Source organism: Erinaceus europaeus, chromosome 4 (assembly GCF_950295315.1).
Source record: "Erinaceus europaeus chromosome 4, mEriEur2.1, whole genome shotgun sequence".
Lineage (NCBI taxonomy): Eukaryota > Metazoa > Chordata > Mammalia > Eulipotyphla > Erinaceidae > Erinaceus > Erinaceus europaeus.
The window spans coordinates 129,606,805-129,895,162 of NC_080165.1; the positions used below are offsets into that span (position 1 = coordinate 129,606,805).

General features: G+C 37.3%; 3 long non-coding RNA genes and 1 pseudogene across 3 annotated transcripts; 3 read left to right on the forward strand and 1 right to left on the reverse strand.

Annotated features, from left to right (window-relative positions):
- Positions 1-48,395: 48,395 nt before the first annotated feature.
- Positions 48,396-168,960, forward strand: LOC132538319 (uncharacterized). The gene is made up of 3 exons (XR_009549713.1): positions 48,396-48,563; positions 145,010-145,095; positions 168,880-168,960. It is a non-coding gene; the product is annotated as an uncharacterized LOC132538319 (long non-coding RNA).
- Positions 123,262-124,881, reverse strand: LOC103111959 (large ribosomal subunit protein uL23-like; annotated as a pseudogene).
- A 13,489-nt stretch (positions 168,961-182,449) lies between the features above and the next one.
- On the forward strand, positions 182,450-194,046 carry LOC132538320 (uncharacterized). Its single transcript, XR_009549714.1, has 3 exons — positions 182,450-182,494; positions 189,557-189,650; positions 193,914-194,046. It is a non-coding gene; the product is annotated as an uncharacterized LOC132538320 (long non-coding RNA).
- Positions 194,047-200,349: 6,303 nt separating this feature from the next.
- On the forward strand, positions 200,350-219,442 carry LOC132538321 (uncharacterized). Its single transcript, XR_009549715.1, has 2 exons — positions 200,350-200,435; positions 219,105-219,442. It is a non-coding gene; the product is annotated as an uncharacterized LOC132538321 (long non-coding RNA).
- Positions 219,443-288,358: the final 68,916 nt, after the last annotated feature.

Here is a 288,358-nt window from a genome sequence, read left to right on the forward strand (position 1 = left end):
GTTTGGGAATCTCAGGACTCCCCTATGAGGGCTCCGGCTGATGGGGTGGCCTGATAGTGACTAAAAAGTCATTGTTAAAGTATGCCAGTCTCTTGCCCTTATTCAGCTTTTGCAGTCCTTGCTTTGATAAGATTAGCTTAGGTGCGAGTGAGGGAAGTGTAATAGGAAATAGATGAGGAGGGTATCTAAGTCTAAGTAGACATTATTTCCTTATGAACTTTATACTAACTCACTGCAGACTATTGTGTACTTTTGCTTTCAGGTATATATTTTGTCATAATTTATGGATACATGTGAACATATGCTCTATCTTATGGGACCTGTTATATATCTAGGTTTAAGGACTTTGTTAGGAAGTGAACCACCTGGAATGGAATTAGAGAATCCTATGAAAGGAAAGGTCTCACCTGAGTAATGAGGGTGAAGGTTTGACATTTCATGCCTGACGTCTCTGGGCACAGTCTGAAGTGAAGCATGCTGAGGTGGTACTTATTGTGTTGATTAGGTTGGGATCAGCAGATGCAATATCATTTGGTATGACTTATGACTTGAGAGAAGCATGTAGGAAAGTGAGCCCCAACCCAGAGTTTCCAGGACTGGGGAAATATATGCTCTATAAAGGAAGTGGGAGGTTGCTGCTGTCTTAGGTTTTAAGATTACAGAATTACATGTCGACAGGAGTTTGAATACACACCATTCCCACTACCAGAGTTCTGAATCTTCACTCTCCCCACTGAAATCCACCACAGTTCCCCTAAGGTTGTAGACATGGACCAACCATCTTCTCTACAACTATCTATCCAAATTTATACATAGTTTCCCCTTCTTTTTCTGATTCAATCCCCTCTTCCCCTCTAAGCCACTCATAATATTGTAGCCACCTCCATATACCCTTCTCCTTTTCTTTCTCTCTCACTGGGTGCTGATTGAGCTGGACTGCTTATCTTCGTCCTATCACTTCTCCCCCACTGGGGATATGTATCAAAGTTGTTTATGGGGAGCAGAAAGTAGGAGTTCTGGCTTCTGTGGTTGCTTCTCCGCTGAGCATGGGTGTTGACAGGTCAATCCATACCCTCAGCCTGTTTCTATCTTTCCCTAGTGGACCAGAGCTCTGGAGATGTGAGGGTTCAGGACACATTGGTGAGGTCATCTGCCCAGAGAAGTCAGGGTGGAGTCATGGTAGCATTTGTAACTTGGTGTCTGGAAGGTGGTTTGACCTAAGTTGAGACAAGTTGGTTAATGAGCAGGAACCAAAAAGTAGGATCAGAGCAGATGAGATTAGGGATTTTAGGGTAGAAGAAAGCTAGGAGAATCATTTTAGGCATGTTCCTTGGGGCATACAACTATATATTGTCTGAGATAATGGTGTCAGAGTGGATGGAGAAAAGGGCTAGAAAGTTGGATTAGGGCAGGGGGTAGCTCCCATTCTTATATATAAAAAAATTATATGGTTAAAATTAACTATTTATCTCCATCCACCTGCTCCAGGGCCCATATTCAAATACATATTTATATTTAGTGGCAGAGCCTATATAACCTCTAGGTTCCTATTGGTCTGAGCTTATAGCTCATGGTCACATTTGAAGCACATTGCAGGCTGCATGACCTTTCAACATTATGCTGAATAGTAACAGTAATATTGGGCATCCAGGTCTAGTACCTGATCTGAAGAGGGAAAATTTTCAGTTTTCACTGTTCAGTATGATGTTGGCTGTCAATTTGCTGTATATGAATTTCACTGGGTTAAAGAATTTTCCACCTACTGCCATTTTTGTAATGTTTTGATTATGAAGGGATATTGGATTTTGTTAAAGGTGTTTTTTAAATATTTATTTATTTCCTTTTGTTGCCCTTTTTTAAAAAATTGTTGCAGTTATTATGGATGTTGTTATTGATGTCATCATTGTTGGATAGGACAGAGATAAATGGAGAGAGGAGGAGAAGACAGAGAAGGGGAGAGACTTGTGAAGTGACTCCCCTGCAGGTGGGGAGCCAGGGGCTTGAACTGGGCACTTTAGCCTTGTGCTTCATGTCACGTGCACTTAACCCACTGTGCTACTGCCTGACTCCCTTGTAAAAGGTTTTCTATGCCTCTATTGATATAATCTTGGTATTTTTTGTTTTAGTTTTACTACTATGGTGGATCACATTGATTTATGTAATTTCACTTGTCATGGTGTATAATCTTTTTAATAAACTGCTAGAATTTCGTTCAATATTTTAGCATCTATGTTCATCAGACATACTGCTCTGTAGTTTTTATTTTTGTTTTGTCCCTCTCTGCTTTTGGTATCAGAGTGATACCAAAAGGGACATGAAAGAATCTACTGGACACAATCGCTGAATAGATAATATGAACAAGAGTAAATTGTAAATTAAATAGGTGATCTGGGCATAGGGTGGTGTAGGAAGTCGGAATTTAGAGAAAATTTTAGAGAAATTTAGCTAAGGGATGAGGGGTATATTATTTTGTTTTAGACATTATTAATTAAATGAGTAAATATTACTTGATTGTTGACCACATGTGGATACCATATACCTGTTTTTATATATCATGATTCCTGGTTTTTACACAAAGACACTGACAATAATTAAATATTTTGAGAAGGTACTTAATAGGAAGAAAATGAAGTTGTCATGAAGTAAACCATATGTGAGAGGGGCCAGGCGGTGGCGCACTTGGTGAAGCGCACATATTACAATGTGCAAGGACCTGGGTTGGAGCCCCCAGTCCCTACCTGTAGGGGGAAAGCTTTGCCAGTGGTGAAGCTGTGTTGCAGGTGTTTCTCTGTTTCTCTCATTATTTTTCATCACCTTCTCTCTTGATTTCTGGCTGTCTCAATCTAATAAATAAAGATTTTTAAAAAAACAAAAACACCATATATGAGAAACTAGAGGCAGACCTGGGTTATAGCTCTGACTTCACTTGAGTGTAACTTTTTTACTTTGGGCAATGCTTAACTTCTACCCCTAGCTTCCTTTTTTTTTTTTTCCTATAACAGAAGTAATAATAGCATTTTTTTCAAAGAACTTACATAGAATAAAATAGTATGTATTCTCAGAATATGTCACTATTTTAATTATTATTTTTATACAATTATAATTAAGACTGCATGACTTTTATAAGTGTTTAAATCCTCTCCTACTTCTTTCTCCTGAATCCTTTCTGGCTGTATTCACTTAGCCACTTTACTGCCTTCCAAAGTGTTTTTGACATTTCCAGAAAAGGTTTTAATTGCTTATCAAGCCAAGTGAGAACAGGTGCAGATACAGAAAGACCAGAGTGACTCTTAGAAAAAAGCTTGCTGTGATTACTGGGGAGAAAAGGAAGAATATTCATGAAGACACCTAAAAAAAAAGCTTGCTATAATTATCAGGAAGAAAAGAAAGGACATTCACCATGACACCCCTTACGGAATCATGGTTATGGGAAAGGTTAAAAAACATCAGATGAAAAGAGATAAGAAACTGTACATATGTAGCAAGTATCTTATAAATAATTATCTCCTAAAAGAAAGAAACCTAAAGAAGAATAAGGAGCAAGAGTAGGATTTCAAAATATCTTTGGGCTAAGAAACTGGGTGTTTGGGAACTTAAAATATTTGTAAACCGTTAGGAAGAGAAGAAAAAGAATATACTGAGCTGTGTGGACAATGTATTTAGATCTTTTCAAATATTTTGATGAATATATTCAAGAGGTACATTCTGCTGTGTGTTGTGTGCTACAGCTGGTGCTGCCAACAAGAAAACAGTAATTGCTGAAGAACTTCTTCCAGGTTCTTTCACTTGTGTGCTATTAATTGAAAACACACGCCTGGGATAATATGTCCTAGATGCGTGGCTATAAAATAAATTAGTGATATTAGGCAGATTCCTTTAGACTTCTCACGGCCCACCCCCTCCTCAATTCCAAAATACAATGTTCAGCATTAACCATAAAGCTTTTCTTTTTTTTTAAATTTTTAAAACATATTTACTTATTTCCTTTTGTTGTCCTTGTTGTTTTATTGTTGTTTTTATTGATGTCATTGTTGTTGGATATGACAGAGAGAAATGGAGAGAGGAGGGGAAGATAGAGGGGGGAGAGAGATAGACACCTGCAGACCTGCTTCACCACCTGTGAAGCTACTCCCCTGCAGGTGGGGAGCTGGGGGCTCGAACAGACATAACTAAATTATCTATATTCTTGCCTTTAAAAATGTGTCCAAGAAAAAAATTATTAGAGTGCCACTAGTTATTGGAGCACCTTATTCAGCCAATCTGGAGAATAGATCCATTTCAATCTCTTAAAATAGAGACTCCACACAAACATATGAGCTCCCAAATATGCTGCTGAATCCCTTCAGAAAAGGAGTTTAGATGGAGACAGTTTTATCCACTCAGATTTTTGTGATTGTTGTCTGTGATTATAACTGATTCATATTTACAATGAGTGAAAGGAAAGCCTGAAATGTCTTCTAGCCAGAGGTAAGTTTAGCATATCCCATGAACAAATTGGGGAAGGTATGCATCCAGGTACTTTGTAATTTTCCCAGATTGGATAGTTACTGTGATGGTAATGTTGGGTCATGGGTCTCATTTGAGATACTTTTCTTCTCCTGTCTATATGTAGTTAAATCCTTTTAATCTCCAAGTTTACTTTTGAGTCTTGTGTGTCTGACATTCTATGACTTAATAAATAAGAACTTATCTAGTGGTAGATTAAGAAAAAAATCTTGTGGTTAGGCTTTTCTAGCATGTATCTTTTTTTTCCTTTTAAATCTGACTTGGGTAGCCTAAGACACCTACTGCTAGGAATGTTTGCAGCTAGTCCTTATCAGAGAATCACTGTCAATTGATACCTGAACTGAAGTTTCTTTCAATAAACTTTTCGCATGTTTCTGAAATCTATGCCCCAGGGCCAGTTCTTTAAGACAGTGTATTTAATTTTTAAAGGTTATAGGTTTTCGGTAACATGATTTCTTCCCACATATTTTTATCTAGATATAGGATATTTGTCTTGGACTGGGTGGTGGTGTCCCTGGTTGAGCACACATGTTACCATAGACAAGGACCCAAGTTCAAGCCCCTGGTCCTTACTTTCAGAGGGGAAGCTTTTTTTTTTTTAATAAAATTTATTATGTCTATTTATTGGCTAGAGACAGCCAGAAATTGAGAGGGGAGGTTGAGATAGAGGGGGAGAGATGCAGAGAGACAGCTGCAGCACTGCTTCACCACTTGTGAAGCTTTCCTCCTTGTAGATGGGGCTTGAACTTGGATCCTTGCACATTGTGACATGTCCACACAGCCAGGTGTGGCACCACCTGGCCCCTGAGGGGAAGCTTCATGAGCAGTAAATCAGTGCTGTGGGTCTCTCTCTCTTTCTCCTTCTATCTCAGATTCTCTGTTTCTATACAGTTAATTAATTAATTAAATTAGGAGAAAAGATATTTGTCTCCAGTTTCAGTGCTCTCTAAAGTTCTATTACAATTTCGGTTGACTTTTTAACTTTACTTGTCTTCACTTTTTTTTTTTTAAAATATTTATTTTATTTATTTATTTATTCCCTTTTGTTGCCCTTGTTGTTTTATTGTTGTAGTTATTATTGTTGTTGTTGTTGTTGTTGGATAGGACAGAGAGAAATGGAGAGAGGGAGGGGAAGACAGAGAGGAAGAGAGAAAGACAGACACCTGCAGACCTGCTTCACCGCCTGTGAAGCGACTCCCCTGCAGGTGGGGAGCCGGGGTTCGAACAGGGATCCTTATGCCGGTCCTTGTGCTTTGCGCCACCTGCGCTTAGCCCGCTGCGCTACCGCCCGACTCCCTTGTCTTCACTTTTTAAAAATATTTATTTATTTATTCCTTTTTGCTGCCCTTGTTTTATTGTTGTAGTTATTATTGTTGTTTTTATTGATGTCGTCATTGCTGGATGGGACAGAGAGAAATGGAGAGAAGAGAGGAAGACAGAAAGGGGAGAGAAAGACACCTATAGACCTGCTTCACCGCCTGTGAACCGACTCCCCTGTAGGTAGAGAGCCGGGGGCTCAAACTGGGTTCCTTATGCTGGTCCTTGCACTTTGCACTACGTGCACTTAACCCGCTGTGCTACCACCCTACTCCCACTTGTCTTTACTTTTAAGAGTTTAGCCACTTCCTTTCCTTTCTTTCCTTTAGTACTGTTTGCTTGATCTATTCATTATTTTTTATGCTTTAATTTTCCTTTGTATTTCTTCTCTATTCCTTCATGTCATGTGCAAATGCTGAAACATTTGCTTTCAGATACCTTTTACTTAGCTTGTACTTTTTGAGTTGTAAAATCACACCACCAGTTATCTTTCCACTAAGCCAATGTTCAGTATGCTTTTGTCCTGCCTAGTTTGGTTTTAATGTGCCCCGTCTTTCTTTTGCCAACCCTTAGAATCTGACATTCACTCACATTTGTCCTATGTACCTTAGGTCAGGGCTATGTGTTGCTCTTAAACTTGTGTAACTATTCCTGCAGAGTTTTACTAGGATGTTATTGATTTTTTTTCCTTCAATCAATGCATAGTTTTATTTTCTTTGACAACTTGACCATTGCTTTGTGAACTGTATGGATTGTCCTCAAACCACATTTACAATACACTCTATTTGTGGAAGAAGGAGACATTTCCCTCAATAATACTTTATTGAAAGAATGTTGACTAAGAAGTCATATCCAGGATTTGTGAAAAAGTTCACTTAGGTGGTATGCTGCTTTGTTATATACATGACCCAGGTTAGAGCCTGGCTGTTACCTCAGTGAAGGAAATTTTAGGGCTGTGATCTCTGCCTCTCTGTCTCAATCTAAAATATACAAGTAAATAAACTACATCTTAACAACTTCCAAGATCTTGACCTCTTTCGGGGAATCATCCTTTTCTGTGTTTTTCTCTATTTTTTAAATGCCTCTTTATGTCCCTATTACATTTATTGTGTACCAGTCACTGCTTACAAAAAGTTTTTTGTAAAACTTTTTAAAAATTGTAAAAGTTTTTTGTAAATCTCATAGCTGCTCAACAGACTTTAAAATAATGCAAAATTTACTTCTTTAATTAAATTTCTCTCTCTTTTCTCCTTTCTTTCTTTCTTTCTTTCTTTCTTTCTTTCTTTCTTTCTTTCTTTCTTTCTCTTTCCCTTCCCCTTCCTTCCTTCCTTCCTTCCTTCCTTCCTTCCTTCCTTCCTTCCTTCCTTTCTTTTTCTCTCTGTGGTTTCCAGGGTTATCACTAGGGCTTGGTGCCAGCACTATAAGCCCACTGATCCTGGTTTTGGATAAGACAGAGAGAAGTTGAGAGAGGAGAGAGAAAGAGAAAGACACTTGCAGACCTGTTTCACTGCTTGTGAAGCATGCTACTTGCAGGTGGGGAGCTGTGGGCTCAAACCTGGATCTTTGAGCAGGTCCTTGAACTTAGTACTAGGTCAATTTAAGTAGGTGGGTCACCGCCTGCCCCCCTTAAATATATTTCTTTATGAGTTAATTTAGCTTATTGTGTCACTATCTACTATTCCCTTTCTTTCTTTCTTTATTTCATTCAGATTTTATTTATGTATTAATGAGAAAGATAGGAGGAGAGAGAAACAACCAGACATCACTCTGGTACATGTGCTGCAGGGAATTAAACTTAGGGCCTCATGCTTGAAAGTCCAGTGCCTTGTTCACTGTGCCACTTTCAGGCCACCTGTTCTCTTTCTGTTTTGGTGAGATTTTACCTTTTTCTTCCTTTTGAGAACTTGTTGGACCACAAAACTAGAAGATAGTTCTTCTTTTCCTCATGTTTTCTTTAATAGGAACAATTTTGGATGAAGTAATTTCTCCTATTATACATGTATTTGTTCTGACATTCAGAATCTCATTTTCTTCAAATGTAACTGATTTTCTTGTGAAGTCTTTCTTTCTCCATTTTAAATGCTCCCTTTCTTTGTTAGTGTCTTGTTTCCTTCTTGAAGTGGTTGAGAAGGCAAATCTGGGACTGGGGAGACAGTATATGATTATGCAAAAAAGGCTTATACCTGAGGCTCAAAAAATTCTAGGTTCAATCCCTGGCACCACCATAAAACAGAGCTGAGCAATATTTCTCTCTCTCTTTCCCTCCCTCCCTCTCTCTTGCTCCCTCCCTCCCTCCTTCTCTCTGTCCTTCATTAAAAATAAATAAATGAAAAGGCAAATTTGAGTTAGCTTATAGAAGTCCTTAATTGTAGAATCCATCCTATAGATTATTTTACTGTGCTGGTATAGCAGAATTTACTTGGGGGACTTAAAAATGTCAAATCTAGGGTTTGCTTTTAAAGATTATGAATTAATTGGTATTATAGAGACTGGGCAATTATGTTTCTCCATGTTTATCTAACTCACATTTTATTTTTGTTATCATTTGATTGGGGGGGTTAATGATTAACAGTATAGTTGCTGACACATGGGAATAATTTCTCAGTAACTCACATTTTCTAATTCTCAAGAACTGTAAAAAGTCTGAAATTTTATTAGTTTATTAGCTAAAATGGTCAGATACAGTTTCAAAGTTATAGTATAAAATATGAGAGTCATTATATATGAGGGGCAGTTTATTACTCATAGAGGTATCAGAAGTCAGACTATCAGTACTTATATTTGTTGCCTGATTTTGTCCCAGTTCCAACAGAGTGATATCAAGGAGGCAAGATGACATCATTAGTTCTCCCTATAGTCAGGGAAACTAAATATTTTTGCTACTAGAAATAACATGCTTATCATTTGCTTCAAATGGAGAGAAACTATCTGTATTTTCTATATTAATGTCCTTGAAAATATAATCTAAAACTTAGGCAGCACTTCGTTTCATAAGGTCAGAAAAATGTATCTCAGTAGAAAACTGACTCACAACACAGCTAAACTGTATTTGTATACAAAAAGAACCCTTAAATTCATTTCAACAGATAGCTAAAGAAGGGCTTAAATGATAGGTGTTTTACCAGAAAAGAATGAAAGCAGAATTACATCTTGGAAGCTATTATCCATTTTCAAATGGAAGTTGCAGAAGGCTCTGTTACAGGGGAGGTGCATGATTTACAGCTATGTCATGGAATTGGATTCCCAGTATCAGCTAGCTACACTGGAATGGTGCATTGGTTTCCCTGTCATCAAGTAAATAAATAAATCTCAACATTTTATTTATTTATTTATTTACACCAGAGCACTGCTCAACTCTGGTTTATGGTGGTGCAGGGGATTGAACCTGGGACTTTGCAGCCTCAGGCACGAGAGTTTCTTTGCATAACCATTATGCTGTTTACCCCTGACCAAATCCTAAAATTTATTAAGGAGCAGCAAAAGGCTTTGGTTGGGTAACAGAAGAGTGGAATTGACACAGTGATTTAATTTTTAATAAGGAAATGATTAATGAGATTATTATTGTCACATGGGTACAGCTTCATATTTCTCCAATGAATGTTTAACAGCTACTCACCGCTAAATTTTCATCTCCCTCCACCTCCCATTTAAACCTCCCTCTCATGAACCCTTGGAATCCTGGAATCTGTTGCAGTATATCACAGTTTATTTATTTATTTTTATTTCTTTTTCTAAAATTGATTAGTAATTTAATATTGATTTACAAAATTTCTAAGATAACAGGGGTATAATTACACATCATTCATACCACCAGAATTCTGTATCCGTCTTTCTTCCATTGGAAGCTACAGAGATTCTCCCAAGGATGAAGATATGGGTTAACTATTATTTCTATATCTATCTGTCTATATTTGTATATATTTGTCCATTTTTTTCCCCCTGGTACCATCTTCTTTTCCTTTCCAAGTCACACCTACACTTATTACTATGTCTGAATGTCCCTTCCTTTTTCCTCTTCTCTCGCTGGGACCTGATGGAATTGGAGTTCAGAGCCCTCTGGTCATCTTCCTCATATCATTTCTGCCCTGATGAAAATATGGACCAAAATTATTTTGGGGGTGCAGAATGTGGGAGTTCTGGCTCTGTAATTGCTTATCTGCTAGGGATGGGTGTTTTCAGGTTGATCCATACCCCCCCCCCCCCCTCAGCCTGTTTCTATCTTTCCCTAGTGGGATAGGGCTCTGGAGAGGTGAGATCCTGGGTTATATTGGTAAGGTAATCTGCTCAGGGAAGTCAGGATGGAATCCTGATAGCATCTACAACTTTTAGTGGCTGAAAGGTGGTAAGATATAAAGTAGGGCAAAATTATTAATGAACAGAAGCCAAAAAGTAAGAATAGAGTAGGTAAGAGTAGTAATTTTAGGGTAGAAAGTAGTGAGGAAGTCTATTTTAGGTTCCTAGGGACCTATCATAGTTTTTGCTTGAGTTTGATAGCTAACATGGAGTTGGACAAAAATATTGTCTGTGAAGATGATGTCAGAGTTGAGAATAGGGCTAGAAAGCAGGATTAGGGCAGAAAGTAGATTCCAATCTTGAAGAAAATCTATGAATATAATTAGCCATCTACCCCATCCACTTGGCCCAGGGCATATATATATATATATATATATATATATATATATATATATATATATATATATATTTAGCAGAGGAGCCTGTGTAACCTCTGAGTCCCTGTCAGTCTGAGCTCATAGTTCATAGTCACAGCTGGAAACACTCTAGGCTGTACTCATTTCAGGACCAGTATTCCTCTCATGACAGAGTAAGATGATCCAGCCTCCCCTTGGATAGTGGGACAGTCCCTACCATTGCTACTTTATAGTGAGGGCAAGGTCCTGGAGAGGCCCATAAGAGGGCTTAAGCTGATGTTCCTAATGGAAGTGATCAGTGATGGTGGTGAGAGGGATATATTAGAGGTCTAGGTCATTCTTTGTGGGAATCCAAGGATTTAGAAAGGTAATAAATGCTAAATTCCTGACACATAATATATATTTATGAAATAATATCTTTATCATCATTATGTATACTTTTTGCATATAAGTGAACTTTTTCTTATTTTAATTTACTAGTTTCCAGTTATGTTGGAAAATTTCCTTGGCAATATACACATTTTTATGGGCTACACAGTGGTGCACATGGTTGAGTGTACATGTTATAATGTGCAAGGACCCAAGTTCAAGCCCCCGGCTTTCACCTGCAGGAGAGGAAGTTCCACAAGTGATGAAGCTGTGCTTCAGGTATCTCTTTCCTTCTCTCCCTATTTTTTCCCTTTCCTCTTGATTTATTTTGGGTCTATCCAATGAAAAAAATAAAAAAGGATTTCTTTTTTTTTTTAAAGTGTATTTAAAAAAAGTGTTTTTTGAGAGAGATGCAGAGAGAGAGACACACAGAGAAACACCAGAGCACTGCTCAGCTCTGGCTTATGGTGGTGCGGGGGATTGAACCTGGGACTTAGGAGCCTCAGGCATGAGAGTCTGTTTGCATAACCATTATGCTGTCACCCCCGCCCAAAAGGATTTCTTTTTAATATGTATTTTTTTTTTTATTACTCATTGAAAATGTTTTGAGCTACTAAAGCAGATAACTCATGTATCTGGTGAAAATTGGTGATTACATTTCTTTACCAATTCTCCATGGAGGATATTTTTCTTCTTATTCTATGAGGGAGTCCTATCCATTTTTTTTTTAATTTTTTATTTAAGAAAGGATTAGTGAACAAAAGCATAAGGTAGGAGGGGTACAACTCCACACAATTCCCAACACCCAATCCCCATAACCCACCCCCTCCCATGGTAGCTTTCCCATTCTCTATCCCTCTGGGAGCATGGACCCAGGGTCGTTGAGGGTTGCAGAAGGTAGAAGGTCTGGCTTCTGTAATTGCTTCCCCGCTGAACATGGGCGTTGACTGGTCGGTCCATACCCCCAGTCTGCCTCTCTCTTTCCCTAGTAGGGTGTGACTCTGGGGAAGCTGAGCTCCAGGACACATTGGTGGGGTCTTCAATCCAGGGAAGCCTAGCCAGCAACCTGGTGGCATCTGGAACCTGGTGATTGAAAAGAGAGTTAACATATGAAGCCAAACAATTTGTTGAGCAATCATGGATCCCAAGCTTGGAATAGTGGAGAGGAAGTGTTAGGGAGGTACTCACTGCAAACTCTAGTGTAGTCCTGTTTTCAGGTATATATTTTGCAGTAGTTTATGGATACGTGTGCACATAAGCTCTCTCTCACAGAAACTGGTGTATATCTAGGTTATGGGACTTTGTTGGAAAGTGAACTACCTGAGATGAAATTAGAGTGTACTATTAAAGGAAAGGTCTCACCCGAGTAATGAAGCTGAAGGGTTGTCATTCCACACGTGAAGTCTCTGGATACATTCTGAGGTGAAGCATGTTGAGGTAGCAATCGTTGCTTTGGTTAGGTTGTGATCGGCAGATGCAATGTTATTTGGTTTGGATTGGGAGATGCATACGGGAAAGTGGGCCCTATCCAAGGGTTCCAGGACTGGGGGAAGTAGGGGCTCTATAGTGAAGATGTGAGGTTCCTGCTGTCTTAGGGTTCAAAAAGACAATCAATAGTTAATATTATCATCACATTATTTGTTAATTGGGTTAACTTTGAAAAGTCCCTTTGTTATGGTTTGCTGGACAGTACCCAGTATCTTGTATATAGCTGTGCTATTGGAAGCTTCTAATCTACTTGGTCTAGGCTTTTGAGAGAGTCCGCATATCAAATACATAGCCTATATATTAAAAAGATTCAGTTTGTCTTTTGAGAAACTTTGAGACATACAATTGATTTCCCCCTCTCATATTAATTAGCTACTGATTTATATCCATTTTTTTTTTTTATAGTCCTACTGCAAATGTGACACCACCCTTCCCATCTTTAAAGCAATATTGTTACATGGGACTTTGACAATGTTCTTGGTGTTCCCAGATAATTTACAGAGTAGAGTAGCCAGAAACCTGGCGCAAACCATAGACTTTGTTATTAAGTTTAGAGAATTTCATACATGGTTTCAGTATTATGATGTATTTTAAAGTAAAGTTTGATGTGAACATGAGGACAAGGCACAGAAAGCATTTAGCATGTAGTAGAATTATTATTAGTCTACATTAATTTCTTTTTTAAAATAGCGATGAAAACCAAACAGAATACTTTCCAGTTGATTTATAAAGTTCTTGTGAATCACTCTGCTCATGGTCTTGCAGCAACTAACAGGGATATGATCTATGCAAACCACTTAGAAATGTGCAGTCTAGCAGGCTGCCATACTTAAGTAATCTAGCTTTGTTATTTCGCACAGCAGTGATGTGACTTTGAGGGAGGTGAGCCTACTGCCAAATATTACTTTGTAAAGTAAAACAAGGCTTAGCTTTTAACAGAGTGTGTAGCTCATTGAAGAGGCTTCTAATTATTGAATATGGATTTTTACTGTTTCAGTATGATGTAAAAACAACCAACACTTTTTTTTTCTTTTATTGTCAATGAGAATGATTTTGGATTGAGAGTAGATTTTAAACTTTTTTTAGAAGCTTCATGCTGAGCTGAGTTTTTGGTAACTGAATATATAATGCTATTTGGAACAAATATACACAACTAATTCTTGGGGCTTTCAATGGGGCTACCAAGAGTTTATATATTATTCAGACAATTCATATACAGATGAATTTTAATGAGGACAATATGACTTGGTTCTCCCTATGGTTGTTAGTGTCATGTGGATACACACAGGCTTTTAAACATAGGTGGTCTGTGGTTAACCATTTCTTACATACTTATTCAAAACTGAAGGCTGGATTAACGCATTCACTAGTAGAATTCAACTTGATATTGTACTAGTGATAGTTCCTTGGACAATTTATCTGTTTAATCAGCTTATTACTAGGTGTTTGGGGAAAATAAGAAAATAAATACATGTTCAGAAATATGAATACATTTTTCTAAATTAGATATAAAACATATTAATTGTATTACATCTGTGATATTTTAATAACAGTCATAGCATTTTCATAAGACAGCCTAATAATTGTTAAAATAATTAAGTTTTCTCTGTAGCTATCAGAAATGCTATCAAATGAGCCTATAAGACACTTCTAGTAATGCAATAAGTATTGTGTAGTTAACATATTTGTCTAATCACCTTCATTTGCTAGAGGTATCACAGGGCTAGGCAGAGAGAAGGGGTTTTGAAGTTAGAAAGAAATTGAGCTATTTTCTCACAATCTGAACTATGCTAGTCTCTTCATCAAAAGAAGGTCAGAGTACCTGTTTCTTAAAATTACTGTAAATATGGAATTTAATTAAAAAATTATATCAAAACAGGAATAGAGTAGTTTCTCACTAAGTTAGGCCAGCTTTCCTCTTGAGATTTTCAAAACTGTAACAAGGGGTATTGACTTGTACCTTTGTTTTATGTCTATGCATATTTGCAAGATTACAACTACTAGAATAAGGATCTTCCATACAACTATAAGTAAGTAGAAAAAAATATATATAACAATGATATAGTAATTTTTAAAATATTTTTTTTACCATTTTATTAGGGAAATGATTTATTGGACATGTGTTTCCACATGAGTACAGTTTCTTATCTCCCTATGAATGATGTCTGCACACCAATCCCACTACTAACTTAAGTCCTCCTCTTCCGTTGTGGGCTGGGTCCCAATACCCACTCAACTTACGTTCCCTTGCATCCAGTCCTCTTGCCCACCCCCTCCCCCCCCATCCCCAGCAAGAGTCCTTGACTTTGCTGCAATAGGCCACACCTAGTGCAAATTTCACCCTGTGTTTTCCCTAAGTTCCAGCTATAGGTGAGATGATTTGGTATTCATCTTATTCCTCTGGCTTATCTCACTTTACTGTCTAATGTTGAGTATACATTTGAATTATCTTTTTACCTTGTCATTAGTTCATAAATCTGTATCTACTTAAAGCTAAAAAAAAACTGGAAAGTCTTTTTTTTTTTAAAAAAATTAACTCAATTTTGTTAATTTACAAAGGCACCTCATAAGAAAATCATCTTCTACTTTTTTCTGTCTCTTGCTTTTATTATTCAGGTAGTTTTGAATTTTGTTGATTCTCCATCTAAAATGTACATTAATATAAATTATTTTTTCATGTCTTTATATCTTAATTAGCTTATTTCCAACATTTATTAGTAGCTTACATTATCCTCATTATATTCTAATTCAGGGGTCAAGTCCATATACACCTTTATTCATTTTCTTGCTCTAAATTTTATGGGTTGAAAAGTTCTAATGGTTAAATAAACTATATTTATAACCTAGTATGGTACTTAAATATTTTGCCTTTATCTTATAAATGTCATTTACACTTCACTTATCTACCCCCATGAAACTTTCAAAGGAGAGTTTATTTCCCTATTTCCCATAAGGGTCCTATATTTCAGTTTACCATGACTAAACACTATTCTGTTTTCTTTGCTAGTCTGGCTGATCACTTGGCCCATACATGTAATCTTGTACTGATGACAGACTTTTAGGCATAATCATGTTATGATAGCATATTTTTAGACTTTATTAGCTGTTATTTCTCAAATGGATTTTAGAACCCAAACAGCCGTATTTCCTATCCTAGTCATGTTCCTTGTACTTTAAGGTCTTCCACTCTTGCTAATTTTATTTTATTTATATTTATTTATTTTTGCCTTCAGGGTTATCCCTGGGTCTGCCTGTACTACAAATCCACTGCTCCTGGAGGCTATTTTTTCCTTTTGTTGCCCTTGTTTATTGTTGTTGTTATTACTATTATTGTTATTGCTGTCACCATTGTTGGATAGGACAGAGAGAAATAAAAAGAGGAGGGAAAGACAGGGAGAGAGAAAGACAAGACACTTGCAGACCTGTTTCACAGCTTGTGAGGCGACTCCCCTACAGATGGGAAACTGGTCACTTTGCGCCATGTGCTCTTAACCCTCTGAGCTACCACCCGACCCCCTCTTGCTAATTTTATAACCTAGATGCTGGCTACTTTACAAGGATCTCTGGATATGATGTCAAAATGAAGACAGGGATTTCAGAAGCCAGAGTCCAGAATAGGGAATCTTCATTTGGGATAAGAAGCAGAAAAAAAAGCAATGGGCAAAGCTTTTGGTGTATTCTGGTTTGCATTTAAACCAAATCATTCGTCCTTGAGAAATAGATTGTTTAGAGAAGCACAATTTCTTCTAATAGTGTATGCCCATATTGTTCCAACTAGTCCATTGTGTTTTTATGAGATGTATCATGTAGCAGCACATTCCGACTAGATATGATTTCAGACTTGATGTATACTTAAAATCTAACTCAGCACCTTGTGCACTCAGTGCCCAATAAAGTTTTCTGCAAGGTCCTCATAACTGGATGGGCTATAGGCAAAGGCACTCAGGACAAAAAATCTCCTACATAGCTGACTCCTATAGAGATGTGGAGAATTAGTAACGTACTGAGACAGTGGTCATTCAGATGCTAAGTTTAGATTTAGAATGTTTATAGATTTAATTGCATCCCTCTAAACCCTAAAGATATTTACCCATATACCACTGTTTATTCTGCTTCCTGCTGAATCAACTCCTTTGAGACTTGGAACTCATGATGCATAATAAAACCTGATAATAAATAGGAATCCATTGCTCATTCCCCCTTCCGTAGGGGTTCACAGTCAACAGAGACATCTCTAGGTCTGTCTTAGAGCAGGCAACTTATATCTTTCTGAGTGCATCTTTGGGATCCTATGTCACCAGCGCTACAGTTAACACAACCCTATTAGTGGGACATCTTGGTTAGGCTGTCATGAAAAATGGGTTATGAGAAGAGAATAAATAGTTTGGGAATTAATTGGGAGAAGCTGGAAAAAAGCAGCCATGGAGATTCAAAAGGGTCCGTGGTTCATCAGCATTGGCATCACTTGAGCGCTTCTCAGAAATATTTTACTCAGGTCTCAAGAAATGCTAAGGACATTAGCTTCATATTAGTGAGATCCATAGGTGATTCCTCTAAGAAGCAGTGACCTATATTATCCATTTGTCTTTTTTTTTAAATTTAATTTTGTTTATAAGAAGGAAACACTGACAGACCATAGGATAAGAGGGGTATAACTCCACACAATTCCCACCACCAGAACTCCGTATCCCCCCCTTCCCATAGCTTTCCTATTCTTTAACCCTCTGGGAGTATGGAAACAAGGTCATTGTGGGGTGCAGAAGGTGGAAGGTCTGGCTTCTGTAATTGCTTCCCCCCTGAACATGGGTGTTGATAGGTTGATCCATATTCCCAGCATACCTTTCTCTTTTCCTGGTGGGGCAGGGTTCTGGGGAATCAGAGCTCCAGGACACGATGGGGTTTACAGTCAACAATATTTACACACCTTTCCCATATTTGGGGGCTACTCTCTTCCCTGAATCAGCTTTCTGGTCCTTTTTCTAGCCATGACATCATCTCCCCAGACAATATCTTGGATCCACCTGCATATCAGACTTCAGGCTTGGGAGGGTGGGGCAAGGGGGGAGAAAGAAAGAAACAAACTAGTATAGCCACAGGCCCTTTGGAATATAACTAAAATATGCCTTCATCTGCACTATTCCAGCCTTTAGGCTCATGATTGGTCAACAATTTGTTTGGCTTTTTATGTTAACTCGGTTTTCAGCCACCAGGTTCCAGATGCCAGCATGATGCCAACCAGACTTCCCTGGACAGACAATCCCACCAATGTGTCTTGGAGCTCCGATTCCCCAGAACATTGTATTTTTTCAAAAATTTCTTTATAGTGATTAATGGTTTATATTCAACAATAAAATACAATAGTTTGTACATATGTAACATTTCTCAGTTTTCCACATAATGATTCAGCTCTCATTAGGTACTCCTCAACCATCATGTTCCGGAAGCTGAACCCTCTCCCCCACTCCAGAGTCTTACTTTGGTCCAATACACTAACTCCAGTCCCAGTTCTGCTCCATTTGTCTTTCCTACAGGTTTTTATAATTGCTCTGGAGCTAGGTGAACAAGTAGATATCTCTGAGTTGAATACTGAAGAGTGATACTCAAGTTACCAACAAAAAGATGAACTGTTTAAATTCTGGGTTGAACAACTTTCATTTCTACACTAGTTATTAAATCTTCAAATGGGTGTAGCAATTGTACAGACTTTCACAAAGGTGAGGATGGATGATATTTGAGATCTACATGTGTTATAATGTTTTTCAGATAAAATTGTGGTTTAATAAGAGTTGGATGTAGAATAACAGAAATAATCTAATTATGAATGAACCAGAATTTTCAAGTGTCTGTTCTTGTCATTTGTATCTGTAAGCTTTCTTCTCCCTCTTCAGATACTTTTGTTCATGCCAGTTTTAAGTGCTTCAGGACAGGAAAACAGTTGACCATCTGGTTTTACTAAACACTTTCTCACATACATAGTTGGAGCAGTAAGGAAGTGCACTGTTGGAAGCATTCAGGACACTTCTTTTTTTTATTTAAGAAAGGATTAATTAACAAAACCACAAGGTAGGAGGGGTACAACTCCACACAATTCCCACCACCCAATCTCCATAACCCACCCCCTCCCCTGATAGCTTTCCCATTCTCTATCCCTCTGGGAGCATGGACCCAGGGTCATTGAGGGTTGCAGAAGGTCGAAGGTCTGGCTTCTGTAATTGCTTCCCCGCTGAACATGGGCGTTGACTGGTCGGTCCATACTCCCAGTCTGCCTCTCTCTTTCCCTAGTAGGGTGTGTTTCTGGGGAAGTGGAGCTCCAGGACACATTGGTGGGGTCTTCAATCCAGGGAAGCCTGGCCAGCATCCTGGTGGCATCTGGAACCCGAGTAATGAAGCTGAAGGGTTGTCATCCCACACGTGAAGTCTCTGGACACAGTCTGAGGTGAAGCTTGTTGAGGTGGCAATCGTTGCGTTGGTTAGGTTGTGATCGGCGGATGCAATATTATTTGGTATGGATTGGGAGAGGCATACGGGAAAGTGGGCCTTATCCAAGGGTTCCAGGACTGGGGGAAGTAGGGGCTCTATAGTGGAGATATGAGGTTCCTGCTGTAATTTGATCAGGTCCTGCTTTTAGTTTCCCTTTCAGATCTTCTTACTCAACTTCTGTTGATGAGTGGGATCATCCCATACTCATCTTTATCTTTCTGACTTAGTTCACTTAACATAATTCCTTCTAGCTCTGTATAAGATGGGTGAGAGAAGGTGGGTTCATTGTTCTTGATAGCTGCATAGTATTCCATTGTGTATATATACCACAGCTTTCTCAGCCACTCATCTGTTGTTGGGCTCCTGGGTTGCTTCCAGGTTTTAGCTATTATGAATTGTGCTGCTATGAACATAGGAGTACACACCTCTTTTTGTTTGGGTGTTATGGAGTCCTTGGGGTATAACCCCAGGAGAGGAATTACTGGATCATATGGAAGGTCCATGTCTAGCCTTCTGAGAGTTGTCCAGACTGCTCTCCACAGAGGCTGGACCAATTTACATTCCCACCAGCAATGTAAAAGGGTTCCTCTGTCCCCACATCCTCTCCAGCATTTGTTGCTGCTGTCCTTTTTGATGTATGCCATTTTTACAGGAGTGAGATGGTATCTTAGTGTTGTATTAATTTGCAATTCTCTGACAATCAGTGACCTAGAGCAGTTTTTCATATGTTTGTTAGCCTTTTGGATCTCCTCTGTAGTGAATGTTTTGTTCATATCCTCTGCCCATTTTTGGATGGGGTCATTTGCTTTTTTGGTGTTAAGTTTGCTGAGCTCTTTATATATTTTGGTGATTAGTTTCTTGTCTGATGTTTGGCATGTGAAGATCTTCTTCCATTCTGTGAGGAGTCTCTCTGTTTGTTTAATAGTTTCTTTGGATGTGCAGAAGCTTTTCAATTTGATGTAGTCCCATTGGTTTGTTTCTGCTTTGGTCTTACTTGCAGTTGGGTTTGATTCATCAAAGATGTCCTTGAGGTGTAGGTGGGAAACTGTTTTACCAATGTTTTCCTCTAAGTATTTGATTGTTTCTGGTCTGACATCTAGGGCTTTGATCCATTTGGAGTTGATTTTTGTTTCTGGTGAGATAAAGTGGTTCAATTTCATTCTTCTGCATGTTACAACCCAGTTTTCCCAGCACCATTTATTGAAGAGAACCTCCTTTTTCCATTTAATCCTTTGGGCCCCCTTATCAAAGATTAGATGTCCATAGGTGTTGGGATTTATTTCTGGGCTTTCAATTCTGTTCCACTGGTCTGTGTGCCTATTTTTGTTCCAGTACCATGCTGTTTTGATGATGATGGCTTTATAATATAGTTTAAGGTCTGGGAGTGTGATGCCTCCATTTCTGTTTCTTTTCCTCAAGATGGTTTTGGCAATTCTAGGTGTTTTCAGGTTCCAGATAAATGATTGTAGTGTTTGTTCTATTCTCTTAAAGAAGCTTGGTGGAACTTTGATGGGTATTGCATTAAATTTGTATATGGCTCTGGGGAGAATATTCATTTTAATGATATTTATTCTTCCAATCCATGAGCATGGGATATCTTTCCATTTCTTGGTATCAGTTTCTATTTCCTTGAGTAGTGACTCATAGTTTTCAGCATACAAGTCTTTCACTTCTTTGGTCAACTTTATTCCTAGGTATTTGATTGATTTTGCTGAAACAGTAAATGGGAGTGATTTCTGGATGTCTTCTTCAGATTTAGTGTTTGCATAAAGAAGTGCCACTGATTTTTGTACATTGATTTTGTAGCCTGATACCTTGCTATATTGCCTAATAACTTCCAGTAATTTTCTGCTGGATTCTAGGTCTTTCTATGTATACTATCATATCATCTGCAAATAGTGAGAGTTTGACTTCTTCCCTTCCAATCTGTATTCCTTTGATTTCTTTCTCTTGCCTGATTGCTATGGCAAGATCTTCCAATACTATGTTGAAGAGTAATGGTGACAGTGGACAGCCCTGTCTAGTCCCCGATCTGAGGGGGAATGCTTTCAGCTTCTGTTCAGGACACTTCTCTATATAAACTATTCCTCAAGGAGGATGACCTTGGCCTGAATAAAAAAAAAACATTAAAGGAATTTCTGTTGGGAGTATTTTTGATTCTTCCATTATATGCTGCATTTTTTTTTTTCTGTATAAGAGGTTATGGTAGAGATGGTATTTCTTGCTATAGATAGCCTAGATAGCCACTAACCTTTTTTTTCCTTAATGGAATAGAATGGAACACATTTCCATCAAAAATCTTTGTTAAGTGAATTGCTTTATTTTTCTTGTTTTAGTATTATTCACTTGGCTAGTTGAGATTGTGTTACTTAATAAAATATGAGATAAAATATTGAAAAAATAACAATAAACTAACCATTTATTCCTCCCTTTCTCTTTCTTTCTTTCTTTCTTTCTTTCCTTTTTTCTATTTTTCCTTCTTTCCTTCCTCCCTTCCTTCTTTTTATTACCAAAACATGGTTCTGCTCTGGATTAAAAAATTGTTTTTGTCCACAGCATAGCTCAACTGTGGCTTTTGCAAGTGCTGGTGGTTGAACCTGAGACCTCAGAGTCTCAGGCATGAAAATATTTTTTATAAGCATTATGCTATCTCCCAGACTTTATACATTTCTGATAGATCATTATACTACTTTGTAGAAAAAAGGTGACATATACTAATAGAAAATAACAGTTACACTATGTATTTTGTGCTGAACATACTATTTTTACTTCAATTATAGATATGCAGACATATGACAGCATTTTTATATCATTGATTTTACTTTTAAAATAAATGGTTTTCTCCATAATTTGATCTCATTAGTATGTAGTAGCCATTGCTGTTTGTTTTTACAATGATATATCTGCAATTTGACATAGGATATGCTAATCATGTTTGACAGTAATATAAGATATAACATCAAAATTGCCAATTTATAACTAAGAGGATAGAAGTCATAGGCAAGCTTACTCAGTAAATAGTAGATTGTGTTTCTTTCTCTTTATATTTTATCCAATTATTTGTCTAACTATTTAGAATAGTGGGGATATCATACAGGCATTTATCAAAACATTGACTACCTGGTAATTTAATGGAAAGAGTAGTATATTTACAAACTAGGGAATTAAGAGAAGTGACAAAGTGGAGACAATGGTTTCAAACTTAGTAAGACTGGGGAAAATGTATAGAAAACTCATAAATTCAGGGACTCCTTGTATGTGTAAATCTCTTAAGACATTTTATTTTCAGTCAAGAATAATGAAACAGTCAAATAAGCAACAAAATTTGAAATAGGTTATTGTTAGAGCATAGTCTTTGCATGCCTGAGGGCCCATGAATACCAGGCTCAATTATAGGCACTACTGTATTCCAGAGTTGAGCAGTATTCTGGTCTTTCTTTCCTAAAATACCTTTAATAAAAATTTATAAAATGATACACCTTCTCGCATACAGTCTAGGTTTTCTGTAGAGTGACATCACAGGCACACTTACCTCATCTTATATCCTTTTCTGTTCAATTTGTTCATTCTCCCAACTTCTTCAGAGGCTATTTGTCATGGGCCAGACAGTTTGAAAGGGGCCATGTAAGATAAGAGATATGCATTCCTTGTGTAATGATATTCCAGGGAGAGAGAATAGTCTCAGCAAAGGTACAGAGAGAGAAATTTTTTTTTTTTTTTTGCTGAAGGATGTATGGATATTAGTGACTATACCCATTAGAGATGCAAAAAGTTAAGAGGATGGGTGATGGTGCACTTTGTTAAGCACACATGTTACAATGTGCAAGAGCCCAGGTTCAAGCCCCTGGTTCCCAACTGCAGGGGCAAAGCTTCACAAGTGGTGAAGCAGGGCTGCAGGTGTCTCTCTATCTCTCTCCCTCACTATCTCCCCATTTGATTTCTGGCTGTTTCTATTCAATAAACAAACAAACAAACAAACAAACAAATAAATAAATAAACTTAAAAAACAAAACAAAGAGATGCAAAAAAAGTTAATATGAAATTGCTGAATGTTGGGGCCAGTCAGTGGTCCACCCAGTAAAGAACACATGTTACCATGTACAAGAATTCAAGTTCAATCCCCCAGTCTCCACATGCAGGGGGAAAGCTTCCATGAGTGGTGAAACAGTGTTCTCTCTTCATATCGATCTCCCACTTCCCTCTCAATTTCTGTTTCCATTAAAAAAAAACAAAAAGTGGTCCAGGAGGTGGCGCAGTGGATAAAACATTGGACTCTCAAGCATGAAGTCCTGAGATCAATTCTTGGCAGCACATGTACCAGAGTGAATGTCTAGTTCTTTCTCTCTCTCTCTCTCCTCCTATATTTCTCATTAATAAATAAATAAAATCTTTTTAATAAATAAGAAAAAAGAAGAAGAAAGAGAGAAAGGAAATAGAAAATGGCCACTAAGTCGAATCTTTTTGCAGGCACAGAGCCCCAGTAACCTTGATGACAAAAAAAGAAAATCAAAAAAGAATAATAAACAAACAAAAAATTATGTAATGTCCAATGGAATACTACTCAGGTTTAAAACTGGTGATTTCACTTTCTTTACCTCATCTTCGTTGGAGCTTGAAGGAGTCATGCTAAGTGATATAAGTCATAAAGAAAAGGATGGATATGGGATAATCTCACTCATATACAGAAATTGAAAAATAAAAACATAAGAGAAAACACAAAGCAGAACTTGAACTGGGTTTGGTATATTGCTCCATAGTAAGACTTTGGGGTGGACAGGGGGAGGGTGTAGGTTCTGGAACATGATGCCAGAGGAAGACCTAGAGAAGGTTGAATTGTTATGTAGAAAACTGAGAAACGGGGTGGGGGTAGATAGCATAATGGTGATGCAAAGAGACTTTCATGTCTGAGGCTCCTAAGTCCCAGGTTCAATCCCCTGCACCACCATAAACCAGAGCTAAGCAGTGCTCTGGTTTAAAAAGAAAAAAAAAAAAACTTGAGAAATGTTACACATGTACAAACTACTGTATTTTACTGTTGACTTTAAACCATTAATACCCTCAGTAAAGAAAAATTTAAAAAAGCTCACAACACACACACAAAAGATAAAGTTGGGGAGAGGGGAAATAGCAGAACTGAGCAGTGCTCTGGTCTCTCTCTGTATCTTTCTCTCTCTCATTAAAATAAAATAAATAAAATAAATTTTTAAATTTTTAAGAAGCACAAAAATGTGTATTGTCAGGCTGAAAGATTTAACTACTTTTCCAGGTGGTAGGGGGCATGGAAATTACAGTGAAATGACTTAGACGACTTACTTCCCACTTTGCCTGAGACAGTTCAGGTTTGCAGCACCCTCCAGGTACAATTGTAATAATTATCAGTGCTTCTCACTTCTCAAGGTTTGAATAATAAAGTATATAGTGTGCATACACATCATGGAACTAACATTTCACTCGAATAAGATTAGAACAGTGGTATATAGTTTGGCATAGAAGGGAGACTTGTGCAGGTTAATTACTAAGACAGCATATTTGTCTGGTTTGGATCTGCTGATTACTTGTTAGTAAACATTTTACAGTAGTTATACATCACGTCTTGACCTTATAACACATCAACAAATTAAATACCATGCCATATTATAAATGCAGATATTTATTTATTTATTTATTTATAAAAAGGAAACACTGACAAAACCATAGGATAAGAGGGGTATAACTTATGGTAAATTCTCACCATAAGAATTCCGTATTCCATCCCCTCCCCTGATAGCTTTCCGATTCTTTAACCCTCTGGGAGTATGGATCCAAGGTCACTGTGGGATGCAGAAGGTGGAAGGTCTGGCTTCTGTAATTGCTTCGCTGCTAAACATGGGCATTGACAGGTTGATCCATACTTCCAGCCTGCCTCTCTCTTTCCCTAGTGGGGTGGGGTTTTGGGGAATCGGAGCTCCAGGACACATTGGTGGGGTTGTCTGTCCAGGGAAATCTGGTTGACATCATGGTAGCATCTGGAACCTGGTGGCTGAAAAGAGAGTTAACATACAAAGTCAAACAAGTTGCTGACTAAAAGTTGTATCAGGGAAGAGAGTAGCTCCCAAATATGGGAAAGGGGTATGAATACTGTTGACTGTAAATCCCATCCATTTGATCTGATCTGGGGCCCATATTCAGCTTAGGAGCTTATGTGACCTTTGCATCCCTGTAGCAGTTTTTTTTTTTAACTATTAGATTTTATAAACATAGCATTTGGAGTGAGGAAATTAATAAAAGAATATGTGGACATTCCCACTGAATTATAATCTATTTAGAACTGTTAAAAATTGAGATTTAGGGAGCCGGGCGGTAGCGCAGCGGGTTAAGCGCAGGTGGCGCTAAGCGCAAGGACCGGCATGAGGATCCCGGTTCGAGCCCCCGGCTCCCCACCTGCAGGGGAGTCGCTTCACAGGCGGTGAAGCAGGTCTGCAGGTGTCTATCTTTATCTCCTCCTCTCTGTCTTCCCCTCCTCTCTCCATTTCTCTCTGTCCTATCCAACAACGACGACATCAACCACAACAACAATAAAAAGATAAAAAGACAACAAGGGCAACACAAGGGAAGATAAAATAAAAAAAAAAAATTGAGATTTAGTTTGGGTGGAAAAGTGAATATAGTAACAAGTATGAGAAAATAATTTAGATGTAAGATAGGATTTTAGATGGAGAATTAACTCATTTAGAAACTACTTGACTCAAAAGATAAGCTAAAGGAAAAATACAGGATGATTTTTGATTTTTAAATTCATATCTGGGCCGGGGAGATAGCATGATGACTATGCAAAAGGCTTTTATGCTTGAGGCGCTGAGATCCCAGGTTCAGTCTTCTGTCCCATCATAAGCCAGAGCTAAGTAGTGCTCTTCTCTCTCTCTGAACCTTGCTCTGTCTGTTTCTCTATGTATATCTCTCACTGAAAAACAGTTTATGGGCTTGGGCGGTAGCGCACCTGGTTAAGTGTACATGTCACCACGAGCAAGGACCTGTGTTCAAGCCCCCACTCTTCACCTGCAGAAGGAAGCTTCATGAGTGGTGAAGTAGGTCTGCAGGTGTTTATCTTTCTCTCCCCCTATCTTCCCTACCCTCTCAATTTCTCTTTGTCATGTCAAATGAAAATAAAAATAAAGAAAAAAAAAAGAAAAAAGGAAAGAAAGAAAGAAAGAAATGACTATTAGCAACAATGGATTCATAATGAGTGCACCAGGCCCCAGAGATAACCCTGCTGGGAAAAAAAAAATCCATAAATGAATGAAATAAGAATTACAAGACAATTGTACAACATAGGAAAGAAGTGTTCAGGAGTCAAGTTGATAACATGATATTCAAACTGACATATCCAATGGGTATCTTGATAATTATTATTATTTTTTGCCCAGCAATTATCTTTCTCTTTAAATTTTTACATATTGTCCTATATATAGTGTTTACTATCTCTTGTATACCTTTAGATTCAGAAAAAAAGAAAACTCAGTATGAGTGAATTCATTCTTGGGTAATGTGTCATACTCTGTCATGTGTGAGACCCAAGATTAGATGCAGTACCCACTGTATGGAGGAAGCTTTTGGTATTGTGTCTTTTCCTTCCTTCTTTCCTTCCTTCCTTCCTTCCTTCCTTCCTTCCTTCCTTCCTTCCTTCCTTCTTTCCTTCTTTCCTTTTTTCTTTTCTTGTACAAATGTTACAAATAGTAATATTTGTACTGGTGATTTGATACCAGAAGGTAGGAGTTCTGGCTTCTGTAATTCCTTCTCCACTGGATTTGGGTGTTGGCACGTTGATCCATATTCCCAGATTATTTTTATCTTTCCCTAGGAGGGTAGGGCTCTGGGGAGGTGGGGTTCCAGAACAAATTGGTGAGGTAGTCTTCCCAGAGAAGTCAGGGTGGAATCATAGTAGCATCTGCAACTTGGTGTTTGGAAGGTAGCAGGACATAAAGTGAGACAAAATGGTTAATGAAGAGAAACCAAAAAAATAGGAACAGAACAGATGAGATTGGAGATTTTAGGCTGGAAGAAAGTTCAGAAGTCCATTGAAATCATGTTTCTAGGGGGCCACGACTATGGTAGTTTTTGCTTGAGTTTGATAGCTAGCATGAAGTTGGATAAAAATGTTGTCTGAGATAATGTCAGAGTAGAGAAAAGGGCTAGAAAGTTGGAATAGGGCAGATATTAGCTTTGGTGTCAGCTTAAGTTATGCTTAACATTGTTACCTTAGATATCAAACCATGTCCAACTGAATGATATATGCCACTTAAAGCAACTTTCATTAAAGACTATAAATTAAAAAGAAATCTGGTTTGATTTATATATATATATAAGGGTTAATCTATCTTCTTTATTGAAGTTCAGTTCACATTAGCAACATATTTTTTATTTTACTCTCTTCTTTCAATCCCTCAGGTGGATATAGTTGGCGTTTCTTATTTCTGAGACAGGAAATGTGAAGGGATTGTGTGAGGCAATGTTTTATCTCAACTATTAGTTTTCTTGGCTTTAATGTCTTAAATCTAGCCTCTTATTTCCTTTCCATGAACATATTTTTGCCAGTCCCCTAAATCCAAACTGTTCAGACTCTGAACTCTTTGGCCTGCCTCCTTTAGTCAGATGTTACCTCCTAAGTCTTACTAGTTTATAAAGACAACAATGAGATACCACATCACTCCTGTGAGAATGTCATACATCAGAAAAAGTAATAGCAGCAAATGCTGGAGAGGTTGTGGGGTCAAAGAAACCCTCCTGCCCTGCTGGTGGGAATGTCAATTGATCCAACCTCTGTGGAGAACAATCTGGAGAACTCTCAGAAGCCTAGAAATGGACCTACCCTTTGATCTTGCAATTCCTCTCCTGGGGATATATCCTAAAGAACCCAATACACGCATCCAAAAAGATTTGTGTACAATATGTTCCTTGAAGCACAATTTGTAATAGCCAAAACCTGGAAGCAACCCAGGTGTCCAACAACAGATGAGTGGCTGAGCAAGTTGTGTACATAATGGAATACTACTCAGCTATAAAAAATGGTGACTTCACAGTTTTCAGCCGATCTTGGATGGGCCTTGAAAAATTCACATTAAGTGAAATAAGTCAGAAACAGAAGGATGAATATGGGATGACCTCACTCTCAGGCAGAAGTTGAAAAACAAGATCAGAAGAGAAAACACAAGTAGAACCTGAACTGGAATTGGCATATTGCACCAAAGTAAGACTCTGGGGTGGGTAGTTGAGTGGGAGAATACAGGTCCTTCAGAGGACCTAGTGGGGGTTATATTGTTATATGGAAAACTGAAAAATGTTATTCAGGTACAAACTATTGTATTTACTGTCGAATGTAAAACATTAATTCTCTAATAAAGAAATTTTTTAAAAAAGAAATGCACCTTGTCTTTTGTTTTTCACCCTAATTTCTATTATCATTGCAAAAAATCTTTTTTTATTTAAATATTTTTGGGCTCCTTATCATCGGAGAGTCTGATAATATTTGTATTCAACCCAAATCACAATGTTCAAGTAGGAAAAAAAATCTTGTGAATACACAATATTTTAAATGAGGAAAATGAGCCTAGAGAGAATAGTTAGAATCTTACAGTAAATTTGCAGTTTTAATATTAGACAGCAACTGTTGTACTTTCTCTTCCACTACTTTTGTTACCATAAAAATCTCCATTATTCTTTAGCCGTAGTGTCTGTGTTGAGATAAAATTTAACAATGATTATTTTTTGGTCTTTAGCATAAACATAATCTTACCATTTCTATCTCTGTATTAGGCTTCCAATTTTTACTAAGCTTCATTTACAAATTACAGGCTATTCATTTTCACCTTAACATTTGATCTATTACAAGAGTGAAATACAATACCTACTGAAGCGATTCACAGAGAAACAAATTAAATTGAAGCTACAGAGAAATACTAAACCATCAATTTGAAAGATCACAGGGACTAAAATGATGCCGAGGAACTACCCAATGAAAAAATAGATACAGCACAAATACTCTAATATTGAGTTCCCTTAGTAATGCTCTTGGAAAATGACTGTCATCAGGGATAATTTCTATAGGTTTTTTGTTTTTTGTAGAAATTAGAACTTGAAGATTTCCCAAGAGCACAGAAGTAATTAGTTGGTAAGTTGATTTAGCAATCTTTCAAAGGAATTATTCCATATATTAAATACCCACCACTGATGCTTCAACAAGATAAAAGTTAATTTCATGTACTAACTTCAATCCCTTTTAAAAGCTAAATTAAACAAACAATAGCACAGATGCTATATCCTAATCATGATAGTTGTTGTATAAAAAAGTTCAAAACAAAACAAAGAAAAAGGAAGATTTAAAAAAAAAAAATAGTAGAATCCCAGAAGCTCAAATGCACATCTTGTCCCAACAAAAACCCACATTAATTTTCTCCTTCCCTATTGAAAACCAAAACACTATTTAAGTGCTTTACAGTTAGTCTGGTTTTGCGCAAAGCCCTTATTGAATACTTGACAAGGAAATAAATCAAGAGTTGGTGAAAAATGTTTTGTACAAAAGAGTGAGAATTCAAAATCTAGGTCAATAAATTATTCTTTTTCTCCTCCTTTTGTCTTTTTCATAGCAAACCCCAAGGAGGGAAGATTAGTCATAAATAATGAGAGAGAAAGAGTAAAAATATGATCATCTGATATCCCAGCCTGTTGTTGTGCGCGGGCCGCGGAGAAGAGAGAGAGGGGGTCCAGAGCGAAGAGGAAACACAAATCTTTATTTGCACTGGCACCTCAGAGTTGGGTGCTAGAGAGGCAGGTTGGGCCACATGGAGGTAGCAAAAATGGCTGCCTCACGCAGTAACCTTTCCTGCGTCTGAACACCGGAGTGAAGCGCTGGCAAGAGAGCAAGGTGCGGAAGAAGAAGGGCTTTTATAGGAGTAGCTTTCGCGAGAATGGGAAGGGGGAGGAGTAATCATAGCACTCCAGGATAGGATAATAACTCTTGTGAGAATGGGAGGGGGGAGGAGTAACCAAAGCACTCCAAATATCGCGGGGATATAGACAATGCCCTGAGGGCACAACATGGCTGAACAAGCACTCCGAGAATGTCCCAACTCTCGCGGGAACTAGCAGTAGCCTGAGGGGACAACATGGCAGATGTGACTGCATCGGCACAATTTCCCAGCATCTCCCCCTTTCCTTTTATCTAATGCCCACCCAGGGCAACAGTGTGTAAAGTCTATGAACTACTCAGGGTCAGTCTATGAACTACTCAGGGTCAGTCTATGAAAAACCAGCAACGTGAAGAGAAGGAAGCTGCTGTAAAATTGTCTGAAGTATCCAAAGGGTATACCAGCAAGTCCGATAGAAGTCTCAGTCCAAAGTAGGCAACTAGGGGGAGAAATGGCAGGGGATGAAATGCTGCATGAGGAAGGTCAGCCTCTGGAATTCCGCTTTTCTGTAGATTGTGAGCTGGAACCGCCAAAACATGACAGGCAAAGCAGAAGCAGGAAAGGCAGACAGACAGTAAAAAAGTTCTGTCCTTGGAGTCTGTGAATCAGGTTCTTCAGATCGCGTCAGGTGACATCTAGGGTTTTTGGGGGGTATGCCACTGTAGTCGTGCCATCTAGTGGGTGATGTCAGGGTGTGCAAGGGTCCAGATGTTTTTTTCTGGGATTCCTGTGGAAGAAACACAAACAATCTGCTTCTCGTGGTTAGCAGGGTATCTGATTTGAATGCTTTATAGAAAAAGAGGTTTGGTGCCTTAGCCAACTGAGTATTGGGGGATGTATCTTTCCTATTCATTTATTATTATATATTCATGGGGAAAAAGAACTTATCTTTAACAAAGACTCTAAGGTGTAGGGAAGCGGGATCCTTTTTTTTTTTTGGTATCTTGCCTTTTGTTGCCCTAGTTGTTTTATTGTTGTAATTATATTGTTGTTATTGCTGATATTGTGGTTGTTGGATAGAACAGAGAGAAATGGAGAGAGGAGGGGAAGACAGGGGGAGAGAAAGACACCTGTAGACCTGCTTCACCACCCGTGAAGTGATTCTTCTGCAGGTGAGGAGCCGGGGACTCAAACTGGGATCCTCAAGCCAGTTCTTGCACTTAACGCCACCTGCGCTAAACCCACTGTGCCACCGCCCGATTCCCAGGAACTATCTTTTAACATAAACTCTATGGCCATGCCAATAGCAACCTTGAGGGCACATGTGGCTCCCCACATGTCCCCCTGTCTTATATCATGTTTTGATGTTTGGCAGACTTTGTTTTGTGGCAGGGTGGACTGTGCCTGTCTTAGGTTGGGGATCAGCCTTCCGTCTTACCCGTCATTGGAACACCTGGTCATTTTTGCCCAGTAGTACCAGGTGCCCTGTCTTAGGTTGACTGGATAGCGCTAGTTTCCTCTTACCCGTCATTGGCTAGCCAGCCCTCTACATGGTGGAGGTTCTGATGGAGGGGGCAAATCCTCCACAGCAACTCAATATTCTGCCATGTCCAGCCTATGATAGTGAGTTTGTATAGGTTGCATCTTTATGGCATCAATCTATTGCTACAAAAAGGCCATGAGCTTGTTAAGAATTATAGGACCGTGGTCTGGGAGGTGTCACAGTGGATAAGGAGTTAGACTTTCAAGCATGAGGTCCCAAGTTTGATCCCTGGCAGCACATGTACCAGAAAGATATCTGGTTCTTTCTCTTTCCTCCTCTCTTTCTCATTAATAAATAAATTAAAATGTTGAAAAAAAGAACTATAGGACTTATTGTGAGCAGAAGAAGTAAAACAAGCTAGGGTCCCACAACGAAGGGTAGACAGGTAAGGAAGGGGGAATGTATCAATTGGTATGAAGAGGTGGGATCATATCTTAAGTCTAGGGGAAGCAGTCAGTGGATGTGATGTCCAGGGGAACAGCCATTTGTCTTTGGGGGTAGTAAAGGATGTCCGTGGCATGGGTGATGTTATAAAGGGAAACATCTTTAAATTGTTGGCTGACAAAGGCAGGGCTATGGTGGCAAGACAAGATGCACCAGTTAAGTGTACAAGAATATGTGAATGTTGTTAATTCACATAGGTTGGATATGGAGGAACTTCTTACAGTTTAATACCATATGAACAAATGATTCCTCATATGAAGGCTTGATAGCTGTAATCACTTACTTGTGAAAAAAAATAAAACTTGTAACAAGTTAGAGGTTTACTATAATTGACTTTGGACTATAAACAGACTCAGGTTACTTATAGAGTTAACACATGTTAGTGACAATGGTTTTAACATTTAGAGTACTTTGAGCAGATGGGTCATACAAAAATTTTTAGTCATTCAACACACCCACTCACAAAACACAACTGGCCAGTCATAACATAAGACATTCAGGGAAGAGGTAGGAGAGAGGGCTCTGTGAGCCAACTTTTGTAGGTTCTGCCATGTCATATTATGGATCCTGGGATGTATCCTGTGGCTAGTCCTCTTGTATTTCTTGTTCTTGAGGGATAACAGTGCCATCATGAGGGTATTGTCGGACATGGTGGGCAGGAACCCAGACAGGTTTAGAGTAATTATGTGGGAAAATGCATGCAAAACCTCTTCCCATGGTCAATAGAGGGTCAGTCCTTTCCAAATTTTATCAAGTGGGTCTTTCCATTTGACCTTAATAGATGGGAGAGTAGATGGTGTTTGCCAGTGAAGAATAATAGGAGGTAACTCTGAGTTATTGTTAATATTAAAGAGATTTAATGTAGTTAAGGCTTTTGCTAGCTGGATATTGGGGGGGTACATTCCTCCTTTATCTTTATTTAATTGAGCCTTAAGGGTTTGATGGGACCTCTCGACAATGCCTTGTCCATGTGGATTATAAGGAATGTCTGTGGTATGAGTAATGTTCCAGAGGGAACAAAAATCTTTAAATTGTTTGCTGGTAAACACATGTCCCTTGTCAGTTTTCAGTTGAAGAGGTAAGCCCATCGCAGCAAAACAGGAGAGCATATGGCTTATAAGCTTTTTAGAGCTTTCTCCTGTCTGAGCTGTTGCCCACATAAATTTAGAAAAGGTATCAATTGAGACAAACACATATTTTTGTTTGCCAAAGTTTGGTATGTGGGTGACATCAATTTGCCAAATAGCATTAGCTTTTAAGCCTTGGGGGTTAACACCAAGAGTCTGAATAGCAGGTGTTTTTATGAGACTTGCACAGGAAGAGCATGTAGCTAGGATATGTTTTAACTGTGGTAAAGGAACATCAGGAAATCGAGCTTGAAGGCCTTTAAGATTAACATGGGTTAGAGAATGGAAATCAGCAGGATCAGAGACAGAGACTAGGAGAGCTCCTGTGGAGGCAAGGTGGTCAGCTGCAGCATTCCCTTTGGACAGGGAACCAGGAAGAGGGCTGTGTGAACGAAGGTGCTGAATATATAGTGGTTGGGTTCGAGAAGAGAGCATAGAGGCGATTTGAATCAAGAGAGGGGAAAGTGGGTTGTCATCAATTTTCACATAAGAACGAGCAAGCCATGGAAGTAAGTTAACAGTATGCACACTGTCAGAAAAAAGGTTGAAGGATTCTGGCACAGCTTTTAATGCAAGGAAAACAGCATAAAGTTCTTTGTACTGAGGGGAATTTTCAGGAAGCTCAGTAAAGAGAGGTTTAGGGGGTTGTTTGTCCGGGTAATATATGAGGGCAGCAGTTCCCTTTTTTCCACCATCAGTGAAGACTGTAGTTGCAGAAGGAATGGGATCTCTAGAGAAAAGTTTAGGTGCTTGTAGAGGCAAAAGAGGTAAAGAAGCTATCAATTTATTAGAAGGAAAATGGTTATCTATTTGTCCTGGAAACCCCATGAAGCTTATGGCAAAGTGCCACCTCCTGGACAACTTCTTTTTAGATGTTTAATATCAATCTCATATCAGATCTGTGATGTGCTAATAACTTCTTCCAGTTGCTCTGTTGCCATTTTATCTTTGTGGATGTTTTTTTCCAAAATAACAAAATCTTTTTCATTTTGATGTAGTCTTGAGTACTTAATTTTGTTTTAGTTTCACTTGCCCATGAGGTTGAATCTCCAAATATATCTTTGATGTTAAGGTCTGAATGTGTTTCACAGATGTTTTCTTCTAAAAGTCATTATTTTAAAATAATCACTATGTAAATTCCTATGTAAACACAATGACAGCGTTGAACTACAGTAAATTTATATAGATCAAATTGAGAAAAGCTGCAAAGTGATAACATGGTAAATTGAAATTTACTGTACTGAGAATACAAACATGAGCAAAATAGTCCACAATTGATAAGGAGACAAAAAAAGTACTGTAGAATACCATAAGGTATATTCAATGAAGTTGTGTATGCTAGACCCAGGAAGTCATAGAAATTGATTCTTACATCTTGAAAATTAATTTAGAGTTTTGCAGATGGAGATAGATGGAAATTCAAATAAGAAGAAAGATCATAAGTCTGGTTACTGTAAGAAAGATTCATCAGAAATTAATAAGTTTATTACTCTGAAGTCTTCATATATGCATATGTATTGCATGTATTATACATCATTTAGAAATTCTTTATACTTTGTTGGAATTTACAAATGTGCACATATTATAATTTAATTATAAAAGCAATTCACATCTTCCTCTTCCAAGAGGAATTTTGTGACTAGCAGTCATTCACTAATCGCTGATGGAATGGACTTCCCTTGATAATGAAGCAGTTTTATCACTGGTGGCTGAGTAGCTTGCTTTGAGATGCTGGAGAGATCAGATTTCGTGGCATGTAAGTATTCCATAAAGAAACTTCTGATTGAGGCTGGGTGGTGGCACATCAGGTTAAGTGCACATAGCATGAAGTGCAAGGCCCTGTGCAAGAATCTCAGTTTGAGATCCTGCAGGGGCTTATTTCATAAGTGGTGAAGCAAGTCTGCAGGTGTCTGTCTTTCTCTCTCCCTCTGTCTTCCCCTCCTTTCTCAATTTTGTTCTGTCTTATCCAAAAAATTAAAAAATTTGCCACAGGAGCAGTATATTTGTAGTGCAGGTACTGACCCCCCAGTGATAACCCTAGGTTTTTCAAAAAAATCTATTACTCTCTTCAGAAAATATTAACTTCATATTTTTTACTCTTTATGGAGTTAATGTCTCTTTAATTTGATGCTATAAATTTGATTGATCAAAATGATAGAACATGAGGGGAAAAGACTCTAAGGAAATGGAAGATATAGAACTCTTGTCGTTTAGTAGTTTCAGAAATTTCTGGTCAATCCCCAGTTGCTAAATTGTTATGTAATCCTATTATGACTTGTCTCCTGCAGTGAATACGTGTTTTAGAGGTTCTAACAATACAAAATTTTCTGCATGGATCCTTAGTTCCTACAAATGATAATAGAATACATTTAAGAATAATTAAAAAAAAGATAGAAGACGTAGCCCTCTCTCCAAATATGTGGAAAAGTAACTTACCTTTGAAATAAAAACATAATATTTTAATTTCATAGATTGTTGGCATTAGTTGTTACTTAAGGATATGTTTTAGTTGATGTCACATGATATTGCAAACATTACCTTTAGCATAGAATCATTTCCTACAGTAGGTAAATGGATTTTAAATGGCAACTAATGCCAAAATCTCTTGAAAGAATATTGGAAATGTCACTATCAAGGTTTTTAAAGTACATTGCAACATACCATGGTCTTTAATGACTTTCTTATTAAATTCTACTGTGTTATAACCCGAAAATAGAAAGTCTGGAAAATTTCTGTTTCACAAATATACCTTCAAACTACATAGAAAAGCTAAATAAAAACACTTGAATTAATGTTTGTCATAACTTTCCTCTCCTACTTGTCCCTGATAAATCTGAGGACAAAAACCAATGTTCTGGTTAGACAAAGGGGTTGTTCAGGACATGACAATATGAAGTAAAAGATCTCTTGTTTAATTCTTTCCATATGCTGAACAAACTAAGTTTATTGTTCAGAGTACTTTGATGGGGCAAAAAAAAAAAAGTAAAAACAATTAATGGATCCAGTAACTTCATTATGCTGAATCCACTGTTGTATGTTACAAGTTGTTATTACAATGTCATTATCTAGGAAAGAGCCTGTAACTCATGTAATGTATAACTATAGCCAGTTAATTTTTTAAAAAAGATTTCTTTCTTTTAGATTTTATTTTTATTTATTTATTTTGGGTAGAGCTAGAGAGAAATTGAGAGGGGAGGGAGAGATAGAGGGCAAAGAGAAAAGCCACCTGCAATATTATTTCACTGCTTGTGAAGTTTAAACCTAGATCCTTGCACACTATAACAATCAGATGTACCACCATCTGGCCCAGTTAATTAATTAATAACTTATTTTTTAAACACGTTACAATATTTTTACATTTTTAGAGTAATAGCTTAAAATATTATTTATTTATTATTTTGTTATTGGATAGATACAAAGAGAAATTAAAAGAGGAGTGGGGGCAGAGAGAGAGAGAAAGAGAGAGAGAGAGAGAGAAAGACACCTAAAGCACTGCTTCATAACCCTACAGGTGGAAACCAGGGCCTTGAATCTGTGTCCTTTGTCCAGGTGTGCCATTTCCTGGCCCTTCAACATTTCTTTCATTACTCTCCTCTCAGTCTTTGTGAGCCATTATAATTCCATTCGGATTCTATCATAAGTGCTAGGGACTTTATTGTACAAAATTATATCATTATGAAAATAACAATGCACTCTACCAACTTGGCATTTCACATCTACAACTACAGAAGCCAGATCTCCCACCTTCTGCATCACATAAAGATCTTTGGTCCATACTCCCAGTGGGATAAAGAATAGGAAAGCTTCCAATAGAGGGGATAAGATACAGAACAATGGAGGTAAGAATTGTATGGAATTATACCCTTCTTATCCCATAGTCTTGTTGATCATTATTAAGTCACTAATAAAATAAATTAAAAATAGGGGTACATAGCAGATAAGAGTCAGAAAATAAGAGATTAAAAGAAAATAGAGGTCATTATGTAAGGACCATGATATGGTACACCAAATGAGGTTGCTTCCTTACTAAGCTGTCACAATGCAGTGTGATTTAAATTTGAGGTAAAAATATGAGTCTTTTCTAATTATAGAACTTTCATCTAAAGGAGTCAAAGTCAAATTATCAGTAGTAACACTTTCCATATCTTGATTTCAGTTCATCAAGCACTTACTATGAATTAGTCAGATACTGTGTTTGAGGATGGAGACAGGTTTCATTATACAAAACATAGACTTTTATCTTTCAATAACCCTTAGACTTTAGCACCTACCAGGAATATTTTTGGGAACCTGTTAAAAATGTATATTCCTATATTTTCCTAGTCCTTTTACTGAGAGATACTAATCTAAAAGGACTGGACCAGGCTCTGGGGTTCATATATATCTTTAAATTTCTTTATTGGGGAATTAATGTTTTACATTCCACAGTAAATACAATAGTTTGTACATGCATAACATTTCCCAGTTTTCCATATAACAATACAACCCCCACTAGGTCCTCTGTCATCCTTCTTGGATCTGTATTCTCCCCACCCTCCCACCCCAGAATCTTTTACTTTGGTGCAATATGCCGATTCCTGTTCAGGTTCTACTTGTGTTTTCTTTTCTAATCTTGTTTTTCAGCTTCTGCCTGAGAGTGAGATCATCCCATATTCATCCTTCTCTTTCTGACTTATTTCATTTAACATGATTTCTTCAAGCTCCATCCAAGATGGGCTGAAAATGGTGAAGTCACCATTTTTTATAGCTGAGTAATATATATATATATATCACGACTTGCTCAGCCACTCATCTGTTGGACACCTAGGTTGCTTCCAGGTTTTGGCTATTACAAATTGTGCTGCCAAGAACATATGTGTACACAGATCTTTTTGGATGGGTGTTTTGGTTTCCTTAGGATATATCCCCAGGAGAGGAATTGCAGGATCAAAGGGTAGGCCCATTTCTAGCCTTCTGAGAGTTCTCCAGACTGTTCTCCACAGAGGTTGGACCAATTGACATTCCCACCAGCAGGGCAGGAGGGTTCCTTAAACCCCACAACCTCTCCAGCATTTGCTGCTATTACCTTTTCTGATGTTATGACATTCTGACAGGAGTGAAGTGATCTCTCATTGTTGTCTTTATTTGCATTTATCTGATAATCAGAGACATGGAGCATTTTTTCATGTGTTTCTCTGCCTTTTGGATCTCATCTGTGGTGAATATCCTGTCCATGTCCTCCCCCCATTTTTGGATAGGGTTATTTGTTGTCTTATTGTTGAGATTTGCAAGTTCTTTATATATTCTGGTTATTAGCCTCTTGTTTGATGTGTGGCATGTAAAGTTCTTCTCCCATTCTATGAGGGGTCTCTTGGTTTGGGTAGTAGTTTCTTTAGCTGTGCAGAAGCTTTTTAATTTTATGTAGTCCCATAGGTTTATGCTTGTATTAGTCTTCTTTGTAACTGGATTTGTTTCATTGAAGATGTCTTTAAAATTTATGCGGAAAAGAGTTTTGCCAATATTTTCCTCTAAGTATCTGATAGCTTGTGGTCTAACATCCAAGTCCTTGATCCACTTGGAATTTACTTTTGTGTTTGGTGAAATATAGTGTTTCAGTTTCATTCTTCTGCATGTTTCAACCCATTGTTTCCAACACCATTTGTTGAAGAGACTCTGCTTTCCCCATTTAATAGTCTGGGCACCTTTGTCAAAGATTAGATGTCCATAGGTGGGGTTCATATTTTTATCAAGATATTCCAGATAATTTTGGTGCTGATAGTTCTCAGCCATTACCTGTTAACTACTGAAGGAAGGACACAGACATTAGGATCAGATTGACAGGTACTGGCTCCCCACACAGGATCACAGGATTTCTTATTTGTAAAATTATCATCTCACAGAATTATTATGGATATTGGATGGCAAATACATAACAAAATCCTTGTCAAAGAGACTCATCTAAAGCACAAACCCATTAAGTAGTGCCTTTGTTAGTTTAAAAAACAAATCTGGACTAACTTTACTACTTTTGTGCAATCCAATTGAAAGAAATTCAAAGTAGGAGTCTGGGCATAATTTGAAGAGTCTAGGGGGAATTGACTTATGATGAAAAGCAGAAATGATTCAGTATTTATAGCTGCATAAACTTAAAAGGTTTGGAATGGTCCTGGGATGAGACGGAGCTACAGGCCATAAAGAAGGCACTGCTGACCAGAAAGCAGAATAAGATGATTAGAGTATTTGATGCAACTAGAAAAAGGAAAGAGAAATTGCAACAGTCTTCTTAATAAATGCCAGAAAGGATTACTGGTCACCCTGACATGTTGGAAGGAACACAAGTAATAACATTACTAAAATACCATTTTAATAAGAGAGCAGAGAGGCAGTTCACTGACCCATTATTGACAAATTGAAAAATGGTGAAAGGATCATGAATTTTAATCCTAACTGCAAAGAAACAAAATTTTAATGATTTTGTAATAGAGATAAATAGATTAGAGATGCAGATCTTGGTGCTTTTATTTTTTCAAATGCTATACACTTGGAATTAAAAATGATGGTTTGTATCTGTTTTTCTTAGCATTTTAGTGGTCTCACTCATTTATAATATTATTAAGTGAATACTTATACTATGGGGATATTTTTAATGGAACATCATATGCAACATTTCTATAATGTGTTTTATTAAAGAATATTTGAACAGAGGAAATCATTATATTTGGAAATGCTTATATAATATGGGGGTACACGAAGCCATAAATGCTTATATAATATGGGGGTACACGAAGCCATAAAGTGAATTTACATAAAATAGTTTATTTTTATGACTTATTCAAAACTTGAATCTTAAAGCAGAGGGCCATATACTTTTAATTGAAACTGGAAAATTTATATGGCCCTAACAGGTCTGGATATTATTAACCAATCTAAGACTGCCTAAGCCAACCTTCTAGAACAAAAAAACAACTTCTTCCTACATTACTAACTTCTATTTTTTTTTTTTTGCTTTTTACCTGTGGGGTTATAGCTGGGACTCGGTGTCAGCACTGTGAATCCACTGCTTCTGGAGGCTATTTCCCCCCCCATTTTTGTTTCCCTTGTTGCTTTTGTTGTTATCATTACCATTGTTGTTATTGATGCTGTTGTTTTTGGATAGGACAGAGAGAAATGGAGAGAGGAGGGAAGACAGAGAGGGGGAGAGAAAGGTAGACACCTGCAGACCTGCTTCACCACCAGTAAAACTACCTCAGTGCAGGTGGGGAGCCGGGAGCTCGAACCAGGATCCTAATTCCAGTCCTTGTGTTTTGTGCCACCTGTGCTTAACCCGCTGCGCTACCACCAGACCCCCACTAACTTCTATTTTTAACAGAAAAAAAAATCTCACTTTAACAGAACACTGACCAATTCAAATCTTTATTTTCTGACACTGGAGCCTTACACATTTTCAATTTAACTACTCCTGGGATGATATATATGTATTACAGGGGTGTCACTTTTCTTGGACACATTTTTAAGAGAAAGAGAGAGAGAGAGGGAGACAGAGAGAGAGAGATGTGCCAGGTACTTCCAGGTGGTATACAAGGGGACTCAAAACTGGGTTGTGAGCATGGCAAAATAGACACACTTCCAGGTAAGCTATCTCTAGTACCCATTCTTTCAAAATTTTAGATGTATACACACGTGCGTGCACACACTCACACACGGGGAGACAGAGAATGAGAGAGAGAGAGAGAGAGATAAGATAGCACAACTCCAAAGCTCCCCCCCCCCCGTGCCAGGGAAATTATAAAACTATAAATTGTAAATGTCCATTCCTTTGTGGTGCTGGAGCTAGGCCATACAGGGTGAGCTATCTTCTGGATCAATTCAAGAATTTCTTCAGATGTTCTCCTTTTATTTGGATGGGATACAGAGTTCTTGTGGTGGGAATTGTGTGGAGTTGTACCCCTCTTATCCTATGCTTTTGTCAATGTTTCATTTTTATAAACAAAATAAAATAAAATATGCCTACTAGCTATCTATATATATCTCAAATATATTGATGTTAGGAGAGAAATATGGAGCCAGTGAGAGGACTGAAAAGTGGCTATTGAATTGGCATGTAAAGAAATCTCATGTTGGGAAAGGTGATTTTTTCTTTTCATACTCAGAGAATGCAGTATTTGTTTGTTTATTTATTTATTGGCAGCAATATACTCATCCCAAACAACCCCCCAAAGAGTCCTTTGAAGATAGCAGTGGTCATATAACCTAACTGTGGTCAATGATTTGTAAGTAAAAATGAAGCTTCTGGGAAAGCTCCTTACAGAAGGAACTAGAGTTTGAGGCTGTATATATTTTTTGCTATACTTTCTAACTGAGATGTTGAGTGGATTCCAGATATGAATGGTCTGTCTTACGACTGCAAGACAAAATCCACCCCAAAGGTAAAGTCAAAAGGAATGCAAGAACTTCAGTCCCAATATCCTTGAGATATTGAGCCAGAACCACCAACCACTTAATGCTAACCATACCATGTTGTTACAGTGTGAATTTTTACTTTAAAATTTTAGTTATTCAAGTTACTTTTAATTTGTATTCCAGTTAACTCTAAATATTTGTGAAAAATAACTTTGAAGACATGACTTTTTCTTAGAGTCAAGGACTTACAATACACAATTTTACTGCACCAGGGAGAGAGAGAGAGAGAGAGAGAGAGAGAACCAGAACTTCTCTCAAGACTGTGATATTCTTATGTGGTACTGTGGATTATGTTTGATAAGACAGAAATCCTATGACGACCTATTTTCTCTCAGGAGCCTGAACAAATAATCTTTGTTCTCCACCAACAATTATAATGTCTTTCTTTTCTTTTCTTTTCTTTTCTTTTCTTTTCTTTTCTTTTCTTTTCTTTTCTTTTCTTTTCTTTTCTTTTCTTTTCTTTCCTTTCCTTTTCTTTTCTTTTCTTTTCTTTTTTTCTTTCCTTTTCTCTCCTCTCCCCTCCCCTCCCCTCCTTTCTCTTCTCTTCTCTTCTCTTCTCTTCTCTTCTCTTCTCTTCTCTTCTCTTCTCTTCTCTTCTCTTCTTTTCTTTTCTTTTATTTAACCAAAGCAGCACTACTCAGTTAAGCTAATGGTGGTGTTGGTCATTGAACCTGGGCCCTCAGAGTCTCAAAGAGGAGAGTCTTTTGCATAATCATTATGTTATATCCCCTGCTAGATTATAATGTTTTATATGATGTGTAAATTGTCAGGACTGCTGTTTCCCTCCCAAAAAGTAATATTTAGCTCATGTGGGACATTTCAACACTTGAATTCTAATTCAGTAACATAGAGTTGAGATCTAAGATGGTATATTTCTAATAAACTCCCACACACCACTATCTATGAAGTAGCCAGGGTCTAGAGCTGTGGTTCAGTTTTATTTTTCTCAAATATTTTATTTGTTTTGAGAGAGAGAGAGAGAGAGAGAGAGAGAGAACAGTGCCCTGCTCAGTCCTGACTTATGGTGGTACTGAGGATTGAACCTGAGACCTTGGAGCCTCAGGCATGAAAGTCTTTTGCATAACCATTATTATGTCTTCCCTGCCTGTGCTGTGATTCTCAACATCGGCTCATGTTTGAAAAACCCTACTTTTCTGGCCACACCGAACAATAAGTCAGAATCTTTGGTGCTATGACCCAGGCTTTAGTGTTTCTTTTTTTTTTTTTTAATATCTCCCTAAGGATATACCAAAGCACAGCTATGCTTGAGAAACCACTGATCAGAAGATTATTGTCCCTTTTTATTGGCAAGAACTGATGGATTCACTCCAAAGGTACTTTAGAATCACTCCATAAACTGAAAGTCAAATTACTCTATTACAATATACTGCAGCTGTGAAAACAAAACGTGCACCACATTATTTAAATAATAAGCCAGCACACATAGGATATGTTTGGCTTCACAGATCCTCAGAAATGTTATTATTTCTGGTCTTGCATAATTTTGCTATGGAGTTCCTGTAAAAAATTACATCTTGGGAATAGTGGTTGAAATACAAAAAATTAGCCATCGAGTTTCTCCCGAAGTGAGCCTGGCATTATTAGAAGGTGACATCTCCTTCTCAGGGATGGCATGTTTTAGGGCACAGTCTTGACTGTTGATTCTATTATATCCCAGCTTCTTCTCAATAAAGTAACAATTTTCCCTCTGGCATAGTCCTTCAAATAGCTAGTATTATTTCCGTTTCTCAAACACAAAGGGAAGTATTAATTTTAGATTGATCAGTAGTTCTTAAAATTTCCCTCCTTCGCTCAGAGGAAGGACATCAGTTGCAATTAATTTCGAGTAGCTGAAAAATTCTGAGCGGATTAAATAGAAAAGGTTTGATTATATGGGTAATGGGGAAATTCATATGACATTTGGAGACCTGAAGTACCAGATTCAAGACAAATGTGGAGGAACGATGTCCAAAGCACACTATAGAAGTTTTGAAGGGAAACTGCTGTTGCAGTTAGAATTGTCCTTATTGACATTTGTGCATCAGAAACACAATATTGCTGTCCCCTTGTGACTGAAAACTGGACACAATCCCACCACCATCCTCACCAGAGAACAAAATCAGCATCCTTCTTCATATTGCTTATGAAGTTCTCTTCCTAGAAAGGCTAATTTGAGTTTCAGAATCACTTCTAACTTCAGAGGCATTTTCTGCTTTGGCAAGTCAGGTCTCTTTTTATTTTTTAGTTATCTTTTATTTATTGGATAGAGACAGCTAGAAATTGAGAGGAAGGGGAGAGATAGATCGATAGACAGATAGATAGAGATCTGCAGTACTGTTTCACCACTTATGAAGCTTCTGCTCTGCAGGTGGGGACTGGGGACTTGAACCTGGATCCTTGAGCATTGTAATATATGCGCTCAACCAGGTGAGTTACCACCTGCTCCCAGCAAGTCAGGTCTTAAATGATAGGAAATTCCTCAAAGTTATGAAGGGTATTTCAAACATTTTGAAATAAAATGTGACAAAGTCTCTATTACCATTCCTAATCCTGCTTTTGCACTTTAACTTAGTATAAGCAACATCAATTTTATTTCACTTTAATAGGAACTATTCAAGATGTAAATAAAATGAAGATTAATTTGTGGATAAGTACTTTCAATTTGGAAAAGTTTTACATGGATTGTTTCAATATAGTGTCTCAAAATGCAGTGGATCAGCATATATACAGGGAACTTTAGTGCAGAGTGGAAAGTAGGAGAAAAAAAATTCTTTTAGAACTCATGTCTTTTAAATTAAATTATTTTTTAATGTAAAACTGGGCTATAAAACTGTAAATGCTTAGGGGCATAATTTCATCTCTCATCAGATTGTGTATTACCATGCTATCCTGCCACCAAAATGCTAATATCCTTCTCTCACTGAGGATTTGGGTTCCCCACCTACTTTGGTGATAGAAGTTCTTTGTCAGAATCACATGGCTTGTTTTTGTTTGGCTTTCTTTCTTTGTTTTTTTATTTCCTTTATATTTCACATATGAATAACATCATCTAGGGTTGGTGTTTTCTTTCTGACTTATTTCACTTGGTGTTGTCACCTCCAACTCCATCCATGAGTTAGCAAGAGATGATGCTTTCCTAATAGCCGAGCTATTCCATTTGGTACATGATATATATTTCAACTAGGGCATCCCACAGCTCTGGCTTATGGTGGTGCAAGTGACTGAACTTGGGACTTTGAAACCTCAAGCATGAAAGTTATTTGGAAAACCATTATGCTATCTGTCATGCTGTACGACCTCTTATTTTCTACTCATTGGTTGGTGGGCACTTTGTTTTGTAATCTTGGCGATTGCATATAATGCTGTGATAAAAAATAGGCATACATAAATCATTTTGGGTAATTGTTTTCTGTGTTCTTTGATGAGAAGCCCAGGAGAGGAATTCCCAGTTGGTATGGTGGGACTATTTTTAATATTTTGAGAAATACCCAAAGTGTTTTCCAAAGGGGATGGACCAATTTATATACCCACTAACAGTGTATTAGGGTTCCTTTTTCACCATATACTTACCACAAACTTGTTTCTTTGATTTTTCATATATGAAATTTTCACAGGTATGAGGTTTTTATCTTATTGTCTTGATTTGCATTTATTTGATCATCAGTAAAGATCAAAACTTCTGAATTTCTCTTTATCTTCTACCAGCATTTTATTGTATTTGTTTGCAGATAATAAATAAAGGACAGAAAGATGAGAAGAGACACCACAGCACTCATGTGCCACTTGTGAGGCTTCCCTTTGGCATGACACTCTTCCATAATGGCCAGAACTTCAAACCTGGGTCCTTGGGCATGAAAAATAGATACTCTACTGGCTAAGCTATCACCTGACTCCTTTTCTCATATCCTTATTGACCATATGAATATCTTCTCTGGTGAATTGTCTTTAGATCTCACCACTTAAAAAAAGAAATTTTAATTTTTTCTGTATGAGACACACAGAAAGAGAGAGGAAGGAGAATAGATTTGTGTTTCACATGAGACAGGAGATGAAAACAAGCCAGAGCACCGTCCTGGTACAGGTGGTGCCCAACCAGAAAGCTGAAGTGTGCAACTTTGATAGCCTACCAGTGGAACTGCTTCCTTGGTTGGCCACACCTCCATTTTTTGATGCAGGCTTTAGTTGTTGAAGTTTTGTGAGTTACTCATTTATCTTGGTTATCTTTCTTTCTTTCTTTCTTTCTTTCTTTCTTTCTTTCTTTCTTTCTTTCTTATTTTTTGTGTTTTTTATTTATTTAAAAAAAGGAGATATTAACAAAATAATAGGATAAGAGGGGTACAACTCCACACAATTCCCACCACCAGATCTCCATATCCCATCCCCTCCTCTGATAGCTTTCCTATTCTTTATCCCTCTGGGAGTATGGACCCAGGGTCATTGTGGGTTGCAGAAGGTGGAAGGTCTGGCTTCTGTAATTGCTTTTCTGCTGAACATGGTCATTGACTGGTCAATTCATACTCCCAGCCTGCCTCTCTCTTTCCCTAGTAGGGTGGGGCTCTGGGGAAGTGGAACTCCAGGACATATTGGTGGGGTCGTCTGTCCAGGGAAGTCTGGTGGGCGTCATGCTAGCATTTAGAACCTGGTGGCTGAAAAGAGAGTTAACATACAAAGCCAAACAAATTGTTGAACAGTCATGGACCTAAAGGCTGGAATAGTGCAGATGAAATGTTTGGGAGTCCTTTATTTTACAGATAGCTACTAGGCATATTTTATTTATATTTCAAAGACTTGTAGCTATAATAGTTTTTTTTTCCCTCTGAGTCTGAAATCTGATATGCAGGTGGATCCAAGTTATTGTCAGGGGAGGTGATGTCTATCTTGGTTATTAATACTGTATCATTCATATTTGTATTGTTATACTTATTTTGATTACATTGGTATAAGAATAGCCTCTCCTATTCAGTAGGGTCATTTTTGTCTTCATAGTGGTTCCTCTTGATGTGCCAAATCCATTATGATAAAAGTAACCTACTGATTTATTTATTTATTATTTTTTATATTACCTTTTTAATTTATTGAATAGAGACAGTGAGAAATAGAGGGAAGGGGGAGATAAAGAGGCAGTGAGAAAGAAAGACACTTGCAGCCCTGCTTTACCACTTGCAAAGATTTCCCTCAGCAGGTGGGGACCAGGGGCTTGAACCTGGATCCTTGTGCATTGTAACATGTGTGCTCAACTAGATGTGCCACCACTCAACCCCCTGATTCATTTTTTATTTTGTTTTCTTTGCAACATATATGTTCATGCTCATACAAAATGTAACTAATTATAATTTTTATATATTTTTTTCTAATTGAACAGCTTGACAGGTAAATTAATACAATTGTTTTTTTTTTTTTTTTTGCCTCCAGGGTTATTGCTGGGGCTCTGTGCCTGCACCATGAACCCACTGTTCCTGGAGGCCATTTTCCCCCCTTTTGTTGCCCTTGTTGTAGCTTTGCTGTGATTATTATTTTTGTTGATGTCGTTCATTGTAGGGTAAGACAGAGAGAAATGGAGAGAGGAGGGGAAGACAGAGAGCGGAGGAGAGAAAGAGACCTGCAGACCTGTTTCACCGCCTGTGAAGCGACTCCACTGCAGGTGGGGAGCTGGTCCTTGTGCTTTGTGCCACGTGCGCTTAACCCGCTGCACTACCGCCTGCCCCCACAATTGCTTATTTGCAAGATGTTGCAAGGTTTTATTAAACTTTATTTACCTTTCCTATTTTTTGTGTTATCTTTATTTATTTATTGGATAGAGACAGCCAGAAATTGAGAGGGAAATGGGTGATAGAAGAGAGACAGAGGGGTACCTGCAACACTGCATCACCACCCACAAAGCTTTTCTCATGGACATAGGGACTGGGTGCTCTAACCCAATTTCTTGTGCATTGTAACATGTGCGCTCAGCCAGGTGCATCACCACCCTGCCTCTATTCAATGTTTTCTCTATTATCAATAATAAATGTTCATAATAAATATTCAGTCATTATGAATTCAAATAGTCTTTTTTTTTCTGCCTCCGGGTTTATTGCTGGAGCTCATTGCCTGCACCACAAATGCACTGCTCCTGTAGTCTATTTTTTTTCTCCTTTTGTTGCCCTTGTTGTTTTATTGTTGCTGTGGTTATTATTATTCTTGTCACTGATGTCATTGTTGTTGGATAGGACAGAGAGAAATGGAGAGAGGAATGGGAGAAAAAGATAGACACCTGCAGACCTGCTTCACCGCCTGTGAAACGACAACCTGCAGGTGGGGAGCCAGGGTCTAGAACTGGAATCCTTAAGCTGGTCCTTGCGCTTGGCGCCACTTGCGCTTAACCCACAGGGCTAATTGTCCAGCTGCCCTAATAGTTTTTTTTTTTTATATAATTAAAAAGTTTTAGTCTCCATAGGTACATATTTCATATCTTATTTTTAAAAAAGTAATATTATTGCTTGTGCAGATTTTCTGTTGTTAACAATTACTTAACAATTCCCTCCACATGGTCATAAGGGAATTGGTTCATTTCTGAGTCTTCAGACTGATGACCTTCGTATCTCAACAGCAATATTGGCTCTTTCCTGTTTTTCATTCTGGCAGCCCACCCCCAAAATTTTAGATATTATATAATTGCACAAAGAACTTTTTTAAACAGATCTTTTTCCCCTTATAAATGTAGAGTGAAGTTTCATTACGCTTTGGGTTTCAGATATTCCCAGCAATGGCCTGTTAACTCATTATTATGGATGCTAGGGAAACTGATCATTTATCTCAATATTTTTCCTCATTTATATGATTTGAGCAATTCTTGTATTTGCCTTTTTTTGTCTGAACTTTATCTTAGGCTGAACCTGTCTGCCTGGACTTTGGGAATGGGGCCTTGTCAGTATTCCAGTGGCAGTCACACTATATCTTATATACCTTTGGGGAGTTTTGGGCGGCATAGTTTTCTTTCTCTTTCCTACTGAAAGCAGACTATTGTATCAGTCTATAGTCTTGAACTAGGATTCTTTGTTCCTTTGTCACATAAACCAAATTCTTGTTGTTTGTTTCTGTTTTTCCTCAAAGCATTCTTCCTTTGCCTCCCCACCCCAAAGGTTCCTATGACCTCTCAACATCTGTGTTTGAGCTGCTGTAGCAAGGATTTTACTAGGTTTTTTTTTTTTTCTTTCCCTCTTTCTTCTTGTAGGTGCACAAAAGCAGCAGCGCTTTGAATCTGTACCTCAGTGGCAGCTTATCACTGCCTCTCATTGAAGGAGTTCACTCTCCCCAGTTTCTTACCCTGCCTAGAATTTTCTTTGTAAGTACCACGTAAAGATATGCCCACGGGAAAAAAAAATTTGGATTAGCCCTCTATCTGAAATTCTAAATCATTCTTAACTGTTCACAATTGGCCTTTAGGGAATTGTTAAAAGTTTCAGCTGATTTATTCTTCCATATATTTTTTTGGCAGTCACCTCTTCCTCCTGTGTTGTGCCAAAAATGAAAGTTAATGTTTCCAATCTCTTTCCAGAGGGACTTGTCACACTTTGAAATTCTGTTCAGTTGGTTACCTTGTTACATGAGATTTCTAACAAGCTTAATATGTTTCTTTCCTTTCCTTCCTTTTTTTTTTTTTGTAGATTAGCTGCATTTTCTTGTTATTATCAAAGAAGTGTTTTCTCTTGCATATTTTTATACCGTATATTTGATTTAAACAGTTCTTTGTCTTTTAAAGTAATGAGAAAAATTCACACTTTAAATGTTTCTATATTTTTCATTCAGTACTTATTCTTTTTACTGTTTATATTTTCACTGGGTGATTTTTTTTTGTTTCACTCAAATATTTCTTAAATATGCTGATAACAAGCTTTGTCAAATTTTATGTGTCTAAAATGAGCTTTTTTTGCTTTTTGTTTAGAACTATTTCATTAGATACAGAAACCTATGTTGACAACTAGTTTTCCTTTCTAGGCTGTTAGTTGATCTATCTTTTGACTTCAATTATTACTTTTTTCCTCTAGAATTTACTCTCCTACATGTTTTTTTGTCTGTAAATAATGCATCTTTTCCTTTGGCTTCTAGTATTACAATAATTATCATTAATTATTATTAGCACCAGAGTCTTAAGCACACATGATCTCACTGTTCATGGGCCTGCTTTTTTATTTGTTTTATTTTGTATATATGAAGAGAAAAACAGAGGAGAGAAATCTTTATTAAAATTTTTAAATTATCTTTATTGATTTATTGGATAAAGACAGGCAGAAATCAAGAGGGAAGGGTGGGGGGGGAGGGTGGAGAGGAAGAGAGACAGAGAGAGACCTGCAGGTGGGGACCGAGGACTTGAATCTGGGTCCTTATGCATTGTAACATGTGCCCTCAACTAGGTGCACCACTACCTGGCCCCTGAGGAGAAAAATCTTAGCAGTAGAGCTTGTGATGCTGGAGTGTGAACCTGGTCAGGCATGTACCCTACTAGATATCTTCATTCTTCTAATATTATTCTTTTTATCTTTGTAGAAAAACAAATATCCAGTAGTTTTCCATCCTGTTAATATTGTTTTTATTCCCTCTTACCATGTAAAAACTATTTTTCTTTTTATTTACTCTGCATGAAGTTTACCAAACTTAAAGAATCTATGTGTTTTCTTTTTTCAAGTAGGAAAAACATGCTCATTATACCTTCAAATACTATTTGTCAATTTCTATCTCTGAAACTTTAATAGCATTTATGTAATTTAATATAGTTTATTGATTCAGTGTTTGCTACTCATGACTATCTTACTGGTATACTTTTACATTCAGTATTTTTCAGAGTACAATGTAATATTAATCAAGTTATCTTTTATTTTATTACTATTATTATTTTAAATTTTATTCATTTATTTTGGGTTAAGACAGAGTGAAATAGAGATGGAAACTGTGGGAATCAGGCTGTAGCGCAGCGAGTTAAGCGCAAGTGGCACAAAGTGCAATGACTGGCATAAGGATCCCGGTTCGAGCCCCCGGCTCCCCACCTGCAGGGGAGTCGCTTCACAAGTGGAGAAGCAAGTCTGCAGGTGTCTATCTTTCTTGCCCTCCTCTGTCTTTCCCTCCTCTCTCCATTTCTCTCTGTCCTATCCAACAATGACAACGACAATAATACTGCAACAATGAAACAATAAGTGTAACAAAAGGGAATAAATAAATAAATATTAAAAACTTAAAAAAAGAGAGAAGGAAACTGCTAGTAAAGCTTCCCCTTGCAGGTGGAGACTGGGGGCTTGAACATGGGTCCTGTGTTCTGTGATGTGTGTTCTTAACCAGGTGTGCCAATGTTTGGCTCCTCAAATAATCTTTTAAATACATACACTTTCAACTCTAGAATTTTAATTTTTTTTTTTGTTAGAGTTTAAAAATGATTCTTGAAATTCTTCATTACTTTGGTCACTGCATACCTCTTTTCCTATCATTTCCTTAACGTATATGTTGTACAAAATTCACATAGACTAATATACCTTAAAAAGACTTCCCAGGGGAGTCAGGCTGTAGCGCAGCGGGTTAAGTTCAGGTGGCGCAAAGCACAAGGACCGGCATAAGGATTCTGGTTCGAACCCGGGCTCCCCACCTGCAGGGGAGTCGCTTCACGGGCGGTGAAGCAGGTCTGCAGGTGTCTTTCTCTCCTCCTCTCTGTCTTCCCCTCCTCTCTCCATTTCTTTCTGTCCTATCCAACAATGACGACAACAACAATAATAACTACAACAATAAAACAAGGGCAACAAAAGGGAATAAATAAATAAAATAAAATAAAATAAAATAAAATAAAATAAAATAAAAAGACTTCCTAGGTATGGATTGACCAGTCAATGCCCGTGTTCAATGGGGAAGCAGTTACAGAAGCCAGACCTTCTACCTTCTGCATCCCACAGTGACCTTGGATCCATACTCCCAGAGGGATAAAGTAAAGCTATCAGGGGAGGGGATGGGATACGGAGATTTGGTGGTGGGAATTGTGTGGAGTTGTACCCCTCTTATCCTACGGTGTTTTAATGTCTCCTTTTTTAAATAAATAAAAAAATTTTTAAAAAGAAATTAAAAGGGGGGGGGAAAGAAGACTTCCCAGCTTCTTCTCATATGAAGACCCCTAGTTTAATTTGCCCTTTTCCCAGATTTGGGTGCCTATTTATTGAACAATTTGCTTTATATCATACCGCTTTTCAGCCACCAACTTGCAGGTGCTACTATGATGCCATTCTGACCTCCCTGGACAGACATCCTCATCAATGTGTCCTGGAGCCTCACTTCTCTGGAGCCCTAGGGAAAGATAGAAACAGGCTGGGAGTATGGATCCATCTGTTAATGTCCATGTTCAGTGGAGAAGCAATTACAAAAGTCAGACCTTCCATCTTTTGCATCCCATGGGGAAATTTGGTCTATACTTCCAGAGAGAGATAAAGAATAGGGACGCTTTCAACTACTTATTTGTACTGCTTTCTTCACAGCTTCTATGAATACAAGGTTTTGTCTGAACTTTGAAAGTTTGCAGTGACTTCCCTTTACTTGATTTTATATACTCCGCATATTGAACATTTTATGTTTCATTGTTCACTTTTGCTTTTTTGCTTACTCTATTTCAGACATTATAAGTAACTTCTTTTTTTAAAATTTATTTATTCCCTTTTGTTGTCTTTGTTGCTTTATTGTTGTAATTATTATTGTTGTCATCATTGTTGGATAGGACAGAGAGAAATGGAGAGAGGAGGGGAAGACTGAAAGGGTGAGAGAAAGATAGACACCTACAGACCTACTTCACCTCTTGTGAAGCGACTCCCCTGTAGGTGGAGAGCCGAGGGCTTGAACTGGGATCCTTATGCCGGTCCTTGCACTTTTTGCCACATGTGCTTAGACCTTTGCACTACCTACTGCCCGACTCCCTATAAGTAACTTCTTTTTTTCTTCTAATCTTCATGGATGTCTCATGAACAATATTCTCATTTATATATGAACAATATTCTCATTTATATATGAACAATATTCTCATTTATATATGAACAATATTCTCATTTATATATGAGAAATATATATATATATAAATATATATATATATATATATATATTCTAATGAAATATCATGTAATTTTCAGCATTATAAAAATCTGTTAGAATCAGTATGCAAATCTTGATTTCTGTGATTCCAAAGCTAATACCTGCAAACATTCATTATTTATAAATTAAATAACTTGCTCAGTGTTTTTATTACTAAATTTCTTATAGTACAAAGATTATTTTCTGCTACAGAAAATGATATTTACCCTGAAATCTACAAAATTGCAGAATAATGATACTAACTCTAGTGCCATAAATTTATTGGGTTATGCATATCACCTTAACTCATTTGTGGTTTAACAGCGCACCTTTTATTTAAAGTATTTTTGTTAGTTTCAGTATCAAAATTGAGAGACAAGACTATTGGTATTAAATGCAGAATAATTTAGAAGAAATAAGAGTGGCAATACCTAAATGATAACTGCTCAGCTGAAGGTGATTCAAATTACAGCTTAGGTGTTTTTCCACCATCATGCACCAGGGCCTCAAATGCCCTCCAGCTGCCTCCCTCCTGCTCCTTTCCCAGAGTCCTTTGCTTTGCTGCTAGTTTCTCTTTGTGTTTCTCCTTTCTGCTCTTGTTTCCTAAGTCCCACCTATAAGTCAGATCATGCCTCTCTTTTTGGTCTATCTCAACTTAACATAGTTCCTTCAAGTTCTAAGATGAGGCAAAGTATATGACCTCATAAATTTTTAACATCTGAGTAGTATTCATTGTGTATATAATCACAAATTTCTTAGCTACTGTCATTGGGCATCTGGGTTGAATAAATGTCATTGCTATCATATTCAAATGGTATTCAGGACCATTTAGAAAAGAAAATTCATTCATAATGTCCAGAAGTTAACTTGTTTTATTTTCTCTTCATGCCATAATCTATAAATCTACAGATACTGTCAAACAATTTTAGAGCAGGGGACAGTTGGTGGTTCTACCCATTAGTGTGCACACATTACCATGAACCAGGATCCAGGTTAAAGCTCCTGGGCCCCTCCTGCAGGAGGGGAAACTTAAGAAATATAATTTAAGAAACAAGAATAGAAAGGGGAAATATAAAGTAAAACCTTGGACTGGTTGAATGCACTGCATTCAAAGGATTTGGGGGAAGGAGGACAGAAGAAGGGTGAGGGTCGGGCTTTCAGGTCCTGATACAGAATAATGGACATAATTTGTGGGTGAGGGTTTTGCAGACGCCTTACTTTCTGTGATGAGAAATGGCACTCGGGTGCCAACAACTGTACTACAAGCCACTAACTGCCCAATAAATAATAAAGAAAAACTTAAAAATACTAATAAATATTAAAATAATTTTTAATAAGTAGGTGTTAGAATGAGGATGATTATCCAAATATTTTCATCAATTCTTTTATGTTATGAAAGCTCGGAGTAGCTAATACATAACAACGGTTCTTTCATATATTGTGAAGGTACTGATTAGCAAAAAAACAAACCAGAAAAACCTAGATTCTATTATTATTCAATTCTATCATTTGAGGGCGTAGATTACCTTATTTTTTCTTTTTTTTTTCCTTTTTCAGAAATTAAAAAAAAATTTTTCCTTTTGTTGTCTTTTTTTTATTGTTGTAGCTATTATTGTTGTTGTTATTGATGTCGCTATTGTTGGGTAGGACAGAGAGATATGGAGAGAGGAGGGGAAGACAGAGAGGGGGAGAGAAAGATAGACACCTGCAGACCTGCTTCACCGCCTGTGAAGCGACTTCCCTGCAGGTGGGGAACTGGGGGCTCGATTCCGGATCCTTACGCCGGTCCTTGCGCTTTGTGCCACATGTGCTTAACCCGCTGCTCTACTGCCCGACTCCCTTCCTTGTTATTTTTTAAGTAAATGTTTTTATTGTCTTTATTTACTTATTGGATAGAGACAGGGCAGTCAGATATCTAGAGGTATGTTTAGGGGATGAGAGACAGAGAATGCCTGCAGGGCTACTTCACCACTCACAAAGTGCTTCCCCCTTTAGGTATGGACGGGGGCTCCAATCCAGGTCTTTGTGCATTATAATATGTGGACCACCGCCCAGCTCCAGGGAGTTGACTTCAAATCAAAGTACTTTCAATAAATTTTTTATAATGCAAAGTCATAGATCATGTTATAGTATAAAACAAAAGTACATGATATACTGCATGATATCAGACAGGACTTCCCTTTTTTGTTATTTTTATTTATTGGATAGAGACAGAGAGAAATTGAGAAGGGAGGGGGAGATAGAGAGGGAAAGAGAGAGACACCCACAGTCCTGCTTCGCCACCAGTGAAGTTGCCCCCTTGCAGGCGGGAACTAGGGACTTGAACTCAGGTCCTTGTGCACTGTGATGCACCACCACCTGGCCCCCATTTCCTTTTCTATACAAAAAGGAAATGTTTAAGTGGTCCTTAGAAGAGTCTACATACAGGAAAAGAAGAAAGCTCTGAAGAAACCAAAAGAAAACTTCATGGAGTTTCTTGAAAAATGAGGTTGGAGTGAGAAATTGAGTATGAATTGGCAAGGGTTTATATACTTTATTTTGGTCACAGGCATAAGGAAAGTGGGAAATGAATCAAAGATTTTCACCAAAGAATGACAAAGAGACAGAAAAATACTCTTAACTGCATCATGAGATTTGGAGAGGAATAAGAATGGACAGTAGCACAAACTCGGATTACATTAGTTCAGATCTACTAGGAAATGAATGTCAGTAGGGTGTTAGAAGTGACACAGGCTTCTGTAATACATATGAATAGACATGGGCCCTAGGCCAGGTCGATGGAGTTTACAGTTATTGGTATTTATATACTTTCCCCATATTTGAAAACTACTCTCTGCCCTGATCCAGCATTCTAGTCCTTTTCCCAATTCTGACACAATCTTCCCACACAATATTTTTATCTTACATACGTGTTAGCTGTTGGGCTCAGGCAAAAATTAGTAAAGTCATGGCCCCCTTGGAATATATGTAAAATGGACTGCCTAGCTTCTTTCAACATGAAGACCCCAAATCTCATCTGCTATTTTCTTACCTTTAGGTTCCTGATTATTAAACAATTTGTTCTGCTTTATATCTTAATGCTTTTCTACCACTAAGTTGCAGATGCTACCATGACATCAACCTGACTTACTTGGGCAGAAAACCTCTCCAGTGTGTCCTGGAATCCCACCTCCCAGAGCCCTACCTCACTAGGGAAAAATAGAAACAGGCTGGGGGTATGGATCGACCTGTCAACACCCACATACAGTGGAGTATCAACTACAGACACAGATCTTCCACCTTCTGCACCCCATAAAGATCTTTGGTCCATATTCCCAGAAGGATAAAGAAAAGGGAGGCTTCCAATAGAGGTTATGGGATGTGGAACACTGGTGGTGGGAATTGTATGGAATTGTACTCCTCTTATCACACAAACTTATCCATCATTATTAAATCTATAATAAAATAAAAGTGTATAAATAAATTTAAAAAACAACAACAAAAATTAAGAAATGCAATATATTTATTGATGGTGGTGCTTCTGGAAGATACAGAAAGAGAAGCTGAAATGCCTAGGAAATGATTTCAGTCTATAATGCAAGTCCATAACCTCTGAAAGAGAGGTGTCAGGAGGACCATTGAGTAGAAAGAGTTATAATTTGCTAAGCATCTTTGATAAAGTCTAAGTCAGTTCCATGAAGAGTTGTAGTGCAATTATTATTATTTTTTCTCCAGGGTTATTGCTAAGGCTCAGTACCTGCTCAATGAATCCACCACTCCCAGTGTCAATTTTCTTTTCTTTGATAGGAGAGAAATGGAGAAGGAAGGGGGAAAATAGAGAAGGAGAGAGAAAGAAACACCTGCAATATTGCTTCATCCCTTATGAAGCTTTCCTCCTTCAGGAAGGTACCAGGGTCTTGAAACCAGGTCCTTTTTCATAGTGATGTGTGTGTGTGTGTGTGTGTCTGTGTGTTTTGCTTGGCAAACCACAGCTCAGCCCCTTCTGAACCAGGTCCTTTTTTATAGTGGTGTGTGTGTTCTATTTGGCAAACCACAGATCAGCCCCTCCAGAACAATGATTTCTCACAGAGAAGTTCCACTTCGTCTTGCAAGACCAAATCATCAATAGAAGCTTCTATGATAACAATTTCTGACCTCGGGTTAAAAGGTAAAGCAAGCCTGGAAACAGCAGCCTCTAACTATAGTCTTTATGGCTGATTCTCTCTTCCTTCAGGAAAAGTGCCTCCAAGGCTGAGGAGATAGCATAATTATGGAAAATACAAAATGGCGGAGGTTATGGAAAATACAAAATGGCTGAGGCTCTGACAAAACTAGGCTCAATCTCCAGCACTACCATAAGCCATAGCTGAGCAGTGCTCTGGTAAAGAAAAAAACGCAAGAGAATAAATCGGAGGAAAAAAGTGTCTCTGTTACAGAAAGAAAGAAGTTTAAAGATTCAGGGAAGAAATGAAGTAAGAAGCTGTAAAGATATAGATGAAACAAAAGGCCGGCATAAAATTGCTCACCTTGGTAATGTGCTATATTGCCATATGTGTGACCCAGTTTTGAGCCCAGGCCTCACTACATTTAAACAAGTTTCAGTGCTGTGGTCTCTCTGCCTCTGCCTCTTTGTTTCTCTGTCTCTAAATGAAATGGAGGGGGGGAGAAGGAAAGATAATAGAATCAAGAGATATTTAGGAAGAATAGAAACAATAAAAGGACAACATGAAGACCTTGGCTTGCATAAATGCAGTTCTCTGAGACACAGAGCTCTGAATTTGGTCTAGGTGTCTGTAGTTGTTCCAATCAGTCAGTCAGTCAGTCAGTCAGTCAGTCAGTCAGTCAGTCAGTCAGTCACTCACTCACTCACTCACTCACTCACTCACTCACTCATTCACTTAGTCACTGGTTAAGTAGCTTGTTAACCAATCTTGGTGGAGACTTGAAGAGAAAATCATGAATTTCATTTTAAACATCTTAAAATGAGAGGCATTCAACAAAAATACTTGACATATTAAGTTATAGTCAGTCAGGAGGTTTCATATTGTCAGAGTGAAAATAAGGAAGAAGCTAAAATTAAACCTTAATGAAGTTTCCAAATGAATAGACAAAGAAACATAGAAAAAAGAGGAACAGTGAGATAAATATGTGTGATTACTATGTGTTGGAATTGTTTAAAGAACTATATAATTAGGGATATAAACAGGAGAAAATCGTAAAGAAACACCTATTAGTAAGGAAAAATAGAAATCCCTTCATTTTTTTACACAATGTTGTTTAAACTGAAAGAAAAACAACTTCAAGAAAAATTGTTAAAACTAACAGTGCCTTCTGTTGGAGCTTAAGTGTCTTAAAATCCGCAGAGAATCATATTCACTATATATAAAGAAGAGGATTTCAAGTTCCCAACAACAACTTGCCATCTAGGTGCCCTAAAGCAAAATGTCTCGCTAAGGAACTCTTAATGGGTCGATATGATGAGAAAAGCTGTATAGAGGCACCAAGGTCATCCTCAAACCAAAGCTGGAGACCTAGAAATCTTGGTAGCAAGTTAGGGTAAAATACATGTCCTAAAGCTAGGGAAAGGTAACTCAAAGCTTCCAAAATTTGAGGCAAATTTTGTTTTGAAGAGGAAAATAAAATTTAATGCATACTCTTTGAAGAAACTCTGGTGGGCCAATAGCAATATAGTGTGCTGATCAGTAGATGTCATATATGCTTTTTAAAAATTTTATTTATTTCCCTTTTGTTGCCCTTTTTATTGCTGTTGTAGTTGTTGTTGTTACTGATGTCATCATTGTTAGACAGGACAGAGAGAAATGAAGAGAGGAGGGGAAAGCAGAAAGGGGGAGAGAAAGAGAGACACCTGCAGACCTGCTTCACCGCTTGTAACACCCTTTCCCCCTGCAGGTGAGGAGCCTGGGCTTGAACTCGCATCCTTACACTGGTCCTTGAGCTTAGCGCCATGTGCGCTTAACCTGCTGGGCTACCGCCCAACTCCCGCTTTTTTTTTTTCCTTAGTTATATTATATATAAAATGACACTGATGAAGGATTTTCAACTGATAGTTTAATATGTCAGTGAGAAAGTATTAATTGATTGATTTTCCTGCAATAGATTTTCTGTGTTGGTAAACATATTTTTCTTTCAAAAGTGCTTATCTCTGTTGTCTAGGAAGCATAATAATGGATATTATATTATTATTATTATATTATATAGCAATATAGTATGCTTATCAGTAGATGTCATATATGCTTTTTAAAAATTTTACTTATTTTTACTTTTGTTGTCCTTTTTTATAGTTGTTGTAGTTATTATTGTTGTTGTTATTGATATTGTCATTGCTAGATAGGACAGAGAGAAATGGAGAGAGGAGGGGAAGACAGAGAGGGGGAGAGAAAGATAGACACCTGCAGACCTGCTTCACTGCTTGTGAAGCGACTCCCCTGCAGGTGGGGAGCCGGGGGCTCGAATCGGGATCCTTACATTGGTCCTTGGGCTTTGCACCACGTGTGCTTTACTCGCTGTGCTACGACTCCCCTTTTGCCCATTTTTAAAATTCATTTCTATGGCTCTGCCATTCCTTCCTTTTTTATTTATTTTTATTTTTTAATCTTTATTTGTTGGATAGAGACAGTCAGAACTTGAAAGGGAAGGGGGTGACAGGGAGGGAGAGAGACAGAGAGACACCTGCAGCACTACTTCACCACTTGTGAAGCTTTACCCTTGCAGGTAGGGACCAGGGGCTCGAACCTGGGTCCTTGCACACTGTAATATGTGCGCTCAACCAGGTGTGCCACCACCTGGCCCCTCATTCCTTCCTTTCTAAGTCACATCTATACTTATTACTACTTCTGAGTATCCTTCATTTTTCTTCTTCCCTCTCAGATAAGCAAAACAATGTCTGACTTCCTCTGGTGTTTTCCAGATTCTCTTCCCTTTCAGTGATTATATAAAAGCAAAGTTTATCTGCTGACAAATGTTTCAGTCTTTGCCTAATATTTCTCCCTTCTGGGAATATGGGCCAATATTTATTTTGGGGAGGGGGATACAGAAGGAAGGACTCCCGCTGTAATTGTTGCTGTAATTGGTTCTCTGATGGACAGGGACATTGGCTGGTTGATCCATGCCACCAGACTCTCTCTTAGTAGGATTGAGCTCTGGAGAGGTGAGATCCTGGGACACATTGGTGAGGTTGTCTGCCCAGGAATGTTAGGATGAAATCATAGTAGCATCTGCAACGTAGCTGAAAGGCAGTAAGATATAAAGCACCAAAAAAAAAAAAAAATGTTAAGTAGGAACCAGAGAGTAGGAATAGGCTTGAATGAGAATAGAGATCATAGGGTGGAAATAAGTTAGGCTGTCTATTTTAGGTATATTCCTAGTACCCCAGGACTTTAGTAATCCTTACTTGTGTTTGATAGCTAACATGTAGGTGAACTAAAAGTATTGTCTGGGAGGATGGTGTCAGAGTAGGGCCCATGTATATTCATAGTTAGGGCAGGAATCTGTATAACCTCCAAGTCCTTGTCAGTCTGAGCTTGCAGTTCACAGTTACAGTTGGGAACATTCTAGGGTACACTCATTGGACCAGTCTTCCTCAAGTGGCAGAAAAGGATGACCCACCCTTCCTTTCATGAGTAGGACAGTCCTTACCATTCCTACTTTATAGTGAGGTAAAGTACTGAAGAGGCCCATCAAATGTTTTATGATGAGATTCCTGATGAAAGTGACCAGTGGTAGTATAGAGAGGGATCTGTTAGAGGTCTAGGCCCATCGTATATATGGAGAAATCCAAGGGTTCCTTGACTAGGATACCAGATGGTGAAATCCAGTCCACTCTTTTAGGGTCCAGTTTCATATTGATCCTAACAAGAAATATTCAAGTAATTATTATCATTTTGAATTATCAAATATTTTCCAATTCTTTATTAAATTTAGTATCTTATTTATGTAATTATTTAATAATAATTTAATAGTTTAGCAAATTTTTAAAATGTCACTTTGGCTAAATTCCCCCTCCACTATTATTGCTTCTAGCTTGGTGTCGTATGCTTTACATTGGTTTGTTCTAGCCCTCCCCCGCCAAGAGAATTGGATCAGTCCAGTTAATTTTGTGGGCCCGCTTGGCCCCGCCCCAGGGAACCCTGAGAGAGGGTTCCTGAGTTCGAGAGTGCCAGAGTTTCAGAGGGTTCCCGAGTACGAGAGTTCAAGAGTTCCAGAGTGACAGAGTTAGAGAGTCCCAGAGTTGGAGAGTTCTTGAGTTCCAGAGAAAGAGAGAGTGCTTTGCCGCCGCAAAGAGACAGCAGAGTTCTGTTTGGTGATTAGTTTGTCTTAGTTTATGAATCGTAGTTCCTGAATAAAGAAATACAGCTTCCCTGCCCAGCCGTTGTCTCTGCGTCTCTGTTACCCGCCCGTGAAGCTAGCCCGGCCAGCTGGAACGTCGGAAATTTTAACAACAGCTTGGTATGGTAGATCTTTCTTATAGTACTTAGAATTCATGTGCAAATGTGTGTGTGGACCCAATTGTGTGCCTGCTGCCTCGTAATTTAATTCACACAGAATGCAAGTAGTGAAGTCTTATTTTTCTGTATAGTTGAGAGCTCTAGTTCCTCACTCTGCTGTCTAATTTGCTACTGGATAAAAGGATAAACCAGTTTCGGTTTTTTGGGTCTGAAACATATGTCAACTAGACCACACAAGGCATAAGAGGAGAAATACTTTTTTTGGAAGAAGTAGAAAAGCACCTGTTGATACTATGAAATATGCTAGTATTTGTTAGGTGAGTATTGCTTTGGAATTGTAAAACACTTGCTAACAGTTTCCACTTTAGGAAGGTTACTGCTGAAAAATACCAATCTAGCATTATGCTTGCTTTTCATAATGTTTTGAGAACATTAGCTCTGAAATTATTACAAATGATTCAGATCTGCACAAGCTTTATAACGTGAGTATTTACTATGGCATGGGGAAGTGGATAAAGAAAATTGCCTAGCAAAACCCTCATATATCAACAAAAAACAATAAACAGTATTTGCACTGAATGTTTGCTCCTTAATCTATGTAATTTACAGTATCTGTAAATGTTATTTTGTTATTTGATTTGGAAATTCAAATGTGCTTTCAGAAACATAAAATGATAATTTTGTGAACTATAATGACTTCTTTCATGTTAATTTTCACGTATCTTTTAAAAATCAAATTATACATTTATAATAACTTTTCAGTATTTATTTTCAATTTGATCAAGGGTAACTTGCTAAGTCGGTTAATCTCATAAGCCTCAATTCAATTCTCAATACCAAATAAAACCAAGAAAGATAAAACGTAATCATTAATGATCTGTCACTAATGTCTCTTTCTCTCACACAAACGTAATACTGACATGTAAATGATCAGACAGATCTACTTTGATAACAGTATCTTCACTGGTTAGTTGTTTGTAGGTAAAAATAAATAAGATTTTTTCAATCATCAAATCCAATGACAATTAGGAAAATGTTTAACTTGTCAACAGTTGTTTTGAACATGAATGTGACTGAAAGGGAATATAGAAGCCATAATACAAGTTGATGAATATCATAACCAAGTTTTAGCGCATGAACACAGTTGAACAAATTTATCTTATTTTAATTTTCATTATACTATGCAAGAAAAATTGTGCCAGAGAATGAACTTGGGACTTCTGAGGACCTGAGGTATACAATCTAGGTACTCTATTGTTATATCCGCCTCCTGGTCTGGGGAGCTATCAAAGTATATTTCTGAAGGTTTAATTGAAATAACATTGAGTTACATTACTGTAGTAGTGCATTTTCAATTCTTTAAGTTGTCAAGCTCCATCTAAGATGGGCTGAAAATGGCGAAATCACCATTTTGGATACCTGAGTAGTATTCCATTGTGTATATAGACTACAAGTTGATCAGCCACTCATCTGTTTGTTGGACACCTGGGTTGCTTCCAGGCTTTAGCTATTACAAATTGTGCTGCTATGAACATAGGTATACACAAATCTTTTTGGATGGGAGTGTTTGGTTCCTTAGGATATATCTCCAGGAGAGGAATTGCAGGGTTATAGGGTAGGTTCATTTCTAGCCTTCTGAGAATTCTCCAGACTGCTCTCCACAGGGGTTTTACATTTACAATTTACATTCCCACCAGCAATGCAAGAGGGTTTCTTTGTCTCCACAAAAAAGAAGAAATCATTTTAAGTGAAATAAGTCAGAAACAGAAAGAATATGGGATGATGTCACTCTCAGGCAGAAGTTGAAAAACAAGATCAGAAGAGAAAACTCTAAGCAGAATTTGAACTGAAGTTGGTGTATTGCTCCAAAGTAAAAGACTCTGGGGTGGGGGTGGGGGGTTCAGGTCCTAGAACAGGATGGCAGAGGACCTAGTGGGGTTTGTATTGTTATGTGGAAAACTGAGAAACGTTATGCATGTACAAACTACTGTATTTACTGTGGACTAAACCATTAATCCCCCAATAAAGAAATAAAAAAATAGAAATCAATTAAGCTGTCATACTACACTCACCACCAAGGCGTCAAAGCGGACCCCCTGCAGGTAGGGAATGGGAGCTCCTACCTAGATCCTTGCTAGGGTCCTTGCACTTACTATGTGCACTTAATCTGGTGATTCACTGCCCCAACCCTTCTGCCAATATGTATCTTTTTTAATTTGCTCATTCATTTGAAACTGAACCAAACTAAGCACCTTTTAGTTTATCTGCCCACTGCTGACAAAAGTTTGTAACCTCATTTGTGATAGTGAAAGGTGGTTTATTGGCTGTCATGTTCAGGCAAAAATTAGCAAAGTCATGGGCCCCTTGGAATATACCTAAAATAGACATACTAGCTTTTTCCAAAGTGGGGATCCCCAAATTCATCTGCTATAGTCTTGCCTTTAGGTTCCTGACTATTACACAATTTGTTCTGCTTTATATCTTACTGCTTTTTCAGACACCAAGTTGCAGATGCTACCATGATGCCCACCAGACTTCCCCAGGCAGAGTACTTCATCAATGTACCCTGGACCCCCACCTCTCCAGAGCCCTGTCCTACTATGGAAAGATAGAAACAGTTGCAAGTATGGATTGGCCTGCTGACACCCATGTTCAGTGGAGAAGCAATTACAGAAGCCAGACCTTCCACCTTCTTTTTTTAAATTATTATTATTATTTTTTTATAAAAAGGAACCATTGACAAAAAACATAGGATAAGAGCGGTACAACTCCATATAATTCCCACCACCAGAACTTCGTATCCCATCCCTTCCCTTTATAGCTTCCCTATTCTTTATCCCTCTGGAAGTATGGACCCAGGGTCACTATAAGGTGCAGAAGGTGGAAGGTCTGGCTTCTGTAATTGCTTCCCTGCTGAACATGGGCATTGGCAGGTCAATCCATACTCCCAGCCTGTCTCTCTCCTTCCCTAGTGGGGTGGGGCTCTGGGGAACTGGAGGTCCAGGACACACTGGTGGGGTCATCTGCCCAGGAAAGTCCTTTTGGTATCATGGCAGCATCTGAAACCTGGTGGCTGAAAAAGAGTTAACATATAAAGCCATACAAATTGTTGATTAATCATGAACCTAAAGGCTGGAGTATTGTAGATGAAGATTTGGGGTCTTCGTTTTGGAAATAGCTAGTGGGTCTATTTTAGTTTTATTCCAAAGGGCCCATGACTTTATCAGTTTTTATCCTGAGACCTTCCATTTCAGCACCCCATAATGATCCTGGGTACATGCTCCCAGAGGGATAATGAACAGGAAAGTTTTCAAGGGAGGGGATGGGATAGGGAAAAAATATTTCTTTGATTATAGATGTCCCAACATCACTCACAGAGCCTTCCTATTTGTGATGTAATAAGAAGCAAGACCTTTTTTTTTCAGTTTTTTAAAAATTACTTTTATTTATCTATTTATTTATTTGATAGAGGTAGTCAGAAATCGAGAGGAAAGAGTGAAATGAAGAGGAAGAAAGACAGAGAGACACTTGCAGCACTGCTTCACCACTTGCAAAGCTTTCACCCTGCAGGTGGGGACGGGGACTTGAATCTGGATCCTTGCGCATAATGACATAAACACCCAACCAGCTGTGCTACCGCCTGGCCCCTGGAAGCAAGATATTTATGCTCATATTTATTCTTCTTGTTCACTCCAAGTCTCACAGGATGACACAGAGCAATCCAGGTGGACGTGTTGTATTAGGCTAACAGGAAAATTACCGACTGTTTTAGTGGAAGTTAGGAGTTTTCCTTATCTGTCCTACTAAGAATAAAATGCTGCTGGCTGCAAAAGTGTCCAACCACCCAGGGAAAATCTAAGAACAAAATGGGAAATGACAGAACTTATGGTCAAGGCCCTGAATAAAATGCCACCTGGCTTGTTTATGGGGAATGAAGTCCACTTGTCAATAACAACAGGTGGACCAGGCACAGAGAGGAGAGAGAGGTGGCAAAAGATGGCCCTGTGCTTTAATATAAGGTCATTGTGATAAATTTGCACTGCAGTTCTTTTCTTTTCTTTTCTTTTCTTTTCTTTTCTTTTCTTTTCTTTTCTTTTCTTTTCTCTTCTCTTCTCTTCTTTCATCCTTCCTTACTCCCTCTCTTTCTCTCTCTTTCTTTTTCTTTTCACTTCCAGGGTTATTGCTGGGGCTCAGTGCCTGCACTACAAATCCACTGCTCCTGGAAGCCACTTTTTTCCATTTTGTTGCCCTTGTTGTCATTATTATTGTTATTGTTGCCATTTATATTGTTGTTGGATAGGACAGAGAGAAATCGAGAGATGAGGGGAGACAGAGAGTAAGAGAGAGAGATAGACACCTGCAGACCTGCTTCATCATTTGCCAGGAGCCAGAGACGACCAGAACTGCCCCTGTGGCTGCAGACAGACTATGACCCACATAGTAGACGACTGCCACCTCTCCAGATTCAAAGGAGGTCTCGTAACTTTACATCAGGCTCAACCTGACGCTGTTGACTGGCTACGGAAGAAGGGCAAACGCTAGAAGAAGAAGGGGCTCAAAATGGGATCCTTATCCTCCCTGATCCTTGTGCTTTGCCACGTGCGGTTAATCCGCTGCACTACCGCCTGACTTCTGCATTGCAGTTTTTGCCCTCTTCCCCCCTCCCCGTGAGTTTTTCTGTATGTATCATGTATAAGCATAAGTGTAGAATACTACTGATTCATGGTTAAGTCCCAGCTTGTTTATGAATCATGCAATTTTAAGCTCCTCCCAAATTTTTGCTTTAAAACACACTCAAACCTGTATTGAATTTTTTTCACCTGTCTTTCTTGGAGGAAATGTAAGGTAATATATTAAATATCATTTTTCAAAGGGGTTCTTTTCCCTTTGATTTCATGCAAGTTTTCAAATATTTAGTGTAAACTTCCATGAATCCTGTAGGTGGCAGCACGTTTCTGCTATTGGATTACTCTTCAAGTACTCGCCCCCCCACCCCCTTCTTTCTGAAGAGTAGCCTGAAATTAGATGTAGGAATGCAATCTGTGGTGGTTATGTACTAAGCTACACAATACACAAGTGGGGTGTTTTTCTCAGTTTGACTTCCTAAAGACAATTTTCTGTTATTGGTTTTGAGAAGCAATCCCATACCCTTTATTTGAATAAAGATTGGGTCACATTTGTTTGGATCTAAAAGAAAAAGCTAAACCAAAAACAGGGTATTCTTAACCAAAGCAGTATCGGGGAGCATTCTGTTATCACTCCTTGACAATACACTTAGGCATTTATGCACTTTTTTTATATACAGTGACTTGCATGATTTATATGGAATTCCAAAAGCAACGATCCAGTAAATTTACTAACAGTTCCAGTAAATTTGCTTCACGGATTCTGCTTTTGATGATTGCCTTCTGCTCTTGGCATTTTCTGCCTAATATACCATGTAATATGGTTCACACTGAGAGTTTTATTTTATCAAATCATTCACTGGAGACGTCTTTCACTGTGTATTAAATTGGAGTCACTGATGGTTGGAAATGTATTGCTTTTGAAGACTTTATTAGGGCTGTCAAGGAAAAAATTATTCATGCTCTGAATGCCCTTCCAACTAATATATTTAAATCTCTAGATTGATCTTTATTTTTATGTTAAATTATATACAAACCTTCAGACTGATACAAACTGAGATAATTCATGATCAGTTTGATTCTTTGGAGTAAGTAACTGATGATACTGATGAGATTTGATGATTTTATTAGTATATTTTAAATGAAATTTAAATATTGTCTCTCCAATATCTTAAAAACATTTGGTATGTTCCTGGTGTTATTTGAGTTTAAAGAAACAGTGAGAAATGTTTTATGAACTCCCTCCATGGGTTGACCTTTGACTGACAATCAGAAAAATTTTGATATGACTGTATTATTACCGAGACTGATTTCTGGCATCTGGTTCTTTGGCCAGCGGGCTAGAATTCCAAATATTTTTGGAAGCAGGGCACCTTGTTCAAAAGTTGATGAGTTCAAGTAAACATTCGCTTATTAAGACTAAATGAGAGATGACATGAGCCAAAAACATTTATCTATGGGAGTGAATTCTCTTTATGTGACTGGTAGTAAAATGTAGATAGAAGTTAATGAGCTTCAGAAATTTGTTCTATTGTTTGTATTAGACAGTTATGAATACAGTGAAAATAAAGTGACACACAATTTACAAATTAATAAAATAATACATTGTAAGGGCAAGAGAAACACATGCTTTCTGTTGACTTATTGAAGAAGTTTTCTTACAGAACCATCTCTAGTGATATGATTAGCACCGCAAATTTATTCTACGGTACTATGTTTATTGGAATAACTTAATCTTAGAGCATGTCTCACCCAGCCAATGTTTAATTGTTTCAAAGGAAATTGATTATCAAAATAATTAGCTTATGTAAATTATGAAAGTGGTGAATAAACCAGGAAAAGTAACCTTACTGTCTCATTCCTAATCATATCATATTCAATAACAGCTGAAATTCTCTATTAATGGTCAAACTGAGTTGAGTGTTAGGGCCTTGCATCAGACTTTCTCCAGTCTATTTTTTAGAGTAATAGGAGATCATTACAGATTTTAATCAGATATCAGAACACTGAAACTCATAAACTAATCATTTCACTTAGTACATAATTAAGTACCTCTTTTAGGCAGAAATGCACAAGTGAATAAGAAAAACTCCATTCTATGGAATTATGATTCTTATAGAGGAGAGGAATCAAACAACTAATTTCACAAAATGAGTCTACATTTTAAAAATAGTTTTTTATTAGTGATTTAATAGTGATTGACAAGATTATGGTGTAAAAGTAATACAATGCCATACAATTCCCACTACCAGAATTCCATATCCTATCCCCTACACTGGAATTTTCTCTATTCTTTATCCCTCTGGGAGTATGGACCAAAGATCTTTTTTTTTTCTTTTTATTTATTTATTTATTTTTATTTTTTATTTAAGAAAGGATTAATTAACAAAACCATAGGGTAGGAGGGGTACAATTCCACACAATTCCCACCACCCAATCTCCATTTCCCACCCCCTCCCCTGATAGCTTTCCCATTCTCTATCCCTCTGAGAGCATGGACCCAGGGTCATTGTGGGTTGCAGAAGGTAGAAGGTCTGGCTTCTGTAATTGCTTCCCCGCTGAACATGGGCGTTGACTGGTCGGTCCATACTCCCAGTCTGCCTCTCTCTTTCCCTAGTAGGGTGGGTTTCTGGGGAAGCGGAGCTCCAGGACATATTGGTGGGGTCTTCAGTGTAGGGAAGCCTGTCTGGCATCCTGATGACATCTGGAACCTGGTGACTGAAAAGAGAGTTAACATACGCAACCAAACAAGTTGTTGAGCAATCATGGACCCAAAGCTTGGAATAGTGGAGAGGAAGTGTTAGGGGGTACTCACTGCATACTCTAGTGTACTTCTGCTTTCAGGTATATATTTTTCAGTAGTTTACGGATACGTGTGAACATATGCTCTCTCTCACAGAAACTGGTGTATATCTAGGTTTTGAGACTTTGTTAGAAAGTGAACCACCTGAGATGGAATTAGAGTATACTATGAAAGGAAAGGTCTCACCCGAGTAATGAAGCTGAAGGGTTGTTATTCCACACGTGAAGTCTCTGGACATAGTCTGAAGTGAAGCATGTTGAGGTGGCAATCATTGTGTTGGTTAGGTTGTGATCGGCGGATGCAATATTATTTGATATGGATTGGGAGAGGCATACGGGAAAGTGGGCCCTATCCAAGGGTTCCAGGACTGGGGGAAGTAGAGGCTCTATAGTGGAGATGTGAGGTTCCTGCTGTCTTAGGGTTCAAAAAGACAATCGGTAGTTAATGTTATCATCACATTATTTGGTAATTGGGTTAACTTTGAAAGGTCCTTTTGTTAGGGTTTGCTGTACAGTACCCAGTATCTTGTATATAGCTGTGCTATTGGTTGCTTCTGATCTACTTGGTCTAGGCTTTTGAGAGAGTCTGCATATCAATTACACAGCCTATATATTGGAAAGATTCAGTTTGTGTTTTGAAAAACTTCGAGACATACAATTAATTTTTCCCCTCTCGTATTAATTAACTAGTGATTTATATGACTACATTTTACTAGGAGTGTACATAAACACCATTCCCACCACCAAAAGACTGTGACCCATCCCTCCCACCCACTCCCATCCTCCACTGTCCCAGGAAGCTGCATGTCTACCCCTCATCACAGGGTTTTTACTTTGGTTCCCTACTTACAATTTGGTCAGGTCCTGCTTTTAGTTTCCCTTTCAGATCAATCTTCTGACTCAACTTCTGTTGATGAGTGGAATCATCCCATACTCATCTTTATCTTTCTGACATAGCTCACTTAACATAATTCCTTCTAGCTCTGTCCAAGATGGGTCAGAGAAGGTGGGTTCATTGCTCTTGATAGCTGCATAGTATTCCATTGTGTATATATACCACAGCTTTCTCAGCCACTCATCTGTTGTTGGGCTCCTGGGTTGCTTCCAGGTTTTAGCTATTATGAATTGTGCTGCTATGAACATAGGAGTACACACCTCTTTTTGTTTGGGTGTTATGGAGTCCTTGGGGTATAACCCCAGGAGAGGAATTACTGGATCATATGGAAGGTCCATGTCTAGCCTTCTAAGAGTTGTCCAGACTGCTCTCCACAGAGGCTGTACCAATTTACATTCCCACCAGCAATGTAAAAGGGTTCCTCTGTCCCCACAACCTCTCCAGCATTTGTTGCTGCTGTCCATTTTTGATGTATGCCATTCTTACAGGAGTGAGGTGGTATCTTAGTGTTGTCTTAATTTGCATTTCTCTGACAATCAGTGACCTACAGCAGTTTTTCATGTTTGTTAGCCTTTTGGATCTCCTCTGTAGTGAATGTTTTGTTCATATCCTCTGCCCATGTTTCAATGGGGTAATTTGTTTTTTTGGTGCTAAGATTGCTGAGCTCTTTATATATTTTGGTGATTAGTTTCTTGTCTGATGTTTGACATGTGAAGATCTTCTCCCATTCTGTGAGGGGTCTCTTTGTTTGTTTAATAGTTTCTTTGGATGTGCAGAAGCTTTTCAATTTGATGTAGTCCCATTGGTTTGTTTCTGCTTTAGTCTTCCTTGCAATTGGGTTCAATTCATCAAAGATGTCCTTGAGGTGTAGGTGGGAAAGTGTTTTACCAATGTTTTCCTCTAAGTATTTGATTGTTTCTGGTCTGACATCTAGGGCTTTGATCCATTTGGAGTTGATTTTTGTTTCTGGTGAGATAAAGTGTGTTGGTATGCATGAGACCCCTTCTGTTTCATTTGGTTTAAATCCCCCCTGCTTAACACTATTCTATTTACATAACCACTTCATTCTATTTATATAACCGCTGTTAACAAGCACCTCCCTCCAGGGCATTGGTTCAATCCCCACTGTTTCATGATATGTTTTTGCTCCACCCCCCTCCTTGTCACACCCTGATCCTCTCCTTGTCACACTCTGATTGTCACCAGTCACTTTTCTCTCCACCCTCTCTATGTCACACCCTGTTTCCACCCTACTTGGCAAGTATATATAAAGACAGCATTGTGAGTTTTAGAGTACTTTACCTTTAGTTTAGCTCAGCTCGGCTTAGATTGTGCTGCGTCCTGCATGAATAAAGAGATACTGCCTACAGCTCAACCATGAATCCCTGGTCATCTGTTACCCGCCCGTGAAGCTAGCCCGGCGAAAACAACATAACCCATCGAAAACAACAAAAGTGGTTCAATTTCATTCTTCTGCATGTTACAACCCAGTTTTCCCAGCACCATTTATTGAAGAGAGCCTCCTTTTTCCATTTAATCCTTTGGGCCCCCTTATCAAAGATTAGATGTCCATAGGTGTGGGGATTTATTTCTGGGCTTTCAATTCTGTTCCACTGGTCTGTGTGCCTATTTTTGTTCCAGTACCATGCTGTTTTGATGATGATGGCTTTATAATATAGTTTAAGGTCTGGGAGTGTGATACCTCCATTTCTGTTTCTTTTCCTTAAGATGGTTTTGGCAATTCTAGGTGTTTTCAAGTTCCAGATAAATGATTGTAGTGTTTGTTTTATTCTCTTAAAGAAGCTTGGTGGAACTTTGATGGGTATTGCATTAAATTTGTATATGGCTCTGGGGAGAATATTCATTTTGATGATATTTATTCTTCCAATCCATGAGCATGGGATATCTTTCCATTTCTTGGTATCAGTTTTTATTTCCTTGAGTAGCGACTCATAGTTTTCAGTATATAAGTCTTTCACTTCTTTGGTCAACTTTATTCCTAGGTATTTGATTGATTTTGCTGAAACAGTAAATGGGAGTGAATTGGGAATAGGACTAGAAAGCTGGATCAGGCCAGAGAGTAGCTCCCAAATACGGGAAAGGTATATAAATTCCATTGATTGCAACCCCCATTGATCTGATCTCACGCCCATGTCTATACATATTTAGCATGGGAGCCTATGTAACCTTTGCATCTCTGTCAGTCTGAGCTCACATTCTGTGGTCATAGCTAGAAACATTCTAGGCTTCACTCATTTCAGGACCAGTCTTCTTTGAGTGGCAGAGTATGTTAGCTCAGCCTCCCTTCAGAGAGTGAGGCAATTTCTGCTACTGTTGTTCTACATTGAGAGCAATGTGCTATAGGGGTCTTGTGCTCCCTACTATGTGCACTTAATCTGATCCACTACTGCCCAGCCCCCTTCTGTTTTATATATTAATGCTTTTCAGGCACCAAGTTGCAGATACTAGTATGATGTCAACCTGAGTTCCCTCAGTAGACAATCTCACCAATGTGTCTTGGAACCCCATCTCTCCAAAGCCCTACTCCACTAGAGAAAGATAGAAACAGGCTGGGGGTATGGATTGACATGTCAGTGCCCATGTCCAGCGGAGAAGCAGTTACAGAAGCCAGACCTCCACCTTCTACACCCCATTAAGATCTTTGGTCTATATTCCTAGGGGGATAAAAAATAGGGAACCTGGGGACCATATGGTAGAGCACGGGGTTAAATGCATATATTATGAAGTGCAAGTATCTGTGCAAGGATTCTGGTTAGAGACCCTGGCTCCCCACCTGCAGGAGGGGTCACTTCACAAGTGGTGAAGCAGGTTTGCTGGTGTCTTTCTCTCCTCCTCTCTATCTTCTCTCCCCTCTCAATTTCTCTCTGTCTGTCTTATTCAATTAAAAAATAAATTATTCTTCCAGGAGCAGTGGATTTGTAGTGTAGGTACTGAGCCCCACCGACAACCCTGGAGGCAATAAATAAATAAATAAACAAATAAATAAATAAATAACAAGAAAATAGGGAACTTTCCAATGGAGGGGATGGGATTTGACACTGGTGGAGGGAATTGTTTGGAATTGTACTCTTCTTATCTCCCTAGCTTATTAATAATCATTAGAACACTAATAAGGAAAAGGTACAATAAAGCTATTTAGATGGATTTCATATAATTTCAAAAGCATAAAGGACTGGATAGTAGTGATGAAATTTGATTTTACTTATGGAATAATTTTTTCAAAGCCCAGAATAACAAAAGCAAATGGGAAAAGGGAGAGAAACGCTCTATCAACAACAAATTTAGTAAAAAAAATATATAAACAATAAAATAACAAACAAAAAAATGACAAAATCAGTCCCTGAAGGTCAAGTAAAATGAGTTGTGCCTTTGGTATCAGAAAACTCTCACTATTATAATACAGGCCAAAAGCCCTGTCTATACTTTAGAGACTTTTTAAAAACATATATTTTTATCTATTTGATAAGTGATAGGTATACATATCTTAATTATATAGTGTATACAGTTATCTGCTTAACAGCCAAATTTGAGAATGTTTTGTATTCATTAGTTGGTATTTAACAGATGTTTGTTATATTCAAAAATAGTGCTACTGGTATTGTTTAATGAACTGGACTTATTTGTTGTGCTGAAGCATGTAATTAGGGAAAATTTTATTAATACTTTGAATTCATACAACTATTTTTTTATTATTATGATGCAAAGAATAGCGACCGATCATCTGTTCTCTATCTCCATTGAAGCCAAGGCATGAGGAAATAAACTTAAATTGCAATATGAGGTATTAGGTCAGAATAATTGAGGAATTTCCTGACAGAGTTGTTAAACATTGAAATGAACCAGAAAAAAAAGAGGTTGTGAAATCTAAAATTCTTTTATCCTCGTTATTTCGTAGTTTGGATAGTAAGCCGATAGACGACTCCAGATTTAGTTGTCTCTACATATGATTTTCACAAGTATAATTCTTTCAAGTTTTAATGTCAGGGGGAAGACAATGAGAAACTATAATAGTGGGGCCAAGTGATGGTGCACCTGGTTAAACACTCACATTACAGTTCAAACACTTACATCTAGGTTCAAGCCCCTGGTCCCCACCTGTAGGAGGAATACTTCACAAGTGGTGAAACAGGGCTACAGATGTCTCTCTGTCTCTGTCTTTCGCAATCTCCCCTTCCCACCTTCAATTTCTCTCTGCTTCTATCCAATAACAAATAACTAAATATATTTTTTAAAAAGGAAAACTACAATAGCCATCATTTTGGGGATATTATTATGTAGTAATATGTGAAGTACTTTGGAAATACCTACTTAAAAAATGTAATTAATCAAGTCGTTCAATAAATCTGCATATTTCTTAAGCTTACCATAAAGCTTCTACCATTACATTAATCTTTATTTGGAGAGGAATTGAAAGGTGGCATGCCAAGTGACATGGTCAGGTCAATTAGAATATGCTAATATGATATAGGGAATCTGACCATCTGTTTCAGAGAGTTCCAACAGAGAACTCATTATTTCTAATTATCTATATAGTCTGTGATGACTATATGATTATGGAAATTTCTGGGGTCAGAGTTTTTTTTTTCTTTTTTAAAATTTCTTTCTTGGGGAATTAATGTTTTACATTCGACAGTAAATACAATAGTTTGTACATGCATAACATTTCCCAGTTTTCCAAATAATAATACAACCCCCACTAGGTCCTCTGTCATCCATTTTTGGACCTGTATTCTCCCCTCCACCTACCCCAGAGTCTTTTACTTTGGTGCAATACACCAATTCCAGTTCAGGTTCTACTTGTGTTTTCTCTTTGGATCTTGTTTTTCAACTTCTTCCTGAGAGTGAGATCATTCCATATTCTTCATCCTTCTGTTTTGAGGGTCAGAGTTTTTCATGAGTAATTTTATAGTTTTTCATGAATAATTCAGTGAATTGGGAAACATTTGTTTTTCTTTCAAAAGGCAGAATGCACATCTCAAAAGTATGAGCCCAAGTGGCTTTATATAGTCAGAATACAGATATGTAACCTCTTCTTCATGACTCTACACCTTCAAACACCAAAATTCATCTCATTACTAATTCTTTTGAAACCTTTACCTCTGGGTTTCCTAATGGATCTTCTATCTTACTTGGGTTTGCCAGTCTTGTGTGATGAGTATTGTTCTTACATTATTTGTACTTTTGATTGAAAACTTTTTTGCAATTGAAATGAGTATTGATTTCACAACTTTGTAAACACATCACTTGTGGAAGATACAGTATGTCAAAATTGTTTCCTTAGGATATATTCCCAGGAGAGGAATTACCAGAGGATAGTATAGTGTTGGGACTATTTGTAAGCCTGATAGAGCTTAGGGAGAACTACCCCCATCCTTGGATGGAGGTCTGAGAAGATAAACTCTTGGTCTCTCTCAACCAAGGTGAGAAAAAGGGGGTAAACCAGACTTAGTTCTATCCTTCCTGACTCTCAGGCCCACAGAAACCCCAATACTTCCCTCCATTAACTGCAGGTCACATGGCCGCCTATTTTAAGATTCACTTACTCAAAGTCACCTTCTGATCACAGAAGAACACACCTTATCACACACTCCATCATACACCTCAGACCCCAAACAAGAGAAATTCCAAACTATATGGCCTTTTGATATCCATCTTCTCTCTGTCTCACCCTACTGGTTTAACCCCTATGCTTCTCTCAAATACCTTTAGATAATTAAGTTGCTTGCGTCATGGAGAATAACTGTCTTGTATCTCATCAATTTCTGTCATACCAGCCACCTACCATAAGGGCAAGCTGCTCTTTAAGAAATCTGTAATTTCTGACATATTTCAATAATAATTCCTTTTGTTTGGTTTTCTATTTAAGTCATGTCCACCTTGCTAATAAACAAGTTCTGAAGGGCTCCCCAGTGTCTTTACTCTAGAAAGAACTGTTCTGTTACCTTTCTCCTGGAGATCACCCCGCCAGAGACCCGACAGTATAGGTCCATTGCTAGCTTTCTAAAAGTTCTCCAGACTGCTTTCTACAGGGTTTGGACCAAATTTTCATTCCTACCAGCAGTGCAGGAGGGTACCCTTATCTCCACAGCTTCTCCAACATTGGTTGTTACTGTCCTTTCTGATGTATGACATTCTCGCAGAAGTGAAGTGGTATCACATTACTGTCTTTATTTGCATATATAATGACTACATCTAAATCGTCATGAAAGCATTAAATAGATTTTCAGATAGTAACTCAGTATGGGATCAGTATCTTGCTGGCCATACCTAGAGCTTTGGAACAATTTCACAATCAGTTTTACATTAATCTTAAATGAACTAGCCAAGATTTCCTGAAGTAAATCACCCTTGACCCAGAATCAATAATTACTTTCTCCCACTATTAGTAATGGAGCACCTGTTATGTGTCAAAGACTTTTCAGATATTTTTCTTTATCTTTTTGATGAAATTATTTTATAGAGGCTGAGAGAAAAAATTCACATGGAAGAGTAGATATTTTAACATGCCCAAAGTTCCAAGTTTGATCCTTAGTAGCACAAAGAAGCATAATGGATAAAACCAAGGGGAAGCTCCATAGATGGTGGGTTGGTGCTGTGGTGTCTTTTCTTCCTCATCCAAGTTAAAGAGAATGAAAAAAAAAAGTTTGTATTAGAGCAATGGAATTGTGTATATATGAGACCTTGGTTCTGTTATACTACTTAGTGCGGCACATATTAATATCCCAATTTTATAAGAAGATTGAGGCTTAAAGAAGTCAACTTACCTGACCACCCCAGTATTAGGAAGCTAAATAACTTTTCTCTATTCCAACATGTATGCTTTTTCTACTATATTTAAAATATATACTGGGAGTCAGGCTGTAGCACAGCTGGTTAAGCGCAGGTGGCGCAAAGCACAAGGACCAGCATAAAGAACATGGTTCGAGCCCTGGCTCCCCACCTGCAGGGGAGTCGCTTCACAGGCGGTGAAGCAGTTCTGCAGGAGTCTATCTTTCTCTCCTCCTCTCTGTCTTCCCCTCCTCTCTCCATTTCTCTCTGTCCTATCCAACAATGACCACAACAATAATAACTACAACAATAAAAACAAGGGCAACAAAAGGGAATAAATAAATATTAAAATATATATATAATATAATAAAACTTTTATAATAGAAAAAAATCAGAGTATATCTTTAGTTATTTTATTAGTGCCATTAAAATTGTTCTATAAAATTAAGATTACTAATGATTTCATTCAGATATAATGATACAAAATAATTTGCTATTCATAATATCCCCAGATATAAGTAAATTCTGAATATTACTACATTGCTGAAATTATCTAGGTGGGTAAAAATTTATTATACTAACAATTTCTCAGTTAACAGTCTGCTAAAAGCAATCTTATTTCATTTCCGTTAGCTTGCATACTGTTTTAGTATTGAATTTTATTTTCTTATTTTTTTATTATCTTTATTTATTTGATAGAGACAACCAGAAATCGAGAAGAAAGGGGGAGTGATAAGGAGAGAGACAGAGAGAAACCTGCAACCCTGCTTCACTGCTTTGTGAAGCTTTCCTCCTGCAGGTGGGGACCGGGGTCTCAAACCTGGGTCATTGTGCACTGTAATGTGTGTGCTTAACCAGGTGCACCACTGCCTGGCCCCTTGAATTTTATTCTTATTTTTATATTCAACATTAAAAAATGTTTGGTTATCTAGGTGGGGGGAAATTAAAGTGTCTGTTGACATTATTTGAGAGAATTGTTATGCATTCAATTTCCAATATTCAAAGATATTTAAGGCTATTATTAAAAGTCATAAGTACGATAATAAATTCTTGAAAGATATTATAAAATTATTTTCCTGGTAATTGAAAAAGGAACTGAATTTATGTAAACTGTCTATTCTTTGTACCCATGTAGATAAATTTCGCTAATTGAACACGAATCAGAAAAATTGCTCACATTTCTATTTGTGTGTCTTTTGGAAATGGTTTTCAATTTCTCTTTGTCCTATCCAATAAAAACAGAAAAACAAAAAGTGGCCTCAATGAATCAAGACAGGAGCCCAGAAGAAAATCCAAATCAGTCAGAAGTAACCATAGATAAGAAAAGTATGCAAGCAATAATAAACCTAGTAATCACAGAAATGAAGACAACTATGGAAGAAAGGGCTATAAGAATTAGGGAAACAACAGATGAGACCCTCAAGAAAAATACCACATGTTGGGCCACAAAGACAGTGTCAACAAATTTAAGAGCATTGAAATCATCCCAAGTATCTTCTCAGACCACAATGGAGTAAAGCTAAAATTCAACAACAAACAGAAAATTACTAAAAGTCACAGAATTTGGAAACTCAACAACATGCTGCTTAAGAACCACTGGGTCATAGAGGCATTCAAGCAAGAAATTCAGATGTTCCTGGAAACAAATGAAAACGAAGACACAAGCTATCAAAATATTTGGGACACAGCTAAAGCAGTACTGAGAGGGAAACTCATAGCCATACAATCACACATTAGAGAATAAGAAAAAGCTCAAATAAATGACCTGACTGCATGCCTTATGGACTTAGCGGAAGAGGAACAATGGAACCCTAAAGCAACCAGGACAGAAATCACTAAAATTAGAGCAGAAATAAACAACATCAAAAATAAAAGATCCATACAAACTGAATCAAGAAGAACTACAAAACCTAAATGCACCAATTACAGAAAAAGAAATCAAAACAGTTACTAAGAATCTTCCCATCAAAAGTCCTGGACCTGATGGTTTCACAGCTTTGGAAGGGCATATGCCACTAAGTTAGGAATTCTTCCATTTCTTCCAGATTCGCTAGCTTGGTGGCATATAGTTCTTTGTAGAGGTTTTGCATGATTTTCTAGATTTCTGTGGTGTCAGTTGTGAAAGGGGAGGGAAAGAGGGAGAGGGAAAGAAAGACACCTGCAGACCTGTTTGACCATGTGATGCCCCTCCCTTCAGGCAGGGAGCCAGGGCTTGAACTAAGATCCTTGTGCTGGTCCTACTGAGATCCTTGTGCTGGTCCTTGTGCTTCATACTACGTGCGCTCAACCTGGTGCTCCACTGCCGGACCCCCTATGATTGAATCTTGGCTTGACCACTTACTAGTTCTGTAATTTTTAAGCAAGTTGCTTATTCTCTATAAGTTTAAGCTTCCTATCTGTAAAATGGTAGTAGCAATAATGTCTACAGAACTGTTTTAAAGGTTAAATATGATAATCTAAATAAATTATTTAGTACATTTCCTAGCATACTTATAAGTAGCAAGACAATGAATGTTAACTCATGCAGGATACACAGCGATCTTTAAAAATACTATAGACCTAGATAATTTAAATAACAGTTAATGCAAATGTCCAGCTATAGTATTCAAAGAGTGGCTCTACTCCCTTTTTAGCATTATTATTTTGTCTCAGAGAATCAGAATATTTTGAGAGTAAGGGTCTTATACTAGCTAGTCTTAAGAACTACAGAAATAAATAATTTCTAGAATGACCATATATTGATACTTAAACATTGAAATCACAGTATCCTTTAATAATATGAGGAGGCACTTAAAACAACTCATAATCATCTTAGAAGAGATGTAAATGGGAACTTCCTCAATTAAACTATGTCTAATGCTGCTAAGCACTAGTATATAAAACTTAAGAGTTAAACCTCCCAGGGATCTAACAAAGATAAAGATTCTGAAAAGAAGAAATATATTTCCCTTTCTTTCCTTCTGTGCTGTTAGTGAGAACTATAACAGAATTAAGCATTTCTGATTTGTTATTTTATTCTATGTAAAATATTATTGCAGTGACTCATATACCCACACAAATATTATAGCAGATGTACTCCTCTCTTAATTTGAGTTCATCTGTAAAAAGAAACTGAAAGAACCAAAACGTCCCGGCATGTTTAGATTTAAATAGATCTACCCTTTTAATACAATTAAGCTGCTTAACTTAACTTTTCATTTCATTGATGAACAACTGGCATGCTAATTTGAACCTGGAACCAGTAAATGTGCATTAACACCAGATTTCTGATATTTGAACCATTACATTTATCTGAATTTCCTTGTTTTTATTTCTCTGTGAGCGAAATAGGATTTACACCAAATCTAACCACTCTATCATCATAATCTCATGATATAGGGTTAGGATAATAATATAATTATCTTTCACATTTCATTCTATTCCTGTATTAATTTAGTTGTGTTAAGTAGGTAATTAATACTATAATTATCTTTCTCCTTTTAGATAGATACCATAGCATCAAAACTACATTCAGTGTGTGTGTGTGTGTGTGGGGGGGGGGGGTTGGGTGGGTGGAGTGGATTTGAAGCTGGTCTGTGTACAAGGCAAAACAGCATACTATCTAAGTGGGTTATCTGAGTAGTCTAATAACTAAAACTATAAATGTTAGCATGCTTTACTAGTTAATTTAGAACTTGTGTTGTTTCACATATGATTTACTAAGTAATTCAGAAATGCCAACATTTAAAAAAATAAATGATTTGAAATAATTTAAAAGCAAAAGGAAAATAGACTATAAGAAGGTATAACTTCTTTCATGGGGGTCGGGCAGTAGCGCAGCGGGTTAAGCGCTCATGACTTGAAGCACAAAGACGGGCATAAGGATTTTGGTATGAGCACCCAGCTCCCCACCTGCAGGGGGGGTCGCTTCATAGGCGGTGAAGCAGGTCTGCAGGTGTCTGTCTTTCTCTCCCCTTCTCTGTCTTCCCTTCCTCTCTCCATTTCTCTCTGTCCTATCCCACAACGACATCAATAACAATAACATAGTAACTACAAGAACGATAAAGCAACAAGGGCAACAAAAGGGGAAAAAAAGCCTCCAGGAGCAGTGGATTCATGGTGCAGGCAATGAACCCCAGTGATAACCCTGGAGGAAAAAAAAAAAGGTATAACTTCTGTAATGTCAGCATATGAAACAGAACTCATGAATGTATATTTATATTTATGTATTTGGGCATAAAAAAAGTTAAAAAGAGGAGCACATTGTTAGATTCAACAATCAGGAAGTTTATCAGTGAAAAACAAAACTACTTGCTTACAAAGAAGAAGTCCTTTCGTACTGAAACTAGGGAAGTTTTCATTTGTGAGGAACATGAAATATTCCTTTCTTTTAATTTCTGTTGTATAAGTAATACTATGGAGTAATACTAGATGATAATATTTCCTCTTTCTAAAGTTTAGTGATTTTAGCACTAAAAACACTAATTTCTTTTATTTTTTAAAAACTAATTTATATTCTTATTTATGAAACACAATGGTTTGATTTCATAAACATATTCTGCCTATGTCTTATATAAGATATAAATACAGATTGTTATGTAAGATGAATATTTATAAACTGTTATCAGATTGTTGAACATAAATGAATATACAATACATTAATATTTAGTTCCTTTCCACATAAGCATACTTTTTATTTTATAGGCCATTCTAGTCTTTCTTCCTATAGTAGAAATCATTTTTCTTATGCTAATAATTTTCTTTTACATTTTATTTGTGATTTATTTTTTTCATTTATAAAATGGAAATATTGACAAGACTAGAGGAAAAGAGGGGTACATTTCCATACAATGCCTAATCCCCTCCCTTGATAGCTTTCTTTTTCTTTATCCCTCTGGGAGTTTGGATCCTGGGTCATTGTGGGGTGCAGAAGGTGGAAGATCTGGCTTCTGTAACTATTTCTCCACTGAATATGGCCATTGGCAGGTACATCCGTACTCCCAGCCTATCTCTCTCTTTCCCTAGTGAGGCAGGTATCTGGGGAGGCGGGGCTCCAAGACACATGGTGGGGTCCTCTGCCTAAGGAAGTCAGGTTGGCATCATGCCTCATCTAGAACCTGGTGGCTGAAAAAGAGTTAAGAGATAATGCAGAACAAATTGTTGACTAATAATGAACCTAAAGGCTGGAATATTGCACATGAAGATTTGGGGCCTCTGTTTTGGAAAAAGCTAGTAGGTCTGTTTTAGGTATATTCCAGAGGGCCCATAACTATTAGTTTTTGCCTTCACCTGAAATCTAATAGACAGGTAGACCGAGGTTATGGTCTGGGGAAATGGTGTCATAGTTGGAAAAAGAACTAGAAAAAATTTAAGATTAGAAAAGTTGATTTGGAAAATTGAGAGTATGGTATGTGATGTTCTGATGTTTTTATAAGCAAGGAACTCTTGGCCTGTAGATCTTGCCTCTATGAATGTGAAGTAGATTTGTCTGTTTGACCATCAGGATCGCTTCTGATAAGGCAAACACACTTATAAATGTAAGGATAGCATATAATTTGCTTGCAATGTGAATTCTAAAATCAGAATTAGTCAGCTGTTTCTTTTAATATTTTTTTATAGGGAGTGAAAGAGGAGATAATATTACATGGAACTCTTCAGTGTGATGGAGACCTGCCTCCAACCTGGGCTGTACACCTAGCAAAGAATCATTCTATCTAAGTGAAATATTTTTTCTGGCACCAGCCAGCTTTTTTTTTTCTTTCTAATTATGAGTGAATTCATCAAGTTATTTTGTTATAATATATGGGCAGTGTGAACTTTCTGTGAGACTATAATTCTGATGAAACATTTTTTTATGGTATTTAGGCAAATTTATTATTATTTTGTAATTTTTTAGGGGGGTAGTGGTTTACAGTTGACAGAAAAAAACCATAGTGTGTACATGCATAACATTTCCACATAACAATAAAACCCCCACTTTTCCAGGACCTGTATTCTCCCCCCTCCCCCACTTCAGTCTTTTACTTTGGTGCAGTACACCAACACCAGTCCAGGTTCTGCTTAATATTTTCTCTTCTGATCTTGTTTTTCAGCTTCTCCTTGTGAGTAAGATCATCCCATATTCATCCTTCCATTTCTGACTTATTTTACTTAACATGATTTCTTTAAGCTCTATCCAAGATGGGCTGAAAATGATGAAACCACCAATTTTAATAGCTGAGTAGTACTCCATTGTGTATATATACCACAACTTGCTCAGCCACTCATCTGTTGTTGGACACCTGGGTTGCTTTCAGGTTTTGGCTATTACAAATTGTACTGCTCTGAACACAGGTATATACAAATCTTTTTGTATGGGTGTGTTGGGCTCTTTAGGATATATCTCCAGGAGAGGAATTGCAGGGTCATAGGGTAGGTCCATGTCTAACCTCCTGAGAGTTCTCCAGAATGTTCTCCACAGGGGCTGGACCAATTGACATTCTCACCAGCAGTGCAGGAGGGTCCCTTTGACCCCACAACCTCTCCAGCATTTGTTGCTGCTACCTTTTCTTATGTATGACATGCTCAAAGAAGTGAATTATACTTGTTGGTATAATTGTTGTTTTTATCTGCATTTCTTTGAAAAGTAATGACTTAGAGCATTTTTTCATATGTTTATTGGCCTTTTGGCTCTCTTATGGTGAATATTTTGTTCATATCCTCTCCCCATTTTTGGGTGGGGTCATTTATTTTCTTGTTGCTGAGTTTGGTGAACTATTTATATATTTTAGCTATTAGTCTCTTGTCTGATATATGGCATGCAAAGATTCTGTGGGAAACGTTAATGGAGTTGTCAGTTTCTTAAAGAGGTGCTTTATTTTACTAAACCTTTTTTTTCCTTCTACTTTAAAGCCAAAGAACCAAAAATGTAGTCATTTTGTCTTCTATTCTAATGTTCTCTTATCGAGATAGGCAAGCCTATTTCCTTTGCTTGCTATTCAAGACTAGAATTATTACACTTAAAGTATGCTTCACAGCCTGTATTCATGTTTTCCATTTTCCTATTTAGTGACTATTTGAGGCTATATGTTTCTTTTTAGATTAATTTATTTATATCAAGTTGAAATCTTCATATTTCCTGACAATATACTTCCTAATTTCTTTCTCTAACAGTTCCTCTGAATCTGCATCATTATATATCAACATGTTGATTTTTCCAAAACCCACACTTTCCTCATTTTATGCAGCATCTATTCTGGTGTTTCTGTTGCAGGTGGTACTGGGTTCTGTTTGTATGTGAATTGATGGGGGCGGGGAGGAGTCTAGAAGTGATGTAATTGATGTAGTATTCTGATGCCTGATGTCCCTTAAACCTAGCCCAAGTCTAGGCATAAGACGGTGGGGGAGATTCTAGACTTTCATCTGTCCTTTCCAGACTTGTTTCCTGAAAGGAGGAACTCTGCTATGAGTTTGAAGTCACTTTTCCTAGAGGGTAGTCTGACCCAATCCCAAAGGAGGGTCTATATGACAACTGAAAACCTTAGAATTCTTTGAAGTCCCTGATAACACAAGAATATAGTGATTAGGAGGCTGGGCGGTGGCTCACCTGGTTGAGCGCACATGTTATAGTACACAGGGACCCAGGTTTGAGTCCCCAGTCCCCACCTGCAGGGGGAATGCTTTGCAAGTGGTGAAGCAGTGTTGCAGGTGTCCTGGATCTCTCCCTCTCTATCACCCCCTTCCCTCTCGATTTCTGGCTGTCTCCATCCAATAAATAAAATAAAGATAATAAAAAATAAAAAAAAAAGAATATAGTGATCAGTTTTCTGGTTCCTGTGGATGACCCCTGGGGCTCACTCAAGTTCTATGGCCTCTGCAGTTCTTAACAGAGTATCAAGCTCCTTTCTGAAGTCTTGTGGTTCCTCATCAGGCCTTCTAAGTTCACTGTATAGAGTTAAAGCAATTGTAGATGTGGTGCCTGGTGGCAATGTAGCACATAGTCCCTGCTTGAATCTTTCTTTTCCTCTCTCCCTGCTCTCACTGTCCACACAAAATCGTCTACATTCAGGGATGTTTTTCAGAAATTGTAGCTGTCTTCTGATGAGATTTGTTTATACATATATATATATGGAGGGAGTCAATTTCACGAGACTACATTGCCATAGTCCCACCCCAGAAGTCCCATGAATATAGTTCCTTATTTCCTCGTGATAACTGTCTGCATAAGACTCCTCCTACCAGCTCAACTCCTAGGTATTTTTAGTAGTGACTTAATAGAGAGTTACAAAAGCAATGAAGGTATAGTTCCATACCTGGTATCTCTTTAAAGTTTTGTCCTGGGAATTAATTGATGCCCTGTTCTGTGCTCTCATCTCCCCCTAGTTCAAAATAATCTGCTTTTCTTCACTTTATCTCAGCCAGTTCAAATTTTTTGCTGTGTTTCCTCTCTTCCCTCTCCTATATTACTTAATAAGTATCACCTGTAAGTGAAATTACTCGGTGTTTGTTCTTCTCCTTCTGGACTAGTTAGAACTTGTGACTCAGGTGATCTACTATATAGTATGTAAAGTATTTTGCTCAAAAAGAAAAAAAAAAACAACAACATAGAACCCTTATTAGTCTTTTACCACATACATGGGCAAGACTTACAAACAGCACTGTTTCAACACATAACATTAGTTGAAAAAAAGTGAAAGGAGTTACATAAAAATGAGTGTTTTTAAAAAATATTTATCTATGTATTCCCTTTTGTTGCCCTTGTTGTTTTATTGTTGTTGTCATTGTTGGATAGGACAGAGAGGAATGGAGAGAGGAGGGGAAGATGGGGAGAGAAAGATACTTGCAGACTTGATTCACTGCCTGTGAAGCGACTCCCCTGCTGGTGGGAGTTGGGTGGTAGCTCAGTGGGTTAAGCGCAGGTGGTGCAAAGTGCAAGGACTGGTATAAGGATCCCAGTTTGAGTCCCCGACTCTCCATCTGCAGGGAAGTCGCTTCACAGGAAGTGAAGCAGGTCTGCAGGTGTCTGTCTCTCTCCATTTCTCTCTGTCCTATCCAATAATGACAACAACAATAATAATTACAACAATAAAACAACAAGGACAACAAAAGGGAATAAATAAATATTTAAAAATAAAAGAAGAATTAGTTTTGCTTTCTAACATTATTGCTTCAATTAGAGAGAGCCACTTTGAGTCATTTTCAAAACGTATTTCAACTTGGATTTTCTGATAGTAAGGATCAACTCATTAAGTCGTTGCAGAATATGACAAAACAATGGAAGACAAATTTGTCTTAATTTTCATCAGGATTTTCGTCACATTTTTCATTTTGTTCAAATCCTACATATCCTTAAAAAAAAAGGCAGGGAATAAATCCAATCTACTGTAAAAAGTCAGTATGTTATCAAAATTCACCTAGAGGAATAGCCTTAGTATTACTGACATTAGATTAAGACAAGAGTTGTATATTGAATTTGGTGCTGATACAGGCTGTTTCCTGAACACATTGTCTTAAGCTTTTGATTTGATTTCTTCTATGGTATAGCTAATAATAAATATTTAATCTGGAATTTGGCAAGTCATATAATATTTATCAGAAATCTTATGTAAGATATGTACAGTACATTTATATGAATTTCAATAACTTTTTAGTGTCAGGATTACAAACCGTCATCTAATGTTACAAGTATACTGATCTTACAAAGTTCTGTTCTCAAATTCCTGCAAAGACTCCTACAGAGTTTTGTGTTTTTATTTGAAATCTCAAATCTTGAGTTCACCTATTGAGCCTTTTGTTAGAGTGTAAGGACTTTTTGCAGCTGTGGGGAACCTATAGCTTGCTAGCAATAAATGAGCATAAAACAACTGATCTCTCATCCAAAAATAAGAATTCTAACAGCAAGGGGTGTGGTAACTGCTGAGAAAGCATGCTGGCATCAAATAGCAGATGCACAGGGAAAATAATTCTGCTAATATAGAATGGTTTTTAAAATACTTTCTGTGTGTTTGAGGATCACCTTTCTTTACTTTTAATTAAAAGAAGAATTTTGTTTCTCTGAGTGAAAATGAATATTCCTGAAGACTTATATCTTTCTCTGTGTTACTTTTGTAATGTTATTATTGTATGGGATACCATAGCGCAGTATGCTGAAAATTGCATATTGGAATTCTTAGTTTGAAATCAAAGTTCTTTTAGTGCAATAAAGAGCAAACATTTTTTAAAGATTTATTTACTTATGCATTTTGGGGGAAGTGAGAGAGAGAGAGATAAGAGAATGAGAGGGACCCACTGGTGATGCACCCAGTTAATCGCAGTTAGTACGAAGTGCAAGGATCCAAGCAAAGATCCGGGTTGGAGCCCTAGGGTCCTCATGTGCAGGGGGTACTCTTCACAAGCCACAAAGCAGGCCTGCAGTATCTCTCTCTCTCTCTCTCTCTCTCTCAATCATCTATCATCTTCTTGTCCCTTCTCAATTTTTCTCTGTCCTAGCTAATAAAATTGAAAAAAATGGCTGCCAGGAGCAGTGGATTTTTATTTGGGGCACTGAACCTCAGCAATAACCCTGGAGGAAGACACACACACACACACACACACACACACACACACACACACACACACACACACACACACAGAGAGAGAGAGAGAGAGAGAGAGATTGAGAGAACCAAAACAGCATTTGTCTCTGGCACATGGTGATGTTGGATATTGAATCAACGAATTCTGGATTACCAGACATTAAAACTAGTGTTCTAGCAGGCTTAGTTATCTCCATTCTCCCCAAAGAGTCATTTTTTAAAAGAATTAAAAACCATACACTCAGATAAAATAAGCTCTGATAACTGAATAAAAGAGTAAGTTCTAAATCATCTCCTTGCCATTGAATGATTGTAAAATATCCTCCAAATTTTCTCTTAAAATATAGACTAAATCTACAAAGTTATGTAGACTAAATCTACAAAATTATGTAGACTAAATCTACAAAGTTATGTAGACTAAATCTACAAAGTTATGTAGACTAAATTTACAGTTATATAGATTAAATCTACAAAGTTATGTAGACTAAATCTACAAAGTTATATAGACTAAATCTACAAAGTTATGTAGACTAATCTACAAAGTTATATAGACTAAATGTACAAAGTTATATAGACTAAATCCACATAGTTATGTAGACTAAATCTACAAAGTTATGTAAACTTAATCTACAAAGTTATGTCCTTATTTAGATTTTCACACCTAGTAATTGATTTGGCTTAACTAGAAATGTGTTTACAGTACCTGGAAGATGATTCAGTACCTAGAGTTTTGATCTTAAAAGTATGAGGTACCAAATTCTATTCCTGGTGTTGCATGTGCCAGAGTGTCGCTTTTGAATCATTCTTCCTTTCTTCCTCATCTCTCTCTCTCTTTCTCCTTCTCATCCCTTATCTCTCTCTCATAGATAAGTGAACCTTTAAAAGAAGGACATAAATATAAAATTGACTGAATCTGTCCTTTATGTTTTATAAATCATAAAGGTTTGGTATTAATACAAAAATAATTAGACTTCCGTTATTTCATATCAATGTATGATGGTTGCAAACGTCTAGAATAAAATATTAATTAAACATTTGGATTCTAGAGTAAGATGTAGAATCACTATTTGTTACATAGGTGGCTTTTTATGTGAAGTAATCATGCTAACTTTTAATTTTCTTTTTTCTTACTATTTTTATTTTATTTTAATGAGAAAGATATACACAGAAGAAGACACAGAAAGACCAAAGCACTGCTCAGCTCTGTTTAGGATGGAGCATTCTCTACCATTGTTGATCCACATTGAATGTAAAGTACTATGGGGGCCCACTAAGGGGTATTTTGTGTTGTTCTTGATGGAGATGACCAGTGACAATGGAGAGAGGGATCTATTTGAGGTGTAGGACCATCATGTCTGTTGGGGAACTCTGTCTAAGGACTCCCTGATTATGGCCCCAGATGATGGGGTGGCCTGATAGTGACTAAAAGTCATCATTAAAGTTTGGCAGTCTCCTACCTTTATTCAGTTTTTGTAGTTCTTACTTTTTGATAAGGTTAGCTTTGGAGTGACTGAGGAAGTAGGTAAGGTTTTTTTTAATTTTAATTTTTTGTTTTAAACTATTTAGTATAGATTATAGTTTTTTTCAATTTGATTTTTTTATTTTTATTTATTTATTTATTATTTATTTATTCCCTTTTGTTGCCCTTGTTGTTTTTTTATTGTTGTAGTTATTGTTGTTGTTGTCGTTGTTGGATAGGACAGAGAGAAATGGAGAGAGGAGGGGAAGACAGAGAGGAGGAGAGAAAGACACCTACAGACTTGCTTCACAGCCTGTGAAGCGACTCCCCTGCAGGTGGGGAGCCGGGATCCTTATGCCGGTCCTTGTGCTTTGCGCCACCTGCGTTTAACCCGCTGCGCTACAGCCCGACTCCCCTCAATTTGATTTTTTAAAAAGATTTATAAAAAGGAAACTGGAGCGGTCAAACATGTACACAGACTGTTAAGGATTTTTATTCTATTCTATTTTATTTATGTTCCTTTCCCCTCCTCTTCAGGTTGACAAAATTAACTGTTCTTACTTTTTCCATTGATAGGTGACTGGGTGTGCTATCCATTATGCTAGGAACTTGCTTTTCTCTCTTTTCTCCACCCTCCTTTTTCTCTCCTCCTAGCTAATTAAAAAAAAAAAAAATTCTTTCCTTTCACTGCTCTTCCTTTTTTTTTTTTTTTTTTTCCTTTTATTCATTCTTTTTCTTTCTGAATTCACTGTCAGACACTAATTTGTGAATTATCTTTTGGAAGAAGTTTGACTCAGAGTGGATTCTTTCTCTTTCTCTTTTCTCCCTTCTTCCTCTTGCTGTCTTCAGTATTTATAGTGTACAGTAGATCTGCATAATTGTCTATTCTTGCTTTATCTTTTTCACTTTCTCTTCTTTTTCTTGTGGTTTTGTTTGTTTTTGTTATTGGGCTGGAAGTATTGTTTGGCTAACTGGTATTGGCTGAATTGCATCAATATTTTCTTCAGTTGCTATTGTTTTACTTTCTGAGATTTGTGATTGCATTTGTGAAAGGTCTTTAGTATAGCATGGCTTGTACTCAAAACACAAAAACTGAAGAATGACAGAACAAAAAATACAAACCACTTAAAAAAAAAAAAGGTTAAATCAAGATCAAATAAAACTTCTACCACAATGAATCAGGACAGGAGCCCAGAAGAAACTCCAAATCAGTCAGAAGTAACCATAGATAAGAAAAGTATGCAAGCAATAATAGACCTAATAATCACAGAAATGAAGACAACTATGGAGGAAAGGAATATTAGAAATAGGGAAACAACAGATGAGACCCTCAAAGAAAATACAAGCTACCTCAAGGTAATTAGAAAATTGAAAGCTTAAATAGCTGACCTAAAAGGCCAATTAACAGAACAAGCTAATAGTATAACTGAACTGAAGAAGGAAGCTGGGGGAAGGGAAAGCAGATTAAAAGAAGCAGAAAACAGAATTAGCCAGACAAATGATGAGCTAGAGAAAACTAAGAAGGAAGTAAATGAGATAAAAAAAGAGATTAAGAGACACTTAAAACAACAACAGAGACATATGGGATGATCTCAAAAGAAGTAACATTCATATAATTGGCCTACCAGATTAAGAAAGAGAGGAAGGGGAAGCAAACATCCTAGAGGAAATAATGGAGAGGAAAACTTCCCAGATCTAAACAACAGAAAGGACATTAATTTTCAAGAGGCCCAGAGAGTCCCAGACAGAATCAGTCCAGACCTGAAGACACCAAGACACATCATAGTTACAATGGAAGGATCCTAAAGGCTGCAAGAGACAAACAAAAAGTCACATACAGAGGAAAACCCATGTTTTCTTTCCTTTTCCTTTCTTTTATTTGATAGGACAGAGAGAAATTGAGAAAGGAAGAGAGGTAGAGAGGGATAAAGAAAAGAAAAACACCTGTAGCACTACTTTACCACTTATGAAGGTTTCCCCCTGCAGGTGGAGACTGAGGGTTAAATTGAGGTCCATGTGCACTCAACCAAGTATGCCACTGCCTGGCCTCTATTTTTCATTATATAAAGTACTTGTCCACTTAGTGGCACAGTGGGTTAAACACACACAGTACAAAGCATAAGGACTCTCACAAGAATCCTGGTTCGATCCCCCTGCTGCTCCCCACCTGCAAGGGGGTTGCTCCACAAGTGGTGAAGCAAGCCTGCAGGTGTCTTTCCTCTCCCTCTCTTCTTAATTTCTCTATTTTCTATTGGAAAAAAAATGGCCACCAGGAATAGTGGATTCATACTGTGGGCACCCAAGCCCAACGATAAGCCTGGAAGCAAAAAAAAAAAAAAAAAAGAATATATATATATATATATATATATATATATATATATATATATTGAGGTGTAGCAGAAGACCCAAGTTCTCTCTCCCTCTCTCTCTCTCTCTCTCTCTCTCCCTTCCCCCTCTCAATTTCTCTCTATCCAAGCAAGTGAAAGAAAGAAAATCTAAATGAGAAAAAAGACTGCTGGTAATGATGGATTTGCCTAGCGGCAACAAGAACAAGAACAAAAAGATTAAGTGGTACAGTTCCAGTGGAAACTGGAGCTGGAAGATGGGAGCTGACTGCAATTGATATGATATCTAGTTGAATAGGACTAACATTTGAGTACGAAACACTACGTTGACTTAATGGCTATGAGACTGAGAAAACTCAGGTTTGATAATATGTCTTATATTTGCCAAAACAGTAGAATAAACTAGTTACAACACATACAGTCTAAATATTGGAGCAGGCATTATCACGGTTTGTAAAATTGTTGTTTTCTTTCCTTTTCCCTACAGGGCGGGGGGTAGCTTCACAGGTGGAGAAGCAAGCCTATAGGTGTCTATATTTCTTTTCCCCTGTCTGTCTTCCTCTCCTCTCTCCATTTATCTCTGTCCTATTCAACAACAACACCAGCAATAACAACAACAATAATAACAGCAACGATAAACAAGGGTAACAAAAAGGGAAAAATTAAAATAAAAAATAAAGCTTAAAAAAGATTTCTGAAAGCATATTTTATTTATAGTCAGAAATTGTGTTTCAAGAGTATTACATTTCTATTTTTGTTGAGTATTTGCATTATGTTATAATTCACAAAGCCTATGATCTAATAGCTAAGAGTTTAATTTGGAGTTATTTTCCCTATTATATTTTAAAGCATTCTTATGTGTGAAAAATATGCTAAGGTTAGAGATACTTCCTTGCATCATAAGATTAATGGTGAGATAAATACTTCCTAGTGACTAATGTTAGGATCAGGTTATTTTTGAAAATACTTTATTAGATCTTTAACATCTCTTTTTTTTGGTACTTTTTAAAAAATTTTCTTTATTGGGGAATTAATCTTTTACATTCAACAGTAAATACTATAGTTTGTACATGCATAACATTCCCCAGTTTCCCATATAACAATAAAACCCCCACTAGGTCCTCTGTCATCCTTCTTGGATCTGTATTCTCCCCTCCCACCCACCCCAATCCTAGAGTCTTTTACTTTGGTGCAATACGCCAATTCCATTTCAGGTTCTACTTGTGTTTTTTTTTGTTTTTTTTTCTGATCTTGCTTTTCAACTTCTGCCTGAGAGTGAGATCATCCCATACTCATCCTTCTGTTTCTGACTTATTTCACTTAACATGAATTTTTCAAGGTAATCCAAGAACGGCTGAAAATGGTGCAGTTACCATTTTATACAGCTGAGTAGTATTCCATTGTGTACATATACCACAACTTGCTCAGCCACTCATCTGTTGTTGGACACCTGGGTTGCTTCTAGGTTTTGGCTATTACAAATTGTGCTGCCAAGAACATATGTGTACACAGATCTTTTTGGATGGGTGTGTTGGGTTCCTTAGGATATATCCCCAGAGAAGAATTGCAGGATCAAAGGGTAGGTCCATTTCTAGGCTTCTGAGAGTTCTCCAGACTGTTCTCCACAGAGGTTGGACCAATTGACATTCCCGCCAGCAGTGTAGGAGGGTTCCTTTGACCCCAAAACCTCTCCAACATTTGCTGCTGTTACCTTTTCTGATATATAACATTCTAGCAGGAGTGGTATCTTATTGTTGTCTTTATTTGCAGTTCTCTGACAATCAGAGACATGGAGCATTTGTTCATGTGTTTCTTGGCCTTTTGGATCACTTCTGTGGTGAATATTCTGTCCATGTCCTCCCCCCAATTTTGGATGGGGTTATTTGTTGTCTTGTTGTTGAATTTGGCAAGCTCTTTATATTTGTTGGTTATTAACCTCTTGTCTGATGTATGGCATGTAAAAATTTTCTCCCATTCTGTGAGGGGTCTCTTGGTTTGGGTGGTGGTTTCTTTTGCTGTGAAGAAGCTTTTTAATTTGATGTAGTCCCATAGGTTTATACTTGCCTTAGTCTTCTTTGTATTTGGATTCGTTTCATTGAAAATATCTTTAACATTTATGCGGAAAAGAGTTATGCCAATATTTTCCTCTAAGTATTTGATAGTTTGTGGTCTAACATCCAAGTCCTTGATCTATTTGGAATTTACTTTTGTATTTGGTGAAATACAGTGGTTCAGTTTCATTCTTCTGCATGTTTCAACCCATTATTTCCAACACCATTTGTTGAAGAGACTCTGCTTTCCCCATTTAATAGTCTGGGCCCCTTTGTCAAAGTTTAGATGTCCATAGGTATGGGGGCTCACTTCTGGGTTCTCAATTTCTATTCCACTGGTCAGTGTGTCTATTCATGTTCCAGTACCAAGCAGTTTTGATGACAATGGCCCTACAATACAATTTGAGATCTGGGAGTGTGATGCCTCCAGTTCTGTTCTTTTTTTCTCAAGATTGTTTTGGAAATTCTAGGTCTTTTCTGGTTCCAGATAAACATTTGTAGCATTTGTTCTATTCTCCTAAAAAATGTGCTTGGGATCTTGATGGGGATCACATTAAATTTGTAGATGGCTCTGGGTAGTATATTCATTTTGATGATGTTAATTCTTCCAACCCATGAATATGGAATATCTTTCCACTTCTTTGTGTCTTTTTCAATACCCTTGAGTAGTGACTCCTAATTCTCAGTATATAAGTCTTTCACTTCTTTGGTTAGGTTTATTCCTAGCTATTTTATTGTTTTTGTTGCTATAGTAAAAGGAATTGATTTCTTGATTTCAATTTCTTCTAACTTAGTGTTTGCATAGGAGAATGCCACTGACTTTTGAATGTTAATTTTGTAGCCTGACACCTTACTCTATTTCCTGATGATTTCCAAAAGGTTCTTGCTGGATTCCTTAGGTTTTTTTGTGTATACTATAATGCCATCTGCAAATAGGGAGATTTTGACTTCTTCTCTTTCAATTTGTTTCCCTTTAATTCCTTGATACTGCCTCATTGCTATGGCAAGAACTTCTTAACACTATGTTGAATAGTAATGGTGATAGTGGGCAGCCCTGTCTAGTACCTGATCTGAGTGGAAATACTTCCAGTTTTTCACCATTGAGTATGATGTTGGCTGTAGGTTTGCTATATATAGACTCCACTATCTTCAGGAATTTTCCATCTATTCCCATTTTTTTGTGGTGTTTTGATTATAAAGGGATGGTGGATTTTGTCAAAGGTTTCTCTGCATCTATTGATATGACCACGTTGTTTTTGGTCTTGCTTTTGTTGATGTGGTGGATCACATTGATTGATTTACATATATTAAACCTACCTTGCATGCCTGGGATAAACCCCACTTGGTCATGATGAACAATCTTTTTAATATACTGCTGTATCCGGTTGGCTAGAATTTTGTTCAATATTTTCGCATCTATGTTCATCAGAGATATTGGTCTGTAGTTTTCTTTTTTGGTTGTGTCCCTGTCTGCTTTTGGTATCAGAGAGATGTTGGCTTCATAGAAGCTGGCAGGGAGTGTTACAGTGTCTTCAATCTTCTGGAAGACTTTTAAAAGCAGAGGTATTAGTTCTTATTTGAAGGTTTTGTAGAATTCATTGTAAAACCATCTGGTCCAGGACTTTTATTTTATGGAAGATTTTTGATAGCTGTTTTAATTTCATTAGCTGTGATGGGCCTGTTCATGTTATCCACTTCCTCTTAACTTAGTTTTGGAAGTTGGTAGGTAGCTAGGAAATCATCCATTTCTTCCAGGTTCTCTAGCTTGGTGGCATATAGTTGTTCATAGAAGCCTCGCATGATATGCTGAATTTCTGCGGTGTCTGTTATGATAGCTCCTCTTTCATTTAGTATCCAATTTATTTGGGTGTTCTCCCTTTTTTGTTTTGTGAGTCTGGCTAAAGGTTTGTCGATTTTGTTCACTCTTTCGAAGAACCAACATTTACTTTCGTTGATCTTTTGTATGGTTTTCTTATTCTCAATGTTATTTATTTTTACCCTACCTTTAGTGATTTCTATCCTTCTGGTTGTTTTAGGGTTCCTTTGTTCTTCTTCTTCTAGGTCTTTAAGATGTGCAATCAAGCTGTTTATTTGTGCTTTTTCTTGTTTCCTAATGTGTGCTTGTATGTCTATGAACTTCTCTCTCAGTACTGCCTTAGCTGTGTCCCAAATATTTTGATAGCTTGTGTCTTCATTTTCATTGAAGTCTCGAAACATTTTGATTTCTTCCTAGATTTCCTCTTTGATGCAGAGGTTGTTAAGAAGTATACTGTTGTGAATGTTTTGTTATATAAATATATAAATATATAAAGAGCTCAGCAAACTTAGCACCAAAAAAGCAAATGACCCCATTGAAAAATGGGCAGAGGATATGAACAAAACATTCACTTCAGAGGAGATCCAAAAGGCTAACAAACATATGAAAAACTGCTCTAGGTCACTGATTGTCAGAGAATTGCAAATTAAGACAACACTAAGATACCACCTCACTCCTGTAAGAATGGCATACATCAAAAATGGACAGCAGCAACAAATGCTGGAGAGGTTGTGGGGACAGAGGAACCCTTTTACATTGCTGGTGGGAATGTAAATTGGTACAGCCTCTGTGGAGAGCAGTCTGGACAACTCTCAGAAGGCTAGACATGGACCTTCCATATGATCCAGTAATTCCTCTCCTGGGGTTATACCCCAAGGACTCCATAACACCCAGACAAAAAGAGGTGTGTACTCCTATGTTCATAGCAGCACAATTCATAATAGCTAAAACCTGGAAGCAACCCAGGAGCCCAACAACAGATGAGTGGCTGAGAAAGCTGTGGTATATATACACAATGGAATACTATGCAGCTATCAAGAACAATGAACCCACCTTCTCTGACCCATCTTGGATGGAGCTGAAGGTATTATGTTAAGTGAGCTAAGTCAGAAAGATAAAGATGAGTATGGGATGATCCCACTCATCAACAGAAGTTGAGTCAGAAGATCTGAAAGGGAAACTAAAAGCAGGACCTGACCAAATTGTAAGTAGGGCACCAAAGTAACAACCCTGAGGTAAGGGGTAGACATGCATGCAGCTTCCTGGGCCAGTGGTGGGTGGGAGTGGGTGGGAGGGATTGGTCACAGTCTTTTGGTGGTAGGAATGGTGTTTATGTACACTCCTAGTAAAATGTAGTCATATACATTACTAGTTAATTAATATGAGAGGGGGAAAATTAATTGTATGTCTCAAAGTTTTTCAAAACACAAACTGAATCTTTTCAATATATAGGCTATGTAATTGATATGCAGACTCTCTCAAAAGTCTAGACCAAGTAGATCAGAAGCAACCAATAGCACAGCTATATACAAGATACTGGGTACTGTACAGCAAACCCTAACAAAAGGACCTTTCAAAGTTAACCCAATTACCAAATAATGTGATGATAACATTAACTACCGATTGTGTTTTTGAACCCTAAGACAGCAGGAACCTCACATCTCCACTATAGAGCCTCTACTTCCCCCAGTCCTGGAACCATTGGATAGGGCCCACTTTCCCGTATGCCTCTCCCAATCCATATCAAATAATATTGCATCTGCCGATCACAACCTAACCAACACAATGATTGCCACCTCAACATGCTTCACTTCAGACTGTGTCCAGAGACTACACGTATGGAATGACAACCCTTCAGCTTCATTACTCAGGTGAGACCTTTCCTTTTATAGTATACTCTAATTCCATCTCAGGTGGTTCACTTTGTAACAAAGTCCCAAAACCTAGATATACACCAGTTTCTGTGAGAGAGAGCATATGTTCACACGTATCCGTAAACTACTGAAAAATATATACCTGAAAGCAGAAGTACACTAGAGTTTGCAGTGAGTATCCCCCTAACACTTCCTCTCCACTATTCTAAGTTTTGGGTCCATGATTGCTCAACAACTTGTTTGGCTGCGTATGTTAACTCTCTTTTCAGTCACAGGTTCTAGGTGTCAGCAGGATGCCGGCCAGGCTTCCCTGGACTGAAGACCCCACCAATGTGTCCTGGACCTTCGCTTCCCCAGAGACACACCCTACTAGGGAAAGAGAGAGGCAGATTGGGAGTATGGACTGACCAGTCAACGCCCATGTTCAGCGGGGAAGTAATTACAGAAGCCAGACCTTCTACCTTCTGCAACCCACAATGACCCTGGGTCCATGCTCCCAGAGGGATAGAGAATGGGAAAGCTATCAGGGGAGGGGGTAGAATATGGAGGTTGGGTGGTGGGAATTGTGTGGAGTTGTACCCCTTCTACCCTATGGTTTTTTTTAATTAATACTTTCTTAAATAAACAAAAAAAAAGAAGTGTACTGTTGAGCTTCCACATTTTGGGACTACTACTAATCTTTTGTTGATTGTTAAGTGTTAGTTTAGTTCCTCTGTGGTCTGAGAAGATGCTTGAGATGATTTCAATGCTCTTGAATTGGCTGATGCTTTCTTTGTGGCCTATCATATGGTCTGTCCTTGAGAATGACCCATGTGGATTTGAGTAAAATATGTATTCCAGTTTCTTGGGATTAATGACTCTGAAAATGTCCAATAATTCTAGTTTATCTATCTCTTCACTTAGCTCCCTTATATCTTTATTGATTTTCCGCCTGGATGATCTGTCAAGTTGAGAGAGTGGGGTGTTGAAGTCCCCTACTATGACTGTGTTGCTGTTAATGTATTGCTGTAGCTCTTTCAGTAGACGTTTGATGTATTTAGATGGCTTCTCATTGGGTGCAGAGATGTTAATAATTGTTAAATCCTCTTGACTGACTGATCCTCTGAGCATTAAGTAGTGTCCATTCCTATCTTTTTTAATCTGATCTATTTTAAAGTCTATTGTGTCAGATATGAGAATAGCTATGCCTGCCCTTTTTTTGTGGGCCATTGGCTTGTATGATAGTTTTCCATCCTTTCACTTTAAGTCTGTGTTTATCTTGTTGAGTTAGGTGGGTTTCCTGTGTACAGCATATTGTTGGGCTGTGTTTTCTGAGCCATCTTCCTACTTATGTCTTTTAACAGGTGAATTTAGGCCATTGACATTTATAGATAGCATAGATTGAAGATATTTTAACGTGATTCTTGTAGAGTTTTAGAGTGTTCTGATACATGATCTATTTATGGTGGTCTGACTGTTTATAGAAGACCTTTCAGAACTTCTTTCAGGGCAGGCTTGGTGATAGTTGATTCCTTCAACTGTTGCTTGTCTGAGAAGGGTTTTATGCCTCCATCTAGTCTGAATGACAGTCTAGCAGGATATAGTATTCTTGGTTCAAAGCCTTTCTTGTTGAGCACTCGATAGATATCTTGTTATTCTCTGGCCTGTAGTGTTTATGTGGAGAAGTCTGCTGCTAATCTTATGGGTTTTCCTCTGTAGGTGACTATTTGTTTTTCTCTTGCAGCCTTCAGGATCCTTTCTTTATCCTTATTCCTTTCCATTCTAAATATGATGTGTCTTGGTGTCTTTAAATTTGGGTTAATTCTGTTTGGGACCCTCTGGGCTTCTTGAATCTTTATGTTTTTGATGTTGTCTAGACTAGAGGAATTTTCAGCTATTATGGCCTGACGAATGCTTTCTTCCTCTCCCTCTATTTCTTCCTCTGGTAAGCCATTAATTTGTATATTGTGTCTTTTGATGTAATCCCATAGGACTCTGTTGTTGTTTTCAGCATCTCTTAATCTCTTTTTGAGATCTCTTACTTCTTTTTTAGTTGTCTCTAATTTGTCCTCGATCTTGCTAATTCTGTCTTCAGCCTCATTGATTCTATTCTCTCTGCCCTCTACTGTTTCCTGGATTTCATCTGTTTTGTTACCCTGTTCTGATACTGTTTTAGTTTTTTCAGCTAGTTGTGTTCTTAGCTCAGCTATTTCAACTTTCAGCTCTCTAATAACCTTGAGATAATTAGTGTTTTCTTCCAGAGTGTCATTTGTTGTTCTTGTATTTCTGATTAAAATTCTTTCAAACTCTTTACTAACTTCTGTGATTATTTCCTTAGCTAGTGTTTGGATGATGAACTCCTTATTTTGTGCTTCACCCTTTGGGGGGCTTTTAGCTAGACTCTTGTCCTGATTTGTTTCTCCATTATTTCTTCTTGTTGGTTTAACCATTTTATATATTATGTTATGAGTTCCCTCTCTCAGTACTTTTCAAATTACTGATCACTTTTGCCTGGATTGAGTTGTGTCTAAGTAAGGTAATTAAAGGGTTCACAGTGGTGGAAGTTAACAGTTGTTTCAATAGTATTTTAATCCCTGAGTTGGAGCTCAGTGGCTTAAAAGCCTCTTTTTCTTTTTCTTCCCTGTAGGCTATGGGAGCCTGAGGGCTTTTAAACTACAAGTAGGTTTCTTAGCTTATTCACTGACTCCTGACTAAGAGATAAAACAAGGTGTGACAGAGATACTCCAGTGGTTATGCAAAGAGACTTTCACAGCCCCACCGCTATGCCACCAAGGTATAGGTCTTCTCCTGAGTTTCCTGGCTAGATCTCTGTCCCCTGGTGTCCCTTCCTGCTGTTGCTCCAGACTCTGAGGGCAGTAGCAATGGAGACCCAGAGTTGCACTTGGTGAGTTTCCGGGGAGTCCTCCCCTCCCCTCAGCTGTCCCCTTGTTGGTGGAACAGACTGGGAGGTGGTGTCTCAACTGACAAACTGCTGGACTCTTACCAGCCACTTAATCTCTCCCTAGCTTCCTCTTTGTCACCAGCCACAGGTGTTTGCACTCACTGGTGACCTGGTGGGTTCCTGTATTTGTTCCAGTCCTGTCTTGTTTAGGTCCCAGGTGGTCTCCTTTGGTATTCCTAGTTGCTCCCCTTAACATCTCTTCTTATCTAAAAGTTTTGCTTACATTTTTCTTCATTTATGATCAGAAATTTAGTGTAATACAAAGGTTTCAGAATGGCTTAAGAAGAGATCTTTGGTTATTTGTAAGCTAGTACAAGAAAAATTTGACTATTTGCGTATTTCTTGTAAATTAGAGAGCTGTAATTTAATAATACTTTACTTCTTTGTCTTTCTTTAGCTCTGTGAATCCTAAGTTAGGTTTAGCAGAAACAGAGATTTATTTATAAACTGGCTCATTATATTTTCCTTTGGACTAGTAATAACAACATTAAACAATGCAATATTTATGATTTAAAGAAACAGGTATCTTTTACTCTAAAAAAAATGTCAGAATCATTTGGTTTTCATTTATAATCTCTAGGCTTATGTCATAAGAAAGTATAGGTAGGGGAGTCGAGTGGTTGCACAGCAGGTGGTGCAAAGCGCTAGGACAGGCATAAGGATCCCAGTGGAGCCCTCAGTTCCCCACCTGTAGGGGAGCTGCTTCACAGGCAGTGAAGCAGGTCTGCAGAAAAATGTCCATCTTTCTCTCCACCTCTCTGCCTTCCCCTCCTCTCTCCATTTCTCTCTGTCCTATCTTTTATAAAAAAATATTTATTCATTTATTTATTCCCTTTTTTGTCCATTGTTTTATTGTTGTAGTTATTATTGTTGTTGTTATTGATGTCGTCATTGTTGGATAGGACAGAGAGAAATGGAGAGAAGAGGCGAAGACAGAGAGGGGAGAGAAAGACAGGCACCTACAGGCCTGCTTCACCGCTTGTGAAGCGACCCCTGCAGGTGGGGAGCCAGAGGCTCAAACTGGGATCCTTAGGTGGTCCTTGCGCTCTGCACCACGTGAGCTTAACCTGCTGCGCTACTGCCGGACACCCCATTTCTGTCCTATCTAACAATGACGACATCAATAACAACAACAATAACTACAACAGCAATGAAAAACAACAAGGGCAACAAATGGGAAAATAAATAAACATAAAAAAAGAGCAAGTGTTGGTAGTTTCAAAGGGTTGAGAGTAATACATAAGAATAAAGGATGCTGAAAACATTTATGAGTTAGAAACTTAAATTCTAGAGCAAAATATGGGCACTTGCATCCTTTTTTTTACTTGGGAATAAAGCTTCTTTATATTATTTTCAAGTTGAAGGTTAGGTAAATTTCTAGTACTTAAAAATCAAAGCTTTGTTTTGAATTGGGTCAAGAAATGAGGTAATGGAAATTAAATGTCTGAGCTTAATGTCTATGGGAAACATGTTTAGTTCTCAGAGCCAAGTTGGATCCAGTGAAAGAAATGAAAGTATATTATTTTCCTCTTGATTTATAATAGATTACTAAAACTTAAATTGAATAGCAATTTGCTAGAAAGAAAAGACCAAGCATGTAAAGATTTCTAGTTTCATAAGTTTTGAAATGATATTCTAATCAATCAAACTTCTAAGTATACAGATTATCTGAAAAGAGTGAAAACTAAATTCTTGTGAAATAAGTAGACCGTGACCTTTTAAGTGAGTAACACTGACAACAAAGAAAAAGTCCATTAAAATGTGAAACCTCAAAAGAAATCAGGTGACATGAGGGAAAAAAAATGTTTCCAAGTCATAAATAGACCATCTAAGACAGTCTCAAGAGTTAGTGTGATGAATCAAAAAGTGACTGGGCATGGTAGAGCTATGGCGACCTGTTCACTGAAAGTTGACTCCCTTCCAGAAAACAAGTATTACAACAAAATCACTCAGTGAATTACATCAGAGAACAGCTGGGAATTCTGTTAAAGGATAATCACTACCTGAAGGTTGGTAATTGTGTGTAGATAGCAAGGCCAGGAGACAAGGAAGACAAGAACTCAAACAGAAACAGCACTGCTTTGCAGGTGGGTGCCAATTTGTATTTGCTTCAAATCCACACGACAGGTTTAAAGGGCCCACTCAGGCACCTACTGGCTAAGAAAAGGAGTTCAGGACTGTGCATTTTGTAATAGATGCCTACTGGTAATAAGGGTTCATTAGTTATTAATGAAAAAGACTTTCTAATATATACTGGGGCAGGGCACTAGCACAGCAGTTAAGCACACATGGTACAAAGCTTGAGGACCCCTGTAAGGATCCAGTTCGAGCCCCGGCTCCCCACCTGCAGGGGGGTCGCTTTACAAGCGGTGGAGCAGGTCTGCAGGTGTCTGTCTTTCTCTTCCTCTCTGTCTTCCCCTTCTCTCTTGCTTTCTCTCTATCCTATTCAAGAGAGACAGCGGTAACAACAACAATAATAACAACGATAAACAAGGGTAACAAAAGGGGAAAAATAGCCTCCAGGAGCAGTGGATTCGTAGTGCTAGCACCAAGCCCCAGACCCTGGAGGCAAAAAAAAGTATACCTATGTCATGAAAGCTCACAGATCGAATATTATACATATCTGAGATTTTCATAGCTGTATTTATTTATTTGCCTCCCCCCGCCAGGATTATTGCTGGAGCTTGGTGCCTGCACTACAAATCCACTGCTCCAGCCGACTTTTTTTTTTCTTTTTCCTATTTTATAGGACAGAGAGAAATTCAGAGGGAGGAGATAGAGAGAAAGAAAGCTAAAAACACCTACATACCTACTTCATCACTAGTGAAGCATATCTGCTGTTGGTGAGGAGTAGGGGCTAGAACCCTACTCCTCACCAACAGCAGGGTTCAAGCCCCTGCTTGAACATCCAGGGTTCTGGATGTGAGTTTAACCAGGTACACTACCAGTCCGCCCTCTACAGTTATATTGATTAATACATCAAGTAGTAAGAGTTCAGGAGTAGAGAATTTATTATTAAATCTACAAGAAGTACAAATTGAAGCAAGCAATTTGGAATGATCTAAAACAGCTGTCTTTAATATAGGTTATAATGATTTTAAACCACTTTTATTGCTTTGAGTTAACAGAAGGTTTCAAAATAATTAAATTGCCAAGAAGGATATTTGTAGTGCCAGATGAATTTTTTTTAAACTGCATTTAATAAAACTTTTTTATTTTAAAATGTCAAAATATTTGAATGGTGAAGTGATTTTACCAAGATTAGGTTATTTACCAATGGAAAAAAAATGTCAAACATAACTGTTTTAGTATAGATTTTTAAAAACAAATAAGAACAAAGTCTATATACTTCATGTGTTTCGGTGATAAGTGATTTTATAATTTTAAAATATATGTAAATTTTCATTGAGAATTTTAACTGTAACTCATTTTTTAAAACCCAGTAGACTTCTGCTTCATATATTTTAGGACTAGTTAAATAATTGGCTTATAAATGGACAGCTTCTTTTTTTTCTCTTTGGAAGACTATGACTCTCAAAGTGATCTACAGGTTAAAAAATTGGACTACTTAGAATGTTATGAAAGATTTATGGTAATTTATATTCCAAGAGGAAATAAGTAATGTTGAACATTATACATCTAACTCACCTGTCAATATTTCAGATAAATTTCCATCCTCATAAAATTGCATCATATTAGAAAGTTCAATTTATTGGCAATACAAGTTTATTACAAAAATACTATCAACTATTTGCTTTTCAATTTCTTGATTGATAATTATTAGGAAGAATATCTGTATTTGAGAATTAAGTAAATAATTTGAACAATATTGCATAATCTATTATTATAGTTAGTTAACAAATATGTTTTGTGTGTTCCTTAATATCATTATCGTGCTTGCTTTGGGTTTAATTTGGTCTTTTGGTATTTTCAGGTAGAAACTTAAAATATGAATCTAAGACCTCTATTCTTTTTAAAGAATGCAATGTTAGAAAGTAATCTCAAGGGGGTCGGGCGGTAGTGTAGCGGGTTAAGTTCACATGGTGCAGAGCGCAAGAACCTACGTAAAATTCCCAGTTCCAGCCCCAGCTCCCCACCTGCAGGGGGATCACTTCACAAGTGGTGAAGTAAGTCTGTAAATATCTGTCTTTCTCCCCCGTCTCTGTCTTCCCCTCCTCTTTCTATTTCTCTCTGTCCTATCCAACAATGACATCAATAACAACAATAATAATAATAACAACCACAACAACGGTAAAACAACCACGGCAACAAAAGGGGAACAAATAGCCTCCAGGAGCAGCGGATTCGTAGTGCGGGCACTGAGCCCCAGCAGTAACCCTGGAGGGGGAAACAGAACAAAACAACAACAAAAACCCTCTCAAAGCACTGCTTTTTTTTTTTTTTGTTTCACATTTTCTTAAATATTAGTTTGCAAGATTTTAGAAATATGGTTTATCTCTTACACATATTTACCCATAATCACTTCACTCACTAAAGTTCTCATGGCATCACATTAATTAAAACCTACACCTGGGGGGGGTTGGGCGGTGGCGTAGTGGGTTAAGCACATGTGGCGCAGGGCTCAGGGATCTGCGTAGGGATCCCGGTTGGAGCCCAGGCTCCCCACCTGCAGTGGAGTCGCTTCACAGGTGGTGAAGCATGTCTGCTGGTGTCTATCTTTCTCTCCCCCTCTCTGTCTTCCCCTCCTCTCTCCATTTCTCTCTGTCCTATCCAACAACAAACAACATCAACAATGGCAATAATAATAATAACCACAACTAGGCTACAACAACAAGGGCAACAAAAAGGGGGAAAATGGCCTCCAGGAGCAGTGCAGGCACGGAGCCCAGCAGTAACCCTGGAGGGGAAAAAAAAATAACCTACACCTGGGAGTGGGGTGGTAGCGCAGCAGGTTAAGTGCACGTGGTGCAAATCACAAGGACCCTCATAAGAATCCTGGTTCAAGCCCCTGGCTCCCCACCTGTAGGGGCTACCCCACAGGCAGTGAAGCAGGTCTGCAATCTCTCCACTGTTTGTCTTCCCTTCCTCTCTCCATTTCTCTCTGTCCTGTCTGACAACAATAATAACTACAACAATAAAACAACAAGGGCAACAAAAGGGAATAAATAAAAAAAATTCTTTAAAAAAATTTACAGGGAGTCTGGTGGTTAAGTGCACGTGGCCACGCAAAGTGCAAGGACCAGCTTAAGGATCTCAGTTGGAGCCTGGGGCTCCCCATCTGCAGGAGAGTTGCATCACAGGCAGTGAAGTAGGTCTGCAGGTGTCTTTCTCTCCACCTCTGTCTTTCCCTCCTCTCTTCATTTTTCTCTGTCCTATCCAACAACAACGACATCAATAACCACAATAATGTTAAACAAGGACAACAAAAGGGAAAATAAATAAATATATAAAAAAATTTTTTTAATTACAAAAAAAAACCCCTACACCTGGGGCTGAGTGGGTTGCACCTGGTTGAGCGCATATGTTACAGTGAACAAAGACCCGGGTTCTAGCCACCAGTCCCCACTGCAGGAGGAAAGCTTCACAAATGGTGTAGCAATGCTGCAGGTGTCTCTCTCTTTCTCCCTCTCTATCACTCCCTCCTCTCTTGATTTCTGGCTGTCTGTATCCAGTAAATAAATAAAAATAACAAAAAAACAACAAAAAACCCTAAACCTATGCTGTATTTTCTATTTCACCTAGTGGAAAATACTTAATAATTTCCTTTCAATTCCTCACAGGGTAATAGCTACTTAGAATTTGTTTACTTTATCTGTTTTGGAACTGTCCAAAACATTTTTTGAGATAGCAAGGAAAAATAAAAGCAAAAATAAGCCAATAGTACTATATCAAACTGAAAAGTTTTCCTTCCTTTCTTCCTTCTTTTCTTTTTTCTCTTCTCTATTCTCTCTCTCTCTCTTTTTCTGTCTCATTGGAGAACTGGTGGTCTGAGAGATTGAACCTGGTGCTTGGAGTCCTCAGGCATCAAAGTGGTGTGTTTAAGCAACAGGCTATACTCTAAACTGAAAAGTTTTTACATTGCAAAAGGATCCATCATCAAACTAGAACCACATCTGTTGGATGAGAGAGAACTTTAACACATTGTACCTCAAACAACTGGTTAATAAGCAAAATGTGTAAAGAGCTCACAAAAGTCAGCAGTGAAAAACGAATAACCCCATTAAAATAGAGATTCAACAAAGAAGATTGATTCAGATGGCCAAGGTTCATATAAAATGATTAAAACCACTGATTTTTGTTTTACAAAAAAATCCAAATAGGAGTAACAGTGAGATATTATCTCACACCCATGAGAACATGTATATTAGAAAGGACAGGAACAACAACTGCTGGCAAGAATAATTATTTTGGGGGAGGAATACTTCTATACTGTTGGTGCAAGTGTAAATTGGTCAGGCCCCTGTGGAAAAGTCTGTAGAGTCCTCAGACCTTTGGAAACAGGAATACCATGTAATCTAGCAAGTACTCTAGGTGTTTACTCAAAGAACACAAATACACATGTGGGGGGATATGGCAGGTTGGGCAGGGCTGACACCCCATCATCTCTCTGAGACTAGTAGGAGTTCACCCAAAAAAGCTTCCCTGCCCCTCCTTCCTCTCCTCAGATGGCCTTGTTGCCAGCGGTCTGCATCTGGCCCGAGGGCAGGAGCTGTTAACTGAAACTGTTGAACAGATTATAGTTAAGTTTCCATTTCCCACAGGCAAAAGGGTGTGGAGGTTCCCCAGTAGCTTAAAGCTTGAGATTGCATCAGCTTCACGATATTGACCTTTAAAATGATTGGTCCAAGCAACATTTTCTCTTCTCTGCCTGCTTGCTCGAGTATAAGAATACCCCCATGAAACCCAATAAGTGCATTATTCTCTGCCATAGTGTCCAGAGTCTTCAGTCTGTGCGCTCACCCCCACCGAAGCCTGTCCTCCTCTATGACATCTCTGGACATCTCTCTGGTGGCCAACAGAGTGGTGGGCATGGGGTGGACAAGGCAGGCCTCCCAGAGCTTGCCCTGCACACATGTTTGAAGAAGTCTCTGTACTCCTATGTTTATTATAGTGCTGTTTGTCATAGTCCAAATTTGGAGGCCATACAAATGCACATCAACCTCTGCTACTTTCACCCTCTCAGGGTTGGGAGGAGTGAAGGCTCCTAAACAGAGTAAAATCTTTCTTACATGCAGGGGATCTGAGGGGCAGTTCACCTCCTTCTTCCCGTATGTCTTAGGCCTTCCAGTTTCACTATAGGGATGCAATTTATTTTATTTTATTTATTCCCTTTCGTTGCCCTTGTTGTTTTATTGTAGTAGTTATTATTGTTGTCGTCCTCATTGGCTAGGACAGAGAGAAATGGCGTGAGGAGGGGAAGACGGGGAGAGAAAGATAGACACCCGCAGACCTGCTTCACTGCTTGTGAGGTGACTCCCTTGCAGGTGGGGAGCCGGGAGCTTGAACCAGTATCCTTACTCCAGTCCTTGTGCTTTGCGCCACCTGTGCTTAACATGCTGTGCTACCACCCAACTCCCTTAGGGATGCAATTTAATAGAACCGTGGAATATGTATTTATGTACTCAGCCAAATTTATCCTAGAGGCCAATGCAATATTCCCACCATTCAAAATTCAGTGGGTGGCAGGACTGCCCGTTTGGGTGGACCAGTGGATCTTAAAAGGGAATAAGCTCTGAAAGTCCATAGAATTAGTTAATTAAGGCAGGTCATATTGGACGTTCGCAGAGCCCATGGGATATGTCTGTCTTTTGCACACCAAGAAATCTGGCAAGTGGAGACTGTTACATGATTTAAGACAGGTCAATACTCAGATGTTATCTATTATGCTTTATAGCCAGGACTTCCCAATCCTACTCCTATTCCTCAAGATTATCATTTGATAGTTCGAGATTTTAAAACAGTTTCTTTACTATTTCACTTCATCCTTAAGACAAAAAAAAAAATTGGTCTTTTTCTTGCCTGTGCTAAAATCATCCAAGCCCCTTCAGAGGTTCAAATGGAAAGTTCTACCCAAGGGAATGAAAAATAGTCTCACTATTTGTCAATAATATGTTGATTTAGTGCTCAAACCTATTTGGGAACAGTTCCAATGTTATTCTATATCACTAGGTTGACAATATTTTAGTAGGGCATTCAAATTTATCATATCATTTTTGTCATACAGCCTTTCTAAAGCATGCGGTGTGATACAATCTACAAATAGCTCCAGAGAAAATTCAACTAACTTTGCCTTGGAAATAGTTGGGATATCATATTATGGCCAGGACTATTTCTTTTCAGCCAGTTAAGTTATGCTGGCCTCCTTCTCTTACCCTTAATTCTTACCCTTAATTCTTTGCAAAAAATTAAGGGGTCAGATCTGCAACTGGTTGAGTGTACATGTTACAATGTGAAAGGACCCAGGTTGTAGCCCCCAGTCCCCACCTGCCAGGGGAAAGCTTTGTGAGTGGTTAAGCAGAGCTATGCAGGTCTTTCTCCCTCCCCCCTCCCCTCCCCTCCCCTCCCCCCTCCCCTCCCCTCCCCTCCCCCTCCCCTCCCCTCCCCTCCCCCCTCCCCTCCCCTCCCCCCTCCCCTCCCCTCCCCCCTCCCCTCCCCTCCCCTCCCCTCCCCTCCCCCTCCCCTCCCCTCCCCTCCCCCCTCCCCTCCCCCTCCCCTCCCTTCTCCTCCCCTCCCCTCCCCTCCCCCTCCCCTCCCTTCTCCTCCCCTCCCCTCCCCTCCCCCTCCCCTCTCCCCTCACCTCCCCCTCCCCCCTCCCCTCCCCTCCCCTCCCCCTCCCCTCCCCTCCCCCTCCCCTCCCCCTCCCCTCCCCCCTCCCCTCCCCCTCCCCTCCCCCTTCCCCTCCCTCTCTCCTGTTATCACTGGGGCTCAGTGCCTGCACTATGAATCCACTGCTCCTGGAGGCCATTTTTTTTCCTGTTTTGTTGCCTTTGTTGTTATTGTTGTTGCTGTTATTGCTGTTGGATAGGACAGAAAGAAATCAAGAGAGGAGGGGAAGACAGACTGACAGACCGGGAGAGAAAGAGAGACACCTACAGACTTGTTTCACTGCTTGTGAAGCGATCTCCCTGCTGGTGGGGAGCTGGGGACTTCAACCATGATCCCTAAGCTGGTCCTTGTGCTTGGTGCCATGTGCACTTAACCCACTGAGCTACCACCCCCTAATCACCCCCTTCCCTCTCGATTTCTCTATACAATAAATAAATAAATAAATATTATGAAATTTTTTAATAAAAAATGTTAATTGTACTACCCTCCCTAGGAATTCCAACATACCAAATTTCCAATTTGTTCAGTGCTTTGAAAAGTGATCCAGATTTTAATTCATGCAGAGCACTATTGCCAAAAGCTATACAGGAGTTAGAAATTGTTAACTAGAGTCCAACATTGAGATATTTGGCTCACATTAATTTGAACTGCCATGTCCATTTAAATGTGCTTACCACGCCTCATAGTCCTCCAGGTGTCTTAAATCAATTCGATCCCAATCTACAGGTGAATGAATGGCCCTTCCTACCACATTCGCCAAAAAAGATGGTGTCAACTTTAGTAGATATGAAGATTTCTCTTATATCCCAAGGAAGAATCTGCTTACAATAGCTCACTGGTAAATATCCAAAAAAAATTTATCCAGGTTTAACTAAACATGATTTTCATAGACTTGCTTTTTCAGGAGTCACTTAAGATTGCCTTAGCAAATTACCTTGGGAGACAAAGAAATCACTTGGCCAGGGAGTTGGGAGGTAGCGCAGCAGGTTAACCGCAGGTGGCTTAAAGCACAAGGACCTCATAAAGATCTCTGTTAGAGCCCCAGGATCCCCACCTGCAGGGGAGTCCTTCACTAGCAGTGAAGCAGGTTTGCAGGTGTCTATCTTTCCCCCTTTCTGTCTTGCCCTGCTCTCTACATTTCTCTCTGTCCTATCCAACAATGACAACAACAATAAGAACTACAATAATAATAATAATAATAAAATAAATTACTTGGCCTAATGACAAATTATTTGCTGGACTTGAGTTATTACCTAACTCTTCACATGTATCTCCTCACAGCCTTCATCTAATGCACCCAAAATTTTGGTTGATATCTCTGGAAAAACTGGGAAAGGGACATTTACCTGGCACAAAGACTTACAGAATGACCCCCCACCCCCAGACTTCCACTCAGAGAGCAGAACTTGTAGCTGTCATTGAGGTGGTCCAACACTTCAATAAAAACCTATTAATATTCTGGATGATTCTCCCTGTGTAGTTGATCTGGTTAACATATTCATTGTGCCTTACTCTCAGATGCTAATGATCCTTCTGCAGATGTGTTTTTTCTTTTTTTAATATTTATTATTTATTCCTTTTTGTTGCTCTTGTTGTTTTATTGTTGTACTTATTATTGTGGTCGTTTTTGTTGGATAGGACAGAGAAAAATGGAGAGAGGAGGGGAAGACAGAGAGAGGGAGAGAAAGATAGACACCTGCAGACCTGCTTCAGTGCTTGTGAAGCGACTCCCCTGTAGGTGTGGAGCCGTGGCTAGAACCGGGATCCTTCCGCGGGTTCTTTCGCTTTGCTCCACCTGCACTTAACCCACTGCGCTACTGCCCGACTCCCTCTACAGATGTTTTATACTCTTCAACAGCTTATTTGGAGCAGCACTTGCCCACTTTTCATAACTCACATTTATTTTCATACAGGTCTTCCTGGTCCCATTGCTGATCTTTCTCTGTATCTTTCCCTTTGTATTTCTTTCATTAAAATAGTGAATACAATATTTTAAAAAGTTAAAGAGAACTCGTAGAAGGAACATTTAATAAATTAATGGTGAAGTGGCATATTAATTCTGGATTATTTTTCCCCTGAAAAGATTTTGGCCTTTTTGATTTCTTTGCTTTCTTACTAACCCTATTTGCTATCCTCTATTAGATGATGAGACAACCACATCGATCAGATAGGAGTGCTCATGTAAGTCAGTTATCTTAGTTTCTTATAGTGATAATGTTTACAAATTGTTCTCAGAGGATGTTTGCCTGTAAGAGAAATTTTATATAAAACTGAGTCTGATAGCCTGATACTTTTTTTCCCAGATACAATGTTTGAAAAATCCATGAGAGTCCAGGGATGGTTCAATTAGTGAAATCCATGGCTTAAAAGAGTGAGACCCTGGGATCTTCTCTTGGCATCATATGGGAATACCATGGACAATACCAAATTAACTCCATGAATAATGGCACTTAATTTGATACCTTTTTTCTCTCCCTTGCCCCTCATGCCTCAAAATATTAGCCCATGGTAGCTCTGAAGTTATTTCTCTGTACTCAGTAGCTAAGCTTCCCCCAAATGCATATTTTTCTTTCTACTTTTATTTGACAGGACAGAAAAAAATTGTGAGTGGTAAGGAAATAGAGAGGGAGAGAGAAAGATAGACATTTTCAGAGCTGCTTCACCACCTGCAGGTGGGGAGTGGAGGCTTGAACCCAGGCCCTTGATATATGTGCTTAACTAAGTGTGCCATAGTCTACCCTTCCCACACCCCTATGGATTCTTTATTGGTAAAAATATTGGAAATAATACAATAAGTTTTTTTTTTAATTTGTGAGGGTAAATTTTTTCACCCATGTCTTCAAATCTACCATAGAAATCCATATATTCACAGGGAATTTCAGTTCATTTTATGAATTTGCTCAGTCTGAAATAAAGACAGAAAAGCAGGTGCATTGTTTTCTGACATTTGCTGTTTACAGCAAACAGAGACCAAGTCACAACAGAAAAAATATTACTTAATTTCAATATTAAACAATGTTTTTAAATACTAAAATTCAAATCAGATAATGCTCAATTCTGTATGTAAAGGATAAAAAGGACAATATAAAAGTCAACATAAGAATAAGGGTAAAATATGATTTCATTTTACTTTTCTTGTTTTATTAGTGGTCTTGAGTCAAAGAATTTCATAACATGCTTGCTGCCAGTTCATTGCTTGACTCCATAGCTTTGAAGATTGCTGGCACCTTTAAAAAGTTCAATGGATTTCATGGTGAAGAAAACTGACTCCTCTTGTTAAGATACAGTGTTAAGATAAACCTAGTAAGGTTTCTGTGAAGACCTAGAGAGTTAAACTTTGGATAAAAAACATAGCAAGCAGAGGAAAGGAAACACATTTCAACTTCTGACATTCAGATGAGAAGACCTCATATACTAGTAATAACCTGTTAAGTTGACGATCATGGATGACTTGGAAACACATCTCTCAGGCTTGAAAATTACTGACATTTGCTTTTCAACTTTGGGGTCAACAGAAAGACAGCACCATTCTAGGCTTCATCATTTCCAATCAATACACTGAAGTGATTATTTGTTTCTTACTTGCGTAAAGAGGTATCAGAAAATGATGTCATTTAATTTTCAAGATCATTTTAAAGAAAATTATTAATTAATGTTATTGACTAACTTTCATCTCTCCCCCTCCCAATACCAATATGACTTATCCATAGATAGTCTTTGGGAAGTAATTAAATGAGACAATAAGGATTGTCCCTCACTCTTCAAAGACAATGACCTTACAAGAAGATCTCCCCCCATCCCTTCTCGCTCTCCCTCTTATTCTCCCTAGCCACATAAGAAGGCAGTTATATGAAATCTGGGAAGAGAGTTCTCACAAGAAAGTAAATCTTTCTGGGCTTTAACCTATGACTTTCTGTGCTGTAGAGAAGTGGGTGAGAAAATAAATTCCTGTTGATTAAGTCACTCAGTTTGTGCTGCTTGCTATTGTCAGTCTAAGCTGACAATTTAATTTGTATTATGTTGATATCCTAGTTTTATTCAGGATATAGGAAAATAATTGCCTTCTGAAAAACACAAGTCTGTTTCTCAAAGGAAAAATGAGAATATATTATATAAAACAATAGCCTAGAGATTTAGTAATAAGAATGGCACTGTAGTTTACCTTCTAGAAACTATACATAGTAAAGACTACAGGTACCTTTTTTATTTTAAAAAACATTTTATTAGTGATTTAACAGTGTCTTATGAAATTGTAAGATTTCAGAAGTATATTCACACTCACATATGGTACATGAAATCACCACACTCTTCACCAAAACTTTGTGTCCCCTTCCCCAATAACCACTGTAGGTCTCTAGCACCATTTCTTGTCCTTTCTTCTGTTTTTTAACTCTAGCTCCTTTTAAAAGATTTTTCTCCTATGTTTTTTAATTGTATTTATTACTAGTTACAGAGATAAGTCAAGGGGTAAGGAGAGAGTAGGAGAGAGTGTGGGAGAGAGAGTGGGAGAGAGAGTGGGAGAGAGAGAAAGAGAGAGAGATCTGCAACATGTGAGAGAGAGTGGGAGAGAGAGAGAGAGAGAGAGAGAGAGAGAGAGTGAGGGAGAGAGGGAGAGGGAGAGAGAGAGATATGCAACATGCTTCACCACCCATGAAGCTTCCTCCTGCTGGTGGGGACTGGAGCCTTAAACAGGGTCCTTGTGCATTGTAACCTGTGTGCTTTACTAGATGCACCACCAGCTGGCCCCTCCTCTGGCTTTTTAAAAATTTTATTTAAGAAAGGAGACATTAACAAAACCATAGGATAAGAGGAGTATAGTTCCACAAGATTGCCACCACATGATCTCCATATCCCATCCCCTCTCCTGATAGCTTTCCCATTCTCTACAGTTAACCTTTTATGGCTAGGGAAAAACATAGCATGACCATTCTCTTTCTTAGGAATTCTTAGGAAACATTCAATTATTAAAAGAAGATTCCTTCTAAAAAAATTCTTTATTGGGGGATTAATGGTTTACAGTCAACAATAAACTACAATAGTTTGTATATGTATAACATTTCCCAGTTTTCCACATAATGACCTCTACTAGGTCCTGCTCTGCCATCATGTTCCAGGACCTGAACCCTTCCAACCACCCCAGAGTCTTTTACTTTGGTGCAATACACAACCTCTAGTTCAAGTTAAGCTTAATGTTTTCCCCCTTCTGATCTTGTTTTTCAACTTCTGTCTATGAGTGAGATTATCCCATATTCATCCTTCTGCTTCTGACTTATCTCACATAACATGATTTTTTCAAGCTCCATCCAGGATGGGGTGAAGAAAGTGAATTTACCATTTTTTTCCCTATTCTTTACTCCTCTAGGAGTATGGACTCAGGATCATTATGGGGTGCATAAGGTGGAAGGTCTGGCTTCTGTAATTGCTTCCCCACTGAACATGGGCCTTGGCAGGCTAATCCATACTCCCAGCCTGTCTCTCTCATTCACTAGTGTGGTGGGGTTCTGGGGAAGTGGGGCTCCAGGGCACACTGGTGGGGGTTATCTGCTCAGGGAAGTCCGCATTTTCAATAGTTGAGTAATATTCCATTATGTATATATACCACAATTTACTCAGCCATTCATCTGTTATCAGGCATCTGGATTGCTTCCATGTTTTGGCTATTACAAACTGTGCTGCTGTATACACAAATCTTTTTGGATGAGTATGTTTGGTTCTTTAGAATATATCCCCAGGAGAGGAATTATAGGATCATAGGGTAGGTTTACTTCTAGCCTTCTGAGAGTTCTCCAGACTGCTCTCCACAGGGGTTGGACCAATTGACATTCCCACTAGCAGTGCAGGAAGGTTTCTTTCACTTCTCCAGCATTTGTTGCTGCTACCTTTTCTGATGTATGACGTTCTCACAGGAATGAAGTGATATCTCATTGTTGTCTTTATTTGAATTTCTCTTACAATCAGTGACTTGGAACATTGTTTCATGTGTTTGTTGGGTCTCTTTTATGGTTAATATTCTGTTCATATCCTCTCCCCATTTTTGGATGGGGTCATTTGTTTTCTTGTTGATGAGTTTGGTGAGCTCTTTATATATTTTGGTTATTAGCCTCTTGTCTGATGTATTGCATGCAAAGATCTTCTCCCATTCTGTGAGGGGTCTCTTTGGGTGATGGTTTCTTGTGCTGTGCAGAGGCTTTTCAATTTATGTAGTCCCATTTTATTTTTGATTTAGTCTTCTTTGTAAGTAGATTCATTTCATTGAATATGTCTTTAAAATTTATATGAAGGGGCCAGGTGGTGGCACATCTGGTTAAATGCACACATTACAGTGTGTAAGGCCCCAGGTTCAAGCCCCTGGTCCCCACCTGCAAGGGGTTAGCTTTACAAGTGGTGAAGCAGGGCTGCAGGTGTCTCTCTGTCTCTTTCACTCTCTCTCCCCTCTCAATTTCTCTCTGTCTCTATGCAACAATAAAAAATAAATAAATAAAAATAATTATACGGAAAATACTTCTGCCAACATTTTCCTCCAAGTATTTGATAGTTTCTGGTGTAACATTCAAGTCCTTGATCCATTTGGAATTTATTTTTGTGTTTGGCTAAATAAGTTGTTCAGTTTCATTAAAAGAATCTTCTTTTAAAAAATATGTTGTTGCTGATAAATCTCAGATAGATTCGGTGTCACATTACAGTAAGTCAAAAAATTATAACAAGTAAACTTGTAATGACCTTTCATCTTTCTTACTGATTTTAATAAATTGTAATAAAATTTTATTACAATTTTATTAAAATAAAATTTTAATAAAATTGTAATAAAATAAAGTTTGTGTAATCTTTGTTCTATTTTTCCAAATTCGGTGGACAATAGTCTGGAGATAGATTTTCCAACATACTCGTGATGGACTTAAATATCAATATCACATAAAATTATATATAATTATAAATTATATACAATGTTATGTAATTATAAATGTTTATTTCTTATAAAAATTGATAAAATTATTACAGCTTGAACTTTAATCTTTGAACTTTTTAAAAAGAGAAAGTACTGAATCTTTTTATGTCTAGAATGGGAAATAGTTTAACTGGGGGCTTTTTTTGATGTTGCTGAGTGTTTATATTAATATATGAAGGTTAAACATTAATGTTTTCAAACTTTCCCATAATAACAGAGATTACTTAAGGGTAAGGGTGGGAGTTATGTCTCAAAATTATCAGTTTGTTTCATTTATTTCATATGCAACTTTCTATGTCTCATTATCAAAGAAGTAAGAATAATTTTCACTTTTTCTTTCATGTAACAGTTCTTACAATACACCTGTAGTGTATCTTTTAAGTGGGTTTTGATTTGACCTTGTGATAGGTTTCTGCCCAATTTCAATTTAATATTGAAGAACTACATGCCCAGTGGTTTATATAGCCAATTTGTTAAAATAAAAAAGTCTTTTTGTTCTCCCCTTCTTTTTCTTCTAATTTCTAGTATCTTTAAGCATCATACCCTTATCTTCCTGTTACACTATCAAAAGGTCATATTTTTAGATTGACATAATATAGGCTAAGGATGAGTCTTCTCAAATTCAGGTACAATTTAAAATTTTTGTTGCTGATAAAAATCTGTTCAAGTGATGTAGCTTAACTTTCTTCTTCTTCTAGCGTTTGCCAGCTTAACTTTAATATATTGATATTTTTATTTGTTCATCTTTGATATCTAAGAACTGTCTGAGGAAATTAGACAAAGAAGGCTTTCAGAAACATTCTTTGGTTTCTAAATTGGCTTATTGTGCTTTCATTTGAAATTTCACAGTGGTTTCAAAAAAAAAGGATATTTCCTCAAAGACCTTCCTCCCAAGTATGGCTTCCATGTATTTTCTCCTTTGCTTTTACAAAGGTACTTTAATATGAGTGAAAATGGTTCTCTTGGAATGTTTGCCTTCAAATCATTTAATAACATATTTTGACTTTCTTCTTGATTTATATTTTAAAAATCCATCATGTTTTAATCTCTAAATCACACAGACTTGTCAAAGAATACTGCTTACCTGAAAACAGAAGATGAATACTTTTGTATTAGGCAGTAAATCATTTCTCTCATTCAGTAGTTTATACTAGTCTTTTTTTTTTAAAGAGTGTTTTCATATAGCTATTGATAGTGTTTGTAATGCATTGGTTTCAGTTATACACAGAAAAGAAGTGTGTCACTGTATTTATGGGGCCATATTCTCACAGCCACATTTCACATACGCTGAGATTTGCTATTTGGGGTTACATTCTTTAATAAGTTTAAGAAGTCAATCAGTTATACTTAAGTACTAATGAAAAAATTGCAATACTAACTATAAAATTTGGGGAAGGCAACAGTGATGAAAAGATAATCTCATCATCATATGGATTAAATGTTCAGGTAGATTCACCTCATAGGAGAAAAGTCCAACTTAAATGAAATTTAAGACCATAGGAGAAGAGGGGTACAATTCCACATAATTCTTGCCACCAGAACTCCATATCCCATTCCATCCCCTGATAGCTTTCCTATTCTTTATCCCCAGGGTCATTATGTAGTGCAGAAGGTGGAAGGTCTGGCTTCTATAATTGCTTTCCTCTGAACATGGGTGTTGACAGGGGTTTTCAAAGTTAACCCAATTGCTAAGTTTCTTTGTTGTGCAAAGTTCATGCCAGCCTTTTACCTTCCATTTTGAATTCAGATAATTTGTTCCTCTTATTCTGTGTGTTTCCATACCTGTGCTTTTTAACTACTATAGTCAGTGATCATATGAGATTGTTGAATGCTTGAAATGTGATTGGTTGCACTTAAGAAATTTGTTAGTATAAAACACAAACTAGATCTTGATGTTTCATAACAACAAGATAATTCATTCTTCTCATTGATAAATTTGCTATTGATTCCACAATAAAATATTTTCACAATTGCATGTTAAATACTACAGTATTAAATTATTTAACATTTCTTTACTTTCAGAAATATAGCTATTAAAATATCAAAATATGCATAGCTTTTTATCCCTATTATGTTGTACTAAACTTTATTTATGTAAGCTTTATTTGGCTTGCAAATATCCTTTTAGCCTACTTAATATATCTACAGCCTTTTAAAGCTTTCGTCTGTAAGATCACCAGTATAGGATTATCAGGTGAAATGAAGACAACTTCAGAATAATAGTCATTGTGGGTTTGGAGCTCACAAAATAAAAAGCATCTAAATCTACTTTGTTTTAGCATCATTTAAAAAATATCTTTGTTGAATTCTATAATTACATTTAAGAATTGAATATAAAAATGTATCTATACTTGATTTATAAAGTTACATTTAATTGGATGAGAAAAATATTTTCTGAATCGAGTTTTAATTACTATCATATGGCACTAGTGAAAAATAGTTTTGAGCCAAGTTGACACTATTAACATAATTAACCTGGGAGAAATAAAACTTTTATACATGAATGGAAAAATTCAGAAGAGGTAGAGAGTTGATAAATTAGGAGAGAGTGAGCATTGCTAAAGAAATGTTCTTGTGCTGATGAGAACTGGTGATATTAGAATGCAAGTAGCGAGATGGCTATTTGCTGAGGGCAAAAGATAAGCAGATTTCCCCAATGATGAAATTAAACGACAAGACAACAAATAACCCCATCCAAAAATGGGGGGAGGACATAGACAGAATATTCACCACACAAGTGATCCAAAAGGCCGAGAAACACATGAAAAAATGTTCCACGTCTCCAATTATCAGAGAAATGCAAATAAAGACAACAATGAGATACCACTTCACTCCTGTGAGAATGTCATACATCAGAATAGGTAACAGCAGCAAATGCTGGAGAGGTTGTGGGCTCAAAGGAACCCTCCTACACTGCTGGTGGGAATGTCAATTGGTCCAACCTCTGTGGAGAACAGCCTGGAGAACTCTCAGAAGGCTAGAAATGGACCTACCCTATGATCCTGCAATTCCTCTCCTGGGGATATTTCCTAAGGAACCCAACATATCCATCCAAAAAGATCTGTGTACACATATGTTCTTAGCAGCACAATTTGTAATAGCCAAAACCTGGAAGCAACCCAGGTGTCCAACAACAGATGAGTGGCTGAGCAAGTTGTGGTATATATACACAATGGACTACTACGCAGCTGTAAAAAATGGTGACTTCACCATTTTCAGCCGATCTTGGATGGACCTTGAAAAAATCATGTTGAGTGAAATAAGTCAGAAACAGAAGGCTGAATATGGGACGATCTCACTCTCAGGCCGAAGTTGAAAAACAAGATCAGAAAAGAAAATACAAGTAGAACCTGAACTAGAATTGGCGTATCGCACCAAAGTAAAAGACTCTGGGGTGGGTGGCTGGGTGGGGAAAATACAGGTCCAAGAAGGATTCAGAGGACCTAGTGGGGGTTGTATTGTTAAATGGGAAACTGGGGAATGTTATGCCTGTACAAACTATTGTATTTACTGTGGAATGTAAAACATTAATTCCCCAACAAAAGAAAGAAAAAAAAAGAAATTAAAAAAAAGAAATAAAAAGAATGAACAGAATTCATGTATTTTTAACGAGAGGGAAGACGGAGAAGATGAGAAAGTATGTATTTGATACACTGACGATGGTCTGTGGAAGTTCTCTTCTTTTTTCATTTTTTTGTTTTACTTTTTTTAATTGGGGAATTAATGTTTTACATTCAACAGTAAGTACAATGGTTTGTACATGCATAACATTTTATCATCTTTATTTACTGGATAGAGATGGCATGAAATCAAGAGGAAGGGGAGATAGAGAAAAAGAGAGACAGAGAGACACCTGCAGCCCTGCTTTATCACTCGCAAAGCTTTCCCCATGCAGGTGGGGGCCAGGGGCTTGAACCCGGGGTCCTTGTGCGCTGTAACATGTGCTCTCAACCAGGTGTGTCACCACCCGGCCCTGGAATCTTATTTTTAAGTCCAAAGCTCCATGGACCTGTAATGTGGAGTTTGTAATGTAGAGTCTGTCCAAGAAGATTATTCCTAAAGTTTTGCTAAAATAGTGTAATTTGAAAGCATTTTACATTTAAACTACATTTAAAGTATTCTGCAAGCTTAAAAGGATGTTTGGAGTTAGGTTCTTAAAACAGTGGGATTTAGTGTAATAAATTTGGCAACCAATCAGATGATGAATTGATGCAGACGCAGCTGACTAACACATACCATGTGTTTGCTTTGGCAGTGGATTTGGAAACATGATTTGGAGAAAAAAGTATATTATTCAAACAATTTCACTTCTGTTGTTGTTTTGCGGGATAAAAACAGTTCTAGTCAGAGTTGCAAAGGTAAGGTTCACAAAGAACTTCCCATTGATTAGAACCATATTTGCACCTTTCATTGAAAAAACAAGATGGGAGAGGATAGTTTTACTATGTCACATGTTTTTTTCTAATTGCTGATTGTTTGGAAATAGATGTATAATTAGTCATTTCTCAATTGATACCATGTTTCTGAACTTAGTTTTTCTAAGAATCATACTATTAATACAATGTAACTTTTATCAACATTTGCAATATAAGCATAGAAGATAGTGTCTTCTATTTAAACCTTGATGTCAAGGACAGCAGTACATTTTACAGTTATGATTGATTATACTATTTTAAAGTTTTGTTGTTAATCCAAAGCTTTGTTTTTTGTTGATGTTAAGAGGTAAGATTGAAACTTGATATTTTCTGTATAGGTAGATTTTTTTAACATTACCACAGATTTCAAAATAGTTTATTAGTGTATTAATGTGTTTGAGTTCTTACTTGCTGGGCTCCAAGGTTTCCGGCATTCAGTGAACTACTTTGAACACCATCATAACGGTGAGAGAGTGTCTGGAGGTGCCTGACATCATATGCCTCGTGATGGGATTCCACTGAGCAATCACAAACACAGGCCTCTTCCTTTCTTTATTGAGCATATGCACATACATCAAAAAAAGCTAAGTAGAGGGCTGGGTGCTAGCACCGCAGGTTAAGTGCACATGGCGCAAAGCTCAAGGGCCTGCGAAAGGATCCCAGTTCTAGCCCCCAGCTCCCCACCTACAGGAGGGGTTGCTTCTCAAGCCGTGAAGCAGGTCTGCAGGTGTCTATCTCTCTTCTCTGACTTCCCCTCCTCTCTCGATTTCTCCTATCCAACAACAACAGCGGCTATAATAACAATAACAACTACAACAAGGGCAACATAAATGGAAAAAATGGCCTTCAGGAGCAGTGGATTTGTAGTGCAGGCACCGAGCCCCAGCGATAACCATGGAGGCAAAAGCAAAACAGAACAAACAATAAAACCCCCAGCTATGTCAAATATAAACGTGTTAGGGGGAGTAAACATTTTAATAATCTCTTTCCTATTATGTAAACCACCACATCACAAGCTTGTTATCTCCAGTTCTAATGATTACATCAGTTTCTACTTTGATTTTGCAACTCCTCTCCTTATGCCAAGGATACGTATATCAGATAAGGCTAAGTTGCCTGCAGGGCCTTTTGACCCCATATCTGTGTTTACCCTGATAATGTTCAAACATACCTGCAATCTGGCAACAGAAATAGCAAGGGAAGATAAAGAATTTATGACATGACTAATCAGGCATTTTATAATTCTAATACATAGTTCATAAAAACCAGTATTGTATACACATATTCATAAGTAACAGGAGTCATGAATCTCAGAGTCCCCAGCAGTTACTGTTTCCTAAATAAAGATATATTAATGACATGATGGAATCAAAACTGACCATATTTTATGGAGTTGAAAGTAGCTTTATTGGTTACTTTGGTCATTATAAGGGAGATTTGCTGATAACATTTCCTAACTGATTTCAGAAGGTAGACACACTATTTCCTTGAGTAAAAAAAAAAAAAATTGTTTATTTATTTATTCTAATCATATAGAGAAAGAGAGAGAGATTGAGAAGGGGGAGAGAGAAAGAGAAAGAGACAGAGAGACATCTGCAGCTCTGCTTTACCACTCATGAAGCTTTCCCCTTGCAGGTGAGGACCAGGGACTTGAACCCTGGTCCTGGAGCACTATAACTTAAGTGTGTGCTTAACCAGGTGCAACGCTGCCTGGCCTCCAGGCTATTTCCTTTTATGAATTAGCTTGTTTTTCAGTGCTATGTTGATGTTCAGAGGTTAGAAACCATGAAGCTCAGGAAATAATGGGCTATGTTCTTGAATCAGGTATGAAAGAAAGATGGAGGCAGCTCAGTGCAGTCTGATTGACTGCATGGTGGAATTAAACACTTAAGATCTGTGGACTGATGTCCTAGGAAAGAGATTTTCTAAAGTAAGTAGAAAAATCCATTGAAGGTACCTCTACTTCTATCTTTTTATTGATGCCCTTGGACAAATTATCAACCACTACGATATTGAGGAGCATCATATAAAAAATGAAATAAGAACAATATCTACTTATTTTCTTTTTTAAAAAATATTTATTTATTCCCTTTTGTTGCCCTTGTTTTATGGTTGTAGTTATTATTGTTGTTATTGATGTCATTGTTGTTGGGTAGGACAGAGAGAAATGGAGAGAGGAGGGGAAGACAGAGAGGGGGAGAGAAACATAGACACCTCGCAGACCTGCTTCATCACCTGTGAAGCAACTCCCCTGCAGGTGGGGAGTGGGGGGCTCAAACCCTGATCCTTATGCCAGTCCTTGCGCTTTGCACCATGTGCACTTAACCTGCTGTAGCTACCACCTGACTCCCTATCTACTTAATTTCTAAGGTTACTATAAAGATAAAATAAACTTGGGGCTGGATGGTGGCACAACTGGTTGAGTACACATGTTACAGTTTACAAGGACCCAGGTTCGAGCCCCCAGTCCCCACCTGCAGAGGGAAAGCTTTGCAAGTGGTGAAGCAAGGCTGCAGGTGTCTCTCTGTCTCTCTCCCTCTCTACCATCCCCTTCCCTCTCAATTTCTGACTGTCTCTATCCAATAAATAAATAAAGATAAAAAAGATAAACTACAGTTAGTATATGGGCCTTTTATTCTCACTAGATTGTGACCTTGAAAGTAAGATTTTGAGACTCTGAGTTAACCAACCCACTTTATGTCCTTAATAATTGTCTGATGGACTTCACTCTTTAGTATTTATTACTATTAATTTAGTAATATTTTGTCTAGTAGTATTGGGTAGAGCTATGGAATGAAACTCATCTCATGAGTTTTTATTTATTTATTTTATTTTATTTTTTAAATTATTTTTATTTATTTCCTTTTGTTGCCCTTGTTGTTTTATTGTTGTAGTTATTGATGTCATCGTTGTTGGATAAGACAGAGAAATGGAGAGAGGAAGGGAAGACAGAGAGAGGGGGAGAAAAAGAGAGATACTTGCAGACTTGCTTCACTGCTTGTGAGGCAACTCCCATGCAGGTGGGGAGCCAGGGACTTGAATCGGGATCCTTATGCCTGTCCTTGCGCTTTGCGCCATGTGCACTTAACCCGCTGTGCTACCGCCCAACTCCCCTCATGAGTTTTTATTATTTGATTTTTAGAAAATCATTAGGTATCAAGATTAAAGTAAGATAAAGACAAAAATTATAGTAGCTAATAACTGCCTAAAATTGGTATTCTACAATACAAAAAATAAACTTCCTGGGAGTCGGGCTGTAGCGCAGCGGGTTAAGCGCAGGTGGCGCAAAGCACAAGGACCGGCATAAGGATCCCGGTTCGAACCCCGGCTCCCCACCTGCAGGGGAGTCACTTCACAGGCGGTGAAGCAGGTCTGCAGGTGTCTATCTTTCTCTCCCCCTCTCTGTCTTCCCCTCCTCTCTCCATTTCTCTCTGTCCTATCCAACAACGACAACAACAATAATAACTACAACAATAAAACAACAAGGGCAACAAAAGGGAATAAATAAATAAAATAAATATTTAAAAAAATAAATAAACTTCCTGATACAGAGAACAGATTACTGGTTCTGTGCTACTTTAATCTTCTGTACAATTAATGTGTTTTTCCTCTGTCTGTAATATCCATTCAATCTATTGATGGAAAAGCTGTTTAATTTTGAAAATGTGATTCTAAATTCATTTCTTTTGTATTGTATTGATCTTTTGCTGATACAAACAATGTTGAATTATACGACCTCCTTTTAGATCCTTTAATTCAATATTGCCCCAGATATCTAGCTACCTTAGAAACATAGTTTACATGACTTTGGAAGATAGATTTCTTCATCCTGAAGACTTTCTAATATGGTGAATGTGAAGTCAAATGAAGATTTTTCTGCCTATAGCCACAACGAATACAATTCTCTCACATCAACATTCAAATCTACAGTCAGATGTCAGAGAAAATTATCTCAATTCGACCTCTACCTTCTCCAGAAAAGTATTAAGTTTTTATATAGGTAGAAGTGGGAAGCAGATTTGCAAAGCCATGCACAGAACTGGAAGCAATCGGGGGGAATGGAAGACAGTAGGCCCTCTTCTCTCCAGGACTTTATGGCTTCACAAACTTCCTTCAGGGAGAATTTAAAAAAAGGTCCATAATCAGTGTTAATTCTTCTTTATTGTTTTAAAAGGACAAGCCCAGCAGCTGAGACCGAAAGGCTTTTGTTTCCAAATTTAGCTTTAGCATATTAACTGTGGTAGTTAAATTCAATGCAGTTGATGAATTTCAGGTCACCTCCATACCCCAGGGCCATATCAGTTAGCCATTCCTTATGGGACCCAATTTGAAAGTGATGGTTGTGAAACATTTTCAGTCTATCAAAATTTGTATTTGATAAATTTGCAAGACTTTCTAGATTTATCAGCTCCTTAAACTTCAGGGCAAGAGAGAATGGAAAATGTTACAAGCACTAACATAATGTGTATGTATAAGCACAGATACTCAAAGACACTGCAATTTTGCATAGATTCCCAAAGTTACTCAATATTGCTTCTGTATCATATATTTCTTTACTCTCCTTCCTTCCTTCCTTCCTTCCTTCCTTCCTTCCTTCCTTCCTTCCTTCCTTCCTTCCTTTATTTCTCTCTCTCTCTCTCTCTCTCTCTCTCTTTCTTTCTTTCTTTCCTTTTGGTCTCCAGGGTTATTGCTGGGACTCGGTGCCTGCACTATGAATCCACTGCTCCTGGAGGCTATTTTTTCACTCTTTTTGCCCTTGTTGTTTTATCATTGTTGTTGTTATTATTGTTGTTGTTGCTGTCATTGTTGTCATGAATAGGACAGAGAGAAATTAAGAGAGGAATGAAAGACAGAGAGAGGAAGAGAAAGACAGACTCCTATAGACCTGCTTCACCGCTTGTGAAGCGACCCCCCTGTAGGTGAGGAGCTGGGGCCTTGAACCAGGATCCTGACTCCAGTCCTTGCGCTTTGCACCATGTGTGCTTTACTTGCCCGATCCCCTATACCATATATTCCTTCCTTCCTTCCTTCCTTCCTTCCTTCCTTCCTTCCTTCCTTCCTTCCTTCCTTCCTCCCTTCCTCCCTTCCTCCCTTCCTCCCTTCCTCCCTTCCTCCCTTCCTCCCTTCCTCCCTTCCTCTCTTTCTTCCTTCCTTCCTTTCCTTCCTTTCCTTCTTTCTTTTTTATTTTTAAAAATTTGTAAAAAGGAAACACTGACTATATCATATATTTCTATGTCAACATACTCACCTTATACCTCTTGCCATGTATTGTATATAATAAGTATAATAATGTGCAATTGAAGTTCATAAGTATATACCTAATTATGTAAACATATAAATAGCAAAAAGTTATGTTTAGAATTAGGCAGCTGGACTCAGTTTCAGTGATTCTAATTTTGTTGGCAACATCCAAGGCATTAGTCAGGAGCCAATCGAACATATACCTTCTATTCTCCATCAGGTCTGATCAGGGTGTTGACGTTGGCCACATCAATGTCATTGAGTTTCTTTACGGCCTGTTTTATCTGATGTTTATTGGCCTTGGCATCCACAATGAAAACAAGTGTGTTATTGTCTTCTATGTTCTTCATGGCTAATTGTGGTCAGGGGGAACTTGATGATGGCAAAGTGGTCAAGCTTGCTTCTCCTGAGGGCTCTCTTCTGAGGACACTTGGGCTGTCTTCAGAGCTGCAGTGTCTTGGGCAGACGGAAGGTAGGTGACTTGCGGATCTTCTTTTTCTTATGACTGTGGACACCTTTCAACACTACTTTCTTTGCCTTCAAAGCTTCGGCTTTAGTTTCCAATATCTTTGGGAGGGGCAGGGACCTCCTTCTTTGCTTTCAGCGCCATCTTCGTAGACCCTAATTATGTAATTTAAGGAGATGTCTGATCTAGGCTAATATGAACAAGGCCTTCTTGCTGTTGTGATACATGGGTCTTTGTTGTGGGGAATTTATAGTTATATCACACTGAATTTCAAGTCAAGTATTCTGTTTCTAATCCATACCTATTGACTAACCCAGCATTTTGTATATTTAAATAATTTTCATTGTATTATAATGACAAATTAGGTTTTAAAAAAATTTTTTTTGATTCATCAATCAAGTTAGATTGACTTGAAGTGCAATTTTTTTTTCCTTTCTGTTATATACCAAGTTCATAGAATGTGGCACTGTCAAACATTGGATATGTGTCACTTTTCAAATATTTTCCAAATGATATCCATTGGAAATAAGTATTTTTTTGAGGTAGTGAGCACTGCACATATGTAATTTCATTACTGTTACGATGAGGAGGGGGTGACCTCTCCAGAGCCCTGCCCCACTAGGGAAAGGTAGAGACAGGTGGGAGTATGGCCTACCAGCACCCATGAAGTAGCAATTACAGAACCAGACCTACCGCCCTCTGCACCCCTAAGATCTTTGATCTATACTCCCAGAGGGATAAAGAATAGAGAACCTTCCAATGGAGGGAGGTATGGCACACTGATGGTGGGAATTGTATGAATTTTACACCTCTTATCCCACAATCTTGTTGATAATTATTAAATGACAAATAATAAATTTAAAAAAGAAGTTGAAAAATAACAAAACACTAAGCAGAACTTAGACTGGCTTTGGTGTATTGCACCAAAGTAAAGGACTTTGGGGTGAGGGAGGAAGGGTTCAGGTCCTGGAACATGATGGCAGAACAGGACCTAGAGGGGGTTGAATTGTTATGTGGAAGACTGAGAAATGTTATACATGTACTAACTACTGTATTTTGTTTTTTGTTACTGTATTTTATTGTTGACTATAAACCATTAATCTCCCTAATTTAAAAAAAGTTAAAAAACAAAAGATGAAGAAGGGGGGAGGAGCCACAGGCAGAAAGAGACACCACAGTACCAGTTTTCTGGAGTACATTAGCACTTCCCATGCAGTGTTGGATTTTGAACCTAACCCTCATGTGGCAAGCCATAGGCTCTAACCCAGAAAACTCTCTCCTAATCACAAGTAATGAATTTTAAAAGTTGGTTTATAAGTAGTGAAAAGTGAAGTGATAATTTTGTTAGCAATTATTATTTTAATCTTCTCAATTCATTGAATTTTCTACATGCATAGCCAGGATCTATACATAAATAAATAAAAACAAAAACATTATGGTCAGTAAAGAAGAATATGAGCTACAGAGTTAGCAGTTGAATATCTAGAATATTCAGATACAAAAAAAAATTTTCCTTGGCTATATTCATTGTTCACATTCTCAGATAATTGCTGGTCCATTGCTTTCCTTCTGGCTACACTGATCAAGGATAAAAGTGAAGTCGAGATTTATGGCTTGATTTGATCATTGAAAACAAACATGTTTGCCTTTGAAATATAACTTGGACCACAATTTCATAGTTTTGTGGACTGGTGCTAATGCTTTTGTAATTTTTGGTCACTGATCAATCCTTGGCTTGAGCACTAACATTCTAAAAAATTGGTCCATTAAGTAATGAACACTTCTAAGTTGGATACACAGTTTCTGCACTTTCAAAATATGTGTTTGGACTGGCATTTATGCATTATTTGTTAAACCCACCAAGTGTAGATTCTTATCTATAACTTCTGTTCACTCACTTGTGGCTACTTTAGAAAGCAGGTTTTTTTTTTTCTTCTATTTTTACTTCTACTGTGGGAAATGCAAGTTCACTGGTAGTACAGTTTGACCACTACTTAACAGAAACTGCACGTTTATATTGCTTCCTATATATATTTCTCCTTCTCTCTCTCTCTCTCTCTTATTTGTCTCCAGGGTTATTGCTGGGGATCGCTGACTGCACCATGAGTCCACTGCTCTTGGAGGCCATTTTTTTCCCTTTTGTTGCCCTTGTTGGTTTATTGTTATTGTGGTTATTATTATCGTCATTGATGTCATTGTTGTTGGATAAGACTTAGAGAAATCAAGAGAGGAGGGGAAGACAGAGAGGGGGTGTGAAAGATAGACACCTGCAGATCTGCTTCTCTGCCTGATCACCTCTGAAGGTAGGGAGCCAGGGCTTGAACCCAAATCCTTACAGTGGTCCTTGTGCTCTGTGCCGCCACATGCACTTAATCCGATGTGCTACCACCTGATCCAGACTATTATTTCTATGACTATATTTATATATACTTGCCCATTTTTTTATGGCTCTGCCTTCTCTTCCTTTCTAAGTCATACTTACACCTATTGGAATTTGCCAATGTCCTCCTTTTCTTCATCTTCTCTTTCAAGGTCTAAGGGTCTTGATAGAATTGGAGTTCAGTACCCTCTGGTTATCTTCCCCCTATTATTTCTCCCCCTCTGAGGCTATGAACCAAAATTATCTATGAGTTTCAGAAGGTGGGAGATCTGTCTTCTGTAATTGCTTCTTCACTGGACATGGGTGTTTGCAGGTCAATCCATACCCCTAGCCTGTTTCTTTCTTTCCCTAGTGGTGTAAGATCTGGAGAGGTGAGGTTCCAGGATACATTTGTTAGGTCATCTGCCCAAGGAGATCAGGATGAAATCGTAGTAGCATCTGCAACTTGGTGGCTTAAATGCAGTAAGATATAAAGCAGGACAGAATGTTTAATAAAGGAACTGAAAGTACTAATAGAACAGATCTTAGGGTGGAAAGAGGCTAGGAATTCTATTTTAGGTATATTACTGGGGCCCTTGAATTTAGTAATTTTTGCTTGAGCTTGATAGCTAATATGCAAGTGGACTAAAAATATTGTCTGGGAAGATGGTGTCAGAGTTGAGAACAGAACTAGAAAGCTGGATTAGGGCCGAGGATAGCTCCCAAACATTAAGGAAGCATATAAATACAATGAACTGTTTGCCTCCTCAATCTGACCCAGGTTCTTTATATATTTACATCTAACACAAGAGCCCATGTAACTTCTGAGTCCCTGTCAGTTTGAACTCACAGTCCATGATCACAGCTGGGAGCATTCTAGGCTGCACTCATTTCAGGACCAGTCTGCCCAAGTGGTAGAGGGTGTTGACCCAACCTCCCATTGGAGAGTCTTTCTCCACTCACTAGCCTTTGGAGGAAGTTTCTACTCTGTAGTTGGAGGAAGAAATATCAGGATATAAGTTTTTTTTGAGGGGGAGAATTAAACCTTTATTTTAATTTCAATATTTTTGCTTTAACACACACATTTAAATAGTTTTCCATGTAATATATTGAGACTCTCTACTTATATATGCCTACTCTTTTAGGAAGAAGGATAGTGAAAATTTTGTTTTTGCTGAGTTAATAACCTGTTTACCAGTATTTATCTAAGCACATTAGCTTGCAGTTCGGTTGCCAAAACAAATGGAAATTCCTTGTCTTATATTGGATGCAATTTAGTTAGGTAACACTTTATTTGAGAGCATCATGAGGGGAATAAGTTTTTCCACTTAAGAGAATGTTCCAAATAAATGTTCAAAATTATCTTTTAAAAATGAAAACAGAGTGAGCAGTTTTTATTTTTTGCTGAAAAACTTCAGTGACTTTCTTTTATTTAAAGAATAATGCGTGTTTTATAACTTCCCATTCCATTTTGTTTTATTTCCTTTCAATTCTCTTATCTTCTGTGATTTACTTGATTTTGTTTACCTCCCTCTAGACCAATCATGCTCTTTGAATTATCTGATTACCAGATACTTTTTCATGAGGCCACAATCTCCATATTAATTTACTGTATCACTTCTTGGTGTTCCCATAGTACTGATAAGCATTTCTAGTACAAAATCATACTGTGTGGTTTAAAAGTTTCTCTTTCAAAAACTTTATTTATTTTATTTGCTAGAGACAGAGATAAATTGAGAGGGGAGGGGAGGGAGAGGGAGAGAGAGAGGCAGAGAGAAACCTGCAGCCCTGCTTCATCACTTGTGAAGCTTTCTCCCTGCAGGTGGGGACCAGAAGCTTGAATCTTGTGCACTGTCATGTGTGCATTTCACCAGGTGCACCACCACCTGGCCACTAAATCCTCTCTCTCCCTCCCTCTCTTTCTTTCTTCCTTTCTTTCTTTCTTTCTTTCTTTTTCTTTCTTTCTTTCTCCCTTTCTCTCTTTTTCTCTTTCTCTCTCTTTTTCTTTCTTAGATTTTATTTATTAATTAGAAAGTAGAAGGAGAGAGGAAAAGAACCAAGATACTATGGTATATGTACTGCGGGGGATTAAACTCAGGACCTCACGCTTGAGAGTCCAACACTTTATGCACTGTGTCACCTCCTGGACCATGCCACTAAAAAAATTTCTTTCTTTCTCTTTGCCTCCATGGTTATCTCTGGAGCTTGGTGCCTGCATTACAAATCCACTGCTCCTGGAGGCCATCTTTTTTCCATTATTGTTGTTGTTGCTGTTGTTGGATAGGACAAAGAGAAACTGAGAGAGGAAAGGAAGACAGAGAGGGGAAGAGAAAGAATAGACACCTGCAGACCTGTTTCACCACTGCGAAGCGACTCCTCTCCTCTGCAGGTTGGGAGTTGGGGGTTTGAACTGGGATCCTTACGTGGGTCCTTGTGCTATCTGTGCTCAATCCGGTGCGCTACTGCCTGGCCCTCCAAATTTCTATATTATTTCTTTTCACTAAGGTAGAGTCTGATAGTGGTCAAGACATATACATGCCTGCTCCTTAGTTATTAAATCTTTATGATTGCAGAAATTCAAAAGTGTCTAACACATTGTTTCTGCTTCTCATGGTTGTGGTAGCAAAGTACCATTGGCTGTGTGGGTCAAAACAATATTTTTTTTGAATTGTTTTTTATTGGGGAATTAATGTTTTACATTCAACAGTAAGTACAATAGTTTGTACATGCATAACATTCCCCAGTTTCCCATATAACAATACAACCCCCACTAGGTCCTCTGAATCCTTCTTTAATTTGGGCTCAGGCAATAGCACAGTGGGTTAAGCTTACATGGAGTGAAGCGCAAGGACCAGAGCAAGGATCCGGGTTTGAGCCCCTGGCTCTCCACCTGCAAGGGGGTCGCTTCACAAGCGGTGAAGTAGGTCTGCAGGTGTCTTTCTCTCCCCCTTTCTGTTTCCTCTCCTTTTTCGATTTTTCTCTGTCCTATCCAACAACAACAACATCAAGGACAACAATAACACTAATGACAACAACAAAATGGGAAAAATGTCCTCCAGGAGCAGTGGATTCATAGTGTAGGCACCAAGCCCCAGCAATAACCCTGGGGGCAAAAACAAACACACAAAAAGCACCAATATTAATTTTAGCTGATTGGGTCGCAGTGTGCCCAGTGGAATACACAAGTTAAAATGAGCAAGGGCCAGGGGTTCAAGTTCTTAGTCCTCATCTGTGTGTTTGGACTTTACAAGCAGTGAAATAGTACTGCAGATGTCTCCTTTCTTTTTTCCTCTCTGCCTCTTCTCAATTTCTTTCTGTTATATCAAATAAAATAATAATTAAATTTTTTTCTGTTATAATTTCAGCTTTCATAAAACTGAGGTGTCAGCAAAGTGGCCCTCTCTCTAGAGGCTTTAGGGAAGAATTCATTCATTGTAACATTTTGGTGTCCTCTGGTAATCCTGGCTTTGCTTAGGCAGTAGCAAAGAAGAGCTAGACATACAAATAAAATTTAGTTTCTTTTGCAAATACATTACTATTATGGAAAATTGACATGCAAATAGTACTAGATCAATTGTTGAAAATCTAATCTTTCAGCTTTCTGTACATGACGTTAACAGTTCACATTTTGTCTTTATTTGGCTACAAGCCTAAGAAAAGTGACTTTTCAACTGCCTTTATGACAATATTAGTTTTGGAAAAATATAACCCCTGGTTAGGAAGTTATAGGTAGATGTGTAGAAAGTGTAAATTATACATTATTAATAATACATGAGTGATGGTGTTGCCACAACAAGATTATCTGACATAGTTAAAACACCACCTGGGGTTAGAGATGAGAATTCATAGGATATCTAAGATACTCAGTCATGCGATGTTTCTTTCGTAAATCCTGTTCACCCAAGAGAAGAAACAGTCATAATGGGACTGTGGCATTTCTAAGGTTAGAGCTGTGCTTGACTAGTTTCAGTGAAATGATTTTGATGTTAGAAATATGAAGAAGCTCAGTTGTGGTGAATAACCATGTGTTCTAGGAAATGAAAATTAGAAAGGGGTTGATAGTTTGGAAGGGAATGGAGGTCTTAAAGGCACTTTGTTTTTAGAAATAGAAGTAGTTCTACTTTTAAAGGAATAAGAATCTGAAAGGAAATCACATGGTATTGTTTGAAAGAGGGATAACAAACATTGAATCATTCCTTGCAATAACAAGAAAGTTCTTTGATTTTAGGGTGGAGATAGCTGCAGCTGAAGGATGTTCAGGTATTATAATGTTACTATGAAAGATGGATCATTTGTCTAGATAGTGAGACAACCCAGGATGACATCTTTTGTTAGAGACAAGATCAGAAGTCAAATTTTGAATACACAAAGAGTTGGGCAAGTTATGCAGAGATTCATTCCTTCTCATAGTTTCAGTGTCCTACCTATGAATTTAATGAGCTTCTCTTTATTTCTGATAAATCAATAAATCATTATGCCTTTAAAGATAATTGTTTAATATTAAAATTATTGAAATTTAGTGTTTACCTACTCAAAAATCTCTTAATTTGTGAGTGGAAATAATGAGTGAAACACTAATTTGTTTTATAGTTATGGTCAATATTTTTTCTATACATTTTTTTTTAATTTCTTTTTTTTAGAGAGAAATGGAGAGAGGAGGGGAAGACAGAGAGGGGGAGAGAAAGACACCTGCTGACCAGCTTCACTGCCTGTGAAGCAACTTCCTTACAGGTGGGGAGCCAGGGCTCGAACCGGGATCCTTATGCTGGTCCTTGGGCTTTGTACCACGTGTGCTTAACCCGCTGCGCTACAGTCTGACTCCCTATTTTTCTATATTTTAAAGATAACACACTTGGAAAGTCAATGTAAGGAAGGCAAGATGAAAGAGTTAAATAGAGCTCTCTAAATATTAATATGTTATAGCTTTCAGCTTAAAACAAGTTATGAATTTATGAAGTCAAATATTTGATAAGGTTATCTAAGAAAATTAGTTCAGGTAAGGAAAAATGTCTTTAATTCTCTGTAAGAAAATGAGTTTCCTGGAAGTTTACACCATGTATTTTAAACTACCAAATTTCAAAGTTCTGGAAATATTGGATCTATAACTTATTATTGCTCTTCCAAATTATAAGACTCTGAGCATTTCAATGTGAAACAATTACTTGTGAATTTCTGAGTTATAACATTATAATAGAACATCCTGAGGCACAGAAATACAATTCTTGGGCTTGACTTTTCAAAGCATAATAGATTAGAAAAGTAAAATAAAAAAAAACAGAGCTTCAAATATAGGGTATTATTTATAGAATATGGCCAAATATTGACTATTTAAAGCATGGCTTATCAGTAATATTTTGGGAGAAGGTTAGGATAGCAGCTCACACTTGATACTGCCCCAGTGTGGAAAACATCAGAAATGTAGGTAGGTGTGTTTAAAGCTGTCATTGTCTGAATGTTATTACATCAGGTACATCCCTTTGAAGCCATAAGATATTGAGTTTATTCCAGTTATCCCATGCACAATTTCCAAACCCTTGTGGCAGTGGCCAGACATCAGAGTTATGGATTATTTGTATGTGATAATATATATTTCTTTCTTAGCCTGAGAGCCAGGAAAAATCTCTGATATATCTAGACTTTGCCCTAGAGCAGTATTCTTGAAACAAGGGGCAGAGCTTGACAAACAGGCCTCATAGTATTATTATTCAAAGGAATTTATCTAGAAGACAAATATATTTTGCAAGTTTCAAGGCAAAAGTAACAATCAGTAGGATTTTTCTGTTTGTTTTAACTTTTGTTATTAGTGATTTAATAATGATTAAAAAGATTGTAAGATAACAGGGGTACCACTCCATACAGTTTCCACCTAGTTAAGACTCCCAGGTCAGGCTTGCTGCTCTCTTCATTCCACAATTGAATCTGGGACTTTAACAGTTCTTTGCCTCAGAGTAAATGCCTTTAATCTTTTTTTTCCCATTCATTAATTTTTTAATTTGTATTTTTTTGCCACCTATAATGATAACTGATAACTTTTGTCAATTATTATAGGTTTATTATAGGGACTCTGTGATTGGAAGATGACTCCACCATCCACCATCATCCTTTTTCTTTGATAGAGGCAGAGAGACAGAAAGAAATAAGGAGACACCTGCAGCACTGCACCTCATCCATCATCCCTCCACTGTTCCGAGGGTCCTGAGTCCTCATGCATAGTAATGTGTGACTGCCTAGAGAACTTCTTAAAGGTGTGCTTATGAATTATTTTTTTCCTCTTTCTGCAATATAATTATTTTTTTCCCTCTTTCTCCCTGAGGACAAGTATTTGGAGAAATAGGAAAGCAAATACTCAGTTTCAGCAGGGAGAATTTCCTCTGGCAGCGGTGGGGAATGCCTAGCTCTGTGGCCTTATGATTGGTCTGGTCCTGCCAAGGTGCTTTATTCATAACAAGAGTAAATGCTAATTTTCAAGTTGATAATTTTTATGGTCCATGAATGATGATATAAATATCTAGTTGGTCCCCCACCGCAAGCACTAAACTAGAACCAGTATTTATGTGGCAATATGACCAATGGATTTTTTTTTTTTTTGCCTCTAGTATTATCACTGGGGCTCAGCTCAGTGTCTGCACTATGAACCTACTTCTCCTGGTGGCCTTTTAAAAAATGTTTTAAGTTTATTTTTATTGGATGAACAGAGAGAAATTTGGAGATGAGAGAGCTTCCCTATTCTTTATCCCTCTGGGAGTATGGACCAAAATTATTTATGAGGTGCAGAAGGTGGTATGTCTGGCTTCTGTAATTGCTTCTCCACTGGACATGGACATTGGCAGGTCAATCCATACCCCTACCCTGTTTCTATCTTTCCTTAGTGGGGTAGGGCTCTGGAGAGGTGAGGTCCTTGGACACATTGGTGAGGTTGTCTGCCCTGAGAAGTCAGGATGGATTTGTAGTAGTGTTTGTAACTTGGTGGCTGAAAGGCACTAAGATATAAAGCAGAGCAAACTGTTTAATAAGCAGACACTGAATGTAGGAATAGAGCAGATGAAATTAGTGGTTTTCATGTGGGAAGAAGCTAGGAAGTTTATTTTAGGTATGTTCCAAGGGGCCCATGACTTCAGTAATTTTTGCCTGAGCCTGATAGCTAACTGCAGGTGTACTAAAAATAGTTTCTTGGAAGATGGTGTAAGAGTTGAGAATAGGACTGGAAACCTGTATGAGGGCAGAGAGTAGCTCCCAAATATAAGGCAAGTGTATGAATGCCATTAACTGTTAAGCCCATTGGTCTGATCTTGGACCTCTCTATCTATAATTTTTGTATAAATTTGGGACCAGAAAACTTCTTCAACATTAACAACTTAAAAATTAGTGTTCTGTGGATCTGAGGGCAATCTGGTTATGGCATCTGTCATCCTATTCAATCACCAGGGCTGATTTAGCTGATTCTGACTGGCTAAGTGGTTGCTCCCTTTCTCCCTTTCTACTTTATGAGTGTCCCCTCAAAGCTACTACACACTTTAAAGAGGAGAACCTTCCTCAAATAGGGACACATTGGTCTTTGGTTGAGGGTGTAGAATTAGTTGGTTCTCTTGCTAGAACCTCCAAACAAACTTTCAAGAAATTGTGCCTACATGGTAAGAGGGAAGGAATGGCTTTTCTAAAGACTCTAGGGTCTTTACTGTCCTTAGCTTAAAATAATCTGCATAGTAAAAAGAAATATATTGAAGAGACCAACTCAGAATCCGTATCTGAGCACCTTCCAATGATAACATACAGAATCTGTCTTTCTTGTGAGTTATTTCACACAGCTTAATGCCCTACAGATTTATCCATGCTGCCCCAAATTACAAGAATACCTTTCTATTACTGAGTAATATTCCTCTCTTTCTCACTGTGTGTATATGTATCACATTTTTTCTCTCTTTTTCTCTCTCTGTCTCTCTCTGTCTCTCTCTCTGTCTCTGTCTCTGTCTCTCTCTCTCTCTCTCTCTCTCTCCCTCTTTCTAATTGCTGGGGCTTCACCCTACTGGATTGACAGCTTCAGATAGAGAGATGGAAATACAGGGAGGAAGAGAAGACATCATAACAGTGGGGGAAAGTTTCAAACCTGGGTTGAGTGAACAGAAAATGTGTTACTTTCTTTAAGAAACTACCTGGCTGCCCCCACATTTTCTTTGTCTATCATCTAACAAAGGATCTTTTATGGTGTATCCACAATTGGGCTATTGTTAATAGTACTGCTGTGAACAAGAGTTTGCAGATATTTCTTCAAATTATATATGCCAAGGAGTGGTAACAATGAAATACATGACAATTTTATTTCTAATTTTTTGAGGAGAAGATATAATGTTTTCATGATGACTATACCAATTCACTTTACTACAAACAATATATAAGGCTTCCCTTTTTCCTATATGCTTGTTAGCAGGTGTTCTCAATGATATGCACTTAGTGAAGTGATCTCAGATAAATTACAGAAGACAGGGTTCTCCTTTGAACTCATAGATTTTGATGAAATAGAGGAAATTCTATAACTGGCATTTTAAACCATTGAAGTATGATAGTATAAGAAATAGTTTTTAATTATACTAAAGCTTTAGTAACAAAACATGCTTAGATTTTAAAATCTGTCACTTTCTACGTTAGTATTTAATTAAAATAAATTTAGGCAACAAATCATAACTGAGAATGTGAACCCAAGTTCTCATCATTTTAATGCTTTACAGATAATTTTCTACTGCAAACTTGATTATTAAACATAAGGAAATGTAATGTTAACTTGAAATGAAAATTACCTCTCCTTATTTCTTCATCAGTTTATGAAATTAGAGTAAAAAATACTTTTTTAGGTTGCATGGTTTTTGAAGATAAATCTTACATTTTCAGACCTGGGGAAATATTGTTATAGGGGAAAATTTATAATAGAATGAGAGAATATAATGACTCCTAAGAAGATAAAAATGATGTCCCTTAGCTTATTATTGAAATTATTCTCAGAAATGTTTTCCCATTCTATACATATATACAGATATATCATTTAATTAGTGATGTTATCAACAATAAGTATAACTTTTGTTATGGAAATGACTGTAATAAAATATGGCATATGGTAATATTTTTCTTCAGTAGGGAGTGATTTTAGGATTTAAATAGAATAGACTTTGAGATGGCACAGCAGAGTGAAAATTATGGAAAAAGATATTCTTCTAAGTATTATAGTGCCTTAAAACAGCATTCCTAGACCTTGCAAGTATTTAGTTATTTAGAGACCTGGGATTTAGCAAGAAAAAAATTTCATCTTGGATTTCAAACTGGCTTGGATCTAACTTGACTGAGTTATTTAATAATGTTTTCTTTTTAAATAACTAGGAGGGAACACTTTATCTGAAAATTCTAATTCTTTGGCTCTGCTATCAAGTAGATTCTGCTATTAAGTTGGCTTGATGTTTCACTTTTAATTTCTGGGCAAAAGTTGAAGCAATTTAGCTTATGTAGAAAAGTACATATTGTTTTGCTGTTGACATTTCAGTTAGTCTTTTTGTATTTTTTTAAGTGATATCCATACTTTACACTTTGTCTCCTTGCTCAGTCAATATCTGTTTCCCCTAGTCTCTATCCCAGGTAAATACTTTAATAAAAATATCACAGCCTCACCCAACTGAAAAGTTAATTCTGATGTATGCAAGAAGTACACTACAGTTTCTAAATCTACCACGTGTGAAATTATCCATGCTACTACCTGAGTATCTGATGCTGCAAAGCTAATCTACACAATCTTTACCCCAGAGGAAGACAATATTATTATGATCAGGTAACAAATTTTCTCCTTTCCCCAAGTGAGGCAATACTTTGGAAAATTTTCCATAAATTTAATATAAGTTGACTTAATTTCTACAAATGACTTATTGCTAAAATTCTCCTATCTAGGCTGAATTTCTGCCTCAAGGATAATCTGCTTGACTGGAGTCTTTACCTTTTAATTAATCTTATTAACCTTCAGATTGCTGGTCTTTTCCTTACTACCAATAATCTCTTCCATGCATCTCTTTGCAATGGGCTGATTTTTCTACCTGAGTCCCACATCCTAAACACCTGACCTCAGATCAGACTCAGGTGCCAATATATGCAAATATGCACCAAACACAACTTACCCCACGTCTCTGGGGTTTTGTCAGACTTCATTTATGGTTTTCCTAAGGTACTGTTATTAGTGTGCAATATTTCAGGGCATTTTGGCTGTGATAGTTTTTATTCTAGATTGTCTTTTAAAAGATTTTTCCATATAAAGCTATATAGGAATACAGAGTCTGGATAGATCTTACAGAGGTAGTAGGGAGATTTCCTTTCTGATCAGGATAATAAAAATCTTATCTCCTTAGACAAAGATAGCAGCATTGTTAGCATCACTCTTCACTGGATTGAGAGTTGCACAAAATGAAACATGGACTGGAAATGATATATTGCATCAAAGCAAAGGACTCTGGAAAGGGAAGGGGGAGGAAAAGAGGGAGAAAACCTTGGGGTCTGGTACATAATTAAACTGTATGTAATGAATCCACTGTAAAACATTAACCCCCTCAATTTAAAAATAATAATAAAAAAAAGGATTGAGAATTTACTAGACTCAGCATTCATGTGTTAAACCTGCTGTGTGTGACCGGCATCTTTGCCAGTTATTTGGGATAGAGAAGTTTAAATCTGACATAAACATGAAACGTATTTCTTGTTATGTTATGAGTAATAAAGTCCTTTGTTCCTGAACTAGGAATCACATGTCTTTTGCTAGCAAGTATGAAAATGACAGGTTATGATTTCAGAACAATTATGGTAAAAAAACCATTCCAACCTGTGTTTTCAAAGTGGAAAAATGCAGACTTTTAAAGAAATATTTATGAGAATTCTAATCATTTATCTTCTTTGTGCTCTCATATGAATTAAAAAAAACCCTGCTGTCTCAACATTATCATTCATAGTATGGGTAAATGTTGTTGCCTTGGAAATGTAAGTACATAGACTAACTCTGCATATCTCAGAGATGACAAAGACACAGATTGAGGCTAGAACATCCTGTCTCCAGAGGCATATTCTTTCCACTGTGTCACATAAATTTTATAGAGAATATTAACGGATGTATTGATTAATTCTCTTCTTTCTCCTGTTTTCTCTAGTTTCAAGAATTACAAATAAACTTTTGGGTGAATAAAAATAGCTCACTTGGATTGGACTTCTGCTATGCCATGCATATGACCCAGGTTCAAACCCAGCCTCCACCACACTGAGAGAAGCTTCAGTGCCAGGGTGTTGTTTGTTGGTATGCATGAGACCCCTTCTGTTTCATTTGGTTTAAATCCCCCCTGCTTAACACTATTCTATTTACATAATCACTGTTAACAAGTACCACCCTCCCTCCAGGGCATTGGTGGTTCAGTGATAGGATTCTCACCTGCTCCGCCCCCTCCTTGTCACACTCTGATTTTCACCAGTCACTTTTCTCTCCACCCTCTCTATGTCACATCCTGTTTCCACCCTACTTGGCAAGTATATATAAAGACAGCATTGTGAGTTTTACAGTACTTGAGTTTAGCTTAGCTCGTCTTAGATTGTGCTGCGTCCTGCATGAATAAAGAGATACTGCCTACAGCTCAACCATGAGTCCCTGGTCGTCTGTTACCCGCCCGTGAAACCAGCCCGGTGAAAACAACATAACCCGTCGAAAACAACAGGTTTTTTTTTGTTTGTTTGTTTTTTGTTTTTTGTTGTTGTTGCTCTTTTTTTTTCTCTTCCTACTTGATTAAATATACCTGGATTAGTGGATCCTCAGTTACAAAAACAACAAGAAAACTATAATATCACCTAGAGTTATGAAATCTGAGTCGAGGTGCTGTATAGTTTGGTTAGTGATGAGTACTCTTTTCCTTGCTTGCAAGAGACTGTTTTCTTCAAAGAGAGAGAAAGAGTGAGAGTTTGACTATCAATTTATGGCTTCATTTTATTATATATTCAATTTTCACCTTCTTGTAAGCTTTATCTCCTGGTAAATTCACTTAGGGTGTTAGGTTTTCAATACATAAATTTGGGGACTGGCACACTTATTCCATAATAACAACTAAAGAAATATTTCATAAACAATTTTCAGGTGATAAATTTTATGGCAACATTACAATTCAGTCTTCCAAGAATTCTTCTTCTGGGTAAATAATCATGGAATAAATGTTAGCAAGAGAGGGGATGCAAACTGCTTCTATGTGTCTATAGAGACAATGGAAAAATGAAAACATTGTGTTTAATTCTGAGAAAAAGAATCTGAATTCATTTTATTTTCCTTTTTACATTTTTTCCATAACTGTGCATCATATTTGTAATCTAGGATGACAAGTTTGGTGAATTTTAAAACAAAACCAAAATCTTTCGAAGTTCCTGCTATTAGATGAATTAGCTATTAGATGAATTGGCTATTCACACGTTTTTTTTTAAACCTCCATGCTTATTAGCACTGTGTCTGCAATTAACCAGAATCTTTACCTATAATTTTCAATTCTATCCATATACATCACAAATTAATCAAATTGTCTTTACCTTCTAAACTTCCTTGAGGCATATCCTATTAACTTCCAAGTTACTGCACTATTCCGCTCTGTGTGTGTGTGTGTGTGTGTGTGTGTGTGTGAGAGAGAGAGAGAGAGAGAGAGAGAGAGAGGAAGACTACTATTTCATAATGTCTATAGTAGGAGGGCTTAAAGCTGAATGACCATAATGACCAGACATTCCTTCCAAATGGCAGCAGTTAACTTGTAAAAAAAATAATTTTCAGGGGCCAGACGGTGACACACCTGGCTAAGTGCACATATGATGGTGTACAAGGACCTGGGTTCAAGCCCCTGGTCCCCACCTGCAGGGGAAAGGTGGCACAGGTGCCGCCATGCGAGCTGTTTGACATGGTACCAGCTTCACAGGAAGTTCAGCACGGCTGGACTCTCCAGGCCAAACTGAAACCATCTTGCCTTTTGCCATGTATAGGGTTTAGGATTAAGCTTTGTGTGGTCTTAATAATATTTACCTATGGCCAAGCTCAGAGCCTGACCAATAACAAAAGTAATAATAAAACCTGCACTGCACTCTGATCATAATGGAACAAGCAATATCAGTAATTAAGATTTTTTCAGGAGGCTCTGGGAAAAAATGTTTTCTTTTTTATCTACATCACTTCCTTTAGTATTCCCCCTAAAATATAGAGAAAGATTGGTGGTTCCTGCGGTGGATGGGCCACCTTATAGTTATGGTACCTGCCTAGATACAATGGGCCTTTTAATTTACCACCCACCACTATGCTCCCACTTCCTTATGCAGGAAGAGTACACAAGAACCTAGGTCACATGGTGGGCATATACAGAAGATCGATTCCAGCTAGAGAGCTTAACTTTATGGAGAGGCTGGCCAGGAGCCTTCTCAGTAAGGAACAAAACTCCTTGATCAAACAATGGGACAGATTTTTGAAAAATGGCTGCTCAATTTGTTTAAGGCCCCTAGAAACATAACAAGCTTGAACTTTCTATGAACCATTGGCTTCTGATGCAGAGGGGCAAGAGGATGGCATAAACATATAGGTAGACTATGAATCTTAATCAATAGGACACCTGCCTAGCACAAAGGTACAAGAATAACAATAGAAACTGTGATGTGATCTCTAGGGAGAAAAGTGCCCCTGGAATGTGAATGTTCCACAAAGCAGGAGGTGTTCTCTTCCTATGCTGTTCTTACTTGGTGATTTTTGTTTTAATAATCAAAGCCTTGGTGATTTTTGTATTAGTGACCAAACCTTGGTGATTTTTGTTTTAGTAATCTATATCTTGGTGATTTTTGTTTTAGTGATCTAAGCCTTATGAAACTATCAAAATAAAGTTCTGCTTAAGTATGACAGAGCTGTCTGCTTGAGCTTGATTCAGTATTGACTCAACTGGTGTCTCATTCTTCCGCGTTCTGTGCCGATGCCCCTCCTCCTCCAGGATGCCCTAATTACCTGCTGGGGCTGGCCCCCGGGCAGGAAAGCTTCAGGAGTGGTGAAGCAGGGCAACGGGGAGTCTGTCTGTCTCTCTCCCTCTCCATCACCCTTCCTCTCTCAATTTCTGTTTTTATCCAATAATAAATAACTACAAGTGAAAATAAATCTTTTTTCATAGAAATATTTTCTTTTCTGTCTTTAATAGTTTCATAAGGCCCAGATTATTCTTACTTACCTTGTATCCTTTGTGGTGTTTTTCATAAACATAAAAGAAATTTTAGTTATCTATTACTATATAACAAACCATACAAATTTTAGTGGATTAAGACAACTAGCATTTTGTTATTACTGTGAGACTTAGATGAATAGTTCTTCTCTATATGATGTTGGCTGGAAGAGTTGAGGCGACTATTTATTTGAGATGGAACAGGTGAGATGATTTACTCTTTGATTCTGGCCATCATCTGGAAGCTGGCTTTCTTTCTTTATTTGCATCCAGGGTTATTGCTGGGGCTCAGTGCCTGCGCTATGAATCCACTGCTCCTGAAGGCTTTCCCTCTCCCCTTTTGTTGCCCTTGTTTATCATAGTTGTTGTCATTGTTGGATGTAGGACAGAGACAAATCGAAAAAGGACGGGAAGACAGAGGGGGAGAGAAAAACACCTGCAGACCTGCTTCACCGCTTGTGAAGCGACCCCTCCTTGCAGGTGGGGAGCTGGGAGATGCAACCGGATTCTTATGCTGGTCCTTGCTTGTAGCCATGTGCGCTTTACAGCTGTGCTACTGTCCAGCCAGCCCCAGAAGCTGGCTTTCTTACAATCTTTTCCAAGGATAAAATTTTCAGTATTGGAAAGTAAACACTACCCTTTGTAAAGCCCAAGTATGACTGTATCACAGTGAATTTCTAACATATTCTGTTGGTCCAGAGAATTAGTCTTACAGAAGGGAATGACTAGAATTTGTAGCCATGTTGAGTAAAAATACTCACTTATTTTACTACTATTACACAGAACCTATGAAGAGCATAATTTTAGTCACTGAGTTTATGGCAATGAAACAACAACAACAACAACAACAAAAATCCAAGTAACTAAAATTCTCTGTTCAGTGTAAAATGCCCATTATTGCTGGGGAAAAAAGAAAATAAAAAATTTTTAGCTATTATGAGTGAGGTGACTATGTCACAGTGTACACTATTTGTCACAGTGTGGAAGTGAATAGGGTCCTTTTTCATTCTCAAAGTAGACTTAGATGAAAATTTATTTGGCTATTATAAATACGGTAAAAAATAAAGCAGAAAGATTATATATATATATATATATATATATATATATATATATATACATAGAGAGGGATAAAGTGGAAGAGGAGGAGGAAAAGGAGGAGAAGGAGGAGAAACAAAAGGAGAAGATCCATTCTGGTCTCCATAGTGCAGGCAAACTGACACTGGTCATCACGCCAGTCCTGTGCTCTAGCTGCTAAGCTGTGCTCCACCCGTCTAAGCTCCAACACACAGAAAGATGTGTGTGAATTGTGTGTATATGTATATGTTATTATATTAGTTAAAAACAGCGATGAAAAATGATGTAAGTAAAGATCTAAGAGTTTGTGAAGCAAAGTGTATGAATGTATTATTTGCCTCAATGGAGAGGAAATTTAAACTTCACACATGAAAACAAATAAAAAAATGTGAGATACACATTGCTTTGTAGATCCACACAGACGAGTGTTGTTCCCTCTAAATTAGTATGCTTTCCGGCTAAAATGGTTAATAGAAGACACCCGAAGTTCCATAATTTTTGTTTCTGGAAGGAGAATTTGCATGCTGCAAAAAATATTCTTTGGTATTGTTATTTACTTCATCTTAGAAAAACCAAATTCAGTTATGGCATGATCTAATGTGCATTTAAAAAAAATCACAGTCCGTAATTTTAAAAGTCATATAGATTTCGGAGTGTATCTCTTATGATAGTTTGGAGAACATTGTGAAATGTAAATGTTCTTCACCAGAGGGTGCTATAGGCATCTGAAATATACTACAACTGCACAGCCCAGTCTAAGTATTCAAGAACTTGAATTTTGCTTTGGGGGAACATAAACATAACTTTTTACTCTTTTCCTATTTTCTGGCCCTTCTTTTTCCATCATTCTCATATGTTTTAACAACTTCAACAATATAGCACTTTAGTGATGCTTTAGGTGAACAAATATTAAAAATAATTCAAACCACAATGACCCAGGGTGTACATGGTTTATGGACACATAGATAGTTCATAAAATGGTGCGCATGAATATAAGCAATATAACTGTGTTGAAATATATTTCCTTCTTAAAGGTTGACTTGCTTGTTTTTACTATTGGAACACTAACATCTGGTTATTATACAATGTTTTCTGCATGAGTAAATGCATCCTTGCATACATGTTAGGCAGATTTATGCATATTTTTGGTGAGGTTAAAAATTTATGTTCAAAAAATAGAATAAAAATATCTTGGCATCATAAATTATGATAAAGTATTACCCAGAAAGTTCCTTTTTACCATAAGCCGGGTTGACCTAACTTTACTCTCTATGAATATAAAAAATAGTAATAGCTATGTCAAGAGGTTATTATGTGAATTCCTGTGAGATTCCTAGTGCAATCCCTGGTATATGGTAAGTTCTTATTATTGAGTGTGAAAGAGTGCATGTGTGTGTGTGTTTTGTGTGTGTGTTTAGTATTGAACTATCATGTCTATACCACTTAATCTCTTAGAAACACAAGCTAGTTCATTTAATCTTTCTGTACCTTGATTTTTCAGATATTTATCTCACATATTTATTGAGAGATTTAAACTGACCAATACACATAGAACATTTATCACCGGATATTTCTCAGAAGACATTATATTATTATGAATTATTAAGAAATAACTATACCCTTTGGTCAGGCACAGTTTCTTTTTTATTGTTAAAACTGACGTATGTTCCTTTAAACTGTCCAGTTATAATCTGCTTTATTTCTCCAATGTTGATTTTTTTTTTTCCTGGAGAATTGCCTTTTCTTTGCTTGCCTACTTTTGCACTTCTTTCCAACTAAATGACACATCTTTAACAACTGATCTGCTGGCATAGATACTACCCAAGTGTCTTTGAACCGTTTCTGCGTGGTTCTTTTATGTGGGCTCTGAGATGTCTTCATTCCAACTTACTGCTATTTTTGCTAATTTTCAAAGTAACCATTTGCATTAGAGATTGAATTAGAAAGCTCACAGATAAGCAACTGAGTATGGAAAAAGGCTGAGTCTGCTTGTTATAATGCCATGGATCACATGCCATTTTAAAAGGCTGACTGACGCCTTTTTTAAGTTAGCTACTGACTACGGGTTTAAACTTCTGACTTCAAGAAAATTTTCATTTGAAACTCTTGTTTTTCTAAGCATTCAGTCATAGGTGAAATTATTTATCTGTTTATGAGCTTCTCCTTATCATTCTTCTCTCACAAGGACTTTGCACGGAATAGACTCTAAGTGAAGGTCTTGGGAGGTGGGTAATAGTTTATTCTGGCAAATGCAGTCATGAAGTTGGATATTAGGATTATTTCAAATTTTTAGGATTTTCCCCTCATGTTTTTAAATTTATCTCCTAGCTCCTGTCCTCTTCTTATGCTAGAAGGAAATCAATCCCTTTGAAAGAGTGGTTTTTCATCAAATATCTTGTATTTTTTATTTTCCATTATTTTTTCTATTTTAATGAGTATTTTACCATCTAAATACTTTGTGAACATTCTCATTTTTTATATGATATGAAATATATCTCTATGATATGGGAATGCATACATTTCATTTTATTTTTAATAAACTAACTTGGGCATTAAATTGTTTCTTTTTAGCTATAATTCACCAGATCTGAATTTTACATTTTTTATCTGCCTCCAGGGTTATCGCTGGAGCTCAGTGCCAGCACTACGAATCCACTGCTCCTGGTGGCCGTTTTACCCATGAGGAGATAGAGAGAGAGAAAGGTAAGACACCTGAAGACTTGCTTCACCACTTGTGAAGTGGAACCCCTGCAGGTGGACACTGGGGGTCTTGAACCGGCATCCTTGCACAGGTCCTTGCACTTAGTACTGTGTGTGCTTAGTACTATGTTTGCTTAGCCAGGTACACCACCATAAAGCTCCCTGAATTTCACACTTTTAAGTGAATATATGCATATTTTTCTCACATCTGAGGTCACTGTAAGAATAGTTAGTTTAAGAGTTAGCTCACTTGTAACTGCTTTGGTATGTGTGTGACCCAAGTTCAAACTCAGTCCCTGTTACAATGGGGGAAGCATTGGTGCTGTAGTCTCGTTCTCTCTGAATCTTTCTATCAAAAAATGTCAGTCTGGAGTGGTGAAATGCTGATGATGAAAGAAACAAACAATCAGACTTAATACAATTAAATGTTTACTTAGTAAGAGTTGATGAAGGCTGGGGAGACAGCTCAGTACTAGAGAACTGGGCTTGCAAGATTGAGGCCCCAGGTGTGTCTCAGGTCTGATACCTTCATATGACAGAGTTGAGCAGTGTTCTGGGCTTTCTGAAAAAAAAAAAAAAAAAAAAGTAAAAATATCTGACGAAAACGAAGTTTTCATTGAAGAACTATCACTTATTTAGACAGAAAAGCACAGTCATATATTCACAACATTTTTGTAGTATTTAATTCAACTTTGTTATTTTCAGTTTTATCTTTTTTATATTTATTTTTTTAATTTATTCCCTTTTGTTGCCCTTGTTGTTTTTATTGTTGTAGTTATTGTTGTTGTGGTTATTAATGTTGTCGTTGTTGGATTAAGACAGAAATGGAGAGAGGAGAGGAAGATAGGAGGAGAGAAAGACAGACACCTGCAGACATGCTTCACTGCCTGTGAAGCCACGCCCCTGCAGGTGGGGAGCTGGGGGCTGGAACCGGGATCCTTATGCCTTGTGCTTAGCGCCGCGTACGCTTAACCCGCTGCGCTACCACCGGACTCCCTCTTCACTTTTATCTTAATGTTAGTCGTTACCTTTCTTGGTGTTTAATGAGAAATGAGCACAGATTATATCGTGTTACCTGCAGAAGTTTGTACTTCTCAGGGTGATAAGCCATCAGGCAGAATAAACATACTTAAAGTATTATTTGGCATTGTTTTCACCCCCCTTCTTTGCATGTCACTATCTTTTTTTAGCATTAAACATTTTCAACACACTTAGTCCCTTCTCAAGCAATTTCCACCTTCAACTTAACCTCAAATCTTCACTTTTTTTTTCCCTCCAGGCTCAGAAGAAAGCAGCAGTGAATTTAATGGGGCAACTGCTTTCTTTTCTTTTTCACTGGGCAGTTAGGAAGGGCATGCAGGGGTAATAACCAACAATATGTAAACCAGTTGAGACAATGGACGATGTGAGTGGAGAAAATGGCCGAGTCTTCCACTTGTTAACACTGCATTCCTGTAAATGCTCAGGAATACGGAATGCAGTGGCATTTGAAACAACAGGAAACAACAGGAAAGTCACCTATGCTAGTGTGTAGGAGTTAGAAATTATGGACACATTTTCACTTTATTTGAGGAATGCTTTCTCCCTGTTGGAAATAGTCTGATGCCTAAGAGATATCTGTTGGTGAATCACTGGTTTTAATTGTCATCATTTCCTTCCACTCTTATATACTACAAAGAAATAGAAAGGTAGGAGAAAATCGTTCTAGTTTTTTCAGTGCAAATACAGTACCACATGGGGTCCAATCTGAATTTTTTTTTTTTTGCATTTTTCTTCTAGATATAAGGAAGGGAAGAAATAAAAGGAAGAAACATCCTTCCTTATATTCTGTCTTGTCCAGATGGTATATAAAATGCTAAAAAAAAAAAAAAGAAAAAGAACTAGGGATTCATATCCTGGAAGCCCTCATCAGTTAAACAGAATGACATGTAAACCAAGTTTGGGATTTGAGATGAATAGTATGATTTTCACTATAAGTATAAATGAATTACATCAAATAATAGTGGGTACAACTTACTCCTCAACAAATCCTCTGTGCCCTCTTTTGTATTAGCCTTTGCTATCTATCAGAATCAACGAGTGGAGTGGCTAGACAAAGAACTATGGCTCATTCAGTATATACTGGCCACTCATTAGACTGGCAATGGAAACTCTGGCTAGGAAGTTTATTAAATTTAGAGACTGATGATTGTTGAGAGCGGGAGTCTAGTTTCACAAATGCTTGTTGGTCTTGACTTTAATAAATAACAATGGAAGAATTCCTTAGGCCCCTTCTGCTAGAGGACACAGACATCAAAAAGAGATTCCTAATTAAAATGAATAAAAACCATTTTGCTCTTTGTTCTGGGGATTGGTTCAAACAGTTGGAGAGTGAGCAGATTTTTTGCTTGACTTAAATCCAATAATTTTGTTTAGATCTGGAAGAGTTCACTGAATTTCTTTTCCAATTCTTAGTGGGCATGTTAAAAACATTAGTAATATTTATTAGGGGGAGGCTTTCCATTAGCTTCAATGTGGACTTGAGTTGGGAGCCAACATTCAGTGAACCACTACGGTTCTCTGCGAAGGATCACTTGTTGCTTACTCACTTACCAATGGCTGGCATTATTATCTGCTAAATCAGATTCACATCTTCAACATTTGTTTGAGGAATCCTAAGAGCTCACTTATAAGAACAAGTAAGGTTGAAATAAAAATACTGAATTTTCTAGAATAGTATTTACTCTATGCCAGACATTGCTGTATTCTTTACACTTCCTTACTTAATCTTCACAAAGTTCTATGAAGCAACTAATAATATTATTTTTATGTTTTCTTTTAGAGGTAGAGAAGCTAACAAGATTAAAAAATTTTCATGTTACTAAATGTCAAGCAAAGAGAAGATTCCATTTTAAGACAAATGCTAAAGCTTGACAAGGTTCTTAGTACCTATCATATACACTACTTAAGTTTAGCTAAATTGTCTACATGGGGGAACTATACTAGTTGAAAATTTTAAATTCCTATATGTTCACATTAATTCTATACTTAAATGTATGTCTCCATGTGAATTTTCAAATTCTTAGAAACATTTGCCTGCTACTCTGTCTTGTTCCTCATGTTGCAGTGGACCAGATCCGAGCAGATGACCAAACCCTGCTGCATCAGCCTCTAGCAGTATGCTTGAGAGAGTAACAACATAGATAATCTTTGTTTTTAGTGAGTGCAGTTATAGTTTTAATAAGATACAACTGACCAAAACATCTTTCATGTGGTTCACGGCATCATCTAAAAATAGCCTGTTTTTATTGTGAAATAATATATGTAGCTTTTATGTGATATCTTTTCTTAGTATTAGATTAGGTTTTTGATGGTCACGAAACATGCTTCAGAACAGTGTCTTTTGAGGAAGGCAAAGGTAGGAAAGGTTTGGATTTTGCAATGAAGAGTATTTTCATCAAATCTTCTTGAGTATATAACCTATACATTTGAGAATATTATCTAAGAAGTGTTTGGTGTGAAATGTAGTATGAAAGTATATCTAACTTATTTTTTGCTTTGATATACCTAATTAACAAACTACAGTGCATGCCAGACTTAGTTCTGGAAAATATCTGAAAGTGCTACTGAATTCTACTTTTGGACATTGAGAAAAAAAAAATCAATAACAGATTATAAAATAGAAATGATAGACTCTTGTCAAATTATAAGAATACATCATTTCTAGGTTTGGGGACTTTATTGGGGAGTGGAACACCTGGAATGGAATTAGAGAATACTATGAAAGGAAATAAACTAGGGGAAAAATATATACCTGAAAGCAGAAGTACACAAGAGCATGCAGGGAATACCCCTCAACACTTCATCTGCGCTATTCCAGTCTTTGGGTCCATGATTGTTCAACAATTTGTTTGGCTTTGTATGTTAACTCTCTTTTTAGCCACCAGGTTCCGGATGCCAACAAGATGCTGACCAGACTTCCCTGGACAGACGACCCCATCAATGTGTACTGGAGCTCCACTTCCTCAGAGCCCCACCCTACTAGGGAAAGAGAGAGGCAGACTGGGAGTATGGATCGACCAGTCAATGCCCATGTTCAGCAGGGAAGCAATTACAGAAGCCAGACCTTCCACCCTCTGCAACCCACAACGACCCTGGGTCCATACTCCCAGAGAGACAGAGAATGGGAAGGCTATCAGGGGAGGGGATGGGATATGGAGATTGGGTTATGGGAATTGTGCGGAATTGTACCCCTCTTATTCTATGGTTTTGTTAAGGTCTCCTTTATTAAAAAAAAAAAAAAGAATACATCATTCTTGCCATGCCATTTTAAAATCTACATTTCTTCATTGCTTAAACATAGATATTTTATTCTGTAAAATTTTAAATCATGTTTTACTAGGGAAATAATGATTTACAAGACAGTGTCACATGGACAAAACTGAGGTTTGCTAGCAGACTATTAAAACTTTCAAAAGAAAAAAAAAGATATTTCCCCTTTTTACCACCTGCATATTGGTTCTATTTAAAGCTATTATTTATAATATTTCATTTTATTTATTTTTTACCTCAGAGCCAGGGTCTTACACATCATAATTTCACTCTTCAAAGATTTTTATTCTGATAGAAAGGGAGGGGAGGAGGGATGGAGAGAGAGAGAAAGAGAGAGAGAGAGATGCAATATTGGAGGTTCTTTGATGTCCCTGTGGCACTCCCAAGTGGTTTTCCCAAGAAACCTGGATTTCTTGCAAATTACTTGGTGAACTATTTTATAAGAAATTTTATAAGGAACTGACCATGGCAAATTTTCTTCTTCTTACATAAAGGTTAACTAATCAGTACAGAATACTGACGTTGTTCCAGACACTGCATAAGGTACAATGTGTTCTCTGACTTTTCTCTTTAAACTATCACTTGAATGAACAGTCTTTGTTTATAATTTGATCCCAACACACATATTTATGTTTGAAACCAGGCAGAAATTATTATCTTGGTTTTCCTTCCTCTGAGCTCCCTGTTTCCTTAGGTGAATTTCCCATTATTCTTACCACTATTCCTTTTTTTATAGATGATACAAATTTGTGTAGGTGGTTTAGAATGGATTTCATATTTTTCCTACCCTACATACCCCTCTAGATGCAGTTTCTGAGTTCTCATTCTATTTGATTCTTTTTAGTAAACAGTGTAGAATACCTGAAATCCCAAATTTATTTGTTCAAAATCTAAATTATAAGTTTTCTAAGATTTGATATTCTACTATGCATTTATATTTATATTTTAAAAACATGTCAAACCAGTATGATTTTCCCTTCAGTTATACTGTAAATACTTTTTGGTAGACTTTGTTTCCCTAGTTAATTTTTTGCTACTTTTTGATAAAAGTTAAATGGAACACTGACTCTAAGCTATGTGTTTATGTCTAATCATGGTAAAATCCTTTGGGTTTGATTATAATTCTTAGATAGTACCCTTTCTCAACTTAAGTAAAATAAGGGTTATGGTTTTCTAATTAGAATTGTAGGAAAATTCTGTACAATTACTGAGGAATTATTTTGAATTTTAGTTCATCTTTTATCTAATCATTTTTCTCTTAATTACATGCTTTGTTCTGTGTAATTTTTCTACTACTTTGACTTTTCTGGGAAAAAAAGAAATCGCTTATGTGAGTGGGGTAGGCATTGAATGAATGATTGTTCAAAGGGTTTAATGATCAGTTTTGTGTAGCATCAGTAGCTTATATCTTAGTGATGCAAAGGAAGAAACCTCTGATTTTACTGAGGATGTGAATGCAAATGGAAGTTCTGTATAATTAAGGAGTTTTAAAAATTGATAGGTGATTACATATTTGGAGTGTCCTAAAAGAATCATTTTCTTTAAAAATTATTTTTATGGTTTTTAATTTGTTATTAATAATACATTACAAGATTGTAAGATTAAAATGTATAGTTACATACCACACCCCCATCAAAGTTCCATATCCTTACTCTCCACATCCCAAAGATAACTACTGTAGTTCTTTATTTTAAATATAATTTTCTTTTAAAAATTTTTAAAAATTATCTTTATTTATTAGATGGAAACAGCCATCAACTGAGAGGGAAGAAGGAGATAGAGAGTGAGTCAGAGAGACACCTGCAGCACTGCTTCACCACTTGCAAAACTTTCTCCCTGCAGGTGGGGATTGGGTTCTCAATCCTGGGTCCTTGCCCATTGTAACATGTGCACTCAACTAGGAATGCCACCACTCCAGCTCTGAGTTTCTGGTCTAATATCTAGGTCGGTAATCCTTTTTGATTTTACCTTGGTGCCTGGTGTTAGGTCTAGTTTTAAATTTCTATATGTGACTAATTTCCCCAGTACCATTTGTTGAAAAAAACCTTCTTTACCCCATTGAATGATTTTTGGCCCTTTTGCCATATATTAAGTGGTTTATATGCTTCGGCTCATTTCTGGGTCTTCAGTTCTGCTCCATTGATCCAAATGCCCAGTACCATGCTGTTGATTACTGTTATTTTGTAGTATAAACTGAAGTGGGGAGCATGATACCTCCATATTTTTCCTTTTTTTTTTAAATTCAGAAGTGTTTTGGAAATTTGTGGCTTATTGTGGTTCTGCACAACTTTTGGGGTTAAGTTGTTCAATTTTCTTGGAAAATGCCGTTGGAATTTTGATAGAGACTGTATTGAAATTATTGATTGATTTTGGTGGAATGGCCATTTTAATGTTTATTCTTCCATTCCAGGAACAACTTCTGTGTGTCCTCTATTTCTTTAGCTATGTCCTATGGTTTTCATTATAAATGTCTTTCACCTCCTTTGTTAGAGTCACCTCAAGTTATTTTATCTTTTTGTGTTCAATTGTAACTTGTTTTTATTAGTAGTATGTATTCCATTTTATTGAATCCAGACTTAAAATAGAGATATGATATGCTATTTTATATCATTGTCCTTATCTGTTGGGAACATGTGTGAGCCTGATAGAGCTTAGGGAGAACCACCCCCATCTTTGGATGGAGGTCTGAGAAGATAACCTCTTGGTAAGTCTCTCTCAACCGAGGTGAGCATAAGGGGGGAAACTCAGACTTGGTTCTTTCCTTCTTGACTCTCAGGCCCACAGATACCCCAGTACTTCCCTCCATTAACTGCAGGCCACATGGCCACAGATTCACTCATTCAAAGTCACCTTCTGATCACAGAAGAACACACCTTATCACACACTTCATCACACACCTCAGACCCCAGACAAGAGAAATTCCAAACTATACGGCCCTTTGATATCCATCTTCTCTCTGTCTCACCCTACTGGTTTAACCCCTTTGCTTCTCTCAAATACCTTTGGATGATTAAGTTGCTTGTGTTATGGAGAATAACTGTCTTGTATCTCATCAATTCCTGTCATACCAGCCCCCTACCTTAGGGGCATGCTGACTGTTAAGAAACCTGTAACTTCTGTCATATTTCAACAATAATTAACTTCATTGCTTTTCTATTTAACTCATGTCCACTTTGCTAATAAGCGGACTCTAGGATTCTGGGACTCTAAGGACTCAGATTCTAGATTCACGCTAAGAGTCCCCTGGTGTCTTTTACTTCGTGTCACCCCTGTCGTGAGCGAGAAAGAACCAGCCCGTTACCTTTCCACTGGAGGACACCCTGATGGAGAAGGAGGGAGACACCCCGAAATCTGGCGCCCATAGCGTGGGGCAGAATTTCCCGACCCCAAGCACCCGGTTGAAAAAAATGCTGGCCCAACCTTAGAGGATCGGGACCGTGACTCCAGGAAATGAAGAAGCAGTACCAAAGTACATTGGAAGGTAACCCCAAGGCTCTTGTTTGAGTCCCTGTGATCTTTCTCTCCTTCTCCCTATCCTTCAAGCTCCAGGGAAGCTCATGGAGTGGATGCAGAGAAGGAACCTCAGCAGATCAGAACCCTGGCCAGGCTCTGAGAAACTGAGTGTCCTTCCCCTGTTTAATCTTAAACGAGTCTTACCTAATTTTTTCCTCTCCCACTTTTGTGGCATTTTGTTCTATACCCTCTCCTAATTTCTGAGTCAATCAGACATTAAAGTGGACCTAGGCATGGTCTTAAAACTGCTATTTACTGCTTAAAAGGAAAACGCAAAAGATAAAGTTTTTTTGTGACAGCCAGAGCCCTCAGAAAACGATTAAACCAGTTCTGAGTGAGATATTACCTGGCTAGCAAGTTATTCTTTAAAGAAAGAAAGAAATCAATCAAACAAGATAGTCTCTTTAACTTAAAGGTTATTAGAGAACCAGCACACACTTTTGATAGCAATTTAATAATTTGTTTCTTTAAAAATCTAAAATGTACCTTAGCCCAGAAAAGAAACTTCCAAAATTTTTTTCTCGGTGTGGTGGTAAACTAAGCCTGCCTGTTCCATCCATGCAGCCAATCACATCACAGAGCTCCTGCTCCACAGATTGGCAAAGACTGCAGTCAATCATCCCTCTAGCCACATCCGCCCCTCCTGGGGTCGTGGTGGGGGGGGAGTGGCTGTGAGCTAAGGAAAAAAATTTTTTTTTTTCACCAAGAATGTCTGTTTTAAGTCTGTGCTAACCTTGTTTTCACTAATATGTGTTAACCCTCCAAAATAATAGTTTGCTTTAAGTTTTAAATAAGATTCAGTTAAGCTAAATGTGGTTTTAAAGATCCCAACTCATAGAGTTGGCACACCTTTACCAGAGTAAAATATAAGACAGTTTCATCCTTCTGATAGCTAATATCAGCATCAATTCATTAGTTAAAAGATTTTCTGAGATCTCTAGGCATGTTAAAATGCCTCTACAGTCTCTCTCACTCTTGTGAGAATTGTAAACCTTAACAGCACCCCAATACCAACTGCCACTGTTTGTTAATTTGTTAATTCCATGTTTGAACTGGCTTTCTAATAACCCAGTCAGTGGAGAGCAGTGGCCTTGCCAGGAATAAAGGGTTAAACATGATATTCCTGGCCTGATAAATTTTTTTTTATTCGGCAGATGTGATTCAACAAAATTATTTAGTCTAATATTGTCATCTAAAATAAATGTAACAGTAAAAATTTATTTTTAAACATTTAAGCTATGAGGTTTATCTTAGCTTTTTAAGTGAAAGATCAATTAAGTTGTGTACCCACCCTTGTTTATAGCTGCCCTAAGGGTGTGATAAGCTTTGTGATAAACAAAGATTCTAACAAACTAAGTTTAAAATTGTTTAAGTGATTAAAAAAAAAAGTAAGCATTTTATCATGTCAACACATTAGGTATTGACTTTCTATAACATACTGGTATATTTTAATAAAGAGCCTTCTAAAATCATATGAAGGAACTCAAGCCAATTCTAACCATTAAACTTCTAACTTGGTACACATTATTTTCTCTTAAGTAAATAATTATAGGTACAATCTACAGATGAAGAACCAACTGCTCATATGGTAAGATTTAAAACTAAACATTTTTCTTTTCTATTTATGGGTGTGTTATGACTCCTAAAGTCACTCATATCCTAATTTTTTTTTTTCATTTTTTTACAAGCGTCTTAAATTTTAACGCTGGACCTGCCATAGTGAGAGCACTTTACTGGCTCCTGCTTTGTTTAATTAAGATCCTGCTATTCAGAATTTGAAGACTAATCCCCATTGATAAAAGCCAGTGCTCTCTGGCAGATTGATGTAACTCATGTTTGGTAAACAATTTTTTTTTCTCAATTGGTACTTTTTCTAAATTTATGTGGGCTACAGCTCAAACAAGAAAAACTATAACCCTTAAGCTCAATTAATAAAAAAAGAAGGGGAATGCACCCCCCAGTATTCAGTTGGCTAAAGTATCAATGAAGTAACTTTACTAAACCTTCTTAATATTTACAGAAATTTGAATTGTCCATTTATTATATCTCATTGACGAAGCCACCCAATTTATAGAGACACATAGTCATAGAGACACATTTTTTTTCTTTTTTCTTTTTTCAATGCTGGAATGTTTGTTTTCCTTTTATTATGGTGGATGACATTACTGCTCTTGGAAAATCCACAGAGTCCCTGTTGACAAGTCCTTACCATTAAAGGACACCATGCCAGTATATACTCCAGATAACCTCACCAGCCTACCCAATTCTCTTTCTGCTGACCTAATTTTCGTGTCAGTTCTTCTCTACCTGGTCCTTGCCTCCTAGTTTTTCTTATTCCACAGCTGACCCTCTATGAAGAAGAAGAATTTCATCAGCTGGTGCTGACCCACCAGAGGACCAGACGTGCTGTTTCTTCCCCTGGACATTACATCAACTGACTGCATCCCTTAAACTTGCTGGTGGACTTTGGGACAATCTCTCTATGCTGCTGGACACATTGAAAGTCAGCTCCAACAGTCCGTTGACTTTACCTCTGACAGCTTGGAGTCTCTCCAGAGACAGATAAACTCCCTTGCCAAGGTGGTACTCCAGAACCGTCGTGGTTTGGACTTAATATATGCAGAACGGGGTGGTCTTTGCCTAGCATTGCAGGAAGAATGTTGTTTTTTTGTAAATGAAACTGGATTTGTAGAACAGAATGTTGATACCTTGCACAGACTTAGCCATGATATTAAGAATTCCTTTTCCCCTTTCAATACTAACTCCTGGTTCTCTTCTCCTTTAACTACTTGGCTTCTACCTCTCCTAGGCCCTTTGCTAGCTATGGTAGCTCTATCACTGATTATTCCTTGCCTCATTCAATTCCTCAAGAAACGCATACATGACATAATTAATGTTACAGTACAGAGAGTCTCAGTTCACCCTTACACTCGTATTCCTTTAGAGGAAAGAAATGCTCTAACTGACATTGATCCATAAACACAGTTCATTAATTAAAGAAATTAGGAGGAGATGTTGGGAACATGTGTGAGCCTGATAGAGCTTAGGGAGAACCACCCCCATCTTTGGATGGAGGTCTGAGAAGATAACCTCTTGGTAAGTCTCAACCGAGGTGAGCATAAGGGGGGAAACTCAGACTTGGTTCTTCCCTTCTTGACTCTCAGGCCCACAGAAACTCCAATACTTCCCTCTATTAACTGCAGGCCACATGGCCACAGATTCACTCATTCAAAGTCACCTTCTGATCATAGAAGAACACACCTTATCACACACTTCATCACACACCTCAGACCCCAGACAAGAGAAATTCCAAACTATACAGCCCTTTGATATCCATCTTCTCTCTGTCTCACCCTACTGGTTTAACCCCTTTGCTTCTCTCAAATACCTTTGGATGATTAAGTTGCTTGTGTTATGGAGAATAACTGTCTTGTATCTCATCAATTCCTGTCATACCAGCCCCCTACCTTAGGGGCATGCTGACTGTTAAGAAACCTGTAATTTCTATCATATTTCAACAATAATTAACTTAATTGCTTTTCTATTTAACTCATGTCCACTTTGCTAATAAACAGACTCTAGGATTCTGGGACTCAAGGACTCAGATTCTAGATTCACACTAAGAGTCCCCTGGTGTCTTTTACTTCGTGTCACCCCTGTCGTGAGTGAGAAAGAACCAGCCCGTTACCTTTCCACTGGAGGACACCCTGCCGGAGAAGGAGAGAGACACCCTGAAACTTATCATGCTAGCATTACCTATTTTAACGTTTCAAAATGTGAACAGTGTTTTCATTTTTCACTTTCTAGCTAACCATTTAAGATGACAAAAGTGTCATTTATTTTTCAAATTTATTTTTATTTATTTTTTTAATGAAAATGTGTGTGTGGGGAGAGAGAGAGAGAGAGAGAGAGAGACACTGAAGCACTGTTAATCCCTGACTTAATGTGGTATTGGGGATTGATTGTAGGACTTCTGGCCTCAGGAATGTAAGTATGATGTATAGCTACTTGCTATCTCTACAGCCCCAAAGTGTTCCTCTTTAAACCTGTAAAAACATTTTATTGTATCTTGTCATAAATCTCAGATTATCAAAGATACAGCCAACTGGACCTGAAATTATGTCTGCCGTGGTCATGCATTTCTTTGATGCTAAGTCATTGTGCAGGTATTTTGACACCCTGAAAAGTATCTGTCCTTGAGATAAACAAGCAAAAGTACAAATTACATTTGAGTTATCAGTATTTTTCTCTGCAACTGGGAGTATAGGTGACAGAACCTCAGAAATGAAAGCGTATGTTCAATCCAAACCAGAACCCACCAATGACATGACTGCTAGCCTCTCATTTTTCTGTAAGTGTAGAATTTGTCTTGAATGAAATATCATTTTCACTGCTTATAAATGATAATTCAATAGTGAAATCATCTCTCGGTGTTCTCTCTAAATGTATGCTTCTCAGCATTCATATGAAATCATTAGTTATGTGGGATTGAAAAAAAATCCTCTATAAATGAGGGAATCTAAGCATTGTTTATATCACCTTCTGTTTCTACATTGAAAATAAGCAGAGTAGTAAAGTGCATTTCTTTTCTTTTTTTTTCCAAGGATATTGCTGGGGCTTGGTGCCTGCACTAGGAATCCACAGCTCCTGGTGGCTATTTTTCCTCTTTTTGTTGCCCCTGTTGTTTATCATTGTTGTTGTTATTGGTTTTCTTATTGCTGTTGTTATTGTTGGATAGGACAGAGAGAAATCGAGAGAGGAGGGGAAGACAGAGAGGGGGAGAGAAAGACAGGCACCTGCAGACCTGCTTCACTGCTAGTGAGGGATCCTTGTGCCGGTCCTTGCGCTTTGCACCATGTGCGCTTAACCCGCTGCACTAGGGCCTGACCCCCATAAAGTGCATTTCTAATAATAACTTGCTTTGAAACATTAAATCACCAATAATCTTAGACCAGAGAAGCCAGAAGCAACCAGTCTTGTAAGTATTTAAGATATAGTTATTTGTAAATAGCATTCAATGGCATAAATCATGGTAAGTTACATGTATGGTACAGTAAATCCTAACCAGGGGATTTTCAAAGTAAACCGAGTTTCCAAATAACTTGGCAATAGTAATAGTTGCCTATTGCCTTCTTAAACTCTAAGACAGCAAGGAAACTTCCTCATTCTCTATAAAACCCGAATTTGTTCTAGTCCTGGAATCTCTGGGGTTTTGCTTGCTCATTTTCCTTTATGCTTTTCTTGATCCATACCATCTGATACTGCATCTGTTGATCTCAACCAAACCATAACAACCATAAATATCATATTATCAAAGATACAGCCAAGTGGTGAAGCACTGTATCTTGTCTTGCTCTCTCTTCCACTTACTATCTCCCCCTTCCCTCTAGATACCTTTCTGTCTCTATCTCATAAATAATAAAAATAAATAAATAAATAAAAAGTTCATCTAGTGAAATTCTAGTTTAGACCACAATATTTACTAGTAAAGATGAATTGATAAGTCCAGGATACTATTTATATTTTCCTCATTCCAGCTTTTATTTTCCTACTTTGTTGGGAGTATTATATTTTATTGGTCAGCAGGATCCCATCACAGGTGGTAGATGGAACACATTCCTTGGTACCACGAAAGTGCAATTGTTAACAATCTCACAGCAATGTAATGCACGTTGGTGAAAAGGAATTTTAATGAGAACTACTACACTGTATTCAATATTTGAAAATGTGAGAATAGCAATTGTAAATACAGATTTATCTGATACTTTAGACAAAAATAAAATCAGGGACCAATTGTTCAACAGTTAAATATTGACAGAAGCTAAACAACATCATTAGAATATGAGAAGCATAGAATGTTTCCTCTCATTGCAGATGAGGACATTTTATGACTTTACTGATATTATATATAGGAGTTATTGTCACTTATTTTAGATGACTGGAAAATACCAAGGGTTAGGAGATAGCTTGTTGATTTGAGATTAGTCTCAAATATTTCTCAAAGGGATATATATTTTTTATGTTTATTTTATTTATTTATTCCCTTTTGTTGCCCTTGTTGTTCTATTGTTGTAGTTAGTATTGTTGTTGTCGTTGTTGGATAGGACAGAGAGAAATGGAGAGAGGAGGGGAAGACAGAGAGGAGGAGAGAAAGATAGACACCTGCAGACCTGCTTCACCGCCTGTGAAGCGACTCCCCTGCAGGTGGGGAGCCGGGGTTCGAACCGGGATCCTTATGCCGGTCCTTGTGCTTTGCGCCACCTGCGCTTAACCCGCTGCGCTACAGCCCGACTCCCGGGATATTTTTTTTTAAGTATGGAAAAAGCAATAGTCTACACTAGGGGATATAAAACTTTTGTTACTAGCTAGAGAATAAATATTTTAGGCTTCACAGGCCATAGAGTCCCTGTTCAATTTATTCATTGTTATGAGAAAGGAGTCATAAAATAATACATAAACGAGAATGGCTGCGTGTGTGCTTTAATAAATCTTGATTTACAAGCACAAGTTAAGATAACATTTGATCTAGTGGACAATTATTTGCTGACTTCTAACCTACACTGAGTGAAACTGAAATGCTAGAATTTCCATGACAGACTGTAGAAAGAAGACAATGTAAAATAGTCGAAGAGCTCATGGTTGAGTGTATGGACTATTTATACCCAGAAAATTCATCATAGGAATATGTTCCATGGTAGGCCTAGGGAACACTCTATTCAACAAGACCATCAATAATGTTCTGGTGAGAGAGACATCTCCATCATTTTGTTGTTCAGCAGTGACTTGTCTCAGCAGGTCAAGGAAGATGATAGGAACACTAATTTGGGGCCATCAACACTGTGGATGAGGACATCATACAAAAACCATAGTTAGCTGATAATATTTATGCTATGCATCAGGTATAACTACTGTAGTAAATAGAAAAATCAAAATGAATCCTGGGGCCTGGCATATAATGAGTTGTAGAGATGTTTTATAGACATAATTTTTAACCAGAGCTCTTCTCAGTTCTGGTTTACAGTAGTATGGAGGATTGGATTTGGGTGTTTGGAGCCTCAGGCGTGAGAGTCCCTTGCATAACCATTATGCTACCTCCCACTGCCCTGTAGAACAATTTTCCCCTAGAGTTACTGCTAGGTAGTAAAATAAATGGATGAACAACAGTTTATTGCTCAATCTTTGCAAATAATTCAGAAGTAGGTGTTTGGGAGTTGTCTCGACTAAAAATAACAACACCTAACCCTTAACCAATTTCACACCTGGATTTTATTAACTAATAGATCAGATTCTTTAGCATGGTTGGAGAGCCATTTTTATGTCAAGGCACAAGTGGATATTTGTAATGTCATGTGAGGACCATACAAAAATTTCAATTTAAGAATTATCATTTAATATTGTTATTGTAAAAGTCCCTATACTCATTGTATTTTTAAATCTGCCTGTGGTTGCTTTCATGGAGCTAGGCCAAATGATTTTTTGGGTCTCATACATCTCATGCGTCAGATCTTTCCCACTCATGCTTTAAAGGATAGACCCTATAACATCATGACAACTTCCATGGTAAACAAAGTAACACCAATTATTTTTCCAAAGAAACCTGTCAGCATTTAGTGAGGTAGCTACAAAGTGTGGAAAGGGGAATGCCCAAATTGGATAACAGTTAGATGCTGAGTCTAAGATGTCATTATGATGCCTTGGAGTATGGACACTGGAAGTCAGGCAATAAAGTATACTAGGCTCCACACACCTGCTCAGTGGTCTGTGATTATATAATTGGAATAGTCATGTTTGATACTGGCATACTACTCATAGTGATATCTTGACAAATGGGATAAAAGCCATTGAAGGAGGAAAGATCAGATCAACTAATTCTGCTTCCCACCCTGATTTGACTTACCAAAAGTAAATAAATCATAATATTTTATAATTTTATAGCTTATAAAATTATAAATGTATAGTTATAATATAATTTCCCTCAGAGGAGGGAAGATAGTGATTAACACTTAAAGACAAAAAGAATTCACAATAGTGGTTTCTGTTATATTTCTATTTCTTTTCCAAACTGACACCTGTGAAAATTCACTGGATCCTGGAGGGTTTTAGCAGATCAGCACAGACTCAACCAATTTGGAGCTCAAGTTCTTTTCTTTTTGTTAAATTTCTTTTTTGTAGGATTAATGATTTACATTAAACAGTAAAATAAAATAATTTGTACATGTTTAACATTTCTCAGTTTTCTACATAACAATTCAACCCCCACTAGGTTCTCCTCTGCCATTATGTTATAGGACCCGAACCCCCCGAACCCCCACCCCAGAGTCTTTTACTTTGGTTCAGTACACCACCTCCTGTGATGACAACAACAGTCCTATTAGTCAATATTTCCCAATAAAGTTGCTTAAAAAAATAGCAGTATATTATATGAATGCAAACAATTTGTGATCCTCTTTCCTGAAAGAGCACATTTCCTAGATCAAGAAATACAGAAAAGTGTATCCAAGTTTGTCTTCATCTATTCCAGTAACACTTCTAACACACCAGTTAGAACTTGAGCTCCAGAGTGGCTGAGTATTACATGGAAGTAAAAGACTCTGGGGTGGGTGGGGAGGGAGGGTTCAGGTCTTGGAACATGATGGAAGAGGACCTAGTGGGGGTTGTATTGTGATGTGGAAAACTGAGAAATGTTATGCATATATGAACTATTGTATTTACTGCTGACTGTAAGACATTAAGTCCCCAGTAAGTAAATTTAAAAAAAAATGAAAAAGCCAAATAGAAGTTTGTTTTAAAGGACCAGAATATGGGAGATAATTGACTGTAAAAGTTGCAAGTAGGGACTGGGACATCATGCACCTGGTTAAGGATTCGGGTTTGAGATCCTGTTACTCAAAATTGAAACTCAGAAGATGGATTTTGATTATGTGGGAATCTAAATCTCTAATCCATTTTTTAGTTATGCTACGGAAACAAAAGCTCAATTCCTCAGAATTGACTTTGGCTCTAACAAAACACCCATCAGGATAACTGAGTAGCTTTTGTTCATATTTTTTTATGTAAGCACAAACTACATAGCTCATGTAATTCACATATTAACTTTGACATTAGGTGCATTACAGATTAATTTCTACTACATCTAAACATAAGGAAAGGTAGAGAGAAAATGACCGTGTCAAGAACTCTGGATTCTACATTAAAGGCTTGTTTCAGAAAATGATTTCCAGAATCAAGAGACTATATAACTTTGTGACCTCTCTGGAGGGAAAACTTGAAATATTCTTGCCTAAAACAGCAAAATTGGACTCCTAAATTATGGAAAATCACAAACACATTGAAAATCTGGAAGAAACCCCTCAAGAGATTAAAACAAACATTACAGAGTACAGTCCATAGATGAAAACCGATTAAATACAATATCATAATGAAAAAGATGAGTGGTACAATTCAAAAACCTAATAATGTTATGGACTGACTGAAACTTTTGGAAACACTACTTAATGGAATTTTGGCAAGACTGATGGAAGAGTTAATTACAGTTTAATGTCATATGGAATTTACTTTAAAATATCATTACTATAGATAAGATCCATAACAAGGGATTAAAGAAATTGCAATTTAGAGGAAACTATTGTTAGAGAAAGTTTTGAACTCCTGATGCAGAACCTACTCTTGTCTGATAGAAAACCCTTGTCTCATTGGAGCTAAACATAGTGATGCAGATGAGGAGGGGAACTGCCTGAAATACCAAAAAGCGTACAGTTATTGTTTCCTGTCTAATTGTCAGTAACACTAGATCAGTTTATCTCCTTTGACATATTGAAGACACACAAAGACCGCTGGGGATAAAGTGTGCTGACATCATACAGACTATCATTTTGCCTCTGAAGTAAAGTCAAAGGAATTTTTCTATTTCCTAGAACTGGGAAATTGGTACAAAGCATGTGCTAACATTACTTTAACTGTCTGGAACTGTTGTGTCCTTCAAGAATCTTCATAACTTATCTCAGTTGTAATGGGTAGAATTAGTAGGTTGTATAGCATAATTTTAGCCTCTTAAATATATAATTTAATGCTATAATGAGTATGAGCTCAATGTACTAATAACTCTCAAAATATGTTTTTAATTGCACCTGAGTTTCCAACATTGTGAAAAATATTTTCCAGTGTCACTTTGGGCTCTTAAAGTTTTGTTTAATAGAAGAATTGGTTCTGTGCCAATGGAAGTAACAGGACTTTGTTATGACATCAGAGTAGTTATAAAATGGTGAGATAAAATGCCATTTCTCAAGCTGGCATGAAAGGAATGAAGCCCTACCATCCTGAAACATGTTGGTTAATAACATTGTAACTCTAAGTTTCACAATAAAAGAACTTTCAATCAAACATAATTGTTTTTGGTTTTGGTTGTTGCTGGGAACTTTACCACTATGGTTAACATTTTCAGATAGAAAAAGAGAGAAAGACCATGGAAGCTTCCTCCAGTATTATGGGGGTCAGGCTTAAACCTGGGTGGTGTGCATGGCAAGGCTGATATATTCCCAACTGAACTATCTCAGCATCCCACAGTGCTTACAGGTTTCTTAAAGGCTTTCTATTGTTGGCTTTTTATATTGGGTTCATTATACTTTATGTTATCATATGATCATACAGTTTGTTTTCTTTGAATGCATAGTTGTAGTTAAGGTTATCAGACTAAATGAATAAGTCTTGGGAGGTATTGGAGAGAAAAAGATTGCTGGGAAGCTGAATAGATGTAATAATGTGTTTTAATCCCTCAAGGCTCTTCAGATGTGAGTTGACTTTATTTTATGGATACTATCTGTCAGATTACATTGACCCATCTTAGTTATATATCCCTAGGGGTTTATTTTAATAATGAAGAACATGCCAGAACCCAGGGTTATCTTCAGGAAAAGATGACTTCTTCAAACCTTGTGAGCTGAAAGACAACTGACCATTTCTTCTCAAATGAAAAAAATTAAAGCTTGGGGCCATGGTGTCAATATTCTTAGCAGCAAACTGAAAAAAAGAAAAACAAAACTGGACACAGTTAAGAACTTGCTGGCAAGTGTTAACAATCAATTGGAACCATTTTTTCAGGGCATATTAGACAGAGGAGGCGGCCTGAACTTGGTATGCAGAGTTCTCATCTTACAGCAAGTAAATGCCAAGCATCCTCTGATATATATATATGGAAATGGATCTTGAATTAAAAAGAGTTCTTAGAGTAAATAAAATATGTATTACAGGAATCAATAGAGGACATTAATACAAAGTAATGACATTCTGATCTGACTTTTGAATTTTATGTTTATGTCTCATACAGTTTTGTGTGCTAAAGTAGTCCAATATCCCAGTTATCATTCAAAAACCAGTGGTTATGCAAACTCAAAGGGGAAATCATGCACTTAATCAGAAACCTAAAGCATTTAGTAGGCTGCTTGATGTCTAAATGTATTTGAGTCATAGTTTAAGCTAATTTTCTTAATGTTTAAAGAAACTAATATTGACCATGTAGTGTTGGTTGACAAGGCGGCGGCAGGAGGCAGAAAAAGGAGGTTTGGAGCAGAAAGGGAACACAATCTTTTATTTGCGCGGGGACCTCAGGGTTGGGGTGGGAACGCAGCAGTTTGGGCAACATAGAGCCAGCCTAGAATGGCTGTCCCCTGCTACCGCACCACTGGGCAAGAGAGTAAAGGAGAGAGAAAGAGAGAGAGAGAGTAGTAGCGGAAGTGGGAGGGCTTTATAGGTCAACAACCAGGAGTGATGTGTTGGGACAGGATTGGTTGGGGAAAGCACCTGAGAATATCACCTGAAGTGGCAAAACCTGAGGGCAAAGACTGCATCTGCGTAATTCCCCCAAAATGTAGGAGGACCAGGATTTAAGTCCCTAGTTCTCACGTTTTAAAGAGGGAAGCTTCATGAGCAGTGCAATAGTTATTAAATATATCTCTTTCTCATATCTCTCTCCCTTTCTCTCTGTTGCTAATGGAAAAATTGAAGAAAGAAAAACACTGGAAACAGTGGAGTCTCAGTTTATGTAATAACCGTGTTGTCAAATAAAAGAATAAAAAATTTAATACAGAGGCAGACTAGTTGGTGCAAGAGACTTTAGTAAAATGACATCTTGCAACGATCTCTACCATTAGTTAACTGATAAGGATACTTAGGTTGCTGAAATTCACAATAATGAAATTTTGAAATACTTTCATAAGAAATGATAAGATATTACTCTAACCAAAGTTTTTATTTTCTTATTCTAAATTAAGGGATAGGAACATTTCACACAACGCTGAATACAATCCTGACTAAGCTTCCCATAGGGCAATCCATTTTAACTAAAAGAAGTTTTTTGTTATTGTTATTCTCTTCTATTATATCATGTAACTTAAGACCGATAGTCTACCTCACATGTAGTAATAAATTCTATAATATTTATTTTACTACTGGCATTTGATTCATCTATATAAGTAAAATACAAATAGACAATAAAAAGGTAAGAATTACTACCATGGAATTAGCACAAATGAATCTTGAAATGAGATGAGGAAGTATGAGAAAAGCAAGGCAGGTACTGACTGATTCTATTTAAATGAAATTATAGAAAATGCAAATTAATGGTGACAGAAAACAGATCAATAGTATTCTGGGGTGGTAGAGGAAGAAGGGAATTATCAACTAAGGGAAGCTTCTAAGTGGCTATTGATTCGGTTATTATTTCATGGGTGCATATTCTTATCAAAAGTATCAAGTTCTGTTCCTTAAACATGTGCATTTTATTGTATGTTGACAGTATCTCAATAAAACTGTAAAATGGAAGAAAATAAAACTATCATTTAGCCTAAAATGGGTGAGTATATGATAGATTTTTTTCCAGAGCATTTTAGAGCAAAATATTCTTTCCTAAAAGAAATTTAGATTTCAGTCTTGTAGTATAGGCCAATGTTTACTTGCATCTTAATTGATAGATTGCATTATTTTCCAGGTAGACAGATAGTACGAGCTCAGGTTGACAAATAATATTCATTCTGGAAATAAGGTATTTCCATTCTATAGGTCATTGAAAAAAAAAATCCTCCAAACTTAACAGATTTTCTATTTACATATTAAAATAATCAGAACAGTCTTTCTGAGTATCAAATATTTTATTAAGTAGCAAAAATAGTTCACATTCTTAAGCCAGTTTGTCTTTGGTTTTCTTAATTGTGAATTGTGAAAAAACACCATTTCATTTGTTCCTGAATTACTCACTATTTTCAACCATCAGTTGTTGGTGGACCCATTCTTTTTATTTAAGGTTACCTTAAAATCAGATTGGATATCCTTATGATCATTTTCAATTATGAAATGCCGTTTTCTTCATGCTTATATTTTTCTCCCCTTTTTAGACTAATTTTCAGCAGCATTATTCCACAGGGCTTAAATTGGGATAATGCTTTTTTTTTTTTTTTTTTGCTAACAGAATTATTTTTGAGGCTTGGTGCCAATACAACAAATACACCACTCCAAATGGATATATATTAGCCTACATTGCATTCAATGTTCTGTGAAATGTTCTTATTCCTTAATTTAGAATAGAAAAATAATGGTTTTGATTAGAGTAATATTTTATAGTTCCTTATAAATGTTATTTCAAAATTTCTTATATATATACTATTTTAATTTGGTAGATGGCTGGGGACTGGGGGGTTAAACCAGGGTCCTTGCACATAATAACACATGCTCAATAGGGTGTGCCACCAATGGGATACCACTTAAAACCATTGTCTATCTCATGATGTGTGAGTCTGTGTGTGCAGTTGTGCATGTGAATGTACGTGTGTTCTGATAGTAAAGACTGGGGGAAGGGAAGTTGGGAGAAGACATCAGTAGAAAAGAAAGACTTGAGTTGATGATGGGAGAGGAGTGCAGACACATACCAGGAGGAGATAATAGGCTCCATTCATGTGTCAAGAACTGTTCTGTGAACAGTTTCTTTCCCCAATAAAATGACTTGGAAAAATACAAAGTGGAAGAGGAAGTTAGAAAAGATTGAATGTACATAATAGAACTTGGACTGCCTGTGCCTATAGCTTTTAATGACAGTTTGATACTGTACTGTATTAGACACTGGTAGTATCTGCTCTCTTTTATTATTTATTTATTTATTATTATTTTTTTATAAAAAGGAAACACTGACAAAACCATAGGATAAGAGGGGAACAACTCCACACAATTCCCACCACAAGAACTCCATATCCCATCCCCTCCCTTGACAGCTTTCCTATTCTTTAACCCTCTGGGAGTATGGACCCAAGGTCATTGTGGGATACAGAAGGTGAAAGGTCTAGCTTCTGTAATTTCTTCCCCACTGAACATGGGCGTTGATAGGTCGACCCATACTCCCAGCCTGCCTCTCTCTTTCCCTAGTAGGGTGGGGCTCTGGGGAATCAGAGCTCCAGGACACATTGGTGAGGTTGTCTGTCCAGGGAAGTCTGGTTGGCATCATGCTAGCATCTGGAACCTGGTAAGAGTTCCATGAACTCTTGAACCTAAAGGCTGGAATAGTGCAGATGAAGAGTGGTATTTATGTACACTCCTATTAATTCGTAATCATATAACTCACTAATTAATATGAGAGGGGAAAATTGATTGAATGTCTCAAACTTTTTAAATCACAGACTGAGTCTTTTAAATACATGGCTGAGTCTTTGATATGTTGACTCTCTTAAAAGCTTAGACCAGGGAGAACAGAAGCAACTGATGGCATTACTCTGTAAGACACAGTTATATACAAATAATGCCAAAGTAAATAAATCATGGTGATGTTGTATATGATACAGATAATCCTAACAATGGGATATTTAAAAGTTAACCCAATTGCCAAATAATGTGATTATAGCAATAACTCTCTATTGCCTTCTTAAACCCTAAAACAGGGGGAACCTCCCGCTTCCTCTATAGAGCCTATATTTCCCCCAGTCCTGGAACCTGTAGGGTGGGGCTCACTTTCCTGCATGCTTCTCTAAATTCATACCAAATGATACTGTATCTGCTGATCCCAACCTAATCAACACAACAAGTTCCACCTCAGCATGCTTCACTTCAGACTGTGTCCAGAGATGTCAGGTGTGGAATGTCAACCCTTCAGCTTCATTACTCAGGTGAGACCTTTCCTTTCATAGGATTCTCTAATTCCATTACAGGTGGTTCATTTCCTAGCAAAGTCCCAAAACCTAGATATAGAGCAGGTCCCGTGAGATAGAGCATATGTTCACAAGTATCCATAAATTAGGGCAAAAAAAAACATACTCTATGCTACACCTGAGGAAGATGGGTCCTGATATTGGGGCAGCTTGGAATGTTCCTACTCATGACCACACAATGTGAACTCAGATCTATAGGGATGCAGAGGTTACATAGGCTCCTAGGCTGAATATGGGCCCCAGATCACATCAAATCGATGGGGTTTATAGTCAACAATACTTATACACCATTCCCATATTTAGGAGCTACTCTATTCCCTGATCCAGCTTTCTGGTCCTTTTTCCAGCCATGACATCATCTCCCCAGACAATAACTTGGACCCACCTGCATACCAGATTTCAGGCTCAGAGGAAAGAAAACAAAAAACAAACAAAACCAGTAAAGTCACAGACCCTTTGGAATATAACTAAAATATATAACTAAAATATGCCTTACAAAATATGCCTATATCTATAAAATGGAGACCCCCCCAACTCTTCATCTGCTCTTTTTTAAAGTGCATGCAGGGTTTCCTGAGAATACCTTTTTTTTAATAGAATTTATTTATTTATTAATGAGAAATATAAGAGAGAGAAAGAACCAGACATCACTTGGTACATGTATTGCTGGGGATTGAACTTGGGACCTCCTGCTTGAGAATCCAATGCTTTACCACTGTGCCACCTCCAGGACCACTACCTTTTTAAATTTTCATTTACTTATTTATTTTTATTTAATTAGAGTCACAGAAAGACCAGAGCACTACTCAGCTCTGGCCAGTAATGGTGCTGGGGAATGAACCTGGGAACTCAGAGCTTCAGGCGGGGAAGCTTTCCTTGAAACCATCATGTTGTCTCCTTCACTCTGGGCTTTCCTTTCTGCCTGTCCCTTAGCTGTGATACTTATGTGGTCAACCCCTGCCCTCTATGGACTTCCTGTTCAGTGCAGCCTGTACCCAGAGGAACCTGAGGCTTAAAAACGGGGTCGAGTGGGCAGCAATGCAGCGGGTTAAGCGCACATGGCGCAAAGCTCACGGGCCAGACTAAGGATCCCGGTTTGACACACACACACACACACACACACACACACACACACACACACACACACACACACACAGAAAGTACACAATACTCTGCAGTGAGTCAGTATAAAGTTCATAATGAAATAGTGTCTACATAGACTTAGACACCTTCTCACCTACTTCCTATTACACTTCCCTCACTCCAAAGCTAACCTTATCAAAGCAAGGACTGCAAAAGCTAAATCAGGGCAAGATACTGGCATACTTTAACAATGACTCTTTAGTCACTATCAGGCCACCCCATCAGCTGGGCCCCTAGTCAGGGAGTCTTGAGATACTCAAACATGTATATATATATGATGGGCCTAGAACTCAAATAAATCCCTCTCTCCATTGTTATTGATCATCTCTATCAGGAACAACACAATAGACCCCCAACATTACCACAAGTCAGAGCTGAGCAGTGCTCTGGTAAAAAAATAAAAAATAAATTAAAAAATCCCCTGCCCCCAGCTCCCAAGATTACTATAAAATGTTTGACCATGTTTGCTTGTTTTCAGTGGTCAGTAAAATTGGTTGAGCAATTTGAATAAGAGAGCTAAACCAGTACTCTGAATGCTAATTCTGCTCTCACCACCATCCCAGGGGCAGGCTTTTTTTTTTTTAAGCTTTTGTTTTTGTAACAAGTTTTACCTGGACCAGGGGCTGGGATTGGCCCCAGGGTAAAGGCCGGACCCTGCACCAGAAATGAAAGTCATGGTGTAACCAGCCCTGAGCACCCAGCCCCTGAGGATTTTTTAAATTAATTAATTAATTTTTAATTTACTCATTTTATATTATAGAATTACACATTGACAGGGCTTATAAACCGAAGAAAGCAACATAGGATTTAAAAAAATCAGTCCTCACCTCCCCAGATCCCTACCCCAACAGGGAAAGAGGGAGACAGGTTGGGAGTATGGATCGACCTGTCAACTCCCATCTTCAGTGGGGAAGCAATTACAGAAGCCAAACCTCCCACCTTCTGCACCCCATAATGACCCTGGGTCCAGGGATAAAGAATCCCAGAGGGATAAAGAATAGGAAAGCTATCAAGGGAGGGGATTGAATATGGAATTCTGGGGGTGGGTATTATGTGGAATTATACCCCTCTTATCCTATGGTCTTGTCAATACTTCCAGTTTATGAATAAAATAAAATAAAATAGTAAAAAAAAAAAAGTTGCTCTTTTCCCAGGTGAAAGATTTAATCAAGTAGCAAGGGTGACAGTTGATAGAAAAAAATCTTTTTAGCTGCAACAGATTTTATTTAACCTAATAACCTAATATCAAACACAATAGCTTTGCTGATGGTTTGGTAGAAATTCAAAGTAGGAAATAAAGCTGGAGGAAGGTAGGCCTCCTTTCTCAAGGGTGAAAAAAAAGTCGAATTTTATACTTCATTAAATCCAAAACCTATACATTTTTCTGAATTGAAAATAATGCCCATTATACTCTGGTTTGATATGATTTAAAGATTGAGGAAGCAGATGAATGGTAATTGAGGCATGTAGGGTATTCTGCTATTTTCTGCTATTAGACTCATGGATTCTTATTTATCCTAAAGTGCCAAACTGAGGGAGAACAACTCCTAATATTCCTTCCAGACTTATGAAAATGAAAATCAACTGAGACATTTGAAGGCTCTTAGGTTTTTCTTTTCTTTTTTTTTGCACCCAGTGACTAACTCAGCTTAAACTGTAGGGCATAGCGCACATTGAGAAAAGTCACTCTGTAAGTTAGATCACATTGAACATTTATTTTCTCAACATCCCCCCTTGTTTGATTCAGGTTTGTGATGCAATTCCCAGAGGAGAAAGAAACAAATGCAAGCGTATCTATAGAGTAGCTTGTCTATATTGGAACAAGATGCACATAATTAATTAATTAATTAACTTCTCCAGTCTCAATACCACTTTGCCGAAGGGACGTTCACCACAGTATTGTTATTGTCACAGGGCATATTCCCACAGTTCCCCAGTGTGTATGTCAGCACACCTCAGCCTCCACCAAACCATCAGCTTGTTCCTCCATAGAAACATACTGAGTTCCCCAACATACTATCCTAGCATTAAAAAAAAAAAAAAAAAATTTGCCATAGGCCTTCCTATGCTCTTGCCAGGAAAAATTGCCTTTATTTGGCATAAATAATTTAAGTACATTTTATTGCTAAATGAGTATTCACGTCTAGATTCTGGAACATGTTTACCACAAACACATTGTTTCTTCCAGCTTAAATAATATATTACTTCAGGGACTAATTCTGTGGCTTTGACATGGGAAATAGGAGTCCCAGATGTCAATTCAAAGCTATAAATTTACTGTAATCCCATATTTTCCCCCAAATTATAGTGCTCTTCACATACTCTATTAATAAGGATTTGTTGGCAGGGTACTAAAGGTGATATTTTTAAATTTTTCAGACAGGATTCAGAATTTAGTTCTGTTAATATAATTTATGAATTGATTTTCTAGCCATGTTCTTCCAAAGTTTCTTTTTTAAATAGAATTTTTGTAATCATCAACACAGTATATATATATATATGAAAGAAAAGGACAGACAGCTTTCTAAATTACCTAGAATATGAGTACTTACATGTTAACAGGTTAAATTATAAAAGAGTTTGTTAAAAACCACTTTTACTAGAAACAGTCATGGTTTATCAAGACTTTAGGTGTTTAGCTGAACTCTATTTTTTGTGTTCTTTTTCTGGTCTATACTCAGAAATATCCATGTTCCATAGCTTTTTGCTTTAACATTCTTTTTTAAAAAATATTTATTTTATTTATTTATTCCTTTTTGTTGTCCTTGTTGCTTTATTGTTGTAGTTATTGTTGTCTTCATTGTTGGGTAGGACAGAGAGAAATGGAGAGAGGAGGGAAAGACAGAGACGAGGAGAGAAAGACACCTGCAGACCTGCTTCACTGCTTGTGAAGGGACTCCTCTGCAGGTGGGGAGTTGGGGCTTGAACCGGGATCCTTCCGCCCGTCCTTGAGCTTTGAGCCACCTGCGCTTAACCCACCGTGCGCTTAACCCACCGTGCTACAGCCCGACTCACTTTTAACATTCTTTTTACTTCATCATGCCTTCTTTCTCTTCAACCACTGTCTTGACTCAAGTACTTATTTTTCTTTCATGCTTAAATTTTATTAATTATTGGACAATTTTTTCTCTGGTCTTATATATTGTCAAGATTTTTGTGGTAATTATCTATGCTCTTTATTAATAATTCAATCATCCTCCTTGTAGCACATCTTAAAGATACACTGTTTTGTCTTTGTGCAAAATTGTGAGGAATGACGTTTCACTTCTTGATGGGGATCTACTTGGGCAGGATCTCAAGTCATCACTCACTCTAATCCTGTCACAGCTGATAGAGAGGAGCTCATGGTTTTACTTATCCTCCAAAATCTTTGAATAAGGATGATGAAATGGAATATCAGTTTTGACCTGACATATATCTTATTTTATAAAAGCTTAGTTGTTTATACTAAAGATACTGAAAATATTAGATTTATTTTGATTGCAATGCAACAACTTTCTTTACTGACATTCCAGTCTATTCACAAAGTTTTTTTTTCTAAAGATTTTAGTCATTTAAATTTTTTATCTTCATTTTTATTGGAAGAGATAGCCAGAAATTGAGAGGAATGGGAAGATAGGGAGAGATAAAGAGACATCTGCAGTCTTGCTTCACCACTACTCATGAAGCTTTCCCTCTGCAGGTGGGGACCAGGGTCTCAAAGCTGGGTCCTTGCATACCTAACATGTGCAGTCAACCAGGTGCACCACCACCTGGCCCCTTTGTTGGTATGTTTCTAATTCTGATTTTAAAACCCCTTCTGTTTCATTAGTTTAATCCCCCCTGCTTAACACTGTATTCTATTTACATAACCACTGTTGACTAAGCACCACCCTGCCTGCAGGGCATTGGTTTAATCCCTCTAGTTCATACTCACTTTTTGCTCTGCCCCCTCTCCTTGTCACACCCTGATTTCTACCAATCTTTTTTCACTCCACCTTCTCTATGTCACATCCTGTTTCCACTCTACTTGGCGAGTATATATATATAAGGACAAGATTGTGATTAGGGATAGCTTAGCTTAGATTGCGCTGTGTTCCACATGAATAAAGAGATACTGCATACAACTCAGCCATGAGTCCCTGGTTGTCTGTCTCCTGCCCGTGAAGCTAGCCAGCCTGGCACCCCTCCACAAAGTTTTTTAATTGATTAATTTTATGGAACAGAGAGAAATTGAGAGGGGAGGGGAAAATTGAGAAGAAGAGAGATATATACCTACAATACTACTTTACAACTCGTGAAAACTTTCCCCACCCCTGAAACTGGGGACTGGGGATTAAACTAGGATCCTTCACATTGCAGTGTGTGAGTTCAACTAAGTCCATTACCTCCCAGCCTAGCCCAGTTTTTTAAATTATAATTATATATAATAATAAAGGTTTTTTATTAAAACCTTTGCTAGTACTTCTGTGTTCAAAATTTCTTCCATGGGTCCCAAAATAAGTAGAACTGAATTTCCTAAGTACTTTGTAAATTGGCCTCTAGTTTTTAAAGCCACTACCAAGAGTTGGGCTGGCAAGACAGCTCTCCAGAAAAGCACACCTGTTTTACACTATATATGACCTAGGCTTGAGACTAGTTCCTACCACATTGGAGGAAGTTTTGGTGCTTGGTCTTTCTCTCTCTCTCAACCTATTTTTTTTTTTTTGAATTATCTTTTCATTTATTTACTGCATAAATGCAGCCTGAAATTGAGAGGGAAGGAGGTAAAAGAGAGTGAGAGTGCCAGAGAGATACCTGACACACTGCCTCACCAATTACAAAGCTTTCCCCCTGCAGGTGGGGACTGGGGGCTCAAACCTGGGTCCTTGTGCTTTGTAACATGTGTTCTCAACCAGGTGTGCTACTACCTGGTTCTCTCTCTCTCTCTTTCTCTCTCTCTCTCCTTCTTTTCTCTCCCTCTCCTTTTCCTTCTCCCGCCTGGAATAGTGAGGACAAAAATCCAAAGCTAATACAAAAGTTTAATAGTGTGACAAATTTACACAAATATTATCACTATCAACAACTTTTTCATTTTCTAGTATACTTCATGACTACATCATTCATAGCATAAAGTATTTAAAAATTCACTTTATTGGAGAGATTGATGTAGGGAGGTTGTGGGGATGTGGTGGAGCCTGGCAGGGCTTGACCTGAGAAGTGAGTCCCTCCTGTTAGTCTCTCTCTCTCTCTACGGAGAGGTTGAGCAAAAGGGGAAACACAGGAACCTCAAAAGGTCACCGGAATATAAAATTTCCCTGCCTCACAAAACACTCTGCATCTTCCTGCCTCCAGGAGCCAGCATTCCTTAAAACATTAAGCCTGCTCTACTCTGCATTCCTTTTATTATCTACATATCAATCTTCTGCTTTGTCTTACAAATGACTAAAAGTCTCTTTCCTAATTCCCCTTATGGTATTGCTAATTTACCAGTTGAACCCCTAGCAACAGTTGCTCGGGAGGTCCATACCATTCCCAGCCCCTTTTTCCTTTCTCTGCCCCTTTCCTAACCATGTATGGTATTGTCAATCCACTTCTGTTTCTGTCTTGTCTCTTCCATGTTCTGACCTCTAGGAGGCCACTTGGGCAGACTGAGAGGCAGATGCTGGCCATTGTGGTTTGCACCACGTGGCTTACTCGTATGAATAAAGATTTGAATTGCCTTGCTGCCACTAGCTTGGTTCCTGGGTCATCTCTCTCGCTCGTACCACTAGTCCGATAGATAAATACACAAATTTTGAGATGATCATCAGATAGGTGCTTAAGTCATTAGTATTTATAGCAACTGGTGAAATAATTAGTATTTGCTGTGACCATAGGAGTGAACATATGTTTGGAATTACAGAGAGATAGGGGTGAAATCTTTAAATGATTATTTGAAAAATTCTGTAAGAAACATCTCTTGTTACTGTGAAAGGATTTCTATTCTTCTATCTACTCCTGACAAGTACTTTAGGAAAGTAATTTCCTGTGACTATAGCTGATAAAAAATATAAACTATCAATCACAGGTTATAAACTTGTGGAAAAGTAGTCCTTATAACATGTGATGCCTCAAGCTAACATAGAGACAACTTGGCATTTATGGGTAGTTAAGAAAAACAGGAAATCCAGAAGATTTAATCCAGAAGATTAAAATTCCCGTTATTATGTTATCAGCTGTCTTAACACCAGAGATATTTTTTCTAATCATGTTATTTTACTATTGGGGGTGGAGTTGATGAATTATGGTAAATATATTTGTAAAACACATTTGTAAATTTTCTCGATTTTTACATGTGTAAAATTTCTCAGGGCCAGGCAATGTCTACCTGGTTTAGCACACACATTATAGTGTACAAGGTCCCAGGACCAAGGCCCTGGGCCCTGTATGCAGGGGGAAATTTCTCAAGTGGTAAAGTAGGGCGTTAGGTATCTCTGTCTTGTCTCTTCCTTATCTCCCCTCCTCTCTCAATTTCTGTTGCTATCCAAACAAAATAAATAAAAATATTTTTTTAAAAAAGTAAGATTTCTCAATTTTCTGCAAAACACTCTCATCACCAGCCTAGGTCCTTCTTCACCATCATGTACCAGGAAGCAAAAGTCCCCTCCCCATGCCCCTCACCCCAAAATCCTTTGTAATATACTAAACCCAGTCCATGTTCTACTGTATGTTTCCCCTTTTTTTTCTTTATTGCAGATTAATGTAAATACAATAGCTTGTACATGCATAACATTTCCTATTTTTCCACATAACAATACAACCCTCACTAAGTCCTCTGCCATCCTGTTCTGGGACCTGAACCCTGCTCCCCTACCTACCCCAGACTCTAATTCCTGAGACTCCAAAGTCTCAGGCTCACTCCTAGTAAAATGTAGTCTATAAATTACTAGTTAATTAATACGAGAGGGGGAAAATTAATTGTATGTCTCGAAGTTTTTCAAAACACAAACTGAATCTTTTCAATATATAGGCTGTGTAATTGATATGCAGACTCTCTCAAAAGCCTAGACCAAGTAGACCAGAAGCAACCAATAGCACAGCTATATACAAGATACTGGGTACTGTACAGCAAACCCTGGATGCATTGGATTGACCTTCCCGTGGTGCATCCCGTGAGTACCCATTCATTGGGGAAACTGACGATCCTTCCAAGCTGACTGAATCCACATGGATCCCAGTCACTTTCAAAGCCAGCAACAAGCAGCTCCTGACAGCTTTCAACCTGACGCTGTTGACTGGCTACGGAAGAAGGGCAAACGCTAGAAGAAGAAGAACAGCAAACCCTAACAAAAGGATTTTTCTTTTTTTTTATATATTTATTTCATTTATTTTTCCCTCGTTGTTTTATTGTTGTAAGTTATTATTCTTGTTTTTGTTGTTGGATAGGACAGAGAGAAATGGAGAGAGCGAGGGGAAGACAGAAAGGAGGAGAGAAAGACAGACACCTGCAGACCTGCTTCACAGCCTGTGAAGCGACTCCCCTGCAGGTGGGGAGCCGGGGTTCGAACCAGGATACTTAGGCCAGTCTTTGTGCTTTGCTCCACCAGCGCTTAGCCCGCTGCACTACAGCCTGACTCCCACAAAAGGATTTTTCAAAGTTAACCCAATTACCAAATAATGTGATGATAACATTAACTATCGATTGTCTTTTTGAACCCTAAGACAGCAGGAACCTCACATCTCCACTATAGAGCCTCTACTTCCCCCAGTCCTAGAACCCTTGGATAGGGCCCACTTTCCTGTATGCCTCTCCCAATCCATATCAAATAATATTGCATCTGCCGATCACAACCTAACCAACACAACGATTGCCACCTCAACATGCTTCACTTCAGACGGTGTCCAGAGACTTCACTTGTGGAATGACAACCCTTCAGCTTCATTACTCATGTGAGACCTTTCCTTTCATAGTATACTCTAATTTCATTTCAGGTGGTTCACTTTCTAACAAAGTCCCAAAACCTAGATATACACCAGTTTCTGTGTGAGAGAGCATATATTCACACGTATCCATAAACTACTGCAAAATATATACCTGAAAGCAGAAGTACACTAGAGTTTGCAGTGAGTACCCCCCCTAACACTTCCTCTCCACTATTCCAAGCTTTGGGTCCATGATTGCTCAACAACTTGTTTGGTTGCGTATGTTAACTCTCTTTTCAGTCACCAGGTTCCAGATGTCATCAGGATGCTGGCCAGGCTTCCCTGGATTTAAGACCCCACCAATGTGTCCTGGAGCTCCGCTTCCCCAGAGACCCACCCTACTAGGGAAAGACAGAGGCAGACTGGGAGTATGGACTGACTAGTCAACGCCCATGTTCAGCGGGGAAGCAATTACAGAAGCCAGACCTTCTACCTTCTGCAACCCACAATGACCCTGGGTCCATGCTCCCAGAGGGATAGAGGATGGGAAAGCTATCAGGGGAGGGTGTGGGATATGGAGATTGGGTGGTGGGAATTGTGTGGAATTGTACCCCTCCTACCCTATGGTTTTGTTAATTAATCCTTTCTTAAATAAAAAATAAATAAATAAATAAATAAATAAAGTCTCAGGCTCATGGTGAATTCACCTTCTTTCCCCCATCTTTGATGGAACTCAAAGATATCATGTTAAGTGAGATAAGTCAGAAACAGAGGATAAATATGGGATGAGGCAGGGCAAGCTCTGGAAGGCCTAGCTTGTCCATCCCATGCCCACCACTCCACTGGCCATCAGAGAGGTGCCATAGAGGAGAAGAAGAACAGGCAGCAGTGGGGGTTAGCACCAGAGTGAAGACTCTGGACACTATGGCAGAGGATAGTGGATTTATTGGGTTTCACAGGAGTATTCTTATACTTGAGCAAGCAAGCAGGGAAGAGGAAGTATTGCTTGGATCAATCATTTTAAAGGTCAATATTGTGAAGTGGGAACAAGCTGGAGATGGGGAAGTTGCGGCCTTAGTAGGAATGGGCTGGGGCAAAGGCTGATGCAATCTTAATAGTTAATCTATTTGTGACTTGGGGAATCTCCATACCCTTTTGCCTGCAGGAAATGGAAACCTGTTGTCTCTGCAGCAATTTCAGTTAACAGCTCTTGCCCTTGAGTCAGGTGCAGAGTGCTGGCAACAAGACCATCTGAGATGACGAAGGAGGGGCAGGGAAGCTTTTTGGGTGAACTCCTACTGGTATCAGAGAGATGATTGGGGTGTCAGCCCTGCGCGACCTGCCATATCCCCACATCATGACCTCACTCACAGACAGAAGTTGTAAAACAAGATAAGAAGGGAAAACTGTAAGTTGAACTTGGACTGGAGTTGGTGTGTTGCACCAAAGTAAAACACTCTGAGATGGGGGGGAGGGTTCAGGTTCTGAAACATGATGGCAGAGGATGACCTAATGGGGGTTATATTGTTATGTGGAAAACTGGGAAATGTTATAGTTTCTCCAATACACTACATAACTCATTCTTACAAATGTAATTATTCATATGTGTGCGTATATATCTGAAATTCGTCTAACATATTCTAATATTGGTTAGTCTTTTGTACTCAATAATATAAATCATTTCATTAGATTAATTGTTCAGCAGCCCTGAAACAAGTTGAATAATAGCCAATAGCCATGCATGTCTTCTGATTTTAAGCATATTAGTTTTTTTTACATAGATGCTGTTTATTAGTTACGGAAACCATTTTTAGACTTGCACGTCAAGTACGTATTTGACAACCCAGAACTTAAGAGTTCTAGTAGAGTGTTTTTGTGCTAGAAACAATTTATATAAGTAAACAAACAAACAAACAAACAATATCCTGCTTAGTTTTTCCCAGCTCTCTTCTCCTCTTTCTCCTTTTTTTCTTCTTTTCCTTTCCCTCCTCCTTTTCTTCCTCCTTGTCCTCCTCTCTTATAGTTTTCCCTATTTCCCTTATTCTCTCATATCTTTTGTCTGCTCTCCTCTTCCCTCCTTTCTACTTTCCACCATCCTTTTTCTGAGTCATGACTTTACCTCACGTAAGTTCCATGTTATCATTCTAGGCACCTTTTTGCTCAGAGACACCAAGAAACAATGAAGCACCACATGATTGAAGTTTTTTCTGATGTCATAGCACCTCCTATGTGATGCCAGGGTTGTAACTAGGACTGCATGCATAGCAAGACACATAAACTACTCAGTGGAATATTTCTCCAGCCTCTTATTTTCATATGGAATACCCTGAGTTACAAATGAGAAACTATTCAGCTAGGTTCTGTTGGAAACAAGAGTGGTATCTTTTGTCTGGGTCATATTATTCTAAGAAAACAGTGAAATTTTTAGTCTCTCTTCCCTTCTGCTGACTGATACTGGGAAATAGTAAACTATATTGCCTCAGATCCATGATGCAAGTTACTTCTGAGGATGTGTCCCACAGCAGTGAATACTGGTGTGTTTAGCCTATGTGTCCAAAGTAGATTAAACTACATCTTAATCTTTGCTGTCCTAGTCATTGCATAATCTCTTCTCTGGAACTCCCCATTGTTGTGAAATGAACTTGATTTATCATACCTAGTATATTCAGTGAATCTGTACTCCATATTTTAACAATATATATATGTATGTTTGACTAAATATTTATTTTCCTTACCAAGGTTATCATAGGAACTTAGTGCCTGCACAATCCCACTTCCACTGGTAGTCATCCCCCCCCTTTGTTTAATAGAGGGTGAAAAACTGAAAGAGAAAGACCAAAAAATCCACTACTCCTAAATCATCCCTCCCTTGCAAGTGGGGATCAGGGTTTTGAACCTGGATCCTTGTGCATGGTAACATTCACACTTTACAGTATGTGCTACCACTGGACTGTTCCATCTATTTCTTGACAACTCCTTTCTATTGGGTGAACTAGCCTGATAGCTTCTGGCTTTATTGCTACTTTTACAACTTACAATATGTTCCTTACATAGCAGAGCATCTAAAAAAATAGCAGCCAGATTATAGTGCTTCTATTTAACACTCTTAATTTGATGATCTTTTCCACATACAATATAAAATTTTCTTAAGATTTCCAAGATAACTGGCCTACATAGTCTCTGACTGCATCTCTTTTCCTTTACTTCCCGCTTCACTTTCTCTTGGCTGAATCTCATACTACTCCAAGGCACCATTTTCATTCTTATAGTGGAACTGTTCATTTTCTGTTTCTATACCTATGAAGTCCTTGCACATTTTGTCGTATATTTTATTTGAAATTATCTTTGAATCATCAGATCATCTCTGAGAAGTTATTTCTCACTTTTATTCTAAAATGGCTACTATTTTCTTTGACACTTTTATTTATTTTTTTGCCATCACACAATTATAATTTAGACCATAACATCAAGTACTGCATAAAATTACAGTATCTTTATTCTAAGTTTCCATATTTGGTACCTTTTTCTCTCTTTACAATGTAGATTCTATGATGGCATGGATGTGTTATTGTTTATCATCTATCTCCAGAATCTAAATAGTATTTGAGTCACTTGTTTATTAAATAACTATTTAGTATTACATAAAAGTGTCAGAATATATTTTTTAATCTTATATTTTTTTCTTACATATTGACATGATTATATTACTAACAGGTTTCAAAACTATATATCAGAGTACATATTTTCTGGTTAAACTTTAATTTTCTGTAGTATTTTTATCATCTATAGATTATACTCATCAATAAGCCCCTGCCCAGACTTATTGCTAGGGTTCAGTACTTGCATGACCCCACTGCTCCTTGTGGCCTTTTTTTTCTTTCTTTCTTTTTAATGTAGACAGAGAGTAATAAGTGCCAGGCTAGCTTCGCGGGCAGGAGAGAGAGATGACCAGAGACTCATGGCTGAGTGGTACACAGTTCCGTCTTTATTCATGTGGAACACAGCGCAATCTAAGCTATCTCTAATCACAGTCCTGTCCTTATATATACTCGCCAAGTAGGGTGGAAACAGGATGTGACATAGAGAGGGTGGAGTGAAAAAAAGATTGGTGGAAATCAGGGTGTACTAGGAGAGGGGGCGGAACAAAAAGACATCATGAACCAATGGGAATTAAACCAATGCCCTGCAGACAGGATGGTGCTTAGTTAACAGTGGTTATGTAAATAGAATACAGTGTTAAGCATGGGGGGGGATTAAACCAATGAAACAGAAGGGATTTTAGAAGCAGAATTAGAAGCATATCAACAATAAGGATAGAGGGGAGAGGTAGAGACTTGTAGCAGTGCTCCACTGATAATGAAGATTCCCTCTTGCAGGTGGGGACCAGGAGCTTAAATTTGGGTTCTCACACTTGACAATGTAAACTATCTACTGGGTATGTTACCACATGGCCCCAATAGATTTTTATATTTTCTTTATAATCTTCATAAGTGATCTGAAGTCTTCTGCCTTTTACAACATTTTTATGACATTTTCCTAGAAGAAAACCTGTGTTTCAAAATTTGAAAGAAAACCCCATTGATTTGCTAAAACAATCATAATTTCTTGAATTCTTCTTTTAAGATTTTTATTTTTATAATGATATATCAAATAACTAGATATTTATATGTTCTTTTTCAATAATAGTTTTCATTTAATTTTATAAAATATTTCTCATAGACATAGATTGAAAAAATAAGAACGGAAAGGGAAACACGAAGCAATCCATGGACTGGGTTTGGTATACTTCACAAAAATGTAAAACGGGGGTGGGGTGGGAGTGATCAGTTCTATTGTGGGGGCTTGGGGTGGAGACACAAACCTTTGGTGGTTGGAGTAGTGTGAAACTATATTCCTATTAACTCATAATCTTATAATCCACTATTAACTAACATATCAGGGGAAAAATAGATTGAATATTTCAAGTTCTTTAACTGTCTAGATTTTAGTTCTGAGTATACATCCCTTTAGTCTAAGCATTTAATGTCTCAAATTTGTAAACTGATAAAAAATGTTTCTACTAGAGGTAGTTTTTAATACCAACTTATTTTGCCCCTTTCTTATTCCCAGTTTTCACTCTTTCTGTATGTGTTTGATAGACTAATTGGGTTGCTTATTATTTGTCTTCTTTGCAGATATAAACCTGTGTTTCTATTTTAGTGATTTTTTTAGATGTTATTTATTTATTTATTCCTTTTTGTTGCTCATGTTGTTTTATTGTTGTAGTTATTATTGATGTCATTGTTGTTGGATAAGACAGAGAGAAATGGAGAGAGGAGGGGAAGACAGAGAGAGGGAGAGAAAGACACCTACAGAACTGCTTCACTGCTTGTGAAGAGACTCCCGTGCAGGTGGGTAGCCTGGCGCTGGAACCAGGATCCTTATGTCAGTCCTTGTGCTTTGCACCATGTGCTCTTAACCCACTGAGCTGCTGTGCTACCGCTTAACTCCCTATTTTAGTATTTTTTTCACAGACATGTATTGTTCCATGGATTTTGATAGCTCATGTATTAATTTCATGTAAACTAGGATTTAAAAATGTTCCACCTTGACAGAGTTATTCTATACCATATTGGAAAGCTTTTATATGGTTAAATTTTTCTCCTACTTTCTCTTTGTGGTTGAATTCTTGTTTAATTCCACTTCTTTCTTCTAGCGTTTGCCCTTCTTCCGTAGCCAGTCAACAGCGTCAGGTTGAGCCTGATGTAAAGTTTCGAGACCTTCTTTGAATCTGGAGAGGTGGCAGTCGTTGACTATGTGGGTCATAGTCTGTCTGGAGCCGCAGGGGCAGTTCGGGTGGTCTCTGGCTCCCCAGCGATGGAACATAGCGGCGCACCGGCCATGGCCTGTTCGATAGCGATTGAGGAGGGCCCAATCATAACGTGCTAGGTCAAAGCCGGGTTGACGCTTGCAGGGGTCTGTGATGAGGTGTTTGTTCTTTACCTCAGCTGACTGCCAACTCTGTTTCCAAGAGTCTGGAACAGAGAAGTTCAGTGTAGGCGTACGGGACCAGATTGGGTGATGAGACGTCAAGCGTTGGACAGGGTGGGTGAAGATATCCGCGTATATTGGCAGGTCCGGTCGAGCATAGACGTGGGAAATGAACTTAGATGATGCCGCATCCTGATGAATATCTGGCAGGGCGATGTTGCTAAGCACTGGCAGCCATGGAACTGGGGTGGAATGGATGGTTCCAGAAATGATCCTCATGGAGGAATATAATTTGGAATTGACCAAGTGGACATGGGGGCTATAGAACCATACTGGGGCACAGTATTCTGCAGTGGAATAGCATAATGCCAGAGATGATGATCGTAGTGTGGAAGCGCTCACGCCCCATGAGGAGCTGGCCAGTCTTGCAATGATGTTATTCCTCGCGCCCACCTTTGCTGCAGTTTTTATGAGATGTTCGTGAAATGACAGGGTGCGATCGAGAGTAATGCCAAGATAGACTGGCTGGGCTTCATGATGGATTCTCGTATTGCCAAGCTGCACATTAAGCTCACGCGAGGCCGAGGCATAGTGTAGATGGAAAACAGATGATACTGTTTTTGCAGTGCTAGGGATTAGTCGCCATTTTTTACAGTAATCAGATATCAGAGACGTGTCTTTCGTGAGTGTTTCCTCGAGGGTGTCGAGAACTTGGATGCCTGAGTTGCACAGCAGATGTCATCGACGTAGATGAACTTCCTTGAAGAAGTTTCTGGGAGGTCATTGATGTAAATATTAAATAGCGTAGGAGCCAGAACAGAGCCCTGGGGGAGGCCACTTGAGACAAGTCTCCATCTGCTAGACTTGCCACCCAGATGCACCCGGAATCTTCTGTTTTGGAGAAGAAACGATATAGTGTTGGCCACCCATGGAGGCAGGCATCTTGAGATCTTGACTAGGAGACCACGGTGCCAGACCGTGTCATAGGCTGCTGTTCCACTAAAACAAACAAAAAAAGATGTTTGTTATGACTTCTATGTAGCTTATCGGCTTATCCTCAGGAATATTTATGTGTACCAATAAATGTCTCACAAACTCAGCCTATCTATCTTAAGGCACAGCTGATTTAATAACCAATTTTCCATTGTTAGGAAATAGAAATATAATTGATTTTTTGCAGTTTCATTATTTTGATTGATAATTTAGACCATAACATCAATCTCTTACTACTTTCAATCTCTTACTACTCTGTGATTATGGTGAGTTATATGATCTTATTTTCAAATTGAAGCTCAGCTTCTTAAACTTTTGGGCTAATATCTTTTAGATTACTTTAAGATCTATTTTAGTAGTTATTGCCCCAAACAATAACAATAAAACAGAGCTAGTTTATAACACAGGGTTAATGTCAATTGAACTTGCATTTGCTCTGTCTTTCTATAAAACAAACAAACAAACAAAAAAAACCCAAATTATATAAGAGATATACCATAGTCTAAGGACAAAGATATCAGGTGGATGTACAACTCTTACAAATGTACTTGTAGCCAGCTTTTCATTTTTATTGTTCTAGCCACCATTGTGCATAGTTTCTGTAAATACAATTAATTTCTTTCATTCCTTTTTCATATTGTCAAGAATATTATTTCAGTTGTCTTCATGTCCTTTAGTTCTAAATTTACATGTGGATTGCCTCTCTCTACAAAGTCTTCTGTTCCGTACTTCATTGTTTGCTGCACCACTGAATCTACCATGCAAGGTCTCAAATATAGACTTAGCCATAATTTAACAAAGCAATTCTGACAACATAACACGGAAGAGTTAAACAACATTCCAGTAACAGTATTTTATTGAGATGATGGAAAAAGTATATAAAAAATCTCAAGGGATGGTGGGTAGGTAGCATAATGGTTATGCAAAAGACTCTCATGCCTGAGGCTCCAGAGTCCCAGGTTCAATCCCCTGCACCACCAGAAGCCAGAGCTGAACAGTGCTCTGGTAAAAAAAAAAAAAAAAAAACCTCACAAAAATTTACACATAGTAAAAACTATGCAAGTTGGACAAGAAAAGATGAAAAAAACTGGGACAATTCTTCCTGGTAAAGAAAATTATAATGGGTAGAGGTAGATAGCATAATAGTTATGAATCGAGACTCTCATGCATGAGGCTCTGAAGTCCCAGGTTCAGTCCTCCATACCATCATAAGCCAGAGCTGATCAGTGCTTTGGTAAGAAAGAAAAAAAAAGTTATAATGCCTATCAGAGATATATTTAAATTGCTAGAGCACAGGACTTCCATTAATGAAAGTCATGTGCCATTTATGCCATGCCCTGATTTCAGTCCTTGGTATGGCATAAAATGAAGTAAAACTCTGGTTTTTTCCTCTCTTTTAATATATTAATAAAAAGAAACAAAAATATTAACCTCTGAAGAAAAATGATTCAAAATAAATATTAAAATAAATAAATCCAGTGATCACCTTTAAATTAAAAAGATTATTGTTTACATTTAAATTCATTAGTAAGTTGTGATATATATATATATATATATATATATATATATATATATATATATGAATACTGCTCAGCTATTTAAAATGAAAGCGACCTTCTTCACCTCATCTTGGATGGAGCTTAAAGGAATCATGTTAAGTGAGATAAGCCAGAAAGAGAAGGATAAATATGGGGTGATTTCACTCATGGTCAGAAGTTGAGAAATAAGCATAGAAAGGGGAAACACAAAGTTGAACTTGGAGTGGTTTGGTGTATTGCACCAAAGTAAAGAACCCTGGGTAAGGCGAACAGGGAAAGTGGTGAGGGAAGGTTCTGGTACACAGCTAAGGACTTGATTTGGGGAGGATTGTGTTTTTCAGGGTCCTATCTTGGTGAGATGAGAACTTGTGAAAATGTGCCAATAACTGTACTCTAAACCATTAACCTCTCAATAAAAATAAAGAAAAAAAAGAAATAAAAATTTTAAGACTAAATTAATTTTGTCTTATAAATGGAATAGCTAAGATTAATGGGCATAAATATTAAGGAAAGAAAAAAAAACATAAAGATCAACTCTAGATTAATTAGAGCTGTTTAGAATTTGAAGGAACCATTGTTTAAAGCAATGAGTTTCTTCTCATTGGTTGTAACAGAAAAGGTAGAAGATGCATCAGGAATGTTCTCAGCAATATTTTTGAACTGATTGAGGTTCTTAAAAAGGATTTTCTACTACCTTTTTGTTTGTTTCCCAAAGAGTCCAATAAAAGTAGGTCACAACAAATATTTTCAGTGAGGGAAAAACACTCCCTTGGAGACAGAAAACATTAAACCTCTCTCAGACTACAGAGGCATAAAGACTTTATATTTAAACAAGCATTCTGAAAAATCGTAGCCTTAGTCATGAAGTAAAATTTCCACCAAACTCCAATTAATTAGAATGTTAAAATCAGAGTATTTTGTTTCTCTGTGAAAAATAAAATATACTCCTTCTTCTTGTCCCTCTGTTGCATTCCAAAATGTTTGACTAAAGAATAGTTGTTTATAAAAATTAGCATATTGCTTTTCTGTCCCTTGTAAATTAGAATCCCTAAGTGGCAGAAAAAAAAAAATTTCTCCTGACTTTTAAGGACCTCCATAATACTCATCAGAGAAACTAGAGATGAATACTTTTTTTTTTCCCCACTTAAAGAAATTTGTTGCTAAGCAGAAAATTTGGTACTTGTAATTATGTAATGCTACTTTTCTTTCTCCCTAGGAAAGACCCCAATTTTCACAATGTTGATGAGTTCTAAACTTAGTCAAAGCGTGCTTTGTGCTTCATTTTGGATTCTGGGCAACAGGCTTGTCTTTGAAATTAAAAAAAAAAAAAAAAAGAATCATCAACTGTTATTAGAACATTGAATCTAAATAAAAGTCTTCTAAAATTAAGCAATGTTTATCATGAAATTTTTAATGGTATCTGATTTAAAGGGTATGTATTTTACTTTTCACTAATTTAGGATACTGATAAAATTTATATTCAATAATTCATAATACTTAAAATGCCATCTAAGATAAACTTCTTAAACTACAACTGCTGATTTTGCTAAAAATGTAGTCCTTCAGGGGGTGGAGGTGATAGCTCAGTGGTTTAAGCGCACATAGCTTAGGGCGCAAGGACCCGCTTAAGAATCACCGTTCCCTGGACAGACAACCCCAACAATATGTCCTGGAGCTCCGCTTCCCCAGAGCCCTGCCCCACTAGGGAAAGAGAGAGACAGGATGGGAGTATGGATCGACCTATCAATGCCCATGTTCAGCGTGGAAGCAATTAACAGAAACCAGACCTTCCACCTTCTGCATCCCACAATGACTTGGTGTCCATACTCCCAGAGGGTTAAAGAAATAGGAAAGCTATCAGGGGAGGGGATGGGATAAATAGTTCTGGTGGTGGGTATTGTGAGAAGCTGTACTCCTCTTATCCTATGGTTTTGTCATTGTTTCCTTTTTATAAATAAATAATTAAAAAGAAAATAAGAATCCCGGTTCAAGCCTCCCCCCCCCCTTTAATGGGAGTGGTTTCGCAAGCAGTGAAGCAGGTCTGCAGGTGTCTCTCTTTCTCTTTCCCTATCTTCCCCTCCTCTCTTGACCTCTCTCTGTCATATACAACGACAGCAGTGACAACTATAATAATATCCACAACAAGGGCAACAAAAGGGAAAAAATAGCCTCCAGGAGCAGTGGATTCATAGTGTAGGAAAAAACTTTGGATCTAGCATCAACATCTCTTATAAACTATAATTCATTACCTTGCTTATCCCTCTCTCGATTACAGATTATCTTTACTTAGTTGCTTCCATTTTGGGACTATCACAAATTTTGTTATGAACATCAGTGTACATGGATTTTTTTTTTTTGGATAATTTGTTTTTGTTGTTGTTATTCCCTCTGAATTTATCCCCAGGAGAAGGAATATTACTCCAGGGTCATAGGGCAGAATGATTTTAATCATGGGTAGAACTTAAGAAACAAAGAAAGACAGGGAAAAATATGAAGTAAAACTTGCACTGGGTGTGACGTGTTGCATCAAAACGAACGACCAGGCGCAAGAGGGGGAAGAGGAGTGGTACAGGTGTTAGGTCCTGGAGCATGATGGTGGAAAAGTAGCAGGTGAAAATGTTTTGTAGGCACCTGTCACTGGGAAAGGAGAAATCACATCCACGTGTCAACAACGGTGCTTTAGTTAATTAACGTCCCAATAAAGTTAAAAAAAAAAAAGCTTTTTTGTTCTTTATTATTCATCACTGTTGGTACTTCTCATTTCTCACAGGGTCTTATTAGAGAACGCTTTGAGTTTCTTTTTTGCCCCCAGGGTTATTGCCGGGGCTCGGTGTCTGCACCACGAATCTACTGCTCCTGGGGACCATTTTTTCCCCTTTTGTTGTCCTTGTTTTATCATTGTTGTGGTTATTATTATTGTTGTTGCTATCGTTAGATAGGACAGAGAGAAGTCGAGAGAGGAAGAGAGACAGAGAGGGGGAGACAGACACCTGAAGACCTATTTCACTGCCTGTGAAGCGACTTCCGGGCAGGTGAGGAACCAGGGGCTCAAACCCGGGGCTCAAACGGGGATCCATATTCCTGTCCTTGCACTTTGTGCCATGTGTGCTTAACCCGCTGCGCTACCGCCTGTCTCCCTGCTCTGAGTTTCTTAAAAAATACTTTAAAGCTATTATTCACATTTTCAGTATAGCTTTTACGATGACTTATTTTATATTGTTGGTTTGGGTAGTCTTTTGTCAACAGCACACATGCATATTTTTATTTTTATTAGAGATTTAATAATTATTTACAAAATTATGGGATAACAGGTATAAGTTCACACACTTCTGCCACCAGGGTTCTGTGTCCCCATTCCCTCCACTGGAAACTGTACTACTTTACTTAAGGTCACATATGTGGGTTAACTAATATTTCCATGATTATCTGTCTATATTTATATATATTTGCTCATTTTAAAATATTATTTAAACAATTTTTAAGTTTATTTTTTTTCTTCTTAATCATTTTATTTTGTTTGTTTTTGGATAGAGTCAGAGAAATTGAGAGGAGAGGGGGAGCTGGAGAGGGAAAGAATCAGAGAGACACCTGCACCCCTGCTTTACCACTCCTGAAGCTTCCGCCCTGCAGGTGGGGGCCAGGGGCTTGAATCTGGGTCCTTCCTCATTATAATGTATATGCTTAACCAGGTGCACCACCATATGGCCCCTATTTGCCCATTTGTTCTGTGATCCTTCCTTCTCTCAGTCATATCTACACCTATTACTGCTTCCAGATTTTTTTTTTTTTTCTTCTCTGTGACTGGATAGAGTTGGAGTCCAGAGCCCTCTGGCCATCTTCCCCTAACATTTCTTCCCTTCTGGGAATAAGTATCAAAATTCTTTATGGGGTGCAGAAGGTGAGAGTTCTGGCTTCTGTAATTGCTTCTCTGTTGGACATGGGTGTTCGCAGGTCGATCTATTCCCACGCTTATTTCTATCTTTTCCTAGTGATGTCGGGCTCTTGAGAAAACAACACACATTTTAAGAACATTACTAACTTTAAGGTAAAGAAAAACAGTCTTGTATTATCTATGAATCACAGTTAACCAACAAGATCTTATCTGTTATTGTTACCTTCTTCATTCACAAATATGACACGAAGACATTAGGATGGTTAAGCAATGTAGATTTGTCTTTGTGTGGTGGGGATTGGAACTGGTTTGGTTTATTATACCTAATCACTGTCATTGCTGTTTTGTCATCAGCTCCACTATTGGATAAATTGAGTAGAGTAAATCCGCAATATTTTCCAGATGTATAATCACACAAGTCTATCAAACTTCTACATTCTAATGAATGGCCAAAATGAGTTCTTGCTCTAGTCTAGACATTGCTGCAGGGATTTCGGAATTTAGAGGATAAAGTTAGTAATCCAAAAGTACAATGGAGCACCAGGCAGTGGTGCACCTGGTTGCATGCACATATTACCATCATCAAGGGGCTCAGTTTCAAACCCCCAGTCACCACCTGCAGAGTAGAAGCTTCACAAATGGTGAAACGGTGCTTGTCTTTCTCTTTCTTGCTATGTCTCCCGCTTTGCTCTCAATTTATCTCTGCCTCTATCCAATAATTTTTTAAAAAGAAAGCAAAAACATAACTAAAATAATAACCAAAAATTAAAACATCAGATTTGTGTCTTTTCTCATCAACTGATTTAACTTGGTTTGTCAACTAAATGACTGTTCTCCCACTTGCTAAGTCTCCTCTACCAGAGTGTTTCTATTCAAGCCTAAACTTGATTTTAAAGACTAATTACAGTGATGAAGTTGGTGAGGTGAAAAAGTCTTTTTCAAAGACCAACTCACTATGCAAATTTTCATAATACTGTCCTTGTACAAACAACAGGAATATTATCAAGGAATATTGCCTCCTTCCTGATTCAAGATCTTATTAAATAAATGTTATTTTCTCTATTGAAAATAAGTTTTGCATCAACAATAAATGGCAAGGGTGCATGATAGAATATTTAAAATGGAATGGAAAAAGGAAAATAAAATTGAATTAATGATACACAAATTTAAATTGTGAAGAGTTATGACTGATTTCTTCTTGATGGCCTACTTTTGAGTCTCTGTGCGATTTTTTTTCCTTATGAACATTTGAATTAATTAGAATAATCCATATCAATATCTACACTTGGCTATTGATCCAGTTATGAATTTTTCTGTATACAGCTCCAATACTTTTAGTAGTGAGAATTTAAAAGTAAAGTGGAAACATAATTGAGGGTCATTTTGTCTGGACCCATTATAGAAGAGCCACAAAATACCACAGCTGTTGAGACTTGACTTTCCATATAATTTTCTACCCGGCAATAAAATTTCCTTCTTTTCTGAGCCAGTTTCTTTATTTGCAAAATGTCTATTTGGCAGCAATGTACTTTCTCTTTTAAAAATTAAAAAAAAAATTCTATCCACATTTCAGTTATCAGCAAATTTAGTACATAGCATATTGCAAGTCTGGTCTTAAACTCACATTCTATCTGTTTAACAGAGAGCTTAGCAGGTGTGGGGAAATATAGAAGGTGTTGAAGGACATATCGAGAGAAAAAGGAAATAATATCAAAATCAAGGCCACAGCTAACAATCACCTAAATTCTTCCTGGTGATTTGCTACATCCGGAAATATTGAGCTCTTCAATTGTTCCTTGCTTTGTGGAAATTATGAAAAGGAGACAGGATATAGTATGTCAGAAATCTGTAAAAATGAAATGGAAACAGATAATAATGAGACTAGCTCGTTTCATTTCCCATGTAGAACAGCAAAATAAGATGAATTGTCTCATCTTTTCTAAATGCCACCTCATATTGATTCCTTTGGCAAAGCTTGTTTCTAGGAAACCTAGACTTCTTTGATTTTGTGATTATGAAGTTTGCAGTTACAAGCTTTGCTAATTATCATGGGCACTGAGATTTGAGAACAACATTGTAGTTAGTAAACAATTAATTGATCCAAGAAAAAGCTTGAAAAGTGTACTGTTTTAGTTATATAGAATATGTAAATTACTGTTTTTTCTTCTAGGGTTGATGATAATGAAAGCCTTTAGCCACTTACTTGAACTTTCTGACTTATGTTTGTTATTTTTGTATTTTATATTTTATGACTTCTTAATGAAGTGAACTTTTAGAATCTTCCACTTTCCTTATATCTCATTTGATGTTAAAATTGCATTTCTTGGGCAATGAGCTTTATTCTTTTGTTGACATAATGCTTGAACCTAAATTATATTCACCCAGAGAAAAGAGTGGCAATAATAAGAATGAACATCTTCTGGCATTTAATCATTAGAACATAGATTGATAAACATTTTAAATAGAAGCCTCACATTTTTATTTTAAAACTATGTATTTTAAACATTACAAAAACTTAGATCTTTTAGATTAGAATACTCATATACAGGAATAATAGTAAAATATAAAGAAGACCAACAACACAGTAATGCATAGAAAATTTATATTGGGTTTGGGATTATGCCTTGCACTTTGAGTTGAACAGAATCATAATTGATATTAAGAACTAAGATACTTCCAGTCAAATGATGGTTCAAGCAGGCTTCTGAGACTGCCTCAAAATACACTACAACGTTGCTTAATGTCCAGTTCAATTCTTTATTATATCTCATTTCATAGGGGAGGAGGGAGAATTCTTAAATTGTTTCTTCTTGCAACCGTAACTGTTTTTCTTTATAAACATTGACTATGTGCCCCCTCTCTTCTTACTATTTAGTTATGTCATATTTATGACTAGGAAAATACATGAATAATTGAGAGATGTATCCTTTGATAAAGCAGAACAAGATGTTTTCATTAAGTTAGACTACACCTGATAAGGACGTTGTCCAGGTAGGCAATCTCCAGCAGAGGAGTGCTGAGATTCATCTTTCTTTTTTTTTCCTCCAGGGTTATCTCTGGGGCTCAGTGCCACTAGCACTAGGAATCCACTGCTCCTGGGCCTTTTTTTTTTTTTTGGATAGGACAGAGGTGAGAAGGGAGGGGGCATAGAGAGGGAGAGAGAAAGACACCTGCAGATTTGCTTCACTGCTTGTGAAGCGACACCCTGCAGTTGGGGTGTCAAACTGGGTTCCTTGCACGGGTCCTTGCACTTCATACTTTGTGTACTTAACAAGGTGCGCCACTGCGCCTCCCCCCCAAGATTTCTCATTTTAAAAAAATTCATACTTTAGCAGCTGAAGTGTTATTTAAATGTAGAACAAATAAGCACAGGTGAAGATACAACCAATAGGAACCATTACAGAGATCATTTTCACCTAGCTGGCAAAACATAATGTGGAGTTAAGACATTTGATTTACAATAAACTATATCTCCTTCCAGTGGAATCTCTGACTAGTTTTTTTTATTTGTAAAATGGAGCTTGAAATATCACATGCTTAAAACATGTGCAAAAGGAGGTGGGCTATAAACTACAAGATAGCCTTTCCTTGTTTATTTACTTTTGTGGTCCTGAGGTCTCGCACATATGTTATTACACAGCTCCTCATGTTGACATTTGCCTTCTCTAAATTTCAGATAGAAAGGGAGAAGAAGAGCAAGAGGGAGTGGGGAGGGAGAGACTACAGCATTGCTCTGCCAGCTGTGGTTCCCCTGGTATCTGGTGCTCCTGTCTGATGCTGGAGTTTGAATCCAGGGCTTTGAACTTGGTAACATGCAAGCTCTGTTAGATGTGCTATTTCCCAACCCCAAGAAAACCTCTTCCACAGGTAGCTTACTGGATTATCATATGATCGATTTCCAAAACAGAACTTTATAAACTATAAAGCACTAAAAAAAAAGTACTAATTTTTTTAAACAAAATTTAATTGGCAGATGGGACTGTGGCTTTGGATTTTGTATTCTGAAGGGAATTGTGGCTATAAAGTTTGAAGGATTTGTTCATATGGGTTGGGTGCAACTGGATACCATTTTGTAGTTAATTTACACCACCGTCGTCATGTAGCTTAAAAATGCAAGCTGCTTACATAAATCTAATTTAATTTTATTTATCTTACTTTTGCAAGGTGGATATATTACAGCCCAAATGACAGATAAAACAACCAAGACAACCAGAATTTTGCTTTAGCCAAGGCCACAAGTCTAAGGAATGTCAAGGGTAGTATCAGAATCTTAAATTTTTAACTTCTAAGGTAGTGTGGTTTCTGTCACAATGTCAGTGACGATTTGGATATGGGATAATAAAGTAATGAATATGGATAAAAAATTTAAAACTCTGGACCAAATTTTCCTTTTTAAAATCCATCCTCTTCTGCCAGGAGAGTATAAGTGCCAGGAAAATGTTCCTTTTGTGGGAATTAGAGGAAGAAACCACTTGAATCACATCACAAATGTTCAGCCCAATCAAAGCAACCTTCAAGAGCTGACAAATAACCACAGCTTTGAAAGTCACTGTAAGTAAGCCAAATAAATCATATTTATTAAATATGTCCTATTGAAATGGCATTGAGATCTAGTCCTTTCCCTACATTAGTCAAAATCTAGTCCTTTCCCTACATTAGTCAAAAAAAGAGAGAGGTGGGTAACAAGTAGCAAAATACCTAGAACTTAAAAGAAAAGGGGGAGGGATGAATCATTTCTTCCCTGAAAAAAAAAGTGCTTATATTTATGTAGTAGAACTGAAATTAGAAAAATATTATACAGACAATTCTTGACAATAGAAGATTTTGACATTTCTGAAATATCTATTATTTCAAGAAAGGTGTAATATAATAAAATCAAGACTTAACAGGAACCTCCACATCTACTTTTATACAGTGTTGTATACAGTTTACCTGAACATAATGACATTTGAATTCTAAGTATCTAGGTTTATTTTATATTTTTCCATATTTTCTGTTGTACTCTGTTTGGCATGACATCTGGGGACTCGAGTATCTGTACTGTCTAGCTTAAAACTTGTCTATACAATAACTTGGATTCACCTGAATATCAGATGTCAGCCTCAGGGAAAAATTAGTATAGTCATGGGTTCTTTGGAATAGAACTAAAATAGGTCTACTAACTATCTACAAAATGGAGACCCTCCCCCCAATTCTTCCTATGAACTACTCCAGCCTTTAGGTTCATGATTAGTCAACACTTTGCTTGGCTCTATACGTTAACTCTTTTTTCAGCCACCAGGTTCCAAATGCTAACATAATGACAACCAGACTTCCCTGGGCAGAGAACCCCACCAATGTGTCCTGGAGCTCTGCTTCCCCAGAACCCCACCCCACTAGGGAAAGAGAGAGACAGGCTGGATGTATGGAACCGACCTGCCAAAGCCCAGATTCAGCCGGGAAGCAATTACAGAAGCCACACCTTCAGCCTTCTGTACCCCATAATGACCTTAAGTCCACACTCCCAGAGGGATAAAGAATAGGGAAGCTATCAGGGGAGGGGATGGGATATGGATTTTTGGTGGTGGGAACTATATGGAGTTGTACCACTCTTAAGCTATGGTTTTTATCAGTGTTTCCTTTTTATAAATAAAAATTTAAAAAAAAAACTTTTATATTGTCAAGTTCTGGCTTTCCTTCTTTTGGAAAATAGGCATGTAAATTTGATAAAAGACAAGTGGAGGTGATGTTCTTCACCAAAACAAGGGATTCTGGGGTGGTAATGGAATAGGGGAGCTTGGGCGAAAGGGGCTTGGGATTCCTAGATGAGGAGGGGAGAGTGTTTAGCAGGTTATACAGAACCTGGAAACCATACATATGTATAGAGAGATTTGCTGTAGTTCATTAATTCCACCACCCCCATAAATTAAAAAAAGAAAACTATGGTAAGTGCCTCAAAAAAAAAAAAACAAAAAAAACAGAAATCACCTGGCTCCATTAAGTTATCAGCCTTTTTATTCATTGTTAAAACAATAGATATTCAGAGATCATCAGGTGTGAGTATCAATAGTGTGATAAAGAAGAAAGTTCAAAGTTAATATCATTGCTGGGATGGTAACTCCACTAGCTGACTTTTTCTGGTAGAGAGAGGAAAAAAAAAAAACTTACAGTGCTGATACAAGGTTAAAGACAAAGTACACCCTCCCCACCTCAGTAAAATGATTTTTAAAAAATAAGAAGGAAAGTTGAGGGAGGGGAGAGAAAGAATGATTTTTCCATTTGTAATTCTTTATCTACTGTTCTTTATGTTAAATATATATATTTACAGCCACTAGAGGTATATTTAGCTGGGAATTGTTGGCTACACAGCAAATCCCTTAGGGCTCCCAGTATTTGTTTGTTTGTTTGTTTTTTTCCTAAAGACAGAGAGACATTAACAGGGAAGAGAGAGAGAGAGAGAGAGAGAGAGAGAGAGAGAGAGAGAAGGAGGGGGAGGGGGAGGGGGAGGAACCTCCATCACTGCTTTGCAGCTTATTGAGCTTTCCTACCCCCCATTTGAATGGTGCCTGAGTGCTTAAACCTGGCTCCATGTGAATGGCAATGTGTGGGCTCTACAAGGTGTGCCACAGCCCGGCTCCTATCTTTTATAAGTAACTGGTATTCACAGCTTTTTGTTTGTCTGATTGTTTTTTGATTTGTTGAATTAACGAATTAGTCTTTTTGGGGTTTTGTGTGATTTAAAATGATAGGGTGACTTTTTTTCAGGGAGGGATGAGGGAAATAAAAGTGGATTTATGCAGTGCCTTGGACATTTCATCTAGCATTTTAGGAATCTATGAGAGATAGCCATAAATGAGGCTGAATCATACCACTAACTATAATACATATGGAACTCATACTCTCAGAGACATCGTGTATCTTTAAGATTATAGAAGTTATCTTTTTTTTTTTTTACTTATTTGTTTATTTTCTTTTAGATACAGACAGTGCAGAGGGCATAAAAGAAACCACAGCATCAAAGCTTCTTTCAATGTGATAGGGGCCAGACTTGAGCCTGCACACATAGCAAAACATCACACTGCAAGTGAAGTGTCTAACTAGCCAAAGATTATAAAATTTAACAAACCTTGTAGTCCTTTGTCCTGACTTTTAAAATTGGGCCCAGGAGCCTAATCCTGTGACATAGTCACAGATATGAAAACTTCAGCTTGAACAAATACAGGCCTCAATCAAATGACTGAATTGTGCAGAGCATGAAACAAAAAGGTTTTCTCACACATATAAAAACCAGGATGGGTTACTAAGAATGATTTGTAAAATTAGTAAGTCAATATTCATGAAAGTCATCAGGATGCTTCCCTGACACTGCAATTATTATTATACTAAATCTCTTTTTAAAGAAGACTTTTAAGGGGGCTGGGAAGTGGCACACTGGGTTAAGTGCACATATCATCATGTGCAAGAACCCAGGTTAGAGCCTGTACTCCCCACCTGTGGGGGGTCGAGGACAATGCTTACCTAGTGGTGAAAGCAGGTCTGCAGGTGTCTGTCTTTCTCTCTAGCTACCCTCCACTCACAATTTCTCTCTGTCCTGTCAAATAACATAGAGAGAGAAAGGAAAAAAGAAAAAACAAAAAACAGTCCACTAGCAGCAGTGACTCCATAGTGCAGGCACTTAGACTCAGTGACAGCTCTGGTGGCAATAAAAACTAAAAAAAAAAAAAAAAAAAATAGAGAGAGATTTTTAAGATGATAAATGCCATGATCTCATCAAATATGATGCCAAATCCATTGTTAAAAAGACAATAAAAACTGTCGTGGATGTTTATTAGAGATCAAGTTCAGTGTTAAACCATCAACACACATAATTTCATTGAATTCTCTTAAAGAATCCTTTGATCTCATCCCCATGGTACAAATGATACACATTCAAGTACATTGAATAACTTACTTGAAGCCACTAATTTAGTAAGTGGAAGAGTCAGACTTCTAATCACGAGTGTGATGCCACAGAGGTCAAAATTACAAGGCAATGAAAAAATCAAGGCAGTTTAATGAGACTAGAGGTAATCTTTTCTAAAATATTTATTCCATCCAATCAAAACAGCCTGCATTTATACTTATAACATGAGTAAATTTCATGGTTCCAGGAGATAACTAGCAAATTGCATGCTCAAAGTCACACAAAGTTGCATGGATTTAAGAAAGAATTTTATAATAATAAGATCAAGAGTTTAATGAATACTTTTCCCAAAAGAAGAATTATTTTTTATTAAACAAGTAAAGAATATCTTTACTGATTATAATTGCTGTTTTAAGAATGGGATTTAATGCCATTAAATGTATTGGGAAAACCCACTAAGAGTTAACATTTGTGTATTAGGTAATGAAATTGCCCAAAATAAATAAAGCAATTAAATTTTATTGGCAATTTCCTCTTTTATGCTTATTTCACGGGAAGTCAGAAGTTATAAAATCATAAAATTATTTTTATAACAAACAGAATTTAGGCCATTTTGCAAAGAGTAGAATCTACTTCCCAAGACTCATTATTTCTTCCTATATCTCATATATATGAAAATAGCACTAAGTTTTTAGTTACTTCTTACAAGTTTGTTCAGTGTGCTGCTGGGCATCTAAAGTGACCAGTCTTATGACTATATTTTACAATTATGTGATAGACTGTGATTATTTTGTTTCCCAAAACTAGATTTATCATAGACTATCTATGACTATAATGTAAGGAATATATGTATATTTAAATACCATACATGCTTATATTCCCTAAATATTATACATACATAGAAAAGCAAAGAAAAATCGCTAATGTCCAACTTTCAAGCTTTATGGATGATTGAAATAAGTGTGAGTGCAAATAGGCTGCTTTCATAAAGCTACAATCCAGTTTAGTTACCAGGCAGGCTTTTTTATCTTTAAAGACATTTATTTGTTTTCTTTATCTATATTCAACAGATAAATATAGCCATGTGTGGGTACTCTTCACCTCTTCTTTCACACAGCATAGTGACCTCCAGTTCCTCTATTTTGCCTAGGGCCCGGCAATATGATATTTCTTAGTTGCAGAGTAATAGCTATTGAGTGTATGTCCCATAATTTTTTCTCCATGATTAAAATGGATACTCAATCATAAACTATGAATAAATGGGTTTAAGACTTAAATGTAGCTTTCAGACTTATAAGTGAACAAAGTAGACTGTAAAAGCAAAAACCTTAACTATTTGGAATCCAAGAGTTTCCACTGTAAACTGTCTTCCTATACATATTTTTTATTAAAGGCTTTATAAGTTGAGATATCTCAAAAAGGTGGGACATGAAAGGTACATGCATGTCTTTTCTCCAGAATACTATAGTATATGCAGCTCTGACTTCCAAGTACTAATACTTTTAAATTTTATTATTGAAAGGTTAATGATTTAACAGTACAGTTGGAAAATGGGTACAATTTCTTATCTTACCAGGATAAGTGTGTGCAAAACACTTTCACCCCCATTACCTGGTCCATTATCCTGTACCAGGACCTGAAACCCCCTCCTCCCTTCATCCCTCCCTGTCCTCATTCCTGAGTCATTTATTTTGGTCCAGTAAACCAACCAGACCAAGTTATATTTTATGTTTCCCCTTTATGCTCTTATTTCTTAAATTCTCTCCATGAGGGAGTCGGTCATGGAGAGAATTTAAGCTGTAGCACAGCGGGTTAAGCACAGGTGGCGCAAAGCACAAGGACCGGCATAAGGATCCCAGTTCGAACCCCGGCTCCCCACCTGCAGGGGAGTCGCTTCACAGGCGGTGAAGCAGGTCTGCAGGTGTCTATCTTTCTCTCCTCCTCTCTGTCTTCCCCTCCTCTCTCCATTTCTCTCTGTCCTATCCAACAATGACAACAACAATAAAACAACAAGGGCAACAAAAGGGAATAAATAAAAAAAAAAATCTCTCCATGAGTGACATCATTCTATATTTATTTTCCTTCTGGATTTTCTCACTTAACAATTTCTTTAAGCCCCATCCAAGATGAGGTGAAGAAGGTGATTGCATTGTTCTTAATAGCTGAGTAGTATTCCATTGTGTTTATATATTACAACATTCTTAGCCACTCATCTGTTGGACAACTAGGTTGCTTCCAATATTGGGCTATTATGAATTGTACTTCTATAAATGTAGATATATACAGCTCTCTTTGGGTAAGCATTGGGAAATTGTGCAGATGTGGTCGAGTTAGGCTGGGCCCACAAACCACCCTATGCTAGTATGGCCAGTCCCTTTATCTAAATACCAATCTTCTGTTTTGTCTTACCAATGACTAAAGGTCTCCTCCCCACCACGTTACCCCCTCAGGGTATTGCTAATTCCTGTCAGCTGAAACCATAGCAATGGTAGCTAAGGAAGTTCCCAGCTTGCCTTTTTCTTTTCTCTATCCCCTTTCCTAGCCATCTCTGTTCCTGACTTGCCACTTTTATCCCATAAAACCTACTTCTGTTCCTGGTTTCACTCTCCTCTTCTCTCCTCTCTTTTCTCTTCCGCATCCCAACCTGGAGAAGGGCTGGTGTACAGAGCGGGAGGTGGCCATTGCAGTTTGGTGCCATGTGGTTTAACCAGCTGTGCTCACACCGGACTCTGGGGCTTTCCTGTGTGAATAAAGAGTTGTATTACCACACAACCACGAGTTCCTGGATCCTCTCTCCCGCCCATAATGCTAGGCCGGCTGGTAAGTGTGTTTGTTTCCTTAGTATATATCCCCAGGAGAGGAAATGCTTTTTCAACTAATTTTTGATGTACCAAGGTATGAAGCATGTGTGATTCCATCACTCCTGAACTTAATTTTGTATTTTTTATTTCAGATAAAGAGGGAGAAACACCACAACCCTGGAGATGGCTCCAGTTCCACATAGTGTTGAAGTCTGAACCTTGCTAGTGACCATGGCAAGGACTGTACCCTACCAGGTAAACTATCTTATGATGCATGCTTCCCAGTATGAAGAAGAGCTGGGGTTTTTAAAATGTCAGTCAAAGTAGCTGACATATTCTGTAATTCTGACAGAGTTGAAATAATAAAGAACATTATAAAATATTTCAAGGTTATGATAAAACATAATGAAGTACTCTATCTTTCATAACACATATTACATAGCTTTTCTGGACTCAGTTTCCCATTTGTATGCAGAAGATAACTTGATTGCATACTATCCAAATCCTGCAGAAAGATGAATGATCTTCAGTATACTGCTGAAGAGCTTGTATTTATATCCAACTATTGGAAGCCCATTTTCTTATTTCTTCTAATTACTCTAATTTTTAGATAATATTTCCATTATGTTACCTTAATATATAATGATTGGCGGAGGTTTCTTTACAGATACTTATAATATACAGTTTGTTGTTTAATGGCATTAATTTTATTTACTGTGAGTAACTTTGGAGGAGAGGGCTATGAGACCAAGTGTCACAAGCTATTCTACAATCTTTTGATATTGATGTGTCAACTTAGGTTTTCATACGTAATCTCTCTGTGAAGTGGATAGAAATTATATTCTCTTATTTATATCTGCAGAACATGTCACCTCACAGTGAAAGGCATGTCAGCAATATCATGCTGACAGGAAGAATGGTCTGTGTCAATGATAACAAACACGTTCCTGTTCCCTGACCTTGCCCTTTATCTTCTGAGTGTCACCTCTCATACCTCCTGGGCAAATTTTAAAATGACCACCCTGTCAAACTTTTCACGTAGTGAGGATATCCAGATTACTCCACTTGCCAAATGCAGAAAATGTCACTTGCAACAGTGCAAAAGTCACCTTTGTTCTGACTCAGCAATGGCCAATGGCAACAACTGAACCACGTGAAAGAAATGCTGCTTGCTCTGGGAAGATACACATTTTCTAAAGAAAGAAAACTATTTTGGACCTTTTAGATGTGACAGCCTTTCTTGTTCACACTCAGAAAACACCTTCTCTAGATTCTTCTGGTTGTCAATTAGCAATGTTTTGCCAAGAATACTTTCACTGAGGCTGTTTTTAGAACTGAAAAAAAAAAAAAAAAGCCTGTGAGAGAAATGAGGAATTTAGAAACATTGTCAGTGTTGATTCTTGAGTTACAATATTTTTGTAAACACAAGAGTGGGTTAACTTTTTAATCAGAAAGACTGACATTTTTTGCTGCTAGGTTTAAAAAGGAAATTCCATGAAAAAATAGTAAAACAATAGGCTTAGACTGAATTTACATTCTGAAGCAAGTCACATTACTTAGCACCTGGACTGAAAGAGCAAATAAGGCCAAGGTTGGAATTCTTCAAACATCATAGGGTAAGGAACAATTTAGAATAAATGGTTCTGTTCCTCAGTTATAGTTCAATGTCTCTCATCCTGACTAGCTTTTCTGAAAATAAATCGTTCTGGATCCTGACACACAGAGATCAAGAAAGGAATCATGGTTGACAGTTAAAAATCACAATGATATTAAAATGAAGCAGAGAGAATAGTCAAAGGGAAAAATAAGAGTATTTTCATAGGGTTCTAGTCTATAGGTTTTTTTCTAGCTATAATAAGATATTTTACTGAAAAATTATTTAAATTTATTAGGCCATCTAGTCTGACTCCTTTTTATAAAACCACAATGAACTCGTTACATGGTTAGGTGTATAATGTTTTAAATACAGAGATATGATTTAAATATAAGATGTGATTTTGACAGAAATAGGATAACACAATCTACCTAATAAATGATTTATTTTATTTAAGCTCAATAAATTATTGAGATAGTGTCATGTGATAATTATTAACTTTGGGAGCAGAGATTCAAGAGTTCAAATTGTAACTCTGAAATATTGCCTTCACTTTAAGAAGTTTATCTGCTATTCAGTTTCCTCCTATTACAAATGGTAATGCCAATAGTATCCACCTTGCAAGGTTACCGCAAGTTAATCTTCATAAAATGTTTGCAATGGGGAGTCGGGCTGTAGCGCAGCAGGTTAAGCGCAGGTGGCGCAAAGCACAAGGACCGGCATAAGGATCCCCGGTTGGAACCCCGGCTCCCCACCTGCAGGGGAGTCGCTTCACAAGAGGTGAAGCAGGTCTGCAGGTGTCTATCTTTTTCTCCTCCTCTCTGTCTTCCCCTCCTCTCTCCATTTCTCTCTGTCCTATCCGACAACGACAACAACAATAATAACTATAACAATAAAACAACAAGGGCAACAAAAGGGAATAAATAAATAAAATAAATATTAAAAAAATGTTTGCAATGCCACCCAATCGATGTCAACTGTTAGAAATATTGTTCTGTCTCTATTCAATAAATAAATATTTAAAACAGAAATACACATAAAAAAAGAAATATTGTTACTTATAGTTACCAATAATCAAACAAGGGAAACTAAACAAGCAGATTCTATTCTTTAAGATAGAAATAGTTTTAGTGTACAGCAAGAGTCCTTAGAGTCCTGTGTTAAGAAAGGCTCATGTATGTACTAGGTGATAACAGTGTCAAAGCAGGCTAAAATATTTCACATGGTGAGCTCTGAAAGTGCCAAGAACCCCAATGAGCTCTAAATATAAATCATGAGCCTGTGTAGCATTCATCTTGGGCTAATTTATGGATCAGGAATTTAATCACCCCATAGCGAGGCTTTTAGAGGATGAGTAAAATTGGATGAGACAAGCATATTTACTTTAAGGGCTATGATGCTTCAGCTCCTATCAAATCTAAACTGTTTGAAATTTTGATACATTATTTCTAGTCAGGAAACAAAGAAGCCAACACTTTCCTTCACAGGAATTATAGGATGCTGATAAACTAACCAAGTTTTCATAAAAGCAGGATGAGAAAGAAGTTCTCAGTATCCCACTAAGTGGATGAAATAATTGAGATAACAGTGTTCAACATCAGATGACTGCTAAAAATACAAGAACAAACACAGAAACAAAAGCCAGACAGAATTTTCAGGGCATAGGGCTACTACCATTAATTTCTGGCACTGAAAATTATGGAGGTCCTGGGCACATAGCTACAACTGTTCATACTATATAGAGTGGTGCAGTTAGAGTGAAATACCTCTGATAATTGTTTCTATTATGATAATCAGGGAAACAATAAACTTTCCTCCCTTCTCTGACAAATTTGTTAACTCAGTCCTCAAGCCTTGATTATCCAATTATTCCTAGTTAAAGTATTTGAACATTGCTGGTAAATACATAACTTTCTCACATAGTATTTATTATTATTATTATTATTATTATTATTATTATTATTGTTACTAGGGCTTCACAGTTCTTAGTTGACATTTACTTATTTATTTATTGTCACCAGTGTTAGCTGGGGCTTAGTGCCAGCACAAAGAATCCGCCACTCCTGGTGGCCATTTTTTTTCTTTCTCTCTTTCTCTTCTTTTTTTTTCCCCCTCCTTCCTATTTTATTTGATAGAACAAAGAGAAATTGAGGCAGGTTAAGATATAGAGAGGAAGAGAAAAAGACACCTATAGACCTGAATGATGCATAACTGCATATCAATATGACCCCTTTCTTCTCCCTTCTCGTATTCAATCCATCACTAGGTACTGCCAAGCACTCTTTCTTTCTTTCATTTCTGAATGATTTTGTGCAAACAAATGATATGTCCTCCTTAAAAGTTTGATAGATTTAACCTGTGAAAACCAAGTCCCAGAATTTTCACTGGTCATTTATTTTTAGAACTTCTCCTAAATTTTTGGTTTCAGGCCTCTTAAAAATTATGAAGTCCCTCATCCCAAAGTGTTCTTACTTTGTGGGATCAATAACCAATACTGACCACAAATAAGCCTAGGCTGGTCAGTACTCTGGTGAAAGAAAAATAACAGTGAAAAGGTCATAGAGATAGTTCACTAAGCCGTACATATGGTTAGAGGCCAGGAACCAGACGGGTGTACCGTGACAGCAGGATAAGGCACCACTAACATGGTGTCCCTCCTTTCCTCTCTGGATGGAAAAGGCAGTCAGGGAATGGTGAAGTTACACATGCTCAAGGTCCCCACTCTGAAGAAAATATATAAATAAGTAAAAATAATGATAAGCACATTAAATTTTAGCTTAGTAAGTACATTCAATAAAATGACTTAAGAATTTTAAAAGATGAAGTTTTATAGATGCAAGTTCCTTTAAGTTTGAAAATTGCTATTTTTTCCACCTAGCTAATTCTTACTCCACAATAGATGTTTCAAATCACACAGTAATCCCAACTGAAGGATCTTTAAAACTAAGCTTCAAACATTTTCTTTATGGTGCTATATACATTTGCCAGAGCTAGGGAAAAATGCCATTAAAATTGCCTTGACTTGTTAAATTCTTAAGGTTTTATAGGAAAAATACTCAATAAATTCAAATAAAAATAAGATTTTTTAATCCCAAAATAACTAAAAACCCTCTAGGAATTTATTACTTTTGTTTGCTTTTCTACTTTTCCATATGGCAGATAAAGCCACTGTAACAAATATTTTCTTTGTTTCTTTCCTCTGATCCAAGTCCAAGACAATTACCAAGATGTACTCTTTCCCTGAAAATAGAGGAACACAATTCTCAAAGAAAAAGAAAAAATCCTGAAAACCTGATATATCTATACCTCCCAACAGGCTGAAATTATTTGGAATAAATATGGGACTGTTACTAAAAATTCAAACTGTTAAGCTAGTAACACTTCAGTATTCTATAATGTCTAACTGTACTATTTTGTAGGAATTTAAGAACTCATCATTTTAATAAAAAATTAATTTCCAGGGCAGTCGGGCAGTAGCACAGCGGGTTAAGTGCACATGGCGCAAAGCACAGGACTGGCCTAAAGATCCTGGTTCAAGCCCCCGGCTCCCCACCTGCAGGGGAGTCGCTTCACAGGCGGTGTCTCTCTTTCTCTCCCCCTCTCTGTCTTCCCCTCCTCTCTCCATTTCTCTCTGTCCTATCCAACAACAACGACATCAATAATAACCACAACAATAAAACAACAAGGACAACAAAAGGGAATAAATAAATAAATTTAAAAAAGAAAAAGAAAGGAAGAAGTAAAATTTAAAAAAAAATTAATGTCCTTGTCTGAGATTGCACAAAAACTTAAGATTTAAGTATATGTCATGTATATCTTCTTTTTTCAGTTCTTGCATTATTGATTTAATATTGATTTACAAAATTATAAGATAATAAGGTAATAAATTCATCATGTTCCCACCACCAGAGTTCTGTGTCCTCATCCCCCCACTGGAAACTGTAGTTCTCCCATGGTCATAGATATGGGTTAACTTTATACTTATATCTATATCTATCTGTCTATATATATAATTCTTTTGCCCATTTTTTATACTTAACTCTAATTTTATTTATTTTATATTTTTTAAATTTATTTAAGAAAGGATAAATTAACAAATCCATAGGGTAGGAGGGGTACAACTCCACACAATTCCCACCACCCAATCTCCATATCCCACCCCCTCTCCTGATAGCTTTCCCATTCTCTATCCCTCTGGGAGCATGGACCCAGGGTCATTGTGGGTTGCAGAAGGTGGAAGGTCTGGCTTCTGTAATTGCTTCTCCGCTGAACATGGGCGTTGACTGGTCGGTCCATACTCCCAATCTGCCTCTCTCTTTCCCTAGTAGGGTGGGTCTCTGGGGAAGCTTTTGCCCATTTTTTAATGTTTCTGACTTCACTTTTTTTCTAAGTCACACCTACACCTGTTACTACTTCTGAGTGTCCTTCCTTTTTCCCCTTATTTTCTCTTATAAGGAAAACAGTGCCTGACTTCTTCTGGTATTTACCAGATTTGTTTTTCCTTTCTTCCTTTCTGTGATCATATAAAAAATATGATTCCTAGAGACAAATACTTTGAGTCCTGTGAAAGCGGAATTCAGAGCCCTTTGGTCTTTCCCCCTACCCTTTACCTTCCTGGCACTATGGACCAAAATTGTTTTGGGGTGAAGAAGGTAGGAATTCTGGCATCTGTAATTGCTTCTCCACTGGATATGAACATTGTCAGATAATACCCACAGCCTGTTCCTATCTTTCCCTGGAAAGGTAGGGCTCTGGAAAGGTGCGGTTCTAGGACACATTGGTGAGGTCATCTGTCTTGAGAGTACAGGATGAAATCATAGTAGCATCTGAAACTTGGTAGTTGAAATGCAATAATATATTAAGCAGAACAAACTGTTTAATAAACAGGGACCAGAAATTAACACTACGGCAGATGAGTTTAGGGACCTTCCGGTGGAGAGAAGCTATTAAGTCTATTTTAGGTATGTTCCGAGGGACCCATGTCTTTACCAACTATTGCTTGAACTAGATAGTAAACATGGAGGTAGACTAGAAATGTTGCTTAGAAAGATGTATCAGAGTTCAGAATACAACTAGAAAGTCAGGTGTTTTTTAAAGTGATTTAATAATGATTGACAAGATAGTGGTATAAGATGGATACAATTCCAGACAATTCCCACTACCAGAGTTCCATATCTTATCCCCTCCATTGGAAGATTCCCTGTTCTTTTTCTTTTCTTTCTTTTTTACCTCTATCTTTTTATTTTTATCTTTACTGAGGGGATTGATGGTTTATAGTCAACAGTAACCTACAATAGTTTGTACATGTGTAACATTTCTTAGTTTTCTACATAACAATTCACCCCCCTCCAGTCTTCTGCCATTATGTTCCAGGACTCGAACCCACTCCTGAGTCTTTTACTGTGATGCAATACATCAAAACCAGTATAAGTTCTGCTTTGTGCTTTCTTATTTTTCCATTTCTTTTTTATTTTTAGTGATTTAATAATGTTTGACAAGATTATAGGATTAGAGAGGTACGAGTCCATGCAACTCCGACCACCAGAGTACCATATCCCATCCCCTCCATTGGAAACTTAGCTATTCTTTATCCTTCTGGGAGTATAAACCAAATATTTTTATGGGGTTCCGAAGGTCTGGCTTCTGTAATTGCTTCTCCACTGGACATGGGCATTGGCAGGTTGATCCATACCCCCAGCGTGTTTCTATCTTTTCCTAGTGGAGTAGGGTTCTGGGGAGGTGGGGCGAAGGGGGTTTCCAAGACACATTGTGAGGTCACCTGCCCAGGGATGTCAGGTTGGTGTCATGGTATTGTCTGCAACTTGGTGGCTGAAAAGCATTAAGATATAAAGCAGAGCAAATTGTTGACTAATCATGAACCTAAAGGCAAGAATGTAGCAGATGAGATTTGGGGTCTCCATGTTGGAAGATGCCAGAAAGTATATTTTAGGTTTATTTTAAGGGGCTCATGACTTTACTAATTTTTCCTGAGCCCAATAGCTAATATGCAGTGGGCTGAAGGTATTGTCTGGGAAGATGGAGTCAGAGCTGGGAATGGGATTAGAAAGCTGGATCAGGGTAGAGAGTAGCTCCCAAACACAAGAAAAGACTTTAGGAGCAGTGTTGCAAGTTTCTCTTTCTCTCTGCTTCTCTACTTTCACCTTCTCCCCTCTTTATTTATCTCTGTCTATCCAATAAATAAAAATATGATAAAAATAAAATTTAAGAGGAGTCGTGCGGTAGCGCAGTGGGTTAAGCACACGTGTGAAGTGTAAGGATCCCAGTTCCAGCCCACAAGTGGTGAAGCAAGTCTATAGGTGTCTATCTTACTCTACCCCTCTCTGTCTTCCCCTCCTCTCTCCATTTATCTTTGTCCTATCTAACAATTACAACATTAATAACAAGAATAAAAAAACAAGGGCAACAAAAGAGAAAATAAATAAATATAATAAAGAAATTTAAAAAATGAATTAGAAAGTTGAATTAGGGCAGACAGTAGCTCCCAATTTTGAAGAAAATATAAAAATTCTATTAACTTTACCCCATCAATCTGACCCAGTGCCCACATCCATTCATATGTAGCATAGAAGCCTGTGAAACCCTGTCAGACTGAGATCATAGTCGCTGATGACAGCTGGGAACATTCTAGGCTGCACTCAGCTCAGGAAAAGTCTTCTGTGAGTGGTAAAGTAGACTGAACCAGCTTCCCTTCAGAGAGTGAGGCAGTCCTCACTGCTGCTAGTCCACAGTGAAGGAAAGATCCTGGAGAAACTCACAAAAGGACCCATGATGATGTTCTTGATGGAAGTGACCAGTGATAGTAGAAAAAAGGGCCTGATGGAGGTCTAGGCCTAGCTTATCCATGTGGAAATCCAAGGATTCCAAAAATAGGACTCTAGGTGATAAGGTGGCCTAACACTGACCTAGAAGGACATCCTTAATTGATCCAATCTCTTGGCTTTTTCTAATTTTAGTAGTCCCTTCTTTATGTGATGACTTAGACTTTCTCCCAGTTGTTAGAGTGTTGTGTATCATTTGTTGTATTCAAACCAGTGTTAGGTTTATGGGGTGTGGCCTCAAGTTAGGGAGAAAATAGACCTAGGATTTTCGTGAGTTTTTGGTTAACCTTAAGTGAGTTAAGCGCATATGGCACGAAGCATAAAGACCAGAGTAAGAATCCCAGTTCCAGCTCCCTGCTCCCCACCTGCAGGGGGTGTTGCCTCACAAATGGTGAAGCAGGTTTGCAGGTGTCTATCTTTCTCTCCCCCTCTCTGTCTTCCCATCCTCTCTTGATTTCTCTCTGTCCTATTGAATAACAACAACATCAATGGCAACAATAACAAGAATGGCAATAACAAGGGCAACAACATGGGGAAAAAAGGCCTCCAGAAGCTGTAGATTTGTAGTGCGGCATCAATCCCCAGCAATAACCTTGAAGGCAAAAATAAATAAATAAATAAAAATAAGTTTTTTCTGCATTTACTTGTTTGATGACTGTTCATTACTTGATATTCAATTTTTGCCAATATATCTCTTGGCCAATTGTATACAATGTTTTTTCTAGTGATTATCAAGCAGTGACTGTTATGCTGATGCTATGTCAGAAGAGATTAAAAGATGAAAGAGTATAACTTTCTTATTGTCTTTTGTATAGTTAGTTGAGTATATCAATAGAGTGAGGGAAGTGAAGTAGGGGGTAGGAGAAGTGAGTGTCTAGACCCAAGTAGTGAATATTTGATTAGAGAATGTATGGTGCCTTCTTTAGGACATTCTACTAGGTTGTCATGCTTATTAAGTCTAAGTCTAATCGTGGAAGGCTATTAGGTACTTTTACTTTGAGGTATATACAATGACCCTTACTTACGAACACATCTACACATGTACCCTGTACCCAAGACCCTAGCTTATATCAAGTATCTATAACTTTTTTTTAGAAAATACATCATCTGAAATGAAATTAGGTAGTCCCTTGATTTAGGGACAATCTTACCAGGTTAAAAGGAAGGGAAGGTTGAAATCTCAGGCATGTAGTCTCTGGAGACAGACAGTCTGCTGCTAAAAGGCTTTATAGCAGCATGACTTGGCATGGTGGCGCTGGAAACATTTCTTCAGTAGTGAGACGGACAGAGGCAGTAAAACAGGGTAAGGGATCAGGACAAGATATATCATGAAATACAAGCAAAGTCCCAGATATTCCAGGATTAGGAGAAACACAAGATTTTAAAGAGAATGGGAAAGATCCCTTGCTGTCTCATAAAGAGTTTAAAATGATAGTAATTATAATTTTAACCAAGTTATTTGGGAGCTTGTATTTCTCTGAAAACTCAATGGTTGGAATTTACTGTAATATACTTGGCCTCACCATGTTTTATTCCATTTAAGGATATCTGCTTATAACAATATTTTAGACACTGACAAGACTGGATAATTTTGATCTTTTTGACCTGAAGCTGTAGGTAACTTAGGAAAAATTTAAAAAATCTATTGTTTCAGTAATTCAAACCCAATGTCAGAATTCAACCGACTTACAAATTTGGAACATTACATATTTAGACATATATATATATTCAGAACTAAAACGTTGGCAGTTAAAGAACTTGAAATATTAAGTCTATTTCCCCTCTGGCATATTGGTTTAATAGTGATTTATAGGATTATATGGTAGTAGGAGTATATTTTTACACTGCTTCTACCAGCAAAGGTCTGTGTTCCCAACTTCACCCTCCTACAATAACCACTACAGTTCTTCCATAGTCTTAGATACGGGTTGACTTTTTTATTTCATGTTCATGTATTTGATTCTCCATATTCCACATGAATAGAACAGTTGTGTAGTTGTTCTTTATCTACTTACTTCACTGAACATAATCTCGAATTTTATTCATTTTACCCCAAAGACCACAATATCACCTTTTAAAAGAATTTCCTCTATATGTTCTTTCTGCAGTATTTAACAAACCAATACTCCAGTTCATTCCTAGGAAATAAACTAGGAAGAAGCTACACAAAAGGTGTTTGAAGTCTGAAAGGTGTGGTACTTTTGCTCCCATCTTTGGATGGGACAATTTTTACTGCCACAAGAAAACTTCTGATAGTTTGTCTGATTTTAGTTTTTTGGCTTCTGTGCATGTGTATACATGCATATGTGTGTGTTATTAGTGGAGTTTTGCCTCTTCAAGATGAATTTCTCAAAAAGATAGGGAGAGTGAAAAAGGCAACACAGAACTGAAGTTTCACTCTTCCAAATGAACTATCTTGTCAAGCCTACTTTTAGCCATTTTTCCCTATTGTCTGTTAAAGATCTATTTATTAGAGACAGAAAAAGAATGACTTGCAGGAGTCTGGTGGTAGCGTAGCAGGTTCAGCACACAAGCGCAAGGACCCGCTGGAGGATCCTGTTGGAGCCTCAGGCTCCTCACCTGCAGGGGGGTGGCTTCACAAGCGGTGAAGCAGGTCTCCAGGTTTCTATCTTTCTCTCCCCTTCTCTGTCTTCCCCTCCTCTCTCCATTTCTCACTGTCCTGTCTAACAACATCAACATCAATAACAAAAACAATAATAACTACAACAATAATAAAAAAAGGGCAACAAAAGGGAAAATAAATAAATAAATAAATAAATATTAAGAAAAAGAAAAGGAAAGGAAAGACTTGCTCTGACACATAAGATGCTAGGGCTTAAACTCAGACTGTATGCATGAGATTCAATACCTTATCTACTGCACCATCTCTTTCACCACATCTTTGTTGTTTAAGATATTGGGCTGGGTCTTTACATGCCATACATCAGATAAGAGTTTAATAACCAACATATATAAAGAGCTTGCCAAACTCAACAACAAGACAAAAAATAACCCCATCCAAAAATGGGGGGAGGACATGGACAGAATATTCACCACTGAAGAGATCCAAAAGGCCGAGAAACACATGAAAAAATGCTCCAAGTCTTTGATTGTCAGAGAAATGCAAATAAAGACAACAATGAGATACCACTTCACTCCTGTGAGAATGTCATATATCAGAAAAGGTAACAGCAGCAAATGCTGGAGAGGGTGTGGGCTCAAAGGAACCCTCCTACACTACTGGTGGGAATGTCAATTGGCCCAGCTTCTGTGGAGAACAGTCTGGAGAATACTCAAAAGGCTAGAAATGGACCTACCCTATGATCCTGCAATTCCTCTCCAGGGGATATATCCTAAGGAACCCAACACACCCATCCAAAAAGATCTGCATACACACATATTCTTAGCAGCACAATATGTAATAGCCAAAACCTGGAAGCAGCCCAGGTGTCCAACAACAGATGAGTGGCTGAGCAAGTTGTGGTATATATACACAATGGAATACTACTCAGCTGTAAAAAATGGTGACTTCACTGTTTTCAGCCGATCTTGGATGGACCTTGAACAAATCATGTTGAGTGAAATAAGTCAGAAACAGAATGATGAATATGGGATGATCTCACTCTCAGGCACAAGTTGAAAAACAAGATCAGAAAAGAAAACACAAGTAGAACCTGAAATGGATTTGACATATCGCACCAAAGTAAAAGACTCTGGGGTGGGTGGGTGGGGAGAATACAGGTCCATGAAGGATGATAGAGGACCTAGTGGGGGTTGTATTGTTATATGGGAAACTAGGGAATGTTATGCATGTGCAAACTATTGTATTTACTGTTGAATGTGAAACATTAATTCCCCAATAAAGAAATTAAAAAAAAATTCTATCCTAGTGGTTTGAGAGGTGGTGCAGTGGATAAAGCATTGGACTTTCAATTCCTGACAGCATATGTACCAGAATGATATCTGGTTCTTTCTCTCTCCTCCTATCTTTCTCATTAACAAATAAAATCTTAAAAAAAAAAAAACTACCAAAAAAAAAAATTGTAAGCCGGGAGTGGGGCAGTAGCACAGTGGGTTAAGTGAACGTGGCGCAAAGCACAAGGACCGGCATAAGGATCCCGGTTCGATCCCCCAGGCTCCCCAAATGCAGGGGAGTTGATTCACAATCAGTGAAGCAGGTCTGCAGGTATCTTTTTCTCCCCCTCTCTGTCTTCCCCTCCTCTCTCCATTTCTCTCTGTCTTATCTAACAACATCAATAACTACAACAATAAAGCAACAAGGGCAACAAAAGGGGAAAAAAAAAGATATTGGGCTGGGGAGATAGCATATTGGTTATGCAAAAGACTTTCATGCCAAAGGCTCTGATGTCCCACTACTAGCCAGAGCTGAGAAGTGCTCTGGTATCTCTAACTCTGTATCTTCGTCTCTAATTCACTCTCTCATTAAAATAGAATAAAATACAATAAAATAAATAAAATAAAATTAATGTATATAAGAAGATATTTTCCTACCAGAGTAAAGATCCCGGTTTAAGCCACTGGCTCCCCACCTATAGGGGGTTTGCTTCACAGGCAGTGAAGCAGGTCTGCAGATGTCTTTCTCTCTTCCTCTCTGTCTTCCTTTCCTCTCTCATTTTCTCTCTGTCCTATCCAACAACAATGACAGCAATAACAATGACAGTAATAGCAATAACAGCAACAACAATGACGACGATGATAAGCAACAAAAGGGAAATTAAAAAAAAAGGGCAACAAAAGGGAAATAAAATAATAAAAAAAGAAGATATTTTCCTTAACTCTTCTGGAAGAGGTTACTACAGATTAATACAATGTTATTATTTTTCATCTTTTAAGAATCCATTTTGGAGATCTTCAGAACGTTAAGCATCACACTGATAATGATGATATTTTTAAGATGTTTTTCAATATAAAAATGTTTCATTTATATAATTGAATTTCAGGAATCTGACCTCCTATGAGATAGATAAGGCAAACAAACAAAAAACCAAGGTGCTGATTTCCTGATTAAGAAAAAAAAAAGACGCGGAGGCGGTAGTATTGAACCAGGTTAAGCAGGTATATTACCATGTTAGACTGGGGTTGGAGCTCTTGCTTCCCACCTGCAGGGCGGTCACTTAGCAAGCTGTGAAGCAGGTCTGCAGGTGTCTATCTTTCTCTCCCTCTCTCTAGCTTCCCTTCTCCTCTCAATTTCTCTCTGTCCTCTCTAAAAAATTGAAAAATGGCCACAGGATCAGTGGATTTGTAGTGCAGGCACAGAGCTTCCGCAATAACACTGGAAACAAAAACAAAACAAAAAAATTTGAAAGGAAAGGAAAAAAAAGGAAAAATGGCCACAGAAGCACTAGATTCAGAATGCTGGCTCCAAGCTCCAGCAGTAACCCTGGTGGCAATGAAAAAAAGAAAAGAAAAGAAAAGAAAAGAAAACCCAAGATGTGAAGCAAAAATGTGGCTCACAGTTCCTAAAGAATGCTGAAACTCAGGCAAATATCAAGTCTCCAGATTCCCTATCCAGCCCATATATCTGTCTTAAGCAAGTTGATTTTTCTAATGTCTTCAAACTTATGGTCTCTTTCAACTTGCCACTGAAAACTTCAAGATGAACTTTATAATAGTTACCATAAAAATAATGTCCTAAGAGCTAAATATATGAAAAACTGAAAAAAAAAATCAACTACACAAAAGCTCCCATTACAGTAAGATACCTATCAGCCAAGAAACCGGAGTTGTGGCCTTTTTACTCTACAGATTAGTTTTGTGTCTTAGATCAAACAACCTGTCTGGCATTCATCTTCCCTATTTACTAGATGAAAGATTTGTATGAGGTCCTAGCTACACATAAATTTCTAAAATATTAGTAAAAGAATCTGCATTCCTTAAAAAATAACCTTTTGTGTTGTTCTCCCTCATAATTGCTGGAATGAGCTTCAGACTGCGATATTAAGGGTTGCCAAATCTTTAACAATTTGGACTGTGGAACACTAACTTAAATCCACCTGTGGGAATAGATTTGGAGGCAATACACCATCTCAGCTTGCTCTGTTTGTGTTTTCAAAACCACTAAGGGAAGTCAGCTAGAAATTGGCTTTGGAAAAATACAGAAACCCCATATCAGACTTGACAAGAAAGATAATTCTATGCCATATTAATAACTTTCATATTAGTAATTTCCTATTGCATTGTTTTTGGATATAGTTATGTTGGCACAAAATACGAGCAATATGGATATAATTGAATGTGATCTATTGAAATGCTCTAACATGGCACAGGTGCATGTTATTTGAATGAATAACTCGTGTGACTTAAAATTTACATACTTGATAAATTGCAAACTTATCTAGTGTGACATCAAGAGGAGTGTCTAACTAATCTGCATTCTCTGAGTCTCTCCTGGGAATCATCTTGAATTTCTTATCACCATTCATCATTAAGTCACAATTTTATCTTGAAGATTTTCCAAAAAATGAAATGGTCACTTTCATAATCAACAACAACTACTCCATACTTTTCACTTTCTTTTTAAAAAATATCTTTATTTATTTTAACGAGAGAGAGAGAGAGAGAGAGAGAGAGGGGGGGGGGGAGAAAGGCCAGAGCACTGCTCAGCTCTGGTTTATGGTGATGCTGGGGATTGAACCTGGGACTTCAGAGCCTCAGGCATGAGAACCTTTTTACATAACCTTTATGCTGTCTCCCCAGCCCACTTTTAACTTTCTTTCTCCTCTTCTTCTACATTCTGACCTTTAGAAAGATAAATATAAAGAGGAATACATACTTCTCACCATTGTTCAGCATTACTGCCCACAAACATATCTTTAGGTCCAGCAGACAGGCCTGTGGTTAGTGACTTTTTAGTCATTCCTTTATAAGGTAAGGTCATCCAGTTCAACTCCAAAGGCTCAATGCTGATCTGCTACTTCTCTAATTCCAGAAAGTAGCTTGCTATCCGAGCACATAATTAAAGAGACCAGCAGCATATTTTCCAGAATGGTGATGTAATATTTCGGGGAAGTGTCTGTTGGTAAAGTCAGTAGCATATTCACCTAGCCATTACCATATTTGGCTAGGAGAAGGCTATTTTCTTTCCTTGTCAACTATTAAAGTCAAATCCATTAGTTGTTTCTGGAAGTATTGTTTGAATCCAAGCTTTGTTCATATCACAATTAACTGTAAATAACCTGATGCATATGAAACTATGCAGAATTTGAGGAAGCTCTTCTGCTGATTTCTAAGGTGTGACATTCATGTCAAATTAGTAAAATTCTCTTTGCTTTAGAATTCCGTGCTAAAATTAGTAAAATATGAATTCACATCACTTAGTTGCGTTACAGGAAACCATGAAAGTGTCTTTATGAAAACATGGTATGGGACCTGGTGGTGGCTCACCTGGTTGAGTTTTCCCCCTACAGGTTGAGCACACAGGGCATAAGAACCTGGGTTTGAGCCTCTGGTCCCCACCTGTAGGGGGAAAACTTTTTGAATGGTGAAGCAGTGTTGCAGTTGTCTCTATGTTTCTTTCCCTCTCTATCACTTCCTTCCTTCTTGATTTCTGACTGTATCTATCCAATAAATAAATAAAACCGATATTTTTTTATCTTAAAAAATAAATAAAAGCATTGTATTTTCCAATTAAGTAATAGGAATTAACCCTTTAGAATAGTTAATCCTCCATATTTACAATGGAGGTGAAGTTCTGAAGTACAGTTACATTAGCAAAAAATACAAACAAAATGGTTTACATAAGAGACTCTAATGCCTGAGACACCGTAAGTCAGACCTGAGAACTGTTCTAGGAAAGAAAAAGAAAGAGAAAGAAAAAAGATGTGTAATTTCCCCAATGTTTAACTGAACTCTTTAGGAATGTAAGTTGCCTAAGTGCTTTAAAATATTTTAACAATTCCCACTTCTTTTTAAAATTTTTTATATTTATTTATTTATTTTCCCTTTTGTTGCCCTTTTTTTTTTTTTTACTGTTGTTGTAGTAGTTATTATGTTGTTACTGATGTTGTCGTTGTTGTATAGGACAGAGAGAAATGGAGAGAGGAGGGGAAGACAGGGGAGGGGAGAGAAAGACACCTGCAGCCCTGCTTCACTGCCTGTGAAGTGACTCCTCTGCAGGTGGGGAGCCAGGGGCTCGAACCAGGATCTTTATGCTGGTCCTTGTGCTTTGCACCACCTGTGCTTAACCCCCTGTGCTATTGCCTGACTCCCTACAATTCCCACTTCTTAAAGTGTATCTTTTAAACAACAGAGATTGCCCCTCAAAAAATTGCAATTTTTGTCTACTTTTTATCTTAATAGGGGGTGTATTTTATTATTTTAGCATACTTTTATTCCTTGTTAAAGGAATAAATATTTTTGTTTACTAAGGAAATTCCAAAAGCAATTAGAGTTGCACAAATTGTGCTCCTTTTGTCCTCACTTGCAAAATCATGATTTTTTCCTGGAAAGTGCAATATAAATAGGCAAAATGGAAATATAACTCCTTTCATGCTCTACTAATTACAAGGCTACATTAGCACTGGAAAATTTTGTTTACAATTATGATTCCAAAGGAAAGCAAACCCAGGAGCAGATGAGTAACAATCCAGGCCCAGTTGGAATATATTATGTGTATTACTTTTTAAGAAAAATGAAAATACTTTTTTTGTACTAATCCTTCTGGTAAAGAAGACAAAAATGTGATGTCCTGACATTTTCTACAATCTGTAGATGAGTATCCTTTACTCTTTGAAAATACAAGTCTACTTTGAGTTTACCTTTCTGTTCTTCTTTCTTAGCTTCTATTTATGAGTGAGATCCTTCCATACTCATCTTTGTCTTTCTAACTTAGCTCACTTAGCATAATTCCTTCTAACTCCATCCAAGATGGGTCAGAGAAGGTGGGTTCATTGTTCTTCATAGTTGTGTAGTATTCCATTTTGTATATACACCACAGCGTTCTCAGCCTTTCATCTGTTGTTGGGCACCTGGGTTGCTTCTAGGCTTTAGCTATTACAAATTGTGCTGCTATGAACATAGGTGTACAAATATATTTTTGGTTGGGCCTTATGGAGTCCTTGGGGAATATCTCTAGGAGAGGACTTATTGGTTCATATGGAACGTCCATGTTTAGCCTTGTGAGAGTTCTCCAGACTGCTCTCCACAGAGGCTGGACCAATTTACATTCCCACCAGCAGTACAGAAGGGTTCTTTTGTCCCCACAGCCTCTCCAGCATTCATTGGAGCTGTTCATTTTGATGTATGCCGTTCTCACAGGGGTGAGGTACTATCTCAGTGATATAGCATCTGCTGATCCTAACTTAATCAATGCAACGATTACCACCTCGACATGCTTCACTTCAGACTGTGTCTAGAGATGTCAGGTGTGGAATGTCAATCCTTCAGCCTCATTACTTGGGTCAGACCTTTCCTTTCATAGGATTTCTCTAATTCCATTTCAGGTGGTTCACTTCCTAACAAAGTCCCAAAACATAGATATAGACCAGGTCCCATGAGATAGAGCACATGTTCACATGTATCCATAAATTAGGGCAAAATAGTCTGCAGTGAGTCAGTATGAAGTTCATAATGAAATAGTGTCTACTTAGACTTAGATACCCTCCTTACCTACTTCCTATTACACTTCCCTCACTCACTCCAAAGCTAACCTTATCAAAGCAAGGACTGCAAAAGCTGAATAAGGGCAAGAGACTGACATACTTTAACGATGACTCTTTAGTCACTGTCAGGCCACCCCATCAGCTAGGGCCCTAGTTGGGGAGTCCTGAGATTCCCAAACAGACATGATGGGCGTAGATCTTGAATAAATCCCTCTCCCTAATATTACCAGCCATCTCTATCAGGAACAAAAGAATAGACCCCTTTGTGGACCCCCCATAGGACCTTGCCCTTAACTTGGATCAACAACAATAGAAAATGTTCCATCCTCTGAAGGGAGGATAGATAACATACTCTATGCTAAGTATGATGAGTCATACTCACTTGAGGAAGAAGAGTCCTGAAATCGGAGTGGCTTGGAATGTTTCTACTCAGGACCACAGAATGTGAGCTCAGATCTACAGGGATGCAGAGGTCACATAGGCTCTTAAGCTGAATATGGGCCCCAGATCAGATCAAATCGATGGGGTTTACTGTCAACAATATTTATACACCTTTCCCATATTTGGGAACAACTCCTTCCCCTTATCCAGCTTTCTGGTCTTTTTCCCAGCTATGATACCATTTCCCCAGACAATAACTTGGATCATCCTGCATATCAGATTTCAGGCTCAAGGGAAAAATAAAAACAAAAACAAAAAAACTAGTATAGCCACAGGCCCTTTGGAATAGAGCAAAAATAGGCCTACTAACTATCTATCAGACCTAGGTAAATGGAGACCTCCCCCCAACTCTTCATTTGCACTATTCCAGCCTTTAGGTTCATAATTAGTCAACAACTTGTTTGGCTTTACATGTTAACTCTCTTTTCAGCCACCAGGTTCCAGATGCTACCATGATGCCAACCAGCCTTCCCTGGACAGACAACCCCAGCAATGTGTCCCCAGAAACCACCCCACTAGGAAAAGAGAGAGACCTGTTAATGCCCATGTTCAGCGGGGAAGCAATTAAAGAAGCCAGACCTTCCACCTTCTACATCCCATAATGACTCTCAGTCCATATCCCAGAGGGATAAAGAATAGGAAAGCTATCAGGGGAGGAGATGAGATACAGAGTTCTGATGGTGGGAATTGTGTGGAGTTGTACCCCTCTTGTATTTGTCAATATTTCCTTTTTTATAAATAAAAAAAGAAAGTACAAGTCTAGCATGATTACTTTGATTCATCTTCCTTACTAACAGTGCTTCAAGAAGTTGCAGTGCTTACAAAAATCTCAGGGGAATTAAAACTATCCAATCTTATTTTTTAAAGAGTTTTTTGCACATTTACTAGTGTGAACTTTCCCTTAATTATTCTTTTCTACAAAAGAAAAATTGTCCACTGCTGATAGGAGAAGTACAGGCACAATACCCTTTCTCAGAGTGGAGACACAGAAATGCTAGGGAATTAATAAAATTCACACACTACACAATGTTATAGCCATTTTGATTTTGAAATTGTAAAATTTTGGGTTAGGATGTTTTTCATCAAATTCATTTTTGACATGTCACTGAAGTGAGATGACTAGAAAAGTAAAAAGGACAGAAGACTTGAAAGGGAAGGGGAGGCAATGCAAGACTGAAATGCCATTTCATACCCATTTCTAGTTTTCCCAGGAAGAATCTTATTATTATACTTTATTTTGATATTATAAATAATGACTCAGAAAGTTTTTCCGCATGTCTTTTCTCTTCCTTCTTAGAAGAAAATATTATTTTTCTGTAGTTATCCCTCCAATAAAGAAATAAAAATAAAAGTAATCCCACATCTCTGTGGGAGAAGACTGACTTCACAGCTGACAGAAAAGAGAAAAAAAAAACAATGCCAAAAAAAATGGTAAAGTTATCTCTTTTGTGTCCTCTTGGATAGAACTTGAAGACATCATGTTAAGTAAGATGAGCCAAAATAGAAAGACAAATACGGAATGATCTCACTGATAAGTGGGACTTAACAAACAGGGAGAGAGAGGGAGAGAACACAAGTGAAACATGGACTAGACACAGTGTATTATAGGAAAGCAAAGGACTCTATGGAAGAAGGGGAGAAGGGAAAAAGAAAACTGTGAGTCTGGTGCACAATTAAATTGTATGCATGTGTCAGTGACAGCACTGTAAAATATTAACCCACTCAATAAAAAAAAAAAAAGAAACAGGGTTTAATGTGTCCTATATCATTTCTAGAAACGTTTTGACATTGAAATTCATAGGGAAAAACAGTCTAACTCCTTTAAAGATTAATTGTGAATGCTTTTAATTTAGCCACACATGAAAGTTCTGTGAGGTACCTCTACTGTTTAAAATACCTGTTTACTGAAATGCTTTTTTACCTCATTGTAGAAAGTAGTAAAGTATAATTAGATTATCACAGTTGAAGTCTCCATTCCCAGATATCCTCAAGGTTTCTCTCCCACTGTTTTCAGATTTTATCAGGTATATCAGCTTCTCCATTAAACTTTTGACGAATGATACTTTCCCTCATTTGAAGATGTAAAGAAGCAGAGAGATTTATTGAGTGAAGTTTCAGAAGGGGCATTTGGGATCAGGCAGTGGCAGACGGTAGAGAACATACATTCCAGTGCATGAGGACCCACCTGTAGGCAGGGGAGAAACTTTACAGGCAGTGAAAATAATACTGCAGTGGGCTGGGCGGCAGTGCAGGAGGTTAAGCGCACATAATGCGAAGCTCAAGGACCCACACAAATACCGGCTTAAGTTCAAGCCCCCAGCTCCCCACCTTCAAGGGGATCACTTCACAAGCGGAGAAGTAGGTCTCCAGGCGCGTATCTTTCTCTCCCCTTCTCTGTCTTCCCTTCCTGTCTTGATTGCTTTCTGTCCTATGCAACAATAACAACAACAACAAGGGCAACAAAATGGGAACAAAAAAATGGCCGCCAGGAGCAGCAGCTTCATAGTGCAGGTACAGAGACCCTGTAAAAATCTTAGAGGCCAAAAAAGAAAAAAGGAAACAGTGCTGCAGGTGTGTTTATCTCTCCTTCTCTAAACCACTCTTCCCTCTCAATACATATGGGATGGAGGGGAAGGGGCATTTAACATGTTAAACTTTCATTGTTCTCCTGTTAATCTTTTTCATTTCAAAATACAGTCTTTGATTTTCTGCCAGAATATTTCTATTTTTATTTTACTACTAAGTTACCTGATGGATAATTACATTGCCCATACCTTGACTAGTTATCCATCTTGACATTGTTTAGGTGGACTCTATACAAATAATTTTACAAATATTCATTTTGTTTCTCCCCTTGTTCCCATTGGGGTTTGGCAGTCTTCTCTTAGTGATTGTCATATTCAACTTGAGTTAAATCCAAACACAAGCTTCATTGTATTTTTTTTTTTTTTAATTCCATGTGTGGGACCTCAGCAGAAGTTTTAGGAGGGCATGGTAATAACATTTAAGGAAAGGTGAGAGATTTTGAATTCTTTAGTTATGTAAATGTACAGAATTTGATGAGATTTCAAAATGTAGTTTAGGGATCAATATTGCTTTATGTATTTTTTTAGAAGGGAATTTGATATTGGTCTTTCTTTCTGGATTGTCTCACTCAACATGATGCCTTCAGATTCTGACCATCATATTGCAAAGGAAGTGGCATCATCATTTTAAACAGGTGTGTACTCCATTGTGTATCTGTACTACAACTTTCTTAGGCATTCATTCTCATTGAGGATCTGAGATGCTTCCAAGTTTGCCCTTTCCAATTCACAAAATGACAAATTATTTTAGCTTTACTTTTCTCAAAGTAATTAATTATATATCATCTTTAGTTTCCAGAATGTAAATAGACACAGGCCCTAGTTCAGGTCGATGGGATTTATAGTTAATAATATTTATATACTTTTTCCATATTTGAGAGCTACCTTATGCCCTGATCCAGTTTTCTAATTTTTTTTTTTCCTCCAGGGCTATTGCTGGGGCTCTGTGCCTACACTACAAATCCAGTGCTCCTGGAAGTTATTTTTTCCACTTTGGTTGCCCTTGTTGTTTTATTGTTGTTGTGGTTAACATTGTTGTTGTTATTGATGTTGTTGTTGGATAGGACAGACAGAAATTGGGAGAGGAGGGAAAGACAGAGAAGGGGAGAGCAAGACACTTGCAGACCTATTTCACCGCTTGTGAAGTGACCTCCCAAGCCTGCAGGGAGCTTGAACTGGGGGCTTGAACTGGGATCCTTACCTTGGTCCTTGAGCTTGGCTCCATGTGTGCTTAACCCGCTGCATTACCTCTTGACTCCCACTCCACCAAGCTTTCTAATCTTATCCTCAACTCTGATACCATCTTCCCAGACAATACCTTCAGTCCACCTCCATGTTAGCTGTCAGGCTCAAGCAAAAATTAGTAAAGTCACGGGACCCTTGAAATATACCTAAAATAGACTTCTTAGCTCATTCCAACATGAATACTCCAAATTTCATCTGCTATACTTTTACCTTTAGGTTCCTGATTATTAAACAATTGTTCTGCTTTGTATCATAATGCTTTTCAGCCATGAAGTTGCAGGTGCTACCATGACACCAACCTGACATCCCTGGACAGGTGACCTCACCAATGTGTCCTAGAATGTCACCTCTTCAGAGTCTTCCCCCACTAGGGAAAGATGGAAACAGGCTGAAGTTATGGATCGACCTGTTTAGCACAGAAGCAATTATAGAAGCAAGACTTTCACCTTCTGTACTCCATAAAGATCTTTGGTCCATAGTCCCAGTGGGATAAAGAATAGGGAAACTTACAATGGAGGAAAAGGGTTATGGAACTCTGGTGGTAGGAGTTGTAAGGAATTGTACCCACCTTATACCATCATTTTTTTTTCAATCATTATTAAATCACTAATAAAAAAATTTGAAAACCCAGAGACACCCTTTCTAACTTGCGAAGTCACAAGATAAGTACATGCTTCTGTTTGCTGGTGATACTCAGCTCCCCATGTTTCTTTCTCTCTACTCATTTATCTAATTTATCAGCAAAGTTTCTCATTGGAATTGGGTCTTACAGCAAAAGTTGATACAGAAATCCACTACTCTTTACATGTTTATTGCCATTGTGTCGATTAAAACCAAAATCATCTTACCTGATTGATTATCACAGTCTGCTCTGCAGCCCTATTTTGCCTTCTCACACTGAACTTGATCCAGAGTTTCTATACTTGGCATCCACAGTCAGTTGTACCTACCAGTTTCTTTTATTTCTTCACCATATTATGGTCAGTAAGACTTGAAATTATTAATAATTCCCAGTATATACATTTTTGTTTGTATTTTTATGCTTTAAATAACCAGACCAGATTCATTTTGTTTCTTTTTTTAATTTATAAAAAGGAAACACTGACAAAAACCATAGGATAATAGGGGTACAACTCCACACAATTCCCACCACAAGAATTCCATATCCCATCCCCTCCCCTTATAGCTTTCCTATTCTTTAACCCTCTGGGAGTATGAACCCAAGGTCATTGTGGGTTGCAGAAGGTGGAAAGTCTGGCTTCTGTAATTGCTTCCCTGCTGAACATGGGCATCGACAAGTCGATCCATACTCCCATCCATACTGCCTCTCTCTTTCTCTAGTGGGGTGGGGCTCTGGGGAATCGGAGCTCCAGGACACACTGGTAGAGTTTTCTTCCAGGGAAGTCTGGTTGGCATCATCTGGAACCTGGTGGCTGAAAAGAGAGTTAAAATATAAAGGCAAACAAATTGTTGACTAATCATGAACCTAAGGCTGAAATAGTGTAGATGAAGAGTGGGGCTGTGGGTGGTCTCCTTTTTGTAGATAGCTAGTAGGAATATTTTAGTTATATTCCAAAGGGTCTGTGGCTATACTACTTTTTTTTTTTTTCCCCTGAGCCTGAAATCTGATATGTAGGTGGATCCACGTTATTGTCTGGGGAGATGGTGTCATGGCTGGGAAAAGGGCCAGAAAGCTGGATAAGGGAAGGGAGTAGCTCCCAAATATGGGGAAGGTGTACAAATATTGTTCACTGTAAACCCATCGATTTGATGTGGCCTGGGGCCCATATTCATCTTAGGAGCCTATGTGACATCTGCCTCCCTGTAGATCTGAGCTCACATACTGTGGTCATGAGTAGGAACATTCCACACTTCCCCAATTTCAGGTTCCATTTTCCGCAGGTGTAGCATAGAGTATGTTATCTATCCTCCCTTCGGAGGATGGAACAATCTCTGCCATTGTTGATCCAAGTTGAGGGCAAGGTCCTATGGGGGTCCACAAAGGGGTCTATTGTGTTGTTCCTGATAAGAGATGACCGGTAACAATAGAGAAAGGGATTTATTTGAGATCTAGGCCCATCATGTCTGTTTGGTAATCTCAGGACTCCCTGACTAGGACCCCAGCTGATGGGGTGGCCTGATGGTGACTAAAGCGTCATAATTAAAATATGCCAGTCTCATTTTGTTTCTTAATGAATAATGCCCACATGGAAAAGTTCATAATATTTTGTCCGAATGTATCTACTGCCAAATTGTTTTTATTTTGAATTTATTTTTAAAAATATGTCTAGATTGAAGATGTACAATTTACAGTATAATTTTATGTTGTTAAACATGAGGAATTACTTTTAGGTAAATATTTTTGGGTGATAGATTTCTATAAAGATTAAACAAATTCAAGAAAATGTAAACTTGTAAGAAAATCCATAAAAACTTCATCAGGTTGATTAGTCAAAATTATATTCCTTTAAAGATAATAATGGGAAGTCTAGTAGCACCTGAATTGTTTATTTAACTCTCCTCTTCCATTAAATAATTTATGATGGCTTTTATATTTGCTATTATTTGACGTATCTTTCTTACTAACTATGTTAATTGTGGATGCGATATTAGCAGTTAAATTTCATGAAGAATTTTTTGCTATGTTCAGGTTTGTGACTGGTAGTAGGTGCATTTTTCCTTGAGGTTTTTGTTGTAAGTATTTAAAATAATTGAGTTATTAATGATTAAATTAGTTACTTAAGTTAACTGTACACAATCCACTTATGTCTCGATAGGCTATTTGTTTACCTTTGTGGTGCTGGGGCCTCACAAATGTGCAGTTTCACACCTGTGGGCTACTTTATTTTACCTAGAAAGAGAGAATTTACTATAATTAAAATTTCTTATTTAAAATATATGTATATGACAAGTCATCTCTATTAAACTGTGTATTTTAAGAATTGGTTTATTATAAACTATGCCATAACATACTGCAAAGAATGAAAATTATTGACAATTTCAATAAAGATTCTAGCTGAAGTTTACCATTGACCCTTTTATAAATTCATCATAAAATTATTCATAATTTATGACTGAATTTATTGCTCCAAAACTTGGTTGGAAGTGTATCATATGTGTATGTGGTTTTCTGTATGTGGTTTAGTAACTGATTTTTGAGACATACTCTTCCCTACATTTAGTAAAATATTTTTGGAGATTCCTGACAAATACCTATGTGGCAAATCAAAATGTCCTACCTGGATGTTGCCCTTTTAGTTGGTAGGGTCTGATGAACTATGTAATTAGATAAGTGTACCTATGAATACCAAGGCGGCAGTAATTTTTTTCATCTTTTCCATTATTGCACACTTAACTATGAAGCATACTCTCATTTGACAGCCTAAGCACATTTGATTGATTTGGAATGTCAGTAAAATTTACAGATTATGCATTCCAAAAGATAAGAGGGATTTAATGTCTTGAGAAAAATTTTTAGTATAGGATTTCTTGCCAATATTATTTATTTATTTATTTATTTTTTTAGCATTAGTAGGTCTAAGTATAGAAACAAGTAAACTTGAATAAATTAAATTGCTAAGGGTATTATTTTCCACATGATTTGGTCTTGGTTTGTAAATAATTGGTCTTGATGTATACTTTGAAGCATGTGACAATGTCAAAATAATGTCCAATATGTTATACCATATGATATTATACATCTCTTTGGACATAATATTCTTGTTGTTTTCCTATAAACACATATAGATTTAAATCAAATAGAAATCAGTAAAAATGAAAGAAGTATATGTAAGTTCTAAAGATGGCATACCAGAATATCTTTTGGAAATTCAAATACTTTACACTGCTTAATAACACATAACATGAAATTTTCCACTTTTTATTTTAGCTTTATTTACAAATTTTACTTAAAATTAATGTTATTCCTTATTCCTACAAATGAGAAAATGGAATCTTAAAATCTGGTCAATCAAGATATTTCAAAGTAGAGAAAATGTCTTTTACTATTAAATCACACCATAGGTTTATCTTTTAAGAATCAATATTTTTGTAATATTTACATGTTATTTAAAAATCAATATTTTAAAGTGTGTGTTTATGTAAGCTTGACAGGAATTTGTTTTATAAAAATGTACTGAGATATTGTTATTATTTTTTATAATGTTGATTTTCTTAAACTTCTTTATTGGATAGAGACCGAGAGAAATTGAGAGAAAATGGGGAAGTAGAGAGGGAGAGAGACAGAGATACAGGGAGACACCTGTAACACTGTTTCACCACTTGTGAAGCCTTCCCCTTGCAGGTGGGGACCAGGGGCTTGAACATAGGTCCCTTTGCACACTGCACTCAACCAGATGCACCACCACCCTGCCCCAATATCAAGTTATTCTTTAATTCTTGTTTTATAAAAGCCATATCTGCTACTTGGCCTAGGTAAAAATTTAAGTCAACACAAAGAATCTCAGATAAGTTATTTTAGTTATTAGAGAAGAAAATGGATTTTTAGTCGATAGAAGAGTCTATTTGTAATTGTGGCTTAAGTAGTCTTTCATTCAAGTTGCATTTGGAATAAAGGTAGATGTAGCTACAGCATGAAAATTTAGCATGTTCAATGCAAAGACTGATATATTTAATTTCCAGAGAAAATAAATATCTATGTGGGAATAGGACCTAGATTTTCTCAACTATGGAGTGAATGAACAAGTATAATTATTACATAGCATGCTGTAATTGTACTCAAGTATAACCAGAGGAGATCTTTTTTTCCGGTGGTATAGTTTTCTATGTATCTGACTTGAGAAATTTTATGTACTAAAAGAAAAATATTTCTTAGTTTTATTTGTTACTTACATTCTGATTCATCATGAGTTATACAGAGTTTATGTTTCATAGGATTCTGAGGGTTATTTTTTGTTAGGCCATTGCATGTCTTCTTATTTTAGAATCTCAATATTGTTATGATTTTTCTTAATAAAATTCTAAGGAGAAAAGCCATGAAGGCACTGGTTAATCAAGAGGAAACAACTATATTAACTTATAAGGAATTAAATATATTACAGAACATAGTAATCTTATTGTGATAAAAATAAAACTATAAACTTATTCTAGAGAAATACTGGAGGTGTGACTATGGAATAGCAGAGGACACAGAGTCATTCTACAGTGCAACAAGAAAAGACAGCAATGCGCACACACACACACACACACACACACACACACACACACACACACACAGTCTCATCAAGCTATAGTTGAGACTTAAAAAGAAGAAAAAAAAACTTGCGTAGCCTCAGATGACTGCTCATGCATGTGATCAAGATTCAAGAAAGGATGAGAGAAAGGGTCTCAGTATGAAAGAAGCCATGCACATCACTGTATCATTCTGTCTAGGTATTGTATCTTATAGAAGGTCTCTAGAGCATATTTATCTTACAGAACAAATACTTTCTATCCATTTCCCCATGGTGTCTAAATACCATCATGATAGTAACTTATTTCACTTAGTGTTCCCTAGGTTTGCCTATTTTGCCACTAAGGCAGGATTTTCAACCTCATTTTTACTAATATTCATATATGTGTGTTATACGATATGTATATATGTATTATATTATGAATTTATCTCTATAAAATGTTGGGATTCTGATAGAGTTGCATTGAATTTCTAAGTTGCTTTGGATAATATTAAGATATTAATTATATTAAGCTTTCTATGAACGTGTCTTTTTATTAATACCTTCATTAGTTTTTATCAGTGGTTTTTTTTTTTTTTTAGTTTTTGGTGTGTGTGAGTCCTCCACCTTTCAGGTTTTATGTATTTATTTTTTTTCTATGGCATTTAAAATGAAATAAAAAAAATTTCATTCCATTGTGTTGGTTTTATTATATATAAATCCAGTAGATTATTTATTGTTTTCTTTGTATCTTTTGACTTTGCCCTGAATTTATTTATTGGTTCAAACATTTCTTTTTTTTAGGTTTTATTTATTTATTAATAAGAAACATAGGAGGAGAGAGAAAGAGCCAGACATCACTCTGGTACATGTGCTGCTGGGGATTGAACTCAGGACCTCATGCTTGAGAGTCTGATGCTTTATCCATTGAGGCACCTCCTGGACCACTCAAACATTTCTAATATACTATTTTCCTTTCCTCTTTAATACTCTGCTCTCTAAGGTCATTGTTTCTATAAACCACCAGGACCACCTACACTTTTCTCTCTGCATTGCTGATTCTCTTTACTTGCTAGACCAACTAATGTATTTGCATCTCACACCCTTTTACTATCTTCCACACATTCCCATTTATCATCTTTTAAATTTAAATTAATTTTTTATTATTTATTTTCCCTTTTGTTGCTCCTGTTATTTTATTGTTATTGTAGTTACTGTTGTTATTGCTGTTGATGTCATCATTGTTGGAGAGGACAGAGAGGAATTGAGAGAGATGGAAAAGACATGGAGAGAGAAAAAGAGACACCTGTAGACCTGCTTCACTGCTTGGGAAGCGACTCCTCTGTTGGTGGGGAGCCAGGGCTCGAAGTGGGATCCTTAACCGGTCCTTGCACTTCGCACCACCTGCGCTTAACCCTCTGCACTACTGCCCAAAACCCTAAATTTAAATTTCTAAATGAAGTGGTCCATATACTTTGTCTCCATGTTTTTACTTCCCAGTTATTCTTTATATGATAAAAAATATAATATGCTCTATTACTGAAATTGTTCTTTCATAGGGTAATAAAACACCCTAGATATAGCATGAATTCAATATATCTGGTAGGTACATTAATTTCTTTGGTCAAATTGTGAACTACTTGAAATCCGTAACATTTTTATTTATTTTTGCAACCCAGGGAATTAGAACAGAACCTCACACATAGTAAACACAGAATAAATATCTATTATATTAAGTATTAAAACTGCTTGATAAATAAAAATTTCTGATAGTCTAATAAGGGGAAAAACAAAATCAAAATATCTTCTTAATCCTCAACAAATTCTGTGGAATAATTACTGTTATCACTATTAGAAAGTATGGAAACTTTTTGAGTAAATTAATAATTAATGTATTTCTCAGCCTTCTGGTTAAGATCAAGCATAACATAAATCTTGAGTGAATTTTTCCAGGTACTACAATATGGCATTTCTACATATTGTTTCAATTATCGTCTCAACAGTATCGGGTATTCAGAATTACAATTTTCATGTTTATACATTAGAAACCTGAGACTCAAAGTTTAATATGTTCAATACCACAACATTGTGAGCTACAAACAGTTAAGATTCAAGTCCATGGATGTCTGATGTTAAAGTTAGCTGTTTTTATACTCTTGCAACATGTTTAACATCATATTTCAGTGGTATCATATATATTAGATATTCCCCTTCCTATGAAATTGTGTTTTCTCTGGAATTTTCTTCATTGGCATGACGTTTAGACCAATTTATGTTCATGAGTGCCATATTTCTACTTCCCAATTTTCTCAACATTCATTCATTCTCTTTGAAAAGAAGGCTACACTAAATTCCACTTTTTTACTTTTAAATACCATCAAAAATGTTATTCTTAAATTTACAGTAACAACTTGTTGTTCCTTACTGAGGGCAAGATCCTTTAAAGGACCACAAGAGAGTTTATAATATTGTTCCTGATAGAGATGACCAGTGATGGTGAAGAGAGGGATCTGTTAGAGGTCTCGGCCCATCATGTCTGTGTGGGAATCCCAGGACTCCCTGACTAGGATGATGGGGTGGCCTGGTAGTGATAAAATGATCATCATAAAAGTGTGCTTGTCTCTTGCCCTTACCCATTTTTTGTAGTCTTTACTTTATCTGACAGGGATAGACTTAGAGGGATTAAGGGAAGTGAAATAGGAAGTAGGTGAAGCAAATATATATGTCTCTAAGTAGAAACTATTTGATTAAGTACTTTATGGGGGTCTTCTTTAGGTTTTTCTACTTTCTTGCTGCACTTATTGAGACACTGTAGACTGTTGCACTGATCAGTATATGACATAGTTGTTTGTAAATAGCATTAAATGACATAAATCATGGTAACGTCTTCTTGCATGTTACAGCAAATCCTAAATATGGGATTTTCAAAGTAAACCAAGTTCTCAAATAATTTGGTTATAGTAATAATTAACTACTGTCTTCTTAAACTTTAAGACAGCAAAAAACATTCTTCATTCTCTATAAAACCCACATTTCTCCCAGTCTGGGAACATAATGACAGAGGAGGACCTAGTGAGGGTTGTATTATTATGTGGAAATGCTATGCATGTAAAAATGATTGTATTTTACTATCAACTGTAAACCCCAATAAAGAAATTTTAAAAAATTGTTTTGACCTCTCTGGTGCTCTTTCTTTCCCTCTGTACCCACTGGTCCTCAGCCCATCAAAGGGTTCATTCATGTTTTCACTTCTGACTAGGCTTTCTGGTTTCAGCAAAACATTCTCCATATTGTTGACTTCTTTCATCTGTTCTCAAACCTATTCCAGCACAGTTTAATCTTCTAACAACTTTTTCCCTATGGTCAATAAAATGTCATTCCCTCCTGTATAAATTTTAATTCAATTGCTGAGACTCTATGTAATATTACTTTGGAATAAAATTTTTTGCATAATTTACACTTATTTGATAAGACTAAAGCTGAGACCGGCATTACAACCAACTTACCTAAGAAGGTCCCTGGTCTGTCATTATTGTGGCCCAACTTGAAGTTTCTGTGTAGTGATGCCCTCTCTTTATCCCCCCTCCCCATACCTTTCCTCTTTCTATTTGAAAAGGTAGACCAAAATTGGTAAAGGCTAGATGATAAATAAATAAACTGACAAAAGGAAATGTTGATAAGCAGGATGAGCTATAATAAATTTTCTCAGCAAAAATTCATTATGTGAGTCAAGCAACACATTCTGTATATGTAAGTTTTGAAACACTAATAATGAAATGAAAATAGAAGCTAAAACCTCTTTAGAGAAGGTAAATTATTCCTTGGTGGGCTAGCGTTGCGAGAGGGAGAGGTGACCCAGGAACTAAGGTCATGGTGGCAAAGCAATACAAATTTTTATTCATTTGAGAGCCCCAGAGTTGAGTGCTAGCATACCTGGTTAAGGCACGTGGTGCCAACTGCAATGGCCAGCGTCAGCCTCTCAGTCTGCAAGCCCGCCCTCCTCTGGTCGGGACACTGAAGAGACAAAACAGAAAGCAGAAGTGGCTTGACAATACCATACATGGTTAGGAAAGGGGTGGAGAAAGGGGCTGGGAATGGTATGGACCACCCCAGCAACTGTTGCTAGGGGTTCAACTGGCAGGATTAGCAATACCCTGTGGGGATTTTGGAAGGAGACCTTTAGTCATTTGTAAGACAAAGCAGAAGATTGATATGTAGATAATGAAAGGATGGGCCATAGTAGCAGGGAATGTAGGGTGGAGCAGGCTTAACAAGACTGTTGGGCTCCGGCGGGAAGATGCAGGATGTTTTTGTGAAGGAGGGAAGACTTACATGGCCGCCAACCTTTTGAGGTTTATGTGTCTCCTTTTTTGCTCAACCACTCTGTAGAAAGGGAGACTTACCAGGTGAACTCACCTCTCAGGTCAAACCCTGCCAGGCTCCACCACATCCCCACAACCTCCCTGCAATTCCCAATTAGCATCTTGTTCCCTACACAACTTTCCATATATTTTCCACATTACTTCCTGCCCCTATCTAATTTTTTGAGTCACAAATGATGTATGTAGTCTAATTCAAATTAATCTATTTATCTTATTTTTTGTATCTTTCTAGTTCTCTATTTGTTCATATTTATCCCATTCATCAAAAGGCATTATAACATCCCATAATATAGTTTCAGAATAATCCTTCTGTTTAGTGTATTTAATGCTAAAATTATTCACCTGTCATTTTTCTTTCTAGAATAGTAACTTAGCTCCTTGTATGTTGCTTTCTGCTTATTTGTCTGTCAGCTTTTAAGCATCCAACAAGAGTTGCCATTAGTCTATGTTGTGAGGCAAAAGCTATATCATGTTCTTCACAGGCACTTTCACACTAGCAAATACTGGTATTATCTCCAGTTTACATATGATGACATTGTGGCTTGGTGAGGCTAAGCAACATACTTGAGGTCATGCAGTGAGTAATCAAGTGTGGAAGCTGAGATTGGTTTCAAATTCTAAGTCTTCCTAATGCTACTTTTCCCTTGCCAGACTCTTCACTGTCTAGTGACCTGAAGGGCTGAAGAGAGAGTCATATGCTTAGTACACACTGGTTTAAAGATAATTGTTAAGCCTCCAAGGTACAATCTGTTCTCAGAGATCTTTTGAATCCTTACTTTCTCTATGCAAGCAGTGCTTTCCCTCCTACTTGTCTAGTTTTAGTCATCTGTTCAATGACACTTTTTAAAAACTCTCACATTTTCTTTGATTTCTTTGTTCTGAATGGCTGCATTTTACAGATGCTGGGACACTGAGTGTCTGTTAAAGAAAAAGTGAATAATAACCTTCCAAGCCTGAATGCTTCTTATTATTTACAGATTCCAGTTACTAGACAGAAATAGATGGCCTTTATTTAATTATGAAAAAAAGGAGTAATGTGACATTTATCCAACAATTTATTTTGCCTGTTTTAATTCTCTACTTCCCAGCTGTTTGTTTTTTTGTTTTTTTTTTGTTTTTTCTCTTCTGTTAACATTATATACCACACTTACTAGTTTTGGCAAAGGAAGGCTATCTGTCTGAATAAGAAAATTAAATTCCTTCTTGTCATTAGTTAAAAATTCACTTAGGTTAGGCTTCGTTTCCAAGTCTTTTCAGAATGAGATGATGTGATGTAGTGTTAGAGGATTAATGCACTTTTCTGTTGAGATACATCAGTACACTTAACATTTGTTATATCTATATTGTATTCTAAATATAAGGATAATACATATTAGCTAAGGAAGTTCTAGAAAATCCAGGAAGTTTAATTTTCTTCCTTTTCCCCTTCATTTGTTTACTATTATTATTATGATTGTATTGGTTGTTATTATTATTAAAATCAGGATATCTTGTTTAAAGTATTGACTTTTCAACATTTTCTACTTAATGTTTTCAGTAATACTGTTGAAATAATATTAATGGAAGAATTCTAAAGGAAAATAGTAATAAATTTCAGCTTTCACAATTAAAATTTTCTAAATAAAAAATCTTAACGGCTTTTTTAAAAGGCATGTAATCACCAGAAGCACTTATAAGAATGCAAATAGCTATAAATATATAAGAGCTACCACAAAACTGAGAAGACGAAAAACTTGATTATAAACAATAAAAAAATATGATCAACTCATAATAACTCTACACTCTCACAACACACAATTTCATTGTTTTAAATCAGCTTTGACTATGTTTAAAAACATTAATTTTGGGAGTTGGGCGGTAGCACAGCGGGTTAAGCGCATGTGGCACAAAGCACAAGGACCAGAGGAAGGATCCGGGTTCAAGCCCCCGGCTCCCCACCTGCAGGGAAGTCGCTCCACAGGCGGTGAAGCAGGTCTGCAGGTATTTATCTTTCTCTCCTCCTCTCTGTCTTCCCCTCTTCTCTCCGTTTCTCTCTGTCCTATCTGACAACGACAGTATCAATAACAACAGTAATAACTACAGCAACAATAAGACAACAAGGGCAACAAAAAGGGAAAATAAATCAATAAAATTTAAAAAAATAGAAAAAACATTAATTTTCTACATTTTCATGGCAACATAGTTGAGTACCATGTTACTGTGCAAAAGGACCTGGGTTCAAGTCCCGAGTCCCCACTACATGGGGAGGCTTTGTGAAGCACGACTGCAGCTGTTTCTGTCTCTCTCTCTCTCACACCACTTCCTTCTGGATTTCTTTCTGTCTCTATCCAAGAAATAAATTAAAAAATTAAGAAAAAAGTTTCAGTAATAATTGAAATGCTAAAACAAATGCACAAAAATGTAGTCCTACTTTTAATAACAGTATTCATTTCCTTTGTCTTCAGCTTATGGTAAAGAATGTGAGGTGGTTGTGGCCCAGGAAGTATCACAGTGAATAAAGTGTTGGATTTAGAAACATGAGGTCCCTGGTTCCATCCTTGGCACCACATATCCCAGAGAGACACTTCGGTTCTTGCTCCTTCTTTCTTACTAAGTAAACTTTCAAAAATTGAAAGAATGGAAAAAAAAATCACAGAAATGGTGTATGTTCAGTAAATTTTATGGCCACATGTAATATATAAATGAATAGTTTAAGTACAATGAAGTCTTTTTTTTTTTTTAGTCTCTATCAGGAAAATAAAAGAAAGAAAGGGGTATGGGGGGGAGGGAAATGGCCGCAGGGAACCCCAGTGATGAACTTGGTTGCAAAAAAAATCTCCACCTTTTTACCAAATTTTTCTACAAAATGTTCTGTGGATACCCATTTTGTTAACAGTAGCTTATTTTTCCTATATCAAATAATATAATAAATTATATTTATTAAATATAAATAGGGAAATATGCATAAATAGATCACTTTGTACTAATATAAAATTTTTTTCAGGATAATATGCCATACTGTTTGTGCTTTGACTGGTTTTTCATAAATTACAAAATGGATAATTCTGTGCATGCATGTTTAATATGTGTGGGAATATATACCACTGAATCCAGGGCAATTGTGTTTAACAAGCCATTGTTAAAATTGTAAATTCCCTTTTAAAGGTATAATGCCCAGTACGCATATTTGAAAGAAAATTGGTTTCATATAGGCTTTTGGAGTAGCTCTTATCATTAATATCACATAAAGTGTGCATTTTCTAAATTTATTTTGTATTGATGTCACTTTGGAAATTGTTACTTTTTTGTAGTGGATGATGAATAAAATAGTGCTTAAGGTTTATCTCGTCAGATTTTTTTCTTGCTACACCATTATAGGTTGTCTGCAAAAGGAGACTTGAAAACCTGGCAATCATGAAATAAAGACAGAATCAGTAAAGGACAGTGGGAAGAGAGTGACCAGGAATTAATTTAAAGTTGGGAGAAATTGAACAAGCCAAGAAAATGGGAAAAGATAAAGATGAGAGAGCATTAACAGTTGAGTTGTATAGTTTTTGGTATCTATTCTGCTTAAGAAACTTATTCGGCAAGATTATGTCTCTTTGGGCCTGGATCTTGAGATCACAGTTGTTCTTAGTAGTCTTGTGTGTGGTATCTGGAAGAAAACCCTAATATGATAGCATTGACTGACATATTTCTATCTCTCTGGTCAATGTCTGAGGTACTACCATTCTGTTGCTATGATTTTCTTAGGAAGTTTCCATTAGATTTGAGGGTAAGTTGAAAAACAAAGTGTAAGTCCTGACTCCTTTAAGCATGGGATTGCTCAGAGTGATTTCTTTTCATAACTGAGGATAAGGGAGATATATAATTACACATAAGAAAAACTAGACAAACTCTATTTTAGTTGCCTGTCAAGGATAACACCAAAGGTGGTTTATCATGTTGATAGTATGTGCCCTTGTTGTGACATGATTAAAAAGGTACATAAAATAACCTCATAACCTCAGTTAAAGTATAGAAAAAAATATCAGACAACTGAGGGACCTTCCAAAAAATTACCTAGCCAGTACTTGTCCAAATGGTCAAAAGTATCAAAAACAATGAAACAGGGGCTGGGTGGTTGAGCACACATATTACAATGCCCAAGGACCAGGTTATTAGCCATGTTCCCCCCTGCAGGGGAAAGCTTTGTGAGTGGTGGGGAAGCAGTTCTGCAGGTGTCTCTCTATCCCTCTTCCTCTCTATGCCCCCATTCTCTCGGTTTCTGTCAAATAAATAACACTAATTAAAAAATTAAAAATAAATAAATCTTGAAAAAAAGAGTTTGACGGCTCAACATTCTTTAAAAAAATTTTTTTTTATTTATTTCCTTTTGTTGCCCTTGTTGTTTTATTGTTGTAGTCATTATTATTGATGTCGTCATTGTTGTTGGACAGGACAGAGAGAAATAGAGAGAGTAGGGGAAGAGAAAGATAGACACCTGCAGACCTCCCCTACAGGTGGGGAGCCGGGGGCTCGAACAGGGATCCTTAAACCATACACTAATCCTTGCGCTTTGTGCCACCTGTGCTTAACCTGCTGTGCTACCGCGGACTCCCATGGCTTAACATTCTTGACCAAAGGTCCTGTTGCTGAGAAAAAGGGATAATTAAAACGCTATTTTAAAAATGAAGTTTAAAAATTTTCAGCGTTGTCTTTACCTTTTTTTTTTTTTTTACTATCTAACCTTTGATCCTAATTTCTAACGGCTAGTAAAAAAATGTTTTAAAATGTGACAAATGCTGTCAGCTGCACTGATTTTTTTTCTAGCAAAATTATATTTTTCTGTCCCTGTATTAATTTGGAAGGTAGCACAAATTTTACTTAAACTGGCAATTGTACTTTATTGTACTTCATTATAAATAATTTATAAGAAAAGTCTAATTTTAAGATAAGCTTTCTGTTACTAAATATTAAATGGAATATAATTAACACATTTTTTTAAACACAGAAACTTCTCATACACATTCTTCCTCTCACTGTGCCTCTCAATGTTTGGGTGTACCAAAACATTCTCTAATGAAAACTTGCAAAGTTTTCTTTCTCATTCTGCAATGGTGTGTGGAGGAGCCATTCATCTGCTCACTGCTGATTTAGTCACATGTACTGGCTGTAGGGTCATTTAGCACTAGCTGCCTGTTCTGTGTCCTCTTTCCTGTTGTTTCCAGATTATTTCCATGTCCTTGACAGTATGGTGACTGATTTTTGCTTTCTCTTGTGTAAAAGTGGTAGTTAAATATTTTAGTTGCTTATGCAATGATATTTTAAGAATAATGTTAAGAAAAAGCATATAATGAACAATAATTAAAAAAAAAGATGTTGGTAAAATGTTCAAAAATAATAATAATCCTTTGTTATCTAAACTAAATACATTTCATTACTGTCCTTGAAATTAAGCTCTTCAATTGCATGGCTGTTTCACCAGTTCTCTATTTCTACTGTTATGAGTCTGTTTGGTGTAGAATGACATAAATATTAATCCGATTGGCTATATTAGCAGATGATTTATATAATTTTTGTCTCATGGATTTATATTTTAAACTAGAAATTATGGATAAATTTTATAAAATAAACAATAATGAATAATAAAAATCAGAGCTATTTGAAAAAATATATAATGAATAATGAATTAAAAAAATGTGTCAGAAAAGGTTAATATTACCCCCATACCTATGGATATCTAATTTTTGATAAAGGAGCCCAAATTATTAAATGGGGGAAGGAGGCTTTCTTCAATAAATGGTGCTGGGAAAACTGGGTTGAAACATGCGGAAGAATGAAACTGAACCACTTTATCTCACCAGATTGGGGGTGGGGACACAGACCTTTGGTGGTGGGAATGGTGTTAATATACACTCCTATTAACTTATAGTCTCACAAATCAATATTTAATTAATATGAAAGAAGAAAATGGATTGAATGTCTTAAATGTTTTGCTGCATAGACTATAGACTGAGTATATATTCCTTCAGTCTAAGCACTTAAAACTTCAAATTGGTAATCAGATTGAATTTTAACAGTGGGCTAAAACTGTTAATATATTTCTTTTCTTTTTTTAAATTTTTTTAAAGATTTTAAAAAATATTTATTTATTTCCTTTTCTTGCCTTTGTTGTTTTATTGTTGTTGTAGTTATTGTTGTTGATGTCGTCATTGTTGTTGGATAGGACAGAGAGAAATGGAGAGAGGAGGAGAAGACAGGGAGGGGGAGAGAAAGATAGAAACCTGCAAACCTGCTTCACCGCCTGTGAAGCGACTCACCTGCAGCTGGGGAACCAGGGCCTCGAACTGATATCCTCATGCTGGTCCTTGAGCTTTGCAGTATATGCGCGTAACCCACTGCGCTACCACCTAACTCCCTATATATTTCTAATAATGACATGTTCATTGGAATATTAAATCTTCTAAAAGCTTAGACCAGGGAGAACAGAAACAACTGGTGGTATTACTTTATAAGATACAGCTATATAAATATCACAAAAGGGCATACATTATGGCAAGGTCTTGTATGATACAGCAAATGCTAACAAAGGGATTTTCACAGTTAACTTAATTGCTAAACACTTTGGTATAGCAATAGCTATATATTGCCTTCTTTAACCATTAGACAGCAGGAACCTTCCTCTTTCTCTATATAAAGCCTGTATTTCTCCCAGGCCTGGAACCACTAGGGTGGAGCTCACTTTCCTGCATGCTTCTCTCAATTCATACTAACTGATACTGCATCTGCTGATTCCAACCTAAGCAATGCAACCAATACCACCTTGGCATGTTAGATTTCGGAATGTGTTCAGAGACATAAGACATGAAATGTCAACCCTTCAGCTTTGTTACTCTGGTTAGAACTTTCCTAGCTCATAGGACACCTTACCTCCACTTTGAGTGGTGCACTTGTTAACAAAACCTAGATATAAACCAGGACCCTTGAGATAGGGCATATGTATATGTATTCATAAGTTAGGGGAAAATACATACTTTAAAGCAAAAGTGCACAATAGTTTGTAATGAGTCAATAAATAAAGCAAGGAAGTAGAAAGACCTAAAAAGATACCTTAAAGTACCTAATGAAACAGTTTCTACTTAGGTCTAGATACCACCCCAGCCCCATCTTTTATTACATATCCCTTAATCACTCCAGAGCTAACCTTGTCAGACAAAGTAAGGTCTACAAAAGCTGAATAAGGGCAAGAGACTCGCATAATGACAACTCTTTAGTTAGTACCAGGACAATCCAGCACCTGGGGCCCTAGTCAGGGAGTCCTGTGATTCCCACAAAGACATGACAGACCTTGACCTCTAACAGATCCCTCTCACCACTGTCACTGGTCATCTTCAGCAAGAACAACATAATGGATCCCTTTGTGGGCCCCTATAGGACCTTGCTCTCGATGTGGATCTACAATGGTAAAATGGTAAGGAATGTTCCATTCTCCAAAGGGAGGTTGGACAACATACTCTACCTACTACCTGAGGAAGATGGATCCTGAAATTAGTGCAGCCTGGTATGTTCCTAGCCATGACCACAGAATGTGAGCTCAGACCTACAGGAATGCAGAGGTTACATAGGCTTCTATGCTGAATATGGGTCCCAGGTCAAATCAATGGGATTTACAGTTAACAATACTTACATACTTTCCCCATATTTGGGAGCTACTCTCTGCCCTGATCCAGCTTTCTAGTCCTTTTTCCAACTATGAGACTATCTCCCTAGACCATAACCCGGGTCCACCTGCATATTAGATGTCAGGCTCAGGCAAAATCTGGTAAAGTGATGGACCACTTGGAATATAAAATAGACCTACTAGCTTTTTCCAAATCGGAGACACCAAATCTTCATCTGCAATATTCTTGCCTTTAGGTGCATGATTAGTCAAGAATTTGTTCTGCTTTACACCTTAACTCTTTTTCAGCCACCAGGTTCCAGATGCTACCATGATGACAACCTGACTTCCCTGGGAATATGACCCCACCTGTGTGTCCTGGAATCCCACTTCCCCAGCTTCCTGCCCCACTACCGTAAGAATCTTATAGTAGGGAAAGAGAGAGACAGGCTGGGTGTATGGATCAACCTGCCAACACCCATGTTCAGCAGAAAAGCAATTACAGAAGCCAGACATTCTACCTTCTGCACCCCATAATGACCCTGGGTCCATATTCCAAGAGGGATAAAGAATAGGAAAGCTATCAGGGGAGGGGATGGGATACTGAGTTCTGGGGGGGGGGGTGAGGATTGTGTGGAAACGTACCACTCTTATCCTATAGTCTTGTCAATATTTCCATCTTATAAATAAAAATTAAAAAAATATATAGAGGAAAAATAGGAGGTGGAACATGGGCTGGTTGTGTTCTACCAGATCAAAGGATTCTGAGGGGAGGAAGGTGTAGGAAGGATGCTGAGAGGGTATTGGGGTTTCAGAGCACAGTGGTAGAAAAGGAACTGAGTTAGGGGTGAGAGTGATCTACAGAAACTTATTATGGGGACATGAGAAAATTCACCCATGTATCAACACCTTTACTGTAAGTCATTGTCACTTTCCCAACAAAATTATTTGGAAAAAAAAAAGAAAGGAAATTCTTTACATTAATTCAGAAGCCATTCCCCTGAAACTTCCATCTGTGTTTCCTAATTCTGCCTCAATTGACAACTGTCACAATCACAAATAGTAGGGATCATATAAATTAATCATAAATAGCTGTTTCTCTTTTTCATTCTCAAATATCAGCTTTGCTTACAGGACACTCCTAAAATACACATTTTAAATGAACATGTCATTGCCCAATAAGCAAGGTTCAACTTTCTTAATTTTCTCACTAGTTGTGACCAACATCTATCCATAGTATCTGCATTTATTTACTGGTAAATTCCCTGAGATATATCATTTTACCACTTAGATGTTATTTACATATATGTTTCCTTTTTCTCTACTGTAATGTACTTGAGAATAGGATTTCTGATTTTACTTTGTATTTTAACAGCATCAATCTTATAAGACATATTGTAACTACTCATTAATGAAAGGATTAACCATGATCTCAAAGAAAATGGTCATGTTTCAAATGCTTTTGATCTCAATGCAAAACAACTGAACATCCCTTCTCTTGTCCTTGACACTAGACTTCTATTATAGCAACTTCAAATATCTTTACTATGTTAGTAGTAAGTCATGCTGCAAGCTCATTCTGACCTTAATTTCAACTTTAACTACCAAATTCTTTCACATGAAATACTGTTAATTCTGTATGTGTTAATTTTAAAAACAAAAACATAGGACTTGATATTTTTAGTTCTTAAATTTCTCCTCATTTTCTGGACTCATGCTATCAGCCTGCTGAGATTATTTTGAGTTATGATTCCAGCTTCTTTCTTATTAGTTCTATCTTCTAGTCTTGTGTCATCTAAACACTCCTGTATTTTCTTTCTTCATCCAAATGTTAACCAAATATTGAACCCTTGATTGGCCAAGGGTAGAGGTACAGTCATGATAGTAGAGAAGGAGTCATCCTTCTAGATGTCAACAGTCCAATTATCATATTTTTAAATAATTTCCTTAAGGTAATTATGACTCACAAGGCAATTGTTGCATGAGTACAATTTGTCATTTCTCCATGGTAAGTGCCTGCACACCGCTCAATTTATATCCTGCTCAACCAACATGCACGGGATCTCCAGCGCTTTCTCAAGCTCCCCCATCTCCTCTCCCCACCCCTACCTCTGGAGTCCTTGGTTTTATGATCACAGTTCATTATTTACAGTCAATTAGTTATATATTCATATAATTACTATCACCAGGTTCAGGAAATTTTTATATTTTTACCAAATATCAGTAGAAATCTTAATATATGTTTTGCATAAGTCATAATGTACATCATAATAAATCATCATAACACCTATTAAATTTATTGAAGGCATCAGACTTATAAGCAGCTATTGAGTATGAAGAACTCTAATTGACCTGGCAAATTTTTACTTTTTGGAATACTATTACTTCTATATATTATTATTCTAATTTTAAAGATGAGAAAACAGAATCTTATAGTAGTGAAATAATGCAAATGTCATAGCTAGAAAATATCATATGCAGTTTCTAGGTTATCCTTGACTTTTCTCTTTGTCTAAAACTATATCCAGTTTATCAGCAGCATATCATACCCACACCACCTAGAAAAATTATATGCCAAATTCAATCATTGCTTTTATCTCTTCAACAATGTTCTGATTCTATTCTGCCTCAACAATTTCTCCTGGGACCCTGTCTTTATATATAATTTCCCTTTTTTGTGTGGCAGGTAATTCTCCACAGAGAAGTCAAAATAATAATAACCAATACTAATTATCAAAATGATAATAATCTTTAATCCCAACCAAATTATAAAATCCTGTATTGCAATAGAAAAACATCAGTATATGGCATGTAAAGATCTCCCATTTTATAGGGAATCATTGTTTTGCTGTGGTTTCTTTTGCTGTGAAGACTGATGTGGCTTATTTGGTTTATTTTTGTTTTTGCTTTCTTTGATGTTAGACTTGAATCCTCTAAGGTGTTTTTAAAATTCACATCAAAACGAGTCCTAACAATGTATTCCTCACAATATTTGATAATATCTGGGGTAATGTGCAAATCTTTTATCTATTTTGGGGCTTACTTTTGTATGTAGTGAAATGAGGTAGTCCAGTTTCATTCTTTGGCACATTTCAACCCAAGACTGCAACAACATTTATTGAAGAGAATCGTCTTTTTTATTTATTGGTTTGAGCACCTTCTCAAAAATCAGATGTTTGTGGGTGTGGGGAATTATCTTTGGGTTCTCAATTCTATTCCACTGGTCTGTATGTCTATTTTTGTTTTAGTACCAACCAGTTTAGATTATAATACTTTTTAATATGCTTTGAGTTTGGGAAATGTGATACTTCCAGTCTTGCTCTTATTTATTCATGATTGCTGTGGCAATCCTAGATATTTTCTGGTTCTATGTAAGCTTTTATCTTACATTCTTAGGGAATTTTTGTGGGACCATGATAGGAATGACATTAAATTTATATATGGCTCTGGGTAGACTAGACATTTTGATGAAATTAATTATTATTCGTTAACATGTCTATATTTCCAATTCTATGTATCTTTTTATTTCCTTAAGTAGAACTCATAGTTTTCAGTATACAGATCTTTCATTTCTTTTGACATATTTATTCCTAAGTATTTGATTTTAAGAGATCAGTGCTGTCACACAAATTCAAGGAGGCAGTGAGTATTTGAATGAGAAATGCAGACAGAATGGTTGGTTGGTGGTGACTTATGCATTGCAAAAAAAAAAAATCTAAATTCTTCAGTAAACTACACTAATTAATGAATAAAACTAAGGTTGTATAATAACATGTTGGGTTAATTTTAAGTTGATTTAAGAAATAACTACATTTTACAAAAGTATATGCACCTATAACATTTAAATCTGTATGTATGCATACAGCTTAGGTATAACTTTACAGCAAATTTTTCTTTTAATTTTTATATATTACCCAATCTACTATTCTTATTTAAATTGTGTATTAATAAAACAATACTTTTATCTGAAAAAGTTTAGGGGAAAATGGTAGCATCATATATATGACCATAGATTTGACAAATTAAATAAATTTTCCTAAAATATAACCTACAAGACTGTTCTATTCTCTGAAGGGAGGCTGGGTCAACCTATTCTGCTACTCAAGGAAGACTAGTTCTGAAATGAGTACAGCCTGGAATCTTCCTAGCTGCGACCATGGACTGCAAACTCAGACTGACAGGACTCAGCATCACACAGGCTCCTGAGCTAAAATAGAAATATATAGGAGCCCTGGGTCAGACTAATGGGATCAACAGTTAATGGTATTTATATACTTTCCTCATGTTCGGGAACTCCTCATTGCACTAATCCAGCCTTTTAAGCCTATTATAAACTCTGACACCACCTTCCCAGATAATATTTTTAGTCCACCTGCATGTTAGTTGTCAGGCTTGGGCCAAAATCACTAAAGTCATGGGTCCCTTGGAACATCCTAAAATAGACTTCCTAGCTTCTTCCCATATTAAGACGCTAATTTCATCTGTTCTATTCTTCCTTTGAGTTCCTGTTTAGTATATCATTTGTCCTGCTTTCTATCTTTCCACTTTTTAGCCACTAAATTGTAGATGCTATTATAATGCCATCCTGACTTCCCTGGATGTCTGCATTCTCACCAATGTGTCCCGGAATCTCACCTCTCCAGAGCCCTATCCCACTAGAGACAGATAGAAACGGGGTATGGATCCACCTGCTAACATCCATGTCTGCAGAGAAGCAATTACAGAAGCCAGACAGACATTCCACATTCCATAAAGAGGTTTGTTCCATACTCCCAGAGGGATAAAGATTAGGAAATCCTCCAATGGAGGATTTGGAACTCTGATGGTGGGAACTGTATGGAATTGTGCCCCTGCTATCTTACAATTTTGTTAATCATTATTAATTCACAAGTAAAAAATATAAAAAATACAAGTGGAAATACCTTGTAATCCAGCAATCCCACTTGTAGGCATTTATTCCAAAGAGACAATACTAATTCAAAGGAATATATGCATCTCACGTTCATAGCTGCATTGTTCACAAAAGCCCAAATATGTAAGCAACCAATATGCCCTTCAACTGACAGTCATTGAATAAAAATGTTATGGGACATATTCAATGGAGTAACACATTCAGCAAATAAATAAATAAATAAATAAAAAATAATATTGTGTCCTTTGGGATAAAATGGATGGAATTGAAGAAGATTATGCTGAGTGAAGTAAGTAAGGTGGCAAAGGACAACTACAGAATAGTTTTACTCATATGTGGAACATAGATAATTGAGAGCAGGAACATGAAAACAAATATACAACAGAAAGTCAGCCATGTCCAAGACTGAGGGAAGACTGTAGTGGTTACTTGGTGGTGATGGAGGGTACAGACATTTGGTGGTGGGAACGGTGTGAAGTTATACTCCTATTAACTTATTTTATTTACTTATTTATTTCCTCCAGGCTATTTGCTGAGGCTTGGTGCCAGCACTATGAATTCACAGTTTCTGGTGGCCTTTTTTTTTTCTTCCCCATTTCATTGGATAAGGTAGAGAGAACTTGAGAGAGGCAGGAAGATAGAGAGGGAGGGAGAAAGATAGATGCCTGAAGATCTGCTTCGATGCTTGTGAAGCTTTCCTCGTGTGTGGAGATGCTTGTGAAGCTTTCCCCGTGTGTGGAGAGCAAGATATCCACCAGATCCTTGCACTTAGTACTGTGTGCACTTATGCTGGTGTGCCAAGACCTGGACCCTCCTATTAATGTATGATCTTAAAATCACTACTGATTCAATATGTCAGCGGTGAAAAATAGGTCTAATACTTTCATTTCTCTAACTGCCTAGATCACACAGCTCTGAGTATACATATTTTCCTTAGCGTAAGTATTTAATGCCTCAGATTTTAAAGATTATCAAATTTTGATTTTGGGCTGAAAAGCTATATGCAGCTCTAAAAATACAGTTTACATATATATTTAAACTGCTTAAGTTAACTACAACCTTGGACTATATAGATCAAAACCATTTTGGTCCATAATCCCAGAGTTAGGTTCAATGTCAAATGTCTTCTGGTGTAGCGAATTATACCAAGTTAAAAATTTTTTTTTGTTAGAAGCTAATAGAGCAATGATCAAGAACAATCTTTCAGCTACTAGAAGGAATTGAGTTAAATGCCCCCAAATTATAAATTTCATGTACTTAAACATATATATATGCTGAAAGCTATGACACTGTATTACAAAGCTGATACTCAATAATGTTACTAAATTTCTAGATTCTAAGTGTGTGCACATTAACTAAATAAGTAATGGACATGCATCTTTAAAACTTTTATTTAAAGCCTTGTATATTCAATTAAATTATGTTAGATTCTCCTCAAAAATTAAAAAATCCTCTCCATAGTAAAATAGAAAAAGAAAGAATAAATCCTTGGAGAAAATGCAGTGACCAGACCACTCTACCAAACCCAAATAAACACTTTTATTTCTTCTCTTACTAAAGCAAACACATATCAACCAAAAGTTTATCTTTTCTTCATTCAGAATTCTATTGTGGTATTCACATCACACAGAAAAAAGTGAAATGTTAGTGAACAAGTGTGCTTCAGTAAGAGGCCATAAGGCATTTATTACTAATGAATTCCAAATAATTAGTGGAGAAGATCATGAAATGTTTTAGAGAGAGGGAAAAAGGGGGCTGAATTTCAAACAGGAGGGGGTCTGAGCCATTAGTGGGTACTCTGCACTACTTTTGTTAATCCCCAGGGGCTCCTGTTACAGGTGGTTTATATTTCTAAGCAGTGAAGTATGTACAGTGAATGGAAAATTTCTCCTTAACATTTTCCACTACCCTGCCTTAGCATGAAAAACTCCGTACCAGATTGGGTAGTTAGGTTATTATAGCTTCTAGTTCAGAGATGTATCACCATTCAGTATTCCTACTCTTACTATTCACTAGCTAGATTTTTCTTTCTACACTTCCCTTGTGTGGAATTTTTTTTAGGAAAAATATATACTTAGTTCTTAATACAGACTAGGAAGTGTTATTTAGGTTCTAAAGTACTAAAAGACCTGTGTCAATGTTTCTATTTATTAGGCATGAGAAGGAGATTTTTTTATCTTAAAAGAAGTCACATATATTTCATATAAGAAATGGTTCTGACCTCTGCCAATAGTTACAGTAGAGAATTAGAAAAATATGAATGACTTCTCCTATAAATATCACCTGGCTTAAAAAAAAAAAGGAGAAGAAGAAGGTTGCAGTGAAGTAAGTCCTTAATTGGACCCCAAAATTGTAAAATATAATTTAGATGAGGTAGATTGAAAATGCAAAAATACACCCAACACCAAAAGTCAAATAAACAAAAATAAATCACAATTTGTATTTTTGCCTGTCCCTGAGCTAGGAGAAAAAAAACATTACCCTGGCATTTTTAATTTTATCTTTTAATTATATTCATTCTTATGAACCTCTAACTCTCTAATTCTTTTGTTTTCTTTTGTTTTTTTAATTTTTTAAAATTTCTTTATTGGGGAATTAATGTTTCACATTTGACAGTAAATACAATAGTTTGTACACGCATAACACTTCCTAGTTTTCCATATGCCAATACAACCCCATGAGGTCCTCTGTCATCCTTTTTGGACCTGTATTCTCCCACCATCACCACCCCCACCCACCCCAGAGTCTTTTACTTTGGTGCAATACACCAACTCCAGTTCAGGTTCTACTTTTGTTTTCTCTTCTGATCTCGTTTTTCAACTTCTGCCTGAGAGTGAGATCACCCCATATTTATTCATTCTGTTTCTGACTTATTTCACTTAAAATAATTTTTTCAAAGCTCAACCAAGATCGGCTGAAAATGGTGAAGTTACCATTTGTAATAGCTGCGTAGTATTCCATTGTGTATATAGACCACAACTTGCTCAGCCACTCATCTGTTGTTGGACACCTGGGCTGCTTCCAGGTTTTGACTACTACATATTGTGCTGCTAAGAATATATGTGTACACAGATCTTTTTGGATGGGTGTGTTGGGTTCCTTAGGATATATCCCCAGGAGAGGAATTACAGGATCATAGAGTAGGTCCATTTCTAGCCTTTTGAGTATTCTCCAGACTGTTCTCCACAGAAGTTGGGCCAATTGACATTCCCACCAGCAGTGTAGGAGGGTTCTTTTGACCCCCACAACCTCTCCAGCATTTGCTGCTGTTACCTTTTCTGATGTATGACATTCTCACAGGAGTGAAGTGGTATCTCATTGTTGTCTTTATTTGCATTTCTCTGACAATCAAAGACTTGGAGCATTTTTTCATGTGTTTCTCGGCCTTTTGGATCTCTTCTGTGGTGAATATTATGTCCATGTCCTCTCCCCATTTATACTCTGTAATTCTAATAAAGCTGGTCTCCCAGTTTCATTAAAATTCCAGGTTTGTTTTCTCCTTGTGTCTTTTTTCTTATTGTCCCTCCTTCCCAGGAAGTGTTCCACTTTCCCTTAAGTGCAACTATTCTTATATAACTTTCCTGATGCCAAATTAATTAATACCTACTTCTGTCAGTTTCTAAATATATTTGGACCTATAGCTTTGTTCCGTTCTCTGGAGATTTAAATGAGTTACAGCCCTGGTCCAAAGCCTAGAATTAGTTTAGCAAATGACAAACTCCTTGAATAAAGGAGTCCTCAAGGATGTGAGACACAAATAGAATTTTAAAAATAGTCACAGTACTTTATATGAAAAGAAGAATAAAAGTGGCATTGAGGTGTAATTAATTTGTGCTCCTCACCCCCCTTTTTGGAACATCAATTCTGAACTTTTTAAGCTTTTCTTTAGATATCTGGAAAATGTAGTCAGGTTTCCTTAGTACTGATAATAAATGAATACTATGACAATCTATGGACTATTACTCTCACCTCTTTCCCTCTAGTGATTTATTTCAACCATTTTCTTTGAAACTCGTTTGCTATAGAGAAAGGAATTGAAGGAATATATTTTGGACTAGAAGTCAAAAGGTCACTATTTGCAAATGATATGATAGTATACATAAAAATCTAAAAGATCCCAGCAGGCAATTCCTAGAAATTCTTAAACAGTATAGTAAAGTTTCAGGCTACAAAATTAATATAACAAATCTGTGACATTCCTCTCACTAAGCACCAAACTTGAAGAAGAAATTTGGTAGGCAATTTCTTTTACTATAGTAGCAAGAGCAGTTAAATCTCTAAGAATAAACTTAACATAGAAGGTGAAAGATTTGTAAACAGAAAATCATGAATCAAAATTCACAGAAACTGATAGAAATATAAAGAAATGGAAAGATAAACCAGCTTACAAATTGGGAGAATTAACTGGTCAAAATGACATTCCTATCCAGACTAAATTACAGATTTAATATATCCTTATCAAAAGCTTCCACCACATTTATTCAAGCAGATAGAACAAAAACTCCTAAAGTTTGTCTGGGACCAGAAGTATCTAGTATGACCAAAACTATTTTGAGATTGAAAGAATCATACTTCCTGACCTCAGATTATATTAGAGACCATTACAATAAAAACTTCCCTGTACTAGAACCACAGAAGACACACAGAGCAGTGGAATAGAACTAAAAGCCCAGAAATAAGCCAGCAAACATATGGTCAACTAATTTTTGATAAAGAGGCCCTAAATATTAAATGGAGAAGGAAGAATCTCTTCAACAAATGGTGTTGGGGAAATTGGATTGAAAAGTACAATGAGTAACACATTTATCACACATAATCAGTCCCAGTTAAAGAAAGGTAGAAAACATTTTTCTTTTTCAGTCTCCCACCAAAAAGAATAAAATAAAAGAAAAGCTTCTAGGAAGACAATAAACAAGAAAACATAGACGCTCTTAAATTTTGGTATTTTTCCAATGAATGATATTCCTAATGAATGGCAATCTGTTCATGTTTGGCATTTTACTTTTACCTTGGCAAATATTTTTTGACTGCTAGGACATCACTATAAAGCTAGGAAAAGTGTTACTAGAGTTACTGAGACCAAAGGTCGCCTTCTCTGCTTATTAATTCAGACCCTGATAAGTCATTGTTCTATTATTATTTCCTCTGGGACTCCTAAGAGGTGTCATATTGTCAGCTGCAGGAAGTCAAACATCACAGAGAAGCAAACACAAATATTATTGTGCATTTTTCAAAGATAAGTGTTTGTTCAATCATCGAGGGAGACTAAAAAGAACTTAGACTACTACAGATTAATTGCCTTTATTTTTTAAACACAGTTCTTACATTCTTACATAAAAATTTATTTGTATGTTGTTGGTAGTTGCTGTTTTTCTGCACACAACTTTTGTACCATGAGTTGAAGCTTTTCTTTTTGAGCAATGTGCTCAAAAAGCCTACTTCACTGTCATTTTGTGTGTGAGGGGGGAAAAGCACAGGAGCTTCAAGATCAAAGTCAGTGAGAATACAAGTAAATTTTTACTTTTCAAATTTTTTTGTATGTTTATTAATTTGTTTCTGAGACAGAAGGGAAGAAAAACCAATGCACCAGTCTGGATATGTGATAGTGGAACTTGAACTCAGGAACTCATACTTCAGAGTTCAGAGCTTTATCTACTGCGCCACCTTGCAGGTCAGAAGTTCCGTTTTGAAAATAACTGTAGTAAACCGATACTATCTTCCATAAACAATAAAATCTTTAAGTAGACTTAGCAAATTAAAGAGTCTTGGTGCCTGTACAACTACACTGTCCCAGATGACCATTATTTCCTTTCATCCTGTCTTTCTCTCTCTCTCTTTCCCTCTCTTCTTTATTTTGGTGGAGAGTGATAGATGGGGGGGGGGGGGAGAAAGGGAAAGGTTGATAACGGCAGTACTGCTCCACCACTCATGAAACTTTCCCTCTACAGGTTCTTTTGTGTGATATAGTTTGCTGGGCTAGCGTGCTTCTTCTAGGGTGTGTACTCTCTGTGTTGGAGAGAATGTGACCGGAGCCAGCCTGGGCTGCTACTCACTCAGTGACGCAAGAGAGATGACCCAGGAACAGAGCTGGTGGTGGCAAGGCGATTCAATTCTTTTTGATAAGAGAGCCAAGGCTTTTAAAAAGTTGGACCCAGGCGCAGGTGGCGCAAAGCACAAGGACTGGCATAAGGATCCCGGTTCGAAACCCGGCTCCCCACCTGCAGGGGAGTTGCTTCACAGGCAGTGAAGCAGGTCTGCAGGAGTCTATCTTTCTCTCCTCCTCTCTGTCTTCCCCTCCTCTCTCCATTTCTCTCTGTCCTATCCAACAACGACAATAACAATAATAACTACAACAATAAAACAACAAGGGCAACAAAAGGGAATAAATAAATAAAATAAATATTAAAAAAAAAAAAAGTTGGACCCAGAAGTGGCAAGTTGGAAATGGAAATGGCTTGACAATACCATACATGGTTAGGAAAGGGGTGGAGAAAAGCAAAAGGGCGCTGGGAAAGGTAGGAACTTCCTTAACAACTGTTGTGAGGGTTTTAACTGGTAGTATTAATAATACCCTGCAGGCAGGGAGAGTCTTGAAGGTAGAAAGAAGATAGATCAAAGGAAAGGAATGCCCCCCATAGGCAGGGAGGGTCTTGAGGGTAGAAAGGAGATAGATCAAAGGAAAGGAATGGCCCCTGTAGGCAGGGAGGGTCTTGAGGGTAGAAAGAAGATAGATCAAAGGAATGGATGGGTGGGGAAATAGAGGGGGGATCTTTCAGGCAAAACAATAATTATGTTGATAATAAGGGAGCAGGCCATAGTATCAGGAATGCAGGGTGCTTTGTGAGGCAGGGAGTCTGATAAGACGATGCAAACCTTGGGGGGGTCATGTCCCTCCTCGCTTGACCTCTCAGTAGAGAGAGAAAGACTGACAAGATGGATGTGTCCCTCAGGTCAAGCCCTGCCAAGCTCAACCACATCCTCACAATTTTCCTACATCAGTGAGCCACCCTCTCATCTCTGTCTCTGATTCAGATAATAATAATTTAAAAAATGCTGATGATACTTTGGGATCTATGAGAAATTTTCCTCTGTGGAGCGACCTGCCAATGTCCATGTCCAGGGGAGAAGAAACTACAGAAGCCGGACATCTCACCTTATGCACCCCAGAAAGAATTTTGGTCCATACTCCCTGAGGGATAAAGAATAGGAAAATTTTTGGAGCTGGGTGATGGCACACCTGGTTAAGTGCACATAGTATGAAGAGCATGGATCCCAGTTTGAGCCCCTGGGTCCCCCACCTATAGGGGAATTGCTTCACAAACAGTAAACAGGTATGCAGATGTCTCTCCCTATCTCCCCTACCCCTCTCAATTTCTCTCTGTCCTAACACACACACACACACACACACACACACACACACACACACACACACATCCACTGCTCTTGGTGACCATTAAAAAAAAAGAACAGAGAAGTTTTCATTGGGGGAGTATTAGAATGCAGAAGGTATTCTGGTGATGGGAACTGTATAGACTTGTACCCTGGTTATCTTACAGTCTTACTAATCATTATTAAATCACTAATAAAAATTAAAATACAGACAAATATTTTTTTACTTTGTGAAAAAATATTTATTCAAATACAAATACAACCTGTGGAGACTGGCTCACATAATAATGGCCTTTTTGGTCAATATTATACAACCCTATCATCTGGGGCCTTAGTAAAAGAATCTGTGTATTCCCACACACAAATGATGGGCCTAGAACTCTTATGAATCCCTCTCTCCATTATCAACGGTCACTTCCAACAGGAACATTCTCATAAGCCTTTCCAGGACTTTGCCCTCATCATAAAGCAGCAATAGGAGGGATTGCCTCAGTCTCTGGAAGAAAGCTGGGGCATTCTGCCCTGTCACTCAAGGAAAACTGGTCCTGAAATGAGTGCAGCATGGAATGTTCCTAGCTGTGGCCATGAACTTCAAGCTCAGACCGGTAGGGACTCAGAGGTTACACATAGGCTCTTGTATGCATATATCCTGGGTCAATATATATATATATATATATATGTCTGGGGTCAGGTGGATAGGGTAAACAATTATTATTATTTTGCCTCCAGAGTTATTGTTGGGACCTGGTGACTGCACCATGAATCCACTGCTCCTGGAGGCCATTTTTTTCCTTTTGTTGCTCTTGTTGTTTGCCGGGATAGCCTGAGGGTACTTCTTCCCGAGCTAGTGCTCTCTGGGTTGGAGAGAACTCAACTGGAGCCGATCTAGGCTGCTGCGTGGGAGAGGGATCAGGAACTTGTGCCGCACTAACTTCGCAGGAGATACACTCTGGAACTCTCGGAGCCGGAAAACAATTTCCAAGTGTCTTTAATCAGAAGAGCAGCTGTTTTTATACTCTCCAAGTAGGGTGGAAACAGGATTTGATATAGAGAGGGTGGAGCAAAAAGTGACTGGTGAAAATCAGAGTGTGACAAAGAGAGGATCAGGGTGTGACAAGGAGAGGGGGTGGAGCAGGTGAGAATTCTACCACTAAACCACCAATGCCCTGGAGGGAGTGTGGTGCTTTATGTAAATGTAAAAGTGATTTATGTAAATAGACCAAAGCTTTGAATGGGATTAAATCTATCCCTATATAGGCATATGGTTAAGCAGAAGCCAGGGGGAGCTGGCATACTATCCAACAGTTGTTTATCGTTATTGTTGTCATTATTATTGGTGTTATTGCTGTCATTGTTGTTTGATAGGACAGAGAGAAATCGAGACAGATGGGGAAGACAGAGAAGGGGAGAGAAAAATAGACACTGCAGACCTGCTTCACCATTTGTGAAGCGATCCACCCTACAGATGGGGAACCTGGGGCTCCAACGGGATCCTTAAGGGTCCTTGCGTGTGGCGCCATGTGCGCTTAACCTACTGCACAATTAATTTTATTCATAAATTTTTATTTTAAGAGTGGGAGCTACTCTCTGCACTAATACAACTCTTAATACCCCCCCCTTTTTTTTTGTTTTGACACCATTTTCTCAGACAATATTTTTGTACAACTCCTTGTTAGCTATTAAACTCAAGCAAAAGACTATGATAGTCATGAGCTTCTGGGAAAATGCCTAAAATGGACATCCTAGCTTCTTTCCACCCTGAGATTCCTGTTCTCATCTGCTCTACCCTACTTTTTTGGTTCCTATCAACTAATAATTTTGTCCTGCTTAATATCTTACTGCCTTTCAGCCACCAAGTTTCAGATACTGTCATGGTTCCATCTTGACTTACCTGGGAAGATGACCTCACCAATGTGTCTTGGAACCTCACCACTCCAAAGTCCTACCCCACTAGGGAAAGACAGAAACACAATGGGGGTATGAATCGACCTACCAATGCCCATGTCCAGCAGATAAACAATTATAGAAGCTAGAACTCCCACCTTCTGCACCCCAAAAATAATTTAGATCCATACTCCCAGTGGGGGAGAAATGGTAAGAAGACGAACAGAGAGCTCTGAACTCCAACTCCATCAGAAACCAGAGAGGAAGAAAAAGGGAGGGACATTTGAATGTAGTAGTAGGTCTATTTATGACTTTGGAAGGAAGAGAAAATGGTGTTCTAGAAAAAGGGGGCAAATCTATACAAATGTAAACAGATAGTTGTAGATATCTGCCAGCTTGGGAGAGCTGCTGTAATTTACTAGAGAGACTGCTACAATATAATAGAGAGACTGGGGATCCAGAACTCTGGTGGTGGGAATGGTGTACAGTTGTACCCCTGTTATCTTGTAATTTTGTAAATCAATATTAAATCACTAATAAAAAACACAATTTGTGAATATTTAAAATAAAATAGAAAGGATCCATTGAAATATGGCTTGTGGAGTTACCTAACACTTCAAGTGAGTGCATATATGTAAAACAAAGTTTTCAGTTTGAAAAGTATATAAAGCAATACAATAAGTTCTAAGTCCCAAAATTTAATTGCATTGCTGTTGACTGCTTCATTGCACTGAGTTAAGGAGCAGTATCAAGTCATATGAAAAAGATTTTCATCTTTAACTGTTAATGAGTGGTTCTTAACCATGACAAAGTAATCTTGCTCATGTTTAATTGGCTCAAGTCTTGCTTGATAGATGAAGGTATAATGAGTCTCTAATCTTATTCCTTATCCCTAGCCTACTATTAAATACTCAACCTCAATATTCTCTTGCTGGCTTCTAAATTCTTGACCACCTCCCACCATCTCCACTAATTGAAATACTCTGTATTCTTGAAAAGATTCCTCCATGAAGTCCTCTCGTCCTCTTAAATTGGGCTGGGTCTCTTTGACTTTTGAATCACTGAACTTTGTCAAGTGTGATGTAGTCTGTTTTGTTCAGTAACAATACAGATGACTGCTGTATTGTGAGCTTTCTGGGAAATCTTATGTTGGCATCAATTGCAGTCTAGAAAAGAGCCTAGCTCATAACCTGCTACATGTAAGAGTGTATTAAACTGTTCAAGTGGAACTGGGAGGTAGGTGCTGTGAGCAGTATAACATGGGTTGGGATAATCCTTAGATCAAGAGCCAGATTCATCTTACATGTTTCACTGAGTAAGGCATTTTGGCTATGAAGATAAAACCACATATGCAAACAATTTACTTCATCACAGATCTGTTTCATTCGTCCCATATATATTTATGCAAAACCTACGCATTTCCTCTCCTACTTTTTTTGTTTTAAGCCAGGGAAAAATGTACACTGGACTGGCAAGTGCATGTTCTGTGTGATGATTTCTCTCTTCTGTGGTAGATATATGGACAGTGACGCACTGCAAAAAAAGGAATTAATAAGATGGAGATGGTGAAACAGCAATTTTTAAAAGCTGAACCAGCATGAGGCACTTAAAACTGTGTGGCCTTATCACAATTTTAGCTTTTTTTAATTCTTTTTTTTAGAATTTATTTATTAATGAGAAAGATAGGAGGAGAGAGAAAGAACCAGACATCACTCTGGTACATGTGCTGCCGGGGATCAAACTTGGGACCTCATGCTTCAGGATCCAATACTTTACCACTGCACCACCTCCTGGACCACAGTTTTTTGTTTTGTTTTAATTCTTATTCTTTGACCAATAATGGATTTCAACATATTAGGTTAGCATAGGATTTGCATGCCTGAGTGCCTAGATTCTATCTCTAGTACCATCACATGCAATAACTGAATAGTTGTATACTGTTCTCTCTCCCCCCCTCTCTCTCTTTATCTATCTATTTATCTATCTATCTTTCTCTTGGTTTTTTTGACCTCATTAAAATAAATAGATCAAATTAAATTTAAAATTATTATTGTTGTGAAAAAAACCTAAAACATACTGTTTAATTAATATGATAAACTATGAAGTTTCATAATACATACAAAGCATACAAAGTTATTTCACTATAACACAAACTACTGTAAAGAATTATGAAATTTTTATAGCAGATTATTGAATTCAATATATTTCAATTTATTATCTGAATATTTTAGTTGCATTAAACAATGGAAGTGTGAATAAAATTCTCAGTCAATGAGTATAATTTCCTCAAAAACATCATAAGAGAATATTTCAAATTTACTGCTAGTGTGTAGTTGAATAATTGATATTATTTAAGCATTTGTGAATGCAACAAAAATGAAAATGTGCCAAAAATTCTTATTTTCTACCTAGATCATAATTCAATGTCATATATCAATATTTATTTGATCCAAAGTAATTAGAATATGAACAAAGATAAATATCAACATGATTTGTGGTATATTACCCTTCCTCAAGTACTTGCTTTGCTGATCATATCTCAATGTTTCTGGAGATAGTTTGATGAGGATGAGAGCCTTGTTTTTCTGATCTAAATGTATTTATTCATGTTTTGATTCTAAGTATTTATTTATACTATACTAGTTCTTATACTCATCTCTTGAAAGAATAAAAGACATAAGGGAGTTGGGCAGTAGTGCAGCGGGTTAAGTGCAAGTGGTGCAAACCGCAAGGACTGACATAAGGATCTGGATTCAAGCTCCCTGCTCCCCACCTGCAGGGGAGTCGCTTCACGGGAGGTAAAGCAGGTCTGCAGGTGTCTATCTTTCTCTCCCCCTCTCTGTCTTCCCCTCCTCTCTCCATTTCTCTATGTCCTATCCAACAATGACAATATCAATAACAACAACAACAAAAGAATAAGGCAACAAAAGGGAGTAAATAAATAGACATTTTTAAAAAAGAATAAAAGACATAGTTTCACATAGAAGTAAATATACTATTTTGTGTCTAAGAAGAAGATAATGAAAGGCAACAGAAACAGTATTGGGAAAAAATCAGTATTAAAGAACACTTGGTTATGTCCCCAGCACTGTATAACATTTCAAACTTTAAGCATTGCCTATTTATTTCAAATTCTTAAACATTGTACAGCCATGGAAGCCTAATCCCAATGAGAGGAACTTTATAATATTTCTTCCCCTTCTTCTTCTTCTCCTTCTCCCTCTCCTTCTTCCTCTCCCTCTTCTTCTTCCTCTTCCTCTTCTGCTCCTCCTCCTCCTTTTTACAGCTGACATTAAATACCATAGTTTGTACATGTCCCAGTTTTCCACATAACAACACACCCCCCAGTAGGTCCAGATGAGCACTTTTATCATGTATTGTATAATATAAAGGAAAATTATTGAGTAAAGTCACCCAAAGGACAATAAGGTTGGAAAAAGAAAGTGAAGTACAGTAACTCACATTTTATACCACTTTATTTTCATACACATTTAGAGTAAAGGTCATCCCTAATAAGCAAACATTTATTCCTTTTATTACTTATTTATTTACTTGCTGAGCAGGGACTTTGTAACTATAGCAATTCCACTGCTCGATGGTGCTTTTTAATTGAGAGAGAAAGACATAAAGATAGATATTGAGAGAAAGAAAGAGGGGAGGGGAGCAAGAAAGTTAGAGGAGGTAGAAGAGAGTAAGAGAGACATAGATACACTTTGTAGCACCAGAACTTGTGGTGTCACATCAGTCCCATGAAGTGCTGGGACGTTAAACTGGGCCAAATGTGTGGCAAAGCTCTCTACTAATGAGCTACTTCTCTGGTCATTCTTTTGATATTGGTGGGAAGATAATTCTTTTTGAAATAGCTATCCTTTCAAAATGTCATTACTTTTTAAATCTGGCATGGGATGCAAACAAACATGGCATTCATTTGTACCCTGCATTCTTACAGCGTATTTCTCAAATGTTACCAGGAATGTGATTTAATTTGATTTGCTCAGTAGGTAAAAGTCCCAATGTTATTAATTTTCAAGGACCACAGTGAAAGTCAATTGCAGAGCTGAGATTAAAACTATGACATTTCTTGGTTTCAGGACTAGTCCTCATACCACGTTGTCTTCCAAATAAATTAATGGGGGAGGGGGGAAACAAGCTTCATGAAAGGTCAGACTGAAACCAACAAAAGCAATGAAATGTCAATTACACTAGTGGATAATATAACCCATGTGTCACAAAACACATATCTGTTCCAGGAGATACTTTTCACAGCATAAACTACAGACTTTACTTAGAATCTCAAACAGAAAAGATACGTTCAGAAAGAGAGTTTTGAATTAGCAGTAAAATATGAGAACTCAAAAGATGTGCTAAAGGTCCATGCTTGGAATAAGTAGCATCTGGATTTTAGTAATGTTTTATCTTGTTAATGAAATACTTATTTCTGAGGAAAATTTCTATCAACCCTGGCGATCAAAGGGGTAAAAGTATCTATCTATGGCCATGCTACACTGAACTTCCTTGGCCTCGTCTATAAAGATAATAACATCTCATAGTGAGGAGGCAATAATAAAATCCTGAAAAGATGGAGGAGATTTTCTCTATTAGCTGAGCTAATTAATATGCATTTTGTGAGCAAGAGAAAAAAGCTCATCAAGTCGGATATATGTCTTGCCATGTTCATGGGTGAGTCTCAAGTTGTGGTACCAAATGGCATCTGTTGCCTTCATATATCTCCCTCTTTCTCTCTGTTTTTTTTTTTATCTGAATAAAAAAATAGTCATGAGAATGAAATGTCACATATTGAAAGTGCTGGTTTGCAAAATGATAATAACAACGACAGCAACAATAGTGGATAGTGGTAGTACTTTGAAAATATTTTAGTAAGAGGGATAACCTTTGCTATTTATTGAGCAAATACCACATTGCTAGCACTGTGCTGTATTTAGAAAATTTTCTTATTCTTCCCTAAGTCATGATGAGGTAGCAATTACTGTTGCTATTTGAGAGCTGAACAAATTTAAATAATAAATCAGTTACGGTACTTGCCCAAAGTCAATCCCCACTAACATTTACATTCAACGTGTCATAGCAAGAGAAACAAGTGTTATTAAGGATATAGGGGAAAAGGAAGCAGACACTATTGATAGAGATTTGGTTTTTATCATTTTAAGAAAATTATTGATTAAAGTTGGCTCAACTATTATAACATTTTAGGAGCAAATTTTCATACCAGTCTGTTTATGTGTATAATATTCTCCAAACCCAACACCAAAGTTCCTTTGTCATCTCCAAAGGGACTATTTCACACATCTCCCCTTTATGTTCCTATTCTCTCCAATAATTACCATATTTTTAAACTACTTTTTCACAAAGGACTCATGATTATATACTGAAAAAAAAAGAAATTCTCTTTAAAATGTCATAGAAATTTAAATTAGCATGTCTATTATAGAAAATTATAGTTTTTCAAAAAAAAAATAAGGAAACATACAATCCATTATATTTCTTATAAGTAACTAATAAAAGCTCGTGGGAACCCTAATTTGAGCAACTATGTTCAGTGAAGCACCTGCATGATATGATGAATCTACTATTCCTGGTGGCTTTCTCTTTACTTTTTCTTCCAGGCCTTTCTTCCTTCCTTCCTTCCTTCCTTCCTTCCTTCCTTCCTTCCTTCCTTCCTTCCTTCCTTCCTTCCTTTTTTTATTTCTTTCCTTCTTTCTTTCTACTTACTAGGACACAGAGAAATTAAGGGGAAGGGAAAGAAAGATGAGAGGAAAAGGGAGACGTCTATAGCACTGCTTTACCACTTGTGAAACTTCACCACTTGAAGGTGGCAACTGGAGGCTTGAACCCAAGTCCACGAGCATGGTAACATGCCCTAAACAAGGTTCACCACCACCCATCCCCATAATGTTCACAATAGCCAAGGTGAGAAAACAATTGAAGTGTCCACAGATGAATGAAAGGCTAAAGAAAACTATAAGGAATGGGACAAGATCTTCACTAGCTATATATCAGACAAAGGGTAATAACCAAAGTACGTAAAGAACTCACCAAATTCAGTAATAAGTAAAACTAAATAATTCCATTGAGTAGTGGGCAGAAAAAAACAGAAAATCTTCACCAAAGAAGATATGTAAAGGGCCAACATTAGGGATGTGCTAATTAAAACCACAGTGAAGTACACTTTAAGCTAATGAACATGACCTACATTTAAAAAAATAGTAACAGAAGCTGAGCATGAGTAGATACCACAATGGTTATGTGAAGAGTCTTTCACGTCTGACACTCCAAAGTCCACGTTTCAATCCTCCACACCACCATAAACAAAGATGACCGTTGCTCGGTAAAAACAAACAAAAGCCTGAAATTAGCAAGTGCTGGTGAAGATGTGGAGAGAAGTCTGCCACACTGTTGGTGGAACTGCAAAATTGTGCAGTCTTTATGGAAAACAGTATTCCAAAAGTCACAAAACACTAACTTGAAAGGATATATTCACAGCTGCACTATTCATTATAACCAAAGTATGAACTCAATCTCCATGTTGTCAAGAGATAAAAGAATGAAGATATTCTGGGAGTATGGATTGACTTGTCAATCAATGCCCATGTTCACGGGGAAGCAATTACAGAAGCCAGACCTTCCATCTTCTGCATCCCACAATGACCTTGGGTCCATACTCCCAGAGGGTTAAAGAATAGGAAAGCTATCAGGGGAGGGGATGGGATACAGAGTTCTGGTGGGAATTATGTGGAGTTGTACCCCTCTTATCCTATGGTTTTGACAGTGTTTCCTTTTTATAAATAAAATAAAATAAAAAAGAATGAAGAAGCTGTGGGATGTAGAATGTTACTCTGCAATTAGAACTCAAGTTGATTATCCTATGTGAAACATATAATAAAGTGAAGGGGTTTAACTCATTTGTTAAGTATAAACAACTATAGTAAATGAACTTGCAAACAATAATAAAAACTTGTAGACTGAGGAAACTCTAGGGGTTATAGCAGAGCATGGAATGAGCAGTGTGAGGCAGGGGTTATGAGGCACTGAGCTTTTGTGGTGGGTGTCATGAGCCATATACACATGCATCCTCCAAAGTGTGTTCTACTGTAAATGAATAGCCAGTAAATCAGTAATAAAAGTGGATTTTCAAAGAAAGTGGAGGAGAAAATCTGAAAAGGAGGAAAAAGAGAATGAAGAGGAGGAAGGAGAAGGAGAATCTTTTGCTTAGAATCCCTTCCAAGTGACTTTAAGATTTCAGTTTCAGAAGAACTAAGAACACCTGCCTTGGCTTGCTGACACACTAAAGCAATTATTGACTCCCCTTTGACTATGGTAATATATTCTCTGTGATAGAGGTGCCAAATATTGAAATGAGAGACTTGGCCCTTGATCTCAAGAATTATGTTCTCTAATTGAGATTTGTGGTTATGAAGGCAACTATCCTTGTTGTGTTTACTAGTTTTTTTTTTAAACCTCTTTTCAAATAAATAATAGCAGAAAAATTTACAAATTTACAAATCTAGAATGAGGTAATGATATGAGGTAATGTTCAGGAAGCAGAAGGAAATCCCAAGTTTCTAAACCCTTATAGATCTACACCAAGATAGTTTCACAATGATGTGAAACTATCAAAAATCAAGGACAAAGAAGAAGAAATTTACAAGCTTCCAGGGAAAAGGGTACTTATAAAGGTAGTATAGTCACACTTGCATCAGATTTTTCTGCAGAAACCATGGATGCCAGAAGAGGATTAAGTTGTATAGTCACAATTTTAAGAGACAGTAATTGCCAGCCAAGCATACTTTACTCTACAAAACTATTATACAAATACCATCGAGCAATCAAAACAGTACAAGGCATACAAAAACTAAAGGAGTTTTCCATTACCATACCTGCTTTACAAGAGTTACTGAAAGGAATGGCACAGAGTAACAAATAATGTGCATTTAACTCTCAACAAGGTGATACACAGTAAAACAGACCCAGAAACACAAGCTATGGCAATATCAGATGACCTTAAAGTATGAAGGGAGAGAAAGAAATGGATAGAAGATGTTCAAGTAAGAACAGTTTAAAACTTTCTTAGATCTATTTACATATATATATAAATTATATGCATAATACTTTTAATTTTAATTATTTTTTATTTACTAGATAAAGACTGTCAGAAATTAAGAAGGTAGAGGGAGATAGAGAGAAAGAGAGACACCCAAGCACTACTTCACCACTCACACAGCTTTTCTCCTGCAGGTGGGGGCTGGGGGCTTGATCCTGTGTTCTTGTGCATTGTAACATGCTCTCAATCAGGTGAGTCACCACCCGGTCCCTGTAATACTTTTATATATAACATATTTACATGTATAAACCCTCTATGCCTTGTTGAATTCATTCATCACTAGTATTTTTCAATATTTATTACATTTTTCCTCATTATTCTTGACATATATGTAATATCTTGAAGTTCTTTGATTTGATATCTGTGTTCCTGTACTCTTGTTGCTATGCTTATATCTACTATCAAATGAGCTGCATTTCTCTGAAAGAGACGTACTGTATGGTCTTGTTAATAAGTACAATGCAAAGAACTCTAGAAGATGAACTCGTTTTAGAAAATGTTCAACTGTTGCTAAGACTTTGTGAATACTATGGTGGTTCTCCTTGCACAGGGGAGCCGGCATAGAACTGTGGTGGTGAGTGAGATGTAAAGCTACATCCTGTAATCTTATTACATTGCAGACCATTATTAAATCACTAATAAAGTAAATTTTTTAATATTTATTTATTTTCTCTTTTGTTGCCCTTGTTGTTTTATTGTTCTAGTTATTGATGTCCTTGTTGTTAGATAGGACAGAGAGAAATGGAGAGAGGAAGGGAAGACAGAGAGGGGAAGAGAAAGATAGACACCTACAGACCTGATTCACCACCTGTGAAGTGACTCCCCTGCAGGTGGGGAGCCAGGAGCTCAAACCGGGACCTTAGGCCTGGCCTTGTGCTTTGCGCCACACGCGGTTAACCTGCTGCACTACCGCCAGACTCCCAATGAAGTAAATTTTTATAATAATAATTTTTAAATATTTATGTTTTTCTTATGGATTGTAGTTTTACAGAGGTATCACACTAGGACAGCCAAATTATTAGCATGTTTTATTTGTAAGAACTGGAAAAGAGGGAGTCGGGCAGTAGCTCAGTGGGTTAAACGCATGTGCCGCAAAGCGCTAGGACCGGCATAAGGAACCCGGTTCGAGCCCCAGGATCCCCAACTGCAAGGGAGTCACTTCACAGGTGGTGAAGCAGGTCTGCAGGTGTCTATATTTCTTTCCCCCCTCTAGCTTCCGCTCCTCTCTCCATTTCTCTCTGTCCTATCTAACAACGACGGCATCAATAACAATAACAATAAAAAAGAACTGGAAAAGATTAAATTAAAACATCAAGCTGGGTTCAACATCATTTTTTAAAATAATATAAATTAAGTCTGACAAAGTCCTATGAGCCTTTATATAAGTAAGTAATGGACTAAGAAGGTTAATAAAAAGGAACATTTGACATGTTTGGGAAAGGGTGAAGTGACAGTATTTGAATTCCCTTGTGACTTTCATTGAGAAGCTTACAAATGCATCCCATGTGTCATCCATCTTTGAAGAGACTTGAAGATGAGCCCTCTTTCAACTACATTTGCAGTAATGGAAAGGGAAAAAAACCTGCTGATTCAGTTTTTATTTTTGCAATTAACCTCGTTAAAATACCAGGTTTTGTGTTATGAAACATGTTAGAAGAGAAAAATAGTTTGAGACTACATAATTAAAATGTTACCAGAGTAAATTTCCAGACTTTTCCATGACACAAAGTTATGCTCGATGTTTTCTTTCAAGAAATAGTAGAGAGATCATCTGTTATTTGCTTTTCTTCAAAGAGCTATGTGCCTAGGATTTACAGTAGTGCCTTGAGTTACAAACCTCTCTTGAAATTCTTGACATTTATGACTATGGATCTCTCTATGTTCCTCCTTCCCTATCCCACTTACCCACATCTACTTTACTGTTTTCTATCTGCTGTTATCATGAAGAAAAACACGGACACTGTCAGCTTCACATTCTCATACACCCATCTGATTTTGATCATCTCACTATTCCTTCTTTGGGTGTATGACTGAGCCTCTTCTCGTGATCTTGTTAGGTTGGCAATCATAGGACAGCTTCTCTCCACCTCACTTTTACTGCTTATTCCCCACCACTCATTCCTTCTCTGTATTGTCTGCACTTTATTCAGTATCAGGAAATCACACCTTCAATGTGGAGATTTACATTCTGAAGGGAGGCAAATGCAGACGGAAAGTGATTGAATCTGTCTTCTGATTACAGCACTGTAAAGGGTGTTTTCTCAACCTAAATCCAATGATTCAGATCCTTGTATTTTAAGTGTGTCATCTGTCTTCATGATTTTGTTTTATCTGCTTATATTGCTAATATATGTGATCTTGCCAAGTCTATTTCTGGGCCAGGGAGTTAGCCTAATGGCTATAGGAAATATTCTCATGACTAAGGATCTGAGGTCCCAGGTTCAGTCCTGGCACCACCAAAGGCCAGAATCGAACAGTACTCAGGCAAATGAATAAATAAGCAAATAAACAAATAAAATCAATTGTTTACAAATAATTTTGGCACATGACTTTTATTATTATTATTATCACTTCTCTCTCTGCCTTCCTCTTTCTTTCTTTCTTTCTTTCTTTCTTTCTTTCTTTCTTTCTTTCTTTCTTTCTTTTTTTTGCAGAACCAGGACATTGCACAAGCATTGTGCTTGGACTGAACCTGGTACCTCTGAACCTCAGGCATGATAGTATGGTGCACTATAGAAGTGGTATCTCACCAGCATGCCTTTCTGCTTTTTGACTTTACACTTGCCTCTGACTGCTAAATCTTCTCTTGCCTCTTGCTTCTGGTTTTCTTATGTTTAAAATATTCCAACAAAAAGAGGAAACACTGAGTTAAGAAGGTTTTTTTTTTTTTTTTTTTAGTTTATGGGGATGAAAGATGAAATGAATTAACAAATCAAAATGGAACAGATACACTAGTCGGAATGGGGGAACGATTAGGTGGTAAATATTGTAAATAGTTTCTTCTGAGCATCAGAGCTTGAATGGCATGATAAAAGAGGAAGAGGTTATAAAACAACTAGGAAGGATTGGAAAAATAGCTCACTTCGATAGCCTAGTCCTTTGCCATCTGTGTGACCCTGTTTTGAGCCTGCCTTCCCACACACTGAAGGAAATTTCATGCTGTGGTTTCTCTCTGTGTCTTTCTGTCTCTATCTAAAAAAAAAAAAAAGTCAACCTGGAACAGTGAAGTCCCAGAAGTGACAAAAATAAATAAATAAAAATAAAAAAGGAACTGTGGTATAGGAATAAACCAGGAGTAAAGAACCATAGTGTGAATGACTATTATCCTTTGTCATTCTGTATATTTTCTTCCATTTGTGACATGGTAGTAATAAAACTCCACAGACCAATCAATAAGTTCAGTTATTGTTTTCCTGCTCTGAGATGAGCTGAATTATTGTGTTAAAAGTTTTTCACAGAGATGGAGAGGAAATAAATACAAAACCTCTTACACCAATGATAAAATGTAAAACTAAGGGCTAAGAGATACCACACTCAGTAAAACATCTACCTTGCTATGTGCAAGGCCTGAACTTGAACCCTGTCACCACATGGGAGTACAATGACCATAGGGAAAGTTACAGCACTGTAATGTCTCTCCTCTGTCTTCTGTCTTTCTCTTGATCTCTTTGCCTCTGTATCTTCCTATCTGTATTTGAATGAAACAAATCAACACAGGACTGATGAACCAAAGCTGAACAGTGTTCTGGACTTTTTCATTAAAATAAATAAATAAAATTGAAACAATATAAAATTAAGTATTTTTCTTTGTAACATTTAATATTTTATAACTTAATATATGTGTTTATTGTTTATATTCCATTTCTAGAATGTTAACCACTTGAAGGTAAGGACTTGAACTTGAAGTTATTCCCAGAAGTTATTCATGTTTGCTAAATGAGTAACTATAAAATGGAAAACAAATGAGAAAATACAAAAATGAGTGATAAATTTAAAGATGTACTTCCCAGGGACCAGGAGCAGTGGTATACCCAGCACAGTGCAAAATCCCTAATCCTCACTTATAGAGGGGGAGCTTCACAGTGGTGGAGCAGAAAGGTGCCTCTTTCTCATTCCTTCTTTCCTTATTTCCTTCTCATTCCTTCTTTCCTTATTCCTTATTTCTCTCAAGAAGAGAAAAAAATTAAAAATGCCCAATAGGAGCAAAGGAGTCATCATTCAGGTACTAATACAATAACCCTGGTGGCAAAAATAAATAAACTCCCCAGACACCATTTTCAGATGAAGACCTTTCTTGGATCTCTTTATCTACAAGGACCACACTTGTCAAGGTCACAGACCTCTGTGTGTAGGTCATAGTTAAAGGCTGATGTGGAGGTATAAAGATAGAGTTTTTTTTTTTAATTAGTGATTTAATAATGATCAACAAGATTGTGGAATAAGAGGGGTAGGATTCCATACAATTCCCACCACCAGAGTTCGGTATCCCATGCCTCCCATTGGAAGGTTCCTTATTCTTTATACCTCTGGGAATATGAACCAAACATCTTTGTGGGGTTCATGGAGTGGAAGGTCTGGCTTCTGTAATTGCTTATCCACTGGACATGGGCACTGACAGGTTGATCCATACCCCCCTAGTCTGTTTCTCTCTTTCCCCAGTGGGGTAGGATTCTGGGGAGGTGAGGTTCCAGGACACACTGGTAAGGTCCTCTGCCTAAGGAAGTTAGGTTGGCAACTTGGTGCTGCTGCTGCTCCATTCTCCTTTGTCCTTTTTAGCACCCTTTTGCCAATTTATAGATGAGTTATAATGTCTCACCATGGTTCCTCTTTGTCACTTCCTCTATAGTTTCTCTTCTACTGTGCTGGAAATCCTGCTCTCACTTAGAATTCCCAGGTTTAAAATGTATTTTTCTTTCTTTCTCTCTCTTTCTTTCCTTTCCTTTTTTTTTTTAAATTTTTTATTTAAGAAAGGATTAATGAACAAAAACATAAGGTAGGAGGGGTACAACTCCACACAATTCCTACCACCCAATCCCCATAACCCACCCCCTCCCATGGTAGTTTTCCCATTCTCTAGCCCTCTGGGAGCATGGACCCAGGGTCGTTGAGGGTTGCAGAAGGTGGAAGGTCTGGCTTCTGTAATTGCTTCCCCGCTGAACATGGGCGTTGACTGGTCGGTCCATACTCCCAGTCTGCCTCTCTCTTTCCCTAGTAAGGTGTGTCTCTGGGGAAGCTGAGCTCCAGGACACATTGGTGGGGTCTTCAATCCAGGGAAGCCTAGCCAGCATCCTGGTGGCATCTGGAACCTGGTGATTGAAAAGAGAGTTAACATATGAAGCCAAACAATTTGTTGAGCAATCATGGATCCCAAGCTTGGAATAGTGGAGAGGAAGTGTTAGGGAGGTACTCACTGCAAACTCTAGTGTACTTCTGCTTTCAGGTATATATTTTGCAGTAGTTTATGGATACGTGTGCACATAAGCTCTCTCTCACAGAAACTGGTGTATATCTAGGTTATGGGACTTTGTTAGAAAGTGAACTACCTGAGATGAAATTAGAGTGTACTATAAAAGGAAAAGTCTCACCCGAGTAATGAAGTTAATTAATATGAGAGGGGGAAATCAATTGTATGTCTCAAAGTTTCTCAAAAGACAAACTGAATCTTTTTAATATATAGGCTATGTATTTGATATGCGGACTCTCTCAAAAGCCTAGACCAAGTAGATTAGAAGCTTCCAATAGCACAGCTATATACAAGATACTGGGTACTGTACAGCAAACCATAACAAAGGGACTTTTCAAAGTTAACCCAATTAACAAATAATGTGATGATAATATTAACTATCGATTGTCTTTTTGAACCCTAAGACAGCAGGAACCTCACATCTTCGCTATAGAGCCCCTACTTCCCCCAGTCCTGGAACCCTTGGATAGGGCCCACTTTCCCGTATGCATCTCCCAATCCAAACCAAATAATATTGCATCCGCCGATCACAACCTAACCAAAGCAACGATTGCCACCTCAACATGCTTCACCTCAGACTGTATCCAGAGACTTCACGTGTGGAATGACAACCCTTCAGCTTCATTACTCGGGTGAGACCTTTCCTTTCCTTTTTTTCTTTTCTTCCTTCCTTCCTTCCTTTCTTTCTTTCTTTTTTTTTTTTTTTTGTGGAGATGGCCATCTTGACTACACCCCCCCACAATATAGACTTTTAATCAAATTGTAGAAAATTCTAATGGGCAGTTTCAACTCCAGAACTTCTCTGAAGAGATTACTGAGGATGCTAATTTTCACCACAGCTTGCTTTCTCATTGAACAATCCTTTTCCCCTTCCTCATACATAAATATTGATCCCAGGGATCCACCTTAATAAACATTCCAATCACAAAGTCAACATCCCAGAAAACCCAAAGTATAACAAGATGGAAAAATGGAAAGCGTCTCCATTTACAATTTACTTTTTTATTTCACAAAATCATATTTCTATTAAGAAAAATAAATTTCCTCATTTGGCAGATCTTTTTGGAGAACTTGCATATTTCTAACATTTTCCTATGAAGACATAGCAAACAAAACAGAAGTAAGGGACAGTAAAATAGGTCAGCTGGATGGTGGGCTGCTTTGCCATTTGTATGACACAGGTTAGAGCCTGACCTCTAACACAATGAAGGAAATCAGTGCTGTGGTCTCTCTCACTGTTCCTCAGCCTCTCTGTGTCTCTTTTTTCTAAATAAAATAAAATAAAAATAAAACGTACACATGTTTTCTAAGCTCCATGAATCCTATATCCTAGCTCAAAAATTTTAAGTAAAATAAAAGTTAACTTATAGTGCTAATATAAGCTATGAGAAAAATAAAGTTGATAATCAAAGAATGATAGGGAAAAACTGCTTTTATCTGGACAGTCCAAACAGAGGTCTCTGGAGCAAGGACATGAAACTGAAATTGGATGTGAAGAGGAACTACGTTCCTAAGCTTGGGGGAAGATTGCCTCATTGTATTTATCAAGTGTGAACTGATCATAACCACTAATGTAGATGCCAAGGTTGCAAAGATTTATATGTTTTCATGTAAGAGATTCTGAGTATTCTTACTCTGCTTATTTGATGATTAAAAGAAAGTATTAACTGACAGTACATTTCTTTTATAAGTTTTTGGCTTTTATTAATTTTGGATAGAGGCAGAAATTGAGAAAGAATTGGAATAGATGGAGAGGGAGAGAGAGATGCATAGTGTTTTTTTTTTCCTTTATTGGGGGGATTAATGGTTTATATTCAACAGCAAAATACAGTAGTTTGTACATGTATAACATTTTCTCTTTTTCACGTAACACTTTAAACCACTACCTAGATCCTCCTCTGCCATAATTTTCTAGAACCTGAATACTCCCTCCTCCAGCCCGAGTCCTTGACTTTGGTGCAATACACCATGTAGTATTGTTTTATGACTCATTTCTGCTTCCCCGTTGCAGGTGGAGATTTGAACCAGGTCTTTTTGCAGTATAACATGTGTACTCTACCAGGTGTGCCACCACTAGGCTCCTACTGATAATATATTTATTAGATACTGACTACATACCAACTTTTCTTCTTTTAGACAAATTTTCACTTCCTTGAAAAAATCCTTTGAAGATGACATTTTGCTATCATTATTCATCATTATTAGACAGTTAATACAGCCCAGGCACACAAAGTAAATAATTTCTAAAAATCAAGGTTATCCTATAAAATAGACATAAATTAAAGCCAAATACCTTTAAGTCAGCTCTATAATATTTAAAAATATTATTGGTCTTATTTTTCTTTTAATATTCAATCTGAAGTTTCATAAGACACACATATAGACTTCTAATATATATAAAAATGTCTTAAAATGTACTTAGTCACTTGCCTTTCACATTATATTAAAACTTCTCTTTACTCAATTAGTACATATTCTTTCCTATATGGAGTTCAGGAAGTTTAAATAGAGTTTACCATTTAAATTTTGAACAATAGATATTTTTCTAATAAAACACTCAGCAGAATTTTTTCCACAATGAAAACTAATATAACTTTCAATATGATAACATAATTTTATTCATCTTGGGTTTTTTTGCACAGTTTCTACTAGTAATCTCAGAAACAAGAAAAACAATATAGTCCGTTACTCCTGAGACTAACATAGAGATTTTCATAGATTTCCTTTTAAAATTAAAACTTGTAAATTGAGAAAAACATTAACCAATACTTGATTAGATAAAACCAATGCATGAGAAAAAAAATTAAAGATTTATCAAAGTATATACAAGTAATGAAATATCTGTACACATATTCATTTAATCCACAGAGATTTATATACAAGTAATGAAATATCTGTACACATATTCATTTAATCCACAGAGATTTATATACAAGTAATGAAATATCTGTACACATATTCATTTAATCCACAGAGATTTAAAATGTGTTCATGGCCATGGTTCTTAATTCTCCTGGGTCAAAATGGCTGTTACTGTTCCACTGGATGTGATACTGGATCATTTGCAACTTAAAGAGTGTTCCATTCCATTTCTGGATCACACAATAACTGGACATTGAAGTTGCAATCTCATTAGCAGACATTTGTGCTTGCTTCCTTATGTTTGTCTGCAATCTATTGCCAGAGGAGAGATTCTTTGAGCTCTCACTGCCTGCATCTGATTTTGTCAAAAGGGGGAGTAATAAAAACAGCAGATTTAGTGTTTGTGCATGCCAAGAACATTGTTGTTTGTGATACAACAACTTATAAAGCACTTTACTTTTAGAGATGACGAATCTGAGACTGAAAGAACCATCTTGAGTCACAAATCTAGTCAGTTATAAAGATTTCCAATCCAGACTGCTTTAAATTTCATGTTTCACGCTGACAAAAACTGTCTTAATTGAGGAAAAATGAACTAGGCATTTGAGTGCTTGTCAGTCAATATGTTTTCAATCATTATTTTGTCTTTTGTCTTAATATGTCTCTGTTAGGAGATTATCTATAGAGTTTTTCCAGTCATGATAATCTGTCAGAGCTCTACTTTTTTTTTCTTTATAAAACTACTTGGTTTTTTTAATTCCAAAACTTCAAACTATTTTTCCATATGTGGTCCTTGTGGAAATCATAGCTTACTGAATTCTGTATTTCATGAGTTGACTAGTAATTGACATAAAAGCTCATGTACTTCTATTTTAATATTATGTCTTTTGTATCTACATAATACACAGGCTACCTGTGCCTGTCTCTGTCTGTCTCTCCCTTCCTCCCTGTATGTAGAGAAAACTGACCACTACAAGAAGTGGAGCCCTAGCAATAACCCTGATGACAAAAAGGAAAGAAAAGAAATTAGAGTAGAAAATTGAATAATACATTTACAGTAAAATAAGGAAATTTCAGGGGGCTGAGCTGGTTAAGTGTACAACTGGTTAAGTGTACATACCACCAAGGTCACGGTTTGAGCCCCACCCCCTACCTGCAGGGAAAATGCTTCACGGGTGGTAAAGCAGATCTGCAAGTGTCTATCTTTCCCTCCCTATTTCCCTTCTTCTGTCAATTTCTTTCTGTTTTGTCACTTAAAAACTAAAAAAGTAGTGGAAAACACGGTTGCCAGGAGCTGTGGATTCATAACCCTGGCACCAAGACCCAGAGATAATCCTGGAGGCAATAAAAATAAATGAATAAATAAGTAAGAATTCCACATGATAAATTGTATATGATTATGATGATAATTTTCTCATTGAAGAATGTGTTAATCATTCATTAGCCTGTATAAGACACATTGCTAAAGAGAACAATGACATGTTCAAATAAATTTTTATAATTAATTTCAACAAAATATTAGATAAGTTATTTCTGAAGAACTTATAACTCTGGAACATCAGCAGGACTACTTGATAGTTTATTCACTTCTACTATATTCTCCCACTGTTTATCCACATTTTAAATGTAAGGTTATATAATTAAGAAAGGAACAGGACAGGCGATTCTTTTTACAGGGGATAACTAAAATTAAAGACAAAAAGGAATCGCAGAGAATTGAGCATTGAGTAATGGTGAAGTGGCCATTAAGTAATTGAACCTAACACCAGTCTCATTTTCACTTCTTTCTTAAAATGCTAGCAGTTTATGATAATCTCCCAATGCCCTGATTTATTTGTGCAGATCTTATGTATGTAGTGATTTTGTCCTGATGACATCATTAGTATATTTACCTTTCACTTTCAAAAGTCATCGGGGAATATAATGAGATCAAGTGAAAACTAATGCTAATTGTCTAACATTATTTATAATTTAATATATTTATCTCCTTTGCTTAAAATATTTATTACAGTGATAAACATGTAGAGTAGACAAACTATGAGAATAAAAACTGTCAATAGTTAAGTCCTTAAACCAGGGTTCTGTTATAGACAGCAAGACTAAAAAAGCAGGGAGAAACTAAAATTGATATTCTGTCTAAAATGGCCTAAGTTTTCACTAAATGTATTTCCCTTTGTGCTCTAAACCTCTTTCCCAAGAATTGAAGAATGAGAATATAATGTTAGTTATTTGCTTTTTGGAGATTCGTTATCTGCTACTTAGAAAATTAACTAGATTCTAGGAGTCCAGCCACAACGCAGCAGGTTAAGCGCACGTGGCTTGGGGGAAGGGTCCCGGTTCTAACTCAGGCTCCCCACCTGCAGGGGAGCCACTTCACAGATGGTGAAGCAGGTCTGCAAGTGTCTTGTCTTTCTCTCCCCCTCTCTGTCTTCCCCTCCTCTCTCCATTTCTCTCTGACCAATCTAAGAATGACATCAATAACAACAATAACTACAACAATAAAAAACAACGGCAAAAAAAGGGAAAATAAATTTTAAAAAAAGTTAGCTAGATTTTATTGTATGCTACACATTTAGTCACCTACTACGAAAACAGGAAATAATAGTATATATTTTTACTTCCGTTTGAATTTATGAATTGCATTTGCTAATTTGAGACATAATTCTGGATGATCACCCCTAATTGTGTCATAGATAAATTATTCCATTAGGTTAAAAAATGTGTCAAAAATTATCTTACATAATTTAAATGGATTGCCTTACATGCTTGATTTAGCAAAAATAAATAAATAAAATAAATAAAAAATAAATAAGTGTTAGGGTTACTGAGAATGAAATGAAGGAAAGAAATATATTATTTATCTGGATCATTATGATTTTTAAAACCTTAGAAAATTGTGGTGTATGAAATGAACAGTTGGTATTGCTCCTTTAGAATGTCAAAGGGATATTCTTTAATAAGATTTTCACAAAGTGGTCAGTTTCATTTCATTCATATAGGAAATTTTCATCTCTTATTTAATTAGAAATTAAATATTGAACACATTTTTTTCTGCTTATGTAGTAGGTAGGTGTTTTTTTTTTAATTGGATTTATATGACCCTGGTGCCATGTCTTAGAAAATTCTCTACTTTAATGGAAAAATTTATGGTGAATTCTAAATTTACAAATCTCCTGGAAACCCACATGTACTTAAAAAATGATCTCATATATATATATTTTACTTTATGAAAGTGAGCATTTTTCATGAAATGCTATCATTGTTTTTATAACAACCACACATACATATACACACTGTCCTCATTAAAATTAGAATTGATAAAATCAAGTCTTTTATAATATCTCTGCCAAAATCCAAAGTTCCAGAGTAACTTAGAACTAGCATACTAAGTATTGGTTAATCAGTAAGTGTATTTTGATTTTAGATGCTGAGGACTGGACAAGTGTGTCATACTAGAGAGGAAATAGGAAGTCGGGACCATTTATACTGTCACCTGCAAATGGATATAATTTAAATGGGCCAGTATGAGGTCAAAGGGAAGAAAGAAAGAAAGAAAGAAAGAAAGAAAGAAAGAAAGAAAGAAAGAAAGAAGGAGAATGGAAGGAAGGAAGAAAGAAAGGAAGAAAGGAAGGAAGAAAGAGAAAGAGGGAAAGGGAGATGGAGACTAGATGCAACCGCATAATGGCAAATAGAACACAATATGTAATTCTGAATTGACTACGAAAATAAAGTTGAAGAAATTACACTTCCCAAATCTTTTGATAATTCAGTGAAAGAGAAGGGGTCATCAAATAAGATCTGGAAATAGAATCTTCTGGAAATAGAAGATGCTGAGTGTGAATTATGTTGAAATCCTATCCAAACCCCAATATACATGTACAAAGAAAAATTATCTGTGTGTTATGCAGAATGGTCATGTGGTTTCAGGACTGGCTCCAATAACTACAGTCAGCATTTCTGGGTTCTGTCCTAAATCTCTGCCAAGAGAACATCTCTGTGGAGATCTGCAATCTGTTCTCAGTCTGAGTCCTTGTTTTTAGTCTACAGACAGACGACTTTCAGTTTCATGAATGTTGTGCAGGGTAGCGCAGCCCTTATGAAAGCTGTTTTCTCTGATGTTTGGTTATGCTAATAATTTATTATCTTCTGGTGAACTCTTCATAAAATTGAGAAAGAATAGACACACACACCACACACACACACACACACACACACACAGAGAGAGAGAGAGAGAGAGAGAGCGAGCCCCAGTTTCACCACTTGAAAAAGCTTCTGTCCTGCAGGTGAGGATAAGGCCCTTGAACCTGGATCTTTGCACATGGTAATGTGTGCTATATTAGGTGCGCCATAAGTTGGTTCCAAACAAAAGATAATTCAGTTTTTCCCCTTTATTTTTTCACCTAAGCTTCATGTGAACCTTCTCCCAAAATTTTTGTCAGCAGTTTCCCACTTGCTTACTATATTGATTTCACTCTTTTGTCATTAGCCATTTCTGTCAGATTTTTCTCCCAATGGATAGACAGCTTTGCAGATTGATTTCCATCTCAAAAGTGTTAAATTTCCTTGTATTCCCAGGGTTCAGTTCACAATGGTGCTCACCAAAAAATACTACGTTAAAATGTTGGGCAAATCTATTGATCTTTTTTTCTGGATCTCAATCTTCTCATCTGTAACAAAATAAAAATAGTTAAGTACAAAACAGACAACAACTACATTTCTTTTAACTTTACGAAAGTATATATAACACATGACTCTTATAAATACATAGAAAACAATACAATTCAAAATTATATGAACTAATTCTGTGTGGGGGCTAAGTAATATAACATAGTCAGTAGATGGCACTGTTTATTGTAGTATGAGCATTAAGAAAACCGTTTCAAACACCTCACCAGATCAGGACGGCAGTAGAAAAGAAAAAGACATTTACAAGAAGACAAAGGTTCCTTAGAGGTTAAAATGACATTAACTTAATAGGAATGCCTATCCACATTCTAAGGTGGGAATTCTAATCTTAGATCACTCTATTGCATTTTGATACACAATTCCATAAGTTCTCATAGTAACAATGTAAAGTGAACAGTATTTCCAGAAGCCAGCTCTTTCATACAATACTGGTGAGACTGTAAACTAGAATAGTCACTCTGGAAAACAGTTCAATTTTTTAAAATCAAATGTCCATTTATCATATAACTTGACACTGACCTCCTACATATTGTTTTACTTATTTTTTTATTTTTATATTACAGAATTACATGTAGACAGGGGTTTGAAGCCACATCATTCCTACCACCAGAGTTCTGAGTCTTCACTCTCCCCACTGCAATCCACCACAGTTCCCCTACAGTTTTAGACATGGGCTGACCATCTTCTCTACAACTATCTGTCCACATTTATACATAGGTGCCCCTTCTTTTTCTGATTCAATCCTCTCTTTCCCTCTAAGTCGCCCATGACATCATAACTTCCTCCATATGTCCCTCTCCTTTTCCTTCACTCTCTCTGGGTGCTGATGGAGCTAGAGTGCAGAGTTCTCTTATCTTCATCCTATCACGTTTCCCCTGCTAAGAGTATAGATCAAGATTATTTATGGGGAGCAGAAGGTAGGAGTTCTGGCTTCTGTAGCTGCGAAGGGAAAGAACTGTCATAAGGATCTGGGTTTGAGCCCCCGGCTTCCCACCTGTGGGGGGGTTGCCGAAGCAGGTCTGCAGGTGTCTTTCTCACCCCCTCTGTCTTCCTCTCCTCTCTCAATTTCTCTCTGTCTATCCAACAACAACAACAACAACAACGGCAACAAATGGGGAAAAAATTACCTACAGAAGCTGTGGATTTGTAGTGCAGGCACCAAGCCCTGGTGAAAAACCTGGTGGATATATATATTTAACCATTTTATTAATAGAAGGAGTGGTTATCATCTCTATTGTTTAAAGTATACATTATTGGTTTTGGTATTTGTAACTGAAAAACTATAAAACTAAAAGTCTTCCCTTTTCACCTTATACACGTATAAACAGATAGAGATACAATTAGCAGCCAATCTTTCATTTGTTCCCCCAGTCCAATGATGCACTATAAAATAAAATGTTTTGCATTTTCATTTGGTGCACAGATGTGTTGGAGAGGACTTGTCTTGAAATTTGGAATGTCTAGTCATAAATTATTCTCTACTTTTTTTGTGCAATACGATGGATATGAATTTTAACTGTTGATGACTTCTAAAGGATTCTTAAAAACAATGAGAATACCTTTAAAATATTTTAAGATCTGTTTTATTTATTTCATAAGTGTGAGAGTTTCTTTAGGCAGGAAGAGATAGAGAAAGAGAGAGAAGAGGAGGGGAGGGGAGAAGAGGGGAGAGAATGGGAGAGAAGGGGAGACTTGCAGTCTATCATCTGAATTATTGCCCAACTGCACTCAAGAATTTTTGGAAGGCAGCTATGCTCACCACTATATCACCAACGCTTCCGCTATGAACTTTTGAAGTAAGGAAGTGAGTTACTTTTTTTTTTTGTCACTACTAGGTTAGGAAACCAATATTCGCTATATTTCATAAGACTTGGAATGGTTTATAATCATTCCTTACTGTTATCCTGCTTATCATTATTCTTGCATTAGCCACAAAAAGGTATGACCGTGACATCTCCATCCCAATTCTAACAAATGTTTATTTGTATAAACACGTTTGTCCATGAAGATATGATCTCAAATATTTCTATTTCACCTATAAATAACTGTGTAAGCTAAAATTTATTTAATAAAACTTTGTAATCATTTTTCAGAATCCATTAATGCTCTCTCATATATTAATGTAATCTTTTATATTTCAAATTTATCTGTATATAACATTCACATAGAAGTCCAGAAATAGGTATATAGGATGAGAAATATTGCTTCTTTTAGCCTCATGTTTATTATGTACTTTGCATGGGACAAAAATTGATATATTATACTTATAAAAATATGTTCTTAATTCCTTTTTAACATAGTAATTGGGCTACATAAGTGAAATTATACATTACAATATTTGGAAGAACCACACCATGCCAGTTTGAAAATGAAGCTGGTCCATGGGCTAGAAATAAAATATTTTAAACAATTTATTTTAAAAGATTGATTTGTTATTTTGAAGGAGAAAAATAAACATCACAACCAGACTCAGCTCTGGCTGATGGTGGTGTCAGTGATTGAATCTGGCACCTCTGGAGTTCAGACCATCAAATCATGTGCTTTTAAACATTCATCTATTTATTTCTCAGTCTCTAAACTGTGATTACTAGCACATATTCACAGCAAGAGATACCAAGGGTATCTCAATAATACAAGGTGTTATTGAAATTACCTAAAAATCGTACAGTGCTACATATATATGCACATACACAATCTTGTGTGCACACACAAACATATCCATTGTTAGGACAGTTATATGAACTCATGCATTGGTATTTAAAAACTCAATTTGAAAGTGAGTTTCTGGTGACTGGATATGACTATTGTATGAAAACTATCAATTACATATTTGTAAAAAATCAACAGCTTACAAAATGAAAAAAAAGAACTATGTATGCAGGAAGTGAGATAGTTCCTATGGATAGAACACCTGCTTTATTATGTGCATAACCCACGTCAGTACAATGGTAGAAGTTTTGGTGCAGTGGTATGTTTCTCCCCATATCTGTCTGTCTGTCTAATCTATCATCTTCTGAAAAAGTTAACCCAAAGCATCAAAGTTTCAGTGACGAGTAAAATAAAATGGAAATGCATACACACATTTGAAGAAAATGGAAATGGGAAAATAAGTCAATGGCATATAGGAATGAGATTATTTTTAAATGTTTTTCTAAAGTGTCAGTGAAAATTGTGAAAAATCACAGTTTTCCCCTGAAGGGAAGGGAGGATAATGTCAGATGAGAAGTCTTGAACTATAGGTGTCATCCATTAGCTTCTTCCCTGGCTCTTTGTTTTTTGTGGGCTTTTTTGGTAGACTTTTGATGTGCTGCACCATTTTGATGAATTCTAGTTTTATTGTATTTCTCCATTTCCACATACAAATTTTTCAAGTAGAGAAAAAAAAATTGGAAACTCACTACACCCTGCTCACTTTTGTTCAGTTCAGTGCTTTTTACTGCAAGCATGATACCCTCAATTTCCTACTGGAAACTTAAAGAAGAAATCTATTATTACTACAAGGATATGAAATACCCCCATTTTATTATTATTATTATTATTATTACCTCAAGGGTTATCACTGGGGCTCAGTGCTTGCACTACAAATCCACTGCTCCTAGTGGCCATTTTTTTTTTCATTTTGTTGTTATTGCTATTGCTGTTGTTGTTGTAATATTTGGGGAGATACTTATGAATAAGAATGAGATTTTCTTTTATTAGTTAAATACCTGGAGGCATGAAGTTTCTGACTTGAGTAATATAAATCAGTAACAGTCTCAAAGGACTCCCTGTTACCTGGCAGCAGTAGAAGATGACCTTGTCCTAACCTTCATCTTCTTTATCCTCAGAACATGCTGGTGACTCTCAGATGCGTTGCTCAAAAAGACTAAGGAACACAAGAATATTGTCTGTTGAACTTATGACCTCTCAGGTCCCCAGGAATGCAAGATGTTGCTCTGTCACACTGAGCTATCTCCTTGACATATTCCCTCAAAATCTTGCTAGTTACCCACTTACAGATCTCTAGTCTTTCATAAAGATATGTCAATTACTCTGTTGACGGAAACTTATTTCTCACCACTAGCTAGAATCTGGACATCTTGAGCTACATAAACAATTTTCAAGACAGGCAAAATATGCAATTTTTTTGCAATTTTTGTTTTTAATTTTATTGGGGAGATAATGAGTTACAAGCCAGTTGTCACAGGGGAAAATTTTCTTAAATCTCACAATCCTTTTGGCTCTTCTATTGATCAATATTACCTAAAAAAGTTTTGATGGTAATGCAAAGAGATTACAATAAAAAACTAATTTTGCATTTCTAAAGATCAACTTAATGTTGAAAACTAATAGTTTAATGTAGAAAAACTAATGGGAGGACCAAAAGATTTGGCTTATATCCCATTGTCCAAGAAGGGTCTAAGTAAATGTCACTATCCTGGTTTTTGAAGGTTAAGAGGGGGAAACATTGACTTTCGGCAAAGAACAATGTTATGTGAAAATAATCACGTATAAAGATTTTTAGTTTTCAATAATTTGTGCTGGGAACATCTCTTAGTCAGTTGGAGTCATAGGTGCAGAAGACTGGCTCAGTGGCCTGAAATGGGGTGTGGGGTGTCTGTGGTGGCTATTTTGGTCTGTTTAGGGCCATGTTCTTGGCAGAGGCAGAGGGGGTCAGTACTCTCGCTCAGGGGCCTGCCTTGCTATGTGCTTGTGCATCACCGGCTGCAAATGAAGGGATCACAGGCTGCTGTGCAGAGAGTGGTTGGGAGTGGCCGGATACGAGTAATCTGTGACATGCAATGGATGTGTAATGTGTGCGACTTTGTAACTGGGGACACGGATCCCTCAGAAGATTCTCTGCGGTACACACCAGGACACAACCTGTTGTCAGGTCTAAGCTCTTTGTCATACATCATCATATTCCATTCTTGACTCTTGTTCCTTCTTATCCTTGTGTCTCCACATGGACTCCTGTCTTATATACCTATGTCCAAATTTTCTCTTCTTACAATGACTCCAGTCATACTGGATTTGACAACATCCTCATATATATCATGGAGAACACCGCTCCACTTCTAGGAGGAGGGTTGGGAAAGACTATAAAGTTGAAGGGAGGAAAAATGTGGGATAAAGATAGTTGACAAGATCATTTTGTAAGACAATGAAAAAATGATTTGAAAAACATTTAAAATGCTAACAGAAAATTAGTTGAAATTATTGTATTTCCACTATAATGTCATAGGGTTTTATTCCCTGCTATTTATTGTATTAATTGAGTTAATTCTGTGAAAAGCCTGTAGGAAAAAAAACTTTCACAAAGTTGTTTTTTTTTAATTTGCTCCCTTTTCTTTTATTTTTTTTTCTTGTTATCATTTTACTGAGTGGTCAGTGGTTTACAGTACAGTTTTGAACAAGGGGTACAATTCCCTATCTTCCTGTAATAGATGTTTTAAAAAAACTCTTACTCCTATGTTAGGCTCGTTTTAAATTTATTTTTATTGATTCAATAATGATTGACAAGTTCATTAGATAAGAGGGGCACAATTCCTACCCTCAAAGCTCTGCATCCCATCCCATCCCATTTATTGGAAGCTTTCCTATTCCTTATCCTTCTGGGAGTATGGACCCAATATCACTATGGGGTGCAGAAGGTGGGAGGTCTGGTTTCTCCAATTGCTTCTCCTCCGGCCATGGACATTGGCAGGTTGATTCATACTCCCAGTCTTTTTCTATTCACCATGATGCAAAAAAAAAAAAATTGCTTAGTATTAGTCTTTAACTTCCTTATGCACTGTGGCACTCATTACCTTACCTTTATTTGAGATAATCATATATCTTTCTCTCTAACAATTATGAATTCCACAAAAAGGCAAAGGTAAGCTTTATTTTCTTTGCCAAGATACACTGTATCCACACAGTTCTTGATACCTAGGATAGCACAGCTTAGTGTTTAATATAACAGGAAAAATTAAAGCCCAAAGCAGGAATTTGTTCTATCTTTTTATTTTTTGTCACCACAGAGGCTTCACTGCTCTAATCTGTATTTTATACCAGACAGAAAGAGATACAGAGAAGGAGAGAAAAAGTCATATCACTGACCCTTCCTGTGCTGTGTTGGAGGCTAGACTGAAACCTAAGCTGAGAACAGGAAAGAGCAGATTCACTGTCCAAGTGAGCTCTCTTGTGGGCCCCAGTTTTCCATTTCTTAATTTTTTCCTTATAATCCTAGACTATAAAGATACTTTAAGACATGATGAATAAAATATAGGTAATATCTGTTTACATAAGGAAACAAAATTTCTTTTTCTAATATCTTTATTTATGTATTATTGGATAGGGACAGAGAAATTGAGAGAGGAGGGAGAGGTAGAGAAGGGAAAGAGACAGAGGGACACCTGCAGCCATGCTTCACCACTGGTGAACTTTCTCCCTGCTGCTGGGGACCAGGGATTTGAACTTGGATCCTTGAACACTGTAAGGAATGTGCATAACCAGGTGTGCTACTGCCTGAGCCTTAACATTTCTTTTTTCTTTTCTTTTCTCTTCTCTTCTTTTCTTTTCTCTTTTCTTCTCTTCTCTTTCCTTCCTTCTCTCTCTCTCTCTCTCTCTCTCTCTCTCTCTTTCTTTCTTTTTCTTTCTTTCATCGAGCAAAATGTTGGGGCCCAGCAGTGATGCACTTGGTTAAGTGAATATGGCAGCATTCCTAACGAACAGGTTGAAGCCCCTGCTCCCCACCTGCAGAGAACATGCTTCACAAGCAGTAGGTGTCTTTTGTTCTCCCTCTCTATCTTCCCCTATCAATTTTTCTCTGTCTTGTAAAAAAAAAAAAAAAGTGGAAGGCGGTAGCACAGCAGGTTAAGCGCATGTGGCCTGAAGCACAAGGACTGGAGTAAGGATCCCGGTTGGAGCCCCTGGCTCCCCACCTGAGGGGGTCGCTTCACAAGCGGTGAAGCAGGTCTACAGGTGTCTTTCTCTCCCCCTCTGTATTTTCCCCTTCTCTCTCCATTTCTCTCCTTCCTATCCAACAACGACGACATAAATAATAGCAACAATAATAACTACAACAACAATTTTAAAAATGGCAACAAAAGAGAAAATAAATAAATAAGTAAATAAATAAATGTAGAAGAAAAGATGGAATAAATGGCATCCAGGAGGAATAATTACTTGGGCTGGGCAGTGGCACATCCATTTGAGCTCACATATTACCATGATCAAGGGCTTGAGTTAGAGGTCCATCTGCAGGGGGGAAGCTTCACAAGTGGTGAGGCAGTGCTGCAAATGTCTCTTTCTTTTGCTCACTCTTCCTCTCTCTCTTCCCCCTATTCCCCTCTTACTTTCTCTCTGTTTTATCAAGTCTTTTGCTCACTCTTCCTCTCTCTCTTCTCCCTACTCCCCTCTCACTTTTTGTCTGTTTTATCAAGTCAAAGAGGAAAAAGTGTTCACTGGGTGTGGTAAATTCATTGTACAGGCACTGAGCCAGAGTGATAACAACAACAAAAAGAAGAAGAAGAAGAAGAAGAAGAAGAAGAAGAAGAAGAAGAAGAAGAAGAAGAAGAAGAAGAAGAAGAAGAAGGAGAAGAAGAAGAAAAGAAGAAGAGGAGGAGGAAGAAAAAGAAGAAGAAGAAAGACAAGGGAAAAAAAAGAAATCACTCTGTTACAAAACACTATTATTGGCACAGAGGTATAGTAATTTTTGATCCACATTTTTTCTGTACTATCACAAATTTTTTAAATAGTTTATAAAGAATATTTTATAAAGACACTGGGAGGGTCTGAACAGCTCTGAATTAGAATCCAGTTGTCATTAATATTTTGTTTACCTAGGCATTAGACTAGGAAAAAGGTCCAGTTATTTAATTTCCTGATATTCTGGGTTTTTTATTTAAAATGTCAGGAAGAGTCTTCTAGAGGTCTGGCCGTAGAACTGAACTGGAGGTGTCACACTTAACAGGGCCTAGGACACTAGGTATATGTGTGTATGCATCCACAAGCAAGGGTAAATTACATAACTTAATGTTAAAGTGCTAAATAGTCCTCCAAAATTATATTTAGACCTAACAAGCCTGGCATTCTAGTAGAATGGCCTAAAACAAAAGGCATTCTAATTATTCAGGCCTAAATACTCTCCTCTCCTATCGCTCACTTCACTTCCTTCAATCACTCTATCTACTCAATCAATTATGCAAAAGGAAGTAAGAAATATTCTTCCATCTTTTTAAATCTCTTCTGACAGAGTAACAGCCTTATTGTTACTGCTTAATAAGCATCAGAAGAAACTCTATACAACTGGCCAAGTGTTATAATGACAAAAACTATATATCAAGTAAAGAGCAATTATTATCACTCTGACAACTTTTGTTAGAATCATCAAACAAATAAATGCAGAAAAACTTGAGGCTAATTAAGACCCCATTAAAATCCTAGGTCTTTTTCCTCCCTAACTTGAGGCCAGACCGCATAAACCTAATACTGGTTTGGACATAATAAATGACACTTTATGCTTTAATAATTGGGAGAAAAACCCAAGCTTTTCAGATAAAAAAAAAAAAGGGGGGACTATAACTATAAAAGCTAGATAAGGGTGAGAGACTGGCTCACTTAGTAATGGTCTTTTTGGCCAACACCAGGCCACCCCATCACCCAGGGTTCTAGACAGGGAATTCTTGGATTCCCCCATCGATAATATGAACCTAGACCTTGATAGATTCCTCTCTACCATCACTGTCACACCCAGTGGGAACAGAATTATAAGCCTTTTTTTAAAATTTATTTATTTTTATTTAAGAAAGGATAAATTAACAAAACCATAGAGTAGGAGGGGTACAACTCCACACAATTCCCACCACCCAATCTCCATATCCCACCCCCTCCCCTGATAGCCTTTCCCACTCTCTATCCCTCTGGGAGCATGGACCCAGGGTCATTGTGGGTTGTAGAAGGTGGAAGGTCTGGCTTCTGTAATTGCTTCCCCGCTGAACATGGGTGTTGACTGGTCGGTCCATACTCCTAGTCTGCCTCTCTCTTTCCCTAGTAGGGTGGGTCTCTGGGGAAGCTGAGCTCCAGGACACATTGGTGGGGTCTTCAGTCCAGGGAAGCCTGTCCGGCATCCTGATGACATCTGGAACCTGGTGACTGAAAAGAGAGTTAACATACAAAGTCAAACAAATTGTTGAGCAATCATGGACCCAAAGCTTGGAATAGTGGAGAGGAAGTGTTAGGGGGATACTCACTGCAAACTCTAGTGTACTTCTGCTTTCAGGTATATATTCTGCTTCTTCAGGACCATACCCTTACTATGAAATAGTGATGGTAAGGACTGCCTCACTCTCTGAAGGGAGGCTGGGGCATCCTACTCTGCCACTCAAGGAAGACTAGTCCTGAAATTAGTGAAGCCTAGAATGTTCCCAACTGTGACTATAGACTGTGAGCTCAAGTCTGACAGGTAGTACAGTCTCCAGCACTAAATAAGAAGGGATATGGTTAGATCCTTGTGGTAAACAGTTAACTGTATTTATATATCTTCTTCAAGTATGAGAACAACTCTCTGCCTTAAACCTTCTTTCTAGTTCTACCCTCAACTCTGATACTATCTCCCCAGACAATATTTCTGGTTCACCCACATGTTCGCTACCAAGTCAAGCAAAGACAGGTTCCTAGGAACATTCCTAAAATAAACTTCCTAGCTTCCTTCTACCCTCATTTCTAATTCTGTGCAGATAGACTTTGTTAATATAGTCATTAGAATACTCTAGCTAGTTTTTATTTTTTTAAAAAAAGTTCTTTTAGCAGCCTGGGCAGTGAAACAGGTGTTGGACTCTCAAGACTGATGTCCTAATGTTCATGCCCCTAGTCACTATTTACAGGGAGGAGGCTTCATGAGCATTCGAGCAGAACTGCATGTGCTTCTTCTCCTTCTCTCTCCCTCTCTATCTCTTTCAGCCTCATCATCTATCAAAATAAATGAAAAAAAAAAAGACTCCTGGGAGTGGTGGAAAAGCCCCAGCTGATGTCAAGTGCTAGCACCAAGGTCCAGCAATAACTTGAATAACAAAAGAAGTTATATGTAGAAAAAATATATATACATTCCTGAGTTTCATCCTCTGAATCACATGTGATACATGGTTTTCTTTCTATCTCATTAATAATAATTTTTTTTAAAGAATATCTCAAAGCATGATGCTTAGTTTGGAAGAAAATGCAAATATTTCAGGATTTTATAAAGTGAAATGTAGAAGTAAAACTTTTCATTCATCTAGACTATTTGCTGTCATTTTAGAATCTAAAGAATTGCCTAGGACAAAGTAAAGGATCATCAAAAAAAAAAACAACATTTATCAAGGGAAAGAAGGAGGGAATTAGGAGGAATAAAGAAACAGGGCAGGCCATAGGCTGAAAGGTCAAATTGGAAATTCAAGGTGATAAATTCAAAATGATGAGAAAAAAAATAATAGTAAGTTTGTAAATCTTCACTTTGTTCTACAACTAGGTATCTGTTTCTGTTGTGGCCTCTCTGTGGGAATTCTGAACAATATAGTAGAACTTAGCTTTAAACATTATACTATCTTTTACATTAAATTTAATATTCGATACAGCCTATTTAAAAAGAGGGTTACATGATATGTGTGGTTCTGAGCTGCTACTTATATGCAAGAAAATAAACACCATAAATGTTAATTTCTTCAACAAAATTGGATTTTGTTTCCTTACAGTAACAAGCTTTAGCCATCAGGATATGCACACAGAATAAAGCTTCTGAGCAAAAAAATAAATAAATAAAATTGAAAGGACTGCTTTTCCTATAAAAAATGAATGCATCTGGAATATTGTCTATTTTGATTTTTCTAGATGATTGCAGAACAGAGTTTACCTAACAAAGACTTAATAGCACTGTGAAAGATTGTTCTCAATTTATTATGAATTACACATACTTCGGTCATCCTATTTTTATAGCAAGTAATTGTGAAACAGTGAACCTATGAATTCTCAAGAGAGGTGCGTCATGAGAAAGTAGCTATAGCATGTTTACCTACATTCTAATTATATGTCCATTTTTTTTTCTTCACTTTTGCCTACCTAGATAATTCTGTGCAAAGTTAGGCTCACAGTTTTAAGTTCATCTAGTTCACTATGTCTTCCTGGGTGGTGCTTTTCTCAAAGACCTCCTGTGAGTAGCAAAACCTTTCTTTCATTGTAATCTCATTACACAGCACTGCAGGCCTGTGGAATGAGTTTTTCCCTTCTCGCTGCAGTTTGTCAGGCCCACATAAAAAGGTGTGATACAGAATGGAACTGGCACAAGTCTTTGCATGTGATATTAACTTGGAACTGCTTTTTGGCTGTCACTGTTTACCATGTCACCACTTTGTCACCTGCCTCCTAGATTTTGTCAGCTGTAGCTGAGATTATTTTCATCCCTGTGGAATGTGTCTGCACAGTTTTCATGAGGGTCAGTCCACTAAGACTCCCTCACAAGGCTATCACTGCAGATGGAGTTATTTTACTTGCATTCCCTGAACTTATAATGTTGTTAGAATATTTCCTTTCTATTGGTGGATGGGGTGTTGGAGGGTGGCAGGGGAGAATAAAGAAAACTTCAAGTCTGTAGAAGGAGGAGGAGATTTGATTGTGAAGATGATTTTATAACATGAAGTGAGTATTGACTTCCTTACCCACAGCTTTTTATCTCATCCAGCTTTATGACTGAAATTTCCTCATCTTGTTTTTTCTTTCATTCAATACAAAAATAAAAATAAAATACACACACACACACACACACACACACACACACACACACACACACACTTTATCAAACCCCTTAACTCAATCTCCCAGCATCTGTTCACACTTCAGGGGATGACTGAGTATGTGTGAAAAGAAAATGGCAGAAATCAGGAGAATTAGCAAAGAATGACCCCATTCCTAAACTCCTTTGAGGATATTTGATTTCTTTCTTCCTCAATTACCCTCCTCCTCAGTCTTCCCTCAAACAACTTTTTGTGTGCAAAAGGTAGCCATTTGGTACTCAAGGTTAACTTTACTGCTTAAATGTCCCAGCTGCTAGTCCTTCAATAGTCTCCAGTATTCCCTCTGCACTTTGGGTTTCTATAACAGGCGCAGTGTTTGCCATCGGATGTAAGTCCATCTGTACTCAGGATCACAGACCACAGCATTTATTTTAAAGTAGTAACTCTCGAAATGGGAACTTTTATAACATTTTAATTTATTTGCTTACAACTATTGGGTCATATCACAAAATATACTTGGGTAGGGAGATATTGAAAGTTAAAGGAGAATAAAGGACTGAGTGTTTTGATTGGGGGACCCATTGGGGAAATAAATACAACCATTTTAATATCTTATATACATTTCTTTTTCTATTTAAATGAAATCTGTGTAAGTGTACTCGCCTATAATATCATTCTGTCTGTAAGACCCCCACTGGGATAAGGAAAACATTCCCTTTGCTGGCAGGTGGTCTTTTTGCAAGCACTTTCCAATTGAAAACACATGTTCCTGGGTGTGAGGAGGCTTCTAGTAAGTAGAGCAGAGTTCATGCTGGCAATGATTGAATTATATAGGCAAATTTAAAATAAACAAGATAAGTACTCCCTTTCCAAAATAAAGGTGGAGGCTGTGGTTATCACACAGAAAGTCTTTACTTAACTTCACCTCTAAGCTGCATGTCTTAACTGTCCTAAGGCTTAATTAAACCGCTGAATTATCTTCTATGTTAAGAGTTAACTTAAGGCCTTTTAATTTCTCCCCCTTTTTCAAGTTCTTTGCCACTGATACCAACTATGCTAAGAGTGACAGGGAACAGTGCTTAGAAACAGGATGGCTTCCTCAGATCTCATATTTCTTTGTAGTTAATTATAAAAAGAATCAGCAAAATAAATATATGTTCGGTTGAAGACCTGAAGATTTCTTTTCCTATTCAAATAAGAAAGATCTTTGGTAGAGATTTTTCAAAATGAGAAATTTGAAACAAAGAACTATTTGAAGATAAATGTAATCTGTAAAATTAAAAAATAAGAAATATTAACATCTCTTTTATTAAAATTTAGACATCTACAATATGACTTCCGTATCTGAAAGGACCTTTATGTAGGCCCAAGTGTTTAATACTCTGACAACTTTTAGTTGTGTTGCCTAAAGAAAGAATTCATTTGCTTTGTGAAAATCATAATTGGATGAACTTTGTGATGTAAATACAGCAGAGCTATGTCCTTCAATATCTCAAAATCTAAACAAAAGTGTAGCTTGCACACACACACATGTGTACACACACACTCACACACGCGTGCATACACACACGCACACACACACACACACATACAACTACAGCATTATATGAGGAAATATTCTTTACTCCAATCCCA